At 49.8% G+C, this 228427-nt stretch overlaps 5 protein-coding genes across 17 annotated transcripts; 3 read left to right on the plus strand and 2 right to left on the minus strand.

The window, feature by feature from the left end:
* The first annotated feature begins 13517 nt into the window (after window positions 1-13517).
* On the plus strand, window positions 13518-106832 carry CHD6 (chromodomain helicase DNA binding protein 6). 10 transcript variants are annotated; one of them, XM_042801092.1, is made up of 38 exons: window positions 13518-13750; window positions 45585-45640; window positions 56826-57313; window positions 61026-61164; window positions 61755-61904; window positions 64860-64925; window positions 65419-65477; window positions 65849-65966; window positions 67433-67519; window positions 67798-67947; window positions 68253-68374; window positions 69001-69244; window positions 69687-69863; window positions 71444-71587; window positions 72368-72623; window positions 73124-73334; window positions 73842-74037; window positions 74573-74737; window positions 75128-75307; window positions 76511-76621; window positions 79960-80162; window positions 80572-80774; window positions 84093-84252; window positions 84686-84775; window positions 85787-85890; window positions 86530-86659; window positions 86948-87008; window positions 88270-88327; window positions 88993-89212; window positions 91339-91547; window positions 92683-94248; window positions 94860-95008; window positions 95295-95501; window positions 96168-96614; window positions 97266-97457; window positions 99252-99371; window positions 100412-100516; window positions 102773-106832. In XM_042801092.1, exons 2-38 carry the CDS (start codon window positions 45608-45610, stop codon window positions 103661-103663), a joined length of 8211 nt encoding a protein of 2736 aa, XP_042657026.1. In that variant the 5' UTR covers window positions 13518-13750; window positions 45585-45607; the 3' UTR covers window positions 103664-106832. The 10 variants fall into 10 exon arrangements, with proteins under 10 accessions (XP_042657026.1, XP_042657027.1, XP_032848829.2 ...); XM_032992938.2 differs by lacking the exon at window positions 13518-13750 and adding an exon at window positions 27600-27919; XM_032992942.2 differs by lacking the exon at window positions 13518-13750 and adding an exon at window positions 27600-27919 and having other exon boundaries at window positions 95295-95492.
* Window positions 106833-109459: 2627 nt separating this feature from the next.
* Window positions 109460-136709, plus strand: RBL1 (RB transcriptional corepressor like 1). Of its 3 annotated transcripts, XM_042801095.1 has the most exons (22): window positions 109460-109640; window positions 109877-110010; window positions 110950-111150; window positions 112584-112648; window positions 112741-112869; window positions 112994-113154; window positions 113904-113953; window positions 115737-115923; window positions 118439-118605; window positions 120893-121005; window positions 121555-121658; window positions 122225-122362; window positions 125108-125272; window positions 125444-125579; window positions 127170-127436; window positions 128321-128499; window positions 129611-129787; window positions 131237-131308; window positions 131495-131579; window positions 133252-133418; window positions 133864-134028; window positions 134279-136709. In XM_042801095.1, exons 1-22 carry the CDS (start codon window positions 109500-109502, stop codon window positions 134447-134449), a joined length of 3174 nt encoding a protein of 1057 aa, XP_042657029.1. In that variant the 5' UTR covers window positions 109460-109499; the 3' UTR covers window positions 134450-136709. The 3 variants fall into 3 exon arrangements, with proteins under 3 accessions (XP_042657029.1, XP_032848859.1, XP_032848860.1); XM_032992968.2 differs by lacking the exon at window positions 109460-109640 and having other exon boundaries at window positions 109892-110136; XM_032992969.2 differs by lacking the exons at window positions 109460-109640; window positions 109877-110010; window positions 110950-111150; ... (4 more) ...; window positions 115737-115923; window positions 118439-118605 and adding an exon at window positions 120340-120452.
* Window positions 136710-141141: 4432 nt separating this feature from the next.
* On the plus strand, window positions 141142-168854 carry SAMHD1 (SAM and HD domain containing deoxynucleoside triphosphate triphosphohydrolase 1). Of its 2 annotated transcripts, none has more exons than XM_042801117.1 (16): window positions 141142-141338; window positions 141427-141493; window positions 147579-147651; window positions 148799-148959; window positions 150543-150658; window positions 151273-151343; window positions 152387-152542; window positions 154681-154781; window positions 154886-154994; window positions 155599-155690; window positions 157025-157140; window positions 159766-159905; window positions 162718-162807; window positions 163996-164100; window positions 164507-164647; window positions 166796-168854. In XM_042801117.1, the coding sequence occupies exons 1-16, from the start codon at window positions 141143-141145 to the stop codon at window positions 166916-166918; spliced, it is 1857 nt and encodes a 618-aa protein (XP_042657051.1). In that variant the 5' UTR covers window position 141142; the 3' UTR covers window positions 166919-168854. The 2 variants fall into 2 exon arrangements, with proteins under 2 accessions (XP_042657051.1, XP_032848849.2); XM_032992958.2 differs by having other exon boundaries at window positions 164507-164644.
* Window positions 168855-173317: 4463 nt separating this feature from the next.
* TLDC2 (TBC/LysM-associated domain containing 2) lies at window positions 173318-176533 on the minus strand. The gene is given in 8 exon segments (XM_032992947.1): window positions 173318-173447; window positions 173870-173940; window positions 174613-174674; window positions 174677-174701; window positions 174881-174909; window positions 174912-175030; window positions 175565-175729; window positions 176502-176533. Coding segments are annotated over 8 exon segments (633 nt in total).
* A 4816-nt stretch (window positions 176534-181349) lies between these two features.
* PIGU (phosphatidylinositol glycan anchor biosynthesis class U) lies at window positions 181350-201693 on the minus strand. The gene is made up of 12 exons (XM_042801174.1): window positions 201505-201693; window positions 199789-199853; window positions 198429-198488; window positions 197393-197455; window positions 195746-195855; window positions 193934-194034; window positions 191920-192017; window positions 189561-189715; window positions 188935-189078; window positions 187979-188103; window positions 185966-186108; window positions 181350-183137 (listed from the first exon to the last, which is right to left on the minus strand). The coding sequence occupies exons 1-12, from the start codon at window positions 201632-201634 to the stop codon at window positions 183024-183026; spliced, it is 1308 nt and encodes a 435-aa protein (XP_042657108.1). The 5' UTR covers window positions 201635-201693; the 3' UTR covers window positions 181350-183023.
* Window positions 201694-228427: the final 26734 nt, after the last annotated feature.

Below are 228427 nucleotides of genomic sequence, written 5' to 3' on the forward strand. Positions count from 1 at the left end.
CCACTGCCTCACGCCTGGCTCGTGTCCCCCGGGGTCATGAGGAAATAAAACCTCCCTGGAAAGCTGTGGTAACAGCCTGGCCTGTGTTGGTGCTCAGGGGACTGGACTCCTCTCCTCAAGGGTCAGCATGTCCCAATGGCTTTTTGCTTCTCTGTAAGGTGCTGAGAAAAAAAAGGAGGTGTTGGTTGAGGGGGGTGTGTGGGCCCCCTGCAGTGGGAAGGTGCTGCCTGTGCCAAGGGGGCTGTCAGGGCTGGCTGACGTGTCCTGATGCTGCTGCCCAGCCCCCTGCGCACAGAGCCAACCCCAGCCCTTGCCCTGCGCTGCTCCAGCCAGCTGGCTCCCAAAAGCTGCTCTGCTCTCCCACTGCCAGCCTGGGGACGTCCAGCACCTGCATGGGTGCCAGGCACACCAGGGAGCCTAGCAAACGTGTGCCTGGAACCTGGGTTTGTCTCTGGCCGGATCCAGCAAACAATTGTATGGATGCAGCGGGAGGATATGAGTGCTCCTTGCATTTGTGTTGATGGCTGCTTAATAAGCTAATTTTCCTTCACAGTATTGATTTCCCTGGGTTCTGATGCAAGGTGGCTTGCCTCTGGGTAATGAAGACCCGGCCGCTCTCTTCAGGGCTCTGCCTTAAATCCACAGGACGCACTGGTGAGGCACAGGCAAGGAGCATCCCACAGCTCAGGGCTGCTCTGGGCAGGGCTGGGGAGTGGCTCTTTTTTTCCAAGCTGGTGTTGACAGTGAAGCATGAAGCTCTGGGAGAGGGCTCATGCCTCAGGGAAGCATATCCAGAGCTTGGATTTACACCAGATACTTAAAATGCCCATGTATTGCCTTGCAGATGGAATAACTCAAACCTGGCTTTTCCTGGCTCCAGTGCTATGCTGGGAATCTGCTGCAGACCAAGATGAACACTCCTGACACACACATGTATGCACAGTCACACACACACACGTACGCACATGCACACACAGAGAGAACCCCTTCTTGCACTACTACAGACACTGCAGTCATCACAGAGGGGCCCGGGGGGTCGTGTCCCCCCCGCTGTCCCCTTGCTGTGACGCCTGTGTGGGGACGGGCAGTGCCCAGGCAGTATCTCCCCTGCCCAACAGCTGCCTCCAGCAGCGCTGGAGCTGCTTCATAGAGCCAGATGACGTTCAGAGCCCAGCTTGGGTTCTCGCTGCTTAGCCTCCTTCTGCTTTCCTCTCTGGCCATCCTCAGTCCACCTCCGGGCACCAGCGATGGAAGGAGAAGGGGTGCCAGCCTTGCCAGCCCCAGTACTGCCCTCCTCCCCCAGGAGTGGCCTGGCACCGGCTCTGGTGCGTGGATGGGTTCGCAGCCCCGTGTCCACAGCTTGGAGGAGCCACAGGTGACCTGGGAGGTGACGTGTCCAGCACAGCCTCAGGGCACAGAGGAGGACAGGGAGTCAACCCACCGCACGCCTGCCCCAATGGGGCGCTTGGGACGGATAAAGAAAAGAAGCTGGAAGTCTTAAAGCATGATCAAGATTATGATTTAATTGGCTTAACAAAGGCTTGGTGGGCTCAGCCACATGACTGGAATATTAATATGGAAGGATGCAGCTTGTTCTGGAAAGACAGGCAGGGGATTAAGGAGGGTTGTGTTGCTTTGTATGTTAAGGCTGGATATATTTGGTTTGAAATCCAGGGAGAACCTCACTGCCAACCTGCTGTGGTGGCTGCACTGCATGCTCCCAGGCTTTCACATCAGGCTCACAAAAGCCCGGGACTTTGTGGTGATGGACAATGTCCCTACCCAATTGGACAGTGTGGAATCAGGACAGCAGAAACAGATTGTCCAGCAAACACTCCCAAAGCATTAAAAGTGAATTTTTGGGGGAAGAGAGGAGTAGAAGTGAAAGTCTCTGGCTTTGCTTCTGACCTCCAGGACATGGATGCAGAGGGCGGGGGGAAATAAGGGAGATGAATGTGGCTCGGACATGAAGAAGCTCCTTGTCCTGAAGAGGGAAAGAGCCAGAGTTTGGGACCAAGAAAAGTGACCTCTGGGAATGCCTGGTCCAACATGTTGCTCTGAGCAGGGCTAGTTAGAGCAGGGTGCTTGGAGCTTTCTTCAGGTACAGTTCAAATATCTTCACAAATGGAGAGGCCAAACATTTGTGAGCCCTGGGCCAGGGACTGACCATCCTCATCGAGAAAGTCTTGTATCAAGTTCCCTGAGCCCGCTGGGCCTTGTCCTGCCCCTGTACACCCCAAGGGGCCCATGCTCCAGCCCTCTCCTACCCTCCATTATTGGCCATTTCTGTCACCTGCATCTCACTAGCCTGGCTGCAAGGAGGCTGTGGAATACCATGGCCATGGCGAGACGGAGAGCATCCCATGCTCTCTCCATACTGCAAGCCTTTGACCAGCTGACTGAGGAGTGGCTGGGAAACACACAGGCAGGTTTGAACGTAAATGCGTCACCTTGGAATGGAAAATCAAGAAGGCCAAAGGGAAAAACAAAAGAATCCAGTGAGCAAGGCAATGAGGACGTGTGGGGAGGAAGGGGACAGGCAAAGCCAGGGCTGATGCTGCAGGGTGGAAAGGGAAAGCCCTTGATGGGGATACTGTGATGCTGGGGGAATTCACTGCCTCAGTTCATCAGCCTGGATCAGCTGGTGTGTGCAATTAGCAGCAGCGAAAGGGCAACAGCTCTGCCAGGAATAGGGCTGGGTAGCTTGGAGAGACCAAGCAGTTCAGGCAGGCCAGGCCTGGCAGCCCTCTCTGTGGATGCGGGCAGAGCTGGTATCTGGAGAGCCCAAAGCAGGAGGGGTGTAGGAAAAAATTGGGAGGCTGGGGCAGAAGGGCAAAGGTGTGTGGCTCTTTAAAAATAAAAGAACACCAGAGTACTTAGCACAGCTTCAGTCCCATGGGAAAGACCAGAACAAGCAGCAAAGCAGCCCCAGGACACTGCAGGACAGCACAGAGGAGCAGCTGCCAACTTCTCATGGGCAAACCCTGGCAAACCCAATCTGATTTTCTCCTTTCACAGAAGAACGGGAAAAGCAGTGTGTATATCTTGATGTTTGTAAGGCTTTTCACACAGGTTCATAAAAGAAGCTTAGGAGCAAGTTGCAGATCATATTCAGCCTAACCCTGCTATAAAATCAGTGCTGGTCCCAGCTCAGATAACTGCCTCCAGGCTGCAACTGCCAAGAGGTGAGATAACAGGATACAGGACTTGCAGACAAAATAGGAAGATAGGAAGAGTGGAAATTATGTTGGAAGGCAGATTCCTAACCCCAAACTCTCCCTCTATTCTACCCTAACCAACAAATTAGGTAAACAGACTTGGGGAGCAGGACACCTTGCAGCACAGCCCAACACCGGCAGCATTCCAGAACAACCAGGCCATCATATAAATGAGAAATGGAAAGCAAACAAGTGAGTAATTCTGGTGGGAAGGACCTGACATTCTAATAAACCATGGCAGAGCAGGGGACTAACAGCAAAAAAGGGGCAAATATGACGGCAGGATGCATAACTGGGAGTGGTTTGGAGATGCTGGAGGCAGCTTTGCCTTTCTCCATGGCACCAGGAAGTGGCAGCTGGAGAAGGCAGCTATGTCTGGACATTGCCCTTTGGGCCATTTGGAGAGAATCCAGGGAGGGATGTCAGAGACCTGGAAAATATGACTGGCAAGAAAAACAATCAAGACATGGGACTGCTTAATTGGTAGGAGAGAGCAGAGGGGGCTGCGGCAGCAGTCTGCAGGAATGTAAATTACTCCTGCAATGAGGAAAGCATTAATCTGCCCATGCCAGATAATGTAAGGAGAAACAGACTTAAATTATCACGGGTAAATTCAAGGTAGGCACTGGGAAAAATCTTCCCAGTCATGTGGGGGAAGGAGATGGAGCCTCCATTGCCAAGGTTTCTGGGAGAGCCGGGATCCAGGCAGTGTGGCATTAGCTGGTGTTAGCATTAGTTGGTCCCAAAGGTTCCCTAATTCTAAAATTTTACCATTTCTGGGTACAAGCATATGGAAAACCCTTAAAGCATGGGCCTGGCTGGCTTCAGGGCCTGTGGAGAAGGAAAGGTAGAACAACGGGGCAAGCCCTGAGAATAATCCCTAGAGACCCAAAAGGATGGAAGGATTTGTAAGGACCATGGGAGCACCACCAACATCATTCCACAGAGTTACAAAGGGAGGTGCTGGGTGTCAGATATCAAACCGCCTTTCCCTGGGAATTGACAGTAAATCCAGTGCTAGAGAAGTCACAGTAATAAACTTTTGGGGTAAAGCAAGGAAGGTGAAACTCCCATGGGCAGCAGCCCCCATGTCATGCTGGGAGCTCAATAGGAGCTTGGGGAAAGAGGAGCCTAGCAAGGAAACCTGCCTGGAAACAAAATCAACTGGAGCCAGCGAGAGGAAAATGTTCCAAGGAGAGAAACAGTGGTTAAAGATCTGAGGGCTGTGTAATCTGAATTTGTGGAATTATTTCTGTTGTCTCCATCCAGGGGCAGTCATGGCCGGTGGCTCTGCTTTAGTTGCATGCACAGGATGAGCAGAGCTCATGCGGGAGGCGGGTGAAGGGTGTTCAGGGACCAGACTAATGATGAGCAGTATGATAAGCACCTTTCACTCTTGTTAATGGGAGGAGTGATTAGAAGCACCTGTGAGCTGCCAGCTCTGAAGCAACAGGAGCCACAAAACTTGAGCAGAAAGTAAGTCCCGGGGATTTTGCCAAGAGCACTGGGAAACTGCTGTTTGCAAATCTTCCTCCTCCCAGCTAAAGCTGCTGCCCACAGGGTGGCCCTGGGGTTAGGTTTGACCAGATGAAGATGACAGCCCCTGACACCATCGCTGGCTGCAGCAGTGCTGTGTGGGGTCTGCACCGTGAGGGTGGCAACTGTTGATGCACATGTGGGGCTGAAGGATGCTCAGTCCTTTTCCCCCCAGCCTAGGACTGCAGCCACAGACTAGGCAAAGGAGGCTCTCAGGTGCACGATCCATCACAAATTTACACCCACACCACGAGCAGGGCATAGTGTTGGACAGTCCCCAGGTTTACAGCAACAACAAGGCAGAGGGCTCACTGCAGGGCCAGGGCAAGCAATATCCCCATGCACAGCAGCTCAGCACCAGGGAACTGACATGGCACAGGGAACTGGCCCGGAAATTCCCAATTCCTGGGAGCTCCCCATTTCCTCAATCATCTGCAGCAACAAAGCCCAGGAAACCACTTCATAATCCCAAATAATCCCATGGGAAAAATTACAACAGCAATCATGTAATTTATCTGATAGAGGCTCCCAAGGGCAGGGGGATTTCCTCAAATAACCATATCCAAGGAAACCTCTGTCCTTGAACAGGGAGTTTCCAACCAAAGCCTGCCTTAGAGACTCTCCAGACCAAGGCTGAGGAAACACTGGTTTGTGGGATCGCTGGGGTCGCCTGCATAGGCTGGAGGTCTACTGTTCCTGCCACAGCCAGACAGCAGGGAGCATGGGCAGGATAACCATGCAGGCAACAAACAAAGCCAAGGCCGAGAGGAACCTGGGCTGGGGCATCTCTGATCCCACGCGTGGTTTGGCTTCAGCTGCTCACGGAGGAGCCCACCACCGCCTTGCTGTTGGCTCCGGCGAAGGGCACCTGACATATGGAAACTTCAGCAAGGGTCAGCCCTGGGTGACTCCTGGACTGGGGGGTCCTGCAGGGCCCACAGACCTGAGCAGAGGCACGCAAGCACCTCACCTGGGTTCAGAGCTGCTCTTCAGAACTTGCATTGAAAAGTCAGCCTGCTTTAACCCAATGTGCCACAGTGGTCTTTAAGATGCTGAATTCTGCCTTGATGGTAACACTGGTTAATTACTCATGCATGATTACAGGCTGCGCAGGGTCTTTAAAAGTCTGTTCCTTTCCCTTCCAGCTGCTTGCAGGCTCTGTATTTCATAGGGGCATAGGTGTGCTTCAACAGCTGGGAAGGGAAGGATGTGTGCTGCTGCATCAGAGTAACTCCCTCTCCTTCTTGCTGTGCCAGATCTGGCTGGAACCTGACCACGGCCACAGGCAGTGGAAAGGGGGTTCCCTGCCTGCTTGCCCTGCATGGAGCTGGCAGCATGACGGGACAGCTCCAGCCTATTCTGGTTTGCTGCCTCACCAGAGGCACTTGGCTGTTGACCTCTGCTTCTCACCCGCTTTGTAGCATGGCAGGGGCCGGGCTGACACCCCTGTCACCAGTGGAACCTGGAGGCTGGACCTGCATCCCCCCCTTGCCCAGGTTGCTTGAGTGTTACTGTCCCCCATCAAGTGCTTCCAAGAGAAATCCTCTCAGAAAACCTCTGTAAACGTAACTGATGCTTTTACTGCCAGTGTGACTCTACAGTCTCCGTCTCCACTTCCCAGCTCCTGTCTCTGACATGGCCCCCGCTCCCCAGCTGCTGAAGAGGAGCTGTGGCTGCAGCAAATGGACTTGTGCACAGGGAGGGCCTCCAGCACAAACAGCAAGTATGCGTCTGCTCTGAGGATGTAGCAGCACCAGCAACGAGGGCTGGTAAATCTTCCTGTGGCATGTCTGAAGAGCCCTGGTGAAGTCTTGCTGGGTGGTAGGTCCCAGGCAGTTCTCCCTGCACCTTGCACTGTGCTGTGGTCTCATGGATGTCACCCCACATCTCTGGTGCGAGAGAACAACTTTGGAGCACCTTTCCCACAGCTCCAGCCTTTGGATGCTCACTGTTAGAGAATCTCCCCTTCTAGGGCATGAGATGGTTGATGCAGGCAGAGGTGGTTTTAGCCAAAGCATTTCCCAAAGCAATTAAACTTTGCTTCAGGCAGTGCAAATCTTTGCAAAATCAAAATCCCTTCTGTGACATTCTGAATCAAGGGGGTTTGTTTTAGGGGAGAGAGAGACACATCTAAAAGATGTGATTTTGTATGACGTCTGGCAGTTGCTCCTCAAATTCCCCCCCGAACCCCAGACCAGAGACCAAGTGGGTCTCCAGGCCCTTGAGATGGTTCTGCATGGTATCTGGTTCAAAGACACAGAGCTCATGTACTGGAGTACATGTACAAACCCCATGGCTTGCATTAAGCCTTCTGTCAACGTCTGAACCGTTGGAGGTAGGAGAAGAGCAGAGGCTGAGCAGCACAACCACCCTGTCAGACTCAAAGTCCGGTCTGAAGTGGCAGATTGGCACTGGCCAGTCACGCTTGTGGTGTGTATGGGGAGAGGATGCTTGAGGACATTTGAGCTGTCCTGACTGCCAGATGCAGCACAACTGGGCTGGCCACAGACCTTCGTTATGGCCAGAACACGGTCCATTCACGACGATGACTCCAGTGCAATAACCCCAGTAGTTTTGCCCAGGTTTGTGTCATCATGAGCAATCTGTCTTGAAATTTGCTTCTAGAGAAAATGGATGCACTAAAACCAGAACTGTCTGCTGATGTGCATCTGACAGGTGTTTATCTATCTCAGAGTCTAAGGGTCTAAGGTCCAGACTGGGAAACAATATTGTCCATCCACTATGAAATCTGCAGGACAACTTCTGGACAGCTTCTAGACAAATGTACCCCTCTGTCTTGCTTTACAAATATATCATCAAAGAGGGATGAGAGAACTGAGTTCTTGGTCCTCGGTTCCTGCCAACCTCTATCCAGACTCTCTGGATGGACGTCGGACAGAGCAACTTGGTGGTGATGAGAGCTGAGCTTCTCCTCCAGCCTGGACCCAGCACTGTGTGGTCAAGCCCTCGGCATGGGAGGATGCACAGTAGAAAGGAGCTAAGGGATCCTTCACTCACCTTGTGCTGGGATGAACGTCCATGACAGCCCAGGAAGACAATTCTATGCGTAAGAGCTCCCAAGCCCCCAGCAAAGCCATCAGCTTGTAAGGTGGTGTCATGGTTATAGCTCAGAGGGCAACTGAGCACCACACAGCAGCTCACTCCCCCTCCCCCTCCAGCACTGAGGAGGAGAAAATAAACAAAGGCTCGGGATTTGAGATGAGGACAGGGAGGGGAGAATCACCCATTATGGTCACAGGCAAAAGACAGTCTCATAAGGGGAAGAAAAAAAGAACATAAATTTAATTCAGACACTAACAACAACAACACTGAGCAGACAGAGTAGGACAGTGAGAATCATTACCACATCTTGAAAACACCTTCCCCCCACCCCTCCCCTCTTCCCAGGCTCACCTCTGCTCCTGATATCTCTGCCTCCTCCCCGCCATAGTGCAGGAGGCAGGCAGTGGGGGGTGCAGTCAGCACTGCTGCTTCTTCCATCTTTGGGGGAGGGTGGAACTTCTGGAACTTCTTCCCCCTGATTGAGCATGGTCCCCCTCTCACAGAAGACAGTCCTCCACAAACTTTCCCCAACCTGAGTCCTTCCCATGGGCCGCAACATTTCCCTAGCTGGTCTGGTGTGGGACACCAACTTTCTCCATCTGGAGTCCCTCCCATGGGCTGCAGCCCTTCCCAAGCTGCTCCGGCGTGGGACACCCCCGCATGCTGCAGTCCTCCCAGCACTGAATTACAGCAGCAGGGGCTGCTTCTTCCCACGGGATCCTGGCCTCCTTCAGGTTCAGTCACCTGAGATGGCATGCAGGTGTCTGCTCCACCACAGACCTCCATGGGTGGCAGGGGGGAGCACCACAGGATACAGGGGGGTCTCTGCTCTGGTGCACCTCCCCCCCGCTTTCCTCCTCCATTCTTCCATTGACCTTGGTGTTCACATAGATCTCACAACTCTGACTCCTCCTCCCAGGTGCCCTTCCTAAATATGTTACCACAGAGGCACAGCTGATGGGCTCAGCCTTGGTGCAGAGGTGGGTCTGACTTGGAGCCAGGGGAGCTTTGAGAAGCTTCTCACAGGGAGCCTCCGCTGTAGCCCCTCCTCTGCTACCAAAAACCCCAGCACACAAACCCAGGACAGGAGTCCAGAGATAACCACTGGAGACACACCAACCTCCCCAGAACCAGGCAAGTGAAGGACACTTCTGAGATGTGGAAATATACAGGTGGCCACAACAAGGAAAGGGCTGCTCCATCAACAGTTGAGACTAATTTACTGAGATGGATGGATGAAGCTTGGCATCCCTGTACCCAAAAATCCCCCCCATGGCCAGCAGCAGTTAATTTCTCCTCTGATGACCTCTTCAGACTGCTTCCAAAACCTGTGGAGTGGCTGCTCTCTTCCTGGGTGAGGGCTGCCACCATAGAGAAGAGTCTTTATCTCTCTGGGCTTGTGTTGCAGGGTGGCACATCAGCTAGAGGGAAATCACACTCGCTCTGCCTGCCCCTGCCCATGTGACAGGCAGAAACCCTAGCACCCTGGGTTCAGCAGCACCCAGGCAGGCACATTTCTTGCAGGCAGCACCGGAACATCCGTCTTTGCAAGAGGACAGGTTTAGCCTGGAAACTTGGCATTTCTTCAACCTCAAGGGACTCTTTCCTTCCTGCTGCCAAAGCTGTCCCTGCAGCAGTCAGTGCCTGTCCCTGTGGCAGTAGCACGCTGAGCACGGTGATGTGGCTGCCTGAGGATTGCACAGATCAGCAGTGTGCCAGCCCGGGCACACACACACACCCAGCCAAACGCGCTGCAGCACTGAGGTGTGCCTGGGTAAACTGTACTGCCACTGAATATTAAGCAGGCATTGGAAATCTCCGGGGCTCCCATCCAGAAGAAGTAGCGTGGTTGGTACTAGCCTGCAGGCATGGCTCAGCGCTGTGCTGCTGCTCAGCTCGGGTGCTCCTGGGTGGGGAGGCTGCACCTTCTGCTGCAAAATCTACGTCTTGGATAAATCAGTGATAGTTGCAAGAGTGGCATGTGATGTCAGAGGTCTCCATCCCTGGTGGCCAGCTCAGAGCTCACTGCTCTTCACACATGCAGGGGCAGAGCTGCACGCAGTGGCCTGCAGGCGGTTGTGCAGCAGTGGGTGCTGGTGTGCAGTGGCTGCTAGAGCAAAGCTGCTGCCGCAGTCACAACAAGGGGGCACGATGCAAGTCACAGCCACCAACCTTAGCACCTAGCCCAGGAGCCTGGGCCCAACTCCCTACAGACCTCAGGAGTCCTCAGGACCTCTCTAGAAGCAGGAGCACATCCTGGGTACCATCAGACCCCAGATAATGCTGTTTCTCCCACTTCAGGGACACTGGCCAGGAGAAAGGCACAGGCATCCCAAATGCTGATGTCCCAGCAGGAATGCCAGCTGCAGATCAGCTTCTGCCTTTCCCACTGACATTCTGTGAAAGCCAACAAAGTGTATTACTTTTTAAATTTTTAATTGCTTTCTTTTGCATTTTTTGCTATTGTCTAGCTGAGATGCTGTGAATAAACACCGTCATTCGCATTTTGCTTTTCCTGATTCCAGTTAACACTGGTTTCAAGGTAAGTACGTAACAGTAGCACATTTATCCTTTGGAGTGGGGCACATCTCTAAACCAGGGCCACGGTGGATGTTCATGCATGCATTGGACAGCCTCCATGTGGCACATTGCAGGTAACGGTGCAGGTAATGATGGCCCCTCCATGCATCCCAGTTCAGAGTTGGTCATGCTCCCAAGGAGGACGCAGGTCCTCCATGGGCAGTGAGGTATGGGGGTGTCCTGAGTCCAGAGGAGTTTGCCCAGGGAGACTGTCACAATCCCTCTTTATAGAGGCCCAAACTATTTATTATTATTATTATTATTATTATTATTATTATTATTATTATTATTATTATTATTATTATTATTATTATTATTATTATTGTTGTTGTTGTTGTTGTTGTTGTTGTTGTTGTTGTTGTTGTTGTTGTTGTTGTTGTTGTTATTGTTATTATTACTACTACTGCTACTATTACTACTATTATTATGATCAGATAATCAGATCAGAAGGTGGTGCTCCCAAAGGTTGTGTGCAACGATGGTTGCTGGCAACAAGGTTGTGCTCCAGGTGATGCTTGACCCCAGCTCTGTTCAGCTGAGCATCCTGCACTCACAGGGGTTACATCCTGCACTCAGGAGGATTTGGGAATAGCTGAGCTCGGGACTTAATCCTGCTTTCCAGAAAGGCTGAGGGGGGTTCCAGCACTGGTGTCAAAGGGTACTGGGGCCACCCAACAACAGAGCTCATGCTGGCCTTGTGAGGGGACCAGGTGGGGAAGGTCCCAGTTTGGGTGCACCACTCAGATCTCTTTGGGTGTCACTAGCACAATGAAATACCGACACTGGGACAGTTCCCTAAATCACCCTGTCCAAAACACAGTAATCCTACTCTATAAATAATAAAACAAACATGGCCTGGGCTGAGCCTGGATTGGCAGATGAGTTTCCATCATAAAATCATACATTCTGACTTAACTGTGGCCGTTTTGGGGACCCACAAATTGAGAAGCCAGAGAGGCATCAGTGACAGATGACCAAGATGGGCACAGGGCCCTTGGACACAGGTGGAGAAGCTGTGCTGGTTTCTTCTGGTGAAGAGGTACCTAGGAGCTGATCTAACAGCAGTCTACAAGTACTGAAAGGGCAGTTACAAGGATGATGGAGTCAAACCCTTCTTGGCAGAGCCTGGTGATACATTAAGGAGCAATAATGACAAAGTGAGTCCTGAAAGGTTTAGGTGGGATGTTAGGAAAACCCTTTCCTTGGGAGGATGGTGCAGCCTTGGCACAGGTCACCAGAAAGGTGGGGGAATCTCTGGCCTTGGAGGGTGTAAAGGCTCAGGTAGGCAGAGGCATGGCTGATCTCATCTTGTGTTGGTCACCAATGTGGTGCTGGGAAGGGAACTCTGGCATTGTCTAGCACAGCCTCCTGTGGTCCCTTCCCACCAATGCTTCTGCAGTTCTCTAATGTAGGTGTTAAAACCTCTTCCCAAATGATATATGCCAGAAGAATTCTCATCCAGGAGGGGATTTGTTTGTGTCTTGCTTTACTGTTTCCTAACAACTGGCTCGTCTATGTACAGCACTGAGTTGCTTAACCACCCTTAGATACTGGGATCAACTGACCAAAAAGTGGTTTAGCTGAAAATAAGCTGTGTTGGCTTTCTGATCATAAAGTACCAATTAATTCCATCTTTATAGACATTCTTCATAAAGAGGCCAAGGTGCTGCTCTGGATGCAGAGGGAAGATATAGCAAAGTGGTGTCAGTTGAGCAGTGCAGGATAAAACCAAAAAGATAGGTACAGGCATGCCTGGTGGCTAAAGGAGGGCTAGGCAGGACTAGGGAAAGGGGAAGGCACTGGAGAGGAATACTTCACATGTGTTGACCTTCAGGAAAACATCTGAATCTGGGAGACAGGAGAGACAAAGCATACATGTGAGATCTCCATGGGCAAGGAGCCAGGCTCAGGGAGGAAAAAGGGTGGAAGGTGAAGATGTGGGTTGGAACAAATGAGAAAGGATGAAGGGGAATGCTGCAGAGAAGGAAGTCCTGCCTCACTGGGAAGAGCACAGTGGTCTACTGTTCTACACAAGGGACCTAGAGGAGGTGTGGAACAGGGTGGGTGTAACTCTGCAATAGATCTGTGTCACTCGGCTGCATCCTCTGTGTTTGATCTACATGTGTGCAGTAACAAGTATGCCCAGAACACGCCAGCACTGCCCAGTTGTACTGCCTGCTCTCTGCCCCGGAGCCCTCCATGACCAGCAGAAGAGCCATATAGCCAAGAGGACAGCATCTGGGGAAAGCCAGGAGGCTAAAGGGAACGCTCCAGCCAGACAGCACAGAACACCATCACTGCCACCTGATGCTGAACAAGCCAGGACTTCAGAGGGTGCAGTGCAGGGCTATGCCAGCATCCCCCTGGGGCCCCGCAGGTGGGATGGCTACACTGCGTTCAGTTATTCAGCCCTGAGTCGCAGCAGAGCTAATTAGCTCTAGCAGAGTTTCCTTCTGATGCCGGAGCAACCTTGCTCAGAGCATCTCTGCATCAGCTGGGAGGATGGAGCAACTCCACACTGCAAGCCCTGGTCCTCTTGCCAAGCAGCTCACGGCTTCTCACGCAGAAAAGGCAGGCACCAACGCTGCCGGCCGCCGAGGCAAGGGCGCTGCTGACCTGCCTGCCGGGGCGCTGAGCCGGAGGGACCGCGGGTGCTGCAGGAAGCCCCCAAGCACTGTGTGACCGGGCAGGGGTGCCCCAGGGAGCTCTGGCTGCGGGGAATGCCAACAGAAAACCCGCCTCCTCGGCGGGTTCGCCAGTGCTGGACGCGGGCCTTGCCGGGTCGCTCCCTGACGCGGGTCTCCCCAGGCAGGCGGCTCATGCCCTGAGCCAGCCCCCCAGGGTCTCCCGGAGCCCCGCTTCGGGGCGCGGCGCCTCCTCGTCCTCGGCCGGTGGCCTCCCGAACCCGTCCCCGCGCTTTCCCGGCGCCTTCGCACCTCTCGAAGCCCGAGGCGCCTGAGGGGACCGGGAGCCGGCGCGCTCCCCGCTCCGCCGCGGCCCCGGCGGGGAGGGGGCGGGGCGGGCCACATCCGGGGAACGAGCGGCGGGCGCGGACGTGGAGGGCGGGAGGCGGCGCGCGGGGGCGGCGGCGCGGCCAATCGCCGCCGCGCTCTCATCGGTGCAAACAGGAGCACAATGGAGCGAGCGGCGGGCGCGCTGCAGCCAAGCTTGGCGCGGGCGCCGCGCGGCTGACAAGCCGCCCTGCCAATGGGCGCCGGCGCGCGGCGGCGGGCAGCCAATAGGCGTGGGCCGGGGGCGTGCCCGGGCGAGGTTAGGGTGTCCTTGCAGGGTGCTGGGCTAAACTTCACCAAATAATAGCTGTTTGTATTTGGGCGGCCGAGGAGCCATTTTAGGTAAGTTCTGCCCCGAACTTTTGGGTTCGCCCGCCCGGCGCGGCGGCGGGGCGCGGCGGGGCGGCGGGGCCGCGCCGGGGCGGCGCTATGAATGAACTCGGCGGCGGCCCGGGCCGCGGGGTGGTCGAAGGAGCGGGCGGCGGGACCGGGGCGGCCGCCGGCCCTGTCATGGCTCCGGCCGCGGGGACGGGCCGGCCGCGGGGGAGGGGCGGCGGCGCCCTCGCCGGTTCCTCCTCGCGGCCCTCCCCCGCCCCCCGGGGCCGGCGGCAGCGCCAGGGGGGCCGCGGCCTCCTCTGCCCGGCCCTGCCTGCCGCTCGCCCCCCCCGCCCGCCGGGCGCGGGGAGTGCGGGGCCTGGCCGGCAGCTCGGGGCCTGCCCCCCCCCCCCCAGCCGTGGGGGGCCGGGGGCGGAGGCGTGGCGGGCTCCCCCCGGCACCGCGTGATGGCTCCTCCCGTTCGGGAAGGGGGGAGCGCGGCCCCCGGCCCCGCACCGAGCTGCGCGGCTGCAGCCTCCGGCGGAACGCGGGGCGCCGGGAGCCTGCCCGCGGGGCGCAGCTTGCCGCCGCCGTTCCGGCTGCAGCGCTCAAGCACGTCGATAATTAAGTCTTTAAACTTTGCGAGCGGGGGAGAAGTGGGTCCCTTGGCAGGCCGGAGGCCGCGGGGCGCGGGTTTACAGCCGCCTGGCCCCTGCCGAGCAAGGGCACCCGGGGCGATGAGAAGGCGGGGGATGCGTTAAAGGGCCGTTTCCCCCGCCCCGGGCGACGGGCTCGTCCCTGTCATCGGCGGATTCGGCCCGCTTTGCCCGTTGCACGCGGAGCAGACGTGGATCTGTTGTGACATTGCAGCCATGTCACAACAGAGAGGCATCACAGTCACGTTGGAGTCGCGTCTTGTTCACGCTGCAGTCATCTCGCCGTAGTCTGCCTGTGCAGCCTTGCGTCTGTTGTGTTTTGGGGGCTGCCTTGTGGGATTCTCCCTGTTCCTAGCTGGCGATTGGGGTGGATTTTAGTCTTGATCAGTGAGCCTTGTAGGGTAAAACCGCTGTGACGGAAACACATGTAAACGGAATACAGAAAAATGAAGAGAACTCATTTGCTAGTATTGCTGCCTGGTGTGCACACCCGTCTTGGAGCAGCTAATGCTTTCTCTATCGATTTACCTTCCTGACAACTATGCTAAACTTGCAGTAAAGTCGGGGACTGTGGAGGCCGGGCAGACCTGCACACTGAGAGCTGTTTCTGCTTGGTCTGCTGCTGGCCTCTGATGTGGTACAATTTTTCAGTAATTTTGCGATGAAAAGTGCTTGTTTTCTTTCTTCAGTAAGTTGGGATACTTTTAGCTAAAACCTCAAGCTCCTTTGTTGTTTGCCTCCTGCTTGGGAAATGCAGCAAATGCTTTTGGGATTGGAGAATGAGGGGAGAGGGGTAGAGATGGTTTGCTATGGTTTTGCCAAGTGTCCTGTAGGTCTGTGCAGAAGTCTCCAGCACCCCTCTGCAGTCACTGGCCTCCCTGGCAGAGGGCTCCTTGTGGGCAGACAGATGTGGTTTTAGTTGTTAGATGTTTATCCCTGACCCTTTCACTTGCAGAGTTACCTATATTTTGCAGCTGTGCTGCCTATATCTTTTTGAATGTTGTGGGTTTGGTTGGATTAGGGTGTTGCCAGAGGAGAGGTAACACTAAACTCTGTGAATGTTTTCCCCACCATGAAGTGTTGCTGTTGCTTTTGGGCCCTGTTCAGGTGATGACACAGGAATAGGTGCCACCTATGCTCTCCTCACCCTTTGTTTACCTCATGCATGTAGGAGCTCTGCTGTGCTGCTTTGTAGAGAAATTGTTGTTTTGGTCCAGCTGTTGAAGTATGAAGCATATTTTTGCTCTGGAAGCAAATTCTTCCTGGGGTAAATAGGTTGTTTCTCTCAACGCTTCTGGCCTCCAGCTGGGTTGGTTTTGTTCAGGGCTGCCATGGGGTTCCTTTCCCACTTGTTTAGTGGAAAATTGATTCCTTTTCCACTGCAAAGCTTGATGATGTTGTTTGCTTTTGGAAAGCTAGTTCTGTCCATCATCTCCAAATTGGTACAGCTGCCTAACCTTCCAGGTCCTTCAGGAGCATTGGACATACTGTTGAGTTTCCTTTGCTGCCAAGATGGGAAGAATGCAGCAGTGGTGGGGTGAAGCTGTTTGTCGGCCCTAGAGTTCTTCAAGCTGTAAAGCATGAGAACTAGTAGAGTTGCATCCTGTCAAAATGTCTGTGCATACCTTGTGCAGCAGAACTGAAAGTATGTATTATTATTCTTGAAATAAAAGCCAAAGTCAGTGAGAGGACTTGGAGAAGGACTGATCTTGGTTCATTTTTCACTTTTGTGAAGTTTGAAGCCCATCCCATCTCTGTGGCTGTTTATTTCTGCACATTTTTTCATTCCTCCTAGCAGAAACATTGTCCTGTTGCTGAGAAGACGGTTGCAGCCCCTTGCTGTGGGCTAGTATGGATGTGTTAAAAACTAGCCTGTGTGAATCTCTGAAACTAAGGCAGCTCATGGGCTTTTTTCTCAATGCTTGCAGCATGTGAGTAACGCACATCTCTTGCAGAAGGTGCTGTTAGGGTCTCTCATTACCATGTTCTGAGTGTTGCTGTCTGCTCTGGTAGCATATGCCTTTTTAATGGCTTGAGTTTACCTCTCTCTGTTGTCCTGTGCGTTGGCGTTAGGGGAGAGTGGTTCCATCTAAGCTGCTGGTCTTCAAGCAGCTGGTCCTGCATATGCCAGTGTTAGCCTTGATGGTCAGTGCTCTGGGTATTTTCAGGGTGTGTTGGTTTCTAGTGGCTTGGTGGGAGAGGCTCTCAGAGGAATGTCTTGTTTTCCTGTCTGTTTTTTACCATATTTCTTTAACAGGAAGCAAATCTCTGCCTTCCCCACGCCGCCCCCCCCTCCCCCCCGAAGTGTAGACTTTTTAAGATTTAGTTTTACTTGAGAGATCTTTAATATTTTCTCAAGAGCTTCTCCAAAGACAGACTTTTACAGGTGGATAATATTAAGTCTTTCACTTTAATGGTTTGTGTTATTTCAAGAGGGGTTTGCACAAGCAAGTGAACTTGTTTTTGCGAGATGGCAAGACTTAGAGCTCAGCCACCCAAGCAGGCCTTTGTTTTTTGCGTGAAGCTGCGATGCCCTGGCCTGTCTTTGGTAAGAGCCTGCACATCAGCATGCAGGAGAAGCTTGCCCTTGCGAAGGAGGGAGGAGGGTTATCAGCCTTGCCCTGCGAGTGAGTCCTTGGTGCAGGAATGTGGACTTGGTGTGTTGGGTCTGGAAAGCAGGCATGCGTAGGGAGGCTTCTCTGAAACTATCTTAGAGACACTGGCAAGTATGGTGGTTGGATGTCTTACTGGGCTTCAGGGGAACCGAGGGGGCTTGTTTTCATTGTTCCTTTAAGTAGCAGTGAAAGCATTTGTTCTCTCTCATCCCCAGTTTCCTGCTTGAGACAGTGGAGTCAGCCTCTGGTGTTGGTGATTTTGCCCTGGTCTGTGAAAGCAGAGGCAGAGCTGTTGTTGGGGACCAGCAAGCTGTATAAAGGGGAGAGAAGATGGTCAGGGCAAATGGACTATATGTAGTTTAGTAGCAATGTTTGCTGTGGGCAGAGTGTTGGTGACAGCGTGCCGGGTTTGTATGGTGGGTTCTCAGCACACTAAAACCCCATGAAAATAGAGTTATGTTTCACCCTGGGAATGGTGGCTGCACTGCCAGCATGGTGGTAATGGTACTAAAATCCTCTAAGAAAGTCAATTCTCCATGTGTAGCAGCGTGCTGCAAATGCTGTGCTGGGCAGTGCCTGTCCCAGGCAGCCTTCAGTGATCCTCAGGCACAAGCCCCTGCTAGAAATAACAGGGCTGAGGAAAGCTGACCAAGCTGTCAACAAAAGGGGAAAAACGTAGTGCTGTGGGTGTCAGCTTGTGACATGAGGAGACTCTGATTTCCTTTCTAATATCTCGGGCTGGTGCAATATGTTTTCTGTGTGATAGGACAATGCCTCCAACTTTCCCTTATATGGGAAAATCTGGTATGCAGCCTAGCAATCTGCCAATATGTGGCTATTAATTTTTAGCATTATGTTGAATGTGTCCAGTCAGCCTTAGTAGGAAATACCTGAGATGCTGTGTCTGGGCCTTAATGTTTGAGGCAGGTCCTTGACAGATATCTGGAGAAAGGTTGTGGCTGTGCTCTAGGGAGTGCCTCAGCGCACTCAGCTCCTCACGAAGTCAGTTAAAAGCGGGGAGAGTTTTGTGCCTGGGTGTAAGGCTCCTGCCCTACACTGCCTTTGGGTTCAACGCTCAGAGAGGAGCTGGGGGCCTTGGTTATGTTGGCACTGAGGAGGTCAGTGGAGCACTTGACTCATCCTTTGTGCAAGGCCTTCGCCCTGGGGACAAAATGCTGCCTTGAGGTTAAGGGGTGTATACTGTTTCCATACTGCAGCCTGTTGCCTCTAGAGGATTCCCAGCCTGTAGTGAGTATAAATCCTGCTCTACCAGGAGCAAAACACTCTTTTTAGTCCAGAAAAGAAAGTGAGAACTGTGGGAACCGAGTCCCAGTCCCTCTTTGTTTTTCATTTGGGTGCTGGAAATGTGCTTGAAGAGGTGTGTTCTGTGTGGATCAAGGAGTGCGGGTGTTATCATGACGACAAGATGCTGGCTTGGCCATGGATACACATTGCATTTTCCAGCCCTGGTTTCTCCATGAAGGATGCTGCTCAGTAGCAGTCCGACAGTACTATTATTAGCATCTATCCTAGGAGGTACAGCAGACCTGCCTTTGCCCTAACTTTATGCAGTCCTGAAGTTGCACTAGTGTAGGTAGTGTTATCTTGTTGGTTGTTTTGGGGTGTTTTTGGTTTGGGTTTTTGTAGTGGAAGGCTATTTTACTTTTTTTTTTTCTTTTTTTATTATGTTTTAACTGGTGAGATTAAGTTTAGATCTCTTCTGGTGAAGTTTTCTGATACTTGTCTGGCTCTTTCTGCTGTTTGGCTCAGTTGTTATGGAGGTCTGGTTGAAATACAGATAACTCATTGCTTCCTTTTGGGGTGGCTGTGCTGAAAGCAGGGGAAAGTTATGCTTGTCAGTGTCAATTTTCAGAGTATTTGTGTTTCCATAAAAGTGTGGGATCTGTGGAGTCCTGCTTTGCATTAGAGTAAAAGGAGGCAACAGTTGGGGTCAGGCTGGTGTTAACCTACCTCCATGAACTGGATGTATGTCCCTACTAAGGTGCATGTTACTGCGAGGGAGGGACAGATAAACAGAGGAAAGGCAATGTTGATTCATCCAGTTATCTTATGTGGTCCTAAAGCATGTGTTTAAATTGCAGCCTGGGAGGTCTTGCAGGGGGACAGAGGTGAGGTGGGAAGGACTTGAGCATGCTGTGAGGGACCCCAGGCCAAAAGCCCGTGCAGATGCCTGGTGGGGGAAGCGCAGCCTGCTGTCCCCTGTGACTGGGGGGGATAGGAACCGCAGCACTTTCTGCCCTGAGGACTGCTAAACTCCCTAGGATGTATCTCATTTGCATTTCTTTGAAGGCAGAAGCAGGGCTAGCTAATTGAAGGACTTCAGCTACCAGACCCTCCCCATTAACAGCTACTGCTGAGAATTTTGGTCCCTCTGTATTGCACTAGCAATAGACGTTTGTTATGTGGACATAGTTGAGTTTCCTTCAAAAAACTTTCAGTTGTTAAACCTCTCTTCAGAAGTCACGAAGGTAATTAGATAACTAAGTAGTTTTATGTGGTTTCTAGTTTTCATTTTGCGCTTTCACTTATGCTCAATGGCTGTCTTTGAAGGTGAATTCCAGCATTAGCAATGTGCTAGTGTGCTACATGAAGGAACAAGGATGATGCAAAGTTATGGGAGACTTTTACTTTTTTGATGTATAGATAGATGAAGTATTGTTTCTTTAAGAAACGTTAATGCCTTGTTATATATGTGCATTGAGGCAGAATTAAAGTTAGCCCTAGATACAAGAATAAACATTAATGCTTTGCTATAGATGTTCTGTGAAAGCTGCTATTTTTGTGTGAGCTGCTGCCTTGAGTTCTCTAGGTCTTGTGCACAGAGAACCTTTAACCCTAAATGTTTCATCCGCTTTGGTTGAACTTAAAACATATTTAACATAAAATGAAGCTTAAGTGTTAGGTGTCTGTTAATTGAGGATCAGAGAAGAGAGCACCCTTCTCTCATGAATACTTATGTCTGTGTGCATGGTGCATCTTTGCTGTACCCTGTGCTCACTTAGCCTGGGACGGAGAGCAGTGGGGTGTGGGGATGCACAGCACATTGCTCTTATTTGTATGCTTCTCTGCTTGTTGCTTTAGGGCAAGTGATGCCCTGTTTCTCAGTGATCTTTCTCAGTCCCCATAGGGTGCCCCTCACCAGGGTATCTGAGCTTTTCCCAGCATGCACTTCTGTGCATACATAAAGGCAGGTTTCTCTGCTCCACCACAGACAGCAGAGACTGTGCTCTGTTTGTTCGCTGTGCAGTGGTGTTGTGGGGAGGCTGACTTGAAGCAAGACTTGGGCTTACTGTGAAGGTGCTGAGGTTTGTGGTTAGACTGATTTCTTCAGAGAAGTGGTTACAGATTTGTGGGCCAGTCACAGTGACTACTCTGGCTCCTTGCTCTGGAGGGTGAGAATTTCTTTCTGAGAATAATGTTGCTGTTTTGGAGTTGGGCCAGTCCCACATTGTGCTTTGAGAGTGAGGATCAGGATCCTGAATCTGGAAGGCAAAGGAAGGAGTGGGTCACTATGGGCACAGACTCTTTGAAGCTTTAGTAGTTGTAATTTCGGTGAGAGTGGCCTCTCCGGGAGCCCTGTAGTGAGGTGTGACTCTGCAGGCCATGTGTGTTTGAATAGGTGCAGCTGTGCCCACATCTGACAGGGCATAGTGTGCTGTGTGTGGAGGTGTGGTTGTGGTTGTCTGCAGATGCTGCTCTCTGGTTTCTAGACAGGCTCTCCTCTGGCTGCTCTGCTGAGCAGAGTGTGACATTAGGTCTGAGGAATTCTGGACAGTGCTCCTAAACCCTTTCCTGCATCCAGTTCTACCTCCTGCTCTTTCTGCCACCCTGAGCTGGGAGAGGGAGATGTCTGACACAGAGCAGAAGTGGATTTCTGGACTTTGTTGCATGCTAGTTCCTCCAGAGACATCTGCTGAAGGAAAGGGTCAGAAAATGAGTGGCTCATGCAGGTATGGAGGGAGAGGCGATGTGGAAACCATGTTGGCATGGACTTCTGACAGGTATGTGCAGTAAGAGTGGGCTAGGACATGGGTCTGTGGGACCTGTGCTCTGCTGTTGTGTCTAGTTTGCTTGCCTGGCCTTTGTGTTGCTACACGTGAAAGGAGACTGATGTCTGTAGTCCTGCCAGGCAAGCAGGCACAGGGGTCTTTTGGTAGTTTGGTGCAGCTGATGCCACATTTGCCCACTGGCTAGTTGACCCCACAAAGATGGTGCTGGTTGACCAGGAGGGTCCCAGACATGGTGGGTGTCTTCTTTGTCTGTGCCTTGAATGGATACAACTTGACTCCAGGAGAGACCCATAGCAGCTCTGCCTGTGTGCTGTTTGAAGGGGCTTGGTATGTTCTGGGCTCCCAGTTCTACACAGAGAAAGGGACTCTGCAAAGATGGTGCTCTGCAGTCAACACTAGTGATTGCAGCTTGTACATGCTCTCACAGGAGGGATGTGCTTCCTCCCTGTGCAAGCATGGACCTCCAGCCTGGTGAGGCTGATGCTCTTTCCACTGTTCCTTGAGCTGGTCTCTGAAGGACTTTATGAGCTGAGACAAGAAGGGGCTACTTCTCCATATGTGCTTTCAGTAGTGTTTTGCTTGCAGCATGTCTGGGCAGGACTTTCAGTGCTCAGTTTAAAAAGGCCACCCGAGTATATTAAAGAGTTGCCTGTAGCTGAGCAGGGAACCTGGCATTGCTGAACTCTAAGCATTTGCACACGAGTAATCGATGAATTTCTTTTTGGCACTTCTCTGTCCCTCCCTTGATGAAGTGTTTCTTGGGATGGTGTAAAACACACAAATGCAAAGAAGCATTGAGATGATTGAGAGGAATGTCTACTTAGAGATGACATCTGAACTCTGGAGACTGTTCTTCAGAGTAGCTTCAACTGAGATTCTGGAAAACTTGTATTCCCAGAGAGTTAAATGAAAAATAACCTGGAAGCCCTTGGAGGTAAAGGTCAGGCTGTTACAGTCATTGCATGGCAGAGCAGTTGAAGTGGAGGTGCCTGTAGGGGTGTGGACCTGTGTACTGCGGGGTAGCAGTGCCAGTTGCTCTGTGTTGCATCAGGAGAGTTTGCTACATTTTGCTTCCTCTTCCTGTTCTTTAGATGCTTGGGAAACAGGTCTGATGCTTCAGTATGTAAGTTCTCAGGCCTGGAGAACATCAGATTTCTGTCTGGTGCTGTTTTGGGCAGAGGTTTGCTAGTTTCTCTTAGGATATACAGGCAGAACAGATGCCATGAGCCGTGGGACCTCACCTCAGCATACAGTAACTCTCAGGCTGTGGTTGTTTGGGATGTTGTCATCCTGGGTGGTGAGGAACAGCTTGGCTCCCCCAGGGACTGGTGCTGCCACAGGTAGGGGTCTTGCTAGCCAACCTTTCTGCCCTGTCCTGTGGTGGGATAGCCTGGGTTTGCAGTGCTGACAGGGCAGGTGCAGCCTTTGCATATGCAGGAGCTCCTCTCCAACAGGGCAGTATCAAGCAAGTGACCTCTGTAAGCTGGTGGTGGAGATGTCCTGTACTTGGGGAGTGAGCCATGTAGCAAAATGGCCTTTTGCTCCTGGAGGTCCCTCCAACATTCACTGTGTGAGAGCACAGACTGAACTGAGCTTCCTTTGTCACCTGGGTTTTGAGACCTCTAGGACCGGGATGTCAGTGCTGCCTAGGCCAAGGGAAAGCTGCTTACTTGTCATGTGCCAGGATGTAGCCTGGGATCATCCTCCAGTGCCTGTGCTCAAGAACTGTAGCACAAGTTGTGGCCAGGGTGGGCAAAGCAAAGCTGGCCCCGAGCTCACTTCATGCACTGTACACTCTTCCACACTCCGCCACCTGTATACAGACAGGCACTTGGCAAAGCAGTCATGTCCATCCTGCTTAAAAGGCCCTGGAAATGCTTAAGATGCTGGTTGTGCTCTTGTGGCCCAGCTGCTGGTGGCTTGGCCACGTTTCATTCAGTTCCTGATTGGATGTGTTTCTTAGGGCACGTTCCCATGGGCTATTCACTAGATGAAGCAGGGGCAGGTTGGCAGGAGGATGCAAAGTCTGGTTCACCCTTTTACTTTACTATGGTTATAGCAAGAGGGCAACGGGGAATACCTTAAAGCTGGCAGGTAACAGCAGCAAACAGGACCATGGGGACCCCACCTGGATAGCTAGTAGGGGTAAAAGCAAGCCACCATGGAGGAGGTCTACAGCAGGGAGTTTCAACTGGAGAAGACTGACAGAAACACCTGAAGGAATGATTTTCGGCTGGACTGGACTCTGCATTGGGGTCTTTGTCACCATTTGGAGTTGTGGCCAGTATTGCTGTGCTATTCCAGCAGGAAATCTGCTCTGGGTGTCAGATGGGCTCTTCATATGTATCTACAGCCAAGTCTTGAGGTGTGTTGCAAGTGCTTGATCATACTCTCAGCAACCCTGCCGAGAAGGTTGATTTTTTTTATCCCCATTCTACAGTTGGAAAATAGAGGCACAAAGGTCTCTGATTGCCTTTGCGGAGCTGTCTGCTGTGTGGCAAAGCTGTTTTCTGACAGCTTGAGTTTGCTGTGTAGGATATGAACAACAGCAAGAGGGGAAGATCTGTGCTTTCAGGAATGCCATCACATTTTTTGGCTGTCTGCCTTGGGATAGCTCGAGTTCGGTGCTCTTCAGTGTGTAGCTCTCAAGCAGTAACCTGATAAAAGGTTTTTTGAATTGGCCAGTTGTCAAGGTCTACCGGTTGATCTGGCTTTTGTACACCTTTCATGCTAATAAAGGTGCTGTGGGCTAAATTATGTGCATGGTGGCATCTTTACAGGGCCAATGACCTTGAGGATGGACTTGGGCAGATAAGTGAAGTTCCAAGTATGTGGGAAATAAAAGGCAGCAGGAAAATATGCAGAGTGTGCAGGGTGCTCGTTTCTGCTGAAACCTCTATATCCCCCCTGATAGCTGGAGAGCAGCTGGGTAGTTTGCCCTGTTGCAAGAAGACTCTGAAGCAGCTGGTGATAACCCCTGTGCACCCACAGGCCCAGTAATCTGGAAGAGGCATTTGTTACACTACTGGGAAGTCTGGCTCCTCATGGCCACCATTCAGGAAGCCAGTAGGAGCTGAGCCCATGATCCCAGCTCTGTCCAGGGGTGAAGCCAGGCCCTTCAGAGGAGAGAGCCTCCTTCTAGCACCAAGAGTGTGTCCTCAGAGCTACTTTGCCTGTATGTAGCTAGGGTTGTGTTGTCACCCTGACCTGAAGCTTTGCATAGTCTCTCTGACAGCCTTGCCACATGCTCCCCTTGGTACATGAGGGCTCCCTTGCCTTGTGGAGGAGCAGATTGGGTATAGTCCCACCCTGTGAAGCAAGAGGAGTTGCCTACTAGGCATCTTTTTGCTTGCCGGCAAACTGGTCCTGTAGCTGCGTTGAACTGCCATTATGAGGAGTGTGCTTCTGGCTCTGGGCAGGCAAGGAGAGAGGCTGCAAGCTGTCTGTGTCCTGCCCACAGTGGGCTACCAGAGGGGTAGGAGAGCTGTGCTGGAAGCTGTGGAAGTGACAATCTGCCATTGGCTTTATTGGCCTATGCAACTTGGGACTCCTGCAGCACAGGGATACAAATACTGTGTTTCCCCTTATTTTAAAGTAGGATGTTAAGCGTTGGGAGTGTGATGAGAGAAGTGAGAAGGCTTTATGGCCACTGGCACGCTGTTCCCTAGGCACCCCATTCATGTCCTTCCTTGTTGGCTTGCTGGTCAGCATGCCAGGGCTGGTGAATAAGTGGAAGGAAAACTTGGCACTAATGATGGAGAAATGGTGTGTTAAGATTTGGCAGACAGGGCAGGTAATTTGGCCCATGTGGTGGCCTGGGTCAAATGCTACGCTGGAGAGTATTTGTGTTTAATGGGGAGCAGAGGTCTGGAAAGTGCCGCATCAGAGCAGTGGGCTTTGCTAATGTGGCGGGAGCTTGAGCTGGTCATGCTCTTGACAGGGCATGCAAATAGTGCTGGTGGAGTGGTGCCCTGCAGGGAGCTGCTGCAGGCCCCCTGTGTGCACAGGAGTGCTGCACGTGTTTGTGCACATACTAGCATGCTCTCACCTGTGAAATCCTGGCCCTCGGCACCATGGAGGGTGGTCATGGGCCTGCTGCCCACAGGAGCCCAGCCTGCTGGGTGCCAGTTGCAAGGCTGGGCAGGCTTGGCCTACCTCCCTTCTCTCTTCCTTGTCTGCATAGGTACTGAGCTGTAGAAATTTGTTTTATTTTTCCTTGGGTTTTTGCCTTGATAATATTGAGGATTAAAATCCACTGCCTGGGGCTTATGAGCAACTGTTTGGAGTGAGACTCTTGGCCTGCTGATCAGAAGACAACAGGAGGCTTGAGAAACCTGTCTCGCTCCTGGCAGCTCCTGCATACCAGGGCAGCAGGGCAATGGTGTGGGAAAGGGTGTACAGCTAATGCTGGGTGCATCCCCACTCTGCAGATGGCCACCTCTCAACCTCTGGTGCCGGTTGGGCATGGTGTGTCTCCTCATTTTGAGCTGTCTATGAAAGTGATGAGAGAAATACATTCTAGGGTGAGCTCAGACTTGTTTTCCCTCTCTTTAGCAACAAGCTGTAGTGTGGTGTCTTTGTGCACACGCTAGCTGGCCAGGCATGGGTTTGAATTTCATGATGTGCCTTCGCTGTACAAAACCAAAGGTGTTTGCAGCCATTCTGCAGCTTTCTCTTCCCTTCTGCTGTTTGTCCCTGCTTGCTCCTGTGCTCACTGGAGTCTAAGTGAGCCCTTGGTTCTCAGCTCCATGGCACTGTGCAGCTTTGAAATAGCTGCTGAAGGTCATTGTGGTTATGGTCTTGGGTTAAGAGCTGCATTTGAAAACTTTCCAAAAAGGAGCTATTGCCATTTTTTCCACGTGAGCTTGTCACGAGAGTCATGAAGTGCAGCTGACTGAAGCTGCATTACTGGGGCCTGCATCCAGCCTGTGTGTGCTCTCTTTCTTGTTGGGTGCCAACAGAGCATCCTCTGTGCACAGGCAGAAGCACAGTGTCTTCCCCAGGGTCTCTGACGTGGCTGTTGCTTTAGGGTTGAGAGCTTGCCTGGAAGAGCTTGGGAGCAGAAGTGTTGCTGCTGAGCAGGCTTTTTGGAGAGGCTACGCTGTGCAGCATCGCTGTATTCCTTGTCCCATGGGGCGAGTGGCAAGGAGGTTGTGGCTGTTTCTTGCCTGCCTGTCAAAGTCTTGTTGGCTGTTCCCCTGTGGGGTCATGGAACTGGGTGTCCTGAGAAGGTGCTGCGTGGCTTGGCTGGCAGGATTGCCATGTGCACTAGACATCCTTCTCAGCAGATTGCTTGGCTCCCCTGGCCACACAGAGAACACAGTTAATTCCCACCCCGTACCCCTTCTTTTTTTAAAGATTAAAATATTTTAAGACCAGAAAATTGCTTATAGCACAGGTGTTACTCCCCTGGGGCTGGCTGTTGGTGTGATGCTTTGCCCAGCCTGCCCTGGATTTGGGCATGGAGCGGTGTTTGCTTCCTGACTTTGGATTATTTGGACCTTTTTGTATGCTCCTTTCTCCCCTTGCTTCTGTCATCCTGCTGTGTGCCCTGCTCAGGGGAGTGGGACGTGCACCCCCATCCCATCAGAGCCAGGGAGCAGCGAGGGAGTATTAGGGCAGCTCTTAAAAGAAGAGCATTTGGCCGCTCAGCGAAGCCTCTGCAGTTTGGATGCCGAAGGGGTCTTGCTTCCCGCAGCTGTGTGCGCAGCGCAGGGAGGCTGCCTTTCCGTAGCCTCTGCTTGGGAAAGATGTATGCTGTAGCTGCCTCGCAGCAAGCTCACAGGCTCCCCAGCCCCCAGCCTTGCTGCTGTTGCTTCTCTCTTACTAAACTACTGGGTTATTTTTAACTTGGAAGAATTACAACCCAAGATTTGCATTCTCTACCCCCAGCGGAGGACTGGAGGCAGGATGTGGGGGAGGCGCTGCGGAGGGCTGGGAATGCGGCTCACCGCTCGGGCAGGCCTGTTTCCAGGGCCTCGTGCCCCCTGCAGCACTCTGCCTGCCGTGCTCCGCATGCTCACCGAGCTGCGAGGCTGCGCAGAGGGGTGGCGGGGAGGCCGCTTCTCTGCTTGATGCGGCTGGAGTTTCAGCCTGGATTCCCATGGCGAATGCGCAGAGCAGCTGCAGGCACATAAACAAATCCTGCTGCAGCAGGCTGTGGGGAGAGAGCCGGGCTCTGGGCTGCCAGGCTGCTTGCGTGACAGCCTGCAGATGGGTGGCTTCTGATAGGGGCTGGGTACCTCCTTCAGAGGGTATCCTGCAGAGAAGCTCTTGGGTGACAGAGCGTGTTGTGGAGGAGCAGCCGGCCGGGTTGCTGTTTTGCCCAGCAGAGGAGGCTTTGCCATGAAGCCCTCCCTTATTCAGCTTGCTGAGAGGTGGTTGGGAGGAGCCAGGGAGAGAAGTGTCACTCTCGCACAGTATTTCTCTTTCCTCCTCCCCTAGCTCTGCCCCTTCAGTGTTTTGCAGGCAGTTGTCTTGTCAGTGCTCGTATCCACTGCCTGGATCTCCTTGAGTGAGCAGGAGCACCTCTCTAAATCTAGTAGCTGGGCAATGTCTCTGCAAAGTCTCTTTGCCATGCAGCCCACAGGAATGTAGTTGCCTGAGTCCCTCTGGATTGCACCACAGATACTCGGGCTTCAAGCTCCAGTAGCTCTGCTGGCTGAGATGTGTCTGTGCAGCCCTGCCTGGAAACAGGAATTGATAAGGTAGCAAGAATCAAACAGCACCAGGGGACTGCAGATGTTTCTCTTCTGCTGTTTGGTGCCTTGGAGAAGAGTGTTGGTCGAGCCAAGCAGATGGAGGACAGTGCAGGCTGTGAGTTCTGCTCTTGGTCTGTCCCAGCTGGATCCGTGGGTCCTCTCCTGCTGCTCACTTGTGGTGTGGATGCATCAGGTAGGGAGGGTGGCTGATGCTTGGACCATGCTTGGTCCTCGGGCTTGCTGTCTGCCTTGCCAACAGCAATGCTACTGGGGGTGGAGAGTGCTCTGGAGGTCCCTCTGATGGGCAGGTGCTGCCAGGCCCTGGGGACCTCCGCTCCAGCTTGCCTGGGAAAGCCTGCTAGACCTGTCATCTGCTGCTCCATAGTGCTTCTAGTGATTAGGGTAGGAGTAGCAGAGCAATGCAGCAAACCTCTTGGCAAGCAGTATTTTTTTTCCCCCAGCTGGCTTCAGACAGATGCAGGCGTCTTTGCTCCTTTGGGAATGATTCATGTTTGCTTGCCAAGGCAAGCTCCCAGCACGCTGATCCAGCTTGGCCCAACATGCTTCTGGTCAGTGTGCTGATGCAAGAGGCTGTGGGATGGGGCATACTGTGCAATGCTGATGCTGTTCCTGTTCTCTGACCAGTGCCAAGTGCCAGGACTCTGGGAGTTCCTGCTGGAGCAGTGGTATTAATGCCTCAGCACTGCAAAGGCCTGAAAGGTTTCATGTGATGTCTGACCCTGATACAAAAATGACGTGGCTTGGTGTCATCTCAGGATGTCAGGGAATGGCTACTGACTATTCTACCTTTTTCTCATGACTGTAAGGTTTGTTGTCAGGCATGAGACACTGCTCCTCAATGTTTGAGCCAAGGACTGCTGCACTGATGACAGCAGGCAGTGGGGAGCAGAGCAGCTCTCAGTCTGTCAGGGCTGGAGCAGCACCTCTTCCCCCTAAAGAGCTGCTTTTGCAGCTCGTGTGAGGCAGTAAGGATATCCCCACCACCCCAAAATGGTGTCTACATAAGGACAGCTGCTGACACTGGCATAGGGGTTGGTGGTGTGGGGCAGAAGAAGGACCAGGACCGTTTACTTGTGAGATAGTCTTCTGAAAGCTCTTGGTTGCCCCATTGCTCGATGCCCTTTGTGGCTGCCTTGTGTTTGGAAGGGCTGAGCAGGGCCCTCGTGCTGTGGCTGTGGGAGCTGCCTGCAGTCTTGTGCTGCTGGGAGTGCTGGATCCAGCTGTAGAGTGATCTGAATCTTCTCATCAATCTGCACTTTGACTTCTGCCAGCATTTCTCAGGGCAGGTTAGCACATCTTCTGATATCAGAGCAGCAAGGGTGTGCTGAGGCTCCCCAGCACCACCTGGGCTAGTTCCAACCCATGACCCTGACTTGCTGCTGGCCTGCAGGCCTGGGCAGCAGGTTTGGACCAGGAACCCCTGACTAATCTCTTTTCCTTCAAGCTGTGCCCAAACGCTGTGGAGATGCAGCATGTCCTTTGGTCCTTCAGCAGAGCAGACCTGCTTGTCTGAAAATCAGTAATTTCATGGCATGGCTGTGCAGTTCTCCTCCCTTTATCTCCCTGCCTTCCTGCTTGTACTTTGGGGCTGTATGCAAAGTGCTGTGCCTATTTGGGACACTTTCTGTAATCAAAACTATAGGAGGGAGGAGAGGGAAAGGCCACATGATGTTGACGAGGTGAGTGACGCTTGCATCATCTGGAAGGAAGCGTTACCAGAAGCCTGCCTGACAGATGGAGGTTGGACACTTCTTGATGCCTCTATCTCAAAGGAGCTGCTTGCTGTGAGACCTTGATCTCGGCACCTCACTGGAGCCTGAGCCTGCTGTACTGTGCCTGGTGCTGTTCATGTGCCTGGGAAGGGGGGACCACTGGGCTGCAGGGAGCACGGCTGGCAGACCGGGTCAGCCTGGGGAGGGTGCATCTCCAGTGGGGCCAGTGCCAGCTAATCTGGGGGATGAGTGAGAATGTGTGGATCCGGATATACCATTCCAGAGCATTTCTCTGGTTTGTAATAAGCAGAGGGGGCTCCTGCCTGAAGTGTGGGGCTCCTATTCCTCTTGAATGTCTTTGATGAACCACAGAATGAGTTCATCATCCAGTCTGTCATGTAGGAAAAGTGACTAGGAAAACTGCTAGTCTCTAAATGCTGGCTTTTAGCTCCTGGTGAGGGTGGGCAGCTGAAGCACAGACCCCAACTCATGTTTTCAGAGTGATTTAAGACAGTGTCATGAGCCTGCAGTGTCACTGTGGGCTCCTGGTTGGCCGTGTGCCATTACCATGGACCAAAAGTAGTTGCTGGAGGGGCTACTCACCTCAGGTGTGGTGCAAGGCAGACTCTGTTCCTGCTGGACCCAACTTGCTTTTCTTCAAGAGCAGGTGTCAGGGGCTCTCACTTCTGGCCTGGAACCTGAGTATCCCAAAGGGCTGCTGAGAAGCAAATGCAGTCTCTTTGCTGGATTATTACCACTTCATTGAGATGTGGCTTGCATGTGCAGGGTGCTGAGTGACTTGGTTGTGTCACTGAATGTTTCTCACAGCTGTGGTCCGAAAATCAGAATTGAAATGTATCATGTAGTGGCCCATGTCAGCTTACAAGTGACTGTTCGTGGTGCCTGTGGCTGTAACCCAAGGTTGCTGCCTGTGTCTGCTCTTTGCTGTGGCAGCTTTGGAGGGGCTTTGATGCAAAATTCCTATTTAGAAAGTGAAAAGTGCAGGTTTTCTGAGTGTAATATCACCAGTGTTTCTGGCATGTAGCTGGACATGCCCACGTGCCCCTTGTCCTTCAAGAGGTGGCTTGAGAGCACTGCTTGCTCTTTGAATCCCAGCTCCTGTTGTGCTTCATCCTTCCCTTGGAGAAAAACACATTTTCCTTTTTCTCATTCTTCTGAAGAGGATTGACAGTCTCTAAAGACCTGATGGTTGGGTGTTGATTTTTGTTTTAACTGCACACATTGTTTCCTGGCTGAAGCGTATTTCTACAGATAAAATCTTTTTCCCCTTTGAAGGAGGAAGCCACCTGCCTCTCTCAGGCAGCTGAACGTGGCACTGTACTGCAGCGATGTGCTCTAATAAAGTAAAAAAATTCTCATCCGTGCTGCCGTGCTGAATAAGGAGCTTTCTTGGGCAAATGCTATCCGTTTTTGCAGATGCTGAGGGCTCTGTTTTGTCTGAGTTTGTAGCCCTTTCGACTGTTGGTGGCAAGCCTGCCGACGCGACCTGGGGGGAACAGGCAGGGCTGTGTTCACATGTGCCTCAAGGCAGCTCCAGTGCCTCGCTGCCACTCGCAGGCTGGGGCTGAGGTGACCTCGGGGGAGCTTCTGAGCTGCAGCTGTAGCAGGTACTGCTCTGCCGTGGGCCTGGGTGCAATGCAGCCAGAGAAGAGAGGGGAGGGCAGGCCTTGAAGATAGTAGGCAGGGGAACGGAGCTGGGAAGCAGAGGCAAAGCAAAAACAGGACTGTGTTCAGAGCTGCTGACTCCCACTTTCCTTGCCATACTGCAGATGTGATTTCCCTGCAGGAAATGAAAGTTGCTCTTTGGATAAAGGTTATGAATAATACTTTATTTCTGAAGTGCCTTTGTGTGTCCATGACTGAGGGGCTGTGGGAGCATCTGTTCCTGTTGGGACACAGAGTGCTTGAAGGGATATTGGTGAAAGTATGTAATGGGGGAATGCTGGCCTGCACTCAGAGACTGTACTTTGTATGTCTAAAGTCATCTGTGGGGGCTGTCCTTGGTGGTGGTTGTGTGGGTATTTTGGGAGCATGCGCGTGAGTTGGGGAGAGGGAAGGGCTGAGGCAAGGCTGGATGTGCCCCCAAGGGAAAGACAGGGACAGCCCTTGACTGTGCCATGTGCCTTACTGGTTTGGGGGACTGCTTTCAGTTTTTGTGAACCATTGAATCATTCAGGTTGGAAAAGACCCTTAAGATCATTGAGTCCAACCGTAAACCTAACACTAGCAAGTCCACCACTACACCATGTTCCTAAGCGCCACATCTACATGTCTTTTAAATACCTCCAGGGATGGTGACTCAACCACTTCCATGGGCAGCCTGTTCCAATGCTTGACAACCCTTTTGGTGAAGAAATTTTTCCTAATACACAATCTAAACCTCCCCTGGTGCAACTTGATGCCATTTCCTCTCATCCTATTGCTTGTTACTCTGGAGAAGAGACTGACCCCCACCTCGCTTCAACCTCCTTCCAGGTAGTTGTAGAGAGTGATAAAGTCTCCCCTCAGCCTCCTTTTCTCCAGACTAAAAAACCCTAGTTCCCTCAGCTGTTCCTGATGGGACTTGTGCTCTAGACCCTTCACCAGCTTTGTTACTCTTCTTTGGCTATGCTCCAGCATCTTGATATCTTTCTTGAGGCAAGGGGCCCAAAACTGAACCAAAGCTTCATTCTCCTGCACTGTTCCACCAAAGTACTTGTCCTCCTGTGACCCTGAGAACTGGGCCCTGTTTATTTGTTATGTTTATGTGTTATGTTACCTGGAGGACATCGCATGGAGGCCTAGCCTTTTTTGGGGGATGTGCTGCAGTATCAACTGGAGTTTCAGATGCGAGAGCCCACCAGCAGAGTCTCCTAAAAGGCAAGTAGGATGTCAGCTGAGAGCAACTTGGATGGTGCCGACTCATCCCATTGCCTGCTCTTGGAATATGTAACCTGTGGGCATAGTCCTTTACTGCTTGTTAACGTGTGCCATGTTTTAAGCACGTTGGCCGTCAGACTTGTGGGCCAGTCTAATTACAGATCGTTCCCGCAAGATACGTTTTAATGTAATTCAATTTTAGGTGGTGTTGGTGCTCTCTGGGATGAAACTCCTCTGTGCAGTCAGAATAATTCTTGTCTAGCTCTCGCTGTTTTGCAGTGCAAATCTTTGCAGTGCCTCAGGCTGGCTTTTCTGTAAGGTTTCAACAAGAACGGATGTTGTTTTTATGGAGGAGGTTACAGAAAAAGGCAAAATTTGATCTTTTACCTGTCCTTGTAGAAATTAGCCAGCCTCAGCAAAACATTAGCCTCTGAAAACAAACATTTGATTTTAAAAAATGCTGGTTTTCACTGCTCTATTCTCTTTGTTCACTGCTCTATTCTCTTTGCACCTGAACGAAGGAGGGCCAAAGCCTGTTACCATGACGGTCTTTGTGTTACAGTAAATGGAGAAGTTGTCTTTCTCTCAAACCTAATCTTAATTATCCTGCTGAGTTTTAGACAAGGACCTGCAGGCATTGCACGGGTAAAAATTTCTCCCATCCCAAGTGTCTTGGCAGCTGCCTTCCAGCCCTGCTCTAACGGCAGCTCTCATCCTTCAGTCCTATCCCTAGCCTTCATTTTCTTGGGAGTAGGTGCACATGGCCCTGAAGTCATGTTGCAGACCAGAGACTTCTAGCCCAGGTCTCCTGACTGTTTCCTTTTGACAGCCTCTTTCCAGCCCTGCTCTGTCAGCAGCTCCAGGCTTTCTGTCAACCCTAACTCTTCCTTTTTAGGGGAAGCCCTAGAGAAGGCTGCTGAACCATTTTCCATACCAAAGATTTTTCTAAGCCCCAGTCTCTTTGCAAGCCCCCACTTTGCTTTGGCAGCCCATTTCCATCCCTGCTCAAATCGCATCTCTAGGCTTTCTGTTTCCATCAGTGTTACCCTAACCCTAATTTTATAGCTGAACCTTTTGACAAGACCTGCTGTGCAACAGACGATTCCCAGCCAAGGTCTCTTGGCAACCTAGAATAATCTTTGGCAGCCCATTTCTAACCCTGTTCCAACTGAAATCCTAGGCTTTTGCTGTCATCCTTAACCCAACTTCTCACTTTCCATCTGAGCCTTAGATAAGGAAACCCAGATGAAGGAGTTTTGTGAGCCCAGGTATCTTGGCAGCCCTTTTTCAGCCACAGTCCCAACGGCAGCTCTAGGCTTTCTCTCTTAGCCGTAACCCTAACTCTGGCTCCAGCTCTCATTTTCCTGCAGAATAATAGAAAAGGCCTTAGAGCCATTGCCGAGATGAAGACTTTGACCCAGCTGAGCTCTCTTGGTAGTTCCTGCTTGTCTGCTGAAGCACCAGCCCAGGCTTAGCTGTAAGCTCTCTTTCACTCAACTCTAACCCTTATTTTTTGTGAAGAATTGTAGGGAAGACCCCTAATCCATTACTCACACCAAAGCTTTCTTTCAGCCCGGGGCTCTTGACAGCCCTTGCATACCTTTGGCAGCACCTTTCCAGCTTCGCTGCATCAGTAACACCAGGCTTTCTGCTTCTCAACCTAAACCCTTATTTACCAGCTGGGCTGTAAGGAAGAGCCCCCCAACCATTTCCTGGTGAAAGGTGTCTCCCACCCCATGTCTCTTGGAAGCCCCTTTCTAGTCCCACCCCAACTGCAAGTGTAAACCTTTCCTCTCAGTCCCGACCCTGACCCTAGGAGCTGTTTCCCAGCTGAGCTGTAGGGAAGGCCTCCAAGTGATTTCCCATCCCAGACCTCTTGGCAGCCCTTCTTCCTTTTGGCAATCCCTTTTCAGCCCCATGTGAGCTCTAGACTTTCTCTGAATCCTAACCCTAGTTTTCCAACTGAGCCGTAGCCAAGTGCCCCAGCCATTTCCCTGATGAATGCTTTCTCCCAGGTGAGGCCTCTTGCAGACCCCACTTTGCTCACTTGAGTCCTCCCTCACCTTACTACCACTACACTTCTGGGTTTTCTTTTTCTTAGCCATAACCCAGATTTTCCTGGGAAGCCTTAGAGAAGTATCCTACCGATTCCCTGGACCAGTGAGTTCTCCTGGTGCAGGTAGCTTGGCAGCTGCCGGATACTTTTGCAGCCCCTTTTCGGCCCTGCCCCAGCTGCAGCTCTGGACTTTGTCTCAGTGTTATTCCAACCCTAATCTTATGGCTGAATATTGGACAAGGACATCCTTATGGAAGGTTTCTGCAAGGCCAGGACTTTTAGAAGCCCCCACTTTCTTCTAGTGAGCCGTTTCCAGCCCCTTTCAAACTGCAGCTTTTTTCTTTCAACCCTAACCCTAATTTTACATCTGAACTCCAGGCAAGAGCTGCCAGATGAGTCTTCTTCTAGGCCAGGTGTTTTGGCAGCTCCCACTTTGCTTTGGCAGTGCTTTTACAGCTCCACTCCCCCTGGCTGGCCTGTGCACTCAGAGGTCCTGTTCCCCAGAGCAGAGCTGAAGTTAGCTGGGGTTCCCTTCCTGCTACCTTAAAATTTTATGTGCAAATTTCTGGATTTTTTTTTTTTTAAGTCAGAAAACTGCTATTACAAAGTCGAGTGATCAGACAGGAATCGTGCAACATTAGCTCACTTCAGTTTTTCCCCTTCCTTCTCATTTGCTCTCAGCATCCATGCCTTCTGTCTTCAGGGCTGATGAAGGATGCAAATGCTAGCACAGATAGGCTGCTTCTTCCCAGTTTTGGATCCAAGCTCTGGATTTGGATTTTGGCATTGCTGCTAAGCATGCAGCGTTGGTGGTCAGGGCTTTTCATGTGGAACAGCTGCCTACAGAGGTTCAATTAGTAGTGCTTGTGCAACCTTCACTGTAGCATTTTTAGGCTTTTGAGTGCTTCCATGGGTGTCCTTTAAATATCCTCGTGAAATGTGAGGTGGTGTGGTTGAAATGCACTCAAGGCCCATGAGCACCTCAGATCCCAGGCTCCTGGAGAAGGGGGGAGAGGTGCTGGGCTGTGGGGTGGGGAGTAGATGTTCCTGCTGCTGCCCCGTCGTGGCAGCAGTAGTGCTCCAGAGCTGGCATCACACACTGCTGTAAAGAACGTCTTTAGGGACGCAGCTTATTTTGCAGCCTGTAGTTTTAGGCCTCTCGTGGCTTTTAAAGGTGACCTGCAAAGATTTCATGGAAAAGGAGCCAACAGCAAGTTGCTGAGTGCCTGTGATAAGGGGCACAAGCACTGAGGCCAGCTCTGACCCAGACTGGCCCCTCGGCGCGTGGTCGGTGGTGCTGCACGCCCCTCGTGCTGGGGTGGCGCGCAGTGGCCTGCGGGGAGCTGCCCTCTGCTGCTCTGGTGGGTGCGAGATGTCAGGTTTGTGCCTCTGGTGGAAAATCTTCATAGTTTATATTTTCCTGGAGGGAAACTGCAGCCTCTGAGTCTGGAAAATTATTTTGAAAAACCTAGTCTGAGATTTTAAACCCTCTTTGAAACCCTTTCCTTTTATTGTGGAAAAACTAGACCTTGAAAGAGCATAACAAGCTGCAAGCTTTTCCTCCTGCTGGGCTGGGTGGCTAGCACGCTGCCTCCCCAACAATTGCTTTCCCCTAGCCCAGCAGCATTCCCCAAAAGCTGAAAATAGTTGGTGCTTCCCATCCCTGGGGCAATTATTTGATCTTCTGCAGCTGATCTGATCTATTATTGGAGCTAACAGCTGGCTTGGGCAGGGTCCTGGGTTGGGGGCTGCACATCCCTGGAAGCCGGGCCTGCTTCCCGAGGGAGCATAAAATGGCCTGGGCTGTGAGCTGTTGCTCGGAGCCCCATTAGCAGCCCTTGGTGCTGGGCTTCCCATGGTGGGGCCCACTCCCGTGGCGCATGTTCCCACATACGCAGGCTCATCTGTGCTTCCTGAAGACCTGCAGTTCCCAAAATGAGCTGGAGGTATGAGTAAACTTCATGTAGAGCTAGCAATCGCTATCACACAAGGTGATGAGATGAGTAATAGAAATTATTTATTCTTCTGAGGTAATATTAAACACCATCAGTTCTGGAAGCAAAGTTAGTACCTGTCTGGGAGCTTTGTGCACCCGGTCAGGATTTTCTTCCTGCTTGCTCTTGGCCTGAAGGCTAGATGGTGTGTGTTGCAGCAAGCATCTTCCCAGACAAGCTGAAGCAGCAGAACAATGCTGCTTGCTGTGGTTACAGACCACTAGCTATGCAGTATATAAATTAAATTAATATCAGAAAACACTGTTTGAGACTTTGTTGTCTTTAAAGTTTTGAAACCTGGCCAAAAATAGGCTTATCCCATTAAATTGGGGGACATCTTTGTTTTGTGACTTTGAGACTGCTATGGGATATGTCTGAGGTTATCTGAGATGTGCGTGGTGGGTAAAGGGGGACCCTGAAGAGCTGCTTGTTTTAATATTGTTTACCAGTTACAGGCAAGCTAGCATTGTAACTATTTTTGCAAGCCACATACTAGGAATTCTTTGGTGTCCTGTGGCAGTTTTTCTAGATTTCTTGCTACCAGCACTGTGACTTGAAGCATTTCTTAGAGCCTTGCAGTCACAGTGGTGTTGCAGGGTTTCTCTGTGGGCCTCACGTGCCATCGCAATGGCTGTGCAGGAGATTGCTGGTGGGTGGGTGGGTGCCCATGGGGACTCAGTGGGTTCAGCCACAGATGCCTGTCACCCAGCCTTCTGAGATTGGATGGTAACAGTGATACTTAGGACATGTTCAGCTCTTTGGGCAGATGTGGGCCTGAGAACCATCTGCTGGGTCAGCCTGACCTTGCAGTAACTCCTCCAGATAGGTCAGACTCATGGAGGGGCTGTGAAATGTTCTGGGCTGGCCCCTGCTCTGGGCAGGTGGTGTGGCTGGGGGTGTGCTTCCAGAGGCTTGGTAGAAGAGCTGAGAATACTTTCTCGCTGGGGGATGGCTCAGCATAGTTGGAGTAAAGAGGCTGGAAGCTGTTCTTGGTGGGGCTGGCTTCAGGGGACTGGCTGGGGACCTCCTCTAGGTGATGTGTTCTGAAGCGAGGTGTGGTGGCATGCTGGGCAGGGTGCCATCGTTCCCTGTGCTGGACAGGAACTCATCCTTGAACTCTGGAGAGGAGCTCATCCTTGCCAACTGTCTGGCACGGACTTCTCTGAGTATTCCCTAGTCTCTTGAATTTGCCCCATTTGCTCTCAGTCATGCCAGCTCTTGCAAGCATTGGATGTGTTGTGAAATTGCTAATCACCCCAAGCAGAGTTTTGTTGTGGATTTTCCTCGGGGTTGAATGGAGAAAGAGCAAGTGCCATATCATTTTCAGCTTCAGTCCTCTGACTTCGGGCCAGCCTTCCTCAAAGCACAAGCTCCAGGCAGGCAAAGCAGCAGCAGAGAGCTGGGGTCCAGCCACCTGTGGCATTCCTCCTGGTTTTGCAGTGTGGGGCTGCCTGCCTGCTCTTTTTAGCCCCCTATACAGGATATAAATATAATATAAAATAATAGAAAGAGGGAAGCAAGATAGGTGCAGAAGGCCAAGCTTCTTGTTCCGATGCAGGAGCTCGGGGGATAGCTGCAAGAGGAGGCTCTCTGAAACACAGAGAAGCAGGGACATGCTGTGTGACGCATGGATGGCCCTGACAGGAGCTTTGATGTTGAATGGTGCTGTAGATTGGCTGTTGGAAGATGTCTGGGGAGTGGGAACATGCACCCAGGCTGGAGTGTCAGCTGGGCAGTGAATTTCAAGGGAACATGGTGGTTTAAAACAATGGAGGAAGGTGTGGAGAGAACTGCAGCCCATGTGAACTTGCCTTACCAAGGTGGTTTGATCCTGTCCACTTAATTTCCATACTTTGGAGCTTTTTATGAGCCAGGAAGAATGTGTTGCCTGTGTAGCTATAAAATCCTTGCCTGGTATGTGGGAAACTGTGCAGAGGGTGCCCTAAACACCCTCAGCTTGCCATTGCCTTTACAGAAGGGCACTCGGCTGTAGGGTGCTGGGAAGGACCTGTGGGGCTCCCAGAACAGTGACAGAAAGGTGCTGGAGGCAGCTGGGCAGAGTGGGACCCTGAGGAGCTGGTGTGGCTGGCCCTCTTGAGCAGGCTAGTCCTACCAGCCATGAGTCTTGCTTGCCAGTATCCTGTGCTTGGGATTTGCATTAGTAGCTTTTCTGCTGTGCTCAGAGATGAATCTAGCTATTCCTTGGATGCTGTACACCTGGTACCTGTTCCCACTGTGTACAGAATGGTGTACCTGTTGCTCCAGGACATCTCCTGGCTCTGCTTCATCTAGGTGCTTGTCCTCAGTGGCTCTCTGCAGGCCGGGTGCAGGAGTGTATGTTTCCTAGTCTAATGGTGGTGTAGCAGCTGCATGTACAAATGGAGTCCTTCGTGCTCTGCTTATGTTGCCTGTGCATCAGTCACGGATTGCACTTGAGGCTGAGCGAACAAGTGTGCATTTTGTTTGCTCAGAGCTAGATTTTTCAGCAGATGGTGTTGAGCAAGCAAGAAACTGGATGCTCTGGTGTGGAGACGTTTTGCATAGTGGAAAGTTTGGAAAGGCATTTTGGCTTTTGTGCCAGGACCCTCCTCTCCTTCTGACATGCAGTGGGATGTAGGCAACAACGGCAGTCTGTCTTTCCATCAGGTACTGTCTTGAAAAGCATCCTCAGCAGCGGCCCATCTGTGATGGCTTTGTTGTAGGCAGTCCCTGGGGCTGCTGGAGGCTGTCTGGGATAGTGCTGAAAGGCAGTTCTAGCATGCAGTCTCTCCAGAGTGCTGTGGTCTCACAATATTTTCCTCTGTCTCTACTAGTATGAATGAGTTAACGGGTACTGGGTGGCACACCATGGTCAAGGCTCTGTACTTCATAGACTCCAGCTTGGATGGTCTGCAAACACTGTGGCTGATCCAGGCCAGGATGGAGTAGCTCACACATGCCTGTTACTGCTGTAGAGCTTTATTCCTTTTCCTTCATATTCTGACCTTCTCCCCCAGACTTGGCTAGCATGTTTCTCAAACACGTGTTAACAGTTCTCATCTAGCCCTGGAGAAGATCTATCTCTTTCCAGGTTGACTAATCTGGGCCACTGTAGCTTCTCCTTGCCTTTGCTCTTAGCTCATTTTCAGTGCCCCTTTTTCTCCTCCACCTGAAGATCATCTTGAGAAGAATCTCCCATTTCTGAGGGAAAACATAGGTGGACCACTCCGTGGGGACATGCACTGATGGAGTTGTGTGTACAAATGAGATAGATGATTGCTTCTTCCAGTGAGCTGTGGTTGCTTTTGCAGAGTGCTTACAAGTATTTGTGCTGCTGGACTGGTGTTCCAGCCTGCATGGCAGGAGCACATCTGCAGGATTCTGGAAGCACGTGAACCGCATGCTAGTGAGCCTTAGCCTCTGAACTGGGAAAGTCAATCCTCTAGCTACAGAGGAGAGCTCGGCTGCTCTTGTGGGAAGGCTGGTAGAAGGGGAAGAGCACATGGTCACTGCTTGGTCTTGGGTTGGTGCTGGCTCAGATGTGGAATTTCTGATAGTGTTTTTGGCTTGTGCACAGATGCTGCAACTCCTGGAGGAGCCCGTGCAGGAGTGACAGGAAATACATGATGTGGACTCGATCTGGATGTCTCATGTTTTCGGAACAATAAAAATAAATCCAAGGAAGGAGGATGGTAACCTGATGTGCCCCAAACTGTATAACTGAAAACGTCATTGCTAGCAACAGATGCTTTGTAGAGGCTGTGCCACAGTGAGTTGGTCTATTCACATAGAGGGACAAAACAGAGCTTTCAGCACTGCTCCTGAGTGTGTGGTCAGCCTGTCAGCGTGGTGTGCCATGCTGGTGTGCTCACTGCTTGTGTGCAGTGCCTGGTGCCAGGGGGGTTTCAGAAGAGGTAGTACCGTGACCTTATGAGGGAGGACTTGCCTTTGGTTGTGGCAGCCGAAAGTGCTGGTGCCCGCTTGGTGCTGGGGGTATTGCAGACTGGCAGTGCTGGTGTGGAATGTGCAAGGCATAAAAACTCCCCACTTGTGACAGTGTCAAGAAAGCTGAATGTAGCAGCCTGGAGCCCTTGCATGATGTGCTAGTGAGAACATGTTGATCTCCATATGAAAATGAGAAGCTCATTCAGAAAATTGGACTATCTCATTTGAGATTAGAGTTTCTTTTTAATCTGCAAATGCTTAATTAGCATGGAAATGGCTACTTAAATGCGGTTCTCGATGAATATATCCGCATGCCAGTGTGGTGGTGCTCCTTAGCAAGTGGCGTGTCTCCCTTCAGGATGCTGGACAGGTTCCTGGCTCTGAGGCCAGGCGAGGTGCTCTGGATGCAGCAGGCAAAAGCAGACTACAGTGCTGTGCGGACATCATCATGTCCCTTTCTTCCTCTCCAGGTTGTCCCCTAAGAGGTGATGGCAGGACATGCTTGCTCCACAGGATTATGAACAATATGATGTGTCAAATACCCCAAGTCCCCTGATTTCTGGATTCACAACTGGCCCCAGTGACTCTGGTCCCTGGCCAGCACTAAGTTTAATGCAGCCTTCTACAAACCAGAATGGCAGGTCATCCCAGGAGCTCCGGCAGGGCCCTGCAAGGACGTGGGGTGCTGCCATCCTCAGGGTGGCTTCTCACTGTGGCTAGCTGTGTGTGTGGGCAGGAGACCAAGCGCTCTCTCCTGATACCTGTGGTGACTGTGCTGCACCTCTCCTTGTTTTATCAAGAGAGATGCACACGCTGGCTTCAGCGCTATGGAAATAGCACTGAAGACCACAGATCTCCCACAGTTCACTCCTGGGCGTGAATCTGAGTAGACACAAAGGTGTGTGCCAAGAAGTGACTGCTCTGCTTTGGTCATGGAGAAACCTCCTCCCGAGCTCTGGTTTCCCATGTCCTTTGTTGTACCTGTGCCCCTGTCCCCTCTCACCCTGGTGCACGTTCAGAGCATGCCAGGTGGCTGGCCAAGAGCTCCTTCACCATTGCTGTGTGCCAGTGCTGCCAGCCATGGCTTGGCTAGTCCACCAGCTGGGCTTTTGATGTGCCTCTTGCAAACCCTTAAAGGCAGGGGTGGTCTGCAGCCTGCTGGGCTCAGGAAGTTGTGAAAGTCCTTTGCTGATACTAACTTTAACCTTGTAAAAGTTGCTTGTGAGCTGTGTGTGTACAGGTGAGTCCTTGTGCGCACTCTGAGAAAAACGGGTATTAGGAATTAGGCTGCCCTGCCCCAGCCTGGCTCATGGGTGCCTCTGGAAGGAGAATGGCAGGCTGCAGGCAGAGGGTTGCTTTGGCAGCAGGATCAGGATCCCAGCTCTCCTTTTTGCTGGGGATCCCAGGAACATCCCTGCTCTGTACAGCCACTCCTGGGAGCGCTGGACCTGCAGCATACACCAGCTGCCTGCTTGCTGTCCCAGTGAAGAGCCTGCATCTGGCTTCCTGCAGCTACAGATGGGGCTGGTGAGACAAGGCATGGCTGGTCTAAAGCTCATTCCCTTGTGCGGCTTGCTTGTAGCACTGGCTGCCCTTCCCTGCCTGCAGGCATCATCCTGCTGGCCCTGTGTCTTGCTCTCTGAATCCTACCCTAGCTTGTGTATTCAGTGGCTGTGAAGTCACCGGTGGAGTGGTGCCAAAGCAGCAGCTGGTGGGAGCAGAAACCAGGGCTGTGGGACTGAGCCACCAAGTGTGATGGCACTGGGGTCCAGCAGCCCTTGCCTGGGCTCTGGAGAAGTGTCAGGGTTGGGCCATGCGCTTGCTGTGGCACCAAGCTTCCTGGCATCCTTCAGCACTCTTGTTCAGCTGCTGGCAACTGCCTGTGTTACCATTGGACAGAAGGTGGTGAGTGTGCTGGGACATAGGCCACTAAATGTGTGTGATTCACAGTGTATGATGTTTGGTTTATTTTAACAAAAAAAAGCCCTGAAAACCCAGAGCTGAGTGATAGGAGCAAGCTTTTGTAGGCCACATGGTAATAGCCTTGTGCTGAGGAACGTGTAGCAAGGTACTTATCTTGGCTTTTGCTTGCCAGAAGTGGTGGTTGTCTTGCAGACAACGTCCGAACCTTTCTCCTTTCCTGACATTTCTTGTGTCTCAGTGAAAGTACCTGTGGGGCCCTGGCTCTGCTGGTGTGGGGGCAGAGGGCTACAGACACCCTCGCAGTCTCTCTCTGGGCTGGCTTTGGCCGTGCTCTGGGTTCCTGAGGTGGCCAGAGCTATGCTGGTGAGATGCAGCGGCTCCTGGAGAGGTGCAGATGAAAGCTGTGATGTTGTGCTCTCCTGTTGTGGGAGAAGATGGTGCTGCTGGATGTCATCCTGGTACTGTCCCCGTGGCTGTGCCGGCAGGAGGCTGGCAGAGACACTCATAGGCACCGTAGTGCAGTAATGCTGGGGACCAGGGCTCAGCCTGCAGGCCTGGAAGTTGTTTGCATTGTGTGAGCTCCCTTCTGTGGCTAGCCTGCAAAACCCCTCAGTATTTGCCAAGTGGGACACTTAGTTAAGTGTCAGGGAGTGAGTCCTCAGGGCGAGGAGGTGACAGGGGAAGCTCCCTGAGCACAGAGGGGACCCCATGGCTTGCCAGGGCTCTGGGGAAGGGACAGCTTGAGGGAGCTCACAGCCTTTTGATGGTGGAAAGGAAACAGCAGAAAGGGAGTGCTAGTGGGCTGGAGTGCCCAGGATCCATCTTCTGTGTTGCTCCAGAAGAAAACCTGTGAGAATTGAGAATGTGGCTGGGAAGCAGAGCCAGGGCAAGAGAATCTGTTGCCCTGGGAGCCAAGAGGAACTGGATGTACCCTGGCAGGACCTGCTGGGCACAGGTTGGGGCTGGCAGGTGAGGGTGCTGCTGGTGAGGAGAGGCAGGCTGCAGCCTCCTACAGCCTAGAGGTCTCTGTGAAAGCTGCACTGAACCCAGATCTCCAACACTTATGGCTCTGAGCAAACCCTTGGGATGGGGCTGCTCTCTTTTGGAGCCTGGCAGGATTGTTCTGAGCTGCCACGACCACTCAGTCTGAAATTTCCACCTGGTCCTTCCTGGAGAACACTACTGCTGCAGCTGAACATGTCTTCCATCCTGGCTTAGCCCCTTGTTCTCTGGGCCCCTCTGGAGCACGTTTGGAGGAGTACAGGAGCAGCTGGCAGGCTTAGTCATGAGAAAAGTTCTGTGTAATCCTGTCCACGGATGTCATCAAACTCCTCCCCATTCAGCTGATGTCTCTGGATGCTTTGCTTTACTGCCACCAAGCTTGATTTATTTGTGGGATGTGCTGGCATGGCCTGTGTTAGAAGCCTTTGCCTTTTCTCCTTGGTGTGGTGGGAATGAGCCGTGGACCATTGCTGGCATGCAGAATTGGTCCCCTCTTGCACTGACCTGTTGGGATCTCCCCTTTGGGAACAGAGGTGCTGCGTCAGGGGAGAAATGGCTCTGGGTTTTGGTAAGGTCTGGGCCTAACAGGGTGCTCCTGCTGGGGAGGGGAGACATGATGGGGAGTGCTGGGGAGACCCGGGGTCTCACCTGCAGACTGATGGTGGTGTGAGCTGTGCCTTTGTGCCAGTTGTGTCCGACGGCTGCAGTGGCAGGGGAGGTTCTTGTATCGCTGTGGCTTATGGAGTGGGGTTTGCGTGGTACGGGAGGGAAACAAGAGGCAGGTGTTTGTGGCATTTGTGTCTAAAACACTTGTCAACTACTTCTGGGATCTTTGGTGCCCATTGCCAGTGCTGTGGGAGCAGATGGCTGCTGAGGGTTGGCTCCCCAGAAAGCATCTATTGCCTGGGTCAGGGGGCTCTGGGCAAACCCTGACAGCTCTGGTGAGTGTACCGTGGCTGGGGCTGCTGTGGGGAGGGCACGGGGCTGCAACCTCATTGTGTCCCCCTTGACTGTCACAGCTGGTGAGCGTGTTAGTCCTGGGGAGCCGCAGCAATGCCCTGTCCACTTGGGATCCGTGCCATTTCCAGTGGTGATCCATCCCATGTGTGGTGGGGCCGCTCCTGGCCTTTCTACTGACACAGCACTGTCAGGAGGGAAGCAGAGAGCCCAGCTTTCTCCTGCATCTGTCCAATCTACACCCCATCCCCAGACAAATCAGGCCTCAGCAGCTGCATGTCTGCTTGGCATCCAGCCCTGTCCTGAGGGTGCACTGGGTGTTGTGTCTCTGTGTTTGGGCGCAGCTGCTCAGGCTGTGTCTGCAGGGAGCTGCAGCCATTGGAGAGAGACCAACTGAAAGGTGCCACTGGCCAAACTGGACCACAGCCACTGGGTGCAGGGTGCTGAGCTGTGGTGCATGGAGCCTGGAGGAGCAGTCTTCACCCCAGAAAACTGTCAGGGTGCTGCATCACCACAGATCCCTTGTTGGTCCCCTCCTACAGTGGGGGACAGTGTGGGGACCTGGTCACACAGGCAGTTCTGCCTCTGGCACTAAGGTGCTGCTAAGAGCTGGACTTGCAAGTGCAGTCCCTCTGGGCAGGCCTGGGTGTGGGGGCATGTTGCGTGGGAATCACCTCTGCCTGCTGCCTGTCCTCCTCACATGGGCTGGGAGCTGGGTGCCGCTCATGCAGCATCCTCCTGCGCTGCGGGGGCCCAGGCCTGAGGAAGCAGCTGGCTTGCTGTCCCTGCCCCCGTGCTTCTCCAGGGGCTGCTGTGGCTTGCTGGGGAGATGGTGTCTGCCAGCGTGGCTCTCGCCCCTCCTTGCTTGCCCCATCTTTGTTCCTTTAGCAGCTCTTCCTTGGTAGTAGGGCTTGCAGCCTGCCTCAAGCTCCTGCATCCTCCCCATGTCTCTTACTGCTGTCATCTCTCTTTGTCAGAGGCTGGTTTGTTTACTGCTTCCCTCTGCTGCCGCAGGGTTGGCAGCATCCAGCACATCTCTCGGGGGTGTCCGAGGTGGGTTTAGGCCTCTGGGGAGATAGAGTGTGTCTCCGCTAGCCCCAGGTATGCCACTTTATGCTGGGACTGCAGTTGCGAGGTTGGTCTTGCCCAGTGGGGTTCAGGTAGCACCAAGCTGTGGGGGGGATGTGTGGTCGGGCTCCTTGCCATGGCTCAGCAGAGCAGATGTCCCCAAGATTGTCCCTGATTGCATTTCACTCCTGCAGCTTTGCTGCTCTGAGCAGCACCAGGGTTGGTTGGCTCAGCCTCCTGGAGGGGTGATGTGGAAGGATGGAGTACCTCAGGTTCATCAGACTCTTCATTGTAAATTTTTTCTTGTGTTGTGTCTTGCAGAACTAACATTCATCCCAGATTTGATGATAATGAAAATACAGAAAAAAGAAAAGCAGGTTTGTGACCCTTTCTCCTTTTCTCACCTCAGCTGGCAAGGCCTGGTGACCATGTCCTGTGTGTGAATTGTTGCACTTGATGTGTGGTGGGAAGTGGGCTGGGGGAGGCAGCGAGAGAGGGGCGTGTATTTCCAGACAGGGCCACAGCTCAGCTCATCAAAATTTGACCTGAGCTGCAGCCTATACCAGATGAGTCTGTTGTGGGCAGTTGAACAAGGTGGGATTTATCTTCAGTAATTGAAATGCTCTTGATTCGTTTCTGTTTCCTGTGGAGGAGCAGCCCTTCTTTTCCCTCTAAGTCCCTAGTATTGGTTCTTGTTTGAATCTCATCACATATTTATTACAAAACTGTATGTTTGCTGTGATCACTGCTAATAACATGGTGCTTCAGGACTAAGAGCAGTGGGGAGGTTGGGAAAGATCATGTTTGTGGGGCTGTGACAGCTTGGCCAGGGAATCTTCCCTTGCTCAGAAATAATCCCATCCTACCAAGCTGCCATTTCTGCATTGCCGCATTGGATCATAACTACCTGCTGCACCTGGAGGAGATTTATGAGCCAGTGGTCTTTGTATTAATGGTGTGCAGAGGAAAAACCTGACCACTGGCACTCTGATAAGGGGAAAGGACCTGTTACATGCATGGAGACTTGCTCTGCCTGCTGGGGTGAAATATGGCTGGAGATATAAAGCAAACTGGTCCACCCTGAGCTGATTTGTGTCTGTGCTGCTTTTAATGGGAAACCGTTAAACCACTGAGCTAAGGGATAAATCTGTTGGAGAGCAGGAGCTGGTGCCATTTCTAGCCGGCTCTGAAGCAGCATCCTCATGCTGCTCAGGGCAGCTGCAGATCGTGCCATCATGGTAGGTTAATGGGGAGGAGGAGGGGAGGGGAGGGAAGGGTTTGGAAAATGTGAGTGTGCTGTTCTGAGCTTCAACCAAGCCAAATGCTGCAGATACAGAAAAGTGCATGTACAAAGCAGCAATACTGTAGGAAGTAGTGAGTTTATCAGTGTGTCCTAAAGCTGCTGTGAAGAAGCAGAGCCAGCCTCAAGGTGAGGAGGAGGGGAACATGGCAGGTCTTGTGTACAAGCACTGCTGGACCACTCCTGCTGGGACAGGGGGGAGGCCTGGAGGAGAGCAGGGCACTTTGGGACATGAGTGATCTGTCTCCTCTGGTAGCAAAGCCCAGGTAAGAAATTCCTACCACTCCATTGGACTAATATAGCAGGTTTGGCTGCTCTGGAAATGGGATTGCTGAAATGATGTGGGTTTTAAGCACAGGAAAACTGCCCTCCCCCAGCTTTTGGAGATTTTAGAGGACTCAGCTGCCAAAGTCTTTGGTGTAGCTGTCCCTGCATGTAAAGTCTGGGAGGGAGATAAAGGCATGCCAGTGTGAGCAAGGAGGGGTAGGGGTCGAGCTGCTCATCTCCTGAGCTCTGAACTGGCAGCAGTGTAGGGCAATCCTTGCATCATGTCACAGTGGCTGCCGTGTTCCTGGGGTCACCAGCTCTGCAAGGGCTGTGCTGGGATGTCCCCAGAAGAGCATGGGCAGCAGTCAGAAATGCTGCTGTGAGTTCAGTGTTTGGAAGAAAGCTTGGCCAAGCAGGGCTCTCAGGGGTACCCTGGGTTCCTGGTTGATGTGGTGAAGGGGGTGGCTGCTCCACAAGGTGGGTGGCTCCCTGCCATGCTCTGCAGAGCCTGCTGAGCAGCATGGGAGGCAACACTAGCAAGAGGTGCCATTCCACATCCTCCTGGATACCTGAGTCCAGGAGGTCCCACACCTTGTAAACAGACTCCTCATGGCACCAAGGAGGGCTGTTGCCTTCAAAAGTCCATTGAACAGTCTCTCTGGAGAAGATGAGATGCTTACGTGGTTCCCAGGGCTGCCAAGGGCCATGCATTTCCGTACATGTCTCCCTGCCAGCCTCTCACTTGCAGAAGCTCCATCTTGGTCGTTGTGTCAGTGTAGGTTCAGGCCCACAGGTAAAAAGGCTGGCAAAATACTGGTACCCTTCATATTGGTGAGGGATGGCAGGAGAGCTGTCAACCCCCTTTGGGAATGGGTTATGGATATGCTCTTTCCTTTCACAAGTCCGTGGCTGCCCTGAGCAAGTGCTTTGTCCTACCCAAGTCCATTGCCAGTGGATTACGAAGCCTGAGCTGGAGAGCTGGGGTCTTACAGCAGACTGTCCTGGGAGAAGATCCTCTCTGTGCCCCCTGGGTGCACCCTGCATCAGTGCCAGCCTTCCTGCACGGGTTGGGTTGGCTTGGCTTGCGGGCCGTGCCAGATGGTGCACCAGATGAGGGGCTGTTGTTAGTGCAGGCAGGGTCTGTGTTTGCACGACTCTTCTTCCTTAGTAATGCATGAAAATCTGGTGGATCTATCACCAAGCTGTGACTAACTCGTAAAACCTGTCATTTCCCTCGTGACTTATGATGCTTCATGCTAGGGTGTCTTGTCTGCTGACAGAGGTGGGACAGGGATGCCTAGCTACTCCCAAAGAGCAATGACAAATGATGGATTTTCTTTGAGGGTTTCAACAGCACCATCAGCAACATCACCTGGGTTGCCTTTCCCATCTCTTGCTCCTGCTCCTCCCAGGGCACTGAAGGGTCTTTTACTCCTGCTTATTTCTGCCGAGGCTTGTTGAATAACCTGAGAAATACTGAACTAAAATAAATACAGTTATCCCACAGTGCCTGTAAATCTCTTTATTCTACAGCCATGGAAATGCTCGCATCTTGCACAGACGTAAGAGCAGAGCAGCATTGCTTACTTCCCAGAGAGGGAGGGGATTAGAAGTCCTCTGACCCCTTAGCTCCTGCCTTCTGGAGGGCTTTTCTAACTTCTAAGCCTGGGCTTGGAGGCACTGGGAAGAGCTTGATCCCCAGTGTTGTGTGGCCGGCGGTGTGGGGAACAGCAGGGAACAGCCCAGGGCTGCAGGCACCGCATGGCTTCTGTGCAGCCCTCGCAGCAGGGATGCGTCAGTGCATGCAGGACCCCAGGAGTAGCTGTGGGAGCTCTACTTGCCTTTGCTTCAGGCACTCACTGCATAAAATGAAGGTTTGTCCTGAATTTTATGAGTCTGTTTAAGTGGAATGTGAGCTTTGATGTCTCACCTACTGCAAATGCTGCTGAGGGCTGTTACTAGAGCTCCCCGGGGCTTGAGCAGAGTCCTGACAGCAGTGGGAGCTGGTGAAGGGGAATGGGGGCTCCCCAGCCTGAGGGCACTTGTGGCCCTGTCCCAGCCGGTGTCTGTTGGCTCCTGGCCCATCTTGGGCTTTTTTTGTTGTGATGTGACTGTCATGTGTGATGACCCTCGGTGCTAGGTGCATGGAGGAGTTCCGCTTTGCTGAGCAGCGTGTTGGGCACCCGCTCTGGTAAGGATGAAGTGCAGGGGGAGCAGTAGGGTGCCCTGCTCCTCTACCCACAGCCACGAGCACTGGTCCTCATCCTCCCCTGTGGTCCCAAGGGCTCTTCACCCTGCTGACACTCAGGCCCTCCTCTTTCCATGATCTTTCCCTGCCTTCCTTCCTGTCCTGCCAGAGAGAACTCAGCAGGGAGGACAGCAAGGCCAACCCAGGTCAGAAGTGTTGTCCTCTGCCCCTACTGTGACCTGTACCAGAGCAGTGGGGACATGTGTTCCCCCTGCCAAGGCTGGCTCAGTCATGGGACAGACCTTCCTGGCTGTTGTTCTTGAGGGCTGCATCTTGGTGGAGTGTCTCAGGAATGGAGACAGGCCCCACCTGTCACGCACATCCCATGGTGACTGCAGAGCCTGCTCGGAGACATGACGGCAGGTGGCACTTGTGTATTTTTAACTTCTACTGCATTGCATTAAGAGCTGGAAATGAGGGGTGTGGACACCCAGCGACTAGAATACAACAGCCCGTTCTGTGCACGCTATAGTTGGGGATTGCAGCTGCTGGAGAGGGTGGCTCAACAGCCTGCTAGAATGCTGTGTATGGAAGAAGCTGCATTTTCTGCTTCTGTCGTGGGGCTTTGCAGCTGGCTGTGCAGATAAACTGGGCCATCTCAGGGAGGCAGAGCTGCGTGATGGTGCCCATCTTGGGCTGCTGGTTTCAGTCAGTGCTGTGTGCGGAGGCTGAGCTGCCTAAAGAGCATGGAAACCTTTAGTGACCCCTGTAGACGGGGACCCCATGGACACTCCACATACAGGACAGATCTCTGTGGGGTTTGAGCCATGCCCTAGGGCCAAATGCAGGGCTTCTGCGGAGGCATCGTGCTTCTACTGGGGGGCTGCGGGGAGGCCTGGCCCATCCTGCCTGTAGTGAACGGGGGTGGAATGGTGCTGGCACTTGCATGCAAGATGGCATGTGGCATGGCTACAGCTGCTGGCTCTGGTCACGCTGCCTGGCAAGAGTGTGTTGCGTGGATGTTGACTGAGCCTGGTAGTCAGGGGAGCTGGCTTTGCTCTTGGCGATGACCATGAAAAGGGGTCAGTCATAGCCTCCTCCCAGGATGGAGCTGCCATTCATACCCTGAGGCTGTGGCAGAGCTTCTCCCTGCTGAGAACACTGTGCTCTTGGAGGAGAAAGCCTGCAGGGCTCAGGGTATGGCCCTGAGGCACAGGATGGACAGCAGCGTGGATATCAGGCTGTTGCTCCTTTCCCCCTCCCACCCCCAAACTCATGTGATAGCTACAGGGTTTGGGTATGGATCAGGGGTGAGCAGGCTCCAACACTCAGCAATGCCAACGCAACATCCACTTCATCCCCATCATATCTCCCAGCACTGCTGGTCTGTGACTTCTGCCACTTGGGTCCAGAGGAGCCGGTTTCTGCTCCTGCCTTTCCAGGTATCGCATGGCAAGTGCTGTATAATTGGTGCCACCTTTACAGGGCAGAAGATGATGTGGGGCTGCCCAGCCATGGGGTGGGAGCCCAGGAGTGTCGGAGGTGGAGAAAGTGATGTGGTCTCACAGGCTGTGGAGGGAGCAGGGCTTGGGATGTGTTACAGTTCCCTCCTGGCTGGGCACAAGGGACAGGATCTTCTGCCCCATCCAGTCAAGCCTGATCGCTGCAGCTGTACCTCTCCCAGGTGCCTGGGCCCAGTTTTCTCTTGTCTTCACCCAAAGCTGCATACTGTTCTCCATTCTCACTTGAGCCTTAGGACTCCCATCCCATAACATCCTAGAGTCATCCTGACCTCCTGTCCTAGCTACCTTTTTCCTATCTGCCCTTCCATCCCTCTTCCCCTCCCCAACTCGTCTTTGCAGTTGCTGTTCCACCTCGTTCCTCTTCTCCACTGTTCCTTTGGCAGATACCTGGTGCAGGCAGCGTGAGGGTGAGGATTTTGCACTTGGCTCAGACTGCAGACAGTCCTGCTGGCCTGGGCTGGCACATGCCCTGGTCAGTTTTGGGGAAAATGGTGCTGAACTTCACTGCTCCTAAGCTCCCTGCACACGTGCCAAGTGGAATTTTTAAGTTGTTCCTTCAGGTCCCTGTGTACCTGGCTCTGCTCTTTGCTGTGAGGCTTGGAGAAGGTCAGGGGTGCTGCGTGAACCTTATGGGTCGAGGGGCTGGTGCATCTCTCAGGCTCTGCAGTTTGGGAGAGGGAAGGGAGCCCGAGGACCAGGGGCAGGAGCCACTTTGCCTGCCATCTCCTGGTGGTGTCTTCCCTTAAGTCCTGAATAAAAACTGTGAAGTCAAGCCAAGCTGGGGCTGTAAATGAAATGAAACAATCTTAAGTTAAGGAAACACACCATTAAGGCCCACCCTAACCTTGGCTTTGCCCTCTAATGGGGTCATGCAATTATAAGTGCTCTCTGTTAGCCTTCACAGCTCTCTTGGGAGGTTTTAAATATTTTTTTTTCCTCCTGACCTTCTCTTTGACAGTAGTTAGATGCATGGGACAAGACTTTGTGCTCCAGCTGCTGCTGAGGGATTTGCTTGCCAGTATGAAAAGTAATTTATAGAAGATTCCTCTGGGAATAAAAAAATGTGCAAACTTATATAAAATGTATTCTGAAAATGTAAAATCATTACCAAAAAAATGCCAGTTGAGAGACAGTGCAGAGGCACAGCCCTAAGGATGAAAAGTGTACTGGGCATATGGAGGCTGCTTGGGTATGGTGCTAGAGGTTGAGATGGGCATCACCTACCAAAACCTGGAAGTTGTCGTCTTTACTTCACCCCCCCCTGCAAAATACTTCAGAAACAACAAACCTGTGTGGTTAGAGGGACATGTAAGAAGACATGTAGAAGAGGCTATTCAATGTAAAATGATGTTTCTCTTTAGTTAAAAAAAGTTGGAGTGAGAAAAAGGGCACATATTCTGGGAATTTAAAACTAAACCTGTAACCAGGCAGGACTATAAAGATTTTCAGGAATTAAAGACACAGAGTCTAATGATATTTTTCTTTCCAAATATCTCTGGACTAAAAAGCTTTTGAGTCACAGGGTAGATAAGTGATTAAGGTGTCAAATGAGTACTTGTGGAAACAGGGCACTGGCAGAACAGCTTGGTCAGGAAGACTCCCAACCCAGAGCCATCCCTGATGCCAGATGCATCAGAGAATTGCTCTTAAATTAAAGGGTTTGATAGAGATGTTTTGGAGCAAAGTAACACAAGCCACCAGGCTTTGATGGTATTTACTCTGGAATTGTAAAGGAGCCCAATGAGATGTTTGGAGTCACTAATAACTAGTGTTAGGGGCTGTCACCCGTCACTTGTCACCTGTACCTTAGCTGTGCCAAGAGACCCCTGCAGGGGAAGGATGTGATGGACAACAGCAAAACAGTGAATGGGACAGAGTGGGTGACAAGGAAATCCTCCTTTTTACTCTCACACCTAGAGAACTAGAAGCCGCATAGGAGGGCAGCACAATTTAAACAAAATTAGTGGGTTTTTCCCATACCTTACCAGTTTGTGGTACTGAATGCCACCAGGTGCTTTGGTGCCCGTGGTTACAGGGGATTTCATGCAGCTGCTAGCTACCATGTTCTGGTTGCAGTCCTGCCACTGGAGCTCTCAAGCTACAGTGAGCCTGGGCAGAAGGGGAGGCAGAGCGTGCTGCCTGTCCTGCCCCTCTCCTGCTGCCCTTGGGGTCAGGGCACTGGCCTAGAGGGGCCCTTGGCTGGTCCAGAGCAACCAAGGGGAGCCTGCCTTGCCCACGTGCTGCAGCAAGCACCCTGGGGCTACGATTTCCCAGCTTTAGGCTCCTGAAGCTTGGTATGTTCCTCTCCTGTGAAGGGGGTCTAAACACAGTAGTATGTCATTGCTAGCTGTTCCTGCAGACATGCAGGCAAAGCTGTGGGCAGCCTGAGGGCTCATGGACTGTCCCCCTTGGTGTGACACGGGCCCTTCGGCTCCTCACTGTTCGGAAGCGGAGGTGGTGGTTCCCTGTGGCACAGGGGCAGCAGCTGATGCTCTGGCACCGGCTGCACGGGTACAGTGTGCTCCTGCCTGCTGCAGAGGGCTGCCTGGGCTGCTGAAAGCAAGCTGAGGGTGTGCTTTGAAGCCATGCAGCAGTACAGGTAGTGCTGGCATTGCTTTCTCAGGCTTTTCCTGTTGACAAGAAGCCAGGATAAACTGAACCTAATCAAGGGGAAGTAGGAAAAGCCCATTTCCTGGCTTGCAGCAGTGTGCCAAACTCTGACTGCAGATTTGTATTCAACAGCACAGTCCTATGTGGATGGCAGGAGCTTGCTGTGGACTTGCAGGAGCATGACATGGAGCTTTTTCACCTCAAGACAAACTGAGCAGCCTTGGGTGCAGAAGGCTGGCAGTATTTTGCCCGCAGTCAGTGTGGAGGAGCCTGGTTTTTCTGTGCTTCTGCTGCCTGTGCAAGTCCCGGCCATGAGCAGCTCAGTCCCACAGGCTGGTATTTGATGGCCCTTTCATGGCAGGGCCTGTGCCAGAAGCTTCTGGGTGCTCCAGTGGATGCAAGCTCTGCTGACTGGTACCAACACTGCTTCCCGGACACAACAGGCTGTGACATCCCATTGCAAAGTGGTGGCACTGCTGGATCTGGGGGCCTGCGGTGCTGCCTGGGAGGTGTACCGGGCTAGACATGTCTGTGCTCCCACCATGGTGGGCTTGCCTAGAGGCTGGAGGGGCTGTTGGCAGCCAAGAGGTGATGCAGCAGGTGCAAAAGGATTGCTTGCATCTTCACAAACGTTCCAACAGTTCATAGTTGTTTCTATAAAGCATTAAACTTTTGATTGCAGCAGGGCTTGTGGCAGGCAGGGATGCCTTCATCAGCAATCACTGAAATGCCCTTTCTGATCTGCCTAAACAGCGCAATACAAGCAGGAGGCAGTCCCCACAAAGTAGGTCATGGTTTGAGGCCTGCTTTCCCGACAGCTTTATCAGCCTGTTTCATGTGGTAAGGCCTGAGGCTTCTGGCGGGCAGTGGATTTGCCAGTGGTGAGCAGGACCTGCCTGGGCTCCATAGCCTGGGTTGGAGCTGTAGGTACAGACAGCAGATGGGGTAGCGGGGAGCTTTGGACCACTTGTCCGGTGTGCAGCGGTGAAGATCATGAGCCAGTTTTGACACTCCCTACTCCATGCTGGTTTGGTGGGAAATGCTGATGCACGCAATGAGAGGGACCCACATCCCCCTGCCTGGCCATTGTGGCTCAGCTCCCCCCGGCACAGGCTGCTGGGGACAGAGCTGCTCCAGGCACTCAGCACTGCTCCCAGCCCAGTCCTGTGGGTGAGCTGGGGAACCCCTCTCCATCAGGGCAGGTGACATTGCCTGTTCTTGGACAGCACCAGAATTACAGTATCTAGACCTGTTGCTTGTTGGATGGGCTGCCTGGAAGTGAGCAGCCCCTTGGAAGAGTCATGGCTACAAGCTGTGGCTGGGAAGGAGCAGTTTACCCTCCTGCTGTGCAAGGATCCTGAAGATTTGTTTTCTGTATGTTATCTTCACTTGTCTGCTGTTCAGTGCAGAAGCAAAAGGAGATCCAGGTTCTCAGGGGTCTTTGAGCTTTGTAGCTAATACAGTACATTGTTCCAGCTGATCCCCAGCTTGCAAGATCTGAGGATTGCAAAGGCTGGGACTGATTCTGTTGCTCAGCACTGTGGGCTCAGAAGCAGCCTCAATAGTGCTGATTTTCTCCCAGCCCAGAATAGGTTCCCCTTAGTTGCTTGGGTGCACTTTGGTGGCTTGTCTGTGTGTCAGGATGGCTGCTCTCCCCTGTCCCAGGTTGCTGGAGCAGACTGGCAGCAGGGGCCAGGGCAGAGCACTGGAGGTGGCCATGTGTGGGCAGAGATGCTGGTGCAGCCTGCCCAGCTGATGCCAGATGTGCCAGCAGCCCCACTCAAGAGCAGCTACAGGGGCATGGGGGGTCTTTTCCCCTTTTCAACCTGTTGCATTTAATGCTTCCTTCTAATCCAAATCAGAAAACTGAGTGTACAGAGTGCCCTGCACCTAGACCATCCCAAATGGGTTCCAATTCTCACCCCATAGGATATAGATATTTACATTCTCACCTGCAGCTCTGGGGTATCTGAAGAGCCAGAGGGTGCTGGGGGGTCCATGGAGCCAGGATGTTGCTGCTTCAGAAACTGGTGCCTCAGCACCAGGGAGGTGGCTTGTGAAGGAACCAGCACCCCTGGCCCGGGGCAGCCATGGGTGCAGGGTGCCCAGAGGAGCACTGCCACAGTCCCCACGAGTGCACCACTGCCTGGCACCTCCTGGGGCACTCACCAGCCATCCCATGGCTTCCCTCCAAGGAATTACCACCTCCAGGTGGGCAGGATGAGTCTTGTCTCATGGGACAGCCACCAGACACTTGTCTGCAGGACCAGCTTTCCAGCCCTGGTCACGCTGCTGGGCTTTGTCTGGTGGTGATCTGCCAGCCCCACGGCAGTGAGCCAGGCTGGGGATGGCCACAGCTGCCCTCTGGTCATGACTGAGCCGTGCGTTAAAAGGAGGAGTTCATCAGGTGGGTGTGGGTTGAAAGCCTGCAATCTCCTGTGAATGCTGTGAGGTTTGCTCTCCTGCGGTGGGGCTGGAGGAGCAGCCTCAGACTGCCTGTGCTGCTGGAACAGTGGGCAGAGACCTGCCAGGGCACCCAGCTGTGATGGGCTCTTAGCAGTGCTGTGAGGTATCGGTGCTGGCTGTGGCCCCAGTGGCTCTCTGGTGGCCCCCTGATCCCAGGCAGAGAGGAGAGGGTGCAGTGGGCTGGCTGAGTGTGCAGGCAGGGCCAGGCACTGCCTGTGCTGGGGCACTGGGGATGGGAGTTAATTAGCAGAGCAGCTGAAATGGAGCCCAACATGTTACTTACTCCCTCCTTGCTGCACACAGCTGTGATTCTGCCCAGCCCTTTGCGCATCCCTTCATCTCTCCCCCTCTGGCAGCTGCTGCAAAGGATGTTTCTGGTCCCCATTACGAATTGTAACCTGCAGCTCCCTACCTTGGGCTGTCCCCTGCCAGCCCAGACTGCTCTTGAGGGGTTGCTACTCACCTGGGATCTTTATGGCAGATGCTTCTGCTGCTGCTTGAGCAGAGCTGGGCCTTTTCATGCTATTTTCTGGTTGGGCCTGCTGCAGGAAGGCACGCTAGGGATGCAGTTGAACTGCTTTCAGTGTTCAGTGCTGGAAAGTTCACAGGAAGTGAAGGAAGAGCTAGAGCAGGAAGAGCAGCTCCACTCTCCTGGGCTGAAGAGAGGTCTGGTACCCAGCAGCTCCTGGGAAAGGTGCCAGTCTAACCCCCCTCTTCTGCCCGAGCTCTGTCCCAAATGGACCTGGAGGCCTGCTTATTGCTGCGAGAGCCTGCAAGGAATCCTTAATTTCCTCTCCCCGCCCTGCCAGGACAATCCCTGGCTCTGGGCAACAGGCAGGAGCTGGCCTGGGCATGTGCCTCATTTTGGGTCTCAGCGGAGTGGGGTGTGGTGTGCGTGGTCAAAGGCAGGACTGCGCTTGGGGGCACAGCAGAGGGGCCAGCTGCCTCTGCTCTGGACCTACGTGGGCTGGTGGGGAACCAAAAGGCCTCTAACCTGTCAGCCTCCGTTGGGCAGGTAAGGGGGCTCCTCCCCTTTGAACTGCATCTGCGTGTGGTGGCCATTAGCTGTAGTCCCCCATATGTCAAGGGATGTTGCTCGTGCTGCACCTGGGTCCCTAGAGCCTTGCTGGGGCTGCAGCTCCCCTAGAATGCCTGCTGTTTCTAATGTGGCATTAGCTTTACACGCTGCCTTTCTGTTCTCTCTGCAGCTGCCAAGCTTAAAAGCGCTGAGCCGCTCCCCAATGTCGGATGCCTGGGAGTGCAAAGCGCAGGACCCCTTTGCCAGCAGCGAGGAGCAGGACGAGGTGTCCCGCCAGGTGACGGTCACAGCCACAGGCAGCCAGTGCCAGTGCCCGGAGGAGGAGCCTGATGGGGCTCCCCAGAAGCGGACCAGCACCCAGAACGGGATGCAGGACAGTGGGGGCGGGGGCACGGGTGTGAAGAAGAAACGGAAGAAAAACGGAGAGCAGGAAGGGGGAGAAAAAGCAGCTGTGGAGGTGAAACCAAAGAGGAGGAGAGAGCCTAAAGAACCAAAAGAGCCTAAAAAGGCTAAGGAGCCCAAGAAGCCGAAGGAGCCCAAGCAGAGGGAGGTGGCCAAGAAACCCCGGAAACCTCGGGAACCCAAAGGCCCCAAGGAACCTAAAGACAAGAAGAGCAGCTCTGAGCCTTCCCCCAGAGCAAGACCCAAGAAGAGCAGGTGGGTGGTGACGTGACCTTGTCTCCGTGCCTGGCGTGGATGGGGCTGTGGGGTGTCAGGAGCTTCAGCTGAGAGAGCCACACTGGGCCACAACATTGCAGGGTGCGCAGTCTCCTTGTGCTGAATGTTGGACATGGTTGGTGGGGAGGCCAGGATGAGCTCTTGGGCCATGCAGAGACAGGCTAGACAAGTGTCCTTTTGGGGATGAGACCCTGTGAGACCCGAGATCCAGAAGAGCACCAAAGAGTCTTGGCCTCTTCTTGGCCTGGCCTTTGTGCTGAGTGTCCTGGGGGACAGAGAGAGGGACCTTAGGAAGGTGTCTCACCAGGACAGTGAGGTGCTGTGTGTGGCAGAGGGCCTGTCATACCTGCTTTTGGGCCCAGGCGGAGGGTATGCGAGTGAGATGAACCTGACCCTGGGCTCTCTGTGCAAGCGAGTGTCCCTGCATGTCTGGGGGCTGGCAGCCTGCCTTCCCTCAGCTCAAGTTTGGGAGGATGCTGAAGCACATACCATCTCCCCCTCCTGGGTAGCAGGACCTGTCCCTCCCCTGTGGCTGCAGAGCTGTGCTGGCAGCCAAGGCTGGCAGCGGGGGGAGGCCTGAGGACTCCCTTGTACTACACAGCCCAACACCACTGCCTCTAGTAATTCCTCATCCTTTTAATTAACAGGCTGATTGGCCAGAAGCTCTGATTTCTTTTTAATTGGGAATGTGTGTAGATAGTAGAACAGGTCTCAACAGCACCAGTGTCATTTGCTTTACTGTCATGGATGGGGAGAATCGGTGGTTTTGGAGAGTCCAGTACAAAGCAGGCCTGTTGATTGGAGCTGGGGCCTCCTCGTGTACTGTAAATATTCCATAGGTTTAATATATTTCTACTGTAAATGGGATTAATACTGGAGCCAGCTGGGAAATTTTCAGCAAAACCTTTATTTGTTAGAAAACACCAGTTTGGTAGAGCTTCTCAAGGGCACTTTCCTGAAAGTGGACACCAGAATGGGCATCCAAGGGTCTGTGGGATCTGCCTACCTCCTTCCCACCGTGGCTGCCTGCATTATACATGTGCAGGGTGGGGACTGAGCCCCAGGTCTTCCACAGCCCTGCCGTGAGCTTGCTGACAGCCAGATGCTGGAGAGGCCAAGGCTGCGGAGCCAGCACCAGAGCAGACATTAGTGCCATTGGCGTGGGCTGGTGGTGAACAGAAGAAGGTGTGGGGCAGCAAAGCTCCCACACCAGGCTGGCAGGCAGCTCAGCAGGGTGAGAACTGGGTGCTCTGTCCCTGGCAGGTCCTTGAGACGTGCAGTGCTGTCACATCTGATCTTCCTCGAGCCTGAGGCTCTGCACGTGAGGAAGCCAAGCCTTCATGTTGTGGGGTGAGCTGGAGCAGATGGGGATGGATAGATCAAGCAGACGGTGCTGGGAGGATGAGGGAAGGGCTCCTCAAGGGCCCAAGGAAGGCTGCAGCAGAGGGACAGGGTCTGGGGGTACCAGGAGAGGTGCTGGAGGGGTATCCGCTTGCTGTGCTGGGGTCCAGCATGTGGAGCCCTGGTGAAGAGGTCACTTCATGCAAAAAAGACCAACTAATATAACTCTGTAACACATCATGCAGCCAGAAGAAACTATGTGTGGGAGTTCGGGAGTGCCACAGAGCTCTGTGCTTTTCTGATGCCCTGTCACAGTGGAGCCTGAGCCCATGGTGCCTCCTCCTGCTCACCTGCACCTTCCAGGAGGACCTTGGTCCATCCCTGCTGCTTGGGAAGTCCAGCCCATGGGTCTTCCCTTCACCTTCCCCACCTTTGCAGCCCCTCTTTGAGCCTCTTCTTGGACTGTTGCCTTGGCCTCTGGGTCAACCACCCATGGGAGGAGCAGCTACTGGGTGGAGGCACCCATGGGTGTCAACGTGGAAGCTCTGCAGGGCTGTATGTCCCCCTGTGCCCACTGCCTGGGACAGAGGTGGGGAGGTGGGCTGGGGGAACTTGGTAGCACGTGGAGGGAGAGACAAGCGGCAGGCAGGGTAAGCACTCCATGCAGATGAAGTGATTGCTGGGAGTCCTCTAAGTGGCAGATAATGGTGGCATAATTTCTTCTAAATTATTTCTAATCATAGCCAACTACTGGTTCATGAATGAAGCAGCTGTTAATTGTGACTTACAAATCAATATCTTGGGAGTTATTGCTTAGGTGGAAGCAGTGTTCTCAGTGTATTTTCAAGGGCTCTAATTGGAGCACAGGTGCACAGCCAGGGCATTTGTGGCCTGAGCAACAGATTTGTAACTGCTTGGGTTTTGCTGGTCTCAGGCAAGCAGTGATTTTTCTCATGAAACAGAGTAAAACCTTGACATAGCTTTGAAACTAATTGTTCCTCTGCTGCTGTGCAGGTCTGGGATGTGGAGGGGGTGGATGGTGGGGCTGTGAGTAAGGGAGGGGATGTTGCTCAGCCCAGGGACAGGCACTAGCTCTTTGAAATCTTTCCCTTAAGAAATCTTACCCTTGCAGAGGGTAGGGATGGATGGGCCCATTGGGAGTGGTTGTTTATTACCCTGGTGCTTTCTGGACGTGTTCCCTTGCATGGGCAGGTTGTGGTGGGTGCTGGGTGCCACGGGGGGCTGGATGGCCCTGACCCTGAGAGCGTGCCATGGGGCTCTGCTGCATCTTTGCATGTTTTATGTTTGCAGGAAGGTGGTGGGATTCACCTGGGACAGGTCCCAAATCCCCTCCATGACGTGAGCACAGAGGACAGTTGCCTGGTGGGTCAGAGCCTCCCAGCAGGCCCTTGGAGGCAGTGATGACCACCACGGTGGGCCATTGCACTGGTGGGAGCCTGGGACCTCCATCCTCCCCATGTTCGTGGCAATCATAGGGCTTAACTCCCTGTGGCTGAAGGCAGTGTCTGCTCGGCTGCTGTCTCAGATGGGGACTCAGTGCTGTGGCTCAGGGAAGACAAACCATGAGCTGGAGCAGCTTCTGCTTCAACGCTGGTGTAAAGGTTTACCGCGGTCTGGCAGGACTGTGCGACGCATTCAGGAGGTGGCTGGCAGTGCTTCTCAGGCTGGGCTAGAAGGTTTGTCTCTGGGGTGCCAGGACATGGGTTGCCTCTGGAGCTGCTGACCTGTATTCCTGCCTTTCGTTGGCATGGGATGTGTTTGTGAGCACTCTGCCCAGAGCAGGCACCTCACTGCCCTGGTCTGCTGGGGCTGGCATTGGGGAGATCCTCCTTGAGCCTGTGCTGGACATAGGCCCCTGTCTCGGTCTCCCAGCTGGGGCAGAGGCTTATGTGCTCTGGTGCAGGACCTGCCTTCACTCTGAAGACTTCATGGTCCAAGGAAGGGGTCTCCGTGCCTGGAGGGGAGAGGCTGGCCTTGTTCCCCCCAGCTCATTGTTACACCTGAGCCACTATCCAGAGCATCCTGACCTCACACATCCAGGCTCCCCATGCCAAAGGAGCAGTGAGGGCTGGCCATGAGCTGAACCCCATCTCCTACAGCCCCCGTGGGGCTGTTCCCCTGGCTGGTGGGAACTCCCAGCCCCTTTCTGCCCCACACCAGGCCAGGACAGGTGGACCCTTTCATCCCCGTGTGCTGGAATTGGATGGAGGCCCCAGGAGCCTTGAGCTGCCTCTGAGTGATCCAGTAGAAGCAGAGCCCTGTGTAGGTGTCTGCTGGCTCTCCCCCAGGATCCCTAGGACAAGATCTAACTGTCACTCTGTCTTGGCAGCAAGGACACCCCTGTGGAGAAGAAGAAGAAAGGGAAGAGGAAAAATGAGATACCAGTGGACAGTTTGGATTTGGATCAGGATCTCCTGAGCCCATCCATGCAGAGCCCAGAGGAGTCTGCAGAGTCGGCCGACAGCCAGGTATGTCCGAAGCCCTTGGCTGGCTGCTGGTGGGGGGAAATTCTGGTTACCTCTGATTGGGAGAACAGCTGGGCCCTAGGGCTCAGAGAGCATTTGCAGCAGTGTGGCTGGTAGACCCCAGCCTCAGGACTGGCTCCCCTCTGGGGCCACGATCTGCCAGCTACACTGCTTAAAGTCAGCTGATGGCCCTGGGTTGGGTTCACGTTGCTGCCCTGGACACTGCACATCCCTCAGCCTTGAGTTTCCCTCTCCTCCATGGCTCTTGGCAACTCCTATTTCCCAGCACAGCACAGGGAGGCAGGTCAGCCCTGCAGGGCTGGGAAGCTGCGTGTGTCTCTGCAGGGCTCCTCTGCTTCAGGTCTTGGGGATTGATGGGGCTGATTGGGTCAGGCATTGATGGAGACCTCAGCACCGCGGTGATGGCTTTGCCTCCAAGGGCTGCCTGTTCTTCCCACCACCTCCATCCCACTAGGACAGGGAGTGGGCTGGAGATCAGGCAGTCCTGGGGCTTCCTCTCCTCCGCTTAAGCAAGGAGGAAGTATTTGGTCTGTCCATGTCCCCCATGACTGCCTTTTTCATCCCATATACAGAAACGCCGCTCAGGACGGCAAGTGAAGAGGAGGAAGTACAATGAAGACCTGGATTTCAAGGTGGTGGATGATGATGGCGAGACAATAGCTGTGCTGGGAGCGGGGCGAACCTCTGCGCTCTCCGCCTCTACTCTGGCATGGCAGGCAGAGGTATGACTGGGTGTGGGACTGGGGTTATGGGGCTTCCTGCCTCCCGCAGGGTGTCCCAAAAATGTCAGTGATGAGGTTCAAGGAAATGGGGACAGCACAAGAATGGGGTGAGAGTGTGCCTGTCCGGGAGGGTTCACGCTGGCTTTGAAGGGACTGTGAGTGCACAAAGGGATGGGCAAGAGGCGTGCAGGTCCAACTTTCCCCTTCTGCTTGGAGACTAAGGCCTGTGAAACATCTTGTATAGCTGGATATGTCCCTGAAGGCATGACCCACCCACTGCCCATGCCCACCTTTGGCTCCTGTCTCTGTAGCTCCTGTCTGTGAGGTTAGTGTATTATTTTGGCTTTGCCAGCCGAGGGCTTTATAGGTGTCAGGTCATTGTTTTCTGCCCACATTGCTGCTCTCCATTGGTGCCTCGGAGCAGAGAGATGCCCAGAGTGACGCCAGCCAGCCAAGCTGCATCTGCCAGGCAGCATGATAGGGATCTGGGCAGCATGGCAGGGACCAGCCAGTGTCACTGCAGTTTGGGCCTTGTTGCCCTGCCTCCCCTGCCCACTGGTTCATCACTGGCCCCTGGTGGGTGCTGCCAGCTCCTTCCTGCTGGTCTGTAGTGGATCCTGCAGCTCATTCCCTCTCTCTGGTCACCAGTGTCATTTTGTCTGGTCACTGCCAGACATTAATAATGGCCACTAATTGTTTTCATAGTGTTCCTGTGTCCCTCTCTATTCCCCTCTTCACAAGGCTTTGGTGTGGGGATTAGTCAGCTCTGTTGTTAAGTCAGTAAATAAGACCTGGCCTCATGCTCCCTGCCTTGCCCAGAGGGCTGCTGCACAGGGAAGTACTTCGGGTGTTGCTTCAGCTGCTGCCCTGGGCCATGTCCCAGCTGGGCTCCAGGCAGTGATCTCTAAAAGTGAGATTTTCAAAACAGCAGGGTAGGAACGGGTTGCCTTTGGCATGTGTCTGTGCTGCCACCCTGCTCTCCTCTTGGTCCTGGACTTCCACTTCTATTTGTCCTGCTCCAGATGAATTATTAAGGCTGGTATCTGACAGCAGCAAGGCTCCCTGCTGAGTTGGCTGCTCTGGGCTCCTGCCAGCAGGCTTGGCTGGGTCTGGCTGTGGTTGCTCCCAGCCTTGGGATTGACCCAGCAGGGCAAGATGGGAGTGCTGAGGCCTCAGGGCTGCTCTTCCCATGGCCTGGACTTGCAGCTTTCCTCCCTGGATCCTGGCCATGTTCCTCAGCAGCTTTCTGGAGTGGTGTAGGGCTCCTCTGGCAGGCTGCAGGCTGTCAGCAATGAGGCATGGACCTGTGTAAGCTGGCTGGACCGTGGGTCAGCCTGGAGCTCCCAGCCACAGCCTGCTGGAGGTGGCTGTGATGGCAGCACAGTGCCCCTGGCTGTATTCACACAAACCCTTTGGGCCAGGGTCAAGCTGGAGCTCAGGAGCGCCAGGGTGGGTGTCTGGGCATGGGGAGAGGGGCACTGCACAGTGGCTGCAGGGGGAGCATCTCTGTGTGTTCCCGGTGTTACCCTGATGTGGAGCAGACCTTCCCATATAGGGCAGAAATCTCCCTTTGGGCCACAGGACTGCAGCTGAGCGGCCCAGACAGAGCTGCTGTTAACCCGCCCAGTGAGTTGTGCTGGGTCCAGCATCCTGCCCCACACCACAGGGAGGATGCTGAGGCAGCATGTTGGCTGAAGGCTGTGGCATGGAGGGGTTGCTGCAGCCCTGGGCACTGCCTTGGCTTTCCTAGACCCTTCTGGGTGAGTGGTGTGGGATGCCCTGGCTGTCTGTCCCTCCCCAGCCTGCCCTATGCCTTTCTTGGAGGGGTCTTTCTAGTCTGTAAAGGGACATCTCAGGTCTTCTTTGCCTTGGACCAGGGCCTTCCTCCATCTGAAGGGGATGAACAGAGTCCTCCTTGCTGCTCTGCACTTTGCTCTTCCTCCTGCTGCCTTGCCATCATCTCCCAGCCAGGGTGGAACTGATATTTCTATTGCTCAAGCAAGCTCCACATTTTTGCTGTCTGTCCCCTCCCCTTATTTTTGCCGTACCTCTCCTGCTACAGCACAGACAGGCACAAACCCGGATCTCTTGTCCTTTGGGGTTTAGTGGGACTGGTCCTGCCACAGCACACAGCCGGGAGAGCCTCAACCTCCCCACTTGCCCTGCACCTGCCATCTTGGAGCTGGAAGCAGGACAGTGTCAGGGCCACCTCCAGCAAAGCTTGTGCGCTCAGCGTGAGGGAGTGGGGTGGGGGGCTAGGAGGTGGCCAGCAGAAGGTATCTGCAGCCTCATGGAGTGATTACCTCATGGCAAAGTCAAAGCCTGCGGAGGGAAGGAGGTGGCACTTTGAGCCTGATGGGAAGAACTACATGGACAGCTGTGGGGCTGAGGTACTGTTGTCCATGTCCTGTGGCTGTGGGCAGGTGGCAGCAGCGGACGATGCCTGTGGCAGGGCCCAGCAGGCCTGCTACCTGCTCTGCTGGGGCCCTTGGGGCCACCCAACACTATAGGATTGTATAAATGCCAAGGGAGGTCAGAGGTCTGGCATGGAGAGTGGCTGGGAGCAGAAGTGCCCATTCTGACGTATTTCCTTCCTTGAGTCTTGGGGCAGAAGTGCCCAAGCTCCCTGCTCTTTTCTGGGAGACTTGTCACCCTCTCTGGCTGCCGTGGCCTAGCTGGAAGGATGTGCACAGCTAAACACGACAGTGCTGTGGCCTTGCTGGCCCAGGGAGCACAGGCAGAGAGTGAGTATAGCTGGGCTGGCAGCGCCTGCACCCTCACACCCAGCAAAGGTTCCCCAAAGCACAGCTCTCGCAGCTCCTGCTGTGCCAGCTCTGCCTGCCCGGCTGGTGGACTGGGAGAGGAGGATCAAGCAGCCCTTCGGTGCTGGGAGGGTGCCAGGGGCCAAGTCATGCGATGAGCTGGGAAAACAGCACTCTGCTCTCCTGTCCCCAGGAGCCTCCCGAGGACGATGCCAATATCATTGAGAAGATCCTTGCCTCCAGGATGGTGCAGAAGGAGGTGAGTGGCAGAGATGTCCGTGGGGCTGGAGGTCCCAGGGCAGAGGAGAGATGGGACCTGCCTGCCTTGAATGGCAGGGACATGAGACGTAGCAGTAGTTGGTGCTGCCATGCTGTCCTTGCACTTGCACTTCGCAGGGTGCTGCTGGGGCGTGCCCAGACTGGCACCTTTCTGAGTTGGGGATCAATGTGGTGCCTCTCCTGCCTTGGGCACCAGAAAGCCTCTGGAGAGGAGTAAGGTCTGGGCTGATGCCCAGGAGGTGTTTGAGTCCCCTGTGCTCAAGGGTGGTCTCACACCACGTTGTCCAGGGCCACTGAGCCTCTGGGGCAGGCAGCACGCTGAGTGCCTGGCCATCCTCGCCGTCCGTGGGGTTCAGCCTCGCTGGAGCCTGGGGCTGGGCAGGAGATGCCTGTCTGTGCCCAGGCCACAGAGGATGTCCCTCAGTTTCTGCACAGGGTCTGACTGTCACTAACTCTCCTTCCCTTGGTTTCAGGCTCATCCTGGAGGCCTGGCATTTGAGATGGAGGAGTTCTACGTCAAGTACAGGAACTTGTACGTGCGGTGTTGTGGTGCTCTGTGCTGCAGCAGTGGGCCCTGTGCATGCAGGAATGAGGGCTTTGTGTTCCCACCTCCATCTCATCCCCAGCTGCAGCACCAGCATCCCTGTCCCATTGCCCCCATCCTCCTGAGCCAGCCCTGATGGTGGGAAGTGGGAAAGCGGCTGCAGCTGCAGAACTCAGTCTTGGCCTGGACCTGGGCCACGGCTTCCTCCTGTTTGGGGTTTCACATGGCAAGGCATAGGCTGGGTGTTCTCTGGGTCACTGGGAAATCCCTGCTGGTCTGTGTGGTGGATGGGGTTGGGCCCAAATGCCTCTTTGTTCACGTTTTGTTGATTTTTTTTTTTTCTTTTTCTTCCTCTGCAGCTCCTACCTCCACTGTAAGTGGGCAACTCTAGAGGAGCTGGAGAAGGACCCCAGGATCTCCCAGAAGATAAAGCGATTCCGGAACAAGCAGGCTCAGATGAAGCATATTTTTACAGAGGTGAGAGCTGAGTGTGGCAAGCAGCTGCACACAACCCCAGCACACCTGGGCCCGGGTGCAGTGGCTGAGCGCTGCCTATGGCACCTCCCTGCCCAGGTGAGACCAGCACCAGGGCCAAAATTCAGGGCTGGAAGTGGGCAGGCAGGGCTCACTGTGCAGCTGTGCCTGCCCTGCCTGAGCTCTGCCATAGCTCAGTGATGCCGGGGTGCTGCCCAGAGCCCTGCCTTTGCCCTCTTGCCAACACCATGGCAATGCCCCGGGCAGCAGCATGGCCCCTCAAGCTTCCAGGCTGGTTTGAACCAGGGCACAGCACAAGAGGGTGAGCAGGTGAGGCTGCTGGAGCTGCGGGGCCATGGCAGTGCCCTCAAAACTCGTGATGTCACTGTCAGAGGTTATGGGCAGGGTGACAAACGTCCCTTGTGAGGCACTTCCCAACCCTGGAAGCATTGCTCAATGTGGGAGAGGGCAGCGTGCTGTGCTGGAGGTGCTTTCATGGTAGAGCAGAGATGCTATGGGAGAAAGGGAGCTATAAATACTTGGGCTTAGGGCAGCTCCTGCCTGCTCTGCTCTATAAGCAGATTAATTTTCTTTAATATGAAAGGTCTTCTGTAATTTATCTTGCTGCTCCAGAGATAGTTGTTGGATCTCCTCAAACTGCCCCTTACAAGTGGAAATCAGGCCAGTAGGCTGTGAAGATTTCTCCATGGAACTAGTTGGAAAGCTGGGGGTGTGTGTCAAATTTCTCACTCCCAAGTCTGTTTGGGGTCTTTCCCAGGATGCAAAGAAAAAGCATGTGTTGGAACACACTGTACCACTAACAATTTAGCAAGGCGCAAATGCTCTTTTCTGTGACTAACTGGGGCTTGGGGAGCTGTGAACATATAAGTGGTTTTTTTCCTTTCCAAGCCCTAGCCAATGTGTCACTAAGGACCACTGCTCATCTAAAGCCAACTCCTCCCCAGGTGTTCCTGGCAGGAAGATGAGCCCCTTGCCTCATGAGCGGTTGCTGCTGGTGACTGCTGAGCTGTGAGTGGGGAGAGAGAAGGGCAGAGACAGAGAACAAGGTGTCATCCCTTGCAGAGGTCTAGACTTCATCGGGTTCTTTGGGTGCCTCTGTGCTGTGTCAGTCATGGCTCTGGATGCTGCACATAAGCTGGAGCATACAGCTCAGGGCTTTGTACCTTGGGGCCAAGTGGGCTGGAAAGGACATTCCTGCCTCCCAGCAAAAGCAGCATGGAGCCTGTGGCCGCTCTAAAGCAAGAGTTTTGCCTTCTGTAGGGCTCCTGTGTCCTCCCTGCCCAGAGACAGCTGTCACATACCTGCATCTAGAGCACTTGGTGTGCTGTGCACAGCTAGCAGCATCCTGGAGACAGATGCCCTGCAGCACAGCTGTTTACTCATGCCCACCATCTGTTTAACCCTGGAATCACCTTGAACTTACCTCTTTTTACTCTTTGTTGTTGCAGCCTGATGAGGATTTGTTCAACCCGGACTACGTGGAGGTAGATCGAATTCTGGAGGTGGCTCACACAAAGGACCCTGACACTGGGGAGGTCAGTGGCTGCATCGTTTGCTTGCCCCGTGGAGGGAGGAAGGCTTGGCAGGAGACCCAGACCCACCACATGCATCACAGGTCATCTCTGAGCACCCTGAGGCCTTCCCAGCCTTGCTCAGCCTGAGACCTGTCCCCAGGGACCCCTTGGCCCAGGGATGAATGGAGGGTCACTGACTGTCCCTGTGATTCACCATCAGTCGCAGTGTGTGCCTGCTTGCTGGGGTTGAGCGGCCACGAGCCCTGTGCAGTCTCTGAGCCTGTCTCTCCACGCTGCAGGAGGTGACTCACTACCTGGTAAAGTGGTGCTCGCTGCCCTACGAGGAGAGCACCTGGGAGCTGGAGGAGGATGTTGACCCAGGGAAGATTAAAGAGTTTGAAGCCCTCCAGATCCCTCCAGAAATCAAGCACATGGTAACGTACCCAGAGGTAACGTACCCAGCTGGCAGCTCACTGCCCTGGGCAGGCAGGGACTGTCTGTGACTTGCCAAGGTCCAGCAGTGCTGGCCTTCTTGTCCCTGCTGCTGCAGTGCAAGCCCCATATCCTCCCTTCTGGATGGGTTAGTTAGCAGGATCTGAGGGTGGGATCCAGAGGCCAAGACCTTGCTGTGAATCAACTGTCAATGACTGTCCTGGAGTGGTGTCCTGATGCGCAGGCCCAGAAGCGGGGTCTGGCCTTACTGAGCATTCGCCTCTTCCTCTCCATGGACCTTGCTCCTGCTCTCTCCTCCTAGGAGCGCCCAGCATCTGAGTCCTGGCAGAAACTGGAGAAGTCCCGGGAGTATAAGAACAGCAACCAGCTGCGGGAGTATCAGCTGGAGGGAATGAACTGGCTGCTCTTTAACTGGTATAACAGGTGAGGGGCTGGAGCCCTGTGCTCCCACAGGGAGACCTGCTGGCAGTGGGGCCCTGGTGTGTGCAGTCATAGGAGCGGCAGAGCTGGGGCAGCAGAGATGACAGTAGGGGCCTGACAGAGCAGCTTCTGAGACCTTCCAGTGCTGGGGCTGTCAGGCAGATGCCAGAAAAACTGTGTGTGTTCTAGCTTTGCAACTGAGTCTTTAGAAATGTTTCTGCCTTGTAAATGCTGATGAGTCTTGGAGATACTAGGGCTTAGCTAAGGGCCTATGATAAATGTGATTTTTGGTATTGGCCAGACTGCTGGTGACCCATTCCTGTGGCAGGAGTACAGGAATATGCATGTTCTCAGCTGCAGCAGGCCATCAGATGCATCTTTCACTGGCTAGTGTGCACCCAAAGGACAGCATCTTTCACACTGACTTTGAGCCCATCATCTTGCAAGAAATTGGATGGTCTGGCTTGCCCAGACCAGTTTGGGCCACTGTACCAATGTCCCCCCACCCTCCGTGCTGCAGAGTCAGAGGTGTGGGTGGAGGTGATGTGCCTGACATCCCATTGAGGAGTTGGCAACAGGGTGGTTTCTGCCCGAGAGACACGTTCACCTACCCTTGTCCCTCTCTGCAGGAAGAACTGCATCCTGGCTGATGAGATGGGGCTGGGGAAGACAATCCAGTCAATCACCTTCCTCTCAGAAATATTCCTGATGGGCATCCATGGCCCCTTCCTCATCATCGCACCTCTGTCCACCATCACCAATTGGGAGAGGGAGTTCCGCACTTGGACGGAGATGAATGCCATCGTGTACCATGGCAGCCAGATCAGCCGACAAATGATCCAGCAGTATGAGATGGTGTACAGAGACACACAGGTGATTGATGCACATAACTCTCCCGGGATGTGTCCCCCAGCCCTGGCTTCCTTTACTTGGGAGGCACTGAGCTGCACGTGGAGCTTGGTTCATCTGGAGAGGGAAGGGTGATCTTTTAAGACCCCTTTGCTGGCACGGGCTCAGGGTGCACTGTATATGAGTGAAGAACAGGCCCAACTCATGCAGAAACGGGAAAATGCAGCAAAGCCCTGGCCTCAGTTCTTGTCCAGGCCTGTTTGTCTGCCCTGAAGCAGTGTCTGGTTTGGAGAGATGCAGCCTCCAGCCATCGAGGAGGCTTGCAGGAACCTGCCCGCTACTTGAGATGGATCTGGGCAAGTCCCGGACGGGAGCCAGATGCTAACACTGATATGTTGACAGGATGTCTGACAATGTCCTGCTGTCCTGCAGGAGTCAAGCGCTGCATATGGTTTATGTCTCCTAGGGTAACCCTCTTCCTGGAATCTTCAAGTTCCAGGTGGTTATCACCACCTTTGAGATGATCCTTGCCGACTGCCCAGAGCTGAAGAAGATCCAGTGGCGCTGCGTGGTCATTGATGAGGCACATCGCCTGAAGAACAGGAACTGCAAACTCCTTGAAGGGCTGAAGCTCATGGCCCTGGTGAGCATGTCCTGCCCAGGTTCACGTGAGAACAGGGTGGGCCAGGAATGGCCATGCCTAGCAGTCAGATGCCACTGCCAGCTGCTCAGGCCCAGTGCCAGGGCTGAGAACCCCCTGTCAGAGGGAAAACCGTCCAGGACCCATCAGGTTGCTGAAGCAGTGCCAGTGATGGGGGGACCCTTTCATGGATGGGGCACTGGTGCCCTGCAGCCATCACAAACTCCTTTTTGCTGAAGTGGAATATTAACCCACAGCAGGCCAAGTCCCCCCATGCCTTCCCATCTGTGTGCACTGCCTGGCCTTGCAGCACAGCTTGGACTGCTGCAGCACACAGACACAGTTGCTAACCAGTGCTCAGCATCCACTGGCTGTGATATGCCTTGTATCCTGCAGTGAGCAGGGCTGCAGTATTCAAGCTGGCTTATTAATGCTCTGCAAACATGAGACCAGCCCATGCCAGGGATGGGGGTGCAGGACTCTGTGTAGTGAAAAAGGGATCAATGAGCTGCTCTGAGGAATGAATTTGGATGTCCAACTTCTTTCCAGCCCTGGGAAAGGCAGTGCTGCTGTTTGCTGGACTGACGGCCATCAGATCTATTGGATCTCCCAGCCCTACCCAGCTTCCATCACACCCACCTGTAGCTGGGCCAGGCCTTCAAAAATTATTAGTCTTATGTCTCGAGTTCCCAAAGACCCCGCTGTTTTCCTGTGACCTTCTGGCTTGTGCAGGTCCCTGCTGGGATGTGAGCAGTCCAGGGGAAAGCGAGGTTGCTGCTGGCCCCTGTTAGTAACCATCACCTTTCTTTGTACAAGTTGTGTGGGACCCTCCCACCTTACCGTTGCCCTTCTTTCATAGCTGGTGACTCTTGGGGACATTCCCTGCATTAGATTGGGCAGGAGGATTAGCCTGAGCAGTGAGCGAGTGCCCAAGTCTTTGGCACTGCTGGGACAGAGTGGCGGGTGCACCCTGGGAGGCAGCACCCAGTGGTGCCTGAAACCAGAGCCTGTGGTGTCAGCGCATGGAAGGCAGTGCCTTCTCCTTGAGGGGTCACCCGCTCCTCACACCCCAGGATCTTCGGGAGTTGTCTGGACCTCTGCTCATGCTTGCCCTAGCAGTAGGTCCCTGATGCCCTTCAGTATCACATGGCTCTGGGCCACGTTCCCTCTTGTTCTACCCAAGCCCTGAAGAGAGATATCCTGCCCCCAGATGGGGGCACGGAGGCTTGGGCTCTGTCAGCATCCCTGCCCAGTGCCAGCACAGCCCTGCCTGAGGGTCTTGTGCCAGGGCAGGCCTGAAGCATGGGGACAGTGTGGGATTCTCAGTTTTGGCTGTTGTTGCTGCACAGGGCTGGACTGGAACATGTCCATGGGAGCATCCTGGGAGCCACAAGACAGTGTTACATGGCAGTGGCTGGGTCAGGGCTGGCACCATGGCCAGGGAAGCCTTTTGGGGAGTATATGTGCCCCCAGGCCACCCAGAGTGCTCCTGAGGCTGGAAGACAAGGAACACTGCGCTCTTAGGACCCCTTGGACCCAGCCAGTGGGTCTGAGCCCTCAACCTGTTTTCTGTGTATACCCAGGAGCACAAGGTGCTGCTGACAGGGACGCCCCTGCAGAACTCAGTGGAGGAGCTCTTCAGCCTCCTGAATTTCCTGGAGCCACAGCAGTTCCCCTCAGAGACAGCCTTCCTGGAGGAGTTTGGAGACCTGAAGACAGAGGAGCAGGTACCTAGAAGAGTGATGCTGATGACTGTTAGCACAGGCCACTGGGACACCAAGCCAGGCACGCACTCAGACATGTGCTTCATGGAAATGAATAGGACTCCTCATGCCAGAAGCAAAGTTGTGACAGAGTCCCCAAGGCTGCTTTGGAGAGAGGAGACCAGCCTGTGCCAAGCCAGTGGTCTGCTCCCCACCTAGCTCCCTACTGCCCCTTGCATGCCTGGGTAGCACAGCTGACCCGGCGTTCCCACCTGGTCTGTCCCTGAGACCAACAGGAGTGTAGGGGGAGTGAGGAGATCAGTAAGTCCATGTCTCAGTCGCCCTCATCAGGTTCCCCTGGAGAGCTGTCTTCCAAAGCTCCCCTTGGGTGTGGGTTGTGGAAAGCAGCTCAGTCCCCTGGGCTGTCTTGCTGCCATTTGAATGTCTGGCTTAAGTGGAGATTGCACAAAGATCATCATGCTGAGGGAGCAGGCACAGGCACATGGAGCAACTATCTCAGCTGCTATCAAAGCTCTCCACTCTCCTCCTGCAGCAGACACATTTACCCAAGGCTGCCAGCAGCAGAAGTGTGTGGAGTTCATGGCCCAGGGCTGGTCACTCACATGCCTGCCCCAAGGAAGCCAGACCCTGAAGTTGTCCTGGCTGTCAGCAGAGCAGCTGCTTCAGGTCATTTGTAGTGGGTTTCCAGCCTGGGGAGGCTCTAGCATTGCAGGCCCCTCCGCTGTTGTCACCATGTGCTTGCCACGCAGGAAGGGCAGTGAATCTCTGCACTTGCTCTGGCAGGTGAAGAAGCTGCAGTCCATCCTGAAGCCCATGATGCTGCGACGGCTGAAGGATGATGTAGAGAAGAATCTGGCACCCAAGCAGGAGACCATCATTGAGGTGGAGCTGACCAATATTCAGAAGAAATACTACCGGGCCATCCTGGAGAAGAACTTCTCATTCCTCTCCAAAGGTGCCAACCAGCACAATATGCCCAACCTCATCAACACCATGATGGAGCTGCGGAAGTGCTGCAATCACCCATATCTCATCAATGGTGAGGGCTGTGCACTGGAGGTATGGGGAGGGGGCAGACATCGCTGCAACACTTACTGGTCACTACCTGCAGAGCTCACCCAGCTTGGGAGCCAGCTCAGGCCCTCGTGCCATCTGCTGCTGGTGTGATTGTGCATCCAGGCCCAGCACAGGATGCAGTGAGCTGCCTTGTTGCCCTCATGGGCAGCCCAGCTCCCCACAAGTGCTGCTTGCTGGTGGGCACTTCAGAGTCTTGTGAAACTCACTATGTTTGGGGGTGTTCTGGCACAGGACCCTCCCCAACATCCCAGCCTGGCTTAAACAAGCCAAGAGCTGGTGCAAGTCCTGAGGAAGGAGTGGAGTCACAGGAGTGGAGGGGCTTCTGAAGGTCTCTAGCCAATCCCCCAAGATCTGATAGCATGGTTCTGTTCCTTGTGTGGTGGTTTGCTGTTGCCCTGGAAGGGAGGCTGGGGGCAGCTGCACTGCCAGCCTCAAGAGCTCATGTCCCTTCTTACCTGGCAGGGGCAGAGGAGAAGATCCTGGAAGACTTCCGTAAAACACACAGCCCAGAGGCACCAGACTTCCAGCTGCAGGCAATGATCCAGGCGGCCGGGAAGCTAGTTCTCATTGATAAGCTGCTTCCCAAGCTGATTGCTGGTGGGCACAAGGTGCTCATCTTCTCCCAGATGGTGCGCTGCCTTGACATCCTGGAAGACTATCTCATTCAGAGGCGGTTAGTATGGCTTCAGCATTCACCACAGCTCCTCCACATCACCTCCATCCTGCACTGTAGATACAGAGTGGAAACAGCCCAGGGTGGGGATTTGGCCGTTCTGTGCCCATGTACCAAAGGGTGCGAGTTACAGGCTACTGCTGGTGGGTGCAGAGACCCCAAAGCTGGGCAGCTCTGGCCTGCCCATTCTGCGTTGCCCAGGGCTGGTCCTAGGAGTGACCAAATGGAATTAGGCCCTTCCCTTGGTCCTGGTTCCCATGAGCCCTATATCCATGCACTGTGCATGGGGTCGTGATGATTTTACCATCGTAAGAGGAATGACTTTTGAGAACAACCACAATGTGCACAGGCTGATGGGGCCTGAGCCTTCACAGGTCCTGCCAGTAAGTCCCGTCTGCTTGTGTGCTCACACGCAGCCCAGGGGAAGGAGGAAGAAGGGGTTTGTAAGCCGCAGCCGGTTCAGGCCCTGCCGTGACCCTGCTCTCACTTCTTCCCCTCTCGGAGCAGGTACACCTATGAGCGCATTGATGGGCGGGTGCGCGGGAACCTGCGCCAAGCTGCCATTGACCGCTTCTGCAAGCCCGACTCGGATCGCTTCGTCTTTCTCCTGTGCACACGGGCGGGCGGGTTGGGCATCAACCTGACGGCTGCTGACACCTGCATCATCTTTGATTCAGACTGGAACCCACAGAACGACCTCCAGGTAATGGGCTGGGGCCGGGCCAGGCTGCTGGGACGTCCTGCAGGATGGCTTCCATCACTCGTGCCAGCCAGGGAGAGAAGGGCAGCAGCACCCAGCTGCACTGGGCGTGGGGTGCTGTGCTGGGAGGGCTGGCAGGAGCACGGGCAGAGGGGACACGTCGTGGGGGAGATCACAGTGTGGCTCTAAAAGCATGGGTGGGCTGCAGACCTGGCAACACTTTGTCCATACCTAGCGTTGGAGGGAGTGAAGTGTTGGGTGCCCCAGATCTGCAGAGAGCCAAGGCTCCAGCCTGAGCCCCGTGTCCTTGCCTGGGCGTGCAGGAGCCTCCAGTTCCTTCTTCACAGCTGCGCAGGGCCAGCACTAACCAGCACCTGCTGGCAGAGCCCTGTCAGGTCAGCCAGAGGCACTAGATGAGGGTGCTGTGGAGGGTGGGAGCTGACTGCCTCAGATGGGTGAGTGGTGGGTGCTGGTGCAGGGTGCCACAAGCCACGTGGTCCTGATGCTGCTGGACTCACTGTGCCCTCTGCACTCCCAGGCTCAAGCTCGCTGCCACCGAATCGGGCAGAGCAAGGCAGTGAAAGTCTATCGCCTCATCACCAGGAACTCCTATGAGCGGGAGATGTTTGACAAGGCCAGCCTGAAGCTGGGCCTGGATAAGGCTGTGCTGCAGGACATCAACCGCAAGGGCAGCACCAATGGGGTAGGTTGGCTGTCAAGAGTGGGGCTGGGTGGGAAGTGCTGCAGGAGAGCTCTCCTTCTTCCCCTGCAAGTCGCTGCCCTGTTGGAGTGGAGACCTGAGCCGGCTTCTGGGGGGGGAGAGCCCAGTCCCACCCACTCACATTGCTGCTCTTGGCCTGGCGCTGCCAGGTGTTTGGGGAAGGTGTGGTGCTGTGACTGGGTGATACGACTGACATCCCTGACGGTCCCTGAGGCAGTGTTTCAAAGTGACCTCTTTGCTGTAGCAGCAGGAGGTCTGGGTTGCCTTGGGGCATCTCTGCCCTCCCTCCTGGGGCAGAGGGAAAAGCCTTCTCCTGCTGTGCAATGCCCAGGGTGGCTGGCCAGGTTGGTGATGCCCCTGTGTTTTGGGCAGGTTCAGCAGCTCTCAAAGATGGAGGTGGAGGACCTGCTGCGGAAGGGTGCCTATGGTGCTCTCATGGATGAGGAGGACGAAGGATCGAAGTTCTGTGAGGAAGACATTGATCAGATCCTCCAGCGCAGGACACAGACCATCACGATCCAGTCTGAGGGGAAGGGCTCCACCTTTGCCAAGGTGTGCTGTGCTCCACTGGGAGGGAAGGGGCACTCCCCTTGGAGTGGTGGGGGACACGCTAGGAGTACTCAGGGCAGTAGTGGTGGGCTGGCCTCTGACCTCTTACGTGATGAGACAATGTCTGCACGGAGGCCAAGTTCTCCTGCCTGTCCCACTGCACCCAGAAGTGAGACCTTGCTAGGGCATGGCAGCAGCGTGTTCTCCTGTCTCACTGGTGGTCAGCAGAGCATTGAGAAGGGGGTGGGTGATGTGAGGCTGCCTAGGAGGGTTCATCTTACCTTTCGAAGCCGGCTCAGGCTGGTGAGAAGGCAGAGCAGGGGCTGTCCTGCAGGTGCCAGGCAGTGCCAGGGTGTGCTCTGTCACTGGGTCAGCGGTGCGGACGGATGCAGAGCTGCTCTTGGGTCCCAGTCAGGGCACTGCAGGGTGGGGGGCTTGCTCTTTGATGGGCTGAGGCCTCCTGACTGTGGCAGCAGGCCATGCCCAGAGCTGTTGTGGGCAGCGTCAGGCCTCTCCTTGGGGAGGATGGATGAGTTCAAAGCCTGGGTGAGATTCAGTCCTGAGCTGGGCAGACCTACTCATGGACTAAGCTTATTTCATCTGGAGTCTGTCACCTCCCCTGCCCTTCCGGACACTGGTGCTGCCTCGGTGTGGTGCTTTGCTGAGCAGAAATGTAGGTAGAGACCTGGGCTGCTGGTGGTGGAGGAAGGAGTTGTGATACTTTCAGCACAGCCCTCCCACAGCACAGCCTATTTCTGTCTCCAGCCTCACTATTCTGCTGCCGTGGAACCTCGCTCTGCAGGGAGACCCCCAGGGGAGTGGTGGGACCCAGCTGCTGGCCTGCACGATGCCTGAAGCTGGGTGCTGTGAGGCCCTGCCATCCCCCCAGGAGAGAGCCTGAGGAGCCAGCTCTGTGCCACACTTGTGGCTGGTGTCTGCTGTGGACACCAAGGGCCAGCTGTCCCTCCTCCTCTTACGGGTGACACAGCCCAGGCTCCCGTTTCCAACAGATCAGGCAGGACAGCAGAAGAGCGGGGTTCAGCTCCCTTGAGCAAAGAGCACTCTGGCATGTATCAGCATGGGGTGTAACACCCCATGGCAGCAAGACTCTGTGCTGCAGGCAAATGTGTTGGGGATCTCTAAATGGGACAAAGCACACTGGGATGGTGGGCTGCATCCTGTTCACTCCTCTTCTTTCACTCCCAGGCCAGCTTCGTAGCATCAGGAAACAGAACTGACATTTCCTTAGATGACCCCAACTTCTGGCAAAAGTGGGCCAAGATAGCAGAGCTTGATACAGACGCCAAGAATGAAAAGGTAGGATCTATCTCATGGCCTGTGTGCCCCACAACCGATCTGACACCGCGATGTGTGCTCTCCAGGCAGGATCTGTGTGCTTCCTCTGGGCTCGCGAAGGGATACGTGTTAGGCATCAGGAATTACTGCAAGGGAAGACTGACTCGTGTGCTGGCTAAATCCCCAGTTAGTTTAGCCACATGTTGGGCCATGTCTACGTATTATTTAGAATGCTCAGTCTGCGTTCTCAGCTACTCCCAGGCCTGGTTTAGAGGTGACAGTTGAGACTGACAGTATGTGAGGGGAGGAGAGGTTGAAACAGGCTGTGCAATGCCATGCCTGTGAACCCAGCAGGCTGATGTGACTGCCTGTGTGTGAGACAGAGCTGTGTCAGAGTTCCCCACAGCACAGGCAGGCACGAGTGCCTCCCACTGCCAGCCAGGTTGAGTGCTGGCAGCCTGGGCAGCTGGGGCTCTATCATGGAGCAGTACCAGGACAGTCCCGTGCTGCCCTCCAGGTGCCAGCTCTGATCTCCCAGCTCTCTGTCTGTCTCACCAAGCCCAAAGATGTTCATTAGCTCAAGGCACACCAGGGCCAAGATGCCGTGCGCCCTGGCAGGGCACAAAGGGACCCAAGTGCCAGCTTTTGCTGTGGCTGGGAATTGGTGAGGTGAACAAGGCTCTTCCCACGCCTGGGGGAAGCTGTGTAACTATTCCCCAGCCCAAACGCAAGTCCACATGAGCCCTGGCACCCTGGGCAGGGGTGGGCATTTGGCCTGGCAGCTCTGGAGGAGGCCTGGTGAGCTGACGTGAGTTTGTATACTCCAGCCCTTCAGTCCCTGGAGCTCGCAGTGCCAGGCACATTCATTTCGCTGCAGCCTCTGGGGCTCCCACCACCCCAGGTGTCGATGGCTAAGGAGGTGGTGTTTGTCGTGGTGAAGCTCTCCCAACAGCCGGCAGAGAGGAGGCCGTGCGAGTGCACCCGCTGGCCTGGGCTCCCTCTCCTCTCCCCGGTTGGCCCTCCAGGCCCTGCGCAGGGCCACAGCATCTGTGGGCTTGTTGAGGGAGCCTTCAACCCAGCAGCGAGTCCAGCCATTTAGTGACCTAGAAGCAAAGCGGCCTTGCAATTAGTTGAGGCTGGCGGGGAGCAGGTAACATCAGAGCAGGCAGGTCCCTGGACTTGGTTGTGTGTCACATGGTCCTGTTCAATGCCAAGGTAATAAATAATAACCACACTTCTCTGTGATTTATTCGTAACATTTAATGTATGGGTTCCAGCAGCAGCACAGGAGGATTTTGAGGAGCTGCAGTTGCATGACAGTGCTGAGACACTGCTGGCTTGTGTCAGGCACACTGGCACCCTCAGCCAGGTCCCAGCTTCTCACCAGCTTTGTGGATATGAGGGCACCCCTGGAACTGGGGACCCTTGCTGGGCAAGCACTGGACTGTGATACTGTAGAGGAATCAGTGTACTGGCTGGGCTGGAGCCAGTACTGGCTGGAAGGCAGCACCTCTTTGCAAGAAGTGTTTCTTTCTGGTGAACACAACAATGCTGTGAGGGCTGTGAGGTGCTGAGCTGCTTCCCCACCTCGTTTGTGCTCACGGACGAAGGCAGGTTGCAAGGAGGTTGAATATCATGGCAGTGGCACTGGGTTTGTCAGAGCATTGCTGCGTGAGGATGCTTGGTCTGGTTTGAGTCTCAGAGCTCTGTCCTAGGTTAGAGCAGGCTGGGGAAGGGACTGCCAGGGACTCACTGCCTCAGGGGAGGGACACAGACCTGCATAGTGTCTACAAATGCTCCCCCTTGCTCCACTTCTCACCTTCTCTGAGCAGGAGGGTGCAAGCAAGGTCATCCAGGCCAGCTTGGTTTGGCCCTGACACCGCAAGGGATGTTGTGAGAGGACATTCCTCTGTTACTTCCCTGTGCTCTTACAGTGTCAAGTGCTTCCTCATGCTGCCTATTGGGTGTTTTCCGTATCCCACTGAACACTAGCCACATACACCCAGGCCAGAGGGGTTGTTTGAAAACTGTGTAGGTCAATATCCAGGCATTGCTTGAGAAACAAATCTCTCTAAAACCTGAACATGAGTAGAGATGAAGGGAGCTGCCCAGGGATTCTCCTGGCCTGGTGGAGCAAGTGGGGACAGGTTTGGATTGTGCCACTCCTCCTTCCGTCAGTGTTTGCGGCCCTGCTGTCCTGCCTTCAGGGATGGGAACAAGAAGTAAAGCCAGGTGGATCTGGCATGCCTGTCACCATGTCCGGGTGAGAGGGTTGCAGACTGCTTCCAGAGTCTTGCCTCTTGCCCTCACTGGCAAATTGGTGCCTTCCCAGCAGCAGCCATGGGCAAATGTGGCAGCTGGAGCTCTGGTGAGCCAGTGCTTGGCTTCTCCTGGCCTGGTTAGCAGAGCTGCCGCATGTTCCCCACACATCTCTGGGGAGCATCTCCCCGGGGCAGCATCCTTGTTCTCAGCCTCTGTCTGCTCGGCCCATGAAAGGAGCTCCCTAGCTGAGTGCTGAGATGGAGCTGAGATGGAAACTCTGCCTGTCAGGAGGCAGGAGTGGACAGATGGAGTCCCACCTCTCGGCTTGTCCTGCTGAGCTCGTGGGCTTGGCTCCGATCTGAGCCTTTCTCCTGGCTCCTCCATCAAGCCTAGGGTGCTGCGGCCAGCTTCAGTGCAGACCTGGGACCTGCCAAAATTCCACTTAAGGCAACAGCACTGTAGAGATGGTGTTAGACAGCAGCAAGAGGGAGGCCCCGCAGTGCTGCAGAGCTCACTGCTGTAGCAGAGTGAATGAGAGAGGGCAAGAGTGGGTATGTGTGTCCTGTGTGCTTGAAATCCAGGTGGATTTAGATGACATGGATTCATTCAACAGGGCGGGGGGAAGGAGAGGAGGCAGATACACGCTATTTAACTTCATATTGCTCCCTCCTGCACCTTTTTGGAAGCTGCCTTTCCACTTCCAGCCCACCTATCCCCCCAACACAGAAATTACACCGCCTCCAGCACAGCGCTCAGCGCAGGCAGTGCTGGGAGAGCCAGGAGTATGATTCAGAGCTGAATCAGCTGCTGGTTGTCAGCAGTTTGAACCCAAAGGGCTTGATTTTCAGCCTGCCGTCATTCAGGCTGAATTTTGTGCTGGCCAGAAATTGTCTCGTGTGTGGGCAGAGCCACATGCAGGTAATTTGAAGCAGGTATCCCAGTGGGAAGGTGATTGCTAGTCACGGGGCTGGCAAGCCGGGAACCAGAGGCATGAGCAGAGCAGGGTGGCAGTGTGGAAAAGACGATGTTCTGTGCCTTGATGGAAGGCAGGTGGTTTTGCCCACACCATACCATGTTCTATTCTCTGTTCCTCACAGGAGAGCCTGGTCATTGACAGGCCCCGGGTGCGGAAGCAAACCAAACACTACAACTCCTTCGAAGAGGACGAGCTGATGGAGTTCTCTGAGCTGGACAGTGACTCAGACGAGCGACCCACACGCTCGCGGCGTTTCAATGAGAAGACACGGCGGTACCTGCGGGCTGAGTGCTTCCGTGTGGAGAAGAACCTGCTCATATTTGGGTGAGTGTTGCCCCCTCCCAGACTGCAGATCCACAGCCTCCAGCTGCCCCAGTGCACACATGGGCTGCCCCAGTCTCTTTCTTCTGTCCCTCCACCTTGCAGTGTGCCCTCCTTCCAGCAGTGACCTCCCTGGTTGGATCTGGGCTCTAAGTGAACATTTGTGGTAGAAGGAGAGTCAGGGGCATCAAAGCATGAGCTGGCAGTTGCCACTTCCAGAGTCTGCTCCTGCCTCTGCCCTGTTCAGTCCTAGGCAAACCTCTCCTGCTCTCTGTTCCCATAGCACGGGGGCAGAACACCCCTATCCAGGGGAGCTGGCAGGGCTGTTGCCCCTGAGCGAGCTCCTGGAGAGAAGTGCCACTGAGGTCTCTAGTTGCACAGGAGTGTTTACTCTGTGTTCCTGCTGTTCCAGCTGGGGACGATGGAAAGATATCCTGACCCATGGGCGGTTCAAGTGGCACCTGAATGAGAAGGACATGGAGATGATTTGTCGGGCCTTGCTGGTCTATTGCGTCAAACACTACAAGGGGGATGAGAAGATTAAGAGTTTTATCTGGGATCTCATTACACCAACGAAGGACGGCCAGAACCAGGCTCTGCAGAATCACTCAGGTATTGCGTGTTCTCTCTGCCATTGCACCTGTACCTGTCGCCACTGTGCCAGCCTACGAGACCGAGGCTGCACAATTCAAAGCAGAACTGACTGACACAGCCAGCAAGCAGTTGTGCTTGAGCACCATGACTCTCTGCACAGAGGAAGTCACTGCCGTGGGACTGACCTCCACACTGACCCTCAGAGCCAGCAGCAGGGGCTGGCTGGGTGGGGGCAGCTGTTTCCTGGCTCCCATTGCCATGACTGGTGCAGAGACAGCCTTGTAGTGGGAGCAGAGATGCCATCCTACCCTCAAGTGGGCGTTACTAAGTTTTCTATGGCCTGTGAATACTGTCAGGGTTCCCCCACATGGGGAGACACCCCAGGCAGTGAGCTCATGGGGTGCTGGTGACGGTATGAACACATTGGGTGTGATAGGTGTGAGGGTGCTTATTCCACTCAAAGCGTAGATGTGTCTGGCTGTTCCTCAGGGCATGGCAGGACACAGTGTGGATCGTTGTGCAGGGACCCTACCTGTGCCTGTTGGCAGCTTCAGCCCTAATGCCAACAGCTGAGACCATCAGGCACAGCACTCGTGGCTGTGCCAGGGAAGCTGGTGGTGCGGTCTCTGCAGCCACCTCACCCCAGGTGCCTAGCTTGTGTTTCCTCTCATCTTGGTTCTTGTCCCAGACATACTGGTCTGCAGTACCTGCCCTGATGTGTGGAGGTGTGTCGTTGGTTGGTCCTGAGAGCTCTGCAATGCAGGATCCTACCCAGGTGATGCTGCCTTCTCTCACTCCATCTATCAGGACCCTTTATCTCATGTTTGGCTGTGCCCTCCCTGTTCAGAGGACTCATACGAGTACTTTCCAGTGTGTGTGAGGTCAACATATCACACCACATGCCCAATTTGTGATTGCACCTGAATTCTGTTGGGTGAAGGCTTCTGGTGTATCCTCAGCTTCAGACATGGGCCACCCAGAGCCATCCCCAGCCCTGCTCTCCCACTGTGTCTGGCTCTGCCTGGGCCGTGGGGCACTGCAGATTCACCCCGCTGCCTGCAGTGCAGTGTCTGCTCTCTGTAAGCATCCCCTGGGGCAGGAGCAGCACTGCAAATAGAGCCCACCATGCAACAGCATCGTGCAGTCGCAGTGGCTTTTGTCTTTAATGATATGAAGACAGAGCTGGTGCTGGCTCCTTGGATCAGCTGGAGGGTTGTGGCCTGGGACACGTATTCACTGCCCATTCCGTGTCCAAGGACTCTGCGCTGACGTAGCAGCACAGGGCCTGCATCCTGCAGCTTTCAGGACAGGTGAGTTGTGCTGGGAGGGCCGGCTGATGGAGGCCATGGCTCTCCCTCAGGGTGAGCAGAGCCCCACAGCTGTGTGCTGCTTGTTGTGTGCTTATGATGTGTGGTGCAAGGTGAGTAGCCGGGACCTTCCAGCCTGATTTTGGCATCAGGGAGCTAGGCCAAAACCTGGGGCTCCTGTTTTGAGGTGGTGGAACACGAGGAAGGCTGTGCTGAAGTGCTGTTGCTGAGCCCTGAGAGCATGCTGCATGTTACTTGGTGCTTAAAACCTGACATCACCATTTCTCTCTGGAAATGTCCAGCTAGCTTTACAGTGTGAGATCCGAGCATGTGGCCTTCAGTGGCTTCCTGAAGTTACTCCAATCGCCTCCTACAATGTGGGCCACTCTGACAGTGCTGTCTTCTGCCCTTGTCACACAGCCCTGCCCAGAGCGGTGCTGGGACTGGGCTCGAGAGCCCTATAGGGAGCAGAGCAAGAGTAAGAAACAAATTGACTGATATGAATGGGCTTGATTTAGATAATGCCAAGTAATGAACAAGCCACAGTTTCAGTGGTGGGTCAGAAATGCTTTAGTGCAAGAGCAGCAATAAAATTGGATATTTAGCAGAGGGAAGCAATTAGGAGCTTCTCCATCAGCTCTTCAGAATGGCTTTTCCCACCTGTAAAACCTCCATGTGGTCTTGGCCAGAGGAACAATGAAACCATCTAGCCTAACCTCAGGAGCTGGAGGACAGCAGAACCCTTCAGCGTGAAGCAGCTGCAACAGCAGGCCCTGCTGTGGCTCACCAAGGAGCCTGGAGGTACCACTCGAGTTTGCAGAGAGCCGACCAGGCAGGACGTGCTCCGGGTCTCCGTGATGTGCAGAAAGCAACAGCAACCTCCACCGCTTGCTAGTGCATCCTGGGACTGTTCCTCCTCAATCCCGTATCTGCGTGCTATGAGGGGTAAGCCCAGCATGCAGGCAGCCCAGCTCAGGGCTCTGCTGTCCTGGAAGAGGCCAAGCTGCTGAGGAAGCAGTGTTTGCCCAGAGATCATCAGGCCAAATCACTGCTGGGGACAGGAGCCGTGGTGCCCACTGCAGGCCTCCAGCAGCCACCTGGGCTGGAGCCCCTGCCCTGTCGCGGAGCTGCAAACTTTATGCAGGTGTTGAGGACGTGGTGACACTCTCTCTTCTTCCTTGGTGTCACAAGACTGGACAGATGGGATGGGACTGCTGAGGCACCGCTTTCCTCTTTGCACACATAGGCAGGAGAGGACATCTGCAGGACCATGCCTCAGAAGTGGCTGCCCAGGAAGGCGGCTCATCCCTCTCGGAAGACTTCAAATAATAGTGACCCCACCAGGAGTTGTTTCCACATTCTGATGTGAACTCGCATCTTATTTCAAGGTTGAAAATGTGTTTAATTTTCAGCTTCAGCCACTGGATCTCATTTTATCTTTGTCAGCCAGATGTGACTGTGTTCCTTTTCCCTTCAGTATCTTTGCAAAGTGTAAACGCCCCCTGCAGTGATCTGGTTCCCACTCAGCCCTCCTCCTGATGCACAGAATAGGAAACAACCCTTACATCAGGATTGTCTTCTGGTCTTTGACCATTTGGGAGCTTGTTTGAACTCTTGTCCCAAATCACTGTGTTGTCCCCACAGGGTGGACTTTAGAGCTGGCTGTAGTATCTAGATAAGGCTCTTAAGAGCCAGGCCCAGAACCAAGGTCCCTTCCATGCCTCAGTGTGATATTTTTATACATCAAGTGGCTGTGTTATCCTTTGGGCTCACCACTGCACTGTGAACTCACAGCAATTCAGTTTCTGTGGTGATCCCCAAATTTTCCTTGGAGACAGAGCCTTCCATGCTCTGCATTTACCTCGTGCACTTTCCTCACACTGGCTCATCGACCTGCAGCCAGGAGCTTTGCACAGCCTCCTTCAGCTTCCCAGCTCTGCTGCCCTGCCTGGGCATCAGAGGTGCCTCATGGCAGTGCCCAGCCTGGCCCACGGTGCCCATGGTGCTCACTGGCTGCCACTTGCTGTTACAGGCTTGTCAGCACCGGTGCCCAGAGGCAGGAAGGGGAAGAAGACAAAGAACCAGATGCTGCTTCCCGAGATAAAGAACGCAGACTGGCTTGCCACGTGCAACCCCGAGGTCGTCCTGCATGACGACAGCTACAAGAAGCATCTCAAACAGCACTGTAACAAGTGAGAGCAGGAGCCCGCGCTGGCTCATGGAGACGGTGGGCTGAGGGCCTTTAGCATGGGGAGGGTGGGAGGGAGCTGCGAAGGGCTCATAGCCAATGCAGTATCATCATGCTCCAGCTGCTAGACTGCTGTTGGGTGCTCCTCCAGCTAACAGGAGCCATGTCCTGAGCAGCAAACCTCTGGCCTCAGGGCCCCAGCAAATTGCAAGGCTGGGAACGGTGACGTGACACCACGTGTCGGGTGCCCGTCCTGCTTTGAGAAGGTGGGTCCTCCCACATGGGGGAAACATGGTGTCAAGCAGGTTTCCCTGACCTTGCTGACCCGCAGAGTGTCCCCCTGCAAACACTCTGGCAAGGGCTGTTGGGCCAAGCCTTGGGCTGCCATCTGAGCATTTGTGTGCTAGCGTGCCTTCCTCTCTGCTGCCCCGAGACAGGGTTCTGCTGCGGGTACGAATGCTCTACTACCTGAAGGCTGAAGTGCTGGGGGAGGCTGCGGACAAAGCTTTCGAGGGGACCCCTGCCAGGTAGGGACCTTACGGTGAAGCCCTGCAATACTTCTTGGGGAGGTGGTAGGTAGCGCTTGAGTAACTGCCACAGCCATCCAGCCCAGCCATGTCTGGGCTCACCATGGCTCTGCACAAGTCAGGCCCTGTGGTCAAATCCTCAAATCTTACTCGGGCAAAATTTCATCCTTAGACGGCAGCTCTGCTTGAGCAGGGACTGTGGCCGTGGCAGCTGCGTTGAGGCAGCTCTGAAGCTGCAGTACCAGCCTGGAGGGGTGGGTGAGGACACTCAGGGACACCCTGCAGCCTTCAGAAAAGTGTCTCCACATGCTGCCTGACAGATTGGCCTTTAATCCAGAGTGGAAGCCCACAGAGGCTGTAGCCAGTTCCCAGGGCCAGCCCTTGGAGCAGAGCATGCCCCATCACTGTGGCCTGCGGTCCCTTCCCAGCACTGAGGACAAGAGGGCTGACAGGCTCTGTTAATGCCACTGAGCTTGCAGCCTGCCAGCTCCTGACCTTCTTTCAAAGACTCGGCTCACAGTGCTTCAGAGGGAAGTGTGGTATGCTGAGCTTAATTTTCTGGAGCAGGGACTCCTGCCTTTCCCAGCACAGTTCCATCAGCATGAGTCTGTTCAGAGGGAACTTTGCAGCCCATCCCACCAGATGCTCTATTCTTTTGGGGTTGGTAGGTTTGGTTTCCCCTAAGAAATGCTGTTGAGATCAGATAAGATCTCCAGTTCTCTGGTGTTGATTGGTTGGGAGGGGAGAGGGGCTGTGCAGCCTCCCCTCTTCTGGAGAAAGAGGATGGGGGAGGCAGTGGGTTGCGGTGGAGCTAAGGCTCGAGCTCTCTGACGGCAGGGAGACATGCGTGCCAGGCTGTGGTGGGGCCCCAGGCCAGCCCTGCATTCATTAGCTGTCCCCAAGCCAGCGAGTGATGGCTCTTGTCTCCCCGTGTCCCTGCCCAGCAATGCCCAGGGTGTTCCAGTGTCTGGTGAGGCTGGTAGAGGGACATTCATACCTTGTCTGCCACAGGGAACTGGATGTGCTGCTGCCAGACATTGACTATGTGGAGATCCCAGTAGACTGGTGGAATGCTGAAGCTGATAAATCCTTGCTCATCGGTGTCTTCAAGCACGGTGTGTACCCAGCTTGTCTGGCGGGTGCCGGTGTGTGAGAGGGACCAAAGTGGAGCACCTGGCCAGAGCTCCAGTACCTGGAGGGGGCATCATGTCAGTGTGAGGGGGCAGGGCTGCAGCCATGCACCATAGCCAAGGCAGCTCTCCCGATCTTCGGGTGGTGGGGCAGGAACCCTGCGCTGCCCAGGGTGGCAGTGTCCAGACTCATGGCAGACTCCTCTGGTTTGTCAGGAGCGGTGTGCAGTTTCCATTTGAGGGTGAGGAGAAAGGCACAGAACCTCTCCTGGCATCCCCAAGAGATCATGAAGTCCCCCTGCGGCTTCCAGGAGCCATGGGGCTGTTTGTTCCCGGCTGCAAGCTGCCCTGGGTGCTGTGCACAGCCCTCTGGGTGCTGTGCTGCCTACAGGGCAGGGCTGCCTGGTGGGATGGAAAGGCTGACCTTTCTCTTTGCCTGCTGCCCAGGGACTGCAGAGCAATTAGCAGCTTTTGGGAAGGTGTTCTGAATTTCTGGGGGTGAGAATTGCTTTCACAGCAGCACAGAGAGTGAGCGCCTGGTGGGGAGCTGTGTCCCACAGAGCAGGTTTGCCTGAACCTGGCTCAGGCCTGGCTTTGTGCCGTCTTTCTCCTGGTGGTTGGCAGGTTATGAGCGGTACAACGCCATGCGGGCGGACCCGGCGCTGTGCTTTCTGGAGAAGGTGGGCATGCCAGACGAGAAGCTGCTCTCTGCAGAGCAGGGTGTCAGCGACGGGGCCCAGGACGCTGCCGAAAGGTGGGTAGGGGATGGAGCCAAGCTCTCGGGGGCTGTCTGGCTCACTCCTGAGGGCCGTGTTAGCAGTGAGGCAGTGTTGTGGGGTGAACTGTGAGCGGGGAGGAGGAAGGAAAGCAGAGCATGCATCTGAACACAGTGGGCAGGGGGGAGGCGGGGGCAGCTGTCTCCCCGGTTATGAGGCAGAGGGATGACATGAGCAGCAATTCTCTGCTCCCTCCTGCCAACAACTGGCACAGCCAAGGGGGGCTGTGCTGCTGCTGCTCGGGACTAATTCACTCTCTTACCTAGGGGCAGCTTGGAAAAGGAGGAGAGCGGTGCAGGAAAAGTGGAGGGGCTGCCAAAGCAGGAGGTGAGTGGGATTCACGGTGATCAATGCACATCTGCCAGGACTGCCCTCCCACCCTGCGCTGCTGACTTGGCTCTGTCAGCTCTGCTGCGGGCCACCAGGGAACCAGTGCTGCCAGTGACCCTGCTTTGTGCCAGCTTTGCTGTGCTGTGCACAGGCTCTGCCCCATGCTGTCTCTGCCATCTCTGCTCACTGGAGCACAGCTTCTGCTCTTGCCTCTGTGTGTTTCCTGTGGACCTGGGCAGCATCCTCCTCGTGAGGAGCTGGGGAGGGATTGAGGACTGGGGACAGCCAAGGGTGCTGGCTCTCATACTTGGCTTCAGGAGCCACATGGGGCCCTGGCAGAGGAGTCAGGGGCATCCCAAAAGCAATGGCCCTGGGAGAGAGGAAGAGCAGTGAATGAGGCAGCGTGGGAGGGTGCAGGGTTCGTTTGAGCAGTGGAGGCTGTCACACTGTGTCCTGGTTTGAAACCAGCCGGCGGCCCAACCCCGCACAGCTGCTTGCTTACCCTGCCCCCGCCTGGGGAATGGGGGAAGAAATTAGAGGGGTAAAGGGAAACTCGTAGGTTGAGATAAAACCTGTTTAATAATTGTAATCATAACAATAATAGAAAGTACAAATGGTCAATGCACAATGCAATTTCTCACCATCCCCTGATCAATCCCCAGCCCGTTCCCAGCCAGCGATCCCAAAATACCAAGATCCCGCAATCGCAATCCCAGAAGCGAGAGAGAGCCCCTCCTTCCCAGCTGGCCCTTCTTTATATACTGAGCATGGCGTTACATGATATTTCATTGGCCAGTTTGGGTCTGGTGCTCTGGCTGTGCTCCCTCCCAGCTTCTTGTGCACTGGCACACAGGCAGGACCTGGGGAGTTGGAGAGTCCTTGATTTTTCAGCAACAGCTGAAAACGTCAGTGTATTATCAGCATTCTTCTCATACCAATTCCCATACTGAATCCAAAGCACAGCACTACTCTTGCTACTGAGAAGAAAAATAAACCCTATCCCAGCCAGAACCAGGACACACTGCTACTGTCCTGGGCAGTGGCACCACAGACTGTGTCATCGTGGTGGCCCTCCCTTCCGGGCCCAAATTGGACAGCACTGCTCCTCTGAGCTGTCACCTCCCCTGCCAGTGCTGCTCTGCTCCTGTGCTGAAAGCAGCCAGCAGCTCCAGCCTGAGGGCACGGGACACGGGTGGGCTGCGGGGACGGGGGTTCTGCACAGGGCTGGAGAGCCCTCTCTGATGGTTTCCTTTTGCAGGACGTGGTGGCTGCTGGGGTGGGCCAAGCCAGTGAGAAGCGGGATGAGCCAGCGGCAGGTGAGGCTGTATCTCCCACAGCACAGTGGGTGGCTTCCCAGGGGCTGGCACGGCACGGCCGGAGCGCCGGGGCAGGCACTGCTGGGTGGGAGGGACGTGCTGCTCTGTGTCAGTGGGTGAGAGCTTAACCTGGGCAGGCTCCTGTCAGGGGACCCTCCTGTGCAGAGTCATGGGTGACCCCGGGATGGGCCCTGTGGCAGGGCAGCCAGGGTCCCGAAAAAGTGTTTCCAGCCAAAGCCAGCCGGGGGTGACTAGGAGCTATTAGCCTGCCCTTGTCCATGCAGTTGCCTGCATGAGGTGGGCGTGCAGGGTCTCTGCAGCGAGCAGTGCTGGCGGACGCCATGGGCTGGCTGGCCCCACTGCTGAGCAGGGAGCTGCAGTCCCTCTCCCATGCATGGCCTGGCCCAGAGCCATCATTCCTACCCCAGTCTCTACCTCTGGTCTCGCTCTGAAGGAAGCTCAGGCATGGCGAGGCTGTGAGCCAGAAGCTTTTGGGGTGCAGAGGCCCAGACATGGTCACCACAGCCCCCCACTGATGACTGATCCCCAATGCCCCCTATGGGAGGGGGAAGGCAGGAGGGAGCTCTCAGAACTGGCTGAAGGGACGTGGGAACCTGTGCCTTTGAGTGTGCATTAAATACTAATGTCCTTGCTGATGTTTGAAGCCCAGGATGGCTCCGACTCAGACAGATCCTGCTGGCCTGTCTCATCTGCCCTCACAGCCAGACTGCGGAGGCTCGTCACCGTCTACCAGCGGTGCAACCGCAAAGAGCTTCCTCCCCGGGCAGAGATGCTCATGCCTGGTAACCATGGATACTGGCTGCAGGACGAGATGTTCAGGAGAGCCTCTGAGATGGACTCAGTGAACAAAGAAATGCAGAAAAGGTAATGCAGCAGAGGGTCCTTTCCAAAGCTGATTTAGGCTAGTTGAAATCCTTGCCCCCCCTGGATTTACCCGGGTAAATGTCACTATGGCTGTCTGTGCAGCCAGCTGTCTGTGGGGCAGAGGCATGTGGGTCCTTGCTGGGCAGGGTATGCTGCTCCCAGCTGTGAGGGAGCCTTTTAGCTCCGGCAGCCAACCCGGCCAGGGAGCAGCCTCCACTGTAGTTTGCGTGTAGCAGGTGGTGACACAGTCAAAGGAAGCAAGGGGATGTCTCTCCAGGGTCAAATCCAGCATCAGCTGGGCCAGGGATCGACCCCCAGCCCCACCGAGCAGGTGCTGCTGAGCAGTGTTGTGCACTTGGGACACACTGTGGATGAGGGGTGACGGATAAGCGTTGTCACAGTCCCTGTGTGTAGCCTTTCTGACCCTCGTGGCTTTCACACCACTGCATCAGCCTCCATGTGACCTCAGGAGCCCAGTGGTGGCCTATCCTGGCTGTGATGTGCTCCCATTTCTTTTGCATCCCAGTAAGTGGAAGGATGGTGGGACCATCCTGGCACTCTGAGTGGCTCTCTGCAGGAACCAGGGAGGATGTGCAGCAGGGTGATGCTGCTTCCATCACTGCCTGTCCCCAGTGTGCAGCTCTGGGACTTCTTGAACTGCAGGGTCTCTCTGTGGTCAGCAGTTCTCGATGGCTTTGTCTCCCTAAACCTGCCCCTGTTGCAGGAACGCACGTAACCACTTGGTACCTGTGCTGCCCTGTGCTTTCTGTTCATGGCCTTCTTGTGTGGAAGCTGCTCCAGCCCACCAATCTTCCCTCTCCCCTTCTTCTGGGCCTCTTTTAGTTGTACCATCCCCACTTCAAGGTGGGGGCACCAGTAGTTGTGCTGTGGACACCACAGCAGCCTGGTATTTCCTGCTCTTTAATTTTGCAGGCTTTTTTTTTTTTTTTTTTCAGGTCTCCTTACAGGAATGTCCTAGGCAGTTTCCCACCAGCCTTTAATTTGAGGCCTTTCAACAAACTCCCTGTTGGCCTCCTTGATTTGAAGCATTGATTTTTTTAATAACTTTCTTCTTGTTATTGTCCTTTTTGGAATGAAATATCACTGCTGAGGGCTCACAGCCCCTGGGAGCAGGGTTGGAAATGCTGGTCTAGGTATACTTTCATCAGCTGGGGAGTGCTGTGGGTGCTGTCACCCTGTCTGTTCTCCCTTGACGTGTCCCAGTTGCTTGTTGGTGCTGTCTCAGAGCTACAATTTAGAGGAACTGAGATTTGACTTGAAGCTTTCCTCAGCCCACAGCACTCACCTTTCTCTGCTGTGACCTGCTCCAGCACTTGCCCCTGCAGTTTGCACCCTGGTCTGTTCTCTGTGGCCTGTTTCTCTGCACTCTGTTTTCCCAGGGCTGTATTTGCCATCTCTGTCCTGGATCAATCCTTTGAGTGATCCCCATGAAGTGAAAGCTCAGAGGGTCCAAGCCGGAGGGAGAGCTGTGCTCTAACGGTGCTGGAACTGAAACCACCCATCACCATGGCTGCTTTCCTTCAGTGGGGAGGGGGTGACACCCACCCCTGGCTCCCCAGAGTCCCCTGGAGTCAGCAGGGTGGATGGTGTTTGTTACTGGGGCCCTTATGGCAATGAACCCCAGTCCCAGTTTCCCTCTGGAAGAGGCTGGATGAGAGCTGTGTCGGCAGGACCTTTCTTTCTAATTTCAACAGAGAGTTGAGAGACCTGACCTTTCCATGTTGGTGATGAGACAACTTGATGTGGCAGGAAGTGAGTAGGTGAATTACAGGGTTGTGCCTCCACATAAGCTGCCGGGTCCTGTGCCCCATCGGCAGCACAGCCAGGAGCTGCACTTAGTGTTTTTTCAAACAGCAGAGAGTGCTTTTTCAACAGTGAGCCGAAAGCCAGGGAGCCCATGGCCTTTGCTTCTCCTCGCTGTGTGCCATAAGGCAGAAAATCTCAGAGGTTGTGATGACTTCCCTGGTGTGCTCCCCCTGGCAGCTCCCCCAGAACTGGTGGGCAGTAACTAGATAGTCCTCTCTGAGCCTCTCCGCCTGATCCCCTGCCCGTGCTGGGACCAGAACGTGTCTCAGTGGTGTTCATGTCTCCTACCTGCCCCACAGGTGGACCAGGAGGGAGCAGGCAGATTTCTACCGCACTGTCTCCTCCTTTGGGGTTATCTATGACCAGGAGAAAAAGATCTTTGACTGGGCCCAGTTCCGAGCCATCTCTCGACTGGAGAAGAAGACAGATGAGAACCTGGAGAAGTACTTCTACAGCTTCGTGGCCATGTGCAAGAATGTCTGTGGTCTCCCACTGTGGAAAGAGGATGGTGAGTGGAAATTGCATGGCCTGTGGAAGTCCCATGTAGCCGTAGGTCAGAAACGGTCCCACAGCTCTCATGGAGCAGGAGAGCAAGGGAGGAGTTTCAGGGACAGTCGGAGGCAGTGAGACACCAGGCAGGCTGTGGGCTCGCAGAAGCCACGTGCATTTCTGGCTCCCTTGTCACCACCGTGTACCGCCTCCCCTGCGCAATGGGAAGGTAGGGCAGCCCTGGGGACTCCAGCCCCTGCTCTCACAGGTCTCAGGAAGCTCTCCCATGAAATCACAACTAATTTTATCCAGGACAGCAACCTCTAGATTTGATGGAGGAAAAACAGATCTTCCACACCAGAGCTAAGGGTTATTTGGGTGATCTATATTGCTGCTTTCCTTCTGAGCATCTCTCTGCTGGTGCTGGACCGAGTCCACACAGTGCCCATGCTGTGGCATAGCTCACTGGAGAGCTCTGCTACAGAGTAAAGGGTGTCTGAACCCACTGCAGAAGGCTTGGGAAGCCTGGCCAACACACAGGGCATCTGTTTTCTCAGTGTGCCCTGCAGAGCCCCAGTGCATCGGCACCATGCAGGACATGTCAGGTGAAAAGCTGCTTAGGAGGCTATTTAAACACAAAGCGATTTGCTTCTAACAGCAGCAGAAAGGATTTAATCTCAGACCTGTCAGGAGGTCTGGTCTCAGGCACAGTTCCTTGGATGTGTGATTGTTAATGCCTTATGTAGGTGTTTCTCATCAAAAGTGCTGCACAAGTTGGGGGATTCCCTTCCCTGAGAACCTGCGGGGCTACCAGAGGCTCAGGCCCCCGGGAAGTTTCTCTGCCAGCAGGTCCAGGCAGCTCCAGCACTGATGGAGCAGAGCTCAGACAAGACTCTGAAATCCTCTGCAGCTGAGTGCTGCTCTTGGTCCCACTACTAAAGTTGAGGGAGTTTACTCCCATGTGTTCATTTGGTGGCAAATGAATGGAAGGTGGTGAGACTGGGAAAAGGAAGTGTCCATGGTGGCTACAAGCACTCCCCCCACCTCACCTGCAGTCTGAGCGAGAGTTAAAACTCACCTTGCTCGTCACTGCCTCTGAGTTAACTCTCATCAATCTATAAAACGGGGCCTTGGCTTTTCTGTCCCTGCTGTAGGACCCCCAGACCCTGACATCTACGTGGAGCCCATCACGGAGGAACGCGCTGCCAGAACCCTCTACCGTATCGAGCTGCTGCGAAAGGTGCGCGAGCAGGTGCTCAAGTGTCCGCAGCTCCACGAGCGGCTCAAGCTCTGCCGGCCGAGCCTCTACCTGCCGGTGTGGTGGGAGTGTGGCAAACATGATAGGGACCTGCTGATCGGCACCGCCAAGCATGGCCTGAATCGCACTGACTACTACATCATGAATGACCCCCAGCTGTCTTTTCTAGATGCATACAGGAACTATGCCCAGCATAAAAGAACAGGGCTCCCCGGCCCAGAAACCCTGTGCTGCCTTTACCAGACTAACTCCAAACTCTACAGTTCCCCTCTATATAGCCAGGTGGACCGCACTTGCGAATCCCTGGAGAATGACGCCGAGAATAAGATAAAGCTAGAAACTGTAGACAACTCAATGTCCCAGGCTAGGAGCAGCCTGCCAGATGCAAACTGTGAAACATTCATGTCTAAAGTCCGAGACATCATTTCCAGTAACTATGATGGAATCTCTCTACCGGACTCGTTGGTGTGCATGATGTACGATGAGAAGGCCTGCAACAGTGAGCAAAGCTCCCTTGCCCGAGACAGCCCAAGCTGCACAGATGTTGGAAGCAGCATTGCTAAACTCTCTGAGGGCAAGCTAGAGGGGGACGAGGATCCGTCCAGCTGCGAGGCAGATGCCATGAGAGAGACTCCGTTCCTAGAGGGTTTGCAGGTGGGCTGTGACCGAATGGACAGTCAGAACGAGGAAGCCGTGCCTTCACCGTCCACCCCCGAAAGCAACCCTTCACGGAGTGTCCCAGCAGAGCTCTGTGAAGCCTTGCAGCAGAAGGGAGACCTCACCAGCCCTGTGCCGGTGCTGCCTGAGCGTGGTGCCATGGAAGGGGTCATAAGCGTGGGGCTCTACAGTCCGAGTCTTCATAACTATGAAATAAAGGTTCCTCCTGAGCAGAGGTTCATCAATCTGCTGCAGGAGAAAGGAATGGAGCCTAAGTCAGGGCCAAGTCAGAGCCACAGCGAGGAAGATGAGGAGGAAGAAGAGGACGATGATAACTCCGAGGCAGCAGCAGATGTTGTGGAAGGCTTGAGTGGTCTCAGGACCAGGGCCGGTTGTGACCCTGAGGCTAATGAACTGGGGGGCGAGGAGCAGAGCTCTGGCCTCCCGACACCCGAGGACACTTGCCCTGAAGACGTGAATGGCGAGAGAGAGTCCCTGGGGCTGGGGACACCCGAAGGGCTGGGGGAGCCTGGGCCAGAGGGCAGGGAGGACAGTGGCCTGGATGAGGAGAGCATCCTGCAGCATTCACCAGACCAGGCTCAGAACCAGGCTTTCAGCCATCCTGCACCTCTACTGGGGGCCCTGGGGACAGAGCCCTCCCATGCCAGGGGGGAGGCCTGGGGCCAAGGGGCTGAGGGGCAGGCAGGCTGCAGAGAGGCCCTGCACCTCAAGCCCCCAGGAGTGAAGCAAGAAGAATGTGAGAACAGAGATGAGGGGGAGAAAACCAGCAGCAACCAGAGTCAAGGTACGGTCCTGAGAGCTTCCTCTGGTTGACAGTCACTTCCAGCTGAGGTGGGAGGGACCTGCTGTCCTTCCTTCAGAGCCAAAGCCTTGGGGCCACCGAGCCCCTGGAGCACCCTACCCTCTTCAGGAGTTGGGATCCTTCTAGCTGATGTGATTGGGCAACAAAGGGTTGGTGGCTGCGTTTGCCGGCAGGGCTGGCCAGAACCACCCCCCCACTCTGAGCCACAGCAGCTCTTCTGCCATGAGCATCCCCCCATGGCACACAGGATGCCCTTCCCTTCCTGGCACAGGGTGCTGCCTGGTGAGCAGCTCCTTTCAGAAAGGCGTGTGCCCTCCTCCTCACCCACCTGGGGGGTGGGCATGGTCAGGGGTGGGGGCCACTGAAATATAAGCCCCCCCAGACTCATCCCAGGACAGTGCTGGCCCTTCCTGAGCAGCGTGGGCCACCTGCCATGACGCAGCGCTGCTTCATTTCTTGGTGACTGCTTAGGGAATAGGACCCTTGTGGAGCCAGCTGGGCACTGGGGTGGGAAGGTGTGAGGAGCTGCTCCCACCTTGAGAGGGCAGGAGAGACGGGGCAGTGATGGGTTCTGCTCTCTGTCGCTTTCTCAGATGGTCCAGAGAAGTATTTGGAGGAAGAGAGCAAGGCTTCTGCTTCTGTCCCACCTGGGGAGATTGATGACCTCCAGGATGCCCGGGCACCAACCATAGCCCAGCTGCTGCAGGAGAAGACACTTTATTCCTTCTCTGAGTGGCCGAAGGTGAGTTTAAAGTTAACACTGTCTGTATTGCAAGTGTTACTGTGTAGTCCTGACCAGTAGTGGCTCACACAGCCTCAGCTCTGCCTCTTAGTCCTCTGCACGCAGCTCCCCACAGATGCTCTAACTGGGCTGCTCTTCCCAAGGACCTGTGCCGTGGACACACCTGCCCCAAAGCACTTTGCTGCCAAGCTGAGGGCGCAAAGGCTGGGTTTGTCTTTACTCCTGAGATACACGCACGAGTCGGTCATTTGAGTCCCAGCCTGCCTCCGTCCAATTCTGTTTGCAGGACCGTGTGATCATCAACCGCATTGACAACATCTGCCATGCCATCCTGAAGGGCAAGTGGCCTTCCTCCAGCCAGCAGTTTGAGACACAAAGCCTGCTGACGGCTCCAGCGGTAGCCAGCAATGCTGGCAACAGGAACAGCTTTGCCGAGTCAGAAGCCCCTGATCCCAGCTTCAATAACGGGGTGTTAATCTCACAGGTACAAAAGGTGAGGGGGGGCCCTTGAGCAGGGACAGACTTGGGATTCTGGGGTGAAGCATTGCCCAGAGGTGCTCAGGAGTTTCCCAAGTGGGGTCTGGGTTTTCACTGCCTCTTGGTGACACTTGTGCTGTAACACATGGTGTGAGCCACTTGGTCCCCTCCACTGAGGGCTCCCGGTGAGCTCCACATGCTCTCAGCCCTGCTCCCCACCCCCCCTCCAGCCCTGCTCTCTTCCTGGGAAGGCGGCCGTTCTGCAGCAGCTCCTCAGCCTCTGCTTCCAAAGTCAGCACTGGAGTACTCAGCATGGTCAGAGGAAAAGGGGACATTGCCCCGGTGTCCTAAAGGAAACGGGGCAGGAGAGTGCGCCCCGTCAGTCTCTCCTGTTGTACACAGCTCGGGGACAGAAGCTGCTGGTCTGGGAACTCAGCCCAGCTGGCTGGCGGAGCACCCAAGGTTGTAACACCTTGGGAGATCAAAGGGTGTGTGAGGGTGCTTCTGCACCATCCCCACACAGGGAAAAGAGGTGTGATGGGCCCAGGAAAAGGGCATCCTTTCGAGCTCCTGTGGAGAAGCAGAGGAGCCTGACCATTAGCTTAGATTTGGTTTGAAAAACTGTGGTTGCTGGGCAGCGCGCAAGCAGCCGTAGCCCTCTCTGTGGCTTTGATACACACAGGAAGGTTTCCTGAGCCCTGCCTTTGCAAAGGACGAGCGGAAGCACAGGAGGCCCTATGAATTCGACATGGAGAGAGATGCCAAACAGAGGAGCTTGGAGCAGCTAGCAGCAACCCACGTTCATCCACCTATTGTGCTGAATGGTTGGCGCGACACAGCGGTGGACTTGTCCAGAGGCTCTGATGGGTCCCCGGGAAACTCTTCGCCTTTCCCTCTGAACACAAACGTGCCCAAACTGGGGACTGTGAACACCCTCCAGGGCTCCCTGGGCATGGACTTGTCTGGCATCCTTCAGGCAGGGTTAATCCATCCTGTCACAGGACAAATTGTAAACGGCAGCCTCCGAAGAGACGATGCTGCCATGAGGAGGAGACGGGGCAGGAGAAAAAATGTAGAAGGGATGGACCTCATCTTCCTGAAGGAGAGGCCTCTTCCAACCAGGCTGCAGGTGGGTTGATGCCTCCCCTCTTTCACGTGATCCCGATTGAGTCACCATGATTTGTCTCATGGTCCAGCTCTCCCCCACAAGCTCTGCTGCCCATGACAATGCGGGACCTCCTCCAGGACAGCTTGGCTTGTGCTGGAGCAGGCAGGAGCAGATACTACTCCAGGGAGGAAGGGCAGTTTTCTCTCTGGCTTGCAGAACTCTTCCTGGAGTGTTTGAGTCCTGCTAAGTGTTATCAAAAGCAGCTGTCCCACCTCAGGGGGTATCTAGGGTTAGAGAACATGACAAAAGGTCCTTGACTGCATTGGACCTGTGGCCAGGAGCCTGCTGCACCCTTTCTCCTTCTACCCTGTGATCCACGCAAGGAATGGGGCTCTGTGGGCAAGACCAGTCCCTTTAGACCACTTTTAGGAGTGATCCCAGGTGAGTTCAGAAGCACCTCCCAGCTCTCTGCCTTCCATGCCACCAGTGCTGGGGACTGAGTGGAAGTGTAATGTGGTGGTGGGTGGTGATTTAAGGAACAGGCACTGGGAATACGTGGATTAATCTTTGTGATGGGAGCAGACGACCTGCTTTGGGAGCCCTGCGTATTTGGGTGTGCATGCATCACCGCGTGCTGCTGATGGGTTCTCCCTGTTCCTCCCTCCACATCAGGATGTTCAGGAAGACCAGTCGCAGCCCCTCCAGAACAGTCCCCTCCCTGATGGGCCGGTTGCTGCTACCTCAACTTCACAGCCAGTCTCAGCTGCAGGCAGCCAAGCAGAGAAGGCTGTCCCGAATAAGAGTCTCCTCGACTGGCTCCGTCAGCAGTCTGACTACACACTTGACGTTCCCAGCTTTGGCACAGTAAGGGTGGCCTTCAGTGGCATGTGTGTTTGTGTCTGCCTTGTGTGTTGCCCTTTGTGTTAGGTTTTCTGTGGTTGCTCTTGAGTTCAGGGCTTCCACAGAGCATCTCAAAACGCAGCCTTTTTCCCTCTGCCGTGGCTTGTGCTGTTCATCGGGGCTGTTTGGGAGGCTGATCACACGGCTGGGAGGTGGGCACGGTTCCCTGTACAGCAGTGAAAGGCACCTGCTGAGCTCTGTCCTTCTGCCCCGAGGTCTGTTCTCCAGCTCCAGTGTCTCCATCTGCCCAGTGCACGATTAGTCCAACGTCTTGCAGAAGCGCCAGGGTTGGGGAGAGAAAAGGGAAAAGGGATTTGGGATGCTCAGGGCCTGTCTGTGTTGCTCCTTTTCACCTGGGGTCATTGTAGGCGATGCTGTCGTATTAAATAAGGTTCCCAAACAAGAGGAAACTTCCTCGCTTTAAAAGCTGGACCAAACGGGCCGTGTTGCAGGCTGCAGAGGCTGCAGTTGCGTGGCTGCAGGCGCCATCAGAAAGCAGAGTGGCAGGGAAGGGGGCAGAAAGTCTGTCTGATTCTTCTTGCCATCTCATAAGCATCCACCTCTTGGTTTCACAGGTTGGTTGGCTCCAGGTTTCAGCTTATTTAGCCTATTAGACTATGTGGTATGCAGAGCACAGGCTGTAAAACAGAGCAAGAAGAAAAGTGGTAGTAATACATAAAAAGCTGTGCGTGTTGGCCCTGGAGGATTGTGTGCCTGAGGGCAGGATTCCCTGGAGCTTGGAGTACAAGCACGCCATTAGCATTTTGGAGCTGACGAGAGATGAGTAGTCCAGCATTTGCTCAGGCAGGATCCCCCTTGCTTTTCCAAGTTCAGAGATACATGAAGCTCTGTGCCCAAGGCCAGACTCGCAGGAGCACGGCAAGAAACAGTCAGGTGGTGGAGCAGGAGGAGGATGCCTGCCCGCTCCTTACCCTCACCCTTCCCTTGCGTGGGGGCTTACTGGAGCTCACCCAGGTTAGCCACGTCACTCATGAACCTCTTGCTCCCAGCAAGACTGCAGTGCCCTGGGCCAGCCCTGCAGGATCTTCCCTGTCAGGGTGGGTTTCCTCTCTCCAGGTAGGATGGATTGAAAGCTGCTTTGGGTACTGCAGCAGCTCAGCTTGTGGAAGGACAGACTCAGGTGTCTTTTCTTTGACTCTCAGGTATCAAAGCCTGCAGTAGTTCATTATAGTGCCACATCCCTGCAGGCACATTGATGCCAGGACTCAGTGCATGCAGTGGGTGTGCAACAACTCAACTGTAGCTCTGTAGGTTGTGGTCTGGTCCCAAAGAAACATGGTGCAGCAGCTCTGCAGTGGGAACAGCTGAAATAAGAGTGAAACAAAGCACAGATGAGCTGGCGAGAAGCAGGTAGCTGTATCAGGCTGACACGAGATGGCACAAACAGACCTGTTCTCACTTGCTTTCCTAGTTGTAGTTAGCAGCCCATTTACAGATGCACATGTATGAGCTGGCAGCAGGTTACAGTTTTGGGGTTGGAGGGGAATTAGAAAGATCTGGACAGGCTCAGTAGGGTACACTGAAAACCCTTTTATACCTACAAAAATCAATTGTGCTCATTTGAGAGCTGGCCGTGTGGCAGAGACCAGCTTGTGCTTCTCACGCTGTTCCCGCCTAAGTCTGCAGGGACCCTCTGTCCCTCCAGAGCTCATCTGTGCCGCTGTCTTGCAGGTCTTGTAGCCATCCAGGCTCATTAAGCCTTCTAATCTCATTAACGTTGTCTTATTTGCACTCCAGAATTTTTCAGACAAGCCCAAGCAGAGGAGGCAACGCTGCAAGGACCCCAGCAAATTGGACATTAACTCACTCACGGGAGAGGAGCGGGTGCCTGTGGTACATAAGGGTACCGGACGGCGGGTAAGCAAAGGCCTGTTCTGTGCTCTGCCCTTTGTGTCTTGAAGTGCTTATCAGACCCCGAGCTCACCTGGAGGGAGATTTAATCCAGAGAAGCCTATGGATGGGACAAAAACCTGGAACAGATCACTGATCTACACTATCCTGTGACATGTGTGTGCCTGAGGGGGCACAGACTTGTGAAATAAGTGACTTTCTGGGTGAAGTAAGGGAAGTCTGAGTGTTCACCCTTGCCAGGGTGCACAGACCCCCGCAGTGGCAAAGGGATTCAGCCTTTGGCTTGAAAGCTACCACCAGCACAGCCCTGGCTGGTGCTTCCCATTCCGGATTTGATTGTTCCCTGGAATTCATTGCAGTATGCCACAAATTGTAATAGTGATATGCAAATAGCTTTGTTTTGTTCCTCTTTACGAGGCGCAGGCAGAGCATACCAGTACCCATCCATGTGCTGGGCATGTGGGAAGTGGAGGGTTTGAAGGGGTTTTTCTTGCTTACTGAGCGAGGAGCATGGATTTGCTTGTCTGCAGTTTTAATTTCCAGTGCACTGATGTTCACCTCTCTGAATGAGAAGGGACATTCAGGGGTACTTTCCCCCCAAATTCAGTTCTTAAACATACCCAGGACTGCACTAGGTTAGAAGGTAATGTGATATTAATCACATCTGAAATCAAAACCAAAGAGTGAGGCAGAAAGAGGCTGTTTCAGCCATATCTGTGTTTCTCTCTGTTGGAGACCTGGGTGAATTGGTGGGTTTGTCCAGTTCGGAGCACGGCTGTTCCAGAAGCTCTGTTCCCATCACTTATTCATGGGGAGGGCGATGGGATGGGCCACAGAGGCTGAACTTGCCTTTTCTCCCTGAACTGTGTGTCTGAAAGCAGCAGGCCCATACTGAGTCCTGCAAAGATGTGTAGCAAGGGAAGAGTCTCTGCCCCAGCCAAATTGCAGCCCAAAGCAAGGAGCTAGGGGAAGTGTAATCGTATTTCTTGTATTATTTTACATAACTCTTTCTGCAATAGAGGTCATCCTTCTGCTGTGTTTTATAGTTAGGGGGAGCCACGGCACCAGCATTGAAGGAATTGCCAAGGTGGCTTGATGCAAACTTGGAGTATGCTGTTGCAGCTGACTGGGCTGACATTGTTAAGCTTTCAGTAAGTTAGAGCTTTTGGAGAAATCTGTATCATGTCATCTTTTCTTTCCCCTCCCCATCCCCACAACCTTTCTCCAGTGAGGATCTGGGAGCTGCAAGGCAGGACCTCAGCTGTGCACACAGAAGGGGATAGCTGCAGGGCTGGCGGCACTGGGAGCGCTCACGTGGCAGAGAGGGAGGTTGGGTGTGTGCCACAGCTTGGTAGTGCGGCCAGGGGAAGGAGAGAAGGGGGCCAGCACCCTGGGCACGTGGCTCAGCAGCTCAGGGTGTCTGTCCAGAGAGCCTCGGGATGCTTAGAAATAGCAGGGGGAAGAGAAATGCCCTAGGAGCAGGAATCCACCCTGGGTGCTGGATGGCAGCGAGTGGACAAAACACATTCTCGCAGGTCAAATTTTCAAAAGTACTCTCAGCAGAGGCTTTTCCTGAGCTCCCCACAAACTCTGCCTGTGCAGCCCTGGGCCTGCTAAAGGCCCTGCAGATCAGCAGGCCTGAAGGCTCGGGCGCTGACAGGGAGGAGGGAAGCATGGGGCCGAGCCTCACCATGTTCATTCACCCTGTTGGCCGCGCTGGCCCCGGCTGCGGTGCATGGCAGAGCCTGCAGCGGAGGAGCGCTCTCCCCTGGGCACATGGGCGCTGCCAGGCCGCCCTGCCCTGCCCTGCCCTGCCCTGCCCTGCCCTGCCCTGCCCTGCCCGGCCCTGCCCTGCCCTGCCCTGCCCTGCCCTGCCCGGCCCTGCCCTGCCCTGCCCTGCCCTGCCCTGCCCGGCCCTGCCCTGCCCTGCCCTGCCCTGCCCTGCCCTGCCCTGCCCTGCCCTGCCCTGCCCTGCCCTGCCCTGCCCGGCCCTGCCCTGCCCTGCAGGCTGGCCTTTCCCAGACTTCTCCCCGTGGTCCTTCTCACCCGCTCCCTGTTTTTGTGGCTGCAGTGGTTTGCGTGACAACCCTTGCAGGAGGCTCAGGGGGAATCAGTTGGCTTAGAGGTTTGTACTGCCCTCAAATTTGCTTTTAATTAGCGCTGGAGATTTGGCACGGTCTGTCCCACTCCCCAGGAAACAGCTCCACGCCCAGGCTGGCGTCGGCGCCCCGTCTGGGCGGCCAGCACCCCTGCGGGCTGGCAGCTTTTCCTTACCTTCGTTTGCAGAGGACGATCTCTTTGCAGGTAGGGATAGCTGTGTGCCAGGCCACTGCCCCAGGCACCCGCTCAAGCCCCCTGGTTCGGCATCTGCATGCCTGTCAGCATTCTCACCCCTGAGCCCCGTCAGCACTTTGCTTTTGGCGAGTGCACGTCTGTCCTGGCACGTGCATGCAGAGGGACAGCTGGCTGCTCGGGGGGCTTAGGCAGGTGGGAGTATGGGGTCAGCTGCCTTGCAGAGCTCAGGCACGGTCACAACCCCGTGCAGGTTCTCCCACGTGCCGGTGGGAGCAGAGCAGAAGATTCTCCCTCTCTGGGCAGTAGCTGTGCTGTGCAGACCGCCAGGGTCATTTGATGCAAGTTTCTGCACTGCAGGTGGCAATGGGAAATACTTTTCCTACCTAAATCTATTATTGGAAATGGTTCAGAGTGGCAATACTGAAACTCAAGAGAGCCACAAGGAGAAAATGTTTAAATGTTTGTGATGAGGATGCTGAAAAATGGAGTTTTAAACTGCGCTGTGGATCCCCCCCTCGCACTGCTGTGTGTAACTGGACGGTCTCGCCCAGTTGGGGCCTCTGGGTTTTGGTCCCATATCTGAATGCTCAGAAGAGCCTTCCTGGAGTCTCAGCAAAGCTCTGACTGGGAGCTTCTCAGACATCTTGTCCACTCTCTGCGTGTCATCCCATGCAGCTTTGCTGTCCTGCAGAGCATTGAAAATTTGGCCCTCACATCTAAAAGACATGATTTTTCACCTGTTGCTGAAGCCACGATGAAAGCTGGGAAGGGAGCTAGGTTGGTGTCTGACGCAGGGCTGCCCCGGTGCTTCTTGTGTGTGAACAGCTGATGCCGAGGGCTCGGGTGAAAATGTGGAGTAAAAACGTCCTTCCTCCTTTCTTCCCTGTGCACTTTGACGCTGCAGTATCATGCCAGGGCAGAGCGAGGGTGTTTTGCATTTGGCAGCATCCCTTGGGAAAAAGTTACGCGTACCTCTCAAATTCCATATCATGTAGGCCAATACTTCTGTGCTGACACCATCTGGGATGCAGATGCGAGCACAGAAAAGCCAGATTTCCTGTGATGCAGTAGTAACTGTCAGGTGTTTTCTATTGTGTGTGTTTCATTTTCAGGGCTACTTACCAGAAAGCAAATTCAATCGCGTCCTAACTGAGCCCGTGCTCCGAGACACGGGGCCCCGCCGGAGGGGGAGAAGGCCCCGAAGCGAACTCATTAAAGGCCCTGGCGTCGTAGCAGATTCTTCTTCTGGAATGGGACCACTGTTCATGAACGGACTGATTGCTGGGATGGATCTAGTAGGACTTCAGAACATGAGAAACATGCAAGGGATCCCTCTGACTGGGCTGGTTGGGTTTCCTGCTGGGTTTGCAGCAGTGCCTGCTGGCGAGGATGTGAAAAGCACCCTGAGTATGTTGCCCATGATGCTACCGAGCATGGCTACCGTACCACAGATGTTTGGCGTTGGAGGACTTCTCAACCCCCCCATGACAACTACTTGTACTGCAACTGCTCCGACTTCGTTAACAAGCACAACGAAAAGTGGTACAGCCAACACAGAGAAAGCTACTGAGGATAAACAGAGTAGCCAAGATGCGAAAAAAGAAACTCTCTCGGAAGATAAGCCTGGGCCTAGTTCGTTTTCTAATCAGACAGAATCCGCAATAACTACCAGTAGTCCTGTAGCTTTTAACCCATTTCTTATCCCAGGGATGTCTCCTGGACTGATCTATCCCTCCATGTTTCTTTCCCCTGGCATCGGCATGGCGCTGCCCGGCATACAGCAAACCAGACACTCGGAGGCAGCAAACCTGGAAAACCAGAAGCGGAAGAGAAAGAAAGTGAAAGGCGAATCAGCAAACCCAGAGCCAGAAACTTTCTTGCTGCCAGAAAAAGAACCTGCAAACGGTCAGAACTGTACAGAGCAAACACCGCCTTTGTCAGCAGAGAAAGGGCAGGACGGACCAGCAGAGGAGGAGCGCGAAGCGGCTTGTGATACCAATTAGAACTTTTGTTTCACTGAAAAAAAAAAAAAAAACACAAAAAGATTGTGGCTTGTGAGTTTCTTATCCCATAAACTCTTTGTTACTTACCCTCCCACCCCGCTCCGCCTTCATAAACCTGTGTTTCCATGAGTAATATTATCTACCTAATTCCCTGTCAGAAGAAACTCTGGTGACATACTACATGTTAATAGTTGCAGGGTCTTGCCACTTTATTAGATAAACAGTGTTGTCTAGCTAGTATGGGAGGCACCGAATTCTCGTTCTGTTTTTCAAGTCATTCATCCCAGCCGACGATAGCAAATCCAGTACTCGGTCACCCACCCCCCCCAAATTGCTCACTCCTTTGAGAAGAAAAAGCAGCAAAAAAACAAGAGCAAAAGAAAAGTCTTTACCTCTTGGTCTACAAGCAGACAAGGGTATTTCTGTCTACAGCAACACTGAATGAAAAAGCCTGTATTTGGGGGTAAAAAGCACAGCTATAGTAAGTGCTAACGTGTATTTTTGATTTAAAGTATTTCCCTATTTTATCATGGTTACTAGAATAGTAGTATAGACAGAAGTATATAACTAATGATTGAAAATGCATATATTAATTTCTTTGAAAGGAAAAAGCATAACTGGTAGTGATATAACTTCTTTGTCACCCCCACCTCAGAGGTTTGGAGACAAACTGCAACGAGTGAAAATACGATGTAGACATTCTTTTTGTATTTTTTAAAACCAAAGTTTGGTTTTATGTTAAGTGGAGTTTAGTTGCCCTTTCCTCAATAGTTACAAGAACTTTTCAGCTTGAGCTGGGAAGGTTTTGCACATCTTGCATGACTTTTTTGGGATTACTGTACCTGTAGCTACCAGTTTCCGCATCATTCTGCTAGTCTTCAGTTCTCCTCTATGACATTAGTTCTCATCTATGGCATTAGAAATGCTGTAAAGGTGTTTTTTTTCCAGCCGTGAACAGGCCACACCGATTTTAATGCTCTTATATGAACACTGAGGCTTTTTGAGTTTTTTTTGTTTTCCACTCCTTACCCCAGAAGCAACGTCCTCTCAGCAGACAAGGAAAAGGCTGTAGGCAAGCTTTCCTGTTTGGGGAGTCCGCTGAGAAGGACTGCTGAGACTTTCAGAGCTTGAGTTTCTTCTTTTCTAGCGTCAGACTGTGAAGAGATGACCTTGGCTTCTTCTTTCCATTCCGTTTGCTGTTGAACAGTATTTTTGAGTCCCCCCCCACCATTGGCAAATGATTTCAACATCTGCATTTTAAATGGACAGGTTTTAATGCTGTCAGGCCCCCGCAGCTCTGGGTACTGAGACTCCTCCATCCACAGGCAACTCTTATTTCTCCTTCCCCTCCTCGTTTAATTTTTCTTTCACTTGGGCTTGTTCTTATTTGCAGCTCATGGTTTGAGACTTGAAATAAACCCACAGTGGTGCAGCAGTGAGATAAAAGGCAGGCTGGTGAGGGAGTTGGGAGCGTGCTAGTAATCGGTTTCACATTTGGTTGTCACATTTTACTGTATTTTTTACTTATTTTCTGTTACAGTTTTGCTAATTTATCAGATGGTCCAAATGTTTTGACATAACTATTTCAGTTTGCATTATTTATTTATGATGCTTTTTGTCATTGTCTTTTATACATTTGGGATTATAAATTATGTACATGTTAAAATTAGCATCTCAAAGAAGTCTGTTAACCATGGTCTAAAAAGCATTTGGTTTATATTTTCACTGAATTTCTTCCCAGTTTACTGGATTGGATGATTTTTTTTTTTTAAGTATGTAACCAATCGTAATGCAACACCACAACCCCCCTCTCCCCACACCCTAACCCCCCCCCCCCCAAATAATTAAATGTGTTCTATTTAATAACATCCTTGTAGCATAGATACTGTATCACTATCGACAGATTTCTTAGAAATGCTGCTATCTCTATTTAACTAACATTTTGTTCAGTTTTGCCTCCAGTGGAAGCAGAAAGGGTTTTTTCAGCTGTTAAATCCAAAATCAATATAATTTATTTATGTAAAAAAAAAAAAAAATCACGATTGATATATTTTTGAACCTTTTAAGTACTAACTTTCTTTTTATTCAGTAGAAGAACATGTACTTGCCCTAAATCCTTAAAATACAAATGCTATAAAACTTCATATATCTTCAAAGCCTTACTGTGAATGGATACAGAAATCTCTTCAGAGTCCATTTCTTGTTACGGGATGTTTTTTCCAGGGTTACACGCGTAAGGAACAGGGTTTAAAGTGAAATTTATTTAATTAGCCAGCATGCTCTATACCTTGTTCTTCCTTATCAGACATGTATGCTACGTCTCTGGGTGTTCAGGCTTCTCTTTGACTGCTACTTTGTGACCCTTTTGCAACCTGATATACTCCGTGGATTATTTAGACTGTAAGGCGTTAAGTGGCTTCTTATTTTCCATCATATCCAAAACAAATGCCAAATTTTCACCAGTTTTCATGGCTACTCACACAAACATACATTCTTCACCAAGTGTGCTAACAAAATAAACTGTCTGTGCTCTTGAACATGGATAAAAAGAAAAAGATTTAAAAGTCAGATTTTTATTTTTTTAATTTAGTGATTAGATGATGCTTATCTTTCAAACTTGGCAGAGCCTTGCTACAGATGTATATAATTTTTTTCAGCAAATATATGTGAATGTTTAATTCACCTGACTCAGTGATAAACGTTACTTGCCTTTTTCTCAGCATGAATCCATTGAGAAGCTGTCAGACCCTTCGCTAGGGTCGCTCTTTGTGCACCGTGAGGTGAGCCTTACTCTGGGGAAGGGCTGCTTGCCGCTGGCTCACCAGCTCTTCCTGCCGCGGTTACCGGGCCAAGCCTCCCGCTGCGGCCAGCTGCTCTTCCACCCAGCACCTTGTGGGTGAACCTGCTGGGCCAAGCGGGCTGCAAGATCACTGGAGCAGCCCAGTCCCCACGTGGAGGGGCTCTCTGCCCACCTGCTTCACCCCAGGGACAGGTAGAAGCCCAGAGACCAGTCATGAGCTCCCCGCGTACCAGTTACAGTCCTTTGCACTCACGTGGCACCTCCCAGCACAAGAGGTGATCGGTTCCTCTTAGTGAGATGTTCAGCGCCTCCATCTAAGCCTTGTAAAATGCTAATAGGTGCCAAATAAATGCTTGTCATAAACCTCTATGTAAGGATTTCATGCTTCAGAAAAGTAGGTATTTATTAATTCAGTTTTTCAGATGAATAAACAGATGCACAGGAAAAGCTAAATAATTTCTTTAAGGTCCATGAAAAAAGGCACAGAGTGAGCCAGGAGTTTTGCTTGCTCCCCCTGCCCTTGCATAAACACCTTGTCCTGGTACTTTGTTGCTCCGCTGATTTGGGGGGAGAAACAGGAAAGTACTGGGCAGAAGAGGCATCGGATACCACTTGGACAGGGACAGAGGAGGCAAAACAATGGTGTGAACTCTGAATTTCCATTTCCCAAGTCTCCCTTTAAATTCTGGCTCCGCACACTGCAGCCTTCCACCCCGGCACTGCTCATGCAGAATGTTTACTCAAAGGATCTGCAGAAGCCAGGCAGCCCCTCGGTACACGGAGAAGCATCTGTGCTGGCATTTTTGCCATGAAGCCAGTGGCAGCTGCCGTGTGCTCTGTCTCCTCTGGCGAGGTGTGTTATTCACCCTCTGGTGAGTGGACGTGGTTGTGGAGGACGGGGCACGCGTGGGCACAGCTCTCTCTTTGGGTTTTCTTTTGTAGGATAGAGGTGCCCTTTTCCAGAGCGTGACGGAGTAAAACACCCTGCAGCTGCTCGTTTCTGCACCCCTGTCCCTGCCTGATTGTTATCTGATGGGACCTAGAATAGAAGTGTATCATCGCACCACGTTTAGGCGGTATCTTTCATTCTCTGTATGGTCCCCAAAACATAATTAACAATTTCCCTCAGCACTGAACTGCAGCCGGGTGAGTGTTTCCTGCCCTAAGGGCAGACATTGAAGCTCTGGTATCTTGACAAAGTTGTATGCAAGAATTTCAGGCCCAAAATCTTGGCTGGCAGTGAGCAGAAAGGAATTCCTCTACTGACATACAGTTTGTATCGACTAAAACTTGAGCTTTTCAGTGCATTGGTATTTTCCACCTTTTCGGGAGCAACTTCAGCTCCAGGGCTGTGAAGCACGGGCTGTGTCATAAGAGACCACTAATTCTCATTACTTCCTACAACTTTAAAACAATATCAAGCACTTTACCGAAAAGGTAAAAACGTCGTTTGTGGTTCCCAACTGCTTCCCACCATGTGTGCCAGCGCCCAGCAGCCCACAGTCACCAGCTGGCTGGGATGGCAGGGCGCTCGGCCGCTGGCGCTGGGCAGCGCTGCCAGGCAAGGAGCTGGCCCAGTGGCTGGCAGAGCAGCAGCTCCAGAAAAGTAGCGGTAAGAGAAATCCACCTTCCCTCTCATTTCCCTTCCCAGCTATCTGCATAACGTGCCCTTTACAGCTTGCGTAGCTGGGAGCATCATCCTCAGCCTCCTGTGGTTTTTGGGGCGTCTGCAGTTTCATGGTGCACCCAGGAGTGGCTCGAGGCCATTGGTGTGATGCCAAAGCAGCACTAATTCCTGGAGAATCCAGATTTCACTGCAAAAGGCATAAAACAACGAAAGATCTCCAGCCCAGCAGGAAATCAGACCCACTCCTCTGTCTTGCCTCGGGAGCCCTCCAGTGTGATTTTAACTAGAGGAATGGCTCCGTTTGGCACTGTTACCTGGCTCCCGTTTGACAGTGGTCCAGATGGGGATGTGACATTACTGGCACTGGAATTCGATCCCAGTCTCACTGAAAGCACTGATCTGTGCAAAACCAGCACCAGCCCTCTGGAGGGTTTCAAGAAATAGCAGCAACAGACGAGCAGCTGAAGGGAACAAGGGCTGTAGCGGGTAGATGCTCTGCAGCACGTCTGCTCATCTCTCGGCTCCTGACAAGCGTTTATTCGGCTGTTACATTTTTCAGCTGGGTATGTTGTAGCAAAAGGAAACGTTTTACAGGAATAATCTGTACCATTTAGAAAGACAAATTTTTAAAGGAACCCCCCTCCCAGTGACTTTTTTTTTTTTTTTTTTCCCCCCAGAAAGAGGGCAGTGATTTCTAACAGAGGAACAGATGCACAAAAAGCAAAGCACGGAAGGCACATCTCTGTTCCTGAACGAATAAATACAATAAATACAACTTTAGGACTCCAAGTAGCCTAATTATCAGCAATTAAACGCATTTCCTGGCTTTTCACGGCAGTCAGTTTTCCTTGCTCTTACAGCAATTTTTTTTACAAAAGCATTTAGGTGTTGGATTAAAGCTGGCTTTTAGGGGAAGCAACATTTTGGAAAGTACCAAGATGAGCTAGCCGACTCTCAGTGAGGGACCGGCTCCACCAGCCTGCGGCTTCTCACTTAATGATCCCTGGGCTTTGCAAAAGAACATCTGAAGAGCAATTAAACCCGGCACGCGTGGGCCCGTAACCCAGGGCAGGCCAGAAGCCGATGTGTGAGCAGGGGACACCGGGGCACTGTTCCTACGGCTTGTGAGCTCACCTCTGAGCACCCTATTGCTCGAGGGGCCGCCGAGCGGGGTGGAGCGTGTGGGGGGACCCTCACCCCGCGGCTGGAAACCTGCGCTGGCAGCGGGGACACGGCCGGACCCGCACCACCGCCACCGGAACCAGCCCTAAAATGGCGGCCGCCGCCCCTCAGCGTCCCGCCGAGGCTCCGCCCCCCCGCGAGCCCCCGCCCCCCGCGGCGGAAGGCGCCCCGCCCTTCCGTTGGCGGCGTGTTGGCGCGCGGCGCGGCGCGGCGGGGCCGTGCCCGCCATGTCCCGCGCGGGGCCGCCGCCGCCCCTCGAGCCCGGCGCCGCCATCGAGCGGCTCTGCCAGGAGCTCAACCTGGACGCGGCCAGCGCCGCCGAGGCGCTGCGTGACTTTACGGCGCTGCGGGGCACCTACAGCCTGGAGGTGAGGGGGGCCGGGCCGGGCCGGGCCGGGCCGGGGCGGCGCGGGGAGAGCTCCCGCCGCGGGGGGTGGCGGGGGAGGGGCCGCGGCCGGGGCCCGCCCGCACCCGCGGCGGCCGCCGCTGGCAGCCCGCGCTTCCCGCCCGTGCGCGCGGCGCGCGAGCTGCCGGCCGGCGCGGGGGGGTCCCGGCGCGGGGGGGTCCCGGCGCCCCCCGCAGCTGGCGGCTCCCGTGCCCGCAGGGCGAGGCGCTGCACTGGCTGGCCTGCGCCCTCTACGTCGCCTGCCGCAAGAGCCGGGTGCCCACCGTGGGGAGCGGCCTGATGGAGGGGAACGGCGTGTCGCTGACCAGGATCCTGCGCTCCGCCAGACTCAGGTGAACTTGCCCGGGCTGCAGCTGCCGCCGCGCCCGCTAACCCGCTGTCCCGCGAAAGCTACTAATCCGGGTGCCTGCTCTTTTTTTTTCTCACGGCTCCGAGAGCTGCGGAATGCGTGTCCTCAGGTAATCGCGTGAAAGCAGTAAATCCTCCTTTCTTAAAAATGGAAATAAGATGGAAGTATGTAATTTTCAACTTCAAGCCTTTGAAAAACCGCCCACGTCGCGCCAACAGCTGTTCCGCCCATGCCAATTATTTCTTTTTGTAGTTAATTGAAAGACAAACAAGGCCTCTAAATGTTCTGTCAGCAATCCAGATGAGACTCGTGTACGACTCGGGATTTAGGCCAAATCTCTAGGTGCATGAACTGCTGGGTCTGACGGTCTTCGGGGAACGCAGAACCGTGGTGACGTAAATACGCGCGCCCCGGCGGGCAGCTCCCCTGCCTGCTGCAGCTTCTGACCCAGGGTGACAGAACCCGGAATGTTTCTCCTTCGGCCTGAGGACATGTTCGCAGCTGAACGGCCAGGGCAGGGTTTGCCCATGTAATTACACCTACGGTTAATCAGGTTTTGTGTAGGTAACTTTGATAGACACAGGCTCTTCATGGTTTTGTTGCCTCACCTGCCTTCCCGTCGACGCATGCAGAGCTGCATCCACTCTTTCCTGTCTACCCCTCCCCTAGCTGACACAGCTGTGCTGACAGCCATTAAATAAAATTAGTGTTTCCACGCCTGTTCCTTAAAGAGAGTCAAGGAGAAAAACCTAAGTGATAAAAGGCAAAAAGCTTACAATATATACAGTTTTGGAGTCTATCAAAATAAATGGTAAGCCTGTATTTAATTGAATTAATCATTAAGGAGTAAATAGGTTGCATTTTACAAAATTCCGACTAAAGAAAGTTAGCTGAAGCTCAAAGCAGACTTTTTTCTTTTAAGTTTAATTCAGTTTTTTAGCAAAATGAAGAAGTGGATGGACATGTCAAATCTACCGCAAGAATTCCGAGAGCGAGTGGAGAGGCTGGAGAGAAATTTTGAAGTGTCAACTGTGATTTTCAAAAAGTTTGGACCAATATTTTTGGATATATTTCAAAACCCTTACGAAGAAACTTCTAAACCACAGCGAAGCAGGAAACAGAGGTATTTTTGAGATTTAATGTGAACTTTCCATGGAAAGGTCTATACCTAATAAGTATTTGTGAAAATAAAGATTGTTATTTGTGATTTTAAAAGTTAGGTAAAGTTCTGAAGCAATATGGCCTCTTTGTTGCCTTAATTCTGAAATACGGTGAATACAGAAACGTCCCTAATCTTGATGGGGTGTGGCTCATTTCAACAGAGCTTTGTGTCCGATGGCTGCTTGCACAGATCACTGTAATGTGCAGAAACTGGCCTGTCGGGAGGATGTCTGTGCGTGGTGGGGAGAGGAACAGTGAGACGAGTTAACTCGAGATACAGTGAAACCAACACTCAAAACGTTTAGCAGAAATCACTTGAGTAGCACAGGGATATTTTGTCTTGCAAAGTACTGGCTGAGGAGGTTGGTGTTGTGACATAATCCCTCTGTACGAAGCGGCCTTCCATCCACAGAGATATCCATGTTACTGGCTTTTTAATGTGATTGCCAGAGGAGTGGTAACATATAAATGGAAGCAAGTTACAGCCAGTGCACTCTCTTTTGACAGATTTTGTAACTGGTGGTGTCTTCCATATGCACACAGAACTTCTGCTTTAATTAAAGGAGCTTGTCTGTATTCACTGTCTCTGTGATAGCTCTATAGAGAGTGTAACCTTAATGATGAGGGAGCTGAGCTGGGTCTGAGTGGGGGTTTTTTTGCCAGCTCGTGTGTGTCCTCATGTGAGGGGGGATAATTGTTCTGGTAAAACACTCCAGCATAGCTACGGGTCTTCTGCTGTTGCAGCTCCTCATGTATGGCAGGTAGCTTTGTGGGCATCACTGTGTATTGGGAGAAATTTTGTTAGTATTCTCTGTTAACATTCATTTGTTGGACCAGTGTTCGTTAGTGTAACTACAGGTTTAGCCTCTCTGTGGGCTGTCTTGAATAATGTCTTCCCTGGTCTTCCAGCTCTGGGGTTTTGGATAATCTCTACTCCAAACACAATTCAGCAGATGAGCTGTAATATAAGCTGTAGTCGCATATTTTGAACGGATGTCTGATGCTTTGGTAAAATATTTAGGAAAAAACATCACTGGAATTTCTGTAGCCCTTGGCATCTCACCACCTGCGGCCGCGGGAGGATTCTGTTAGAGATGTGACACCAGCAAAATAACGTGCCCAGGGTCACAGGCCCGTGGCAGCTGTTAGCTCAAAACAGGATCAGAAGGTTGGAGATGATGTGCAGAATGCTCTGTGGAGCAAGGTGGAAGACTGACGGTTAGTGAAAGCTGAAATTAAGGACATGTAGCTTAAATTGTGCCTTAGTGTGAAATTAAGGTAGACAACGGCTCCAACTGTTATTTTGAGCAAGGAAACAGAATGAGATTCTTACTGTAAAGCAAGCTTCAGCTTCCTGGAACTGAAGACTGACTTCTCCCTCTTCCTCACTGATAGGCGAGTGCCATGTGGCGTTAAAGATCTCTTCAACTTCTGCTGGACTCTCTTCGTGTACACTAAGGGTAGGCTTGCTATTCTTAGCTGCATGGTTTGTATATGTTCTGAGTTATGAACTTCTTTCGTGTTGGCTGACATGATATGCTGTCTCTTAAAGGTAATTTCCGTATGATTGGAGATGATTTAGTAAATTCCTATCACTTGCTTCTGTGCTGCTTGGACCTGATTTTTGCAAATGCCCTTTTGTGTCCAAATAGAAGAGATTTGCTAAATCCATCGTTTAAAGGTATGGTGGGGACGGATTATTTAAAATCAAATATGCTTTGTTTTCTTGTTTCTTTTTAAATGAAGTTAAAGGTTGTTTGTTTCTTCTCCTCTCTCCACCCTCACTGCTTCCTACTTGTTCTCAGGCTTACCGGTGGACTTCCATGTGACAGCGATCAAAGCCCCTGAAGATCCTCCTTGCATCATTGCCACACTATGTGAGCTGCATGACGGGCTTTTAGTAGAAGCAAAAGGAATAAAGGAACACTACTTTAAACCATACATTTCAAAACTATTTGATAGGAAGGTACATCTCGCTAGTTTTAAGAATGTATGATAGTGTTCGGATGAATGATCTTGAGACCATTTAAATCCTGCAGGTTCCGTAGGAAAGTGTCCCAGTAAGCAAATGAACTTGGGCTGTGTTAGGTTTTCTTTATATTTTAGCAGGAGCAGAATTTATTCTCACTTTTAATGATGTGTGCTGTAAGGTCCCCTGTGTTTTGGCTTTTTATGTCAGTGGAGAATCTTTGCTTTCCTTTCTTGGCAGTGTGAAAATGAATTGTGGACGATAATGCTTTCTTCAGGCGAGAAGTAATCTCATTGTGAACTGATTTTAGGGGATAGTTGTCATGATAATGTGGTTCCTACTGCTTCTTTTAGAGTTGAGCAAAATGCTTTGGAAGGAAGAGGTTGAGGATGCAGGTTTACAAATTGTTCTCTCTGGTTTTGATCCTGGAAGTTTTTTCCAAGTTCTGTGGAAGTTTCTGTATAGTTGTTCATCAGGTGAGTCCCTAACCTGCTGATGGAACAGATGTTAAAAAGCAATACTGTTTCTGAAGAGTGGGTTTATCTAGAGCTTGGATAGAATTGGGCTTTGTTCTCATCTGTTTGTCTTGCTAATGGCATTGTAGTCCTTTAGGCAAAAAAAAAAAATCGTCTAGTTATGCTCCTACGTCTCATTTTCTTTTTGGCTAAAACCATTGTGCCCTCACACTGTTAGAGTTGGAACAGTTTTGATTTTATTATGTAAGATATTTCTGCTTTTCTTCTTAGATCTTAAAAGGAGAATGTCTGTTGGATCTTTGCAATTTTACAGAAAATAAGTAAGTTACAGCTTAAGTTCTTAATCATGGGATTTGATTTAATTTCTAAAACACAGGCCTTTGAATGCTAAAGCTCAGGTTTTCCTGTTCTTTTATCTTACCATAACTAATGTTTTTTTAATTACTTGACAATCAAAGCTGCTATCTGGCTGAAATGCTTTCTGGATCTGAGATGTGTCAAATGTCAGAGTCAGCTGCAGAGTTTCTTCCTCAGTGTCAGGTTTTATGGTGCTTGCCCTCATTTTCTGGCAACTGCAACCTCTGAGTAATCTAATGCAAATCAAAACCTTGACTCTGAAGTTTATGTGTGTGTTTCTGTACACACCTCAAATATTATACCCAAATAGGGAAGTCTTTAGATTCGTTTATCAGTCTCCAATTGAGTGTATGAATCTGAATGTAACAGAAGTACTCAAAAGAAAAAGAAGCAACAAATGCAAAACCACAAAAAACAGGTAGAGCGTTTCTGTGTGGGAGGCAAGTATAGTTGATTCAGAAACTCTTTAAATTCACTTCTGAAAGCAAATTTAAATGCAAAATATAAGCAGCAGCTGCTTTGTTCTCGATTCCTTAAAGGATATTTTTTTTTTGCCTTTTCCAAAAATACCTAATTTGGTTTTGCAAGGTGATTTTTTTTTAGCTTGTTGGTTTGCTTTGAGAATTTTGAGCAAAGACTCGATTGTTTTAACAATGTAGGTAACACTCAAATTTAGACAGAAAACTGTGTTGCTGTGATCCATTTGAAGCAGTGAACTTCTCTTAATATTTCTACTTAAAAATTAATAGTATCACTTTAATAATACTGTCATGTGGATTGATACAGTAGTCCCCACTCTTTTGTAAGTAGCTTGACATCTAAGGGAAACATGGAAGCCTCTCTGTTTCTTTGTCCAAACTTCTCATAGACCTTTTTCTAAAAGTCCTGGGGAAGGTGAGCCTGTGATACAGTCAAGTTCCCTGTGGGATTACAGAATCACTTGCATCATGAATACATTGTTATATTCTATTAATATACGTGCTTAAGTGGTAGCTTGAGTCGCTAAGACATTTTGTAGGCAAAAGATACTTCATATAGCATTCGTGTATCGTGAAAAACGTGCAGGCAGGATTTACTGATGGGAGCTATTTCTGATTTTTATCCAGTAGCTTCATTCTGCTTCCCAAGTATAAGTTTAAAGCTTTGCAACCTTCACGAGATTAAACATTCCTGTTTTACAGTTGGGTTAGCTGGAATAAAGAAAATCAAAGGTTTGTTTGGTATCATATGTCAGTGGTGATTTTAGAAATTGAATCTAGGCAGCTAGCTCTTAAATTTCCATTCCTCTGTACCATTAGGAAAATTACAGGCTACAAAGTGGCAAAAGTTAGAAATCAAATGTAGCTAGTTTAATATGACTAGGTAGTGTGCTCCTGTATACAGAGATTTAACCTCTGATCAGTTGAGTACTTCCAAACTGTGTTAGTCACAACTGGGACGGAAGCGAAGTTGTTTTTAACTCTTCTTATTGAGAGCCAAATGCTGGTGGTAACTTGGGAGGAAGAGTGGTCCCTGCAGCAGATCCCTGAGGGAACGGGGGAAGTTTTAACTGTGAAGGAGGGCAGGGACAACTGCAGGCAGATTGCTTGGGGTAGTGAAATTTTGTTTACAAGTATCACTGCGGTTTGAAAACATTAAAGGCTTTGAATGCATCTTGGTTTTGGTTTTGTACCTTAGCTCCACTGGCACCTTTTTTGTTTCTTCATCAGTTTAACCTTTGCTATAAAACCTGGGCTTCTCTTTCAGCAAAGCACTGAATAAAGAGTATGAAGAGTATGTTCTGACAGTGGGTGACTTTGACGAGAGAGTTTTCCTAGGAGCTGATGCTGAAGAAGAAATTGGCACTCCTCAGAAATTTTCTGCAGATGTGCCAGTGGGGAAAACGGCAGCAAGAGCTCATGTAGAGTGTCATCTTCAGCAGCATTTTGAAAAGGTGATTTATTTAACGTGTTAATCTCACTTGAAGTACCCCTTCAAGTTTTTCCATCCTTGTACACTATTTCAATCACTGAAGTGACTTTGAACTTCTTGAACTTCTTCCTGAGAGGAGGATGATGAATGCCGTTTTCAGGCTTCAGTGAGTGCTGTCTTGCTAAGGAGAAATGGTGATGTAATTTTTCCTGTGGAAATTAGTAAATAACTACTCCTTAAACAGGATGAGAGCACTTTCATGTGTGCAGTCTAGTTTTGTCCAAGAAAAATTAATAAGTAGTTAAGACCTAAATGTATAGGTCTTGCAGTTTTGTTCAAACTTCATTTGTACCCCATAAGAATACTATGAAACCTTTACACTGGATTAGTTTTCCCAATATTTCATGGTTCCTGACAGGAAAAGTCACTATTCTATGTGTACAATTCTATGGAAAATAACTTTCAAGACACAAAAACTATCAAACTAACACTTCATTACAAAAAGTAGTCTATAAACAGAATTAATGTTTCACTATGTTTAAAAATGTAAAATGTATTTAATGAAGTTGGCATGTGGGAAAACACTTGATTGATTACTTTTTAAACTTGGACAAGGGGAAAAAATGGTGCTGGCTGTGTGAAAGAACCACACGCTATTTGATTTACATGACAATTAAAAAATAAGAATACTTATTGCAAGATGCTAGTGCTGGTGTAAATCATAGAATGGTTTGGGTTGGAAGGGACCTTAAAGGTCATATAGTCCCACCCCCCTGCCCCGGGCAGGGCCCCCTTCCCCCAGCCCAGGGGGCTCCCAGCCCCGTCCAACCTGGCCTTGAACCCTTCCAGGGAGGGGGCAGCCACAGCTGCTCTGGGCACCCTGGGCCAGCGCCTCACCCCCCGCACAGGGAAGGATTTCTGCATTAGATCTCATCTAAATCTGCCCTTTTTCAGTGCAAAACCGTCCCCCCTCGTCCCACCCCCCTGACCCAGAGTCCCCCCCCACCTCTCCTGCCCCCCCTTTAAGCCCTGGGAGGCCGCTCAAAGGTCTCCCCGGAGCCTTCTCTTCTCCAGGCTGAACCCCCCCAACTCTCTCAGCCCGGCCCCCCAGGGGAGCTGCTCCAGCCCCCCCAGCATCTCCGTGGCCTCCTCTGGCCCCGCTCGAGCAGCTCCGTGTCCTTCTGCTGTTGGGGGCCCCCGAGCTGGCCCCAGCACTGCAGGGGGGGCTCCCCAGAGCGGAGCAGAGGGGGAGAATCCCCCCCCTGGCCCTGCTGCCCCCCCTGCTCTGGCTGCAGCCCAGGGCACGGGTGGGTTCTGGGCTGCCAGCGCACGGGGCTGGCTCACGGGCAGTTCTCCCCCCACCAACACCCCCAGTCTCTCTCCTTGGGGCTGCGCTCCAGCCGCTCCTCGAGGGCCCAGCCTGGGTTTGTGCCTGGGTTTGCCCCGACCCATGGGCAGGACCTTGCCCTTGGCCTTGTTGAACTCCACGAGGTTTGCACAGACCCCCCTCTCCATCCTGCCCAGGCCCCTCTGGATGCCATCCCTGCCCTCAGCGTGTCACCGCACCGCACAGCTCGGTGCCGTGGGTGAACTTGCTGAGGGTGCACTCGATCCCACTGTCCATGTCCCAACAAAGATGTTAAACAGCATCGGACCCATCACCGACCCCTGAGGAACAGCACTTGTCACTGCTCTCCACCTGGACATCGAGCTGTTGATCGCAACCCTTTGAGTGTGACCATGCAGCCAATTCCTAAATTAATCACACACCTTAGCTTTTTTTTTGCAAATATAAGTGTATTTTATATTCAGGCAATTTAACGACAGGGGTTTGGAATGAGTTTATCAATTCTGAACTTCAGGTTTTGTAGTATAAGAATTATCTCGTTGCTATTTATGCACATTGACTGCAGGCTTAACCTTTCTTTGTTATTTGCATTATTATCTTCAAAATCTAGTCTCTCTTAATAATTTAAAACCAAATACTTTATTGCATCTCTTGCAGAAAGCAGGATACAAATAGATAGGCACAGTTGACACAGCTCCATCTTCTTAGTGCTACGTCATTCTTTGTATAAGGGAGGGCTCGAGGTCCACCAGGACAGCGTTTCCCAAAGAACATTTTACTTTGACCCTCTTTTAGGCAGCTCTGCCATGTACTTGTGTCACCCAACTAACACAGTCAGGGACTATGGATGGAAGCATATGCTTTCTTGCCTTGCATTTTCCAATGTTCAAGTGAGGTTAAAAATTTACCGGCTTTAAGATTTAAAGTCTCATTTTCCTATATTTTGTTTAAAAAAAAACCCTTTTGAGTTAATTTTAGTTTCCCTGAAGATTTGTTACTGTTTGTATTTATGGAGTCCTGGGAAAACTTTAGTTTTCAGTCAGTTCTGAGGTCGCAGGTTTGATGGCAACCTTCAAGTAGCATGTGAGTGGTGTCATTTTAATCTTTGGAGTGATTTTGCAGATGCTCATTCAAAAGGTTTTTGAAACAGTTCTGTTGACTGATTTTATTTGTTACGTTTCTCTGACAGAAAACGTCATTTGCACCTTCAACTCCACTGACTGGAAGAAGATACCTACGGGAAAAGGAAGCTGTCATCACTCCTGTTGCTTCAGCAACACAAAGTGTGAGCCGGTTGCAGAACATTGTGGCTGGATTGAAAAATGGACCAAGTGAACAACTTATAACTATTTTTGAGTAAGTATGTCCACTGCAGCTGTTCTCATACAAATGGAAACTCGTCTTTTCATGCTTGTTACTGCTTTCTTGCTCAAGTTTGACTTTTTTTGTTTGGTGCAGAATATTTTTGTCTGTGCTTCTGCATAATTTCAATTTGAGAGATCATCTGTTTTCTAGATGATCTCCCCTCCTGGAGAAGGATAGCTGGACACACATGCACCCCCCTGACAAATTGCAACTGTCATTGTATTGATGTAGCTTCAGTTTTTGCTAATGTTAATTTAGCCGTTTTTCTGCTTGAAAGCCAAATACTTTTTGGTTTTTTGCGTTTTAAAATTTTAAACAAGTATGGCTCAATTAAAAGATATGGTGACTATGTTGGCAGAGGTTGTGGGGGAGGAGGGAAACGTTAGAGTCAAGAAGCTATAAACTTTGCCTTAAAGAGATGGAAAGACTAAAATCAGCCTAAAGGCTCTTAATTTCTCCTTCATACTACTTCATGTTATCTTAAGCTAACTTGATAGCATATATATAAGCCTAGCAATGACCCTAATTATTGTTGATGGTGATCTCTTTCATAGCAGCAGCTGTGTTTTCACTTCTCTAGTTGCTCTGGTGGCTGCTCCCTGAGCATGCTTCAGCTTATTGATTTCTTCTCTGAGCCGTGATGGGCAGGTGTCCCAGCAGGAGTTAGAGCATTCCTAGTCTAAAGCCTTTCACTCAGCCCTTATAGTTGCTGTATGATAGTGGGAAATCACAAGAAGTGACTACTGAACACAACTCTGGTCTTTCATGATCACCATTTCTAATACAGAGTCCCAGTTATACAAATCAACCTACGTTTTTGGCTCCTGAATGCATGACTGCATGCTGGCTGTAGTGAAAGGCACATGAAAATATTGGTGCACAAGCAGATGAGTATAAACAAAATAGTTTATAGGTAAAAGATGGATCAGTGTTGCTTCATAGGTCATAAAAAGCAATAATTTAATAGTAAATACCTGTAAAGCTGTTGGGTATGTGCCTAACATTCATGCGAATTAAGGCCTTGCAGTATTATGGTGTAAGGCCTACAGATTCTTTTTTTTAATTAATCAGAATGGACATACAGTATTAGCACTTAATACTTGAAGTGCAAAACTAATGGTTTTTTTAAAGCAGCCTTCATAAATGGGTGAAAAAATGCTACTTTTAGTTGTCATCTTTTGGAGTTTCCTGTATTTTGAAAGGTTTCTTAACACATGTTCTTAAAAGCTTACAAATGCTCAGCAAGAAGCATTTCCATTTTGAGTATTTCTTTGATTATTTGTTTAATGACTACTTGATATTATTTATATTACACAATTAAAACATTAGTGTGTCTGCAATCTTGAATGAAAAATGTGTTTGTTCAAGTAATAAACTAGTCAGTCAAGAGAGATGTAAATATTAAAACAGGAAAAAGAATTGAGTACATCTCTGACAAGAAATGTGTTGAGTACCTTGCTCATCTTGGATATGAGTTCAGCAAACACTAGGATACGTACTGTCTGAATTGGAGAAAGGGAAGGAACTGTTCTGGACTCTGTGTAATATTCTGTGCTTGTCAATATTTTCTTTTTCAAATTAAAATACCTCAGAAACATAACTGAAGTTAATTAGAAGGCTTTGTTCAATGAAATATTAGTTTATTTCAATGCTAGCTTTTCAAAATAGTTTAGTGTCTTAATTTGACACTAGTGACAAGCCACTGTCCTCTAATACAGAATTGCTGGAAAATCTGGAAGCATTCAGAAAGAGCATCTCCAGACAGATTCTCTGGCCCCTATTTATGATAGTGACTGTGTGGAGTTCATCAGTTCCTCTATGCCATGCTAGTAAATAAGGTATTTTTGGAAAGATGCTGACTTTTCGCTTTGAAAGCCTTGTGCTCCCTCAAACCGTGCCTGGTTTGTGTGGTCTTGTAGATGCGTGTGGTTGCCTCTTGTAGCATCCTTTCTGCTGCTGTGCTCCTAGCAGATACGTTTTTCTCCTGAGTGTGCTACTCTAGCTCCTGCTTTCTCCTGCATTTGTTCCAAAATCTGCACAGCCTCTCTAAACTCTGCTAGGAAAGGAAAAAAGGAAACAGTATTTCTGAATGGTTTATGTTTTCCTCTGTTTTCTATGGTAATACAGGTTATGGCCTGATGAGGAAAGCTTGGTATAACTAGCTTCCCTTCTTTTTATTTGGGTGGTTTGGGTTTTTTTTGGTTTTGCTTTTTGAGGGTTTTTTGAAACTGGATATTTATTTATACAAACAAGTCTTTCTCTTTGCGTTCTGCTTTAGGTCTTGTGCACGCAGCCCTGTGGCAAGCATTATGAGCAGAGTGAAAGAAATAGGTGAGACATTCTGTCGCAGCTACACTCAGTCAACAGATGAACAGCCAGGATCTCATATAGGTACGGCTGGGAGATGCATGGGATGTATCAAAATATTAAACCAAAACAAATGAAATGCATACGTATACTACTGTCTGAAGTATTTAATACAGTGGAGCTGGTTTTAACCCAGAACATATCCAAACACAAAACTGTTGCTGTCAAACACAACACTGTAAAGAATAAAGCTCTATTACAGAGTCAAACCAGGGTTGCAGTTCAAAATGGCTATCAAGCAAGAGAGCATTGATACTATAGCAGCTCTTAACAAAAATTTTAAACTTGCATTCTTCTTAGATTTAAAATTTAAAGGAAATGGAATACAAATAGAGAAATTTATTGCAACTGTTTACAAAATTAAATCACTGGAAATATTAAAATACATAATGCTTTAAATAATTTCTATAATTTTGTGCTGTTCTTATGACTAGCGGATTTTTGAACATACTCTTGGTTTGCAAAGTCTATACATACACACTGTTTTCTTAGGCATAAGTACTAGTCAGTCTAGTTTTAAGACCATTTGTACAAACAGCATTTGGCTTAATTTCTGTTGATTTTAAATTTCAGATTTTGCTGTAAACAGATTAAAACTGGCAGAGATCTTGTACTATAAAATCTTGGAGACTATAATGGTGCAAGAAACACGAAGACTACATGGGAAGGATCTGACTGTATGTAAAGAACTGGCAAAAAAGGAGAACACTTTTTGTCACCCTCTCTAGGGGGCTATCTTCAGACAGTTCCAGAACAGAGTAGTCTGCATTAAAGCAGCCTGTGTATATTATTAATATTTTAAAAGGGAAATATATGAGAGGTGCCTAAAAGTACTTTTTACTGCTATTAAAAATAGTATAATTCTGGCATGAAAAACCATCTTAATTTGTGTTGCCTTTGAGAATCACAACTTTATGGACAGATAACTTTTACTCTTTTCTTTATCAAATTAACAGTATCAATACTTCACGTTAGACAGCAATGCAGTTGCTCTGCTTTGTGATTCACAATAAGGAGGCCAATTCATTTGACCATAGTATGAAAAAATGTGATGACTTTGTCACTGTTAATCTACTTCCAGTCTTTACCATTCTAAACTCCCCTGTAAAAAAAGGAGATTGTGGAAGGTAGAAAAAAAAGCAGTAGCTCTTCTCTCCATCAATAAGCTATGTATTAGTGCCACAAAATTCAAACATTCATTTCCCAAACCACAGATCATTGACATTTTCTGTAATCTCCTCAGGCTCTCTTGGAACAAGATGTCTTTCACCGCTCTCTCATGGCATGCTGCTTGGAGATCGTGCTTTTCGCATATAGCTCACCTCGGACCTTTCCCTGGATCATTGAAGTTCTTGACCTCAGGCCATTCTATTTCTATAAGGTAAATACATACTATATTAGGACTGGATCTATATTAAAAATGGCACATTAGTGGATTGATGGTCTTAGAGGATGATGCTTTCCCTTCCCAGGAAATCAAGTAGGAGAAAGACTCACGTTAATGTGTAACATGCCTATACTAAATTCTGTTTGTCCTTAAATATATTGCCTGGAATGTGTAATGCCAGAGTTGAAGCTGAAATTTAAAGCAAGAAAACCATTTTGTAAATGGTACTTAACTGTAATGTGCTGTTGATCAACTTTTAGTTCTTAATGTGCATATACTTTTAGTACACTAAAGCATTCAAGCATATATTTTGATAATATTCATATTTGTTGGCTGCAAGCTATTGTCCTGCTTATTGGTGGTAAAACAGCAATAATATTCTTGCCTTTGGCTACTACTACTTATCACAGGCTTGCTTTGTTAAGTTTTATTTTCTTCTCTGTTTTGTTTTATATAACAGAACATAAAATTTCTTCCTGGGCGTTCTCTATTTTTGCTCTTCTTTTAACCTCATTCTCCCCTGCCTCCAGTGTAATTTTTGTTCTTTGACTTACTTGATCCTTTTATTATCTATCTGTATGCCTCCTGCTTTTACTAGATACCTAACAGCTTATTGTGGTTAGTCCTGAATAGATCAGTAGTTCTGTTTAGATAACAACAACCAAAAAAATTGAACCCTTTGGGAAAGCTGTTTGGTTTATATTCTCTTTTCCCTTCTTCGTCCTTTAATCCTCAGATGTAGGACAGTAGTGAAACTGAAAAAATCTGTTGATACTGATGTGGGTGTGTGGAATAATTACTAAAATGGCCAAAATACAGCATTGTTCACACCTTAAGGAAAGGTATAACATCAAAAAAGCTGCTAGGGTAGGATGAAGCTGCAGCTGGTATGCGAAGAGTCCACCACGTCTCCTGCGATTGCCGGGACGATATCGCTTGCAAAGCACCACGGGGAGCGAAGCGGGCTGGAGAGCTCACGGTCTCTCCCTGGGATGGTACAGCAGGTACGGGAACGAGGTGGATCTCTCCCGGTGATGGGAGAGGAGGTACGGAGACGAGGTGGTACTACAGAACTGATAAGCTGCACACTGGCCACCCTGAGCCAACGTCCTGTCGGATTTTGATGAAATGCTGTCCTTTGTGCGAACTTTGCTCATTATAATGTCATTATATTGCCAAAACACACCTCCATCCCAAAGGCTAGACGCCTCCAAGGTGCGACCACTCCTCTTTGAGTCTGCGCCATGAGTTTTTGTAATCTGTACCTTTAAATGCGAGGCGAGAGAATTTTACTCCAATCCTGATAAAGGTATTTATGACTAGAGTCACTCCAACTCCACCCTGAAGGTAGAAAAGAGTAGAAAAGTAGCCCAAGGAAGTGGGGAAGTGGGGAAGAAGACACCATCGTATGAATTTCTGGGACCAGTCGACGGGCTGAGCCTCTCTTTCCCTCCCCACAGGGATGCCTTTGGGTGAGACTTAGGAACTTAGAAATCTTTCTAGAAAGTCTCTTGTTTTTGATAGCCTGGCTGTATTGCTTTAACTTTATTGCGCGCTTTGTATATACTCCTATTTGCACGTGCTTTGCAGACAGTGTATTTATCACCGGCAATCATAAGAACCTCTATACCTGTCACTTAAATAAACGGCACCATTTAAGTAGCTCGTCGTTTTGGTTTCTCACCGAACGTGACCAAGGAGTGGCCGTGCTGGTTTGTGAGCACGACTGGACTGAAGGTGCGGTCCACTGTTAGTGTATCCGAATCGTAACACTTTAATATCTTGAACCCGATCGGACTGATACTGGTGAGTTGGTTATCACTCAGATTTTCTGCCTTAACCATTTCACATGGCAGGCAGTTGGTAGCCTACCGCAATACCAGATGCACTGGTGCAGTTCCAACTTTGTGGAACAGATTTACATTTGATTTGAATTTCTGATATTCAGCATACATTCTTGGAGCACTCTTACTTGAAAAAAAATTGCCATTACAAAAACTTCATACAAGAGAGCTAATATTTATTATTCCACTTGTGCCATTTGTAACTTTGTTCTTTGGGTGCTTAGTTTCTGTAGTATAAATAAACAAACGCATCAATAAGTCCTCCAGAAAAGTTTTGTGGCATTTCCATCTCCAGCTTTAGAAAAACGGGCTGAATGTTCCTCTGTCAGAAGTAACATAAATAAAGTAGACCTTGCATTGGAGCATAGGGGTGGACTATGATATTCCAAGGGCCCATTCAGCTCCTTTCAACACCGATTTCTACATGTTAAGGGTTCTAACATTTTCTTAAATTTAAAACAGTTATGGGCAGCCTGTTTGAAAGGAAGGAAAGCTTAAATGCTGGGGTTCTCATGTACCCAGCCTGAGCAGATATACATGCTTATACTTTCCTTGGTATGCTGCATATGCTGGATGAGTATTGCATGTGCTTAGTGCTTTCATTCTGTGCATGCTTAGCAATGGTGAAAGTACCTTAAAAAAAAAAACGCTGGGTGTGAGTTGTTCTCCCTTGATGGGACATCTGTCCATTTCCAACTCCTGGATTGCCCTTGGGAAAGGGATTTAAAAACAGAGGGATCAGAAAAGGGTTGGGGAAAGATTAAAATGCAAGAAGGAGGCTGGAACATTCTGCATTAGAGAGGTTTGAACAGGATCCTGAAACAAATAATGATTTGATAGTGCTAAGCATGAGCAATAGGACTTTGCTTTTGTATGTGTGTCTTGTTACCCTTAGGTAATTGAAGTACTGATTCGGTCTGAGGAGGGACTTTCCAGAGACATGGTGAAACACCTCAACAGCATCGAGGAACAAATTCTCGAGAGTCTTGCCTGGACTCAGGACTCAGCACTGTGGAATGCCCTCCAGGCCTCAGAAAACAAGGTCCCAACCTGTGAAGAAGTATGTTACCTGTTTTCCTTTTATTAGGAAATTCATGTGTTTTTTCTTACTGTTATTTGAATAGTTTTTTTATATAAAACAAGACAGTTGCTGCAGAAAAACTTCTATTAACAGATTGGCACAAAGAAGGGAAATCTATTTGTTCTCACACTGACATTTCTTACTTCTCAGGTAATATTTCCCAGTAATTTTGAAGTAAGCAATGGAGGAAGTGGGCTTGGACATTTGCCTATGATGCCGATATCTCCTATAATTCATCCTCGAGTAAAAGAGGTTCGGACAGATCTTGGTGGGAGTTTAAGACGGGGTATGTTCAAGGTTTCTGATGTAATTTGAATGTGTGAATTTAAGGCAAGGGGGTTTAGACTTCTTTATAATTGCAAAAAGCAATCTTGAATCTGAATTGAGCATTTAGAATTGTGAAGCCTCTTATTTGATCAAGGGAAAGTCTAGATGCATCTGGTCAAACCATTGCTGTGTCTAACTGGCAGCAGACATTGGTGATAATGCTTCATTTCTGAACTGGAGCAGGTTTTGCTGCTATTTTGATGCAAGCGTTACCTTACTGTCAGGTGAGTTGTCATCTGATAGCTTATTGTCCTTTGCTGTTCAGATTTTTCCTTTTTTTTTGTTCTCAGTGAATTTGGATTTTAGGTGACTTTTTTAAATGGAACAACAGAGGTGCATTTATTCTTCCTTCCTACAAAACTCTTTTTTTCAGGAGGGCAGTACTGTCTGCAGTATTCTTTCGTCTCAAGAACTGCCTTGCTCTTTGCAGATTCCTAGGTGTCAGACAGAACTGTCTCTTGACAGTGAGGGTTACGAGGCGGTGGCAGCACTGCTGTTGCTTTTTCATACCTCCTTAATTAGGAATTGCTGCTTTCATTGTATTCCAAACATAGGTTTTTGCTGGTGCGCTATGGACTGGTTACTACTGTGATGTCTCCTTTTGTGTTTGTCTGGCAGATTGCACTGCAAGACTGTTTTTTAAATACTCGTTAGGAAATAGGTATCTAAGCAGCTGCTGTAGATGTTATGGTTAGTTGTTTGATAGAAGGGAAAGCATCTTGAGATTGTGACTTATAATATGGGTAGGGCTATGTGAGGGTTTATCTTGTATATTAGAATCTGGTACAAAACGTTCCCCCTAACTTTAAATGGAAAATGGTGGGGATTGGAAATGTTAATTTGCCCCTGATAGCAAGAAAACCATCCTGGCGGAGTAAGATCCTCAATCAATCCTACTTGGCCCATTATCCAGAAGGCTTCTGCTGTATTGGAAATAGGAAACTGCTGTTACTGGTATCCTTGCAAGTGGCTAACAAACTTCAGCAGAAATGCAAAAAGCTGGAGGAACGTAAGCCTGTAAATTAGTACTGTGTACTTCAGTCTTACTACTGGAACAAATGTTTGAAATCAACAGAAAAGCCTGTGAGGAACCAGGGGTGGATGAGGGTGGAGGCTTCTGACTGGGGTTAGTTTAGAGAGACTTTCAAAGCCAGAACATACAGAAGACAGCATATGCAGGCAATGTGGTCAGTGGAATAACACTTGCAAATATCACTAATCTGTGAAGTAGACTGGAGTGAATATCTGTAATCCTGCATGTCCCTCGGTCTCTGAAAATTACCTTGGTTATTCTGGTGTTCCATGTGGTACCTGATTGTGAAGCTGAGCTGTCTGCGATGACTACAAAGTAAAAGGAGACAGACTGTAGGTCTTGTTCATATTGCCTAGGAACAGATTAGTTCTTGGTAATTTCTTGTACTCTGGTTTTGTAGTTTGAAGGTTAGCCTTTTCCCCTCCCATGAAGAAGTATTCCTGTTAAGCTGTTCCTCTTAAGGTGTTTGGTTTTTGTTTTTTGTTTGGTTGGTTTTTTTTTTCCTTTGCATACTAGACATGCAGCCCTTGTCACCAATCTCTGTTCATGAGCGCTACAGTTCTCCTACAGCTGGAAGTGCTAAGAGAAGGCTCTTTGGAGATGACAATCCCAAGGAAATGCAGATGGAAAAAATTTTAACTGAAGGAACTAAGTTGACAATTGCTCCAGTGTCAAGCATTGCTGCTGAAAATGTGTCAGTTCCTCCTGGCCAAACGGTGCTGACCATGACAACAGCTACAGTACCAGGAAAAACGGGACAGAAGGTTACTATCCCACTGCATGGTACGAAATCTTCCCATTTTTCTTCTCTACTAGATGTTTTGCATCTTGAACGTGTATCACTTTTTCTTTTTTTTAAAAAGAACATGTACTGCTTTATCAAAAAAAAAGCTTAAGTTTATATTGATGACATCTGCCATCATAGTGGGGAGTCCTCCCTGCAAAACAAAGTTGTGGCGTTCTTGCTTCTTCCAGTTACACTTCACCACAGATTATGTGATGCTTTTCTTCTCAGCTCCAATAATGATTTACTACTGTTTGTTTTAATTTTGATCTATTATGATCTTAAAAGGCTCTGGAATTTCTTGATAAGGGCTACATATTAATGTTAGCAAAATAGTGGGGGATTTTTGTTTTGTTGAAATTGGGTGATGCTTGAATATTTCTGAAAACTAAACATAAGAAATTAGTTTTATAGCATTTTTTAATTTAAAAAATGTGACTATAGATAAAGATGAAAAGAAAAAAGTCTCCACTTTTCATGTTTAAGGAGATTTTCAGCAGGAGAATTTGACTACTGAGGAAACTAATGAGGACTGTATACAATGTGCTGTCAGGTTTGTAGAATAACGCAAAAAAAAAGGGAATGCTCACCTCCCCTAAAAGAGTAAAACAGCGACTACAGAAGTTGTGATTTCTTACAAACTTTGTACTTTCAGAGAGTTTTAGAAAGGATTGTTCACATTCATGTTCTTCCTTTTAACAATTACAACAAATGTAAATTTTAATTTGTGAAGACTGAGACAAAGAGTCTTTTTAGCATACAGTACAGAAAGATAAGATGTCTTTAGTATGGAATATTTATGAATGAATTTATGATTTGCAGTTTAACTCCGCAGTATGAGGAGAGCAGATGGTTTATTTCTGGATGTGTATATCATCTCCAGGTATTGCAAATGAAATGGGTGGGATCACATTGATACCCATTTCGATGAATTTGGGTCAGCCATGTAAAATGGAGGCTCAGGCTCCCTGCCACCCTCAGGTGAATCAAGCACAAGAAGTGCTTCTGTCCACAGCAAGCAAACCAAAGAGAACAGGATCCTTGGCGCTGTTTTACAGAAAGGTAAGTGTCTTTATTAGGAACTCAGGCTTTGCTTCTGTTTGTGGCCGTGCTGAAAATTGCCGCCTCCTGCAGTTTTCATTACTTTTCAGTCTTCATGTACCTTTCCTTTGGCATGAGCAGTTCTTAAACATCTGGGAGGAGAAGGGAAAAGGTGTTGTCAGGTGTTGCAGAGAATCCAATTTTACCCCTTTCCTTCCCCATGAGGTGTTTCGTGTTTTTTTTTTTTTTTTTCCTTTTAATTTTTCTTTTACAGCTTCTATAAACAATACCTAAGAAATATCAGTAGTTTTTACTGCCCTTTTCTGTTTTTACTGCCTTGCACATTTGCCAGGGTTAAACATACCAGAAATGGGATTATTCGCCTGTGTCTTGCTTATTCAAAATTGCACTGTTTTGCACAGGCATGAGCCCAGTCACACTGCATTTTGGAAGCTTTACTGTCAGTTGGGGAACACCAGCTGTAGCCATGTATTTGACAAACCATGTGGTAGGCAACATACTCTTCTTAGTTATGAATGAGAACTAAAATCTTCACTTAAATTTGTCTTTAAATTTTGACCTTTTGTTTACAATGCTAATCATATGCAAAATGACAGTTTTTCCCTACTTTCTTGTTTCTGTTCCGAAGAGCAAGTGAAAATGAAATTAACTTTGTTTTCCAGCATAAAGAATGTGCCTAATTACTATCTGAGAAGTGAGAATTTCTGAAATGAATGTTGGACTTCATATTTATTTCAGGTTTTAAGACAGCTTTTTGGTAATCAAAAAGGAAAAAAAAAATGCCGTCATCTTGCTAATCTAAGATTATACTTAATCGTAATTAAAGTTTATCCCTTTTTTGTGCTTGTTGGAAGTGTTCTGCTATAGTGAGTGAGATGGTAGAGAAGCTATAGTCATAATGCTTTTAAGCAGATTTCCTATAAGCACTAAGATCCAACATCAGAACAGAGTTGACAACTTAGTCTTTAAAGACATTGTCTTGGGCAGAGGGGGTGAATTTTGCAGAAACAAACTATTCAAATATAGAACAGCTCTACTTTGAAGACTTCAATTTTTGTAGGCTAGGTTAAACTCATTTGGCTTGACTCTACTGTGTATCTTTTTCTTCCAGGTTTATCACCTGGCAAGTGTGCGTTTGCGTGATCTGTGTTTAAAATTGGATGTTTCCAATGACTTGCGTAGGAAGATATGGACGTGCTTTGAATTCACATTGGTTCATTGTGCTGATCTAATGAAGGACAGACATTTGGACCAGCTCCTCCTCTGTGCCTTTTATATCATGGCAAAGGTAACGCGTAGTTTTAAAAAATTCAGGGAATTTTACATCAATTGAAAATGTAAATTGTGTTCACAGTTTACAATTTGCTTTATTCATGTCATATTATAGAAGGGAAAGGTCCTTGCAAGAAGTGGATGAAGTTCCAGTATATTTTTTTTTTCCTTGTTTTGCATAATCTGAAAAGTTCCCATCAATCAGACAGTTGGTTAAGAGAGGACTTCTCTTCCTGAGCACATTCACAATGAGCACTGCTCAGCATGGACAAAGCAGTGTGTGGTCTTGTTGCCCCATATTTGTGTTTTCTATCCTGTGTGTCATTTTCACGATCTGTGTAATCTGAACTAAAAATGCCATTACAGTTACAGAATTACGCAAGTGCAGAAATCCACAGGAACTCACAACCTTATGTATGGATTGAAAGTTTCTATTCTACAAAAATCCTCTTAGCTTTTGAGGTTCAGGTTGAGGAATTGAGCTTCAATTCAATTTGCCAGCATTGATTTAAGGTGTTAAGCTGGGTTGTGAAACTGGAATATTGGTTTGACTCAAACTTGAGAGCTGGTGATTACAATGGCCATCAGATCTGATTCAGACACAAATTCAGGAAAAGTGAAACTAAGCCCAAGCTTCTCTAAAACACGGGGGATGGATTACCTTTTCTTCTTGAGGAAGACAAATGAGGAGGAGCACTACCTGTGGAGGGAAACTGATGTTCAAATTCTGACTACCTGTGCTCTTAATTGTAGCATAGCTTAGGATCATTTGACATCAATACTTTGAGAAAAGCAAAACCATTGAATTGTCAGTGCTCTGTATTTTATCATGTAGTTTGTCAGTTGTTTGGGCATTTTTTGTGGTTGACTTTTTTTTTTTTTAATGCAGTTTTCTGAGTGCTGTCTTCAGTGCAGTGTGAGACCTGACAATTTAGCCAGAGACTTTGATACATTATTTCCTAGCTCCTACTGGAAAAATGGTTGCTTATCTGCTTATTAAAATTACAGATGCAAGGCTGAAAAACACTTTTAACAAATGGGCTATTCTGAAGTATGAAAGAAAGTTGAAATTGCAAGTGTGTGTATATACCTGCCTAGTGTTTTGTTCAGGATTTCATCACTTTCTGTTTAGAAAAGTTAAGGGGTCCAGTTGTCAAATTTAAAAAATATATTTCTGACTTAAAATTTCCCTTTAATTTTTATTGTTCCTAGAAGAAAAATCAGAAAAGGAGTAATTCCGAAGCATCATAAGCAACAAAAGATTTTAGTAGTTAACAAACAAGGAATGCCTGAAAAAGAAAAATACTTGGTTTTTTATATTCTCTTTACCAGAACTAAGTTTTTAAATTATGTATTCATAGTAATACAAAAAAGCTGCACAGAGGGAAGCTAATGGAGTAGAACGGACCTGAGCAGCCCAACCTTGCTGCTTGCACTTGGTCTTCAATAGCTTTTTCTTTTCCAGGTAACCAAAGAGGAAAGAACTTTTCAGGACATAATGAAAAGTTACAGAAACCAGCCACAAGCAAACAGCCATGTGAGTGAATAGTATTGCCTTTCCTTCTTATAGATCTCAGATGGAGGTGGCTTTTCAAATGTTTATGCTGATAAGGGAGAAGTAGAATCCTCTTCTGTTATATTCATTCTTATTCAGATGCATTTCATCTAGTCTTCTCACTTCCCTGTTTTCCTTGACCAGAGTGTTTTTCTCGGTGTCCTGTAGGTTTATAGGAGTGTCTTGTTGAGAAATACTTCTGCCAGTGTCCTATTGGACAAAAATGCAAACCAGGATGTGGAGATGACAGAAGGTAGGTACAGCAAAGTAATTTTCTGGTTTTAAAAATGTACTTGTAGGCTTTTAAAGAACTGAATTGTCAAGTAATAAGGAGAAGGGAAGCAAGTTTTATGGTTTTAAATGTATTAAAGAAATACTAATATATTGTTGAAAAAGAAACCATCTTCTCAGTAGCTCTCCTGTGTGTTAGATACAGAAAATGTGCTTCCTACTTGGAAAAAATGTTTAATTTTGTTTTCTTAAAGTTGGTTGTTCAAGGTTGATGTGTTTCCTTAGTGTGCCAGTGTTATTGCAGGTTTTTTTCATAATATCTCCTGTCCTGAAGGTTTAAATAGGGAGAACTTGTATCAGAAAATAAAAATGGTGACTCTCTAAGACCACCATTTTCTTACATTCAGGTTTCTTTTAAATAGTTGATATTTTCTTTGCTCTATGTTGGAGGAGAAATGGGTTAAGAGTAGTATTTGAGAAAAGCATGAAAATTGTTCCATGCTTGTTTTTAGTGATGTGTCAGGAAACTAAGAGATCACAAGCCCATATATGAACCCACAAGCAGAGCAGATCTGCAGCCAGGATGCACGCAGGAATTTAGAAGACTGTTCTGTATGGTAAACTTCCACTGTGCGTAGGATTCAACTTCTTGAACAAGTATTAAAGCCATCTTTTAAATGCCTTTTGAGGATTCCTCTGGCCTCTAGGGAAGTGCTGATCTCCTGTAGGTTCAACATCCTGCCTAGCAGCTCCACTGTTCTTGGACATTGTAGAGCATCCGAATTGGCACTGGACTCCAGTGTTTTGTCAAACAGTGTACTTGGTTACGAAGTTCTTCAGTTGCTTTTCCTGCCAGACTTTTTCTTCAATTAATAGACTACTGTCTCCTTTATCCATTACTAACTCCAGCTGTTTTGACACGAACTTACAGGAACATAGGCTTGTGTTGTGACACAATAAAGGCACACTAAGGAGTCACACTTACGGGTATCAGCTGAAGCTTTTGAAGTTTGTCTGATAGTGCAGCGATTGCAAGAGGCTTTAGTCTGTGTTGTGCTCTTTTGCTTGGCTGTACACAGGACAGAGGATGAAACACAGAAGATTGTATGCAGTAGTGGTCCAGCTTAATTAGGAGAGAGAGAACATTAACAGAGATATACTTGCTGTGTGGCTGCTGCTTTTTCCGCTGAGAAGCTGTTTTGTAATATGACTGAACAAACGGTGTCATGGCTCTCTTGCAGCAGACATGGGTTGAATATCAAGCTGTTCTTTGCCAGGTGGTCACTAGAAGCTTCCAGAGAAGCTAAAAGATGGGAGTTGTCAGACTGCTTAAAACTTGGTTTTAAGAGCAACAAATGGCTTTGTACGACTCCACAAAATAAGCATGGGAAAAGGGGTCAGTTGTGCTACAGTTTTTTGCTACAGCTATTTCCAAGTTTGGAATAAAGATTTATGTTGGCCTTTTTAGCCATAATCCACTAACCTGCTAGCATCAATTTGCAGTTCCTCCTAATGTTTATAACCACCTACAGTACAGCCTGCTCCTGTCTGAAGCACATTTCTTTATTTCATCTCACTAAGTATTCAATTTATGGATGAGTTCTTGTCAGTTGGATATTACAAGTTTGAATCTGAAGCACCCAGTTTGCTGATACTATGTTTCTGAAATCTGAAGCCCTCTCTTTTACTGTTAGACTCGTCTGTGAAAACCAGCAGTTCCTCAGGACAATCCGCAGGAGAGAATTCCACTGAGTCAGGAACAGAGGAGAGAGGAGATCTCATTAAATTTTACAATGCAGTCTATGTAGGAAGAGTAAAATCATTTGCCCTGAAGTATGATATAACAAACCAGGATAATGTAGTAAGTATTTTGGAATTTTGCTATATGTCGTAATCAGACACAGAGTTGTTTTTCCTGACAGTTAAACATATGTCAATAATTTTGTTCTGTTATTCACCTGCTGTGGTTACAGAAGTCAAATAGTTGTAGGCAATGGTATGAAGACTTGCTTTAACAGCCTTTCAGGAGGACAAATGCAGATGAAATTCAGTTTACAACCCCTGTTTCAGCTTCTCTATATCAGTGCAACACCCATTGCTCAAATGCCTGTGGAGCAGCTGTGTAATGCATCTGGAAAATAAAATTGTTCTGTTGTTTGATGGATACTTCATGTGTTGTTTAACTGTTATGGGATATAAAATCTTCTCTAGAAGACCTGGAAGTGTATTAATCTTTCCTTCTGTGAAGTTACTGCTCTTAAATATGCTCTGATTCCGCTCCTATCCAAGTTTGTCCTCTCTTGCAGATGGAAGCCCCTCCCATGTCTCCGTTTCCCAACATTAAGCAACAGCCAGTGTCTCCTCGACGGATCTCTCAACAGCACTCTGTTTATGTCTCGCCTCACAAGAACGGTGCCTGCTTGACACCTCGAACTGCACTACTGTATAAATTTAATGGGAGCCCTTCCAAGGTAGAAAGCAAAAAGGTTCAAAGAGGTCAGCTTGATAGGGGGCTAATTAATTTCCTAATTAGGATGAGTTCTAATGCACTGAGGTTTCATTGAACTAGGCTCTTATTTTGAGGTGAAAGGTAGGATTCTTTATGTAGAATCCATCACTCACTGAGAAGTTCAGAATAACTTTTTGTTCTCAAATAACTGAAAACCAGAGCAAATTTGAAATGGAGTTGTAGTAACTCATAATCTTTTATTTTGATCACAGAGTTTGAAGGACATCAACAATATGATAAAACAAGGTGAACACAGGAGTAAGAAGCGAGCAATAACAATTGATAGTGACACTGAATCCCCTACAAAACGACTCTGCCATGAAAATGATGATGTTCTACTTAAACGTCTCCAGGATGTTGTCAGTGAAAGAGCAAATCATTAAAACTGCCTCTTTTCTGTGGCATCTAAAAGCTATGGAGTTGGATACAGCTGCTATGCTATTTACTTACTGCTTCTGTGTACAGACAACTGCCAAGTTTCTTTAACATTGAACTTCTACTTGACTTCCGCAGGATGCAAAAAGCAAGGGTTAAGTAGTAAGTGCCAGAGAATGAGAGGTGGTGATGATTTTCTTTCCCAAAGGCCACACTGTGCTTTAAGTTACTCTGTTCGAGCTGTTCTGGCAAAAGTGTGATCTGTAGAAAGTGATATTGGATGTTCTCAAGCCTAATTTAGAGCATTGCGAGTTCTGAGTGTAACTCAGCTTGTAGTAATATTGGTTTTATTCTTGAAATAAGAATGATAAGGAAATAAGTGAAGTTTCCTCAAGCTTTTGGTATTTGGGGAAGAAACTTTAAAAGTGCCTTATTTTAAAAGAATGTGGAATTTTATGCATTATTTTACTGTGGAGTAACTAGAGTCGAGAACAAATTGATCATTTAGCCTCAGGAAGAGCTGAGCAGTTTTGAACTGTATGATTCGTGCTGTGCTCCATCTCCTGTCAGAACTTCAGTAAAAGTGTATGTTATGACATGGATCAGACAGCTTTTGCAATAACAAAGGCAATAATCAAAACGGACAAATAGCACTGACTTAAATTAGACACTGACATCTGATAAAGCACTGAGATACAGTCAGTGAATCTGAATTACTTTTCTCTTGAGCCAGTGAATGCTGCCACAGGAGCTGCTCCTTTCCCATTAGAAGCCTGACAGCAACCCTGCTGTAGAAGCTGTTCATGTGTATTTAAGCTTACTCATGAAGAAGTACAGGCTGGTTACAGCTGAAAAACAGCTGGGGCTTTAGCCATCTTGCAGCTGTTCAAATGCAGAAAGTCATTTAACAAATTGTAACACTTCATTTTATTTTTTCCTGAAGATCTTAGCCTCTTGTGTAGTATCTACACTGAATGTAAGCCCATCAGATAAGGCATGTTTGTATATATAGGGGTTTTTAATAGCTATTAAAGGTTTAGATTCATTGGAAGTGTGTAAATTCTAGCATCCAATTCCTGTAATCAAGTTTTTAACACTGAGGGATTTGGTAGGGTTTATTTTACCAAAATGAAAAAAAAGTCAAGTTTATTCATTACTGTAAATAAGTAGCTTGATCTTATTTCATAGTTGCATTTAAGATCAGAGCCATAAAGAAACTTCTCTGCACTGTATTTTCAGTTTATATGTACATTGAACTGAAAAAAAAAAAAAAAAAAACTATTACATAGGATTTGTTTAAGGAACTCTATTCACTTCGTTGTTTGGTTTGTTCAGTGTATGTTGCAAAATCTGCTGTAGCACAGTTCCAGGGAAGAACAATGTGATGATTTCAAGCAGTCTCAGCTAATGAATCTGGCCAGCAATGATGGAGGAAAAATGTATTTAAAAGTGTATGCGTGCAGGGACCTTACTCAGCAGTGAGTAGAAAGTTTACAAATTTCATAATTTGTTTTTGAATTAGTAACTACTAAAATACCTGACTTTTTTACTTTCCAAAAAAAGGTGCTTATTTCTGAAAGGTTTGACCACAGAGAGCTGCAATGTGAGGAAATGGCCACGCAGTGGGTTATGTTTCATGCAGATTGTTCTGTTCCCTTAATTTTATTCAATTCTTAGTATTTGTCTTTTGTACTTTTTGTCTCAAGATCTAGAGAAACAACCTTCCTGGCTTGATCTGCTCATTAGTGCTGTTACAGCTATTAACTATTCAGTGTATATACTCCAGTCCCTAAAAGCCTCCTGTGTAGTGGGGGAAATAAGGAATCTTGATTTAGCTTTCGGCAGTTGGCTTTATTTGCATGGAGGATTGCAGCCTTTCTGGATGGGAAGCATGTGATCAGGCTTAACAGCGTCTTTCAGCAGTATTGTATGACAAGGGTTTAGTTGATTTGGTTTTAATTCAACATCACGTGCAGATCTCTCCTCACGTATCTGCTCACCACACTGTTACTGTACTCTGAAACTGTAGAAAACTACAGTGCTAAAATCCGTATTAGTTATCATTAGGTGTAGTGGGTATTTCATTAGAAAAATGAATGCACTACAACTGGATGCAGTTCAGATTTTTTCACCTTTTCAGGTGATGATAGAAAAAATATTTTTGGGCTTGTTGAGCAGCTAAAACAATAGCCTATATGAAAATTTTGTAACGGTTTCAAAGTGCCTTCATTTGTAAATATGTATTTTGTAATAAACAATTAAAAATTATTTTAACCTGTGTTGCTGCATTTTCTGTGGTCTTTCTCTGGTAATTCATTAAACAATGCCTTCTGTCTGCATTTTCTGTAATGTCAAGGACCTTAATAATATTTATGCTCCCTCAGGTTTCTTTAAGATTCTTTCCGTTTAAATTCATCATCTTCCATGTGATCCGACTGAAGTTTCCTCCTGAGCTTTCTGTACCGTTTGCGCTTCAGTCGGATGTGTTTTCTGGGAAGAGAAGGTGAGTAATGCGTTACATAAAGCAACCAAAAAAATGCTGAAAAGCAGAAATTCCTGCAGTGACAGGTGACATGCCCGCAGAGGCAGGTGTGGCTCCAGCACAGTCACAGCCGTTAAACTCGCTATGGGCTCCTAGTGATTGACCTCCCAGCACTGCAGCCACGAGCTGCAGCGTTACTGGTCCTGGCTGCCCTCCTCCCAGGTGCACAAATGCATTCAAAACAGCTTTGGAGGGGTTCAGATTTGCACCGACTGGCTTCATGCTGGTTTTGTTGCTACAGATAAGCGTAAAGCTGGCGTGAACTTGGAGTTTTTTAGATAGGTCATCTTGTGCATCTGCTCCAGGGGGGAGAAAAAAGAATAAGTAGGCCAACTTGTGCAGATTCAGCTGTAATGCTTTTTCATTTTAAGAAACTGTTAAACTGTAGTTATCAAGGGATGTTGAGGGGCATAGCTGTGAAAATGTGACTGGTTTATCTCTTTGTAAACTTCCTTTTGCAGATAGAGTGCCAGTGAGGGGAAAGTGAGGAATGAGGCTATTGTATCCAAGTCTTGCAAACTGCATCTTAGCTGCTATGACAATGGTTTTTCCCAGCCTGATGGATTTTCACTAATTCTCCAACTGAAAATACCACCATCTTAACACTGCTTGAAGTGGACTCAGCTTCCATGTTAACTACAGGTCAGTTTTTCAGAGAGTTAGAGGAAGAAAGGTTTAATAAACTTTAACACCACCAGGAGTACTATAAATCTGCTAGCACTTTACATATAAGTGGTATGTTAATATTAGGTTGCCACATCCCAAGTGGTGTACTAAGATGTGGCCTCAAGAAAATTTGTGGTTAGAGTGCAATTAAGCAGTGTGGGGAATTGAAACTGATTTTCTATTTAGTTTCCTGTTAGGAAATAACCTTCCTATGTTCCTGTCCTATGACTCATAGAGGGTTTGGTTTTGGTTTGTTTTTTTTGTTTGTTTGTTTGTTGTTACTTGATAACTTGGGAGCAGTTAGAACTGAAGCAGGGGGCACAAAAGGAGGAGCTATGAAAGAATTGCAAGGGTGTAAGAAGTATTGGGATCTCAGATGAAAGAGGCTGAAGGGGTCTACAACTGTCTCAAGGTCAAAGAAACTGACTTTACTGTGATCTCCAGAGTTTTACAATAAGTACATAGGTCATCACCTAAAGTAGCTCTTGAAAAACAAGTGTTTTTCAACACCTGTTGACCATGATACCAAATTCATTGAACTTTCCAGCTTCCTCAAGTGACCAGGAGTGTATTAGATGACAGGTGAGTCAGAGGTGGATTATGCTAGCAGTTCCCACCCTGCCTGTAGCTAGGGCTCACGGCTGCTCTGCTTCATTGGAGCTAGAAAGCTGGGCAGAGCTGATGGGCCTGGGGCCCATGTGCTGCCTCGTCTTGAAGGTTAATACACCTGAGTAACGGGGAACCTTTGGTTAAGGGACCCCAGTTCACCCTGTGCATGCACTCCACAGCATTGCTTCCCAAAGCAGGTGCTGCTTCTGAGCTGAGGCACAGTGAACTTAAGCTGGAATAGCTTTACTGCAAGCACTCTCTTTCTTCTTTTTTTACATATCATCCATCGTGGTTCCTAGTAACAGAAAAACAGCTTAGTCACAGGATTTTAGTCACAAGAATTTTGGCTAGTTGATGTGTAAATATGGGCTCAAGCAGATGAGGTTGTGGAAGGAACTGGTGCCAAGTCGTGAATGGCTTTGCCGCAAACTTTTCAGTTCCTTGGCAGCACTACCTTCTGGCAGCAAGTTTGTAGCATTGCATCATAAGTCCAGCAAAACAAAGGAACTGCTACTTCCCGAAGCTTATAAGGTGAAAAAATGAGACCCTACACAGGAATAATTCCTTTTCATCCCAACTTTTGCCATGTCCCTTGCTTTTTGTCTGTCACCACAGGGGGTCTTGTTGGATTCGTTTTGAATTTTGGCACCAAGCTGCATGCCTAGAGCTAAACCAGGGTTAGTGCATGCAGCGGTGGGAGGATGTTCAGGCTGCCTCTATTGCACACAAACAAGTGCAAAGCTAAGCAAAGACTTTTTCCTTCCTTCCCCCTTTTCATATGCTTTGTTTGGTTACTAGGGACTTTGTGCCACACAGAACAATGCCCTGACTAGTGTAGTATTTTCTTGTCTTTTTCTTCCTGCTAGTGAAGGTGAAACTGGTAACCCTCCATCCTGTTGTTATACCATGCATCCATCTGACGTAATCAGAAGTTTTTGATCAATGCAAAGAAGCATGTCCTGTCATTTCAGGGTATTCCTCCCTTGCTATTTTTAGGCCACCAATGCAACATAATCTTGAATTTTTTTCTTTTTTTTTTGGGGGGGGGGGGATGGTGGTGTGAGCATTCCAGATATACTGGATAGGCTACATGTCCTTCAACTCCTTCCCCTCCCCAAAAATCTCTTTAGGTATGGTCTGGGAATTGAGCTATACAGAGCAGTTTTTGACACTGGTAGAGGTGTAGAATGGGCAGGTGATTATTTCTTAAAACAAGCATCAGTGACATCTGGGTGTCACTTGTGTGGGAGAGGGGAAACTGAAGAAGTGTGAGGCAATTTTATATGGTTGCGTTCCTTCACCGATCTGGCTTCTTCTTGTCTCCTGAGGTTCCTTCCAAGCAGCAGTGTTTCCTCTAAATGGGTGGAACTAGCTCTCAGCCAGTTTCATTTTGAATGATGAGGGCACAGCGCTGATGGAAATCTTGGAAAAGACCCAGAGGGGATGGAGGAGAGAGACTCAGCCAAATGAAAAACAGACAGCAGGCATTAAGTGCACTTTCCTAATGAGCTGAGAAATGAGAAAGCAGAGTATCTTACGAAAATACTGTAGCATGACAGTAGAACATGGAACATGTAAGCTCTGCTCCATAGGGAAACCTCCAGAAAATCCTAGAAAGGGCTTTTTGTTATTGATTTTTTTTTTTTTGATTTTTGGTGAAGGTAGTAGAGCGACAGGCTGTCTGCAAGATGGTGTCCAGCACAACCGCAGTCTATGGGGTCGCCAAGAGCTGCAAGCAGGTGAGTGGGCTCCCCCCAAAAGCTGTGCTGGTGCAAATATCCAGACCATTAGGGCACTGAGGTGTGTTTCATGTGTGGCAGGTGCATCTTTGAGAAGGCTGTCAGGGACAGATCAAGGCAGTGGGGATTTTGCCAGCCACACTCTGTGGTGCCTGTATTTGGGAGCCAAAGCCTCAGGCCCCTTCTGGGGCCTTTATGGCAGGCAGAGGCCTTTCACAGCAGAGCTGGGGTCATGGATGTTGGGCTGTTAACTGCAGGCATGATACCTGGAAAACAGCATCTATCTCTGTGTGACAACCACGGTGTCCAATCATCATAGCTATGAGCAACTGAGTCTGGCAGCTGGGCTGCATCGAGTGTCATTGCCTGAGACGTTTTGGGAACGAGATCTTGAAAAAGTTGGGCTTGGGTGTCTTCAGCAGCACTGTGAGAGCAATAGTGCTGTGGCATCGTGCCTTTTGGTAGCACCTTCGTGAAGGCTGATGTTTGTGGCCTGCCTGGGAGTTGGGAGGATGAAGGGGACTTGCTGGTGCTTGCTTCCAGGTATTTCCCTCACAGTAACCTGCCGTCGTGGGGAGGATTGCCCATCTCGGTCCAGCAGCTCTGCCTGTTCCACCACTCCCTTGGCACCATCTTTGCTTCTGTGTGAAAAACGGCTTGTGGCGGAAAGCCGCCTCCTGAATCGGATGCAACAGAGATGGCCTCTGCAGTAGCGAGTCACGGTGAGCTGCTTTCCCCATCCATCGTGGATAGCGGGGGGGGGCACGCCAAGGAGGCTGCCAGGATTACCCGCGTCTGCGCTGGGGCGGCTGGGGGGCCCTGGCGTGCCCCCCGGGGGCGCTGGCTGGGAGATGCAGGTCTCGGGAGGGACTCTGCCCGCGGTTTGGTTTCCGAATTCCTTCGCGTCCGCACCGCCGCCTTTGCCCCCGGGTCACAGCGCAGCGCGCAGGGCACACGGGCCACGGGCGGGGCGGGGCGCTGCTGGCCCGGCCCCCGCCCGGCGCTGAAGCCCGTGCCCCGCGCTGCTGTCTGAGGGGTGAGGCCGGGGGTACCGGGGGGCGGCGCGGGGCGCTGACGTCACGGCGGCGCCGGCCCCCCCCCACCCCCCCGAGCGGGCGCTGCGCCTGCGCGGCGGCGGCGGCGGGATGGGGAGCCCGGCGGCGGCGGCGGGCTGGCGCGCGGCTCCCGCCAAGCGGGCGCGGCGCGAGGCGTCCCCTGAGGACCCCGCGGCGGAGGGGGAGGGCGGCCGCTGCGACCCGCGGCTGTGGGACACGGAGCGGCTCTGCCGGCACCTCTCGCGCTGCGGCGTGGGCGAGCCCAGCCTGCTGCGCCGCTTCCGAGGTAACGGCGGGCCGGGGCCGGGGCCGGGGCCGGGCGGCCCCTCGGGGCAGCCGGGCCCCCGCCGCTGACGCTGTGCTTGCCCCCGCAGAGAGCGGAGTTACCGGGAGCATGCTGCTGGACCTGCCGGCCTGCGCCCTCGAAGTCACCCGCGTCTGGTGAGAGCCGCGGGCGCGGGCCGCCGCGGGCCTGGGCGGGGTGGGCGGCAGCCGGGGCTCTCGGCCCCGTGAGGTGGCCTGTGCCCTGTGTGGGTGAGCCCCCCGTCCTCCGGTGCTGTGGCCGGCCCCTGGGGAGGTCCCATCGCCCTCGGGAGCAGTTTCTCCTTTAAAACAGGAGGAGGATGTTTAACGAGGGGCTTCACCGCGGTGAGGTCCCTGCAGGGTGTGCGAGTCGCAGAAGCTGATGCGGGCGAGTCCCTGCCTCGCAAGGCCCTGTCTGCAATAGCAAACTCTGGGAGGAAGACGTTTCCTTACTGAACAGGAAGGCTTTGTCCCATTTCACCCCCAGATGCCCCAGAGCTTGGATGTAAGGACAGTCAGAGGGGGGAGGTCTATGTGGTGGAACGGGATCTGTGTGGCTGATCTTGGATCCTCCAGAACAGTTTTACCAGTTCCCCTACTGATCCCAACACAGCCAGCACCATCCAGAGCGTGGAAGCTAGTTGCACAGTAATTGTGAGAAGCAAAGGAAAGCTTTGATGAAAATACCACTATTACCACAATAACATTTTAAGTGTTAATAGGAACACCAGTGCAAACTCCAGGGATTTTGATGAGAACTTTCTTCTCAGCCTAAGGTAAATGCTTTTCTGATTCCAGTAACAACAGTAGTAACAATTTTTAAAATAGTGAGTAGGTGCTGCTTTGTGGAGGCTGGATTTCACCCATCTCCCCGAGACAAACCCCTGACCTTGAAATTTTCATCTTGCAACAGTTGCTGGGACTTTGCTCTTTGTTGGGCCTCCTACAATATGGTGGACTGTAATGGAAAAAAAGACTTTTTTTGTGTGTCCTGACAGAATCTTGTCCTGTGGGTAAGTGGAGGAGTTCAGAGGCCACCATGAACTGCCACAGCACTTGGCTGTGTGGCACAGGCAGTCTGGCAAAGTCTTACTCCTAGCTCAGTAGCAGTCACCTGTCAGGAGCACAGGAAAACTGAATGCTGTCGTAAGCCTGTAAAAGATTGTTCCCAGCAGCGAGGTAAATGACTGTTCCCAAAAAGCTTGTAATTTTTCTGATGGTACATATACTTCCTTGCTCTTCTGAAACAGAAGAGAGTATAAATGTATCCTGTCACTCTATGTGTCTGAAGGGCTCCTGCTGCCCCTTCTCTGCCCCACTGGGGTCAGTTTTGCTCACCTCTCCTGGGATGTGAGCCTGCTTGCTCACCACATGCTTCCTGGAGCTTTTAAATCTCTGAATGTCTTTTACTCCTTTGCTAACCTTGGTGCTTCTGTTTCCTCCAAATTTCTCCCAAAACCCAACTGTTCCGCTCAAGCTATTTGCTAATGTTGTGGTTTGTAGACCTAAGGCAGTTTGGAGTGTGGTTATCTGGCAGGTGTTCACGAGTGCAGAACTGTGCTTGTCTGATGGGGTTTTTGAGTACCTTTGTGTGCAGGCTGGCTCCTTGGCTGAAAACTTATCAGAGCTACCATCATGCTGAGGACAAAGGGTCCCATCTCTATTATGTTGAGACATCCTGGCTGCTCTCCCAACTTGAGAAGGGTGAGTTGAAAGAGCAGGTGTCTGGGTGTGGCCATCGGTAGAGAAAGAAAAGCTGGTGTGACTCAAGAATGACAAGGCAGAAGGGTTGCACTTTGGAGGATGCAAGGTGTTGGCAGAAGTCATTAAAATGGTTTGTTTTTTTTAAGCAGGATTTTAACTGCAGCTGTGCAGGTAGGAATGGTGTGATATCATGAGGAAGGCAGCTAAAGGCCTTATTTGTTTCTGAAGCATAAGGTAATTGTCTAATTGAAATAACAAGTAGATGTATAGTTTCTGTTTAGAGACTATCAGGAGGCAGGTTGCTTTCAGTACCTCGCCGACTGCCTGGCATCATGTGCCCATATGGATGTTTGGATGCACTGGACATCTGCAGGCTACTCTGTGGGTGGTTAGAAACTTGTAGGTGAGGCTCCGTTAGTGCTGAATGTAGGCAGGCAAGATGGGGTAGCCAAGCGTGTGATACGGGCGGTGGAGTCAAATGGCTGTGAGGAGCTCTCAGTTGGTAGGGAGAGTGGATGGTGCTGGGGGTATGGAATGACATGCTTGTGGATTTTCTTTTATAAGGTGTTTCCTTTGGTGAGATCTGATGTTTTGTTTCGGTCAAGCTGAAAATTATGTGAGTTGGATGAGAAATTGCTAGAGCCTTCTTGCTTTTTTATAACATCTCAGCTTTGCACTAAAGAATGATCCTTTTGCGTGCATCTTTCCACTGCATGCTGTGTCCTACAGTAACTTTCATCATTTCTCTGTGACAGGCTGGTAATGAATGTGTATATCTAGTTCCCTGCCATTCCTGGACATTCAGTGGGGAGAGCTTGGGATGACAGGGGCCTGGAAGCAGTGCTGTGGGTTTTCCATGTGTTTTTGTGTTCATGGAAGTGGATGTTTTGTGTGGTGTATGGCATACTGCATGCTAAATACAGATGATGAGTAGGGCTGCCTGGCTGACCTCTCTGAAATAATTAAGTTCCTAATAGGTGCAGGAAAAGGATTTTCTCATCCTTGTCACCTGTGGCATGAGGGAGGGTGGGGACAAAGCAGAGAGGGGTAGAGGGGAGTGGATGGGGAAGTGTCAGTTCTCACCCTTTCAAAGACAGCAGGCAGTATTGCTTCTTTGGCTGTTGGAGGAACTATGCCTGCAGAGCCCCGGAAGACTGCAGTACTAACACGTGATTTGTGTGTAATATCTTGGCTGAGGCACTCTTACCAGGTTCTGTTGTTTTCTATCTGAAGAAGGATAGAGAGCTCTGTGGCGTGCGACATTGAGCTGATCAGTCACCCCAGGACTGCATTATCAGCATGCCTTGTCATCAGAAGGCCAAACCCAGGTTAAGCATTCCTGGAGGCAGGGCAAGATGACAAGCCATGCACACTGGGGTGGTGTGTCAGGCGGGGACTTCCCAGCTTCCCTGGTCGGGCCTATTCCTTTTGCTGCTCTCTCATCTGTGTGCAGCACTGATCCATCCCAGGAGTGACTCCAGCAGATGTAACATACAGTGCAGAGAGCTGTCTTTAATTTAGCCCTGCTTGAGTTGAGTTTCTGGAACAAAGAAACACCTTAGGTTATGGTCTTTGTGGACAATGTTTGCATAGGTTAGTTGTATAGTAAACTGTACTGTCAGTAGTACAGAGCTGTCATTTCTCTGCTATTCCTGTATTTGCAGTCACTGGTAATTTCTCAAGATGGTAGGCACCCACACGCCTTCCTCCTTATGTACCTGGCTATTTTCCAGTTAATTTTCTCTGCACTCCTGAGTTTTTGTGGCATTCAGAAGTACAATCAAGTCCTTCAAACCAACAGGCTGTGCCCTGTATTCAGCAGTGCTGTCCCTTGCTTAATGCTGGGTGTTTCTTTGTACTGCCTCACTGTCCTGGGTGCGGGTGGGATAGGGATAATTTTCTTCCTAGTTGTTGATAGAGTGCTGTGTTTTGGATTTAGTATCAGTGTGTTATCAACATTATTCTCATATTTTAGTTGTTGCTAAATAGTGATTATCCCAAGTCAAGGATTCTTCAGTTTCCCCATGTTCTGCCAGCAAGGAGGTTCACACGAAGCTGGGAGGGAGAATGAGCAGGAGAGCTGACCCGAACTAGCCAGAGGGCTGTTCCATACCATAGAACATCATGCCCTGTGTATGAACAGCGGGGAGTTGGCTGGGAGGGAGGATTGCTGCTCAGGGACTGGCTGGGTGGTGAGCAGTTGCACTGTGCATCACTTGTCTGTCTTGGCTTTTATTTCTCTCTCATTTTGTTATCTTCCTTTTCATCATAAGCAGAGACAAAGTGTTACGAATTGACTCCGACCCCCTTCCTCATCCCCCTGTGCCACTCACAGAGAGGAGGTAGAAAAGTCAAGCATGCATTTGGGCCTAGTTTAGTTGTCAGCTGGGGTTACATTACAACACTTATCTTCTCAAAAATGACATGAAGTCCTACCTCAAGTACTTTGTGTGACTCGCAGTATCTTTTAGGGCAATTGTTACCTGAGGTCTACTACATGACTATATGGTGGTGCTGCTGTACCTCCTGCAGCATTACAGCTCATTCAAAAACACGCCTGTGATGTTTGAGCTCCATTACTAGCATACTTTGAAATGATAACCCACTGAAGGCCTCAGCTGCAATTAAGAATGTGGGGCTCATCTCAGTACATCAACTTTGGGTGTTAATTTTTCAAGTCTGCTGGAGCAAGGATGCTCTAGTCCAGGTGTGGTTCTGCATGTTAGGTAAGTGTGTTGAGAGAGAACTTCTTCACAGGAATCAAATGAACGTAGATGGCTGTAAGCAGATCGCTTCTGACTTTGCTGTCCCTGAACTGTTTCTGAGGGTGGTGATGGAGGTGCTTGGTTACCAGCCCAAGCACTGGTCCTGCCCGAGCTAGCCATACCTGTGATCGGAAAGGTTATGTGTTTCTTATAAGCAGTCCCATTTTCAAGACAGACCTTAAAGAGCAGTTGCAGATGCTTTTCCTCGGAGTGTAAGGATAGGTGTGTGCAAACTTCTGGTTTGCTGGCCACAGAAGTGTTTCTTGGCTCTTCTACCATGCCACAGTTCTCTTAACAGAGAGCAAGAAGAACAGGCAGATGCAGGTGTTCCTCCTCTTGTCTCTGTGTTAGCTGCCTTCTGTTGCCATGTAAATAGTGGGCTCTTTCAGGAACACTCTTGTAAGTATCTGGGAGTTTGTGACTGTTCCTACAGACTGAGCTGCTTGGGATGTGAAGTAACATGCTGGTCTGAGCACCACCACTGCTGGCAGGTGGAGACAGCTAAAGATTTGTGATAGTCTGTGAGCTGCAGAGGCTGCAGCCTGTTAGGAAAAGGGATACTAAGTGGTTAAGACAAAAACTGCTCACCAGCAGCTCAGACAATATTTTATAGATTGTGAATTATTAAATGATTTGGATGAAAATATGTAGTACATCAAGCAGTATTTTTTGCTAATAGTTGACATTTTATAGTATTGTTCCCCCCGCCGCCCCCAGCACTGGGAAGAAGATGATGAAGCAAAAGCCTCAGGAATTGAGATAAGACCAGGGAGGGATGGCTCACGCATTATGGTCACAGGCAAAAGACAGACTTGTTTGGGGAAGAATAAAAGAACATAAATTCAATGCAGGCACTTAGCAACAACAATACTTAACAGGCAGACTAGGACAGTGAGAAGCATTACTCCATCTTAAAAACACCTTCCCCCACCTCTCCCTTCTTCCTGGGCTCCCTTCTCTGCTCCTGATATCTCTACTTTCTCTCCTCCCAGCAGCTCAGGGTGCAGGGAATGGGGGGTGCAGTCAGTGCTGCCGTGTCTTCCGTCCTGGGGAGGGATGGGACAGGACATGATGACACTTCTGGTGTTCTCCCCCTGCTCCTGCATGGTCCCTCTCTCAGAGGAGACAGTTTTCCACAAACTTTCTCCAACTTGAGTCCCTCCCACAGGCTGCAGCATTGCCTGACCTGCTCTGGTGTGGGTCACCCCTGCGTGTTGCAGTCCTCCCAGCACTGAACTACAACAGCTGAGGCTGCTTCTTCCCACAGAGTCCTGGCCTCCTTCAGGTTCAGTCACCTCCTCCGATGTTGGCTCTTCCACAGGCTGCAGATCGACATCTGCTCCACTGTAAACCTCCATGGGTGGTGATTGGGGCTCTGCACTGGTGCACCTCCCCTCCTTAACTCTTCCATTCTTCCACTGACTTGGTGTTCACACAGGTGTTGCAACTCCTTCTCACAATACCAACCCTTCCTCCCAGGTCCCATTTTTAAATATGTTACTGCTAATTGTCTTGGCCTTGGTGCAAAGTCAGGTCTGACTTGGAGCCCAGGGAGCTTTGAGAAGCTTCTTACAAGGGACCACCACTGTAGCCCCTTCCTCTGCTACCACAAACCCCTGCCACTCAAACCCAGGGCAAAGAGTTAATATCACAGTAACATGAACTTGCACAAGTAATTCTGTATGTAATGCAAACTGTAAAGGGAAATGCGTTGCAAAGTTTGCTCTCGATGTCTTTTTTTTTTTCCTTTCTAGCCTCCCAGCTGAGAGACTGAAAGTGCTGGCCTGCCTGAACAAACTGAGACAGCATCACGTGGACGTGATGAAGGTAGCCCCAAGCGCCACATCAGGAGGACACTGCTTCCATGGCCTTGTCTCTCTCCCTGTCCCTCTGCCTCCCCTCCTTTTGTCTAGATGGTGCCAGCTGGTGCTGCAGTAGTGCCTTTCCTTTGCAGAGCGGCAAACTGAGCCCTTCCCCTTGGTAGTGGGTGGTCTTTGAAACACCACATTAACCAGAAAAATTGTTAAAATCATCAGCTAAGAGGTTTATGTGGGCACTTGGCGGTTGTGAGAGATTGAATGAGCAGATGAGCTGTTTGAAATGTGTGGAGAAGCTCCCCTTTCACATCTTTCTGTGTAGAGCCTCCCCTTGTTTTTTTCTTTTTTTTTTTTCATAAGTTTAGCCCCAGGCCTTGTCCAACATTTTCTCACAGTGGTTTAACTCAGGCCAGGGCTGTATACATTCCTTAGTAGTCTGCACATCTCCTAGAGCCCTGTCAGCTCAGTGACCAAGAGTAGAGAGAACACAGAAAAACCTTTTTTGCCTCAGTACTTTACCAAGATATGTCTGTGATTAAATGGTTTTATCTGCTGTTTTGAGGCAAGGATTAAATGCGTATGTTTATATTCTCTAGTAAATCACTGTAGTTACTCACATGTCTCTTCAAATACCTGCTTAGGAATGATCAGGGAGTAGTTCTTTCATATTTCAGTTACCTTGGGTTTTGCATTTTATTTTATGAAAAATGTAAGAATTATAATTTCCACTCTGCAAAATTTCACTTGATTTAAAAACATCACAATGTTAATGAAACACTTCTTACTGGGTATCTCAGGCATGTATTGCGGTATCCTGCTTTAACTGGAATAGCAGATTAATAAAGACAGTGGTTTTCTCAAGTGTTAAGTTTTGGAATTCCACAGGTGCTGATAACATTTTTTTTAGAGCTTTTGACTTCAGTTCTCTTGCTCTCTGAAATAGGCAGCTTTGTCTTTTTTGATGTTACACTTAAGTAGTTCTTCAAGATAAATGTTGATAGAAGGTAAGCAGGATATGGCTGTTTTACAGGAGAAAACAAAACAAACACCCTCTCCCACCAAATACCTGACATTTCTAGATATCCTTTACCTTGGTGCCTGTTTCTTTTCAAAGTAAAATTTTAAATGTTATTTACATTGTTGTTTGGCTTTTGCAGGTTTTTAATGATCCAATTCATGGACACATTGAAATACATCCCCTTCTTGTTCGTATCATTGACACACCTCAGTTTCAGCGCCTCAGATACATTAAGCAGCTGGGTGGCACTTACTTTGTTTTTCCAGGAGCCTCTCACAACCGCTTTGAACACTCTATAGGGTAAGGTGATGTTGTCTTGTGGGCATATATCTAGCATTTGGATTTCCCTGAGTTTGGTTCCACTAATGTGGAGTGCCAGCCAAGAGGCATCATTGTCTTTGAGCATTGGTGGAAACTGCTGTGGTGGCATTTCTGGACTCACAAATTATTTTGGTCTCATAAATGTTCTGGGATATCCTGTGTGATTATGGGCTGTTCCCTTGAACTTCATTCAATAAAGACAGATAAAGTTACCTGCAAGATGGATCAATGTTAGGTTTCTTCCCTGGCCCCTTCTTCTAAGAATAATGTTAATTAAAAACTGTGAGTATTTTATGTTCTCCCTGATCAAAATTGAGTTTCAAAACCTGGGAAGTGTATCCAGGCTGCTATTAATGACTTGCCAGACACTTGTAATCCCCCTTGTATTGTCTAGTACAGCTACAACCCATTTTACCTCTAATGTTTGCATTTATGCAATGGATGGCAGGTTGTCAGGCTGTTAGCTGTAGTATAAGTTAAACAAAAACAGAAGATGGAGATCAGGATTCCCAGAGTGTTGCTAGGTTGTTTACACTCCACAGAAAAGCTGACTAATGACAAATTTAAGCTTGTTTTAAAGTTATTAAATGTGCAGAGAAATTAAACTAGGCAGTGGTTTTTATTCAGGTGATCTGGCCAGCCTAAAGTTGCTTTTGTTAGTGTTGAAATATTGTGGAGTAAGTCTGGCTTCTACCCCTGCTCCATGACACTGCAAAGAATCCAATGGCTATTGTAAAAGGGTCAAATCAGTGAGGCAAGGTAGAATTGATTACATTTGGTAAACCCAAAAAGACAAAAATGTGGGGGGTATAAACAAAGCTTTAACAACAGGAGTCTGAAAACTCCAGTGGTATCAACAACTTTTTCTTTTAAACAGTTCAATTAATCTATGTAGTTAAACTTAGAGCAGTTGTTCTCAACTTCTGTATAATTTTGAAGATTTCTACAGTGTTGAAATAGAAGTGAGCATTGTGTGCTTATTAGTCTAGTAAAAAAACCACAAAACAGCAGAATTTGGTCTAATAAAAGATACTACCTCATCATATAAAACAGTCTTGCTTTAAGATGTTCTGCAAGGGGGGGACTATTGAGCCAGGTAGAAAAGAAAGTTTGTGTAGAGCTTGTAAAAGTTTATAGGAGTATGGGCCGTAAGTTTGCTCCGGCTGATTTCATATCATGAGAACAGAGGGTCCCATTCGGTGAAATTAAATGTTGAATCTAAAATGAATGAAAGGAAGAGAAATAATTGTCATAAACTATTGTTAAAATAGCAATTTTAAAGAGGAACAAAATGTTTCGGTGACTGTTGTGGGCCTTTGCAGTTGCACTGACTGGAAGTCAAAGGGTGATGTGTATGTAAGCTGTGGTGCTTCAAGATGCACGCTGTCAGTAATGCCCTGCTGTTCACTTCCACAGTTACTCTGTGGTTGTGCATTATGAAATACTGCAGGATGCTGCTGTCTCCATGTTTTGGGCATGAGATCTCATGCTTTTTTGCTTTCTGTTCAGCCTAAAACACTACTGTGGTCACTTTTTTTTTTTTTTTCTCTCCCCTGTTACAGGGTGGGCTACCTAGCAGGATGTCTCGTTCGTGCACTGAAGGAGAGACAACCAGAACTGGATATAACCCAACGAGACATCCTCTGTGTAGAAATTGCTGGTCTTTGTCATGATTTGGGTAAGCAGTACTTGAGATGGCTTGTTGCTCTTTGAAAGCTAACCTGGGTGAAAAGCAGGCTGCGAGATCAGAATGTGAGACCTATTTTGGGCTGCTCAGTTCATGGCCATATTCTGAGACAAGATTTATCTGCTCCTGCTTGATCTGGAGTACATCTGCAGAGGCAACTCCACTTGATGAATCTGTAGCCACTCTTAACTAGTTTTTGTCTTGTTTCTGTATGGTGGTTAGAGGTCTCCCTTCAGTGGCTGAAATGTCCAATTCCTTCTGTGATGTCGTCAGGTGTCTGAAAACATTTCAGAGTGAAAATTAGTGGCCCTTTCAAAAATTTTTGATTATTTTATAGCTACTTATTTTCTTTAGAGCTGACAGTGAGTAATGAATGTTCTCAATGTTACTGGAGGACTTGCCTGTGGTGTAGGTAATGGAACTGGCTATGTTAAATGCAGTAGTACTTAAGGTGTCTTAGGAAAGTACTCATTCTAGCTGAATCTTCCTTATAGATGATGTCAAGATCAAGTCATATACAAGAGAATCTAGATCCTTAGCTTGCTCAAAATGTTTTTATTGACAACCACATCTCAAATTAAACCTGTGTAATCTTTATTTTTAAGGTCATGGGCCATTTTCACACATGTTTGATGGAAGGTTTATTCCACTCACTCGTCCAGATTTGAAGTGGAAGGTAGGCTTTTTACTACTAAAGTAAAATTAGAAAACTGAAATTTTTAAAAAGAGAATAATTCATCTTTAAAGACTGCCAGTGCTTGTGAGAATATAGTGATCATCTAGCCTTTTCTTACTGCATCATTTTGATGGCATAATTAAGAACCAGAATATTGTCTTCTAATCTTGTGATGATTTTCTTGTTGTTCTCTTTAACCGTTTGGGGAAAGTCAGCCCCCTTAGCATGGCCGTGAGCAGATGCACCCTTACTAGCAAATCAGAAAGAGGTGGGGAGAAGTGAGGGCAGATGTTTGTTACCAGCATCTCTTCTCATAAAGTGCAAATGCTCTTCAACTGTGTACTTTCATGAGATCCTTTTGTGTACACGTGTCCTCTTCCTGCAGACGTCACACTGGGTAACAGAGGAGAAATGAAATGTCTCAGTCTTGTCAATGCCTGTAGTGTGTCTCTGAAGAAGCAGAATTCATTAGGACTGCACTAATCATTTTAAGCCGGCATTGTGCCTTAAAATGTGTATTGCGAGCTTTCTTCAGAATATCTTTTACAGATGCAAAATACCAACCGGGAGTGTCCTTTCAAGTTTAAGATTTTAGCTCAAGGCCAGGATATTTAATCCAGTGTTTAGAGTTCAAACTGTCAGAAACTTTGAACAGTTTCAAGGGTTGTTTGCTGTGAATGAAATGGAATGCAATCCTGTTAGGCCTCTCTGCTTGTAATTGCTAAACAAAATCAGATGAGTAAACTTGTTAATCTCTGCACAGCATAATTTGTTATTTTGACTTTTAGCATTGTAACTGTCTTCCTGCTGTTTGCTAAAACAATTAACAGCTCTGTGCTGAAGAGTGTGTTTCTGGACTCTGTAGACCGGGTGATTCCCTGCTTAGATAGAAAATGAATAGGGAATTACCCAAGTGCTGCACTTTTACACCACTGTGCCCAGGTGCCCTGCCAGGCAGTGCTGCTGGGTTAGGAGAAAAGCTGTGACACTGCAGAAAAGATGCTTAAACTTCTTAATGTAACGTTGAGGTGGTTTTTTCACAGCATGAAACTGCTTCTGTTGAAATGTTTGAGCACCTAATCACTTCCAATAAACTAGAAGAAGTCATGAAGTCATATGGTCTTGTCCTAGAAGAAGATATGGACTTCATCAAGGAACAGATAGGAGGGCCTATAGATGAAACTGCGTGTGAAAAATCGGTGAGTCAATGTACTGCTCCTGTGGTTATCCCAATAAATGTATTTAATTTTGCTGAAAGAGTAGATAATTTTTGCTGCTTCTATGTTTTATTATTTATTTTTAGCCCCATGAAATTCCGAGAATCCTGTCACAAAAGATGCTAGTCCGGTATAGTGTTTTTCTTACAGTGCTGGCAGGAGGTGGTAGCTTCACTAAGTTATTGTGCTTACATCTTCCTGAGAAGTTCTTACCTCAGAGTCTTCAGATCAGTGGAAAGTTTAAGAACGTTATTTGTATTTAGTGAACCTCATTCACTGTAACTGACTTTTTGACGGAGACCTTAAATGACCAGGTTGGGATAATAGCCTGTTTATTGGATGCTTGAAGGTGTGGTGGTGATGGGAGGTTGTGTTTTCAGGTGGCTGTATGAAGAAAACATGAAGATAATTCAGGGTGGCAAACTGATACAACAGGCAGAGATGAGGCAATGAGCAATACAAAGTGTGGCCCAAGTGCCAGAGCAGCATCAGCTTTGACAGCAGCAAAATGCTTGGATCTTTTGCAGTAACAAACATAGAGGCAGGGATAAGACTTGAAAAAATGTGCTGCCTCAAGAGGAAAGAAAGAAGAGATCATGATCATTAATCCTTGCAACTCTATGAAAGAATTAAGTCCTCACTCCTCACTTTACAGCTCTTGTCATCTCTTCAAGGACACCCATTTAGTTGCTACCAGAATTAAGAAGCCATCAGTGGGAGATCTGTCACAACAGTCTGGTCCTAATCAGAATTTGTATGTTGTCCCAAACAAATCACCCACAAATGTTAACACTTATCCATTATTTTCTGCTGTAGTAGTGGGTAGTTCTACCACGTGTACTCCATCACTCTGATGACAAACAGGGAACTTAGCATAATAAAATTCAGTCTGAGATCTTATGGGAAGGGGATATTTATTTACAAAGTCTGCAAGTTGATTTTTACTCACTTGCCCTCATTTGCACACAAATCTTGCTGCCTGACACTTCCACTGATCTTGTTCCAGGTTCTTACCCAAAGTCTGTTTTCCCTTGTTTGGATTCTACGCCTGTTTTCCAGCAGGATAACAGGAAAAGGAGTATCGTACATGATATCTGGCAACCTTCTTGCCACCCTCCTGGTGTTAGGCTGGAGGATCTTCCCTGGGCAGTCATTTGTACTGTGGTGGTCTTATCAGAGTACAAGCTCCTCTGCTGATAAGGCGTCTGTGCTGTGATGCTATCACGTTGCAGATCTTCTGGCCCTGACATGAGCAACAGGTTGTTTATGCATCAACCACAAACACTGTCCTGAACATTGTTTCCGTAGCAGAGCTCTTTGTGATCAGCACAGGATATTTTTATCTATAATGTACTTTCTTCCTGCTGCTTACACACATTTCCATTCTTATTCATATCAATTTCAATATTTCTGTAAAGCAGATAACATGAAAGCCATTTATCTGTTTGTATACAATGTTTTCTGCCTTCAGAATTTCAAGGCCACTTCATGGCATTTTTTGTTTAGCTGAAGAATTGTTAAAATTTCAAGAAAAGAATGTTTGTGTGCAACTTGTACCTTACTATTTTTTTGTTGATTTCCTGTTTGCCTTATGGCTGAATTATCCCTTGTGGATTAGGAATTTAAGTAGCTGGCTATTTAAACAATTTTTGTTTAAAACGTCTAAATAATGGTTTTAAAACTCCGTTCTATAAAGTTGTATAGTTGATTGCAGAAGACTGCAAGACAACAATGTTTATGAGTTTAACTAATTCCCCAAGGATTAAATGATTCCAACCTTTTCCCCAATTTGTTGCTGCATTGGGGTTTTTTGGCACTTCACAGTCACAGGCTTTGCTTTAGTAGAGTGGGATATGAAATACTTGTGTGCATGATTTTTATTCTTCCTGATACTCTGGGAAGTCAGCTGCTTAGGCCCTAGCTCTGGATTTCTAATGCCCAGCAGCTTTTGAAAGCTCTTACTGTCTTTGTGTTCTTTGCTACCTCAGTGTTGGATGTTTATCACAGGCAAAATCACAGTGTATTCCCACTGTCTTTAAAAATTTGATTTGACATTGTTTGCATACTTTAATTTCTTACTGTTTCTGATTTTTTTTTCTTCTCGGCTCCCCTGTTGTTAGTGGCCCTACCATGGTCGACAAAAGGAGAAAAGTTTCCTGTATGAGATAGTGGCTAACAAAAAAAATGGTATTGACGTTGACAAATGGGATTATTTCGCAAGGTACAAATCCTACGGTTTTTATTATTAATTCCTACTGAAACAGTGCTACTGTATGTACAAGTATGATCTCATTGTTAAACACTCTCTGTGTGGAACATTTTTAGGGATTGCCATCACCTAGGAATCCAGAATAATTTTGATTATAAGCGGTTACTTAAATTCACTCGAGTCTGTGAAGTAAAAAACCAGAAGCATATCTGTACCCGTGACAAGGTAAGCAGTGTGTGTGAACAGAGGGAACGCGCAGCAGCAAAATGCATGCAAAATATGGCAGCACACTGGGAACATGTGGGGCACAGCAAAGCCTGCCTCAGGCAGCATGGTACAGCTGCTCTCTGGATTGCAGCTGGATGCTGGGGTTGCCTGCTGGACACTTTTTTTAGCCCAAAAGAGGAGGAAGTAGTTGCTGCTCTGAAAGCTGTTCTCAGAAGCAACTGGTTTAAGGAAGGGAGGGACAGTGCAAGCCTCTGTTTGAAAGGGCTTGTGGCAGGTCCTTCCAGGGGAGATTCTACAAACCCATTAGTCGTGCATGATCCTGCTCCAGGTCTTCTGAGCAAGAGGTGAATGTGGCTTTGATGAGGGGCTGCTAAAGGAGCAAGAGGTCCTCTTCTCTGCCCAGGCTTCCTGGGGTCACTGTCAGGTCTCTGATCTCCCACAGCAGCCTGAGTCCATTTCAAAATTTGTAAATTCTGAAAAATAGCCATTCTGCTCTGTGCTGCAAATGGAAGGAGACAACTAATTTGATTCATTGATTATTTTAGTTTTCCAAATCAGACAATGTCAAAGATGATTTTTTTTTTTTTTTTTTTTTATTCAGGAAGTTGGAAATTTGTATGATATGTTCCACACACGGAATTGCCTGCACCGGCGAGCATACCAGCATAAGATTGGCAACATCATTGAAATAATGCAAGTATCATACTTTCATTTTCTTGCATTCTGTTTTTTTTAAATTCTTGAAACTGTATATCTGTTTGGAATATTCAGATAATCAATAACATGTGACATACAATAAAAGCCACTGGGCTATATAACCAAATTCTTGTGGCAAGGCTTAGTGCTTAGAGTGTCAGAGAGGCTGTAATTAACAAAAAAGAATAAAAATAGGACAACAACATTCTTCCATGGGATATTCAATTAGAGGAAAATTACTAAAGCCCTGAGGAAGCATAGGGGCAGAGTGTGCTTACGCTGTTTTAACTGCTGACAGCTCAAGTCATATCTTTATCTACAAGTTAGAGATCACTTAACTCAAACCAGCTGGTTAGTAGAACAAGGTTACTAACAGAGTAAAATAATGAGCAGGCTTACTGTAGCTCAGCTGAGGTCTGACTTTGTGTTTATGTAATGTCACAGGAGGAATTGTTCAGGACCAACTCCGCTGGCTACATGCTTTTCTACCTCTCTTGTTGATGTCCATAGAAGTTTCCCTGTAGTATTAACTGGTATTCTCAAATATTTTTTCATTAGGATCTTGGCTGCTGAGTAACCATCTGCTAAGTTTGGAAAAAAGGAACATAGAGGATTATGCAGTGCAAGAATGATTCATGACTGCTTTCATTTCATAAACTTCAGCTCCTGGTTTAGTGATCCTCTAAAACTCAGGCTAAAAATGCTAAGGTTTGACAGTACCTATGTGTGAGGGATAAAACAGGCAATAAATTTAGTTCTTGGATTACCATAGTTATAGCAGCCTCTCCAAATGAGCATACAAGCTGGAAATGATGAGGTACAGGGAACTCTGGAAGAATGTGATCTTTAGAACATCAGTTTTTTCCCACCCGAAAATACCACCTGTTGATGATGCTTTACCTTTACAACACTTTGTATTCTCTTGGTTAACTCCTGGAGCATCGAGTCTGTAAGAAGACCTGCTCATCTGTGAGGTAGCTTCATTGCAACCGAGTGACCATGTCACTGTCTTGCAGGGTTCTGTAATTGTCTAAGCAATGTTAAACTCATAGTCTGAAGCAGAACAAAGTGGACTTGTTTACTCATTTGAAAGAAGGTTACTGTCAGATCTGAACCTGTTTTCAGTAAATGGAAAGACTCTGGTGAAATGTGCAATGATAGCATGGAGATAGGACATATTGCAGTGCCATCAAGGTCTGCTGTGTGCTTGGGATGCAGTTTCATCTATTGTCTTCTATTTATAACATACTAATGCATTTCTTTTTTGACTCGAGCAGTAAGGTGTTTCAAAATTACGCTGTCCTTAAGTCTTTAATTTTGTCTCATACTAGGATTACGGAAGCCTTTCAAAAAGCAGACAAATTTTTTAAAATAGAAGGCTCTGGAGGAAAACTATACCAGATTTCTACAGCAATGGAGGACATGGTAGCCTACACTAAGCTAACTGGTATGAGCTCTCAGAATGTTTTTTTCTTAAAGAACATGAGTACATGTTGAAATGTCGAGTTTATAGCTGTTGGCACAGTGTGCCCTTGCCCATGACTAGGACTCTCAATTTCTGCTTTTGTGCACAGATGGTGGGGCAGACCTGGGCTGACCAATCTCTGTGCTCTCATATCTTGCTGGGAGAGCAAGACCTTCTAGTTTAAATTATTTTTATGTTGAGGGAGGGAGAGAAGCACCAACTTTTTATGTTCCTCACACATTCAAATTAAGATTGCAAGCAGTGCTGTCAGGAGGTCCTGCCTGTACCCTGAGTTTGTTACACTCATCACAAGTCAGTCAGCTCTGAGCGATACAACATCTAGCTGTGTCTAGTAGAGAATTACTGTGTGTGTGTGTGTTGTAGTGTGAAACTAACCCCAAGTCAGGTTTCAAAGGGTTCTCATGGGGTCTGATTTGATTTGCCTGAGACACTGCTACTATGCTTGCAAATAGAAGAAATCAGAATATATGAACAGTTAGTTTATTGCTGAAAGTTTCTGGTTGCTTGGATAAGAGCTTGAGAGAATGGCTCTCATAGGCTCAAGCAAAGGTTCTCAAGCACCTGGAGCAGCAGCCTGGTTGAAGACATGCCGGGGAACTCCAGCACAATTAGGGAGTGAAGCAGACAAGAGCAGAGACTTGTGATGTTTTCCCATTTCTCAAGGTCTGGCTCAGTGCTGTGAAGAGGAAACACAGAGAAATTACTGAAGTCACAGAAACTGGTTGAGTTGCGTTTTGTCCTCTGTTATGTAGTTCCACAGCTTCCCACCACTGTGGCATCTTGGTTTTGTCTGCCTCTTCTGGTTTTCATTGTGAGGCACACCAGCATTCCTCTGGTCAGTGTTCAGTGCTGCGCATGCCCTTACCAGCTCTGTGCAATCCTTCCATCTGCCACAGCAACATTCAGCCTGATACAGACCCACTGCGTCAGGTGGATGAAGGGGCTGCCACAGAGTGCTAAGATGAGGAGCTGTCTGACACCTCTGACTCTGTATGCCTCTGCCCCAGGGAAGAAGGGCCTGGCTTTGGGGGACAGTAGCTGTTGGAGAGCATGATTTGCACTGTTGGGCTGTGGAAGGCTGTGCAGAAAGGCAAGAACTGAGATTAAGTTTTTAATGAGCTAGGATCTGTTCCTTGGGGGCTGGCTGGTCTGTAAGATCGACCGTGCTAACAAGTTAGCACTGGAGTCCTGTTGTAACTGCCTGGTGAGGAACACAGCTCAGGCCAAGGAAACCAGAACTGTCCCCCTGCCTCTTACAGTCTGCTGTAGCAAGGAGCTACTTTCTGGGGCTGTCCTGTTCAACAAGGAGAGTTGAACAGCGAAGAGAGTGATGTGAGGAATATGCCAACATCAGATTTAACTGTGGAGCATGAAGGATGAGTATGTTCTTTTCCTCTTAAACCAAGGTGTTTCCTTCCCTACCTTCAGTGGTTGCAATTTGGGGACTTCTGAGAGGGCGGTAGGCTTGTTTTCAGTAGTTTGTGATGAGTGATGCTCCTGTGAAACTGCCCAGCTGCTTCTTGAATCTTTGCCAATGATAAACCACTGTGAGGTTTTGCAGCAGAAATCTCCCTAGCTTTCTTCCGTCATTGGTGAAGAACCACCACTAGCTTTTAATTTGTTGCCTCCTGATTTGACAGCAAATCCTAGTTTTAGTAAAGGACGAGACAGCAAAACTCTCCTTGTCACTACTGCTTTTGCACAGTGGATATGTCCATGGGCTTCTTATTTCCCCTGTGTTATCTCTTCTCTCAATCTGAAGAGACCTAGTCTGTTCTTCATGGAGAAGTTTCTGACTTTGATCAAACTTGTCCATAGAAACAACCCTCAGTTGAAGGTGTTTTGGTACATGTCTCATAGCTTGCTTTTGGAGTGTGTTGGGAGATTCTTAAGCCTGTTGCAATCCTGGGTGGGGCATTGCAGAGCTATGCTTGCAGCACATGTCAAAGCTGCCTAGGTATTTCTGACAGGGAATGCAGACACAGTGCAGCTGCATTGGTTGTGACAGGCAAGCAGCATCCTGACAGCAGCGCTCTCTTTAGGGCAGCCAAAAATAACCTTTCTGCTCCAAAGCCACATCAAAAGAAACCTGTGTCTTGCAGCTTGTATTGATGGTGGGAAGCACACTACGTACTTCACTGTTATGTGAAGACAGAAGGGGGGACTTTGTTGTTAGCATCCAAAGTCTGAGAAATTCTGAAGGTTTAACAGAAGTACTTTATTCTTTTACGATATATAGAGCACCTTTGTCCCTGAGTCAGTCAGTGCTGGGGTTCAGGGTACTCTGCTGAACAAGATTGGCTAAATAAGGAGAGGAAGCAACTTTCAGTGAAATAATAGAACTTGTTTCAAGGGTAAGAATTGAGCTAATTTTTTCATCAACATCTGTTACAAATCTGATGATAATCAAGATGATATTGTGACTTCTCAGTTGTCAGACTTAGTATGTTTGGTCATTCTCTGAAACTGGGAGTCTTTCCTGAGCCAGCAGTTTTTCTTGTTGCTTTAACCTTTGTCCCTGTACATGCATTTTGCCGTGGCACTGGATTGTGACATACTTCACAAAAATCAATGCAACTTTGGCAGATAATATCTACCTGGAAATTCTGCACTCAAGTCGTCCAGAACTGAAGGAGGCACGGGAAATTTTGCATAAAATAGAACGACGTGAATTATACAAGTTTTTAGGAGAGACTCAACCTGAGACAATGAAGGAAATTGTAAAGGTAATGTCCACTGATGGAAGATTCTGAATTCTGTCCCTGTGAAAATATTCTCTAAGTTGCTGACCATCTTTTTTTCTCTATCTCCTTATGGGTTTTGTTTGTTTGGGGTTTATTTTTTGCTTAACTGTTACTGCAAAAATAGTCAGAAGTTCTCCTCCTGTCTTTAGCTGAGCCATGAAACACATTATAGGAAACTGAGAGGAATTTTATCTACAAAGAGCCAGAAGAAGGGCAAGAGGTGGTAATTCAGAAGTTGAGTATTACAGAAATATATTCAGAAAAAATCTGTTTTCTGAAAAATGCAAAATTGCATAAAAAGCTGTTATAGTCCAGTGATTAAGAAGGCTATTAATATCATCTTGTGTTCATTAAAATTTCAAAATAATGAGTAACACATTTCCTTTGAATTATAATTTGTGTGCTTTACTTTGAGAACAAATAACTTCTGAATTTCTTGGTATTAAATGCTATACTTAGCACAAGCGAGCTTGTATTTTTTCTCCAGTGTTTGCTTTTCAAGGCACTCATCAGACATTGGTTTAACCACTGTTGTCTTATTTCAAAATAATGTTATATTAGAGCTGACATTACTTCAGATGGCTCAGCTTTTCTTGTAATGTGCTATACCATGTTATCAAATCATCAGTCAATTATCTCTAAACTTCAGCCATGATGCTCAGAATTTTCAATGCAAAATTTCTAGAAGTGGCTGACTGTCTAGAAAGCCTTAACAAAAATAATTCAGCTCTTTTTAAAAATAAGGTTAGAGAAGAGCTACTAGATGTCTTACTGTTCTGTTCATCTTTTTGCTTGAAGAGATGGTTTGCTTGTGTTCTTTGTCTAAGAAAAAGTGGTGTTAAGAGATTACGTATTTAAAAAGTAGGAGGAAATAGGAGTAAGAAAAACGTGAAACAGTTGTACATTGATTGTCATGTGTCTGCCCTTCTGAGGAATTTGGGATAGCCTAACAAATAAGAAGGGGAGGAGAGTGAATTGCATGAGTTCCACCTTTAAACAGTTCCTTTTAGAAGCTTGTTTAATGGACAGAACAACTCTTACTTCAAAAATCCAGCCAGAGGCGTTGAGTCTTGGGATATCCAGTGTGTTGTTTTGAAGGGAGACTGGATCACTGTTGATGCCATAATTATATCCAGCCAACGCTTTGCAGCTTCTGATGCTCAGCTGAGGGAGTAGGGAAGAATTTTTCTTCTTGTGATGCAGGAGTTGCCTGTTGCAGGAGTGTTGGAGGTTCAACTTCTGAAATGATGGAGACGAGCACTGACTAGACAAGACATAACTGTGTCTGTTCTGCTCCTTAGGAGACCACAGTGCTGTTATGTTTAGAATCATGGAATGGTTTGGGTTGGAAGGGACCTTTAAAGGTCATCTAGTCCAACCCCCCTGCACTGAGCAGGGACACCTTTAACTAGATCAGGTTGCTCAAAGCCCCGTCCAGTTTTGTGATCCTCAAGTTGGCCAGAGCCAGGGGAACATCCCAAGTAGCTCCAGAGCTCTTGAATTCAAAGCTAAGTTTCCAGCTAATGCAAACTTGAAGAGGGAACTTATAAAAAAAAAAAAAAAGGCAAGCAAACAACAACAAATAAAAGGAGAACACTGGCATACATACATGCTGATGCAGAACAGAAATAAAACCAGGCTGCCTACTGCCTGTTGCCTCCTGGCAATTCTTTCCTCTAGATCTGTCTAAACCTTTCCTTGGCTTCTTGAGTTGCATCAAACCACACGTGCCTCAGCTTGGCAATGTGTGTAATTCCCTGCTCTTCTTAACATTCTCCCCATCTTTACAATGCACAAATTGGCAGCAAAAAAAAAAAAAAAAATTGCTTCTAGTTGAATTCCTTCCCATCTGGACCTATCTCCTTGATGCTCTGTGCTGCCCTCGAAGCTTTTCTGTCATGAGTCTCAGTTGCTCCCAGGAAATCTTGCTTCATCAAATCTTGCATCTTCCCCACAACATAGCAACCCTGGACAAAGGTAAACAGGTGCAACTTTCTCCTGCCCAGCCACAGCCTTATGATGAGAACTTACACATTTCCATGAACAACTACTCTCCATCATACCATGCTCCTCTGCTTGTCTTTAGCCTAGCTATCAGCAGGGAATATTCTGCCAAATATTCAGGTCCAAAACCAGATAAAACACCCCTCTGGGTTTCAGTTGTTGAAGTAGATCACCATCGCCTACAAAGCTTGCCTAAGACCTTGCTGCTTCTGGGTTTTTGTTTGTTTGTTTGTTTTATTGTTGTTTGTTTGGGGTTTTTTATAGTGATCAATGACATTACTGATCTTGTCTATCTCTTGGGGTTTTTTATATGTTCCAGTGTAGAGATATAAAAGCTCTATTAGAGGGCGACATCCTGCAGCCCTTCAAAAAAAAAAAAAAAAGTTCAGTAAAAACATTGAGTGTTCAGATTTGGGGAACTTAATTGCAAAGCGTTTGTATTAGTAAAACAGTTTCATGAAGGTACTTATTTTCTGCTTTCATGGGGACTTCGACATCCTGGATCCCTCCTCCTCTCTGCTGCCCGCCCCCTTCTTCCTGTTATCAGGTATAAAACTCTTCCTCCATAGGCTGGCAGTATTTGGGTCTTGTCAGTTGTTCCTAAAAATTGGTAGAAGACTTATGGCTAAGGTATACAAGGATTCATACAAACAGATTTCTGAAAGAAGAGTCTGTGAAGCTATGAAGAAATTAAAGCTTTAGTTCAGTGCTACATTCTATCATGAATTTTGTTGCCCTGGTCTAGACTTGACAGTGCATAAATATAATCTGAATTACTGTCTCTTTTCAGAATAATAGCCTGGCAGAAAGCATTGCTAATTCCAAGCCAGAAAAGGATCCTCCAGATGTGGAGCTAAAGGCTGAAGATTTCATAATTGATGTAAATATCTCTCAGAGCGGGTTCAGAGTAAAAAATTCTCAATCACAGAGGACCTTGTATACCACAGTGAAAATTAGAGATACGCTTCAATACATTTGCAAAGTGAAAAACCAAAACCACAGGGTTGCCTCATAAATGCTGTCCAAATTGTTCAGCTCAAGGTTCTGAGAGCAACAAGCTTCCCCCTTGGGAGGTTTGCTGTGGTTGGGAGGGCCTGGGGACAGAGGCTTCACTGGGCTGTCACTGGGGCACTTCTGCTGGTGACAAATGTGTTCTCCCAGGGCTGTCCTCACTCTGAAAATGAGCAGCAGGGATACCTTTGGGTTTTAGCATATGGGTGTTGCAGTCATCAGTCTAGGAACCGCTGCTGCGGGTTATGGAGGTGAGTAAACTGCAGGCCCCAGTGGGAGGGTAACAGGGACAGTGACTGCCAGGCTTCTGGTGTTGCACATCTAATGCACGGCAGTCACGCCTGGGGTTTGTCTTCTGCATAAAGCACCTTGCTGCCCCAGCTTGGTGTCCGGAGAGCCTGAGACAGAGGAGAGAGCTTGAGCAGTCTGCAAGTATCAAAGAGCTTAATCCCTGTTCTTGGTTAATTGTGGGAGGAGCTAACAAATGGCTTTCCATAGAGAGCCTTAGAAATCAGGTCTAGAGCAGCCTTGCGTTGAAGATTCACTTCAGGCTGAGTAAAGTTGTAACAGTTTACTTAGCTTTAAAGTAGTTGACTGTGCTTTCCTTGTCACACAAATTGAAGTCATGGGGAAGTGGGGTGCTCCCTGCTGGTCGCAAAACTGTTGGTGTACCAAGCATATGTAAATAATGTTGTCTAAACCTAATGTTTAAAATTGTAAGCTCTACTGCTGCTTCTGTAGGTTGTGTGTTGTGGGGAGGCATGGGCTGGCAAGGGACCGGCATGCTTCCAGTGTTTGAACTGGAGTGTTTCAGAGTGCAACCAGGAGCTGGTTAGTGTACGTGTGAATATCCACCTGGCAGCTTCAGAGTGAAAGGTGGTGGAAGAAAAGATATAAAATGCAAATACCAGATTGCTTTATTAAGTAATCATTTGTTAATTACTGTTCTATTTGATTAGTGTCATTTTCAGAAATATAGCATGTATCCTTTTGTATGTATTGTGAAAAAAGTAAAGACAAACATTAACAAATGCCATTTTCTTTTTTTACATGCAAGGTTATCAATATGGATTATGGAATGAAAGAACAGAATCCCATTGATAATGTTCTCTTCTATTGCAAGGCTGATCCTTCCAAGGCAGTCAAGATCAGTAAAGAACAGGTAGTCTTTTATTTTCCTCCACTGGCTTCTGAAGGGCATCTTCTTCACTTCCGATGCGGTGGAAGTGATTACAGTCCTTCGTGGTAGTTCTTGCAGGAATTGGGGAAAGGTTGTGGAATCCATGTCCTTGCAGAAATTCTGGAAAGGCTGTGGAATCCATGTCGTTGCAGGTCTTCAGTGTGTGTTGTACTATGTCAATCTGGAATCCTGACAGCCTTTGCATAGGGACAGTATTTAACTTGAATACACTGGGAGTCTTAGAAAATACAATTGATTTGGCTGAAACTCATGGATTATAGTGGGATGGTTTTCACTGCTTTCCATTTGTATTCAGATGAAAAAATTGAAGTTCAGTGTACTCTTAAATCCAAGAACTACTAAGGCTTACTTCTTTTTTATTCCAAAGGTTTCAAAGCTTTTACCCATGACATTTGCAGAGCAGGTTATCCGGGTTTATTGCAAAAGTCAGGATCCAGATATTGTTTCAGCTGCAAAACAGTATTTTGTTCAGTGGTGTATAGAGAAGGATTTCACCAAACCACAGGTAACATTCACATGTTATTTTTCTTGTTCTTAGAGCCTTTACCTTTGTTTATAAGCTTGTTCTTTCGTTAAAGGACTTGTCACGCGGGCCTTGTCTTTGTGGCAGAGCCACTTCTTGCTAACCTAGCTTCTGGTTTTATTGTGGCTCGCACCTGGACATGCTTTGGTTTCACTGAAAGAGTGATGGAGTTGCACTGATTTAACTTATGTCATTTGAAAAGCCATGTTTTTATAACAAAGTTAGTATCTACAGAGACACTCACTGCTTCATGGATTCAGGTTTCCGCATACAAAGGCTTAAAACAGCACTGAGAGATTAAAAGATCTAGGGAAGTGGTCAGATCAGTTCTTCTGTGGCTTTCCCACTTTTCCTTCCTTCCTTCACCAGCTGTTAAACTCCCTTCTGCCCCAGGAGATTCATGGTCAGCTCTGTGTTAGAGTGGAAAATACCTGCAGGAACAAGATTGCAAACCCCTGCTCGCTGGGACACTAGTCTGCTGTCTGAGTTGCCTGCAAGGCCTTATCTGTTCTCTGTGTTTCTCTTTTCTGTCAACTTTCAGAACATACAAGTTTCCAGCTGTGAGGAAGAAAGAGGGTATGTTATGGCTCTAGTATTTTGTTTTATGTTGGGAACCACGTCAGAGCTGCCCTGGCAAGTAAAATGGAGACTCTAAACCAGACCCTGAGTCCATACATCCTGCCAAAGGTGGTGGGGAAGCCTGTAACAATCATGGCTGTAAACTGGTGATGTGTGGTACACCATCCCCATCACATCTCCCTTGCAGGAAGGTGGTCACCTTCATCTAAAAAAATTACTGTGTGCTGACACTTACAGTATATCCATTGTTGTAGGGAAGCAGTTATGGTTGTATCAAGTAAGTTTTTCTCAATAGAAAATGCTAATGGAGCCACTCTGCTACGTGCATGAGCTGTTGAGTTTCTAGGCTGTAAGCATTGGTAGGTTTGATAGATGTGCTGGCAAATCTGCTGTTACATTTCTCCCCTAATAGATGCCTTTCACTTTTGTTTGTCTGATAGTCCTATTGGGGAATAGAATAGCTTTCTTCAGTTCCATACACTTTTCCAGATGTTTTTCACTGCCTGGGATCAAGCCTCAAAGTAAAATAAGTGCTTATATTAAAATCTCCAAATTGCTTAAGAAATGCATCATGAACAGTTTGTTCTGTGAAACATGTATTTTTTTCCTTTTCAGCAAGTATGTTAATATCCCTGACTTTGCATCTTATTTGCTAGAGACACCTGCAAGTCTTGTTCAAGGGAAGAGCTACATCCTCCAAAATGAAAGACCACTCGGTAGATGAGTGTTCGTACATGCTGGGGCTACAGCTGTAGGCACAACTAACTTGTTTTAAGGCTTGTTCTTATGTCATAATTCTGGAATCTGTCTTTTGAGAGCAGTTAATGTTAGAAGGGCTTTTTACAAGAGGATCAAGCAAAAAGCTTTCTCTGCTTGTAGTTTGTAGAGTATGGCTGTAGCCTATAAGCATATTCTTTTAGTTCAGGCATATCCATCTCGCAGACCTTGGCATGTTCCAAAACACTGCAACATGTTTTGCACCAGTTTATTTCTAATCTTAGAAAGTTTATTGCTCTCTTGTCTGTGTTTGCAGTGCCTGAGCAGTAGATGAGCATATATATCTGACAAGGGTGAGCACCACTGCCTTAGACCATACCAGTTACTATAGCAACATTATATACTTTTAAGGCAGTGAAAGGCACATCCAAGCACCTACAGCTGGTCGATCACAACAATTTTAAATGAGATGCCATGGTGAATTTAGAGGAGATGCTTATAATATTGTTTCCAGTTCATATACCAAAGTCCAAAATACAAGCCTGCCAGTCTTCCTAGATTTGGTGGCAATAATTTAGGAAGAGGTGAACTGCCAGTGGTGAAGGCCTCTCAGATATATGGGGGATTTTTTTTCTCCCTACCAGATGCTGCCACTGACTACAGCAGTTTCCATCTCTGGGATGCACAGCCTTCAATGTCAGTTGATTTACAGTGCTTCTAGGACCTTGGATTTATTTTTTTCTATGAAGTCTGATACTGAGCTTCTTTTCCCCCGCTTTAGGATAGAAGGCAAAAGTGAATGCACTATTATTAATGTTTTCTGACTTTTAATAATAGGATAGTGATGTGGTTGCCCCTCATCTAACTCCAATGAAGAAAAGCTGGAATAGCGTGAGAGATGATGAATGCAGGACAGCTTCAGAATCCAGTTGCAAACAAAGGCTTCCTTTTGATAAGTAACACTTTTCCTTCCGGCGCTATTCAGCCTGCTTCTTCAGAAGATGAGTAAACCTGAGCAGCAGCTGTTTTAAAAGCCAGATGGATGGACTGCAAGAATTTATGGAACAATGCAGTAATGCATTTTACAGTATGGTATATTTTAATGTAGGTATTTAAAGTGCATATTCCAAATGGACTTAAAAAAATTAACAATCTGTTACAGCAGAGAAAGATCAGTTCTCACTTATTTTTGAATGTATTGACACTGTGCAGCAAGCAACTTTAAAAATTGCTATTCATTGTTATTACAAGAAGTGCTGAAGACATGTTACTGTTCCTTCTAGTCCTGATAAATTCTTAAGAGGACTGTGATATTGCATGAACTAGCAGAAAAACTTGCAGTTCAGGTTTTGGGATTTTTTTTTTTTTTTTTTCACCAGTACCCAAGGAAAAGAGGAGTAAGTATGCATCATAAATATAGTGAGGTAGAACTTTGAAATAACCATAGATGGCATCTTCAAGAATAGCAAAACAAGTTTCACTTTAAAAAAATAAAAGGGAAAGAGAGAGGGGAATCTTTTTAATAACCAAAGATTACTTTTCTGTTATTCAGAAAGCCGACAAAGATGCAGGCCTCTTTCTAGAAGTGTGACCACAATTTTTATTAAAGTAACAATGCATTGCAGTGACATGCAGCCTTTTATTGTTTTATAGTGTATTTTTGATACACTGAATGTTTTACTGTTACGCTGAACTGCAGAAATTGCTCAAAACCTCCATTGGTTTGAGTGCTTGTGGGAAAGCAGAGCTACCTGAACGTTTGTCAAGGCAGGCGAACGCGCGCACAGTTCCTGGCATGGTGAGCAAGTCCCAGCAGGATGCTGCACTGGCTCTGCTTTTCCTTCCAGGTGCACCTTGCTTCTGCATTACACTGTACTAGGTAGACAGGATCGTCAGGAATTCTTCCATTTGTGTATCCCTTCCCTGCTTCTCCTGGATCTCAAATTGCTGTTCCTGTGTGATTTTTCTCTCCCTTGTAGAACTATAAGGGTTCTCACATTTTTTCCCTTACTGGCAGTACTAAAGTGAGTGTTGCTGAATGTCTGTCCAGTTGAAAAAGTGAATGAGGAAGACCTTTTTCCTCTCATCTTTTACTCAGGTATAAGCAGGTTGCTTTCATTAAATAAAACCTAAAAGGTTGAAAAATCCCCCCCTCAAAACTTAAAACGCAACATAAAAGGTTTAGTAATGCTCAGAAATTGGAAGGAGCTTTGGATTTTTAGATCTGAAATGGGAGAGGTTCAGCATGCAGTTTTGACAGCCAAGTGTGGGTGTTAATTTCTGAAAACTATCGCAAGGGGAAGTCACTGTGAGAGAATGCAGAACTCTCTTTATATCTGACTAAGTTTCCTGTGCCCTTTTTATCATGGGAACTGATAGCCGTCAGGCAGAGAGAAAGAATGTTCATGTATTTACTCAGATTTCATTGGTTGAAATAACCAGAAGTTGTTTTGCACTCTGCTGCTTTCTTATCTACCTGTGCCTATGTGTCTAAAGGTGATGTGGTGCAATCTCTGCTGTTTTAACAGTCTTTCAGATCTGCAGGTGTACCAGGTAACTATTAGAAGAGGTTGTGACCTCTTCAAAAGCTTTTAAAGAACTTCTTACAATGCTTCAAGAAACAACATCATAGAATGAAGGCGTTTATCTCCTTTATCTGCATAAAATCAAGTACTGTTCAGAACAATGTAATTCTGTTATTGTTGCTTGGGTTTGTTTTGAATCTGCTATTAAAGGTGCACTTTATACTTGGGAAATACCTTTTGCTTATGTTGAAGCAAAAATTGTACTTAATGTTAAGTTCTGAGACAGAACATTTCTTTTTCTCAAACATGTTAATCTGAGCCTCTCTGGACTAAGAATAAATTTATAAACAATGATTTTGCTATTCTTTTAAGGAGTTGCAGTGTGTGAGCTTTATTAAAAAAGGTCTTACAGCCAAATGCATTTCTAAAGGACAAACACTGCTCTGTGGAAGCACAGATCTTCTAGCTTGAGGAGATGATTTCTTAATTTATGTTTATTCAAGTGCGGGGTGAATGGTAACTGCAGGGGAGCCAGCTCAGCTGTAAAGGACCATGGGGGAGGGAAGCTCACAGGGGTGGTGCTGGGATGGAGGATCCAACCTTGCCTTGTGGTGAAACTGCAGCCACGTGGCCCTTGCCATGCCTGTCAGGCAGGCCTCTGACTTCAGCTTCCTTAAGTGTCCGTGTTGGCTTCAGGTGCTGCTTGAACTGTTGTGTAGGGGAAAAAGGAGAAGTGGAGTCATGCTTGACCAACCTGATCACCTTCCGTGGTGAAATGACTGGCCTGGTAGCTGAGGGGAGAACAGTGGCTATTGTCTGCCTGTTGAGGGATGGTCTGGATGAGCAGTGGGCTGGGTTGAAAACTGGCTGAGGGGCTGAGCCCAGGGGGTGGCTGATCAGTGGCACAAACACTGATTGGAGGCCAGTAACTAGTCGCTTAACTCGGGGGTCAGTGCTGGGTCCGGTCCCAGCAGTCTTTATTACTGATGTGGGTGATGGGACAAGGTCCCCCCTCAGCAAGCGTGCAGATGACACCAAAGGGGTCGAGCTGGCTGATGCACCAGAGGGTCGGGCTGCCATCCACCGGGACCTCGCTGGGCTGGAGAAGTGGAGTGACTGGAACAGCACGGAGTTCAACAAGGGGAGGCGCAGAGTCCTGCCTCCGGGGAGGGTCAACCTCCTGCACCAGTGTGTGCTGGGGCTCAACCACCTGGGAAGCCACTTGGCTGAAAAGGATCCCAGGGCTCCTGACAGACACACGAGTTGGCTGAGCCAACGTTGTGCTCTTGCAGAGAAGTAGGTTAACGGTGTCTTGGGCTGCCGCAGGCGAAGTATTGACAACAGGTAGAGGATCCCTCCCCTCTGCCCAGCACTGGTGAGGCCACCCTGGAGTGCTGGGTCCAGTGCTGGGCTCCCAGTACAAGAGAGATGGGGACGTACTGGAGAGAGTCCAGAGAAGAGCCGTGAAGGTGATGAAGGGATGGGAGCATCTGCTGTGAGGGGAAGCTGAGAGCTGGGACTGCTCAGCCTGGAGCAGGGCAGGCTCGGGGGCATCTCACCAGTGTGGAGAGATACCTGGAGGGAGGGTGCAGAGAGGACGGAGCCAGGGGCTTCTCAGTGGTGCCCGGGGACAGGACCAGAGGCCACAGGCACAAACTGGCATGCAGGAGGGTCCCTCTGAACATCAGGAAACACTTTTCCACTGTGAGGGTGACCAAGCACTGGTACAAGTTGTCCAGGGACATTGTGGAATCTCCATCCGTGGAGATACTCGAAAGGTGTCTGGACGTGGTTTTGGGCAGCTGGCTCTGGGTGACCCTGATGGAGCAGGGGGATTGAACCAGATGATCACCAGAGGGCCCTGACAACCTCAACCATTCTGTGATCCTACCCCAGCACTGCTGGCAGAAACGTGAAATGGGCCTGAAGTCACAGGACGTGCTGGCGAGGGGTGAGGCGGTGCTGAGGGGCCAGTACAGAGGAATGGTTCCCAGTGGCTTCCTGGGCAGGCAAGCTTTACCAGAACCTTTCCCTGGTCTGTTTGGTGATGGCTTGCACCTCCGGTGCCTTCTCTGCTGCTGCCACTATTTGCTGCAGCGATGGTTTCTACAGAGCTTCTACAGGGAAGTTGCTCCTCCGTCTTCTCCCTGAGCTGAAGGTGGGGACTACAGGCTGCCAGCCCTGGGTGTGGGGTGGTCTCATGAATTTGGTGGCTCTGCTATGTGCCCCCCAGCTACTCTTGCAGGCTCTCAGCACCAGGCATTGCACCTCAAAAAGGGGCCTTGGTGAGGAGGACAGGTGGGCACCGTATGGTGTGTGGAGGTCCCCAGGGGGATGGTGCCAGCAGCTGGTTTCCCTGGGGAGTGTTGGGCGGCACCAGTGCACAGGGTGCCCTGAACAGCCGCGGTGGGTGTGCGGTGCAGTGGGGTCCCAGCAGGCGCCTGGGAGTGTCCAGGAGCCCCGTAGAATGGTACAGGGATGGAGCTGTCTTCTTCCCTGGTCAGGGGAGCTGTAAACGACCCAGTGAGCCAGACCTCACAGTCATGGGATAAAGGAGGTGATGTGCACAGACCCGATCGGTGGCACTCCTTGTGACGGGTACGAAGAGCAGGAGAATGTTCATTTTTCCAGCTGGGAGGATACAGAAAGGGAGGAAGACAAGCCTCCTCAGTCCCACTAACTAATAGGTTCTCAAGAAACCACATGCAACCAGGACTTCACAGTTGGTTGGGGTGTAAACCTGTGGGTCTGGGACATTGGAGGCGGTTGGTGGGACTCTACAAGCAGGGAAGGAGGGAGGAATGAAGAAACAGTAGGCAGAAAAGAGGTATAAAGAGTTGCATGTAAAATGGAGCCTATCCGTGCATTGTCTGCCTAAGCCCCACACCTGATCCATCTTGTCTTCTGTATGTCCTGTCATTGTCTTAACCCCTTCTTAACTGTTTCTCCACTAATCTCACGTAGCCTGTGTGGCTGTGTGCTGCAAGGACTAGGTGCCACTGCTGGAGAGGCTGGCATGGGTGGGCTTGGGGGCAGCAAGTGGAGTCAGACCAGGGCTGTAGGCACCCCCGGCCTGTGATGCCAGCTGCTGGGGGGTGTGAGTGTCTGTGTCAGCCCCAGACTGCATGTCCATGGGGCAGGTATGTGTCATTCACAGGCAAACTTCAAGTTGCACAATCTGGCACATATGGGACTCTGGTGGGGCTAAGAGGGCTGGGATGTAGGCAGGGGGCTGCGCAGGTTGAGGCAGTTGTGTCCCTTGGGTAAATGCTGGGCTCCGGCAGCTGGGCGGGAGAGTTCTGGGCTGGAGGAGGTGGCAGCTCCTGACACCCTTCAGCACCCATCAGGGGCTCCCCTGGCCTGGCTGCCCAGCAGTGCCACTGCGGGTGCCCTGTCCGGAGCAATTGCTGCCTTGGAGAGGGGAGCAGGGAGCATCTTCTGAGGGGGAAGCAAGTGGGAAGCAGGAAGACAGGGTTAACTCTTGCAATGGAGGGTCATTCTAGGTCTGCTCACCAGCTCAGTAAATGACTTTAGAAAGTGAGTAGTCAAATAGCATGAGGAGAGAGAAGCCAGACATGGAGCATCTGGTGAGGTTCAACATAGGTACGTGTAGGGTGGGGTGTTTGTGTGTAAAGTAATGCAACTTGGGGCTTGATGGGATCCAGGCTTCACAAAATTGCAGGTTTAGGGTAGGAGCTGACAACGAGTGAGGTCATGGGCTGATCCTTCAGTTCAGTGCCCAGCCATGGTCTCAAAATCAAATGTGGCTGAACCAGGCAGACCACTGTTCTCCTGTGCAAACCCCTGGGCCATCCCTGCCTTGAATCCCACCTGTGGGGCTGGTCCTGCTGCTTGGACAGCGATGGCAGGGTGGCAGAGGAGGAGGAGAACTGTCCCGGTGTCCGGAATTGAGAGCCCAGGCTGTGTCAGCCAGGCAAGAGGCAGCAGGTTGTGGAGCTCAGGTGGGAAGGGGCCCGGGGAGGGCTCTTATCCCCTCCCTGTTGGGAGCAGGTCAGGATGAGATGCCCAGCATAGCCTGGACAGCCCCGAGGAGGAAGCCCTGGTCCTCAGGAGGTGACAGGTTGGACAGAGAGTATGGGCTCTGCCAGAGTAGGGACAGGTCCCCACAGTCCCCCCAGAGCAGCACCCTGGGCCGACCCCCAAGGCTTGCTGTGGGAACGTAGCCCTGGGCTGGGACAGGGCACGGCCAGCGCTCTCAGGGCTCTCAGTCTGATCACCGCCACTTGCTTTGCACGACTTCACAGCACCATTTGTTGCTTCCATGGCAAGGACAAGGCTGGGAGAACAGCACTGCTGGTTTATTGATGAGTGGTCACCATATTGCCTGCCAGACTCAGCAGCGCTATCCCCGGGGGCCATGGCCGGTGGGGCAGGGGCTGCCTGGGCTCGCTCAGTCCTGCTGGCACCATGCTGCTCTCGAAGACTGCTCCTGAATCCGGGAGCCCTGCGGCGCTTCCACCCTGCCCCCGGGGTGCCTCTGCATCATCCTGGCCAGGCAGCGTGCTTGGTGCCATGGTGGGGGGTGGTCCTGCAGCCACCCAGGAGCCCTGGCGTGGTGGCAGCAGCACTGCAGGAGGGGAGCTGAGACCCCACTGCAGCCTGTCCCAGTCACGCTGTCCCCACCAGTTGTTGGCACATGAAATGGAGATGTTGGTGGGGACAGGGTGGAGGGAGGCAGGGATGAGGCCGTGCACCATCCCGGCAGGCTCAGCAGGTGCTGGCAGGGAACCGCTGCACATGAGACACAGGTCCCAAAGCATTCCTTCCCCCCCCCCCGCCATGCCATCTTTCTCCCCAGGTGTGAGTGGTGGGGTCAGGCTCGGCCCCACTCTTCCAGGTCCCGGATACAGACCTCCCATGGCAAGCATGTCTTGTCAGAGGTCTCACATGGGTGGCTGCCCGCATGGTTCAGGTCTCCAGCCAGCCACAGCCCAAATCTATCGCTGGGAAGGTGCCAATGGCAGAGTCAGCTGAAGGTGCCCTCTCCTGCCTCCTCTATGCCTGGAGACCTCCCCAGCCACCTCCTGGGAGACAAGCCACCTCTCCATCCCCACTTCTGGGTGCCTTTGTGCTGAGGATGCCAGACACAAGGGACTGGAAAAACAGGGACAAGAGAGGACAAGCACCCATCCCCGGGGCTGCCACCCTGCCTGGAGGCAGGGAGCAGGCAGGACTGCCCGCAGCAGGGTCAGGGGGATTAACGGGCTGGTGCTGCAGGACAACCTTCACTGGTATTTTTGGATTCCAACCACCAGTGTGTGCCTGGAACCAGCTCCGCAGGGCAGCCTGGGCTCAGATCATGGACCCTGTGGCCGTTGGGGCTGGGGACCCTGTGGGCCACCAAAGCAGCCGGCACGGCTCCTGCCTGCCCCCACCGATCACCAGCTGGTCCACATCCTCTTTCACGAAGTTGTTCCTTCCCGTCCACCTGAACACCTGCATGGGAACAGCAGTCAGCCAGGACTGTGGGCTGGGGCATAGCGTTCCTGTCCCCGTCCTTGTCCCTGTCCTGTGAGGGACACCCGGGGGCTGCTGAGCAGAGCTGGCTGTGCCGATCCCCGCCTTGTCCTGCTTCTCCAGAGGAAGACCTGGATGAGCAGGTGGGCACTGTCCTGGTGCTGGCCCATCCCAGCCAGCAGTCCTGGGGCCACCCCAGAGGAGTACAGCTGCCACCCACTGATGCCACCAGCAGTGTCACTCACTGATGCCACCCACCTCATCTCACACACATGGACTCCCACTGGCACAGGCAGCCGTGGCTGAGCTGCCTCCATGTCCTGCTGATGCTGGGCTGAGACCACCCTGGCATGCAGAGGGTCCCCAGTGCCGCCTGCCTGGGCAGGGTTCCCTTCCCTGATTCCCCCTCCCTGCACAGCTGGATGGGATTTGCATTATCCCCCCCAGCCCTGGACAAACCTGGGGGACTACAGCCAGCAGGGTCCCCCACCTGATTCACCCATGTCCAGCCAAGTGCAGTCTTGTCACCACAGACCCACACCCAGCACCTTGGGGGGGACCACCCCCCCCCCCAGCATGGCTGGATCCCAGGGTCATTGCCAGACCCCCCCACCCTGGGGTGCCTCATGGCCGTCAGCCTGCAGCCCCCACCTTCAGATCTGGGGAGAAAGAGAAGAAGAAGCTCTCCCTTGTCCCGTAGAAGCCATTGCTGTGGTGCTGGCAGAGAAGGCACCGAAGGCCTGAGGGGAACAGAGAGGGGGAGTCCTAGGCTGTGGTGCTTGGCGGGGCTCCCCAGTGCCAGAATGCTTCCCCCCCCATCCTGTCAGCAGCAGCGGGGACGTGGCCAGGCCCTGGGTGAAGCGGGGTTTGCTGCCCCCAGTGCCATGGGGCTGCTGGTCTGGGAAGGGCCCGGCCACACCTGAGCTTCCATTTCCCTGCTGAGCAGCGGGGGGGGGAGCCTGGGTGGCCTGCGCATGGTTACAGGGTCTGCCGGCAGAAGCCATCCTGCCTGGTGCAGTACAGCAGGTGCCAGGGCTGCTGCAGCGGCCAGAGGGCAGGTGGGGGCCCAGCTGGGGCTGAGTGGACTGAGATGCAGCTTTTGAGCATCCTCCCCACCTGCCCCAAGCAGCCCTCTCTCCCCACCTGCCCCAAGCATCCTCCCAAGAGGTCTCCCCAAGCATCCTCCTGTCCCCCTCGCTTCCAAGCATCCTCTCAAGAGATCTCCCCAAGCACCCTTCCCCTCCAAGTGTCATCTCAAGAGCATCCTCCCACCTGAGCAGCCTCTCAAAAGCTGTCCCCAAGCATCCTCCCCCTAAGCATGCTTCCAAGGGGTCTCCCCAAGCTCCTGGCCCATGCAGCAGCCTCTCAGGATGCTTCCCTCAAGCATCCTCACCCAGAGAACCCTTCTGAGATGTCTCCCTGGGCATCCTCCCCCGGCAGCCCCAAGAGGCACTGCTGAGGTGGCTGTCCCCAGGGACAGGGGGGATGTCACCCACCTGGCCTCACGCTGGACCAGTTCCTGGGAGGACAGAGGCCATGGCTGCATGGTGCAGGGGGAGGTGAGCAGGAGGGTGGGGTCCCCATGCTGGCAGGAGGGTCCCTCATCTCCTGGCTCTCCCTGTCCCGCAGAACACTGCTCGCTGTGCTCAGCAGCAGCCTGCACAGCTCTTTCAGGGCCAGGGCCACTGCTGGAGCTCCCTCCCAGCCTTGTTTCCTCTCTATGACCAGCTCCCCACATCTCAGGGACAGTTCCTTGTCCTGGTTGGGCTGGGACAGGTGGAGGTGAGCATCCCTGTGGTCCCCAAGGGAGCACCATCCCCAAACCCGTCCTGCATGGGTGATCTCCCATCCTGTGTCCAGGGCACTGGGAAAAGGGGCACAAAGGCTGCAGGGATGGGCACTTGGTTGAGCCCCCAGCCCGGTTCCCAGCTGCCCACTGCTCCCAACAGCCCTGCCAGGCCATGCCACTGGTGCACAAGAAAGTTCAAGAGTGTAAGGCCACCCGAGGAGATGAAGAGGAGGGAGAGAAAGAGGAGGCAGGGGAGGCTTCCACAACTTCAGCCCAACCTCAGCTCCAGAAGAAGGGGCAAAGCTTGGCCACCCCCTCCCTTTGCCCATGGCCAGGCTGGTCCCCCATTGCACATGGGGTCAGGGACGTGCCTTGGTCCCAGTGGCAGCTGGTAACAAATGTCTCAGCCAGCCGTGCCCCCAGGGCGGCTGTGGGTGCAGCCCCTGCCCGAGGGTGGGTGGGCAGTGGTTCCCTGCCTCCGGGGAGGCATGGGTGGAAAACACCCAGAGGGGACAAGATGGATGAGCCACAGGCACCAGATCTCCTGCCCCCACGGTGCTTGGATCCTTGGGGGGCAGTGGGACTAAAGGCACGGGTCCCAACCGTACCCATCACCCTCCACACCCCCAGCCCCTTGCTCTCCCCAGGGTGGCCTTGGCTGGCTGGCTGGCCACGCGTCCAGCCTGGCTGGTGCCTCCCAGCACTGCCCTGGAGCTCCGTCCCAGTGTCCCTGCTGCCATGTGGACCTTCCAGCAGTTGGTAGCAGGCACGAAGCCCCCTCATCGCGGGGCTGTGGGTGCTGCTGCAGTGCTGGGAGCTGCGCTGCCGGGGAGCCCTCGGCACCGCCCCGGGTTCGTGTTCATCCGCACTGGTCCCTCCCCGGCCACCCGGCTTGTGGCACGGGTGGGTGGATGCCAACAGCCTGCCTTGGCTCATGGGGGTCCAGGATGTGCCCCCCTGCAGGGCTGTTGCAGTTACCTTAATAAAATAGCTTGAATCCTAGACTATTCTTTTGATTTTAATTTAGAATATGATTTTGATTTTAAAATGCAGTTACAGCAGCTATGAGAATAGAAAGTACACAAAGGCCCTTAGGATTAAGCAACTAGTATGCTGTGTGCCTTGAACACTATAAGAATCGTTATGGACTCTGAATTAAAACAATGGGTACTAGTTACGGACCTGGAGTCAAAACAATAGGTACCAGAAGAGATTTGGTTTGGAAGATCAGCCAAAGTTGAAATGAGCATGTGCAAGGATGGAGTTCAATCAGCCGACACGGAGAGGAAGACTATCCACGACCACCAGAGGATGCCTGCTCATTCGTCTATGCGCCCATGTGTTAGAGGCATTTGCATATGATAATGAATTCCAGGAAATAACATGAATATGCTAATCATTACCTTCCCCCCATTCTATTCAAATCAATCAGTAAAGATGACCAGTGATTTCTGTAGAATAGGAATACGGGTAAGGTGAGGTAACTGAGAGCCAATCATTATAAAGGTCAAATTAAACTTTATGAATTTTGTTGATCTTATGTAACCATGGCTCTGCTGAAAAAGTGTATAAATATGTTGTGCTTTGTACCTGTTGGTGAACACGTCTTTGGTGGAGCTCTCCCCCGTGTTCCTCAGCTCTGGAATAAAGGAGTGCCTGCTTACCTGCTGTGTGTAGATGAGTTCTACCTGCGATTGCGACCCCTAACAGAGCCAGGTCCTGCGTGGTGCTGAGGCAGGCCGGCAGGATTACCCTCCAGCCAGGCACTGGGTGGCCGGTGGCTGTTACCTCCTTTGCACCCTGGCTGCTGCCTGGGCCAGGACCTGGAGCACCCAGGGGGGACCCCTGAGGCCACAGCTGAGCCTCTGTTTTGGGATAAAGGGCAGGTCACGTCTGTGTTGCTCTTTGCAACACAGCTGTTGCAATGGCTGTAGCAAAGGCCAACATCTGCCTGGTGGACGTGGTGTCCCTCCCACTGGGAGAGCCAGGCTGGGTTAACGTCCCGCAGGCGGGTGAGCTGGGGTCTCTGGGAGCACCACCAAAATCGGGAATGAAAACACCTTAACGCTGGGTTTAGCATTAATGAGCAGGCATTGCTTTATTCAGCCAGGGACACTAGGGAATCATTCCACCTCACATGTCCACTGTATGTTACAATAGACAAAGTTTATATCACTGTTACATACATATTCATCGAATTTCCTAAAACATGTTATCATATTTACATAGTTACTACGCATGTGGTTTGGGTCTCTGAGGGGATTCCATGTGGGTTGTAGGTGGTCTCTAGTGGTCTCTGGTGGTCTTTGGAGAGGAGCCTGTCTTGAACTTTGTCTGCACTTTTGAATTTTTCTTCTTTATATGGTAAGGACTTGCCCTTTCTTTGGTTTATGCCTGCACTTTCTTATCTCCTGCCTAGCTTCAGCTAGTTCGTTATTTTTCAGAGGGCCTTAATCCTCAAGGATGGGGGCTTATGATTAGATGTCTTTCAATTTACACATGGAGCCTCTCAATTTACACATTTTCCAGGAGGTGGGTAGCACGCTTGCCTAGCTCAAGGACCTTTATGCAACAGACAAAATGTTGCATGTTTGACTGATTGCTTAAGTTCTTGTGCTACCCTAAACAATACTTTTGTCCTTCACGCATTTTCCAACAGGAGGGCTGGGGCTCGTTGGCGCTTGTGCTGGGTTTGGATGTGTGTCAGGGTTTTGGTTGCAGGGGCAGGGGCTACAGCAGTGGCCTCTGTGAGCAGCTTCTCAAAAGCTCCCTTGGCTCCAAGTTGGACCCATGTCTGGCCAAGAGTGAGCCAATTAGCAACGGTGGCTGTGCCTCCATGATAACGTATTTAAGAAGGGGAACCTGAGAGAAGGAGTAGGAGTTGGGAGTTGTGAGGAAGAGTTGAAAGGAGCGATGTGAACACCGAGGTCAGTGGAAGAAATGAGGAGGAAGGGGGGGAGGGTGCGCTGGTGCAGATATGGTGGAGCAGATGCCAACCTGCAGCCTGTGGAGGAGCTCACACTGGAGCAGGTGACTAAACCCGAAGAAGGCCAGGATTCTGTGGGAAGATGCAGCCCCCGCTATTGTAGTTCAGTGCTGGGAGGACTGCAACACGCAGGGGGATCCATGCTGGAGCTGCTCGGGCCGCTCTGTGCCCTGTGGGAAGGACTCACGCTGGAGAAAGTTCATGGAGGCCTGGCTTCCATGAGAGGAGAATCATGCTGGAGCAGGGGAAGAATATGAAGAGTGTCCCTCTCCCCACCACCGGTGGAAGAAGTGGAAGGACTGACGGTAACCCTATTCCCTGCCCCTGTACTGCTGTGGGTGGAGGTGGAGATATCGGGAACAAAACTGAGCCCAGGAAGAAGGGAGGGGTGGTGGGAAGGTGTTTTTAAGATGTGGTAATGCTTCTCACTGTCCCACTCTGTCTGTTAAGTGTTTGAATTATCCCCTAAAACAAGTCTGGTTTTCGCCTGTAATGGGTGAGTCATCCCTCCCTGTCCTTATCTTGATTCTTAAGGCTTCTGCTTCATTTTGTCCTTCCCATTCCTGAGAGGGACGTGGGGACTGAATGGCTGGGTGGTGCTCAGCTGCCCTCTGGGCCCACACCCCGACAGTGCTCAGTGGCTGCAGGCAGAGAAGCCACAGCCAGTATGGCCATGAACCTGCGGGCCCAACTGTAACATCTCATTTATGCCAATACAGGAGTTTCTGCATGCTCTGCTTAGTGGCACAACAGCCCCAATGACCTGGCCCAGGCCCTAGCCCCACAGAAGGCATTTTGGGGGTTGCTCCTGCCCTCCCATCAGTCCTGGCTGCCCCGGTGGGTGGGTCCCAGCTCCACTGTCCCCACCAGGCTTTGATGGCAATGGTGGCCCCGGGATGGCAGCGGTAGGTTGGGGGTTCCTGGTGCCCAGCACAGCTGGCACTTGGCCACTGGCAGGGCCCTGGATGGGCCAGGAGATCCCGACGGTCCCAAAAGCTTCCACTGGGACCCACCCCCTGCCCCATCCTGAGCCAGGATGGGGCACCCAGTCCCTGACTGAGCTGCCGTAGGGTAGGCTGCACAAATACTTCTCATCAAATACAAGGACAGACAGAACGTATTTTGTTCTTTAAACAGCCAGCAATAATCAGTAGGGAATGTCTAATCAGGAGCTACTGCCCTTGAAGAAGAAAAGCATCCTGGAACATGAGGGCTTGTTAAAAATGGTTTACTGTGAATCACTTTAATTAGAGATTGAGGGAACCTTTCTCATTATAATAGTAAAAAAAAAAAAAATCATACCCACTGCTTCGAAAATTCCTCCTGCACAAATAAAGGACCTCACACTTTGAGCTTGCCCATTAAAATTAAAACTCACTTTAACTAGAGCTGAGGCATGTTACTAACTGCTGAGGGATAGAAGTGATAGGCAACTAACCAATAGGAACTATGTAATCATGTAGTTGGAAGTGTATAAATACTTTGAAGTTCTTTTGTATGGTATGCTAGCTTTGTGGAATTACCCTCTAGCACCCCTCTTTGCACAAATATGGAATAAACTGATAGCTCTGTCTGGGAGATTGGCCTTTTGCATACGGGGTAACGACCACTTGTCTGAAGGGCAACAGCAGGGCGCCCAGCCCTGCCCTTGCCCCGTTCCTCTCCCTATCCCTGCTCCTGCCCCTGCCTCTGCCCCTGCCACTGCCTCGACCTCGCTTCTACCTGTCCATCCCCCTCTCCCTGCCAGTGCTTGTGTCCCTGTCCCTGCCTTGCCCTTAACCCTGCTCCTGCCCAGCCCTTTCCATAGCCCTGCCTGACTCTGTTCCTGTCCCTGCCCTTCCCACTGCCCCTGCCACTCCACCATCCCTGCCCTCGGCTCTGCTCTGTTCCTTTATTTAGCCCTTCACTGCCCCTTGCTCTTGCACCTGCCTCTTCCCCATCCCTGTCCCTGCCTCTACCCCTGCTCCAGCCCATTGCTCCTCACCCCCTGCCCTGCACTGGCCTTGTCCCTGCCCCTGCCTCCTCCCCTGCCCTGTCCCTGGTCATGCCAGTACACATGCCTCCTCCCCTGCCCCCTCAGTGCTCACACCCTTACCTCTTTTCAGAACCACTTTTGAGTTCAAATTTGGGACCTGCTCCCCTGGGAGACCTGGATGGAGCCAGCACAGGGGCTGGTGGGTGGCTGGAGCCCTGGGCACAGTCGCAGGGACAAATTCAGCTGCTGGAGACAGAGGATGGAGCTGCTGCCTGCAGCCTCCCGGCTCAGTCCTGCCGCCTCCCGTCAGCATCTCCCTCCTGCACAGCGTGAAGAGGGGCCCTGTATAATGGGTAGCACCCAGGTAGCCCCAGCTATTCAGCCTCTTATTCTACACTGCTGTTGGGCTGAAGAGCTGGCATTTCCTAAAACCAGAGTGGGTTTCAGCATGCCCCAGAGACACTGTTTGCTTTTTGGGGTGCCCCAGGGCCATTTGCTTTCCCTCCCGATTCCTGTTTGCTTTCGAGTCCCCTCACAACCCCTTCATGTGCCTCTTGGTGCCTCCCGGAGACCGCACTCACTCTTCAGCCATGTCCCTTACCCACCTTCACCCCGCTTCCAAACAGACCACACAAGAGTTGTTCAAAACTTGCAGGGTTTATTATGCTCCTTGACATGCCACGCAGCCAGCAGCCCAGAGCCGCCCTGCTGCTGGGTGCCCCCACTGTGGCTGGAGGTGCAGGGCTGCTGCACGGAGCGGCTCAGTACGGGGGGCTGAGCGGGGCTTGGATTAACAACCCCCCCCGAAGCGCTAATAGCAGTGCAGTAAGGCAAAAGTTTTAATTGTCCAGAAAGAAAGAAGAGCTGTTTACATAACCGCCTGGGCACACTGGTCTCTCAGTTGCTCTGCACCAGGTGCTGTTTGATGCTGTCAGATTCCCAGCCCTTGGGATTTTTCCTGGGATCACTGGGGAAGCTGGCTGCCCACTGCCCCGCCACCAGTGAGAGGGCTTCCACACTGTGGTTACTGCTTCTCAGTGCCTCCACGCAACCAGCAGAGCAAGAAGCCAGTCTGGCAGATTCACCCCAGTGGGTCACGTTCAAAGGGTCAGCGGTGGCAGCAGCTCTGAAGTCAGCAGGTCTGAGCACGGACAGAGGGGACCCACGGGGGAACCAAGGGGTAGTGCTTTAACAGAGCCCCCCGCACACAGCCACAAGACACCATCACTACTTGCAAGAGGGTAACATGGGGAAGTGCACATCCCAGTGTTAAGTGGCTGTGGAACAGCTGGAGCCCAACAACTCCACGACAGTGGCGGCTGAGGCTCCTTCTGGATTTGGTCTGGGGCCTTAAACAGGCGATTTTGACACCTCTTTGTCCCTAGCCCAGGCAGGCAGCTTGCTCATTCCACATCCAGGCTGCTGTCCTAAGCGATCACAACAGTACAGTGTAAGCCCTGCACTGCCAAGCTTTGTTACCCTACAGAAACCAGGCGTAGTTGGGAGTCTATCTCCACAGCAGTGTTCCTTCTGAGACCCCTGTAACGCCTCCGTACAGCTCCTGACTCGAAAGTGTCTGTGTTGCTTCAGTGGGATACAGCAGTTACCAGGCACCCGCTCTGTTCCTGCTTTCACCCCAATTCCAGTTCTTACTAGCGTTTGACTGTCAAGATTATTATCTGTGGCAGCAGCATCAGCTGTCCTCCTTCCACCAGGTCATTCATCCTTGGTCACCCACTTTTTTCACAAGCACCCACTGTGCCTGAGCACATACAATTTTCCAGATCCCACAAGAGTAGGAGAACCAAGAAATGGCATCTGCAGCCAGGGCTCAGGCACCAGGTACCCAGAGATTGCCTTGTGCCAAGCAGGAGTATTACTGGTCAAAGCAGTGAAGGGGAAATTCCCAGGAGAAGCAGACATCTCCAAGAAGCAGTGATAGTAAAGTTTATGGTCTGAGCTCTTTCTGGGCCAGAGATTCAGCCCCGGTTTTAGCTCAGACGCTCTCTCCAGTTCCTGCCGGACTGCCCAGAGTTGATGGCTGAGGTCGCAGTGAAAAGCACAGCTGAGGGAAGAAGGGAGATCCTCCAGTGGAGGCACTGCAGCTCCTACTACTTGTAGCTCTTACAGTCTCTGCACTGAGCCCACAGCTCAGGAGGGTATTCCCAGAAGAATCTCAGCCCTTTCTTTCAGTAGGTATCATTCCCAAAGTCAGATCTCATTCAGGGAGCCTTCCTTACCCACCCCACATACCCCAAGCTTTGTATGTTCCTTAGAGTGGTCCATGTCCCAGGGAATGGTGGGCACAATCCTTATTTCAAAACAAGCATGGCCTCTGTCCCATCTTGCCTTGTCAAATGGAGTCCGTGAGTGAGGTAGTACTCCCGCCGGAGAAAGGCATAGAAATAATCCGAGACGAGCAGGATCTGCGGAAGTGAGATGTGCAGACACATCAGTGATGCTTCAGAACATGGAATAAAAAGGAATATGTGTTTGTGACAGACCCTGAAGGGGTTTAAGAAGTTCTTAGGCTGTTCGTCACGCTTTGCGAGAGGAGACACTGATCCTCTGAACACTCCTTGTCCACTGCCTTGTAGTATTAAGCCAAGGGAGACAAACTAATCTATTTGTTGTGCAACCAGTGTGTTCTCACAGACATCTACACTAAGGAGACAGTAGCTTCATGAACTGGCCAAAATAAATGACACTGGCAGGTCCACCTGTGCCAGAGCTTTACAGACCATCTCAGCCTCACCCACAGGACTCCTTCCATGCAAGCACTGTCATGCAGTTCAACCCAAATGCTGAAAGTGTGCTGCTGATTGCTGTTGAGCACTTTTCAATTGTGATTGTTTTTCAACTGCCATTTCTACTCACAAAGGGTAAGAAGCTTGCAGGCAGCAGAAGGAATACCATAGCCCCCCAGGTCAGCCTTAGCAAACAGAAGCTTTAGCAGTTTAACAAAATAATACTTACCAGGCTAAGGGGTGAAGAGAAGAGATGAAATGTCAAGACGGTGGCTTCACAGTACAACATGCGGGAGCAACACCAGACAAAAGCACTTTTTCCACCCCCATCACTCCTGCAACTCCTTCCTGCCCCTGTGCTGTCATGCCCCCTTTGTGGGGCAGCCAACCCTGTGTACACATTTGCACACTGTCTCCCGTTAAGTGGTGAACAGAGCTGGCTATTCCCCAGATCCTCCCCTGACCCAGGTCAGAGCATGCTGCCACACACACAGATGTCGTCACTGCCCCGTGTTGCTCAGGAAATGGGTGCACCTTAGGCTGGTATCGCCACCGGCCACGTTGTAGTGTGAAATCACAACTGAAGTGCCTTCCAGAAAACCACAGTGAGCATGGAAACCTGACGTGGAAGTCACAAGGTCCCTCCCCTCCTGAGCCCCGCTTTGGTTGTATCGAGGCACCACAGCATGACTGCTCCCTTGCCTAAAAGCACTGAGAATGCAAGAGTGGGTGTCAGTGGTTTTTCTAAAACAGTCACCTTGGGCAAGCTGCTTCTGCAGGGGCAGTCTGGGCTGCTGTATGCACAGGCAGTGACCCGCTGGCTCAGCAGAGCCGTCTGTCATTTAGCCTCTTGTAGTGCAGCCCTTCCCAGGAACGCTGACCTCCTCCAACTGTAACATCACAATGTATGCATCACATAACTAGAGTGGAAAACCTTTTCAGTGCCAGATCAAGCTAGTAATTATTGTCCTAACGTCCAGATGCCCCTCAATGCATAGCTCTGGCACAATGCCTCACCTGAAGTATTTGCAGTGCTAAGCTAAGGGCATGGGGGGGAGGAGAGTCAGGCTGCTAGCCAGAGCCTGCTTGGGTTACCTTTAAATACAGCTGCTGCAGAGAAGGTTCAGCGGCAGGACAGGAGGACAAGGAGGACTGGGTGGGGGAAAGAGAAAGAGGGCTGCAGACTGCTGAGGTCAGAGGAGAAAGCGCAAAGGAGAACAGATGGAGAAGGGTAGATGTGCCCAGGGAGAGTGAAAACAGGCATGTTTATTCTGTCCGCTTGTTTTGCTGAACACCATGGCTGACTACTAACACCAATATGGTTGATTTTACTTTTAAAATGAACTTCTCTGCAGGTATCTTAATGGGAAAAGAAAGAGCTGAGGTTAGTGGGGATGAGAGCTAGTTCTTTCTCACAAGGAAATCAAAAAGCAGATTTTTGCTGTCTGCATTTACACAGAGCACAAGACCTTGCAGGAGCTGCTATGACTTTCTCAGGTAGAAAATAAAATCTTCTTAGAATATCAACACCTGTCATCTCTAACTAAAGTTTTACTATTCCTTTCATTCCATAACAAGACATATAGTTAGAGAGCTAATGAACCACTCACCATTTCCTATAAGCCCTTCTTAGTAGTATATCTATACTCCCTCAACCCACACATTTCACAGAGTCTCTTTTTGCTTTCACAGAATGGGTGTTTGTCCCCATTTATCAAGGGGGTGGGGGATGTACGAGAAGGTGATTTTCAGCCCCTGGCAAAACTGCTCCTCTAGTTTTAGGAAAAGAAGACAAACATAAATGGCCGAGGTACATTCAAAATAAAGGCAACTTTAACATGAAATGAACGTTCTGCTCACCCACATGTGAAACTGTCCCAGGGCTTAGGGACATACGAAACAGCACAGAGAAGAGGAAGGGCTTAGAAAATGTTGTAGCAACTGTGTACCTTGAATCCCATCCTCCAGGGGTGCTAGGCTCTGTTTTCCCTAAGTCTAATGAAAGTCATGTATCTAGAACAGCCTTGAGAGAAGCAGGGAAAGCAAGCCTGGGACCCTGCATGTGCCCACAACCCTATGTTTTAGTGAGGTACAATGCTCAGAAAAATTGGTGTCATGTCCCCATGCATGGGCAGTTCTCATCTGCCTGTTGTCTGGCCCCACTGCTGCTGCTCCATGTTTTTTTCCATTTCTTCTTTTAGCTCACCTTCTCCATTCACGTGTGCTCTTAGTCTTGCCATACTGAGATGCTTTTCCTCTGCTATCAAGCAACAGACCACATAACTCGCAGTACAGTCTAGCTGGATTGTTAAGCTATGGTTCAAATACTGACAGAAGGTGAGGACTAGGCAGATTTCATCTGGAGCAAGGAGAGGCAGGAAGCTGCCATGCGGGACTACGCAGGATGCAAAGAGCCAGACCCATCCTGCAGAATTCACTGTTGCTGACAGGACACTCGATCCAGTGACCTACCCAAAGTGCAGCCTTGTTTGCCTTGCTCTACTAACCTGCCCTATGTTGAAAGTCAACGTGATGGCATAATAAAAATTGGAGTTGGCACTTCCTGCATAAATCCATAGATGCCACAGGACGGGGAACAGGAGGGAGCAGACAATGAGCACACATGAGAGGATGAAGATGTTCCGGAGGACTGCAAAAGAAAACCAAGCTGTTAAAATGATGCATTATTGAGCAGCCATGCTCACGCAACCAGCAATGGTATTTAGGGTCTGTGCAGTGGGGGAGAGGCACTTGCCAACACATACTTCTCTCCAATAATCTTTCACAATCCACTTTAATAATTTCCTGGCTAGCTTTTGTAAGAAATCTACCATATTTCCCTTTAAAAGAAATATTTCTGCCTTTGTTTGAGTGTGAAATCCTCATTTGTAGCTCCTTCCTTCTAGGTCCTGCTTCCAAACACTCTTCCTTGGAGGACTTTGGCTTCTTGGTGTCTACACAACAGTAACTAGCAGTTTTGAGAAGGGCCTTCCCACCAGCATCACGATTCAGAGAGCAGAGCATGCCATTCCCTAGCCTCACCAAGCTGATGACAAAGGAAAAAAAATGAACCTGTGGGCCATAGGAAAAGAGATACTTCCTCAGGAGGTAGTAAGGAAATGAAAGCACCATAAAAGGAAGAAACTCATATAGGCCAAATGTGTTGACAAACACAGGACCTCAGGAGGTGCAAGTGTGGCCAGAATCCGTTAGACTGTGTGGGTATGTCAGACAGACAAAAACCAGGCACAACTTTGTCTAAAAGAGCTAGGAACAACTAGGCCAGAAAAGATTTTGTTTTCTGTGAACTATTCATGCCTGTTCTTTGGCAGCAGTATTACAATTTATCCCCGCTCTTGTGTTGCTGTGCTTGGTTATAGATCAGCCAATGTCCCTGAAGGTAACTGAAAGACTCCTGATCATTCTGCGGCTGAAGGGAGCTTTCTGACATTTTAAGAGCATTGTCACATCCAAACCTGTTCACACCTATCTTTGTATACTTGCTCAGTATGTCTATACAACCACTGTGGGGTGGGAGCATGTGACAGATGACTGTCCCTGTCACTGGTCACAGTGCCCTTATCTGCATGCTTGGAATGTGCAACTGAACAACGCTGAATTGGGATTTCTCAGAAGTACATCACCTGCTATGGCTGTGATATGCTTAGGGCTAGCCCGGGGCCTCCTGCCCTGTTTCATCACAGCTACTTTGGCCTCAGATTTCCTTAGTCTAAAACTAATAGAGTAGATGGTCTCCAAATGTCTTAACTCCTGATTATGTCGTCTGACATAAGGCAGGCTAGCTGTCCATAAACATACTTGCCCTGGGTTAGAGAATACTGCAGTAAAAGGCCCAGATAACCTGTCAGGGTGGTCAAAGCAGCTGGTTTAAGCAAGAAACACCAGGAAAAACACGGCACTCCCAAATATAGAAGGTTCCAAGCATAGTAGGTTCTAGAGACTCAGTTTGAAAATCATCAGGAAGCTGTCTGGTAATTTAAAGACCTAAAGAGGTTCTTTATGAAGCATTTAAGAAAAATAGGACAATTGCTTGGAGTAATTCAGTTACTTTCACTCTAAGCAAACAAGCAGACGTGAAATGAAGAACCACTGCAAGGTGTAGGATTTTAAGGCCGGGGGACTCACCAATTTCAGGAGCAGTGTTCAAATTACACAGCCTTAAGTGGGAGCGAAGCACCTGAAGGATGGATGTACTTTAAATAAGCCACATCCCGTGTGCAGGACTGTAAAAGGTTCTTACAAAAAAGTTAATCTTCAGAACAACTTGGAGAGAAGGGGAAGATAAGGTACAATTGAAACTTCCCTCCTTGACCAATTTCAACTCTAGTCCTAAAGACACGTTAGAGACTGCATCACCAGAAAAATAAAGTCTCCTTCCAGACACCCCAAGGAGGCCACAACAGCCTGGGGACATAGGCCTGGTTTGGTTTAGTGCTGACAATTACTGGACAGGCCCTTTCCTATTCCAGATAAGCAACAAACACACACAAAGAACTTACATCTGTAAAGGTGGCTCCAGACTGGAAGGAAGGCCATGTACAGTGCAATGTCTCCCACAGTGGGATAGGACTTGAAGATAGAAATTATTGCAATCTGGACAAACATGAAGAACATAGGGTGTTCCCTAGAAGGGAAAAGACACGAAGGATAAGATGATGCAGTAGGGCTTCTGGAAACTATAAACAAACAGAATCATAGAAGTGAAAATATCAGCAAGGGCACAAATGTACTGTAGGATAGGCTCAAAGAGGCTCTCATACCCCTGTTCTCTCCAAACAAGCCTCTGAGTGCTGGGTGGCAGAGACTGAGCTGCTCTTCAGAGAAGCAGTGTAAGGGGATGCACATCTACTCACTGCCCTCACACAGAAACTTCGTGCCTCAGCTCAACATACATTTATACAGTTGGTCATCTGGGCTCTGTCTTATTCACTGAAAAGCAATCAGCACCTCCTCTCTGAAAGTTATTTGGAGAAGCCCATGGTTATCCCTCTGGTATGTCAAGATGTCTGTATGCATTCCAACTCAACAGGATAAGCTCACTGAGAATCCAGGCATGTTAATAAGTGTTTTTATCAGAAGGAATGGTAATGTTGTCAGTGCAGTCTGCTAAGAATGTCCCCAGGTTTTCACTTTTTTTCTGACAATAAAGAACCTGAAGTTCCAGCCAAGAGTTCTTCCTTTCTGACTACACTGGCTTATGTTGGCAGGGAGCTTGCACCTCTATAGCCTAAATTTCTGCTCTCTCTTTTGATGCCTGTAACACATCTGTTGCACAGCAGAGCCCAATTCACTCTATTTAAAGGAAATAAAGATTGACATTTTTGGAAATAAGGAGGATAGGCCCTGTTAAAAAATCTATCTTTTTCAGGTTCAAACATCCAGACATCTGACACCAGTCTTATAAGCTTCCATCAGACAACTGAGAGTAAAAACACTAGCAGAGAAACGTACTTACTTTAGCTTTATTGCCAAGGGAATGGTGTAGAAGAACACATTGATTTGAAACACGCATATGAAGAAAAGACTGAAATGTTCAAACATCTCTGCAAAGAAGTACCAGAAAAGGCCAATATTGGGTGTCAGATCTGGAACGGAAAGGCTGAAATTTGAAAAGAAAAGTCAAGGTAACATTTTTAAAAGGCTGTTTTTCACTGCCCTGCTTCTGTTACATTAATTAAGCATTCTGTGCTACTGGATGGAGGACCTATATTTTAAATATGTGGAAGAGAAACCAAAGGGGTAAAAACCTGGAGAGAAAAGAGACTAATTCTTCCCTATGCCTCAGAAGGATTTAGACTGTTCCCAAGGAGACATTTCTCCAGAGACAAAAATTTCACAGCCATGGTAGCTCAATGATCAAATCAATTTCCAGTCAACTCAGTGGAAAACATCTCCTATCTTCTCTAATTCTTGGTGTTACTTAATTAACAGAATGCCTGCTCTCACACTATTTCTTGCATTGCCACTAAAATCACAGATCACATACTCCTTAGGACAGGGAGTGGGGCAGCTGTGTGAGATGCACAAGAAACAACATGGTGGGGGCTAGACAGAAAAAACAGTAAGAGTGCTTATACTTACATAAACCCGTAAACAGATGGGATGAAATCCCAGGAGTTGAGGAGGAAGAAGGAGAGGCAGATGATCACCACCAGGCTGCACAGGTACAGAGCTGTATACTGCATGGTGTAGAGCCAGAAGCTTTTACTTTTCAGCTTTATTGGTATGAACTGACGCTGAAAATGAAATACAAGCAGGCAGTTATCCCTCATCAGGTGGAAAGCCACAAGAAAGCCTCAGTGTTCAGAACATAATTTTAAAGTGATGAAAGAAAGCAAACATTGGCACTATGGCACTGAAAAGAGCTGCTCTCAAGCACAATTTGCTTGATGTTCTTCACCCTGGCCAATTAAGTAATATACACTGCACATAATTCCAGAACTGTGCCTGAAAATACAGTAGCTAAGCTGGTCGTTTCTGCTCACAGCAAGTCAAATCTCATGCCCTCAATTAAGATTTACACAACCCCTCTCACAGCTACACTTGCATCTTAGATGTTTACAATACTGTACTGCTGCCTGCCTTCTACTGCTTGAACCCACATCAGCTGAGTGACCGAGCGCCCCGTAATGCCAGGCCTCCACCACATGGACTGGCACTCAAGCTCTGCTGAAAGCAGGGAAAGAGAGCACCCAGTGGGTTCCTAAACACAAAGGATCCCCTCTAAAAGGTTGCTGCCTCAAAGACAACTGCTGCAGTCCTGCCACTGTAGCATGTCCTGAGAGGTCAACCACAGGTCCTTGTCCCACAGGTAAGGATATCTCACTCCAAGAGGTCCCCCGACTGCATTTGTAGAGACAAATACACACAGAGAGACAAACACCTTTGGGAATTGCTCAGAGTTCTGCAGCTCCAAGTCAGTGATACAGTTTTTCCATTTGTTACTAGGGTTTACACTGGCAGGAGATGTACAGAGAGGTGGCTCTAAGTGATGTGGGCTCTGTGTAAAGCATGCTCTGTTTTCTCATAGTGTGTTTAACGCTTCTTGCTGGGAACAATGTAAGCAAGATTACCAAGGATTTTTGGCAGGACAGATCATAAAGAGCTGGAGAAAAGCTATTACATTCTATACAAAGAATGTAGGAAAGTTAATTTACAGATCTGGATAAAAGAACACACACTAGCATGATCCCCTTTACAAGCTGCAAATTAGGCATTTACATATCAAAGCACCTGTTGCTTGTGAATACAATGCTCATACTTTACTGCCACTTTACTTTGATTAAAGTTAAAAGAGAACAAATGAGACCAAAATATAAGATACATCAAGTAAATGCTCCTAAAAATTATCAAACTGAAAAAGTAACACTGAGTCTGTAGAAGTTTTTCTGTATTATTGCAAAGAGCAATAATAATAAAATTTCTGAAAAAAAATAAGAGACATTAATGTCAGATAGTCAGGGAAAGAAAATGGACTAAACTGACTCTCCACTCCCTTTTGAAGATCAGAGATTTGAGAATAGGCTGTAATGAACCTGTAGTTAAGATTAGTTATAAAAATCATGAGGGAGACAGGACACAAGTAAACAAGAAAATCTGGTGAAACACGCAACAGTAGGACTTCCAAAATGACAAAATAATAAAAATGATCACCAAGTGATCTGTAAATTGGGGTAAGAGTCCTCTGCTGGCAATCAGCCTCACTTTGTTCCCACATCAGAATAAGACTAGCAAACGATCAGTTTTCATTAAGTGTATTATAATTTGGACTCTCAGTTAAGTCACTGTTTACAATATCAGCACAAGAGCTAAGAGAGGGACCAGTGGGAAGCATGCAGGCAAACCAGTGATTAATCTGCTCACTAGCAAAGAGCTGCCTCAGCCTTAAACCCCACCCTGCCTGCAGATGTGCCTACCAGCCTACTGCTGCGCTAGCTTTGCCTGGAGCAGTGGCTGTCTGTTGTGGCACTGTGTACCCATGAACGATCAAGGTCAGCCCTACAGGAATTCAAGGGTCCTTTTAATGGGGAAGGAAAAAGGCCAAGGGCAACCAGCAACTTTCACAAGCACGTGTCTTTTGCTATTAAACTCCAAATCAGCTTTTCCAAGTTTGAGTGATTCACACATACAGCTCCTCATTCAAACACAGCTCAGTGATCCATGTCAGTGCAAAAGAATTTCTTCAGGTCTAAAATCCTCATTGCTATTCACACAACGCAAATAGAACTTATTTCAGGCAAGCTAAACATCAGTCAGTTCTGTAGATGACTTTCTCTCCCTTCTCTCTATGTACAGGCATCCCCATTAAGGCTTCAATCTTTCCACGGCTTGAGGAGAGTCACTTTTTCTGAAACTTGCCAGACTCCCCTCTCAACAGCTAAGGACTGTCCCTGCACAGCCACAAGACAATAACAGGTACCAACAGTTGGAAATCATCTACCTGTAGAAGGTAAAGGAGTGCTGGAGCAAACAATGTGAGAGGGTAGAGTGACTGGTATGTTGCTAAGGCCAGGAACACAGCACTGAGGAAGGCACTACCTGCAAAGAAAATGAAAATGTTCATTTGTAAGGAGCATTTAATATATACAGCCCTACAGGCAGGAAGTCCACATGGGAAGAAATGCATAACCCTCTGCAGAGGCTTTACAAATATCAGACGACCACTTAAAGGTGTTTTTAGCAGAATGTGTCCTGGAGTCTCCTTTTCTTCACTACATTTTGAACAGAGAATGACTCATACCAAGGTGATTCTCTCACAAGAAAGAACCGCTGACTGGTTTCTATCTCCTATCATTCACATACAGAAAGAGATTCACGAAATTCAGTCTATGTATAGACTGCTGCTGTTTATGCATGGGAATGCATTCACTTAAGCCATACCCACATGAAACAACTGTTAAAGTCATACTGGTCTGGCTGGATAACCTCATCACCAGAATGTGTCAGGGTTCTCAGCAAAGCTCTGTGAAAGAGAGTAAGTGAAAGTCTGTGGCTGAAGGAATGAAGTGGCATTAGCCCTACTTTACAGATACCAAAACTGAGGCATATAAAAGATTAGCACAGATTTTTCAAGTGGTCTTAAAAACATGAATGACTTTATTGAGGAAGCTTTATTTGACATGTCTCAGGTTGAGCTAAGTGCTGACCATTCACATTGCCCAACTACCAACACCAGAAATTAAGTCCAAAATGTCTCAGGTTAAACAATAAAAATACAAGCACCCAGTGCAGTAGCCTGGTTATAGCTTTCAGTCTTATGTTGCTGAATGGAAGCCACGTGTAAAAGTACAGCTTAGATAGCAATAATCCTGACTCAGTGCATTGGAGTAATTGTCAGCTTACCAACATCACTCAGTAAGCTCCATTCTGCCTCTACCTTACCCGGTGATGAGCTTTCTCCATTCTTCAACTACACTCTCCTAGACTGAAACCTCCCTACCCTCTATTTTATCGAGTGTTCAATTCTGCACAGATCCAAAGAATTGGTACCCAAAAATCATAATCTGATATCCTCTCTTTGCCCACTTTAAATCCTAGAGGCTGCCACACTCCCAATCAGGGAGAAAACACAGGGAACAGGCACTGCAGCTTTGTCTATGACTGAACAGTTTAACTAAATGGACCCCACACATTTGCTTTTAAACAAAACCCCTCCTACTCAATTAGTCAATAATTGAAGGAAAACTTTATTTTGGAAACACTGATAAAACCAATCTATGTCAGCTTTCTTCATAATGTCTGGGTCTGGGCACTGCTGGAGACAAGAGATGACACTGACCTTTCCTCTGATGCAGTAGAGAACTACTAAAACTTATGTAACTAGTACAAATCACACAGGCTAAAAGACTTTAGCACTGGGGAGTCATAAAAGAAACAGAAACCTGGCACTATGCACAAAATGAATGAAATGGCTATTCTGTCATAATCTATTCAACTGTGTCTGTACAAGTCTTTGGTTACTGCTTCTGCTTCCCCAAAGCTCAATTAGCCAATTTCAAACCAAATTTACCACTGTGAGTGAGAGCCAAATAATAGCTGTAGGCAACTGCTTGCTTTTGAATACAAGTTCAGAGACACACTTTGAAAATAAATTTGCACTTTAAGTGCATATTCATGTACAAAAGAAAAAGCAGCACAACATTATTTCCTCCAACACACAGACACGCATTTTCATAAACAGAAAACTATTTGATGTCATCCAGGAAAAGGAGTCAGTTTTTAGAGATTAAACTTCTAGGTACACTGATGTCGAACTAAGTTTTGACTTGACTATAAAGCCTCTTGATCTAGTGATTTCAGGCAGAACTTTGACCTTGCTCCAGTCCCGTTTCTGCTGTGTTTCACTGAGATCTTTGTATCAGTCATATCTGCAAAGTTCCACCTTGATCTAATTTCTGCTACTTTTCTGAACTTTCTGTAAAGTCATAAAGAACCATTTCCAATTCATTCATTACCTTTTATTGTAGCTAAAATGAAAAATGCAATGACAGCATTGTTGATGGCGCAGGTGGACTTGGCCACACAAGACATCACAGTGTATGGGTTTAACAGATAGCTGAAAAAGAGCAAAGCTCAAGTTACATTCAAAAGAGACAGCATCTAATTACAGAGATGTTCAAGGGAAAAACAGATGCACTTTGACATTTCTTTTTGTTTATTAACATTTGATGGGATTCTCTCATCATCAAATTAACTCAGCTGAACAGGTTCTTCAGTCTGGAGCAAAAACCAGATCTTTGGATTGTAGCCTGGGACACAGTGGCCACAGGGAGCACAATGGAGAAAAAGAGACAGTTTGGAAGATGTCTAAAATGCAAGTTCTATCCTAGAAAATTACGACCAAAACTGTTTCCTGCTTTGCAGAAACACTGTGCATTTATTCACTCAGACCCAGAATTATTGGGCCCAAAGTAAACACTTTTAGCTACTCACATCTACTGGCTCTGAAGTAGTAATAAAACCAAGACAGCAAGGTGGAAACAAATCCTGAGGCGTTAGCAGAGTTTTCCCCAATCCAACTGTACATGTGCAAGCCTGCTATGGCAGAGCAGTCATTGATGCTCACCATGGCATGATCTGAGCACAAAACCTGCCAGCTATGAAAATCTGGCATATTTTAATTGGAATTATGGAAAGACAGGAAACTCTGAACACCTTTACCTTCCAGAATGCAGCCACAGTTCCAGTTAGTAAGAATGCTAGCTCTGTTGGGAAATGAGAATTACAATAAACTCATTTAACTAGGTTCAAAGGACAGAAAAATGTTTGGAAGGATCACCAATACAGTAAGCAAGACAATGTACAGATCAACCTTGCTAGTAACTAAATCAACCATCCGAGTGAGTGGACAGGGCTGATGTTTTCCTAATTGTCTCTTTATATTTTTCCTACTTCTTTGAGTCCCAGACTGCCTTTTCTGTGTTTCCAGAGAGACAGCCCACAGCAGGATAGGTACAATTTAAGCCAACTTTGTTGTAGTAATGTGCATCAATGTCAAACACAAAACAGACTGCAATTTACCAACTCTACCCTTTCTCATCCTGGGAAATTTACCATTTTACAAAATTTTTACCAAAGTAAAAAAAATAACTTACCTAACAGAAAATTCTCTCTGACAGAATAATTAAGATAATAATTTATTCATGTCAAAAATCCAATGAAAAAAATAATTCTTTGACATTAAGTACCTTGCTTGTATGTTATTTATTTTAGCTGAAGCTTGCTGAGATAAAGAAGTGTTTAGTATACAGAGGAACACCAAGACATAATATTAAGATGACAACCTGAAAATATCTTTGAATTGTTATGAGCAATTCTGGGATATTCAAGTTGTGATACTCAGAAAACTTCTTGTCCAGCTGCTCAAAAATTCTCCTAACTTTTCTGAAAAGACACCTGAGACATTTGGGAGGCATAGAATCAATTTTTATAACATTAGCATACAGGCAAAATAAATGGGAATGTGATCTGCACAGACACATTCTTGCTAACCAAAATAATGACCTTATGCTGTTGAGCCTGTCTTAGAGGGCCTGAGTGAATTTACTTGTTGACAACAAACATTTGGAAAAGCATCTGCTTTTCTCTTTCACACTGAGTATTCAGGGCTGGGGCGATTTTTACATATAATAGGAAATGCAGCATTTCTGGGAGGCGGGGGAACAAAACCTTCAACAAACGTCAAAGGCCCAGATCAGACAAATAAAACCCTAAGGGGGATGAGGAACCAAAGCAGCCTACTGCAGCCTACAAGAAGCAATACTTACAATAGTGCTACCTTGAGGGGGATGTAGTGCATTTCCATGGGCGTCTGGATGAGTTCAGCCACATCTGGTGCATATTTATCCAGTTCTATTAGGAGCTTTTGCTTTTTGAACTGAACAAGGGAGAATGACCAAAGACTGTCAGATGAGGAAAGTCATTACTTCATATTACTCAGGATTTCCATTACTGTAAGACATATACAAGCCCCAGATGTGAGCCAAAACTCATGTTACGTGAGGCATAAAAACAGAACAAAACCCCCCTTTCTTCTTCCACATACTTAACAACTAAAGTGGAAGTCAGGAGAAAGCAGATAATCTTTACGTATTTGAACTTCCTTAATTACCTGTGTCTAGCTCTTGACACAGCTGACAGTGAATTCACCACACTACAGTTCAATACTTTCAATCTTCCTAAAGCCTGTCTGGATCTCCAATGAAAAGCTGACTTTAAAAACTTTTTGTTCAACATACAAGCCCCTGAGACACCAAGTCACAGAAATATGCAGTCTGTTATTTTGAAGATGGATACCTCTATGCTAAATCTCTGTTACGGACCCCAAATCTCTCTTTTAATCTATCTTGTTTTATGATGCTCTCTATGAAAACAAAAGAGAAATCTGATTTGTGAACCTACTGAACTATGTAAAGGTAAGACGGAAAGAGAGAGATGCTGGCAATAAATTCTCAATGAGCAAAGTAACTCACATGCAAGATTTTTGCATGTCTGCAGTTCTATAATGAGTTATTCCTTCAATCTCAGAGGACAAGGAACAAGCACATGGCTGGATGGGAGATCACACAGATGCTGTAGAAAATGCAGCCTCGCTGTTCATGCTGTTGCTGAATCACTGCCCCTCTAGAATCGCAGAGAGCACAGCATTGCTTACACAAAATGTTCTTTGAGCTACTTACAAGAGAGAGCTGGGAGGAATCACTCAACTCCAAATATATGTATTAATAATTTTAAGGGAACAAGTAACATTTGGTATCAGACTTTCACCTTGCTCACTGGAATGATTTATGTCACTTCAGCATCCTTGGAAGGTTTTAATCCTTCCTTCACAAATTTCCAGTCTGTGTATTAACTCATGCTGTGTGCAAACACAAACCCTGTTCAAGTTAAAACATTCCAGGCTCTAGCAACAAAATGTAAAGAAGATTGTAGCAGGAGCAGAGGTGAGAAAAGGGTGCTCAAGCCTTGCCAAATCCATAGTCCGGTTATTAAATTCTGCATACTGCAAACAGCCACAACTGAGGTGGGGTTTCAGTACACATTCTAAAACCTCACATCTCTTCTTGTGTACTGTGACTCTAGACTTGTCTGCATTTCACTGGCTACTGCATTCTCAAAAATTTCTCAATTCTTTATACTCCTTTCGGATCAAAGTATCTACACTGCTGTGATCATCATTCCAGTCCAGTGTGGCAGCTACAGACACTAATTTGCTTCATACTGCACAACAAAATTTAAAATACCTCAGTTGTTTACCACATTCAGTCCCCATGTTTATTGATCATCCAGATATGTTCAGATCTACTGCAACAAGGACTGGTTGACACTGAATCCTCCAGTGTGTGTTTTCTTTGGTACAAGATAATTACACTTGCTGGGAGAAGAGGACCAGCAACACTGGCAAGTCAGCTTACCACAACTTTGTTGAAGTCCTGAATGGCCAAGTAAAGGGCAACAGCAGTTAGCACATCCGTTATCTAAAAAAGGAAGGCATGGACAGATTGACTGTAAGCAAAATAAACAAATGGAGAAAAAGATATTGGACAGTACTGCAATGCTCAATAAGGACTCTGATCTGACTTAGCTCACAAGAAGAAAACGCAAGCTTTAAAAACACTAGATTGCTGATTTGTACACTGTACTCACACACTACCACTTAACCTTGAAGCTGAGCTGTATCAAGGATATTAATATTTGAGAAACAAGAGAATGGGGAATTAAGGGGAAGGAAATTGTTAATGGAAAGAAGTATATGAGGGTAACAGAAAGAATTGCTGGTCTAATTAGAGCACAGGCAACACTGGGACAGTGCCCAGCTGGCTAAACCCACCTGTCCATTAATCCAGCATGACAGTGCCTTAAGCTGTCCCAAACCTACCAGGCAGGAGTACAGTCATCTGAACAATCAGCACAAGCACAACACAGATGGCTGCGGCTCTGCAGGAGACCTGCCCAGCAGGGATCTGGAGAGAGAGGCTCCACCAGGTGGCATGTGCAGCCAGCTATATGATTTCTGTCCTTCTGAATTATGCAGAACTCAGATAATAGTTTACAAGAGACATTCTGAAGACTAACCCATTTGTGCTCTCCTTGCAGGCCTAGGGATTGGCAACAGGTTTTAATGAAAAACACTGCAATGTATGGATTAGGCTGGGGGACAATATATCCTGACCTGTAAGAGGTAACCTTTGGAATTTGAAACCAAATGCCAACTTCCCGTCCCTCTGTGGGGATATTTATCTAACCAAGAACTCACAAAAAGAAGGATTATGTACAACAACGTGGGTTTGTACAGGCAAAGCTGCCTTTCTAATTAAACTGTGAGCTCAGCAGGAATCTGAACTACAGGGAGGCTGAAGATCCCTGATTCTTGCAGAAGTAAAAGGAAAGTCACACTCAGCATTTCACAGAATGGGACCTTTCAAGAGGAGGCATTCCAGAAGCACTTACCATGAACACCAATTCTGCATACTCAATCAGGAAGTGAAAGAGATATATTATCAGTGGGGTCTAAAAGAGAGCAGAAGGGAAACCCATGTCAGACATTCTCCAGATAAAACAACTGGTGATTTGATGAGAAAAATGGAGTAGTATTGTGAAAGACTACAAAAGCTAATTTTCCTTAGCCTCTTCTACAACACTGTTACTTCAGAGCAAAGTTCACTTTACTCAAAGCACACTTGCTGGTCTTTGTCCTTGCAGAGTTCTCAATACACTTTATAAAAGACACCATCAACTTTGAAAATTACATTCTCCTCCAACTTTTCAATTCTTCTAGTACAGTGGTAGAGTTACAACAGAAAGCATATAAAGAACAGCCTTAGAAAATAATCTTTTCAGGTTGCTTGCAGGTACTTTTGAAAGTATTTCCTACATAGCTGGTTTCACTGTTTAGCCTGTTGTTTAGATGAATCTTTTATAAAGGAAAAAGAAGAAAATGTGTTAAAAACAATAAGCAGTAGGACTACAGTCCTATCATCCTCTTACTCCCACAGTTTTTCTCTTCTAGGGTAAGAGGAAGAGCATGTTTCTGAATTATTCCTATGATAGAAAACCTTAATCTGGAAGTAGTATATTTACATGGTGTAAATTCAGTCTTCAGTGTGATAAAAAATATTTCTTTTGAAATACTTTTAAAATAATGTGGTGGTATACATAACCATAAGAAAATATTTCACATTCTGATAAAAAAATGTGTTTAAGGAAGGAGAATTTATTAAAGAGAAACAAATTTTCAGAGGTATACAAAGTATCTGGCTCGCTCCTAGGTGACACTATGTATGAGTGTACATTCATATCAATAAGACCGCTCAAGGGCACAAAACCCCACAGGTGCATAAGGCTGGAGGAACAAGTGTTTTCAAGATGAAAAATAAATGTACTGCATGCCTGTGATAATGTTAATATTTCTGCAAACAAAGAAACTCAAGATGCTGCTCTCCAGTAAAATTATGTCCAGACTCCCAATGACACTGTCTCTCCCTGCTCCAGCTTCTGCTGACAGAAACATCTGGATTATAACAGAGTATGGTACTTATTACAGATTTCCCCTATTTCAGACTCTCCTTATGCAGTAACAAACATTACAATGTCTATCATCTGCACAGCAACAAGTTATGCTGTGATGAACTGTATTTCCTCATTGTGCTAGCCACTACATATACAACTATTGCATAGACAACTACACATCTGCAAGTTCTCTGAAGTTGTTAGGACAAGACAGGTCCCCAGCCTTTGCCAGTCCATGAACAGTAAGACTAAGAAACGTGCTACTTGAATATCACATTTAAAATGAAGTGTGCTTACCAACCTCATGAAAAATAGCTCCAGAATATGGCGAGACACCTAAATCCAGCAGCGCTAATCCTTCGACCACTGAAACATACAAAACACCTGCATTAGAATCTTGTAATGTGGGAAGAGAAAGATCTCATGATGGTAAAAATATAGTTTTAAAAACACCTGCACTCAAAAGAATCTTGCATTGAATCGCCATTTGAATGGGTGATACACAATCTCACAAAGCCAATAGCCAGCTAGAATCGATTGCTTTCTTACTTTTGCCATGGAAATTTCTTTAGTAACTGGTCAGTTGTAATCTGTTTAGTTCTTTCAGCTAAAAATTTCACAGCTGAAATGTTTTCCACTTAACCATACATAAAACACACGTATGATATTTACTGATTTTAAGACACCTATTATGTGATATGTGGTACCCATGCTGGAAAAATACCTAACTCTAGGAGGACAAATCATGAGATTATACAGAATTTGAACTATTTTACCTATGTAGAGAGACCTGAAATGTCCAAAACCACAACAAAAGAGCAGGAATGAATATATATTACCAGGCAAAGCTAAAAGTTTTATCTATTGTTGAAATTTCTGACATTTCGCAGCCTTAATTCAGATCCTTTGCAATAATGTAATTACAGCTTGCACTGCAATGCATATACACGTATTTCCATAGGTTCTCCACTTTCCTGAGCACAAAGGTTCCCTGAGGATTGAGCAGCATATGCAGTGAAAGAACCTATGGGAATTGGATCCATTTGTTCAGAGGGAAATGAGGCAGGAGGCTGCAGGTAGCAACAAGAGGTTCTCAATTCAGGGATATGCTGGAAAAGTAGACTCTGACACAAAGTTTCTGTATGATGACAGCCCAGACTTCTCAAACTGACCCTGCTTGTGCTCCTTACTATCTAGATGCCTACCTTGGTGCTCTAAGGTAAGATTTAGAAAGTATCCACTGCTGCAAGGGAATTTCTGGGAGCTGTATTTTGAAACTATGACATGTGAAGTGTTATACACTGGAGCAGATGCCTCAGGTCATCAATAGCACTCATGCTTTTGACCTTTATTACTCTGTGACACTGTTTTCTACCCCAAAACTGTAAATAATTTTACCTGCATCATAACTGGATATTATTTTTCTCAAAAGGCTGCTTTAAAATAAATTAAGGTTCCTAGCGCACTCAGATTGCAGAGATGAATGCTACCAAAACGCCTTGATTAATATGTACCTCAGTCTTCAGAAGAGAATTTGAATCATGTTGGTAACGTGTGGGGTCACAAAATGAACAAGGAAAATGAAACAGTGAACAGCTCTGCACAATCTGGGAACCAGGCAGTTGTGTTCTCACCATGAGACAGTGCCTGTACAGCTGCAGTGCAGTGAAAGCGACTCAAGCGAGGTTGCTGAAACTACATATTCCGTGCCAGATTTTGTCATTCTTCCAGTCTGCATACGGCTGTGACACAGTCGGTTGGTGTAAGTGCAGCCAGGCCAGCCGCACACATTGCTTAAACTCCCGCCTGCCCGCGGCCCTCCCGCCCCGCCGCTCTTCCCGCGGGGACAGCGGCCGCGGACCATTCCATACAGCTTTCTGTCGGGCCCAGGAGAGGGCAGGCCCGTCCCCAGCCCCTGCCCGCCCGCAGCCGCGCTCCCGGCCTTCTCCCCGCGGGCCTCGGCCCATTCAGCCGCGCCGGGGGAGCGGGGCCCCGGCTCGGGCTCGCCGGGCCTCACCTCGCTTCCAGGCGTTTAGCGGGGACGCCACCTCGACCCGCTCGGAGATGAAGGCGGCGAGGCTGGAGCGGTAAAGCACGGCTCGGACTGTCACGGCCACAAGGACCACCAGCACCAAGGGAGCCGCCATCCTCGCGGGCAAGTACCGGCCGCCGGCGGCTGTAGTTCCCGGGCGGCGCCGGAGAACGCGGCGCCAATGGCCCTGCCCGCCCGGGAGAACTACATGTCCCAGATTGCCCCGCGCCGCGCCGCCCCGCCGGCTTCCGCCGCCGCCTCCGCGCTATGGCGAGCGCGGAGGGGCGAACTGAGCCGGGGCGCGAAGGCCGCGGGCCCCAGCGCTCCTGGCGAGGGGGGGGGCGGCCGGGGTCCGGGGGCGCCCGTCTCGCTTCCCCTCTCCAGTCAGCTTTGCCCTCCTTCGCCGGCCAGCGCCTCCTGCTCAGGCAGAGTCTGGGCACGGGGCATGTCCCAGCCTTCGGTCTGGTCAGGGCCTTCTGCTTCCCACTTCCGCGCGTCGCCTCTCGTCCTCTCGCCTCTGGGGAGAGCCTGGCTCCGTCTCCCTCCTGCGGGCGGCCGTGCTGCCCCACGAAGCCATCTTTTTCCTGCGTGGCGCAGGCCTGGCGCCTTGGCCTCTCCCAGGAGCTGGTGCTCCAGCACCTGAGAGTCATGGCAGCCTGGCGATGAACTCGGGCAGAACCGCTACAAGGGATTCCTCCTCAGCTGCAGGACACTGCGTGTGCCCTTGAGTTTCGTCAGGCTCCTCTTGCCCATTTATCCAGCCTGTGGAGGTGTGGTGCCTCTGGATGGCAGCTCTAACCCCGAGCACGAGCTACTCACACGTCGCATTCACTTCTTTGCTCACCAGGTTGCCCAGCTGGAGCAGAGGCTGTCAGGCTGAGCCCAGCTGCACGCTCAGAAGTGGAGGATCAGTGGCTTTTGAGCAGCTGTTTGGAAAGCCTCTCAGACCGTTCTTTGTTTCATCAGGTATATACATACCCCTGTAGTCTTTGCCTGCATGTAGCTGCCACCACCCTTTTGGCTATGGTCAGAGTTACACAGCAGTTGTTGATGGCAGTGAGTGCTGGTGGCCTTGTACAATTCCAGAAGGCTGTTGGCTAACTGAGATTGTCAGTCTGTGTGGTTTCCACAGGACCATCAGCATCCAGAGCTTATGAGTTCTTGGGAGACACACACACTACCTTCCCAGCACATGCTTTCCTGATGTTTTCTGGTAACTGTTTCTCCAACCACATCCCTAGGTACCTGTACAGGCCATTCACACAAACTCTCACTGGACTGGTCTTTGCAATGCTTCTCTGGAGTGGAGACAAATGGAAGGAAGACCCAGTAGTCTCTTAAAAAAAATTGAGGGACAGGATGAAAACACATTTCATATGGTATGTGAAGACAACACTTAGGTAAGAAACCAGTAGGATTTGCTGACTGTACTGGAGTTGCCATTTAAAAGAGCTGGATAATGTTCAAGTCATAACATTTATATTGGATTTATGCACCTTCAGGGCCATAGTGTAGACTTGCACCCACCTGCAGAAATGGGGAATGCCTCTGGCACATGGTCCTTAAAGGCCCAGATGGCATAGCATATACTCTCCCCAGGACTGGAGAGACTGGTGGATTTAGATGGTAAATCACATGCACTTTCTGGGCCAAGACCATAGCTACTTAGAACAGCATTAATCCCTTCATGCTACAAAACCAGGTTCAGGTGGTCCAAGGAGTGTTTCATACTCTTGCTAGGGTGAGGCAGCACAACTGTTCAGCTGCTGCCTTTGCAGGGCTTTCTTCAGATGTGGTCCTAGCCACTGCCACAGGACAAGAAGTCTGGTCCTGAAGCAATAAAGGGAGCTTCAGTATTCAGTCCATCATGTGGCAACTCTTCTGCTCTCAGAAGAGCTCTCACTGCCTACCCTGAAGCCTCTACCTTTTGTTGCCTAACAAAAAAGTGCGAATCTAGATGGAGCCCAAATGTCAATAGAGAGCTGTTAGAAGCTTTTTCTCTTCATTGATTGCATTGCCTCTGTGGGGCACCCACGCTGATAATTTAGGTGATGAATACAACCTGGTGATGTTGCATCACAGAACTTTCATAAAACACTCTGTTTAAGACTGAGCCAGTTCAGGGATGATTCATCTTTGTTCCTGCAAGCAGATGCTGGTTTGGGCACATTTTGTGTGCCCTGTTCAAATTATCCCATGATGACATTTTTCTGGGTAAACAAGCCACTCCTTTTCTAGCTTCACTGTACAAAATAGGTGTGCTGATCCCTTAGTCACCCTACAATCCTTCCTGGCAGCTCTTCTAATCTAATTCAGTCTTTTTTGCACTTGGGAGACCACAACTATATGTATTATTCTGAGATCTCATCAGGCCCCTGTACAATAGTGTAGCTCACAGTTCAGAGATGCTTCCTCTTCCTGTGAGATCTATTCCACCCTACCCCCATGTCTCAGAGGGATAATTTTCACCGATCATTTATTTTGCCCAAGCTGTATTTTATTTCCTTATAGTCATCCACTTCAGTGCTACACTGTGTATGTACTCGTCTTCTGCCCTTCCTACCACAGACCTTACACAGCAAGAGTTACAGTGTAGTCATACTGTTCCTCAGTGGTTTTGGTTTTCCTGTGAAGTCCACTTTTACATACTCTACCGGGTTCCTTTATTGATAAAACACTTCAGCTGCTTTTGTCTCTTCTTTCCAAGTAGTCTCCTGTTGGAGTTAATTGGCTAGAACACCTGTCAGCTTCTGGTTTTGCCAGTGAAAAAATACCCACCCCCCCCAATTCATATGTATTTAATTTGTCTGGACCACACGAGTTCTTATTACTTCTTTTCTTCATCATTCTTGGGTAAAAACTGCTGTTAAACTGAAGAGTATTGCTGTTTTTATAAATTGCTGGGAGAAAGGTGTTTGCCTTTTATTTACTAGTGTGGAAAACAACAGATTTTCCTAGCAGGCTGGAATAGCAGTACTGTAGGTATCTTCCAGTCTTTCTGATTGACAGAAGACAGCATGAGCTTTATGGTCTTTTATGGAGCTTAGCAGCAGTCTGTATCAAAAATGGCATCTGAGTGATCAGCTCTTCTTTGGCTTCAGAGAGAGGAGTGAATAAATTGCACTTCGGATTTCTGTTTCGTATGCCAGGAACTTCCTTTACATGAAAGACAGATCTCTGTAGGAAAGGAAATCAGCTTTTCTCAGCCGCCAGAAAGATTATATTTCTGGTGCCACACTGAACATTTTCTAGAGTGAGTTTTAAGTGGCAACGTTTAAAAAACAAAACAAAACACCAAACCCAAAGAGGAAAGCTGTAAAACCTGCCAGCTAACTTAATCATGTAGTGTAAGATTGTAATCTATGCAAGTGAGAGATGGGCTTGTCCAGAGAGCTAAAAACTTACTTCAGACATCTCTCCTTGGCGGGGAAGGGCCAAGCCGATTCCATGAACTAAACACCGAAACTCTGGACAGCTGAAGTTAAGCAAGATGAATCTAAAGGGTCTAACAAATGGGATTGTTCAGCTTTGGGGCACTGTCTAAACAGAGCACTACGAACTACTCACTTTGACATCAGCATCTTAAAAAATGGGCTGTCTCATCAGCTGGCATTGACTTTGCCATCATTCCACTCAGCCTATTCAGGGCTGCACCACCTTGGTGTGTCATCAGCTCCCAGTAATAACATCATGATGGGCCTGGGACCCTTCTGGGAAGGTCCCTGGTTAAAATCCCTTTCTGGGTTGCAGTGATGATTGTTCATATCAAGCTTGCGAAGGTTTATGGATTTGGTTGTTGGTTTCACTTCTCATCCTAGTAGCTGCCTGAAAGAGTCATCTGCTTTGTACCTTTCTTGGCAAGTCTGAGGAAAGACCAGAGGGTAAATAAGGTCTTGCAGTCCAGTGGGTGCTTTAGGTCTTTTCTAATATGATGAAAAACACTTCAGGTGTGATGAGTTCATAGATCTCTGGTTTAACAGTTCAGAATACTTTTGTACTGGTATTTCAGCAGTGCTTTACTTTTCCACAATATTGCTCATTGGGAGGGTTTGGTGTGCAACACCCACTGGCTGAGCAGCTAGGGGCTACATACCATTTGTAACAACCTGAGTTACGATCTGCTACATGTACTGTGCTTACCAAGGCCACAGACCCATGTGCAGAGACCCCCACTGTTGTGGAAGTGCATCCACCAGCCGGGCTAAAGGAAAGGAGAGGCAGAAAGGAGGAGAGGAGGGCACAAATGGGATGTGTACACCACCAAGCTGACAATACAGGTTTCCAAAACAACATGATTTTCTTCATTTGTGAGGAACTTGGTGAAAGAATTGAAGTCATCAGGGTGCGATGGGTGGAAAAGCAGTTGTTAAAGCTAGATGTGCTTTTTCCTTTGCCTTGTTCACTCGACATGAGGAATGGCAACAGGCAGATGAGGGAACTCGGAACACTTGCTGTGTACCTGGAAGCTTGTCAGCTTTTCCCAGTTAGATCTAACCCATCTTGTTTACCTCCGTCTGGGATCTGCCATACAAATCAAATGGGAAAGAAGTGAAAAGGGATCTATCTGTGCATTACTAAGACTCAGCAAACCAGTTCTTGCCCAGGTTGCTCCCCTCCACCCTCCTCTGTATTGCTCTTCTGTTCTCCCTTGATCATTTCCAGGATGTGTTGCTAGTTGCAGGAGCAGTGTCTTTTCCCCTACCAGACCTGTGCTGTGGCACCTAGTTCCCCTTTTCCAACTGCAGTAATGTGCTGGAGCACAGACATCCCCACTGCAGCGGGGCATTACAGGTAGGGTGTTTGCTGCTGTCAGCGAGGTTTGGATGAATTATTTGTAGTTGTTCCATCTCTTCAGCTTTGGGAATAGTTCAGCCAGAAAGATACTGTTAAGTGTTGGGGAAGAGAATGCAAGTGTTTAAAATTTGGCTGCTTATTGCAGTGGGTTGTCTTCAGCATTAACTGGTGAGGCTGGTGGCTTATGCCAGTGACGCTGAAGCTCTGCCTTCCTAGAAAGGTGATTTTATGGAAAGCTGTCCAAGAGCCATGTACTTCAGCAGTGGCCTGTCACAGAGGCAGGGGACAACATGTGAGCCCTTACAGAAAGCAGTGTGTTGGAGTGAGTCCAGAGCAGCTGTCTCTCTGCTCCCAGGCTGCATGTCTGGAGCAGTGTCACATCCTCTGTTCTGTGCAGAGCCAACCAAGGCCTTGAGCAATAGGTAACTGGTCTAGATACAGTCTATATGATTACTACTCCAGCAGTTGTGTGACTGTGGAGACATTCAAACATGACATGTGCACAGAAATCCCAGGAATTAAAGATTTTCTTTTAAACAACTAGTGTAAAGTGCTGAGCCCACAAACCTCATCTCTCTTGTCTCCTTTAGCTAGCAAAGATCTTGTTACACAGGGGCCCATTTTACATAGCACCTCTCAAGACCTTCATTTACCTCAGCCACAATCTTGAAGCCTAAAGGAAGGTAACAGGGGCAGACCAGAGCTCCTAAAACAGCAGTGGGGCTACTGAGCATTCCCCATTGAACCTTGTGGTTCAGGAAAAAAAGATGGATACTTCTCTAGTGCAGAATTTCAGTAGGCAGAGGTATCACATTATCAAGACAGTCCAGGCTGGTGCAGTATGGTTAGCAGTGAGAAACCTATCGGTGAAATGGAATTATTTCCTTCTTCCCTTCTTTGTGTGGAGGCACATGGTATAAAGCTCTTCCACCTCCAGTGGAAGTTACTGATGTAAGTCCAGGTCATCTACTCACTAGTCAACAGATCAGAACCACCTTCGCTGATTAGTCCTTCAAAGACCAAAGAGTCTCAGGCTCTACAAATTCTCGTAGTGTATTCAAAAATAAAAGCAACTTAAATTTTGTGATTCAGTCTTGACAAAGCTGTATTTGGAACAAGGCTTGGTTAATATGTCATTGCCATAATAACAAGCTGGAACTGAGACTGACTGAAGCACTCGATATAGAGGGATTAGTTCGAACACAACTACCACATGCCATCAGGAGCTTGAAATTCAGAGAAAATTTAGTCAAGAACAGCTCGAAACCTTTCTTTCAAGATTTAAGACAAATTCTGGTTAGAACTGCCCATTCAGACAGAAGTGAGGAGCTGAGCTGCCTCAAGATACACAACATCTTCTTGTAATTAAAAAAAAATAAAAGAAAAAACCACAAAAGTTTAAAAGGGAATAAAAGGACCGTGACTGCTCTGGATGTAGGTGACTGTGGGAGTCAGCAGTGAGGCTGTTGGAAAAGCTTTTCAGCAAAGGAGGGGGGAGTCAGTGGAATCCCTGCCCTTTTCTATCACCAGAGATCCCTTGCTCTGGGAGCCAGAAGCGCTGCAGCAGCTGAGCCAATCATGATTAGAAAGTGACCTTTCAAGAGTTCTCTGGGGTTCACAGATTTAATGATTAACTGTCACTTCAGCATTTTTTTGGGTTGCTGTTCTAATTGTAGTATCTAGGCAAGCTCTGAAACTGTTAATGCTTTCCTGGACAACGGGATCTCACATTTGGACACCACAGTGGTTGCATCCTGGTGGCAGATTAACCTGAGTAAAGAAACATGTTGCTATTGATTCCCTTCCCTCTCCTTGCTGAGGGCAATCACTTTGTCTTTGCTCTGCTAAGTGTGGGAACGAAGAACTGGTGGTTAGAAAAATTGTAAACTGACCTTCAGATTAGAAGGATGGTTGTGGGTGAATGAAGCAAGAGTGCAGAACAGCCTCCTGTGAGTGTGAGAAGCTGCAGGTTGGAACGTCACCTGTGAAGCGTGTGATGAGTGAGTGGTCAGTAAACAGACTAGATCTGAAGGTCAGTAGGATGGGAAAAACAGAAAAGAAAGATGTAAACACTTGGTAATAAATTGGGGGCTTGCATATAGGATGGCAGCATTTGCTCTTGGCAATGCTCTCCCTTCGCAAACTGGAGTAAGTTTGTCATGATTCAGTGCGTTGCCCTGACCCCGGCTGGACCAAGACCAGCAGCTAAGTACATTCAGCACTTTGACTTCACCATATCTCTGGGATTCTAATACATCAAAGAGCATAATAGCAATTTTAACGTGGTAGCAAATTTACAGCCGGATCTACAGTATTCTAGACAATATTTTTGCCACTGAATAGACTTGTGGATCTTCTAGGTTCACTCATTTACAACAAACACACAGGTTTTGTTCTGATCCAGTAGAATATTGGCTTTCAAGTCCTTTATACCAAAAGGTTGGGTCAGATACAGGATCCCAAGGACACAGGCTGAGCATTCATAGCCGGCAGCCTCATTTCCTTCCTCTTTTTCAAGCAAAAGAAAACTGGTCAGGTCTGTAACAGCTGGAGCAAGGAGAGGCTGGAAAGGCAAAGTGGGTTATGAAAAGCAGCTCTGTATATCACACTCTCTTTTACTGTCCACGTTTTCCTCTATGGGAGGCGAATGGAACAACACAGTCTCGAAGGAAAACAGATCTGTGAATTCAGCTTGGGTCTGCCTCACCCACCTTTGCTGAGAGCAGTGAGGGGAGGTACGTTACCCAGCTCAGCGCTGTCCCAGCCAAGGAGGAGCCATTGGTGAGAGCCAGACAGGGAAAACGGAGAAAAACAAAGCACACACTTCCTTGGGTGGGCTCCTTCCAGCCACCTGGGAGCTGCCGGTCACCCACTGCCTTTGGGAGCAGGACCATGGGTGCAGGAGATGCTGCTGCTCAGCACCGTGCCTTCCCCAGGCATCTCCCACATCCCTCTCCTGCTCTTGCACAATTCTTGCCGACAGGCATCTGCAGTGGTAGCACACAGCGTTGTTTTGACACACATGGCTCATTCCTTTTGCTTCAGCCTTTGTTGCCAGTGTGATAAAGCAGTTGGTTTGTATGATGGGTGCTCCCTTCCCTTGTGTAATTACACAGGAGTGTTGGCATGTTTTATGAAAGCTGTTTTTTGGCTGGCACCTATTGAACTGTACTGTGGGGACTGCTAGGGCAGTGTTTTTCTCAGACATCTCATTAGATTTATTTGTTTTCAAGGCAAGAGTGTCTTTTCAGGCAAAAAACAGATGCAGAGAAGCCCTATGATCAGCCCTGCTCTGACCCAGGCACTGGGAACCCATTTCCACTCCATCCCTGAGCAATGAATCCTCACTCTGCACCCCCTTCACCACTCACGCTCTGGTCCTGGAATAAACTTCCTCCAGGCTCAGTGACCAGCTTACACACCAAAATTTCCAGTGGAGGAGTGAAAAAACAATCTGTGATAGCACACACGCACACACACCCCACCCCGCCCCATGCCAACTGGGACCTCAGCCTCAGGAGGGTTTTGTGCAGAGGGATGTACATTGATCCTATAGAGTACCCGAGCAGCCCTTCCTGGCTGCTGAGCTTTCCTGGAGCATCAGGTCCACCCACAGACCTGTCTACCAGTATCTGTTTCGTACCCAGTCCAGCCCTAGGGCACCACAGTGGAGGTGGATGAGGATTTGTCCTGTCTTTCCTCTTATCTTTCACTAGGAACATGGTAAAAAAAGCACATGGTGTTGTATAGTGCTATACACTGTTGGTGCCACGGAGGTTTCCTATTATGTGGGCTGTTGCAGATGGTAGAGGTGGCTGTGGGGCCATGGGAAGCAGGGTGGCATAGCCTGTGGATACTTGTGTGTCAATTCTTGTCAGTCTTTTCACACTGTAGAAGCTCAGTGTTGTTTCAAACCACTGAAGTACAAATTTAGATTCTGTATTCCTTGGAAATAAAGGTGGCAGGAATGCAGAATCCACCTTGTTGTATGCAGTTTTAGTTATACTGAACGTATTTCTTGATTTAAAGTCATGGAATTGCAAGTTCATCTTGTGACAAGTTTTCTGTTCCTCCCTGCTTCATAACAGAAGACAGCAGTGCTGTTCTTAGAGCAGGGAGAAGCTCTCACTTGGAAAGCCAATGCTAAGCTGAAACCAGTTAAGAGTCTGGATCAATATTTTTCCAGCTAATCCTCAGAAGGGACAGGAGGGAACAGGCTAAATCACAACATAAAAGACATAAAGTCTGGTGAGTTACAACCTCCTCCACAAAACATCAACCAAACTTGAGGAGAGCTTGATCCTTGTCCAAACCAATGGAGCGAAACCAACACCAGCCCCGGGAAGTGCAGGCTTGTCACTTCCATCATGTGGTAACCCTGAATGACATCTAGAAATACTCCTCTTCCTAATCCATTAATTATCTGGATATTCACTTGTATTGAAGACACACTGTTGGTTCCTGGGTGCTCCCCACAGAAAGTCAGTTTAAATGTCACATTGCCACCTGGGGTTTCAGCTGCAATTGCCAGGATTAAGTCCAGCATGAGGAACAAATTGGGCAATGTGTAAAACAAGATTAAAGGAAAATTAAAACGTGACTGTATTTTCATGTTCAACCACTGGGCTGAACTCTTGGAGGGGCTACAAGGCTGTGGCAGAGGGGGCAGTTGGATGCGTGTGGCAGGGACTGGTCTTCTGTGAGTTGGAAGTGGGATGGGCACGGGCGGAATGGGAAGGTCCCACATACCTCTGGGCCAGTCCCCCTGCACTGCACAGGTAACGTCCACCTGCCCGCTGCTCCTCTGTCAGCTCCGCCGTGGAGAGGACACTTCACGCACGCAAAGAGAAACCTGCAGGGATGGGACTGCTCCTGTTGCAGAAAGGATTTCATTATCTTGAGGATTCATTATCTTGAGGCTGTGGATGCCTCATCATTGAAAGTTGGACAGCACTTTGAGCAACCTGATCTAGTGAAAGATGTCCCTGCGCAGGGGGGTTGGGCTGGATGGTCTTCAAAGGCTCCTTGGGACCCAAACCATTCTGTGAGTGGGGGTGAGCTGCTGGTGAATGCCATGCCCTTCCTAGCCAAATCTTACAACTGACGTTAGCCAAATGTCCTACTAATGCAATTCCCCCTCAGTGGGCACTACAGGGTCTAGGCCAGCATTTTGTCGCTTTTGTTACATTATGAATACAGTAATTTTTTAGCACTATTATGGGTTGCACTAACACACTCTTTGTTGAAACAGGCAAGAGGACGTGTCTGTTTTTCTTTCCCAAGTGACAAACCAAAGTAGAGAGAGGTGAAGCTGTCTGCCCCAGATTAGCTGGGAGTGAATCTTCAGACCATGAGCCCTAAATCCCTGGTTCCCTCTGTTTGGGACCCGGTAATTAAAAACAAGTGTAATTTTCTGGGAGGCTGGAAAGACGAGTGGAAAATTGTCATAGAAAAGGAAAGGCCTCCAAACCAAAACAGGGTGACTGAGTCATGCCTGTTACTGGAAAATGAGAGCCCTGAGCCCTGCCAGCAGCTGTTGGTGCACAGCATGGAGCAACCTGCGCCTCACAGAGGGGCTTGAGCTGGAGAAAGAAAGAAAAATGTGTGGACTTCAGGGATAGCAAATGTCCTCCCCTCATGGTGAGGGGATGGTGCCATCCTCGCCTCATCCCCAGGGTTTCGGCCATGGCATCTCCTTGCAGCACAGCTTTCCCTCCTGGTGTGAAGCAGGACTTGCCCAGAGCAAAGGGTGTCTTCAGCCACGTGCAAAAAACTCATCATGGTTGTATGGATGATGAGTGTATCCAGTGTTACATGAGATAAAGAACTTTTATTGGTGCACGAGGACAGGCAGCAGGCAGGGTGCCGATCCCACCAGCTGCCAAGCCCCGCCGACTCAGACAGGACACTGCAGAGGTCTGTCTGTGACAGCGGCTGCAGCAGGCAAGTTGCCCTCAAGGGAAATTGTCCAAAATTATAACAGGGGTTACAGAAGCTCAGTTTCGGTTCGTCAGCTGGTGGGTGGTGGGGGCAGACACTACTGGGTAGAGACTGCCTGCTCTAACACCTATTTTTTGTTTGTGTCCCTGCTCCGGAGCAGCCACAGGAAAGCTGCTGGCATTACTCTGGGGAAACCCCTGCATTTGCCTAGAAGAACTGTGCTGTTTCCACCTGCTTCCTCACGTCAGGTGAGGTTTATAGCAGACCCAAATCCCTGGCAGTTTTCTGTCCTGGCAAACATTGCTCTGCTGTAGGAGAAACCAGATCAAGGAGAGACATCAGAGATCTCTCACAAACTGTTGCATCTCTGCCTAAACATCAAACAGCTTGTTTTCAACATTAAATTTTTTGATTTACAGATTTATTTAGCTTTAAAGATGCATGCCTCTCTTTTTTCAGACTTGAGGAAGACTCAGAGTGCCCAGAGCCTGTTTTTTTCCACTTCAACAAATGCATTACCTCTCTCTACAAACCCCACCACTCCTGCTTTCATATGGATTTGCTGAAATTCTCACTGGTTACATGCCTGTCACAACACTTAATACATCTTATTTTATGGGCTAAGATAGACTGTACATCTCCTCTATATATTGAAATTATTAATTCTGTATGTTTATTCTATATATTTATTCTGAAGCACAAGTACACCTGTGTCCTAGTGGAAAACATTTTAGGTCAGACTTTTCAAACCACTAATCGTTTTTTATTTGCATGTCCATTACTGTGAAAAGCCTGGCTAGAGCAAACACTACCAGGTATAAGGGATTTGGTCCCCCAAGTCTGGTTGGCTCTCAGCAAGATGCTCTCCGTGACAGCTGGGCTTTGGGGGACAAAAGCCAGGCTAAAATAGGGGTTTCTTTGTGCTCTCTGGTGACCTGAAGTACAGCTGTGTGGGATGTGCCACGCTGCTGAGGAGGCTGAGGAGGGGATGGGGACAGGCTTGTTCCCCCTGGCTGGAGCCGGAGCTCACTCCCCCATCGTGACGCCTTCTTGTGGGTGCTGCTTTGCCTTCACGAGGCTGCAAACCAACAGCTTGCTTTATGTTTGAATTAATTCATTCCTCTTGATGCTAAAGCTGGAGTTTTCAGGGAGTTGAGCAGGGGCTGAGAGCTGCTTCCGTGATGGGGATGCAGCAGCCTGACCCGCAGCGTGGAGACACTGCTGTGACCCCAGGCGGGTGCAGCACGGTCAGCATCATACTGGGACCATCAGCTGGGGCAACACGTGGACACACAGACCCCTGAGCTGCTCTGGCTCTTTGAGGCTCCTGCAAGCACAGCCGTCCTGCCACAAACCTGCATGAAAATATTGCAGCCTGCAGTGGCAGCTACCTGCACTCTCCACCCCATTTCTGTCCTCTCTGGGGATGAGGAGCAAAGGAGTCTCTCCAAAACTATGTTCCCACATAAATAATACTTCGGTTGGAGACGCTTTCCAGGAGCCCACTTCTCCCTAGCCCATGCTGCCTCCTCCCTCCTGGAGGAAGGGGCTGCCCTCATCTTGAAAATATGCTGAATTTTTTAATTAGAAAAGTTTGCAGGCCAGACCATGGCCGGGCTGGTTCCACCCTGACATGTCAGAGCCCCCGGTGGCTCCAGCTCCTCCAGGTGACCGGTGATCCCCGGGGGCATTGGGCCGGTGGGCTGTGCAGTGCTGCTGGGCCGTGAGGATCTCCCTTCCCACTGGCGTGGGTGGCATCAGCTGGGCTACCCCGGGTGACCACACAACTGCCAGGGTGGCAAACATCCATCTCGTGTGACAAACACCACTGGACCCCACCGGCAGGGCCAGAGCCACATGCTCATGTTTTCTTACCTGGCAGCAGGTGCAGCTCCAGACACTCCTGCCTCACTCCAAGGCCTCATCCAGATGCTCCCATGATTTTAGGGTTAAAAAAAAAATCTCTGCCCTCCTCCAGCTCTGGTTCATGAGGTGGTGGTCATGAGCAAACCAACTCAGGGAACCTTCTGGGATTGTTTTGCCCAGCATAGCCCCTACCGCTGGCTGAGCAGGGGCGAGGGGTGCCAGTGCCACCGTGTTGCCTGCCAGCCCTGCAGGGAGGCAGGCGTGTCCCAACGGGGAGGCAGCAGCCTGAGTGAGTTGGGCCCTCCAAGCAAAGGACTCCCAGCTCCCTCTCCTGGTGCCAGGTGAACACTGAGGGCTGGCTCCTTGCAGGGCTGAGGGTGATCCTGCCCAGGCACAGCTCACCCCAGCCCTGAGTGCTCCCCGAGGTCTGCCCATGGCACCAGCACAGTGAGGATGGAGCCTCCTGTCACGTGTGGGGGGTGTCAGGATGAAAAGGAGGGGGACAGGCATACTTGGGGAGAGAGCAGAAATTCGGTCAAGGTGGGACGATGCTGGCAGGAGGCACTGGGCTATGCTTTAAGGAGCAGGGCTGGAGGGGAGCCGATGGCTGGTGCTGAGGAGCATGGTGCTCAGACCTACTGGTGACTCAGCTGGTGACCTCTGGTCCTCCTGCCTCCCCCGGCCTGAACCTGGGGCCATTCACGGTCACGCACGAAGCTTTTGTGGTGCATAACTTGCCTGGCCATGACTCTGTCACTGCTCCAGGTGCTCAGCATGGCGGCTGGGTGCTCAGCCTTGTGACAGGCTCTCTGAGAGGAGTCACCCCAGGCTCTTTTGTCCTGTGGGCCCTGGCTCTGAGTTCCACACCCAGCCTGTCCTGTGGTGCGTGACTCGGCTGCCAGCTGCCCCAGGGACCCTTCCCTCGTGCCCATCACATGCTGCCTGAGCTGCCGACCGCAGCCCCGTGCTCTCCCCTCCCGGTGACGGGGTGGCGGGCAGAGGGCGTGGGGTGCTCAGGCACAAGGTTTTGCTGCTGCCTCTCAAGAGGAGGTTGATAACCCTGAGGGCAAGCCCATGCTGTTCCGCACTGGGTGAAGGGCGTGTTGGGGGTCTCTGACCATGTTGGGGGCTCCCCATCCTTGAGCTGTGAGCTCTGGGGAAGCGATGGGGCATTTCTGGCCAACATTTGGAAAACTATGTCCTCCTCATTGCTGCCACGCCAGAGCATCCCTGCACCCAGAGCTGTTGTGGCCCCGCCTTGCCCTGCACCCCAGCCCAGCCTCAGTCAAACCCCTCACCCTGTGTCCTGCCTGGTGAAGGATGAGAGCACTGGGGTGCACCCTGTCCTGTTGAGGTGCACCTTGTCCCATTGGGGTGCATCCTGTCCTGCTGGGGTTCACCCTGTACTGCTAGAATGCACCACGTCCCTCTGGGATGGACCCTGTCCCGTTGGGCTGCACCCACTCCCTACCTCTACCCGTGATGGCTATTCCTGTCCTCACGGGGAGGGACCCCAGGGAGCAGGAGGGAGCAGAGCATCAATCCCCACAGGGCCGGGGCTCACAGCCCCCCAGGGTGGGGCTGCGTTCCAGACTGTGCCAGTCCACATGCCAGGCACGTTGTGCCATGCTCCAGAGATAGTTGGCATGTCTGCCAGGTAACCATGGTGGTTTGTGGGGCTCTAAAGGAGGGTGAGTGCAAGCTGGGCACTGTCCCCAACCAGCCTGGCACCCGTGTGTCCTCCCGCCCGCTCACCGACATACTCTTCCTATCTGCTGCAAACAGCAGGTCAGGGCTGTGGTGGGTGACATGGCAAGGAGGACAGACAGACAGACCCTGCTTCACGCCCCACACCACTGCACCTCTTGCTTTGCTGCTCGCCCTGGGTAGCCACAGGGCACTGGTGGGTTTGATGGGCACGGTGGGGATGCACGGCCAGGCGATGTGGCCACGGAGGGATGGGCCCAGGCTGCATGGGGTGTTTGGAAGAAGCTCTGAGGAGGTGCTGTCCCTCTCCCAAACCTGTCTTTCTGGCTCCTCAACACCCCTGGCTCTACTCGCCTGGCCAGATTGCTCAGGCCAGCTCACCCCAGTTTTTGTCCCCAGGGTGTTCCCCAGTGTTTTGGCCACTGCCTGCCGTGGTTCGGCTGCCTGCCTTCATGGTGGCAGGAGGCAGCAGGCGGGTCTGCTGGACAAAGTCCTTGCTGCCGTGTGGCCCCTGGCACAGCCCGAGCCACACTGTGCCGGTGCTACCCTGCCGTGCCCACAGTGGGTGGGTGTGGAGGGAATCCTGGCTCCGACGCTGACCTGCTCGCTCACCTCCACTGCCGCTAGACGTCAGGGAAGCAGGGCAGGGGGTGTGCTGCCCTCCTTGGCATGTTGGTCAAATTAATTCATCTTCGTTCTGCTCCAGCTTTATTTCTTCAGATCACTGACGGAAAGAGGCAGTGATGAAAACACCACCTTTAGCTTCCCGGTGGCACACGAGCCGGTGGAGTCCTTGAGTCTATGAGTGCTCCTCTATAATGGCAGCCTCTTGAACTGGCCCCACTGATGCCAGCCCCAGTGGTGGAATTACAATATTCTGGCTCCATCCCAATTGCAGCATTTGGGATGCTGAACCAGGCACGTCTAAAATACTTTATCACAACCAAAAGCATAGGTTCTATCCTCACTGTTGCATTTCTATATCCTCCCATCACCACAGGGGAGGCCAGGCCTGGCAGTTGGCTCTGTCTCCAGCTTTTCCTTCACACCAGTTCAGTAAATCCTCCCTTGCACAACACCCTTGTGTACCCAGGGCAGGAGAGGGGAGCTGGTGCCACCGCCTTTGCCTACCCCGGCTGCAATCACAGCTGGGTCTTGCATCACCTTGCCGGCGGCTTTCAGTTACAGAAGAGCAGGAAGTAAAAAGGGGTTTTTTTTTAACAACCTGAGTTATCCAACTGGGGCAAAATGGGATTTGCAGGAGAAACAGTACTGCAGGAGCCCTGTATCTATGTGTGTGATGGCTCAGAGATGAAGAGGTTTGTAGCCAGTAGTGCTCCTAAACATGCTCTTTCTGCTGCTGCCCTGGCATCAGTGTTTTTATTTGGATGAGACCAGGGAAAGAGCTTATTGAAATAAAATTCCTGTCTACAGTCCACCTTGGAACGCAGGCTGCTGAGCTGCCTAGGGGGTGTTGCAGGGACTTGGGGCTGTTGATGGAGGGACAGAAGCTGGGGTGAAGGATACGGGGGTGATTTTTCCCACTGGACCCATGCTTTGGTCCCCCCGTTATGGATCAGCCTCTAACATCCTCACTGGTGTCTGTCCTTGCTCAGGGGAGTGTCCACCTAAGGTTAACCTCACCCTGGGCACACAGGCACAATCCCACGCTAGTGCTGCTGCCTGGTCGCAGTGCAGGAGTGAAGTGGTGTAGGGGGGGGTTATTCCCGGTGCTTCCTGGCTTCAACCCAGCTGGCTCCGAACACCAGCTGTGCATGTGCTTTGCTGTATGAGGGTCACGGTGCCCTCAGTAGGGCAGAATCAAGCCCCATAACTCTGAGAAGTGGATGGCTCAAGGAGGAGGCAGAGCTCTGTGCTCCCGTCTTTGGTCCCTCTTCCTGCCCAGGTCACAGCTGGCAGGCACGTTGGGCAGAACCATCCGTGCCCACTGAAGCACTGCCACCTCTGCCCCTCAATCCCACAAAGTGCCATTTCTCCTTGGCCCATCTCCAACTGCACTTCCAGCAGTGGGTGACCCCACTCCGGGGGGTGGAAGGGAGAAGGCTTGCAGGGGCCACAAGCCCCCAGGGTTATCGACTCGTGTGACTGCAGCAGTTCCCTATCCTATTCCTCCTCCATCCTCCGAGTTGTCCTTAGCCATCAGCCAGCAACCTGCCCCAGACAGCTGTGGGGCAATTCCCTGTGCTGACCTCACCTTTCCAGCCCCTTCCTGGTTTCAACTATAATGACGGGGTGTCATGGTTCTGTGAAGGACAGGTGAGGCTGGGAACACCTGACACTGTTTGGGAGAGCTTATCGGTACCATAACATGACACAATTTTTACGAAAGAAGTAATTAAGAAGGTCTGGGGCATGGGGGAAGGTCTGGTCACAGATCTTGGAGGTGTGTTTGTGTTTCTGGTGTTGCAAAGCTAGCTTCCTCGGTGGCTGAAACCAGGCTGCTGTGGCTGGAGGTCAGGAAGGGCTGATGTGAGTTGGGAGCAGAAATGCTGGGGAAGCACCTTAGTTCCTGAGGGCAACACTGAGGGTAGCAGCACCTCTTCCCATGCCCCATGTGCTGAGCCAGCTGCGTCAGACATGCCTGGCAAAATGTGTATTTACTTAAAAATCCATTAATAAAGTGCATCTGCAAGCATCAGCTGACGAAGCCAGCCTTGTGCTCCAGGTGTGACTTTGTTCCCAAAGGAGACCCTGCTGCTGCAGGTGAGGCTGTTTCTTGGCAGCTTGGATCTGCCACTGGCACTGGTGGAGGAAGGTGTTGGGCTGCCAGGGCTCGCTCAGGCTGCAGTTAATAAGCTGTAAGGACTTCAAAGGATCTTAGACCTTTTTCAAGGAGACTTTCCTATCTCATTTCAAAAAGATAGCAAGGCTTGGACCTATCAGAGACATTTTATGAGCTTTTTTCTGCCTTTGTCTCAGTCCTTACGCTCAGGCAAGGGGTTTTTTTAATCCCAGGAGCTGGTGACCAAAAATCACTGAATCTCAGAAACATGGGGAGCTGCTGTATTTGCTTTGGTGCCTGCCCAGAACTCTGGAGGTCTTCTCCTGGGAGAGCAGTCTTCCAGTGTCTGGGGACTGCCTGCAAGGGTGAAATTCCTTTCCTCCCCTCCTTCTGCCCACTGGTGTTCACCTCTGCTCCCGCTGTGCCTGTCCTCCTCAGCAGCTTATGTGCCTGGATGGCTCAGTCACTCCTGCATCTCAGTGTGCCAGGTGATGGGGAAATGGTGTATTTATCCGGCCAAGATGTCAGCAGGGGTCTGGCAGGCTGCAAGAGGAAAAAGCCCACCCTAGACATGGCTTTAAAGCCCCAGCCTGGGCAAGCAGAGACCCACTGGGGACAACTCAACTGCAAAGTGCTGAAGGCAGCAGTGCCTGCTCAGATTGATGGGTGCTGCTGGGCTCAGGGCTGCCTTGACCCCCTCACCCCAAAAGCTTTTGCAGCAGGTAACCGTTTCACGCTGTGCAGGGCAGAGGGCAGGGTTAGGCTTTTACAGGGCTGTAAACCACCGGAAAACTGGAAAGGTTTCCCTCCGTGTGCTGTAAACAGAGCTGAATGACCTGCCTCAGATGAAAGGAGCCCCTGCCCGCACCATCCTCTCTGGGTTAAACAAACAGCAAAGCCGCTTCTGAAGTTCAGGGTGATTTGGGCAATCTGGTGGCCAGGGAAGATGATTCTTGTGCAAACTGCTGTCACGCTGTGGTGGCAGTAGCGGAGCCTGGTTGGATCACTCCCAGCAGGACCTCCTAGCACCTATGCCTTCAAAGAGCCAGTGCAGATCCGTGATGGAAATCTCTTGCGTAGGGGACATGCTTGCCTGTGACTGGAGTTGTACTGACCCCAGGCTTGCCGCTTCTCCTCTGCAAGCAGGTTGCTCACCCTGAGGGCATCTGCAGGGATAGTAATCTTGGTCACCCACTTTCTGGGTGCCCTGAGAGCCATGGCAGAGTGACGTGGGGCTGTATTCAACCAAGGTATGACATGAACCCCCTCTGAGCACATAAACTGGGAGGGACGTGGACCTTTAAAAAGCCTGTGTGTCTGCAAGGGACACTTAGCTATGCACTGGGCTGGTCAGCGCTGTAGCTGGGGGCTGAAACTTTTTTTGTCTATATTTAGTGCATTTTTCAGATAGCCCTCTTATTCTATTTTTGGGCCATGTGCTGACTTAGGGCCTCTTTTTGCTCTTGTGCTCAGCTGTATCACAGGTTCAAAGCCTTTCCATTTTTAGGATCCTCAGATACCAAGATGTTTGGAAAGGGTTTAAGGAGAATACAGGCAAATGGACTTTTTGGTTTCTTTATTAGTATTCCAAAAAAGGTGAGAAAAATATTTTTTCAAGCATTTTGATGGAGCAGCTAATCCTGGAAACCATGAAAGGTCTTTGCCACCTCTCCTTCCTTCCAGCAAGACTTTCAGAGGAATAGAAAACTGGGCTTCACCTGTGAGAGAAGGGGGGAAGGTGGCAGGGCGTCTTCTGCCTTGGGTGGGTTTTGAGGGTTTCATCCCTATGGTGCATCAAAAACAAAGCACAGGGGTCCAAGAGCAGTTTCAGTTATGGGTCCTTATAAGGCTGCTGTGGCCAGGCTCGGTGGGAGAGCTTGGCCAGCAGGACGAAGGCGCCTGCCAAGACCCAATGGAAATGCCTGAGAGCAGAATCCTTCAAAGCAGCCTGTGTTTTGCTCTTTTTAAGGTCAGCTCCTTGGAAAGCACTGTGCTTGGGCAGGCCACTATCCAAGGAGCAAACTGACAGGCACACATGTCCCCCGCAGCCCTGTGCCGGTGTGATGGGCCCCCTTGCCTGCTCCTGTGACAGGCCAGAGCAGCACATTGACCCAAGTGCTAAGGGAGCTTCACCCCCTTGCGAGCTTGCTGTGCTCTCCCTGTTATGTTTATGTTACGTGCTCTCTAACCAGCTACATCTCCTGAGGTCGTGGGGAGCGGAGCCACCATGCTTTGATGTGGGGTCGAGCACAGGCAGCACAGCACTCCTTCAAGACAAACCAAACCAGTCCCAGCACCGTGCCTGATCCAGGAAGGGCAAACACTGCAGAGCCATGTATTGCTGGGTCTCCCACCACGTTCTGTTCTTGATCTGCAACCAGGACCCAGACGGTGTGACCCAGAGGCATGGTGCGACCAGGATTTGTATGTATTTTAAAACTCATGCATGTGTCAAAGGTCTTGGGATGGTGCCCAAAGAGCAAAGGAAAAAACTTTCCCCTTGTCCTCTCCTCTCCTCAAATTTGGAGTCCCATCTCCAATGTCACTGCAATCCTACCGCCTTTCCCGGCTCCCGGGGAGGGTGACACAGTCCTTCAGCAAAGTGCCAATGTACGCACGGCAAGACTCTGCCCTGCATCAGTCGTCTAGGGGAGGATTTTCAAAATGCCACAGAGTCCTTGAAGGCTTTCAGTCCTCTGTCACCAGGCTCTGCGGTGTTTATCACCACACCAGCCTGCTCACGGTGAGACTGCCTGCACACAGTCGAGGTCAGCCCAGGGCTCATGCAAAGGCAGAGCTGCTGTCTCTTGCTGGCTTGGGGGTGACCTCAGTCCAAGCCTGCAGCACCCAACCAGTACTGGCAGAGCCCAGCTTGCCCAGCACCCAACAGCGGCAGGATGCCCTCCTGGCCCCTGTGCTGGGCTGCCAGAGGGTGCTCTGCCAGCATAACCAGATGCTTGGCAGCACCTGAAGCAAACACGGCCATTAACACTGCCCATCCATGACTGCAGGCAAGTGGAGGTGGTTTGTCCTCAGGCTTTTAGCAGTCTGCTGCTCATGAGGCACAGCTGTGTGTGGAGAGCCTTGCTCCCGGCCATGCAGAAGGCAAGCACAGCTGCGAGGCTGTGGCGGTTTGGTGCGGGGACACAGCCCAGCTGTGGGAGAGGTGAAGCAGGAGGAGAACCAGAGACACAACCAGACCCAGGACGAGACCAGGAATCAGCCTTTCTGCTGGCCCTGAATGCCCTTCACTTGTCACAGTTCATCTGGGACCTACAGGCAGCGCAGCCCAATGCCCATCAATTCACCTCCTGTCAGGCACCAGCTGCACAGTGGTGGGGTGGGAAGTTTCTCCACAATGGCCCTAATGTGGCTGTGCTGCCTCCCCCAGTCCCATGCATGTGGCAGTGGCTCATGTTCTCGCTTATGTGGCTGTAGGTCAGCCCAAGGGACTAACCAGAAACTCTGAACATCCCCAGGAGCACAGAAAACGGAGCAGGGATGTTGGCAGCTGGGTTCGCAGCCCCTCTCTCCAGATGCCCGTCTCATGCCTGGCTGTCTCGAGACCCGGTCCCAGATTTCACACTGTTCCCATGTGGGATCTGTGCTCCTTCTCTGGGCTGGAGCTGTGCCGCTGGTGTTACCACCAAGCAGTGTTGCTGACCTGGCTGAAAATAGCCCGAAGCTAATTTTAACCTTGGCGGTGTTATATTTTTCAGGTCATTGGGGTGGGTAGTGGGGAGGACAGGGTAGGGTTGTACTAGGGGCATGGTATGTGCAGGGATGTGCGCACACAGGTGTCTGCACAGACATTAAAACCCAGGGGAGGCACCCTGGGTATGATAACAGGGGATCTGTTCCTATCGTCTCAGCACAAAACCAGACTGCGGATTAAGAGAAGACTTTAGTGTTCCCTTCCTCCCCTCAATATATGAAACCTGCACAGGGCAGGACATTTATAGCTGCCCTCCCTTATTGGGAGCTCTCTTGGGTTTCACTCCTGGGTGACACCTGGGAACATGCTCTGGTGCTGCTGTAGGCAGCTGAGAGGGGGTGGCAGGGTCTTCCTGCCCTGCACCCATTGCACAGCCCCCCCGGTCCCTGTGGTCTGGGGCCAGTGTTGTGCAAAGTGGGGGGGCATACCTGTGGTGCTGGGCACCTTGCAGCACTCAGCTCATGCTCCTCTATGCCACCCCATTTCTCTGTGAGCAGCAGGCAGGGAACACCTCTTGGTGTGGTATCACGCTGCTTCTGTCGGTGTCTGTGCCATAAGACTCCAAAGACTTTGCTCAGTGCTACCGTGGCCTTTACCACAGCCACAGGAGCTTGACAAGGAGGAAAATCCCTCCTTTGGAGAGATGCCATGTGCAAATTGGTGAACTTGCTCCAGGCTCTCCATCAGGTCCCCATGTCCCTCCTCTCCATTTTTGACACCTGGCTTTACAGTCATGCTTCAAGAAGGAGCTAAAGAACTGCTCAACAGGGTCCCAAGAGGAAGGGACTCTCCAGGGAGAGACTCTGCGCCAAAGTGCCAAATGGGCAGGGGGTCCCTGGGGTGGGCAGAAACCATCTCAGCAGCACTTGGGAGAAACTGCAGGCAGCCAGTCCCTGTCCTCCAGGGAGAGCCAGGCCAGGGCTTGGGGCTGCAGCAGCAGGGAGATCCCTTCTCTCCCCCCAGGACAGCTGCAGAGAGCAGGTCCCTGCTTGGCTGCCCTCTAACCCCCTGGAGACAAGGAGTCGGAGGGCTGAGACTCTGTGGTGGGAGCTGCCCTCTCTCCGGCGTGTCATAGTCTGAAGACACCATAAAAGGAGTCGAGATGACTCACTGCAAAGACAGCCATCAACTCAGCTGAGACACTGCCTGGAACAGATCCTTCAAGACTGTTATTTAAGGCTCAGGGTCACTGGAGTGCTGGATAAACCCACCTTTGTAGCAGGGACCCTACTCCAGCACGAACTCCTTAGATTGCAGAAGACTCACTAATGACGAAAGAGAAAGTAGAGCAGAGTTGGTGCTGGTGACCTGGCTGGGACAGCTGAGTGCAGCATGGCCATCCTGAAGCTGCTCTTGCCAGTCACTGCTGGCACAAAACCCACAACCCCTTCTTGGAATGCTCTGGGGAGGATAAAACCAAACTGCAGGACAGAAAACTCCTCTGGAGGTGGTGATAAGTTCCCTTTTCCCCACTTTACTCGGGCCTTCTGGGATAAGGATGCCCATGATGAGGCTTTGACTGTTGCAGTTTGGATGGGAGCATGAACATCTGGAGGAAAGCCCGAGGGAGCAGCTTTGTCTCTGTGCCAGAACCAGCCACATCACCATGTTACCAGGTCACTTTCTCACCATGGTGGTGGCCAGCAGCAGTGTCCCCTGTGGACACCAGCTGCTGGGGAAGGTGGGGTGTGACCCTGTATCACCAGGTACAGGGATCAAAGGGGAGGGGCATATCTGGATGGCACCAGCAAAGCGCAGAAGAGCCAATCTGCCTGGGACCACTCTGACCACTCTCCAAAAAACCTTAGCCAAGCAAGCAAGGCTGGGCATCCACAGAAGAGTGATTTTCTCCCCTGTAATTTTCACATACCCTGAAATGGAAGACCCAGGCTTTGTTTTATCTGCTCATATTTTTTTCTGGCTTGAATTTGAGTGTAGGAAGTTCCTGCCTCTTGTCCTATAGAGTGATTTAAAATAAATTGATAAAAATAAATGTAAACGTGAGCAGTTGAAGCTGATCCAGGGTAAAAGCCAGCATGCTGCCCTGCTGCCTGCTGCGGGCTGTAAGCATGCGAGGGTGCTGCTGCCATGCTATGTCCTCCACGATCACCACTGCTGTGGCCCCAGGCCAGCTGAGGTTCACATTTAAGTGTGTGCACTCCCAGGGGTCCAGCTCGAACAGGCAAGTCATAAGCAAATCCATACTGAACCGTGGGGCAGCCTGGCTGGGCAATCGAGGGGTTGCTCTTTTATTCAGCTGCAGCCCAGAACTATTTTTCACCCTTGCCATGGAAGGGCTGAACCTCCTCTGCCTGGATGGATCCCCGGCACTCACTGCCGTTCTCCAACAGGACTGACAGCCAAGACCTCATCTTGCACAAGACATATATGTGGCAGAAGTCAAAAGAGCCAGAAACCCTCTCGTGAGAGAGCTGACAGCTTGCAGATTGCTAGGTTCACCCGGCCTGGACATGCGCAGGGCTCCAGCAGCATCCCAGCATGACCTGCCCTGACCCAGCAGGCTGCAGCACCTCTGGTGACTGAGGCATGGCCAGGTTTGAACATCCTCTGGCCCAGGATCATCTTAGGCAGGATTTAACCCTGACCTTAAAGGGGCCCTGAGTACTGATTCAAATGCTCATCCTCCTTTTGGGACAGGATGGCTGAGCTCAGGGTCTTGAGGGCAACCTGGGAGCGCCCTTGAGTGAAAGCATCACTGAGCAGAGCACTGGCCACCTCATGACATCTATCTGCAGAGGGTCACTTCCAACCCAGGAGCTGACAGAAGAGCCAGAGACATGCATGATGCAACACCTGGAAAATCCAGCTGCCCTGTTTTATAAAAGCTGCAAGCCCATAGGATTACTGAAGCCACTCAGGGTGTGTCAGAGGTCTGGGGGGACTCTATAGTCCTGAGGCACCCAAGGGCCTCCAGGGTCCTTGTCCAGACTGGCTGGAGTCAGTAGGACCATAGGAAGAGCAAGCCTTGAGCCAGGGTCCATTCCTCACCTCTGCATCACCCCCCTCTGGGCCACCAACCCCAGTGCACCCTCATCCTATGGAGCACACGCTGCCCTCTGTGGAGAACACCCACCCGCTATGGGGAATGCCCCCCCATGGAGAACACTCTGCCCACTACGGAGAATACACAGCCCCCTGTGGAGAACACCCCTGTGGAGCACATCCCATCCCTATGGAGAACACCCCACCTCCTAGGGTTTGTGGCATGAGCCCTCTTTGGGGTGCAACTGGGGGGCCTGGGGGGTAACCGGCTGCTGGAAAGCAGAGGTGCAGCCTGCGTGGGGAAGGATCCTTCTCTTGGCAGCGTGGTGAATGCAGAAGCTGGATATCAGCCACATTTGAGGGGACCCAGCACCAAGATACCACTAAGGATGAGATGACCCATGGCCAGTGGCTGTTAATGGGGCAGCAGCTGGGTTACCCCCTCCCTTCTTCTGCAGTGCAGGAGGGAGAGGGCAAGCTCTTGCCTGCTCTCCTTGCCCATGAAAGCTGCCTGCTCGCTCTGCCAGGCTCTGGCAGAGGTGCTGGAGCTGCCAGGGAGTTGGCAGTGGTGGGGGCTGACAGGGCGCTGCCGTGCCCGGTCCTGCACCAGCCTCTCGCTGTGTGAGTGGTGACCCTGGCTGCCTGCACCCAGGCCGGCAAGGTTACTCCATGCTGAGACACACACCCCAACATTGCCCTGGGTCAAATTACTGGGCTCATCTCACCAGCTGCTATTTCCTTCTGTCCCAAAGCCAAGTGAGAAGCTTGTAGAAAACAAGAATGTGTCAGTCAAGGGGTACACTGAATCAGAGAGCTCCTGGGCTTGGGTCATGCAGGGCTGCTCATGGCAGTGGGCTCTCTGCAGCGTCCCCAGCTGGGAGGGACACCCCACTCCAGGCGGGTGCTGCTGCAGAAGGCGGCCAACTTCTCCCCTGATGACTCCCCCAAAGTATCTGCCTCCCCGGGCAGCTGTCCCAATGGGACACCACTGCCTGGCTGAAAGCCAGTTTGCAACCCTGGTTTCAAAAGATGTTTTGGTGTCTCCTGGCAGAAAGCTGCTGGTGACCCAAATTCTAAATATAGAAGCAAGTCCATTTTTTGTAACAAATGCAAAACATCCGTACCATGTTCATCTTTGGGAAATAGGTCTTTTTGCATGAGAAGTGTAAATATAACACCCAGATTTCTTTCAAGTGAGGTCACCTCCTGGCTGCGGTAATTCTTGGAGCACTCTCATGGTTATTTGCCCTAGGTAAACTCCTCCATGCTTCTTCACCGGTGGAAAGCCATACTCAGAGCCCCTGGCAAATCCCAGGCCCACAGCTGCAGCTCTCCATGTGATGGACCATCCCCATCTCAGGTGACAGGCAGTCACCTCCGGGATGAAAGCACAGCAGGCAGCCTGCCTGCTGCCCGCTCCTCAGGCAGAGAAGCTGGGGAAGGCTGGTGAGCTGGGCCCGTCTCTCCCCTGCACCCTCAGGTGCCATGTAGGCTGTGGGTGTCTATTGGTGGCACAAGGAGGTTTCTTGGGGCTGCAAAGCTGTGGTTGCCCTGTAGTCATGATCAACATCCATCCCACCCTCACCTTCCTCAGCCTAGCATCCCTTAACCAGGCCCAGCAGCACAGAGCAGCTCCTGACCGCTGCAGAGCACGTCGACATCTCCAACCCACTGGCGTGCAAGGTGTCCCCAAGGGAGGATCTGTCCACAGCCTTGAAATAATCACAGGTTCCCTGAGTGCCTGGCTCCTCACAGAGCCCAAGGAACCTCACAGCTCTTCTCCAGCATGGTCTGGGTGGGTGGGCAGAGGTCTCCACACCCACTCAGGGCTGGAAGCTGATGCTGGCAGCAGGGCAAGGGCAGGAGCAGGCTGCAAAGCCCTGTGCTGGGACCAGTGGGGTCTTGGCTACCAGGCAGCAAGTGACCAAAGGTCATAACAACTCCAATTTAACGGGCAGCTGAGCCACACCACACCCACACAGTCCTGGATCCTGCAGAGGCTGAATTGGACCCTTCACCTGTGTGCGTGTCTGGCCAGACATGGTTGGGTTTCCCTGCCAGCATCCCTTCCATGCCAGCAGAGAGGAGAAGAGAAGAGAGAGGAGACACTGTTGTGGAGCCCTGTGGACCTGCGATGGAGCCCACCTGGGCCAGCCAGGTCTTGAGCATCTCTGGGGGAGCAGGGCAGTAGGAGAGACCATGTTGGGCCCATTACTGATGGACTTTCCTCTGGCCACCAAACCCCAGCAAGACTCCACTGAGATTTCTCAGGGACTGGTAGTTTTGCCCAGTTTAAGTGAATTTTGAGAAGAATGAGTAGAGACAGAGCTGACATCCACAGGCACATCTGTCCCCAATGTCACCGCTCAAGGGGCCAGATCTGCTTACAAGGAGAGCAATGAGGATTTTTAATGATGTATAAAGAAGCATATGTTGCTTTTTCTTGACCTAGGACACAGAAAAGCAACTTAAGGCAGGAGCTCCCAGTCAACTCCATACCAAGGGACAGGCAACATGAAAATAGCAGCCTGAGTTGCTGAAGCATGTCAGACACCCAGACACCAGAGATGTGGGTTATTGGTGGCACCTCCCAGTCTGCTTCGCTGGGGCTGGACAGGTGTCAGGGTTTCTGGGCACTTCTCTGGCTCCTGCAGTTGGTGCCACAAGGGCTTGCAGTGGAACAGGGGTGGCCAGGACAGGGTGTCCTTCTGGGGAAGGAGAAAGAAAAGCTTCTGCTCATTTCATTTTCCTGTTCTTTATTGTTTCACACAGAGCATGTGTTTAACGACTGTCTCTGTACATTGCACATGTACTTCTTCATTAACTGCTCTTCCCAGCCCCAAATGACAAGCACACAACTCACAAAATGTGTCCTGCAGGCACCTGGGAGCTGTGAGGACTTCAGCAGGTGTTAACCCATACAGGGTCCTGACCCCAGGACATACAGGGCCACGGCTGGGAAATTCTTCTTCATGGTGCTCAGCAGTTACCTGTGTGACACTAGCATCACCAGGAGAAATGACTGGGGCAGTGCTCCCCAGGATTGGGGAAAAACTCATACCAGGGATGCTAAGAGCAGCATCTGCTCAGGATGCAGCGAGGTGGCTGAGAGGACCTGCAGGGAAACCAGAGCAGACAGC

This window comes from Tyto alba, unplaced genomic scaffold, assembly GCF_018691265.1.
Source record: "Tyto alba isolate M040663 unplaced genomic scaffold, T.alba_DEE_v4.0 Super-Scaffold_33, whole genome shotgun sequence".
NCBI lineage: Eukaryota > Metazoa > Chordata > Aves > Strigiformes > Tytonidae > Tyto > Tyto alba.

Bases quoted from the DNA above. Each gene is read 5' to 3' on its own strand.
- CHD6 (XM_032992938.2), top strand. From the start codon at position 27,823: ATGGAGGACAGTGCAGGCTGTGAGTTCTGCTCTTGGTCTGTCCCAGCT. The intron at 73,335-73,841 runs GTTAGTATGGCT...CTCTCGGAGCAG, and splicing joins GACTATCTCATTCAGAGGCG to GTACACCTATGAGCGCATTG. The intron at 89,213-91,338 runs GTAATGCAGCAG...CCTGCCCCACAG, and splicing joins AACAAAGAAATGCAGAAAAG to GTGGACCAGGAGGGAGCAGG.
- RBL1 (XM_042801095.1), top strand. From the start codon at position 109,500: ATGTCCCGCGCGGGGCCGCCGCCGCCCCTCGAGCCCGGCGCCGCCATC. The intron at 121,006-121,554 runs GTACGGCTGGGA...TTTAAATTTCAG, and splicing joins ACAGCCAGGATCTCATATAG to ATTTTGCTGTAAACAGATTA. The intron at 127,437-128,320 runs GTACGAAATCTT...TATCATCTCCAG, and splicing joins GGTTACTATCCCACTGCATG to GTATTGCAAATGAAATGGGT.
- SAMHD1 (XM_042801117.1), top strand. From the start codon at position 141,143: ATGGGGAGCCCGGCGGCGGCGGCGGGCTGGCGCGCGGCTCCCGCCAAG. The intron at 154,995-155,598 runs GTAAGCAGTGTG...TTTTTTATTCAG, and splicing joins ATATCTGTACCCGTGACAAG to GAAGTTGGAAATTTGTATGA. The intron at 164,101-164,506 runs GTAGTCTTTTAT...TTTATTCCAAAG, and splicing joins TCAAGATCAGTAAAGAACAG to GTTTCAAAGCTTTTACCCAT.
- PIGU (XM_042801174.1), bottom strand. From the start codon at position 201,634: ATGGCGGCTCCCTTGGTGCTGGTGGTCCTTGTGGCCGTGACAGTCCGA. The intron at 189,716-191,919 runs GTAGATGATTTC...TTTCATTTTCAG, and splicing joins CACTCCTTTACCTTCTACAG to CGTCAGTTCATACCAATAAA. The intron at 189,079-189,560 runs GTAAGTATAAGC...TTCAAATTTCAG, and splicing joins CCATCTGTTTACGGGTTTAT to CCTTTCCGTTCCAGATCTGA.